At 52.3% G+C, this 278,538-nt stretch overlaps 10 protein-coding genes across 10 annotated transcripts; 6 read left to right on the top strand and 4 right to left on the bottom strand.

Annotated features, from left to right (window-relative positions):
• Positions 1-2,094: 2,094 nt before the first annotated feature.
• Positions 2,095-14,696, bottom strand: RNF214 (ring finger protein 214). Its single transcript, XM_056860833.1, has 15 exons — positions 14,590-14,696; positions 12,375-12,864; positions 11,601-11,660; positions 10,650-10,790; positions 8,039-8,178; positions 7,579-7,647; positions 6,955-7,051; positions 6,753-6,841; positions 6,194-6,284; positions 5,484-5,582; positions 4,856-5,223; positions 4,021-4,168; positions 3,807-3,914; positions 3,607-3,702; positions 2,095-2,341 (listed from the first exon to the last, which is right to left on the bottom strand). The coding sequence occupies exons 1-15, from the start codon at positions 14,694-14,696 to the stop codon at positions 2,276-2,278; spliced, it is 2,169 nt and encodes a 722-aa protein (XP_056716811.1). The 3' UTR covers positions 2,095-2,275.
• Positions 14,697-15,459: 763 nt separating this feature from the next.
• Positions 15,460-39,593, top strand: PCSK7 (proprotein convertase subtilisin/kexin type 7). The gene is made up of 17 exons (XM_056860834.1): positions 15,460-15,609; positions 15,961-16,425; positions 16,740-16,874; positions 18,037-18,202; positions 21,158-21,248; positions 21,564-21,618; positions 22,152-22,290; positions 29,996-30,096; positions 32,208-32,378; positions 32,959-33,066; positions 33,674-33,776; positions 35,658-35,814; positions 36,915-37,009; positions 37,221-37,314; positions 37,773-37,890; positions 38,195-38,486; positions 39,403-39,593. The coding sequence occupies exons 1-17, from the start codon at positions 15,460-15,462 to the stop codon at positions 39,591-39,593; spliced, it is 2,631 nt and encodes an 876-aa protein (XP_056716812.1).
• Positions 39,594-40,486: 893 nt separating this feature from the next.
• On the bottom strand, positions 40,487-42,952 carry TAGLN (transgelin). Its single transcript, XM_056860445.1, has 4 exons — positions 42,756-42,952; positions 42,241-42,418; positions 40,954-41,056; positions 40,487-40,633 (listed from the first exon to the last, which is right to left on the bottom strand). Exons 1-4 carry the CDS (start codon positions 42,933-42,935, stop codon positions 40,489-40,491), a joined length of 606 nt encoding a protein of 201 aa, XP_056716423.1. The 5' UTR covers positions 42,936-42,952; the 3' UTR covers positions 40,487-40,488.
• Positions 42,953-49,775: 6,823 nt separating this feature from the next.
• Positions 49,776-57,191, bottom strand: SIDT2 (SID1 transmembrane family member 2). The gene is made up of 15 exons (XM_056860436.1): positions 57,151-57,191; positions 55,722-55,840; positions 55,133-55,206; positions 54,860-54,926; positions 54,582-54,655; positions 54,325-54,448; positions 53,688-53,805; positions 53,301-53,437; positions 52,686-52,794; positions 52,237-52,313; positions 51,524-51,570; positions 51,031-51,136; positions 50,751-50,861; positions 50,340-50,453; positions 49,776-49,877 (listed from the first exon to the last, which is right to left on the bottom strand). The coding sequence occupies exons 1-15, from the start codon at positions 57,152-57,154 to the stop codon at positions 49,815-49,817; spliced, it is 1,344 nt and encodes a 447-aa protein (XP_056716414.1). The 5' UTR covers positions 57,155-57,191; the 3' UTR covers positions 49,776-49,814.
• Positions 57,192-70,199: 13,008 nt separating this feature from the next.
• On the bottom strand, positions 70,200-73,481 carry PAFAH1B2 (platelet activating factor acetylhydrolase 1b catalytic subunit 2). Its single transcript, XM_056860442.1, has 6 exons — positions 73,405-73,481; positions 72,808-72,895; positions 72,368-72,457; positions 71,699-71,815; positions 71,292-71,414; positions 70,200-70,509 (listed from the first exon to the last, which is right to left on the bottom strand). The coding sequence occupies exons 1-6, from the start codon at positions 73,428-73,430 to the stop codon at positions 70,231-70,233; spliced, it is 723 nt and encodes a 240-aa protein (XP_056716420.1). The 5' UTR covers positions 73,431-73,481; the 3' UTR covers positions 70,200-70,230.
• Positions 73,482-86,771: 13,290 nt separating this feature from the next.
• Positions 86,772-187,176, top strand: SIK3 (SIK family kinase 3). The gene is made up of 25 exons (XM_056860427.1): positions 86,772-86,946; positions 150,900-151,016; positions 152,975-153,038; positions 161,511-161,672; positions 161,946-162,070; positions 162,444-162,567; positions 166,477-166,595; positions 167,463-167,573; positions 167,669-167,812; positions 168,002-168,079; positions 168,166-168,275; positions 168,633-168,786; positions 169,028-169,183; positions 169,447-169,517; positions 172,272-172,409; positions 175,120-175,270; positions 176,672-176,797; positions 178,099-178,184; positions 180,037-180,146; positions 180,336-180,612; positions 180,935-181,806; positions 184,423-184,589; positions 184,797-184,911; positions 185,401-185,575; positions 187,104-187,176. The coding sequence occupies exons 2-24, from the start codon at positions 150,975-150,977 to the stop codon at positions 185,556-185,558; spliced, it is 3,660 nt and encodes a 1,219-aa protein (XP_056716405.1). The 5' UTR covers positions 86,772-86,946; positions 150,900-150,974; the 3' UTR covers positions 185,559-185,575; positions 187,104-187,176.
• Positions 187,177-192,103: 4,927 nt separating this feature from the next.
• APOA1 (apolipoprotein A1) lies at positions 192,104-195,107 on the top strand. Its single transcript, XM_056860441.1, has 3 exons — positions 192,104-192,146; positions 192,441-192,597; positions 194,504-195,107. Exons 1-3 carry the CDS (start codon positions 192,104-192,106, stop codon positions 195,105-195,107), a joined length of 804 nt encoding a protein of 267 aa, XP_056716419.1.
• Positions 195,108-206,373: 11,266 nt separating this feature from the next.
• On the top strand, positions 206,374-211,885 carry APOA4 (apolipoprotein A4). The gene is made up of 3 exons (XM_056860440.1): positions 206,374-206,422; positions 207,305-207,431; positions 210,958-211,885. The coding sequence occupies exons 1-3, from the start codon at positions 206,374-206,376 to the stop codon at positions 211,883-211,885; spliced, it is 1,104 nt and encodes a 367-aa protein (XP_056716418.1).
• Positions 211,886-214,565: 2,680 nt separating this feature from the next.
• On the top strand, positions 214,566-220,037 carry ZPR1 (ZPR1 zinc finger). Its single transcript, XM_056860437.1, has 14 exons — positions 214,566-214,688; positions 214,838-214,999; positions 216,069-216,159; positions 216,815-216,885; positions 217,195-217,281; positions 217,406-217,528; positions 217,787-217,840; positions 217,970-218,036; positions 218,329-218,399; positions 218,496-218,585; positions 218,674-218,784; positions 218,965-219,051; positions 219,192-219,257; positions 219,863-220,037. Exons 1-14 carry the CDS (start codon positions 214,566-214,568, stop codon positions 219,995-219,997), a joined length of 1,338 nt encoding a protein of 445 aa, XP_056716415.1. The 3' UTR covers positions 219,998-220,037.
• A 1,649-nt stretch (positions 220,038-221,686) lies between these two features.
• On the top strand, positions 221,687-232,606 carry BUD13 (BUD13 homolog). The gene is made up of 11 exons (XM_056860428.1): positions 221,687-221,817; positions 223,289-223,382; positions 224,043-224,127; positions 226,320-226,374; positions 227,566-227,843; positions 227,909-228,231; positions 228,495-228,603; positions 230,365-230,503; positions 230,733-230,917; positions 231,747-231,828; positions 232,489-232,606. Exons 1-11 carry the CDS (start codon positions 221,687-221,689, stop codon positions 232,580-232,582), a joined length of 1,575 nt encoding a protein of 524 aa, XP_056716406.1. The 3' UTR covers positions 232,583-232,606.
• Positions 232,607-278,538: the final 45,932 nt, after the last annotated feature.

Raw genomic sequence — 278,538 nt, forward strand, 5'->3', positions numbered from 1 at the left:
TCAGGTTGTGGGGAAGCTCCCCTCCAGGAGCAGGAGTCGGGGCTGCCGGTGCTTGCGGGGGTCTCTGCTCCCAGTCGTGGTCTGTGTGTGTGTCTTGGTGGAGCTCTTCCTCCGACAGACAATTAGAGCCGTTTCTAACCTCCTGGCCAGCGCTGCTCTTTAAGGAAGAACACAGGCCAGCCCCCTCTGCCCTGGGCTCTGCATTCTGGGTGCTCCATGGGGCTGACCCCCCCACTTTTAAGTTTTCCTGGCCCAGAGGAGCCCCTCAGGGGAAGTGCTGCCTGCCCCGCTGGGGCTCACTCTCCACTGGCTTTCTGGTGGAGGGTTTCTAACACGCTCTGCAGGAAAGCAGCAACCCGTTCTCAGCCTGCAGATGAACGGAGGGACCCCCCACACACACACACATACACACCCTACTTTGGCCAGTCTTTAGGGGCTGTGAGCTGCCTCAGGCCAGGGCCAGGACTGTCCTTAGAAAGAGCGGGGGGGGGGGGGGCTAACCAGCACCTCCAGGGAGCTCTCTGGCCTTCGCGTAATGGCTGGTGGCCCAGGCTGTGCCCCCCCTCCACCCCCTCCCAAGGAAACAGGCCAGCTGCTCAAGCTGACTGGCACCAGCTAGCGTGATCCTGGCTGCTGCAGAGCTTACTGGGCCGCCCCCTCCAGGGCAGGGGGCTGGGCACGGCACACAGAAGAACTAGGGAGCAGCTGCAGGGCTGCTAGAACCCAGCAAAGCTCTCTGGGGCCCCAGAAGCCAGGCACTCCTGCTTCTGTCTGGGGAGGAGTTTTCAGGGCCACCACTTTTGCGCCCCCCCAGCCTCAGCACCGTTCCTGGGGGGCAGCGAGCCACAGGAGCATCGGGAGCCATGGAGCAGTCGGCTGAAGCGCCCGGGGCAGCAGCAACACTGGCCTGGCCAGGTTGTCCCACCCACAACTCTCCCCCCCCATATGGGGGGGGGTCTGCCTAAACAGACTTCAAAGGCTGTGGATTTCAGCAAGCGTAGCCCGGCCCCAAAGTATGCCCCTCCCTTTCTCAGTAACTGTGGTCCTTGCTGCTGTCTTGCCGTGGGCGTGGGGGCAGCTGCGTTCTCTGTACAATACGCTGTAAATATTTGTAATATTAGCCTTTAACTGCCCCAGTTTGTTTCAGTCTCAAGTGAAGGAAGAGGAGCCAGACAATCTTTTTGGGGTTTTAAAAAAATAACTGGTTGCTTTTTAATGTTATGTGCTTAAGCCTGGAACGGTGGCCGTTGGCTGACATAGGTGGGGTGGGGGTGGAAGCCGGGCCATGGATGCACTTTAAGGGCTGTGTGCTGGGCGAGATTCTCTCCCATCCTGTTCCTGGTGACCTGGATGGGTTACTCCTTAGGTGAAAAGCTGCAGCTGCCTTTAGCACACCTCAGCCCTTTCAGAGGACTTTTTAGGATGTAACTGTGCTAACATGTAGGGCCCACCCTTCCGTCATGATCACCCCCAACTTTTACTTTGCAAGCTGGTTAGATCAGCAATGGCTTGACAGGCTCACATGGTTCAAAAAAGTTTAGCATGGGGGCCCTGATCCAAAAGTTGAAAAAACTGACTTTGAAGGGTCACACCAGGAGGAGAGCAAATCCCAGCCTTGGGCAGTCACCTGATTCTCTTACTCTGACCCTGAAACTAGCAAAACACACACACACCCCATCCACACCATTCCATGCCTTCCTCAGCTGCTCCAGGGTCTCCCAAGGAGGGGGGTGGGGAACATCAGTTGATTCACCAGCAACAGCTTGTGGAGGGGTGCCAAGTGGAAGCCTGTGAAGATGGCCAACTGGTGGGCCTGGATGCTGCCAAAGCATTACAGGCGGGGGCACAGCTTTGCCCCCAAAGAGTTGGCCAGGACTGGAGAGGGGCAAGGGCCAGCAGGACGATGCCAGTGGTCTGCGACTGGCCATCTCTCCCTCTCCTTTCTGTCTGAGTCATGAAAGGTCAACCCAGTAAAAATTCTTGCCTTGAGAGAGAAAAGCCTCTTGGCCACCTTATTTCTGGTGGGGCGGGGCAGGGAGAGCGAGAGGTGCGCTGTAGGCCTGAGGAAACGGACCCAGAGGCACAGAACAAGACTTCTGCATAATATACACACTTTAATTCTGAACTAGTATGTATACAGACTTTCTATACACACATTCCCTATAGAATAAAAATGTACATGTGTATACATGGCTGTATAAATATAGAGTTGTAGAAATCCTGGGAGCCCCTCCTGGGCACGGACCACCACCACCACCACCGTGTCCACCAGTGGTCATTTCAGCGTCGGGCAGAAGGGACAGGCATCGTTTGCATTGGTCTGGGCCCAGAATTTAATGCACTGCAAGAAGAACGGTGTTTCTTTAAAATAAAGCATCTGCCCCACTTTCCCCCTCGTCAGAGGGACTCACAGCAGCTTGCACAGTTCTAACTGGCTGTAGTTAATTCCAGGGCAATGCCATCCAGCACATCTGCCATCAATGCCCACCACTGACCTCTGCTCAAGAATCACCAGAAGCCCGTGGGGGGAAAGCTCCGCTACACCCATTTCCCAGGAATTTTGCAAGGTCGGGCTTTCCTCCTGTTCTTAGGGGAGACTGTTTTGTAACACACAGGAGCAGACACCTGGAAAGGCTGGAAGCATTTCCACTGCCCCAAGGAGAGGAACTGTGGGTGGGGGGGCCATTCATCTCTCTCTCTTGTGTAGACTATTTGTTTTTGGAATTGTTGGGCTGCCTCCGGGATGCTGCTAGAGGTGGCTTCCAAGCAAAAACACCACCACAAACGCATCATTACTTACCACTGTGTAAACAAAATAAGCCAGCAACATACAAGAGGATAATAAAAATATCCAAGACTGACAGATGGCCATTAAAGGCCTAGGTTAACAAGCAGGATTTGGCCAGTGCCAGGCAGGCCTCACAAGGGAGGGCATTCCACAGGAAAGGTGCCACCACTATCTGTGCCCTCTCTGGTTACCCCGCCTCACACCTCTGGTTTGGGAGGCAGCTTTCAACTGGCAGGCTGGACAATATGGGAGGAGACGGTCCTTCAAGTCCCTTGGCCCCCAGCCCTTTAGGGCTTTAAAAAGTACGAACCAGCCCTTTGAATTGTTGTCTTGTGTGTGGGCTTCCTAGAGGCACCTGGTTGGCCACTATGTGAACAGACTGCTGGACTTGATGGGCCTGGGTCTGATCCAGCATGGCTTTTCTTATGTTCTTGTGTGCCTGGAAACTAGTGGGCAGCCACGCAGATCTTGCAGTATGGTCTCTGCATCCAGTTGCCCGGCTGCGGCACTTTGGACCAGTGGAAGTGTTTAGACCTCCTTCCCCTTGAATCCCTCCCCCAGTTCAGCCCCCCAAAAGCCACCAACCAGATCCAGTCTTCCTCCCAGCTTGAAGCAGCAGCCCAGGGAGTCTCTGGCCATCAATCCCAGCTGCCTCCTCCTGAGTCAGGCAAGAAGGACCTGCCTCCAGCTCCATCCCCCCTCCCCAGAGGGAGGCTGGCTTCACTCTCCCTGCCGGTACCCAAGATCCCTTCTGCAGCTGGAAACGCAGGTGGGGCTTGAGCGTGAACCAAGCCCCCCTCCCCCCCCTTGGCACTCACCTCCTTGTGCAGCACGTGGGAACAGGCCATGGGGTGGAGGTCGGCGGGCTGCACCAGCTTCTGACACATCAGGCACAGCTTGCAGGCCACGGGAGCCTGAGCGGCAGGGAGAGGGCGGTAAGAGGGGCAGTGGAGGAGCCAGCGCCCGCCCCCAGAAACTCACGTGGGGCCCGTCGGCCTTCTCTGAGAGTTACGCTCACCTGTGAGGGTGTCCCAGCATAGGACACCTGTGCAGGTGGCAAAAACACAGGGCCGCTCATCTGAGGCAGAGGAGCAGGGAACAGGGAGGAGCGGATCCGACCGATGGGCTGCGGCAGAGAAGACACAGGGGAGGGTGTCAGGCACCCCCTGGCCCCAGCAGCTCAGCCTCCTCCAGGCCCCCACCGCCCGCTCCCAGGCCCCAAGGTCGCCTACCTGGGCACCGACGGCAGCCACAACAGCCCCCCTTTCCTGCTGCTCGGAAAGCCTGGCTGCCACCAGCTGGCTCAGCTCCTCCATGGTGAGCCCTGCCAGGGTGCGCCGTGCCGCCTTGATCTGCTGCAGGATGGCAGTCAGCTGGGCCCTGAGGAGAGAAGAAGCGGTGGAGGAGGGCAGAGCCTGAGGCTGGCCAGCAGGAAGACCCCCCCCCCCCCGGAGCAGGGACTCCCTGGGCGTCCCTGGGCCTAGTCAGACACTCTGAACCGCTGCACCACCATGTAAGCCCCACAGCTGGTCAGTGCGCTCAGTGGGGCTGGCTGTGGTGGGCCTCCCACAAGGGAAGGCAGCCGACTTTTCAGGGCAAACTCTGCACCACCCCCAAAAGAAGAAGAGTTGGTTTTTATATGCTGACTTTCTCTACCGCTTAAGGGAAGACTCAAACCGGCTTACAATCACCTTCCCTTCCCCTCCCCACAACAGACACCGTGAGGTGGGTGGGGCTGAGAGAGCTGTGACTAGCCCAAGGTCACCCAGCTGGCTTCATGTGGATGAGTGGGGAAACAAACCCGGTTCACCAGATTGGGGTCTGCCACTCATGTGGAGTAGGGAATCAAACCCAGTTCTCCAGATCAGAGTCCACCGCTCCTAACCACTACACCACGCTGGCTCTCTCATACTTCAGCACTTGGGAAAGAGGGCCAGACACTGTTGTCGACACCCCTACCCCCGGACAGAGAGGCAGTAAGCAGCCTCCCCACCACCGTGCCCGGTCTCTACAGGAAGCCCCAGATGGCCTCCTGGGAAGGCTGCGGTCGAGGGATCACTCACTCACTTGTTACACTGGGGGAATCGGGTCAACAGTTTCTCCAGGATCTTCTCCAGCTTGTCCACTGGTGGGGGTCTGTGGAATTCTGAAGCTGCCTTGACCCCGCCCAGGCCCGGCGGGGGAGGGAGCGTGGCTGTGGGCGCCGTGCGGGGGCCACCCAGGGAGGAGAGCCCAGGGCTGTTCCGGCCCTGAGAGGGGGGCCGGGGAGGGGACTGCTGGCTAGGCCGGGCGATGGGAGGGGGCAGGAGGGGGAAGGAAAGCACACGGGGGTCTGCGCTGGGCATGACCATGGGCAGGGGCACCGGCCCCATGGAGAAGGGCAGCCGAGGGGCGAGTGAGGAATTGGAGGGGAAGGCCGGCAGCAGAAAGTCTGTCTGGGAGAGGGAAGAGGAAAAGCTGGTCAGCTGATTGGCCAGATGGTCAGCTTGACCTCCCCCCCACCAGGCAGGATGTCCATCCCTGCCTGAAACAGTCAGCGCCCCACCCCCAGACACCAAGGGATGTCTCAGCAATGGCAGGAGGAAGCCCAGATCCAAACGCTGCTCAGAAAGAGCTCCAGGAATGGCTCCCTGGCTGGAGAAGCAGGATCTTGTCCCACCTCCAGGAATGGAGGGCGCGAGGGGGGGAGGCTCACCTCCAGCGGGGGTGGTGGCAGGGGGGGTGTGGGGATCTGGGGGAGGCTGCTCAGCTTCGCTCCGCTCCGCACAAGCTGGATGTGGTCGTTAAACTGGTCCTGAGACAAAGATACAACAATAAATGAAATAAAGAATTAAAGGGTGCTTGCTGACCGTGTGAGCCAGCGTGGTGTAGCGGTTGGGATGTGACCCTCGGGCTGGAGAGGTGCCCATTCCGATCCTTACGCAGCCACACTGCCTTTGGGCTGGTCATTCTCACCCTGACCCACCTAACAGGATTGTTGTGAGAGCAACACAGGTAGGCAAGACGCACGAGCTCCTTGAAGGACAGCAGTAGGAAAGGAACAGTACCACAGCAGTGGAACCCCGAGAAGAGCCCATGAGAAGACAGGCCCTTCCCAACACCAGAAACCTCTTTCTGAACAGGGGAGACCAATCGTGTCCAAAAAGGTAACGCCAAGTCGCATCTAGTCTTGGCAAACCTGTGGCACCTCTGAGTAGCCCCTGGGGCCTTTCTGACCAGCTCAGCCAGCTGCATCACCTCTGGCCAGCGTTTCGTGGGCTCCTACCCTGACGCAAGGGGGCCTCCCCTGCGCTGCCACCCCTGGGCCGGGCTGCTTGTGGCCAAGGGAAGCCTGCAATGCCCCAGAGTCTCCTCCAGATCACCTGCGCAGGAGGCAACTCGCCCCTCCTTGCTCTGGCCACTCACCCGCACGCTCTCCTTGGTCATCCGTATCTTCTTCAGCCTCTTCTCCCACTCCTGCTTCGCTTGGATGGTCTCCCGGGTGAGCGGGGCTGATCTGCTCAGGCAAGAGTCCCCTTCAGTGAGCTGCTGAGCCCAGGGAGGAGGCAAACGCCCTCCAGGCTCTAGGTGAGGCCGGGCGTCCAGCCCAGGACACAGGCAGGAACGCCGCTGGACAGTGAAGGGCACCAAGCACTGCCGACAAGACCGAGCTCGGCTCCTGCTCAGAGGGAAGGACTCACAAAGGAAAAGTCTCCCTGTTGCACCAGAGCCAAACTCTCCCAGAACCAGAGCCAAAAACCCAGAAGCTAGAGCTTCCCAAAGACCATTCTGGGGACAGAGCCGCGGCTGCCCGTGGCTAAGGAGAGGACCCCTGGGACAGGCTGGCTACGGCAGAAGCCCCTCCAAACACCAAGGGAGCCCATCGGGTGACCCGGGCATTCTGCACACAGGAATGAGCAGGGGAAAGGTGGGCTGGCTGTCGAAAAGTGGGGCCTGGCCCAGCCCTGCCCCGCCCCCCACTCACTTGAGGTAGGTGAGGTGCAGCTCAGCCTCCTTTTCGGCCTCTTCCAGCTTCAGCACCAGCAGCTCCTTGCGGCTCTCCAGGGACAGGATCTGGCGGAGAGAGACCCAGCCTGCTCAGCACGGAGAAGCCCCCAGAGGCCGCTCAGATGCCAGCCCTCCTCGGCCACGCAGCCCCATGGAACAGCTGGAGGGCGCAGGCCTACCTCTGCTTTCCAAGCCCGCTCCGTCTCCTCCAGGATGGACTGGCTGATTTCATGGTGCTGGTCCTTCAGCTTGTCCAGTTCCGTCTCCCAGACCTCCCTGCGAAGCAAACAAGGAGCTCTGCTTTAGGAGGCGGCTCAGCGGGAAATAACCTGCACCAGTTAGAAAAGGGGGTGAGGAGAGGCATGGCTTTGCTAAATCTGCAAGCAGCCCTCCTCCTCAGAGTACATGGAAGGAGCTCCCCCTTAGGACACCCTCTGCCAGCAGGATGGGAGCAAGTGGCTCTTATTCTGACAGAAGCCCAGGTGCTCCAAGGCAAACAGAAGCGAACATTGCAGTCACAAGCCCGCTAATGCAGCGGGGAGGGGGGTCAACCTTTGCAAAGAGCACTCTCTAATGGAGGCTGAAGGTGTGGAGCACGGGAGGGCATTCCTGCAGGACATTCCTTGTCACAAACAGCAGTGTGACCTTGCGTAGGTGGTCTACACTGCACCCAGGAGAAGAAACGCCACACCCACAACTTCATTCAACCTTCTGGGGAAGGGGACGGGGGGAATGGGAGCCAAACAGGGCCTCTGCACAGCATCTTATAGCGTAGCACCAGCACTTTAGAAAGAGAGCCTTACTTCTCCTCGGACTGTTCAGCAATGAGTGAAACGATCTTGTTCTCCTTCTCCTCTTGCTCTTTCAGCAACCTGCACACAGGCGGGAAGGGGGGGGGGACACACGGGACAGGCCCAGTTCATGCCTTTCGATCGTCACTGCCCAGGCAAGGCCCAGAGACCCCACAAGGCAGCAACCTTTACAGCCCCCTGTCCTCAGAACCTAGCGTGCTGCTCCTCAGGCAGCGGGCCGGGAATTGTGCAGGCCGGCAGGAGGGCCTGCTTAGCCACTGCCAAGAGCAGCGGGCCCAGCAGGACTTCCTGTACAGCCTGCCCAGGGCACAGAAGGTCTCCGGGGCATCTGAAGACAAAGGAAGCTGTTCAGAAAAAGCAGGCTCTGATGACCACGGGATTGAGCCTCCTCTGCCCTGGCCGCTATGCCAACCTCCATGGAAGGCCAAAGCTGGCCAGTTCTCAGAAATACCTCCTGCCTTTCTCACAGAGCTTCTCAATTTCGGCCTTCAGGTCCTGTTCCTTCTGCAAAAACTCCTTTTTCTCCTTTTCCATCTTCTTCTTGGTCTCTTCCCGTTTCACAGTCACATCCTGAATGGCCTTCAGAATCTCCTAGAGTAGCAGCAATACATGCTTAATACTTATGTAGTGCTTTGAACATTTTCTTAAGAAGCTTTACAACAGACCTGCGAGGTAGGCCAACGAGGAAAGAATGGCTTGTCTAAGCATATCTCATGCATTTGGTGCAGGGATGACATCTGAAATGGTGACATGCCTTGGATCATTTTCTTACCCATGTTATACCAAGCAGAGTGTTACAAACCCACCGGAACAACCCTATTCTTAAGGCCTTCAATATGCTCTGCTCCCCAAAGGATGGAAAACAATCACAGATCAGAATCTGTTTTCCCTTCTTCCACAAGAGACATGAGGTCTCAGCCATGCCTCTTTGCCCTCCCTAGAACTGGGGATCTCTTGCTGAGAATTGGCTGAATCTAAGAACATACAAGAGCTGGAAGCCCCCGGCTAGCCCTATCTTGTCAGATCTCAGAAGCTAAGCAGGATTGGTCCTGGTTGGTACTTGGATGGGAGACCACCAAGGAAGTTAAGGGTCGCTACACAGAGGCAGGCAATGGCAAACCACCTCCAAACATCTCTTGCCTTGAAAACCCCACAGGGGTCGCCGTTAAGTTGGCTGCAACATGATGGCACTCCCCATCACCAAGAATGCATGAAAGAGTCAGCATCTTTCTGTTTGCCTTTTGTCATCAACAGCTGAAACTGAGGGGAAAGCGTGAACAGGTCCCCTCCATGAGCTGTGTGTGCCAAGTGCCGTCAAGTCGCTTCCGACTCATGGCGACCCTATGAATCAAAGTCCTCCAAAACGTCCTATCTTTGACAACCTTGCTCAGATCTTGCAAACTGAAGGCCGTGGCTTCCCTTATTGAGTCCATCCATCTCTTGTTGGGTCTTCCTCTTTTCCTATTGCCCTCAACATTTCCTAGCATGACAGTCTTTTCCAGTGACTCTTGTCGTCTCATGACGTGACCAAAGTACGACAGCCTCAGTTTAGTCATTTTCATTTCTAGGGTCAGTTCTGGCTTTATTTGATCTAGAACCCACTGATTTGTTTTTTTGGCAGTCCAGGGTATCCGTATCACTCTCCTCCAACACCACCTCTCAAAGGAATCTACTTTATTCCGTGAGCATGAGCTACCCACGAAGAATCAGTTTCAGTCGTGTTGGTCTGCAGTAGAGGAGCCAGATTCGAGTCCAGGAGCACCTTAGAGACCAACCAGATTTTCGGGGAAGGAGCTTTCAAGGATCAAGAGCTCCCATCATCGGACACCTTCTGATGACGGGAACTTTGACTCCTGAAAGCATTTCGTTTTGCTGTCAAATCACAGTTGATTTATGGCAACCCCCTAAGGTTTCCAAGGCAACAGACGTTCAGAGGTGGTTTGCCATTGCCTGCCTCCACGTCACAACCCTGGTATTCCTTGGAGGTCTCCCATCCAAGTACCAGCCAAGGTCGGGGCTGATAGTGTGTGACTGGCCCAAGGTCACCCAGCAAGCTTCCATGGCGCAAATGGGGATTCGAACCTGGGTCTCCCAGGTCCTAGTCCAACCCCCTTCACCACTACACCACGCTGGCTCTCACTGAAAGCTTATACACCCTGGAAATCTTGTTGGTCTTCAAGGGGCTGTTGGATTTGAATCTGGCTCTTCCACTAAGTATGGAACAAGGAGGATTAAAAACAAAGAATCCAGGAGGAAAAAATTATAAGAAATCTTCCTATTTTTATGATACATGAAAGCATTTTATTATCTTTATTTTCTTTCTAATTTTGCTTTATAACCTTTTTTATATAAACAAATTTTTATATCAGCAAATTGAGCTTAACATTCTTAGCTATCCTTTGATATGAAAGTACAATCTTTTAGTAAATATATATATATATATATATATATATATATATATATATATATATATATATATATATAGTTAGTAGGTTAATGTAATATTAACTAATCTTATGTTTTGTAAGCATTTAACAGTTTTATATTAGTCTAGATTAGAAGGATTATAAACCCATTCCAGCTATTCACAAATAATAACTTGTCCAAGAGTTGTACTGAAAGGTCGAATTGTTCTGTCATAGTTTGTATGTTATTTGTTGTATGTTTTCTAATATGTTGAAAAAAATCAATAATAATAAAAATATTCATATATAAGATTTGCTTGTTGAAATTCAAACATTTATGCGCTTGCATATTTTACAGCATCTCCCTTGTGCTTAAAGTTTTAGAAAAGTAGTGCATGAAACCATGTTGAATTGCTTTGCAACAGTTTACCAATAGTACTTTTTTTTAAAGTGTCCCTCCGAGCCAAATTTTGATATGGAAATGCAAGATTCCAGAACTCAGCCCAAATCATCTTTCAGTTCCTCCAGGAACCCATGGAGTTCAGCAAGTCCTTCACTGAACATCTTCAACTACCCCCCCCCCAAAGAAAGCCCCGCAGTCCCCTAGGGGCCTAGCTGCAGGGAGTGGGAGTGGGAAGGGACTGCTCGCTGTGGCACCTGGTGATTCTTCATCTCTTCCTCCCGTCGCTGCTGTAGATGCTTCAGCTGCACCTGGAGCTGATTCTCCACCTGCCTCTGCTTGTCCAGCACTTCCTGATAGCGCTCCTTCAGCGAAGCCCTCTCTGACATCATTTTATCCTGCCAGATCCCCAAAAGGAGGTGAGACGAGTCTCCCCGTGCCCAGCACACACCACCACTCTAGAGCTCGAGGCTGTGTCCTCCCCTCCCCCTTGACAAGAGTCAGACAGTGACGGATGGCAGGGGGACCTGAAATGGGACCACACAGAGAGGGGGCGTGTGGGCAGGCAGGACTCCTTTTCTCCAGTGCTGCCAATGCCAGCAGCCCAGACCACAGTCACCCCTGCCTGCTCCAAACTCACACACGGGACAAGCCAGCCAGTTGCCTCCGTGCCTCCAGAGCTGCATCCTTCCTGATGGGAGCAGAGCTCCCGCTGGGATGGGCAGAGGCCAAGTGCTGGATGGACCCAAGGAGGACCACATGCAGACACAGAACCACCAGGGGCGAGCACATCTGGGCACTGTGCAGATGTACTTTGGGGAGCTCATCTGTGTGGCACACCCATTCCAGGGCCTCTCCACACGGCCCACAACAGCTGCTACAGGGCAACAGCCGCTGCTGAATGGGCAAGCCCAGCCCCACGGGGCATAGCTGTCCCCACCCCTCTGCCTCTCCAAGCCTTTGGACTTCCTAGCATCACCCTGGAGAAAAGGGAGACCGTATGGGCGTCCACAGCTTCAGACAACTGACCCCACCATCCCTTTGGCTTCAACAGAACCCCCATCAGACTCCCAAGTCCAAGAACTCCACGCGAGGGGCCGCCAGGTTATCCCGCTTCACACAGGTTCCCCCACCCCCCCTCAATGCTCCAACCCTGCTGCGACTGATACATCTATCGAGAGCAAGCAAAGGTGCCGGAGCTCACTCACCAGGTTCTTCTCGATATCCTGGTCTGTGTTCACTTCCAGGTCAGCCGTCTTGAAGTCCGTCTGCAAAAGGAAAACAGAATCCTGCCCATCACAGACATCAAGAGACCCAGAAGCTACTTTCCTTTCACAGAGGCTTCGGCCAGCGCAGCCCAGGCTCCAGGGAGAGCCCCAGCCTGCCAGCGCTCTTGGCTACCAAAGCTCATGTGAACAGAAATGCCAGGTCAACAAAGAGCTCGAAGGCCCTTCCTGAAGCTAGATGGGTGGCAACCTGAGAAAGGGCCTTCTCCATCATGGCACCAAAACTCTATACCTCCCTCCTCAGGGAGGCTCATCCGTCTCCCTCGATTGCAGTCTTCTGCCAGCAGGTGAAGACTTTTTTTGTTTTGCCTGGTGTACCCCCCAATAACAGTTACTGGCCCACCTCCTGCTGCATTTGTTTATGTGTTTTAATTGAATTATTTTATAATTTAAAACTGTATTTTTAATTGTTTAAATCAGCAGTTACCAAACTGTGCCCCATGGAGCACTTGGTGCTCCACGAAACATCTCCTAATGCTCCGTGAAGAGATTGGAAAGAAAAATACTGCTGTCATTCGGTTTAGAATATAGGTGCAAGGTGAAAATTAGTGCTCCGTGATGAATTTCTCTCCTGAAAAGTGCTCCAAGACTCAAAAAATATGGGAACCGCTGGTTTAAATGTTCTAGTGTGTTTTTTTATGTTTGTCGCCAGACAGGGGTCTCCAACAGCCCCCCTCCCCCAAGCATGCCCCAGACCTGCACGGCGATGTTCTGCAGTGACTTCTGGGACAGACCATCCTGCTCGGGGCTTTCCGCCAAGGGAGCATCTTCCGCATCCAGGCACCCATTCTGCCGCCTGCCGTGCTGCAAGATCAAAGATCCCAGCTCAGCCTCGGAGCAAATGAGGGCGGCACCGGCGTGATCCGTGGAGGGGTCCGCTTGTGGGTGCAGCGGGGCCGTCTGGAGCCTCTGTTCTCCCACCGCATTGTCCGGGTCGGGCAAAGAGAATTCCTCACTTGAGGGGCAGGCCCGAGGCTGGGAGAGCACCTCAGCGGGAGCAGGCAAAGGCTCTTCAGGGGTCTCTTGTGCCTGGGGAGCCAGCAGGGAGGAATCGCTCTCTGGCAACCCAGGATCCCTTTCTACAGCCTCCAAGCGATCGTCTTCCCAGTTCTCACAGACTGCTGGATGGGGCTGGACGGTGGCCAGTGGTGGGCAATTGTTTTGGGGAACAGAAAGGTCACTTATGCTAAAAGGGGAACAAAGAGAAAGACCAATTAAGCCTCAGCACATGCTTTACTCTTACATACAGGACAAAGCCATGATTGCCTTTTGGCATGCACATGGCTAGCAGGGAAGGAAGCCAAACGTGCACCAAGCCCCTTTGCCCCGGTGCTCTCGACAGAAAGCCAGAAGGTCTCAGGAAAGAAAATGCTGAGACAAGAAGTAAGGCAAACCCCCGTTTCATTTGAATGCAACTCTTTGACTTCATACCTGGCTTCCCATTTGGGAGGACTGGGACAGCCATAACTAGGAAATCAATGGGTCTGGCCCACCACCACGTTCCACCCAGCAACCTCAAAAGCTAAACCCTCCTCTTGAGCCAGTACTCTGATGCAAAGGCTTTGCTGCAGCTGCCCCGATAACAATAATACCCAATATTTGTGCAGAACTTCAGCACATTCAAAGCCCCTCACACATATTATCTTGATCAAGTGCTTAAAAGGCCTGTAAAGTAGGTCAACGTTGCCTGTTATGAGGAGGGCAGGGTAGTTGAAGCTAAGAAAGAGACTCGCTTGCTTAAAGCCAGTTCAAGGCAGAGAAGAAGTCTTGCCAGGGATTTCTCTACCTTCACAACCTGCACACAAGGTAGTTTATCTCATTCATTAAAAAGATAAGAGAATTATCAAACCAGAACAATAAAGACATTCCCAGCTCCTCTCCCCTTGGTAGAAGCCCCGCCCCAAAGGGAAGTCAGCCTCACCAACTGGGTGCGTATGTGTCACTGAGAGCATTCACCAGCATGCAGACAGAGTAGATATTCTGACTCTAAACATCCAGAAACTTTTTGACAAAGTCCCCCACCAAAGGATCCTGGGTAAACTTGGCAGCCAGAAGATGCGAGACCCTCCTGTGAATTAAGAACTGGTTAAAAAGCAGGAAGCAGAGGACAGGAATGAATGGGCAGGCCCCATAAGGGCAGGAGGCAAGAAAGCTGCGGGGTCCTGTGAAGATCTGCCTTGGGACCGGTGCTGCTTAAGTTGTGCACGATGTGAAGTTAGGGTAGGATGCTTGTAGAGGATGCCAAATCAGGCAGAACGGCATAACACCAAGCAGGCTGCAATGGTCCCAAAGGGGCCCTCCACGTGGGGTTTGTGGGGCAAAACAACGACAAAGAAGAGTCGTGTTAAGTGATGCTGCAGCCCTGTGGAATAGGGGGAAGGGGTGGAGTGGACAGACCCCCTTCATTCCTCTCCCGATGTGTTTTGGATGTGCTCTAAAGCAGCGAGGGGCATTGCTGTGCACCTCGTAGCCCCACACAAAGAGAGCCTGCCCCAGTGATTGGGTGTAACAGGAGGCAGGGGCTGGGGATATCCGCCAGGTCTGCCCCATGGATGTCTTCGTATGAAGGCCTGGGGCTCCTAGCCAAGAGGCCCTGGGCACACACCCATTCAGCCAGTGGCGCTTGAATGAGATGGCCACCGGCCCTGGTCCAAATCCCCAAGAGAACCAGACTGCAACCGGAAGGAAACCAGACGCCTATGAAGAGCCCCAGGCCCCAATGCTCTGCACTGAGCCCGGGAGGATCGCCTTGGCCACAGCGGCAGCAGCCAAGCGGCATTTGCAGGAGCAGCTGAAGAGCTTCAGGAGAATGTCTTTCACACAGCCCAGCGGGGGGGGGGGAGGCAGGATCGCAGGCGACCTTTGCAGACAGCAACCTCAAAGGTAAGGTTTGCGCAGCCAGCCGGCCCACCTGATAGGCAAATTGGCAGGTCCTGTAGAGGGGTCTGAGTGGCAGGAGCCCAGCTGGCCAGCACAGAGGCCCGCGCTGCCCTCCTCTTGGCTCTGCCCCGACGCCATCGCTCTTCCCCTGCAAGCAAAGAGACCGACAGTCAGAGCTACCCAGCGGGGCTGACTCCAGAGGCAGTGGAGGAGGGTTCCCATGACCCCATGTGTGCCGAAGACACGGACAGGACAGGAGGGAGCGACCACAGACCCAACCCGGGGCCTGGTAGTGGAGCTGCGGGGGGGGGGGGGTCCTGCCAGGACACACCGGAAGGGGACCCAGACCAGGCCAGCCCCCTCCCACCTACTAGGGCTGCCAGTGGCTGAGATCTTCACTGTTCACTGAGCTATGTATATCCCATCTTCCTCACAGGGTTCCCTCTCCTCTGCTTTAGCCTCACAACAACCCGGCGGAGTAGGTCAGGCCGAGCGTGCGTGCGTGCGTGTGCCCCCCCCCCCGGCAAGCGACAGCCCTGCTGAACGGCGCGGGGTGCTGCTGGGCCTCCCGCCCCCCCCCCCCATGCAGGCTGAGCCTCCCCGCCTGCGGCCCAGCCCCGGCACGCCCCGTCCACTCCGAAGCCAGGGCCGGGGGGGGGGGGAGCCAGCGTCGGAAGGCAGACCCCTCCCCAGGTGGGCGGGGGGGGACGGAGGGAGGGAGGGAGGCCGCAGACGCCCCCCCCCCGTGCCCGGGGTCTGTCGGGGGCGCACGGCGCTGCAGCCCCGGGGTCTGCCGGGGGGGGGGTTGTGGCCCTGGCCCGGGGTCCCGCCTGTCCGGCGGGTGGGCCGTGGGGCCCGCCGCGCCCGCCCCCGCCCCCGCCCCCGCCCCCGTCCCCGGGGCATGTGCAGAGGCTCACCTGCGGCCAGGCGGCCCCCTCTGCGCGGCCCTCTCTGCACACGGGGAGGGACGGAGGGGGGGCGGAGGCGGGCGCGCCGGGCGGCCGGGGCGGGCTCGGGGCCGCCGGACGTGACGCGGCCGACAGCGACGGCGGTGGGGGCGGGGGAGGGGGAGAGGCGGCCCCTCCCCCTCCCCTCCCGCCCCGCCTCCTTCGCAGGGCCCCGGCGGAGCGGCCAGAGCGCAGCCCAGCCCAGCCCGGCCGCCCTCCCCCCCCCATGCGGCCCTCTGCGCGGTGGGTGCCTGGGGGGCGCGGCGGGAGGGCGGGAGGGAGACCCCGCCCGGTGCCGCCCGGGCGCCTCCGACGGGGGGGGGCTTCCCTGGCCTCCTGGGGCCCCGGGCCCCGCCGTCTGCCGGCGGGGGGGTGGGGTTGCACGGGGGTGGGGTGGGGGGGGGGGCCCTGCGTGCGCGGGGGTCTCTGTGCTGACGCGGCGCTCCTCCTTGCAGGCGGCCTGTCGGATGTTGGCCCGGAGAGGGGCGGAGGCGCCCCGGGGCGGCGCGACGGGGCCGGTGCTGTGGTGCCTGTGGCTGGCGGCGGGCGGCGTGGCGCGGGGTTGCGGGGCGCGCGGGGCCGCGGCCCGGGCGGGGCCGGCGGCGTGGGCGGTGCGCCTGGCGGCCCCCCCCGAGGGCTCCTCCGACGAGCAGCTGGACCGGCAGGCCGAGGCGGTGGCGCGGGACGCCGGCCTGGTCAGCGCGGGCCGCATCGGGGAGCTGCGCGGCCACTACCTGCTGGGCGCCCCGCCGGGCGGGGGCGGCCCGCACCCCCCCCTCCCCGAGGACGCGCGGCGGCTGGCCCAGGCCGTGCTGGCGCGGCACGAGCGCGTGCGCTGGCACGCCCCGCAGCGCCTCCTCAAGAGGTGCAAGCGCGCCCTGCGCTTCAACGACCCCAAGTACCCCCAGCAGTGGCACCTGGTGAGCGGGCGGGGGGGGGCAGCGGTTCTGCAACAGCTGGTGCCTGAATGGCTTGTGGGGGGGGGAGGGGGGGAGCGGCAGGAGCCCCTACAGGCACCAGGTGCTGCTCAGCGGATGTCTCGCCGCCCCCCGGAGATAGGGCCCCTGTACCAGCGTGCGCCATGGGTGCCCAGTGACTGCGACCGGTCACCCCGAGCAAGCCCTCTGTGCCCAGCCTGCAGGGCGTGCTGCCTCTGGCACCTGCGTGGCACGCAGGCTGGCTCACCCTTTGCCACCTCAGCCGGGCCCTCTGTGCTCCGTGCCTTCCTGTCCAGAGCAATCGCAAGAGCCCCGGGATGGACATCAACGTGACGGGCGTGTGGGAGAGAAACGTGACCGGCCGAGGCGTGACGGTGGTGGTGGTGGATGACGGCGTGGAACACACCGTTAAGGATATCCAGCCCAACTACGTGAGTGGGCCCCGGCAGCACCTTCCGTGGGGGACTGGCAGCTGCATTGGCAGGAGGGGGCGGGGGAGAGCCCAGGCACTGGGAGAGGGTGGGCTGCACCCAGAAGGGAAAGGGAACCTGGCTTGAGCCTGAACAGACCCAGGTCTGAACCTCACTGCCCCACAGAGGAAGTCCTCGGCCCTTTCGGGTGGCCAGGAGGGAGTGGTCAGTCCGGCCAAGTGCGAGCGGTGGCGGCTCGTCGGGCAGGGGAGGAAGGGAGCTGACGGCAGGCGTCCTGTGGGATCCCTTGCTTGGAAGCATTTCTCTCTCGGTTAGAAGAAGAAAGCAGGGTTGCAGGATGGTAAATGAGACCAGCCTCAAAACACTTCCTGCAGCAGATGGCAAATGTCAGCCCCCGGGGCCATGGTTGAAACGGTCATCACAGCAGCAGGACATTAAGGCCAAAGTCCCATGGTGCAGGGCAGCATTGGTGTGTGTGTGGGGGGGAAGGTGTCAGATGGAGATCCTGCTGCTAGTTAAATGGGCAACGACAAGGAAGCGCTGCCTCTTTCTAGGCTACCCAGCTGCCAGGGGCTGAAGGAGCCGGTGCCGGTCTTGTTTCTAGTCCTGTGGGGTCCCAAGCCCTGCAGCAGTGACCACTGCAAAAGCCGGAAAGGGTTATGGAAATGTGCCCCCCACCCCCACAAGACCTCTGGAGGCTGGCCTTGGCCTTATGGGCTGCAGCTGGGAAAGGAGCCCCAGCCGGTGGAGGAACACCAGGAAGCCCGGCTACTTCCGGGCTGGGGGCGGAGCCCCGACTCGCTCTGCTCAGCAGCTCTTTTGCGGCCCTGTTGAAGTGTGTTTGTTGCAGCCGCCAAGGCCATGGCTGGCAGGCAGCCACTGGTGATTCGGAGAAGTTGCTTGTGCTGCAGGTCGACCAGGCGCTCATCCCAGCCCCTCCGTGACCCCAGAAGCCCCACCCGCTACTGTCCAGCTTGGGGGGGCGGGGATGTTCCAGTTTCCCACTGATCCTCTTGTGTTTCCAGATAGCCACAGTTCCACATGTCGCTTCTGTTATCCTGGGGGGGGGTTGTTCCTGAATATATTTGAGCTTTTCATGGGGTTTGTGCCCCACTTTTCTCCAGAGGAGGGCGGTTTCAGCTTTGGGGCTGGTCTTTTTCAGAGCCCTGAAGGCAGTTACGACTTGAACTCCAATGACCCTGACCCCATGCCGCACCCCGATGAGGAGAACGGGAACCACCACGGGACCCGGTGTGCGGGAGAAATCGCGGCTGTCTCCAACAACAGCTTCTGTGCTGTGGGAGTTGCCTATGGGAGCCGGATTGCAGGTACCGCCTCTGAAAGATGCCCCCCACCTTGGCTGCTTTGGGCCGGGGGGTGTCATGGGCTCTTGTGACAGAAAGATTCCATTCAGCGAGAGCTGGGGAGGGGCAGCAGAGAAGAGCACGAACCCAGCATCTCCCCTGCAGGTCACTCAGGGGCTGTGAGCAAGTCCGTCGACTCTTCACTTCCGCCATCTTCAATATGAGGGCAGTTCTATTCTGTTGTGGCCTACCATACAGGGCAGGTGATCAGATTATTGAAAGAAAGTATGGGAACCACTTTGGGCATTCACAGTTGCAAACCGTACTAAGTGCAGTGGTGGTCTACTCAGCATTTTTCAAGCAGTGTTTGTAGCAACTGTAGGGCTAACAGCATGAACTTCATCAGATACATGTGGTTCAGCGGTTAGGAGGGAAAACAGGGAGCCGCAGAGTTCCAGGGAGGGAACCCCTTTAATCCGTTGGGGCAGAAACAAACAGGAGTCTTGCAGTACCTTAAAGACTAACAACATTTGACTAACAAAACAGAAAGAAAGAAAGAAATTGGTTCCAGCATAAACTTTGAGGGCCCGGCTTCTTTACATGCAAACATGACAAACTGAGGGTGTGATAGAAGAGCAGCGTCCTAAATAGCCCAGCTTAGCCCGAGTATGTCAGAGTAGGGAAGCTAAGCAGGGCTGGCCTTGGTTAGCGCTTGGATGGGGAGCCCCCAAGGAAGCCTGGGGTTGCAATGGCAAACAACCTCTGCTGGTCTCTTGCCCCCATGGATGTGGTTGCCGTGAGTCGGCTGCGACTGGATGGCACAACATTCATTCATTATTGGAGAGAAGATGAGTGAGGAAAAAGATTATGTATCTGTCGCACATGCAAGGGTTAATGGGTTTTTGCAGATTTACACTACCAGAGCTTTGCATCGCATGATTACCCAAAACAATATCCAGAACAGGAGAGTCTCTGTCTTCTGCCCTCACATTCACATCCTGGTGGCCAAACCTGCTAATCCGAAGTGGTGAGCTCCCTCCGCCCCCCGGATTTCTGCTGCCCCTTGGCTCACTGTTGATAGACGGGTTGTCCTTGAGAGCCTCTGCCACTCTCTTGCCTGCATGGCTCCCAGTGGAGTGTGGCAGAAGCAGTTGCTGTGCCATGACTGTGAGGGTGCACACTGGCTCCCTGTGGCCCTGCAGAGCCTGGCCATGCGCTAGAAGCAGAGCAGGGGCTTTGCCGCTGGCGCATTGGGCAGGGGAGAGCCACTACCTGACGGTAATCTCCTTCCTTGGCACTGAAACCAGCATTGTCGACACCCTGAGATCACCTTTGCAAAGAGCAGCCATCCGTGGGCTTTGTGCCTGCAACCGATAGGCCTGGGGGGAGTTGTTGTTTGTGTGTGTGTGTGGGGGGGGGTTCTGCTTCCTGGGGCCTTTGAGGCTCCTTGGCTGCAGTCACCTGTTTTGCACAGCAGGGGGTGCCTTCTCCCCATCCTGAGCGGCACTGCTTCCAGTCCCGGGATGACCCTCTTATGTGCAGAACACTGCAAGGAGGGAGGTTGCAGGTTGCTTCACTCCTTGCCTGTTGTGTTGTGATGTGGGTGGGGAAAGGATCAGCCCTTCTTGGGAACTGCACAGAGGTTTCACAACAGGTGTTTCCATCCCTGTGAACGAGGGAAGAGGAGTGCCTGGGGCCGCTTCTGCTCCCAGCTAAGGAGGGGTTGGGCCGCTACTGGGAACTGGCTGCAGCTGAGATGTGCATGCAGTGTGGGCACACACACCCATAGCAGCCACGCTGCCTGCTGCAGCTTCCCTTACCAAATGGCTGGATTCACCAGCAAGGTGACTTCCAGCCCAGGGTTCTGGCTTCCTTTCTTTCAGAAACACTTCCTTCGGGAGACCTGGAATTAAAAAATAGCTGGCACTTAATAGAAGAGAGTCCATGTTTGGTAGTATTAGATTAATTTCTTGGAACAGAAGAATCTTGCTGGATCAGTCTGTCTTGCCTGGCATCCTGTTTTCCACGGAGGTTGCCAGGTGCCCTAGAATCCCCCCAGCCAGCAGGGGCACAGGCACCAAGGCCCCTACCCCCCCCTTTCTCCAAGGGCAAAAGGTCCTTTGGGCAGAAGTGAAGCAGAGCCGCTGTGCTGGGGGGAGCAGTTAGAGCTGCCTGGGAGAGGCTCAGGCAGGGCCGTTCCAAGCTGTGCCCCAAGGTGGCAAACGTAAAAAACATTAAAACATGAGAACAATTAAAAATAACAGATTAAAAACGATGAAAAGCTAACAATCAAATAATTCAGTAAAAACACATAAGCAAACAATATCAGAATAATGGGGGAGGACCCATAATAGCTATTAAGGTGTGCCAAACGAATCAAAACAGCCCTCACCCACTGGTGAAAGACGCTGATAGCGGGAGACAGATGGATCACTGTGGGGAGGGAGTTCCAAAGTTTTGATGCCTTAACAGAAAAGGCCCTTTCTTGCGTTACCACACATCTCGCTTCAGATGTTGGGGTCAACCAAGCAGGGCCTCCCAAGATGACCGGAGTGAGTGGGTAGGTTGATATAGAATCATAGAATTATAGAGTTGGAAGGGGCCACCAGGGTCATCTAGTCCAACCCCCTGCACAATGCAGGACAGTCCCAACTACCTATATGGGAAATGGTGGTTCTTAAGGTGTGTTGGTCCCAGGCCAAGATTGTGGAGTCTGGCAGTTCACCAGCCCCATTTTCGCCATGACGCCATGGGGCTCGTCAAGTGTGCAAAGGGCTCTGTTTGTGGTTTTGGTTCTCGCAAGTCTGTGAGGCAGACCGCTCTGATTCCCACAGTGGAAGAGACGGAGAAGAAACAGCTTGCCGAAAGCTACTCTGCAGAGGGCTGAATCGAGACCAGCCCAGCTTGGCTTCTGTGTCCTGCTTGTCGGGCCTGCTCAGGCCCCGGTCAGTAAACCTCCGCTTGTCCTTGGCCACGCAGGGATCCGGGTCCTGGACGGGCCACTTACAGACAGCATGGAGGCCGTCGCTTTCAACAAGCACTATCAGATTAACGACATCTACAGCTGCAGGTCAGTGTCTGGGCACTGTGGGGTGGACCAGCCCCCTTTGCTGGGCTCTGTCCCCGGGAGTGAGTGTGGCAGGGGGACGGCCTGCTTGCCTGCCAGCCAGCATCACTGGCCTCAGGGCTGGCACAGCACAGGTGCCAGTCTTGTCTTCCTCGTGTGGCTCTCAGCCTCTCAAGGCTGGTGAGTCAGCCTGAGAGCCGGGGCCCTCTCTCTCCTCCTCGTCGGCACATGAGGGCTGCTGCTCTGGCTCTCCGGCCGGAAGAGCGCGTTTGCTTGCGTGTGTTCCTAAGCACTGCTTTGGGGTATCTCCCTGCACAGCTGGGGTCCAGATGACGATGGCAAAACCGTGGATGGGCCCCACCAGCTTGGAAAGGTACAGAGGAATTCTGTTTTTCTGCTGTGCTTTAGGGGGCTGGAAACTGCAGGATTCCCCCCCCCCCCCAGTACACAGTCTGCTGGGAGGGCAGAATTGTGGAAGCACAGGTGTGATGTGTTCCCGAGCTTGCAGTCGCTCATGGGCCAGCATTCAAAATTCACCTACCTGATCCAGGGTTGGGGGGTCACATGAACACATGAAGCTGCCTTATACTGAATCAGACCTTTGGTCCATCAAAGTCAGACTGGCAGCGGCTCTCCAGGGTCTCAGGCTGAGGTCTTTCACATCACCTACCTGCCTAGTCCCTTTAACTGGAGATGCCGGGAATTGAACCTGGGACCTTCTGCATGCCAAGCAAATGCTCTGCCACTGGGCCAGGGCCCCTCCTTAAGCCCCAGAGCCCCTGACTTTGGCAAGAGGGTGCCGTGGCACTCCGGGTGTGCCTGTGGTGGGAGAGCCTTTTCCTGTCCCCAGGGAGAGGAGGACCTCCCTCCTCCTCAGGGAGTTTCCTTGCCTGCCCTCTTCCGCAGGCCGCCTTGCAGCACGGAGTGATCGCCGGCCGGCGGGGGTTCGGCAGCATCTTCGTGGTGGCCAGCGGCAACGGAGGGCAGCACAACGACAACTGCAACTACGACGGCTATGCCAACTCCATCTACACAGTCACCATTGGTAAGGGCACAGGGATTCCTGGGTGTGCACGGAGGGTGCGTGAGAGAGAGTGAGGGGGACTCTGGCCACCAGATGGGATCCAGAAGCCCCTCTGCAGCAGCTCAGGGCTTGGCCATGGACCTTTCCAGGTTTCAGTGGGGTTTGCTCAGAGCTGGGCTCTCCTGAGTCGCTGCTGGAGAGCAGGCGGGTTCTCTGCCCAGAAGCCAGCCGTGCCAGGCTTCTGTCCTTTTGTTGCTGAGGTTGCTTGCCTGGGTCTGCATCCTTCTCTCCGATGATGTCTGCTGCCCAAACTGCTATTTTGAGAGACAAAACGAGGCCCTACTGGTGGGCTTCCCTGGGGGGGTTGACTTACTGTTGTTGGAAGCAGGATGCGGGTCTGATCCCGCCGCATGGCTCTTGCATTCTAGAAATGAGTCCATGTGAGGTCTCTCAGTGGCTACTAGCCATGGCGACTAAAGGGAACCTCCACATTCAGAAGCAGTCAGCCTCTGAATCCCAGTGCCAGGAGGCAACATCCGCGGACGGCTTCGGCCTCTATTCCCTGTTACTGGACCCCCAGGGAAACTGGTCGGCTACTGTGTGAGACGGGATGCTGGACTAGATGGACCCTCACTGGTCTGATCCAGCAGGGCTCTTCTGATGTTATATAGACCACAAATGTGCCAATCCTTATGTAGATTATTCGTACTGCAAGTATTAGTCCTCATTTGTTTATGCTTTGACTAAACCATGTTGTGAGTAAACAATGCGCTTGTTCTTGTTCTGGGCGGTCCAAATTTTGGCCACCCAGAACAGCTGACTGACATCTGGATGCAGAGTTGATGCCGCAGAGCCCCCAGCGGCCACGGGGCTGAGCCACGGCTCCCACTGTCTCCAGAATACACAGGCCAGGCAAGAGATCACGGGGCAGATCCCCCAAGGTCTTGGTGTCAGCCCTTGGCCCACAGAACCAGAAATCACCACAAAGTCATATAGAGTCCAAACAGATGGCTTTTACTGGTTAAATAGACATACAGTGCAAACGAATAAAATGACAGCTATGAGAGGCTCACTAGCTGGGAGATATTATAAGGCAGGAAAGGCGGGAGATTACACGCACAGGCTGAATACAGTTTCCCAGGAGCTGAGTTCCCAGGCCTAGGTATGCGACCTTGGGGGGCAGACAATACAGCGCAGAGACAGAGGCAATAACGAAACCGAGATAGCAGCCTGACATTCTGCTCCCCTCAAGGCCCCCTCCCAGTTCGCAAGGGGGCTGGCCTATCTGGGTAAGCAATGTGAAAGGCGTCGACGAGGTCGGGGGCGGAGACATCCCGTGCGCGTACCCATTCGTCATAGGCAGGGGGGAAATGTTTCCAACGGACCAAATATTGCAGGTTGCCATGGTGAACACGGGAGTCAAGGATCTTGGAGACTTCGAAGTGTTCCTCCCCCCCCACCATGATGGGTTGCGCAGGAGGTGGATCCGGATGCCACTGTGGAGAAGCAACATGGGGTTTGAGGAGGCTAATGTGGAAAACAGGATGCACACGCCTCAAGGATTTGGGGAGAGCCAGTTCCACCGTGACAGGGTTTATGACCCGGGTGATGGGGAAAGGGCCAATGTATTTAGCACTGAGCTTATGGCACGGTTGGGTGGAACGGAGATTTTTGGTGGAAAGGTAAACCAAAGTACCCACTTGCAGATCACCCCCGGGGGAGCGATGTTTGTCAGCTTGCGCTTTGTATTTACGTTTGGCCCGGTCGAGGTTGCTAACGAGCCAGGGCCAAGTGGTACGGAGGGCGTGTGCCCAGGAGGCAATGTCGGGGTTCCCCTCCCCCTCTATATCATCTGCAGGAGCGATGGGACTGAAATCTTGTCCATACACAGCAAAAAATGGGCTAAAACCTGTGGATTGATGCATGGCATTATTGTAGGCATATTCTGCTAAAGGTAACAGTTCCACCCAGTTATCCTGGTGGTAGTTAACATAACAGCGTAAATAACATTCAAGTACAGCATTGACACGTTCAGTTTGACCATCAGTTTGAGGATGGTATGCACTAGACAACCCTTGTTCCACTCCCACCAACCTGAGGAAAGCTTTCCAAAACTTAGAAACGAAACCACTTCCGCGGTCACAAATTATCTTACGCGGAAACGAATGTAAACGAAAGATATGCGTCACGAAGAGGCGGGCCAGTTTCTGAGCAGAGGGGATCCCTGCGCATGGAATCAAATGTATTTGCTTAGAAAACAAATCAGTAACAACCCACAACACAGTTTTACCCCCACTGAGAGGAAGATCAGTCATGAAGTCCATAGCAATCACTTCCCAAGGTTTGCTGGGCGTTTCAAGAGGTTGTAGCAGTCCCGGGGGTTTGCCCTGCGATCGTTTCGCAGCGGCACAAACGGGACAGCTGCGGATGAAGGAGTCAATGTCGGAACGCATTCCCCCCCACCAGAACTGTCTGCGCAATAAGTGAAGGGTTTTCAGAAACCCAAAGTGCCCAGCTGTTTTGGCTCCATGGGCTAAATGTAAAACGTCCTTCCGGAGAGCCTTGGGGACATACAATTTCGAGTCCTTGTACCAGGATCCTCCTTGTTCCAAAACACCAGGAGGTAGGGTATGAGCGGAACGTTCTAAAAGGCACTGGTCCCGAAGGACAGTTAAAAAGGACTCGGAGATGAGGATTTTGGAGGGGGCCCCCCCGTCGGCCATGGAGATCTTAGAAGCAGTTATGGGGCTAGTGCTTACGTGCGGCGGCGCGCAGACTGCAGGCGGCTGGGCGGTCGGAGGGGTAGGAAGGGCAGGAACTCCGGTTTGTTGTGGTGGCGGCTGGGCAGCCGGTTGGGCTGGCGGAGCTTGCGAGTTAGGGAAGGTGTGCTGATGCTGGGATCGGGTTTGTACAGCCAGCATAGGTAGAGCCCCACGTTGCATAGGGGTGAACAGAGAGTTGGTGGGTCTTTCGAGTTTTACCGGATATTGTGGTAAACGGGAGAGGGCATCCGCAAGAACGTTCTGCTTCCCAGGGACGTGCTTCAGGGTGAAACGGAACTGCGCAAAGAACTCCGCCCACCGTTGTTGTTTCGCCGATAGCTTATGGGACCCCGTGAGGGCAGCTAGATTTTTGTGATCGGTCCAAACCTCAAAGGGGACTTTAGACCCTTCCAAGAATTGTCGCCATAGAGTCAGTGCATGATGAACTGCTGAGGCCTCTTTCTCCCAGATGGGCCAGTTTAATTGAGCGTGCGCAAATTTTTTTGAAAAGTAAGCGCAAGGGTGAAGAAGACCATCCGGTCCTTGCTGGAGGAGAGCCCCTCCCATGGCTACATCGGAAGCATCGACTTGCACAATGAACATTTGATTTGGGTCTGGGTGCTGTAGCACCGGCTCCGAAGTGAAGAGGCGTTTGAGGGCCAGAAAGGCGGCTTGGCATTGCTCAGTCCATAGGATTTTCGCGGAGGGCAAGGCAGCCGAGCTTACTTTTCCCTTAGTTTTCAGTAGGTCCGTAATGGGTAGAGCCACCTGGGCGAAGTTAGGGATGAATCCTCGATAGAAGTTTGCAAATCCCAGAAATTGCTGTACTTGCTTCCGGTTGGTGGGGGGAGTCCAATCGAGGACGGCTTGGACTTTGGCGGGGTCCATGCGAAGACCTTGGTGGGAGATGATGTATCCCAAAAACGTGAGTTTGCTTTGGTGAAATTCGCACTTAGCTAGTTTTGCGAAAAGTTGATGGTTACGCAGGCGTTGCAGAACTTCCCTGACCAGAGCCACATGCTCGTCCATAGTTTTCGAATAAATGAGAATGTCATCTAAGTAGACCACCACCCCACGATATAGAAGGTCATGTAGGATTTCATTGATGAGTTGCATGAAGACCCCCGGGGCCCCTTTTAATCCGAACGGCATCACAAGGAATTCATACATTCCGAAACAGCTAGAGAAGGCAGTGAGGTGCTCATCCCCTTCGCGGATACGGACTCGGTAGTAAGCTTCCACCAAGTCTAATTTAGAGAACACACGGCCTTCCTGTAATTGTCCCAAAATATCGGATATTAATGGGATAGGATAGGCGTTGGTCTGGGTAACCGCATTGAGCTTTCTGAAGTCAATGCACAGGCGAAGGTCGCCCTCTTTTTTCCGGACGAAAAACGCGGGGGCCGAGTTTGGGGCATTCGAAGGGCGAATGAACCCTCTGGCGAGGTTTTTGTCCAAAAAGTCCCGGAGGACAGTGCGCTCGGAAGCGCTCATAGGGTAAATCTTACTCTTGGTTAATGTGCAGTCCTTTACCACTTCAATCGCACAGTCTGAGGCCCGGTGGGGGGGTAAGGCATCACATTCCTTAAGGTCGAAGACATCTTCAAAGTCCCGGTATACAGCGGGTAGAGCCGGTGGTGCTGGGGCAGTAGAGGTTAATGCTGGAACGGGCGGATATAGCAGAGCAAAGTTTTGCCGATGCTGGTCGCAGGTGGGACTAGCGAAGGAGATAGTGTTTGTTTCCCAATCAATACTGGGACTATGTCCTTTAATCCAGTTAATTCCCAAGACCACTTCAAATCGGATAGGGGCTATAGTGAAGTCTATTTGTTCCCAGTGGGAACCAATTCCCATTGCCACCCCTATGGTGCGGTGATCAACTGGACCCCCCTGGAAATGGCTTCCGTCCATTTGGGCAAATCGGACGGGGGTGGGTAAAGCCTCAGAGTCGGCTCTGAGTGCAGCAAAAGTGGTTTCGCTTATGAGAGTGCGACAGCAACCGGAGTCAATTAGTGCTTTGACGGGGATTTGTGGGCCCCCGTTAAGTTGCTGTAAAACTGCATCCACGTAGACGGTGGAGTCCACGTCTTTGATTTTGGTAGGAGCATTCGGTTTGATAGGAAGATCCTGAGAGGTCTGTGGAGACGCTCCATTCACCACAGACCGGAGCCGTTTTTTGACAAGTCGAGGGGAGATTCCAGGTTTAAGGCTGGAGAAATCCAAGGATTTTCCTCATCCGAAGAGGGAAAATCGTCCCCCAATGGGGCACTTGTAATCCGAGACCCGGCGGGGTCGTTGGTAGTAGGCAGGGAGGCTGGGTCCCCGGCATGGAGTGCAGAGGGTGTGGGTCTTCCCGGAGCTGCGCTGCGGGTGGCCGCGGTGCCTCTGCGTGGTGGACGACCTCGGGCGCGGGTTGTCGTGCTGGGACGAAATATTTCCTGGCGGCGTGGGCAAACGGCTGCAAAGTGGCCCATTTCTCCGCAAGTAAGACAGGCACCCCTCTGAAATCGGGCTTCACGTTCCTGGGGCGGACGTGGGGGATTTCGTGGGACGAGCAGTGGTGCCTTGGGTTGAGGCTTTTGGGTGCCTTTTTCCTTGTGCTTTTGACGGACGAGAGAAATGAAGCGTCGGCGGCTTTCCACTTCCTCGGCTAATAGGATCCAGTCTTCGAGGGTATCGGGATCGCCTCGCATGTAAGACCAGTTCAGAATGTCAGGATGCAAGGCTTCCCTGAAATGATGGATCAGGGTGGTCTCGGGCCAACCTACAATTTTACTTGCCAGTCGTTGAAATTCATCGGCAAATTCTCGAACTGTAGCAGAGCCTTGTTTTAATTGTAAGAGTTCCGTTTTGGCTCTTTCCCCCAGGAAGGGGTCCTCAAACCTCCTTCTTAGGGCAGTCATGAAGTTGTTGAGGGAACGAATAGCACGAGAGCGGGTGTCAAACTGGAGGACCATCCAGTCAGCCGCTTTACCTGTCAGAAGGGAAGCTACGTAACGCACCCGGCTGTCTTCCGTGGGGAAAAGTTGTCCTTGTTCTCGCATATAACTGTCCACTTGATGCAAGAAACAAGGCAAAGTCTCGAGAGATCCGTCATACGTAGTCCTCAATTTGAGTTGCTTCCAAGGGCCGGGCGCAGGTTGACCCGGTTGCACGGGTGGTCCGGGCGGAGGAGCAACAGGAGCTCCAGGAGGCAAGGGTGGAGCAGGCACATTAGCGGGTGGTTGCACGGGTGGTCCGGGCGGAGGAGCAACGGGAGCTCCAGGAGGCAAGGGTGGGGCAGGCACATTAGCGGGTGGCTGTACGGGCACCCCCTGACCCGGTATCGGAATGGGCTGTCTCTGAGCTATCAGGGTTTGTTGTAATTGCCTGTTCTCTTGAAGCATAAGTTCCATTACTTCCTGGAGTTGATCAACACGGTCGGAGAGCTCCCGATTCTGGGCTCGTAAGAGATGAACCTCCTCACTTGGGCCACCAGTAAGATGAGGCTTACTGGTCCGGAAGCTTGTGGCCCATTGAGAGCTATCCCCATATAAATCCTCGTCTTCAGACTCTCCTGAGTCTCGACGTCGGTCAGCCAAACGGCGTGCGCGTTGGGTCGCGCGCGACGGGACAAACGCCGGGGAATAAGACAGACCCGATAGCCCTAGTACATTGTCCTTGGGGCGCGTGTCCACGTTTGCCAAATTCCTAATCCTTGCTGCAGCCACCCTGGCTGCTTCTGCAGCCTCTCTCTCTCTTGCGACCTTAGCCGCTTCGGCGGCTTGCTGATCCGCAAGAACTTTGGCGTTCTCAAGTCTTAGGGCAGTCTCTGCCGTAATGCGCGGCAAAAGTTCTGTTTCCAGGAGTGCGAGTAGGGGGTCGGGTTCCCCGCCCAGCAGAGGTTGTACTCGAACCGCCAGTGCGGGTGCCTCGGCTCCAAAAGTCGAGGTCAAAACTTGAGCCAAGGTGGCTACCGGGGTGTCCTTTGTACATTCCACAAGGAGAAGAGCGGTGCTAATAGCGACTCGCTTGGCCTCAGCCTGACAGCTGGCTGCATCCGGGATCAGGGAAAAACCCTCCGGCGGGGCTCCCGCCATGGTAGAAAGAGTTTCTCGAGAAATAAGATTATCCAAAAGTCCAGTTAATATTTGTAAATCCTCAGTCGCCAATCGGGCATCGTCCAGTAATTGATCCAAGTCCTGAAGATCTAGACGAGCATCAGTATCCTCCGACGTTAACATCCAGAGACGTCCTTTAAGAGATTGCCACTGTTCCTGTACCAGTCCCCTCAAGCGGCAAACCTCTCGGGTCGTCCGGAAAAGTTCAGCGATTAAGTCTTGTAACAGAGTAGGATCCTCAGAGAAGGGCTCCAGGGTGTAGATCACCTGGAGAGCTGCACAGCTCCCATCCAAGTGGCAGGCGAACCCCCCTGGGCTCCAGCCTGGCTAGTAGAATGGTGAAGAGAAGAGATAGCTGTCATAATGTCAGCCCTTGGCCCACAGAACCAGAAATCACCACAAAGTCATATAGAGTCCAAACAGATGGCTTTTACTGGTCAAATAGACATACAGTGCAAACGAATAAAATGACAGCTATGAGAGGCTCACTAGCTGGGAGATATTATAAGGCAGGAAAGGCGGGAGATTACACGCACAGGCTGAATACAGTTTCCCAGGAGCTGAGTTCCCAGGCCTAGGTATGCGACCTTGGGGGGCAGACAATACAGCGCAGAGACAGAGGCAATAACGAAACCGAGATAGCAGCCTGACACTTGGTCATAGATTCCATTGAATCTTCCAAGAATAAGAAGCTCCACTTCTGAAAGGTGGAGCTGAAGATCTGCTGGAAAGGGGGCTTTGCTGCCCTGTCTGGGCCACTGGGGGGGAAGGAGTGCCCCCCCCCCGATCTCACTAGGGACGGGTTGGGGTTTGCGTGCCTGTTCTCAGTGGCCAGGCCTCCTTTCTCCTCCCCTCTCTCCCCAGGCGCAGTGGATGAGATGGGCTACATGCCCTTCTACGCAGAGGAGTGCGCCTCGATGCTGGCCGTGACCTTCAGCGGGGGTGACAAGCTGATGAGGAGCATTGTGAGTGGGGCCGTCTTCCGGCACTCTCGCCTTTGGTCAGGCCGCGCTTGTGAGCAGGGAGGGGCAGCCAGGGGCTCGTACGCGGCTCCGGGCCGCTGGCTTTCCCTGCCCCCCCGTGGGGTTTCTGCTTGCCTGCCATCTGACAAGCTGCAGCGACGCTTTGGCTGCTGCGCGCCACTGACCGGCTCACTGTCTTCACTCGTGCGAGGCTGAATGGGCCAAAGGGGAGGTGGGCAGCACGCCCCTCCCTGCTTACACTCTGACTTGGCCCTTGGCTGCATCTCACTTGCGGAAGAAGGGCTTGGCAGGACGAAGAGCTTGCACGGGATTCTGCTCTCCCTGCCTCCGTGACTCCACCTGAGTTCCAAATCAGAGGCTACCCCAGAAGATCCCTCTGGAATCTCTGGCCCGTCTCCTCCTCCTCAGAAGCAGCATCTCTGGGGCAGCGCCGTTCAGCCACTTCTGTTTGCCCCGCTGTGAGCCCCCCAGGCTGTTGTAGAGTGGGGCCTGCTTCTGGAAGGGGCGTGGCCATTCTTTTACAGCGCCGGCTCCAAAGTCCATCCAGTCCAGGGGCCTCTAGAAACTGCCAGCAGGGCCAGACCTTGACCGTAATATCAGAGGTGAGGCCACGTTGGGCTGCAGCAGAAGAGTTTGATTCGAGTCTTGTAGCATTTTAGTATCTGATGACAGGAGCACTGACTCTCGAAGGCCCCTCCCCCCAAAATCCTGTTGGTCTCTAAGGGGCTGCTGGACTCGAATCTGGCTCTGAAGTGCAGAAGGTGTCCTTTGGGCCCCATCCATGAGCCCCCCCCCAGTGCCTGTTGCCACCTCTCAGACACATACACACCCAACCCCGATTGCCTGCACTCTGTGTTGCAGGAGTGACCCTTTGTTATTGCACAAACTCCTGCAGATGGCTGGAGAGCCCGTTAGTCCCCACAGGCACAACTGCAGAGTTTTATCAGATATTTAAAAGTGATGGGGGGTCCTAAGAGGCAGACCCACCACACCCTGGAGATGGGTTAGGGTTAGGGTCTGAATAACCCAGCTGGAGAGGCCGAAGCTGGATTTCCAAGGGGTGAGTGTGTGCTGGGGACTGCAAGCCCCTGACGGCGTGGTATAGTGGTTAAGAGCGGTGGTTTGGAGTGGTGGACTCTAATCTGGAGAGCCAGGTTTGATTCCCCACTCCTCCACGTGAGCGGTGGACGCTAATCTGGTGAACCGGGCCACTGCCATACGAGAGCAGACTTCTGTTCTGAGCTCTCTGCTTATGCTTTGGTCAGCCTAGCGGTCATTCCTGCATTGGCAGGAGAACCGTGGAGCAGGCATCTTGCCCAAAGAAAGAAAGGAAATCCAGAGCGTTGCCTTTGTCCTGAGGGGAGGGGCACGTGCTGCTTCCCCTTGCTTTCCTCACTCCCACGTTGATCGAACCAGAGATCACAGCAAATCCTTGCCTCCAAATTGCCGCAACGGTCCTAGTCCTGCTCGAGCAAAGGCAGTGAGGGCAGAGAAGTTCAGCGGCCGGGCCCCGGGCAGAAGGGGAAGCTGCCCTGCACTTCTGACCACCGTAAGGGTCCTGTGGTGTGTGGTGGGGAGGGGTGGGGGTTTCTGCAGCAGTCAGGCTTTTGCTACCTTTCCATCCCCAACACCCAGCTGGGAGTCCTCTTTGCCCAGATGCTCAGCTGGGCCCTCTGCCGGAGTATCCTCTAGGCCACAGCTCAGCTCGGAAAGGGGCTCCCCTCAGCTAGAAGCAAGCAGCGTGGCTTATGCCGGTCTTGGCTCGGAGGAGCTGGGCTGCTCTCCCTCTGATGGCCCTGGGGCAGCTCTGCTTGCCAGTCTCCCCTGACCTGCCTCTTCTGGCCTCGGGGGGTGGGGGTGGGGAGAGGCTCTGCAACCGCTGGGAGAGCTTCTGGCCTTCATTGGCAGAGCAACCCCCAGATCGAAGAAGGGGGGTGGATCCAGCATGCCCAGAGAGTTGCCCCCATGGGCTCGGTGGATTCTGGTCCTGGATGGGGGTGGGGGCTTGAGCCGGTGCCCTCCTGGATGGGGGCTCAGGCTCTGCCTGCCTTCCCCATGTAGCCGTGTCTGACCTGGGGCTTTCTCCTGTGCAGGCAACGACGGACTGGGATTTGCAGCGGGGCACGACCGGGTGCACAGAGGGCCACACGGGCACCTCTGCTGCAGCCCCTCTGGCGGCTGGCATGATTGCCCTCATGCTGCAGGTGCGCCCCTGTCTCACCTGGCGGGACGTCCAGCACATCATTGTCTTCACGGCCACTAAGGTGAGTCCAGCAGCCCCCCCCCCCCCGCCCTCGTTCCTCCACATTTCCAGTCTGGAAGAATTTGGGCCTGCGTAGGGGGCTTCCAACTGAGTCCCCTCTCTCCCAGCTAGGAGCAGTGACTTCTGGGAATTGCGTGGCCGCGCTGAGAGAGTGACCCACAGCAGGCAGGAGGGGCACATGGCTGGGGACAGATGGGAGGAAAGGGGACGGACGCGCTCCCCAGCTTGGCTGTGATGGTGGCATTCTGGCTGCTTCCACACGGGGCGGGTTTGTGTGGCTGCCAGGGCTCCAGGGAGCATGGCAGAGCCTTCCCTTGGGCCAAGCCTTAAAGAAGGCCCCTCCTCCCTGACTCTGGATGCACACACGCATTGACAGGAAGGCCTTACGGGGTGGGGTGGGTGTCTTGCAGGCCGGCAGGCTGCAGGAGGTCCCTGGCTGGAGCACCCCTCCAGCGTCCTCCCTCCTTGAAGCAGGAGAGGTGGAGGTGCCCCCCCCATTGGGAGGGACTTCTGTGCCTGCCCTCCACCACCCCCTGCTGCCCTGGGAGTAGCTGACCCCCCCGTGTCCCCTTCCCTTGCAGTACGAAGACCACCGGGCCCAGTGGGACACCAACCGGGCCGGCCTGAGCCACAGTCACCAGCACGGCTTCGGTTTGCTCAATGCCTGGAGGCTGGTCAATGCTGCCAAGGTAGCGCCTGCCGAAGCCCCCTGAGGTGGGGGTCTCCTTTTCTCTGCGCCCTGCCCACCTGGCTCTCGGAGGGGGCGAGGATGGGCACAGCAGATGGTGCCAAAGAGGAGAGCAAGGCAGCCACAGGAGGGGCTGGCAGCCTTTTCTACTAGGGGAGGGGAAGATCTCCCAATGGGAAATGGGGAGCTCTCTGGACCTTGGCCCTTCTCCCCACCCCCACCCCCACTCAGATGTTTCAGCCTTGGAAAGGACCAGCAGGTTGCTCCAAAGAATTCGAGGGGACATTTCCCCCCACCTCACAGAGTTTTTCTTGTCTGATGTTTCTCCTTTGCCATTCAGTGTGTCGTGTCGTCGTCCCCAGCTGCAGCAGGTGGCCCCTTGGGGGATGTGTTCAGATGTCCCTCACCCCAAGGCGGGTTTGAAGAGCTGGCAGAGGGCCCTTGCAAAGCCGCTTCTCAGGGCTCTGGCTGAGGGCTGAATCCGGCATTAGGGCAAACTGCTGAATTCTGCCAGGGGTTTCGTGCTGAGCAGTGTTTGGAGGGTCGGGGGGGGGACTGCCCAGAAGGGGGGGCTGCAGATGGTGCTACCTCTTCTTCATCACCGGCAGATCTGGGAATCAGTCCCTTACTTGGCCTCCTACGTCAGCCCCATCTTGAAGGAGAACAGGGTCATCCCCCTGGAGCCCCGGCGGCTGGAGGTCACCTGGAACGGTCAGTGCAGTTTCCCTGGGGTGGGGCGAGGGGGGGAAGGGGCGAGGGGGTCAAAAGCTAAACGGGTTCCGCTATCATGACTTCCTCCAGGGGTCCCTGGGAATTCCAGGCCTGTAGTGGGGCCAGGGCCCCCCAGGAGAGAATTGCCTCCCCCCAAAACTGCCGTTCCCAGGGTTCCTTGGGACTCCAGCCATCCTGAGGGGTGGGGGTGGGGAAGAGCAGCGCAAAAACTTGGGGGAGCCCCCCCCCCTGCGGGCACAACCCTCCAGAAGCCTCTGACTGCAGTGAATGGGGGCATGTTGTGTTTTGGGGAAGGGGGGTTAGGGGGCTGGAGCTTTGGTGTCAGCTCTCCCCTCTGCAGCCCACACAACTCTGTGCAGGGGGAGTGCAGGGGCAGTGGCTGCAGGAACTCTCTTCCGCAGGCCCCGCCAGCGCCAAGGCCGGCCTGCAGGGGATGGGTGGCAGCCGCCCAGACCGGCAGCTCCTTCTGCCCATCTTAGGCAATGCTTCTGCTCCCGTCTTGGCCACGCTCCGTCCACGCCCCTCCCTCTCCCCTCCCGGCACCCTCAACGCCTACAATTGTTTGGGTCTGGGTTTTTTTGTGTTTTTTTGGCCTTTGTGCTACCAGGGATGTTTGATGTTTGCAGCTCTGCTGGTTGAGAGATGGCATTGTGGAGCCCCGTGGTCTGGTGGGGGGATCTGACCCTTAGGCTACTCTGCCCTGCCACCAGCTTAGCCATAGAGGGAGCGGGGCAAGGGCAGACCCACGTGGGATACCTGGGACCCAAGCAAGGCAGGAGGAGGGCGCGAGAGAGGGGCGTCTGGCAGGGGTTGCCCCACCCACAGTGCAGGGCCTGCCTGGCTTCTGCATCTGGCACTCGTTCTGGCCTGAGTGGCAGCCCTGAAACATGGATGCATGCACACACGCACACACGCACACACACAACACCCCACCCACCCCTTCTAAGCTGTGCCTCTCCAGAGCTGAAGTTCGCCCCCTCCAGCCAGCTTCTGCACCTCCCACCAGTTCCCGCAAGAGCCGGCCTTACGCCCAGGTGCGTTGCCAGAAGCGATGGGATCCCAGCGAGTGCAGTTTCCCTCCCCCTGTTCCCAGCCTTTGCAAGAGCCTTAAAGTTCATGGGGACTTGGAAGGAAGTCCAGGCCCGCACCGCTGTTTCCCCTAAAAGGAATTCTCGTGAGCAAACTGGGCAAGCTCAGGCCAGGCGCTGGATGGGAAATGCCAGAAATGTGGCAGAGTGCCTGAGAGGCAGGCCGGGGTCAACAGCTGCCTCAGGAAAGGGGCTCCAGGAATCAACTAGTGGATAAAGAGGAAGAGGAAGATGCATGGCCAGGGAGCGGGCTTGCTAGTGGGGGGGGGGGCTCCCTGGGAACAGCAGACAGCTGACTGTTGCCACCCCCCAACTCCTCTGCCCTAGCTTTCCTGCTGATTGTACCAAGTGCTTCAGGCAAGCCCCCCCCCCTTTTCAGCTTCCTGTGGGGAAGAAGGGAGTTGCTGGCTCCTGCACAGGGTGAGGGGCTTGCCTTGAAGAGGACCTACAGCTTCCTTTCTGGCATGGCGGGTCTGCACGGGGAAGAGCCATCCCGTGGGCAGGAGCCAGGGAGTGTGCGTGGCTGGTTGGGCTGGCTGGGCCTCACTCCTTCCTCTGCCGCTCATCTGTCGTGGCCTTTCATATGCTGGCTGATCTACCCAAGGGCACATGTGTGCAGTGCGTAGAACGAGACTGCCAGAATCAGTTGGGAGAGGCCTCAGTTTGTGACCAGCTGGTGGCTTGGGGTTGTCCCAGGACCCTCGGAAGGCCCCAGTGTGGCTACACCCGGGGCACCCTGTTGCCACTCCATCCTCGTTTTCTTGCTTCCCAGTCACAGAAGCCGACCTGGGACTGTCAGGGATGAGAACCCTGGAGCACGTGGCGGTGACGGTCAGCATCACCCACCCTCGCCGGGGCAACCTGGAGATCCGCCTCCTCTGCCCCAGCGGCATGGAGTCTGTGATTGGGACCGCGCGGAGTATGGACTCGTGAGTGCAGCTGGGGGGGGGGCAAGCGTCACGCCAGCCGGCTGGCCGCTGCACGCCTCTCCTTGTGCAAAAGCGCGGTGGGAACTTTGAGCCATCAGTGGGGTGGAGGCCAAGAACCAATTCAACTGTCTCTAAAATCTCCGTGACGGCCGCTTCCTTTCACCTTATTCTTAATTTTCAGACTTATAGCCCGCTCTTCTTCGCCCAAGGCCAGGTTCAGAGCGGCTAACATACAACATCAATACATACTATGTAAATAATTTCAGTTCAATTAAAAACATCGTTAACTGACATTAAAACTAATCGAATTGGCAGTGTTCATCGGTATACCGGTCTGCAGCAGTCAGGGACCCCAATTAAACTGACTTACATGGAATAAGAGGAAGGGGGAGGGAGGGCAGCTCAGATGGGAACCGTCGCTGCCCTCGGCCGTGGGCCTGGCAGGATGTCTCGGTCCAGCTTTGCTGGGCTCAGAGGCTGCTCTTGAGCACAGGGCAGAGGTGTCTGCTCTGGGCTGGTGCCCAAGGGCCAGGCTCAGATCCTCAGTCACAGCAGCCTTGGGCCACTCACTTGTTCTCAGCCCAGCCCTACTACACAGGGGTGTTGTGAGGATAAAATTGGCTCGCAAGGCTGCTGCTTGGAGTGAATCTGCCTGGTGGGCCCCAGACCAGCCACAGGGTGAACTTCTTTCTTTCAGTGGTTTAACAACTGTGTTTGTCTGTTCAAGCCATATGTAGGTGGTGAGGAGAGCCCTGTGTTGGAACCAGGAGCTTTTAACTGAGGGTCTTTATTGTTGGCTTGTCGTCTGCAGGAGGCCTGTTTTTTCTCCATATTTTTGAGGGCAGCTAAATGTCTTGTGCTCAGTTTATGCCCTGGCTGGTTTTTAAGGGTTTTGCTTTATTGTTTTTAGTTCTAAACCAGCTTGGGCAAGTCTTCACATATCAGTGTTCCCAATACATAACTGTAGGTCGCCCTGAGCCCCTCAGAGGGCGGGCAGGATGAGGGGGCAAGAGTGGGAGAAGGGCCCTTGCCTCTCGTCTCGCCATCTCTGGGCGGGCCAGGGTCTCTCCTCACGGCCTGCGTACCCTGCTCTTTCCTAGAGACCCCAACGGCTTTGTGGACTGGACCTTCTCCACGGTGCGCTGCTGGGGGGAGGAGGCCCAGGGCACTTACCAGCTGGTGATCCACGACGTGGGTGAGTTCTCCCGCCGCGGGCGGTGTGCTGCGGCCATTTCTTTGGGGCCTCCCCACAGCCCAGCCTGACTTTCATGGCCCTCCGGCTGACACCTCCCTTTGCTGATCGGCCACCCCCAGCTCACCCCCCGTTTCAGAGGAATCCCGGGAGGGGGCAAGGGCTGCGGGACACGGGCGGCTCCCCTGTGCCTGGCAACTGCTCTCCTTTCCAGGTGACGAGACGCTGCGAGCGGGGGTGCTGCGGCAGTGGCAACTGGCGCTGTACGGGTCCTCCTGGTCTCAGGCCGAGATCAAGGAGCGGCAGAGGTAAGGTGAGGAGAGTGGGGGGGGGAGCTGCTGGGGGTGCCTCTTCTCCCCTCTTTGTGTCCACTGGTGCCAGGTGGGGGTCATTAATTCATAAGGTCACCGTAAGTCAGAAGCGGCTTCCCAGAGGTCTTACTTAAATGAAACTACTCATTCGACCCAGTGGCCTTGAGCCCAACACACACACACACACACATTTGACCTTCTACTTTGTAAAGGAAGCCTGTTTGCCTTTTAACCACGCGGGTATCCTTTTAGACTTGGTGGGGTCTTTGCTGATTTGAGGGATGCATTCTATCTGGCTCTCAATTGGTGTGGTTGTAAATAGCTTCCGGGTGGCCTGAACAGGGTGGACTGGATGGCCTCTAGGTCCCTACACACTTTCATACAACGACCCTGTCCTCTTTCCCTGGCCTGGCCCTCATTCCCTGGCCCGGCCCTCAGAGTTCTTTTGCCTGCAGGCTGCTAGAGGAGGCGATGAGCGGGCGCTTCCTGGATGCTGACTTCTCCTTGCCCTGTCCGCCTGGCTTGAAGGTCCCGGAGCAGGAACTCTACACCATCCCTGCCAACACCCTCAAGGTGACACCTGCCTGGCAGGCTCAGGGGGGCAGGCTTGGGCCGGGCAGTTGCTGAAGTCTCAAGGCACCGGCAAGCAGGATGTTTGCAGCTGGGACCCCTTCCCAGGAGAGAGGCAGCAACCCAATGAGAGGGGGGCAGAGGGGTAGGACACTGTGCGGTGGGGGCTCTGTAGATCATGAGAGGGTGGCAGAGAATCCGTGAGAGGGTTGGTACGGGCGGGGCAGCAGAGGTCAGTGGGCGCCGTGCCTCAGCTGAAGCTGTTGCCTAACTTGGCTCTAACGTTTCTCTCCCCCCCCCCCACCAGACTCTGATGCTGCTGGGCTGCTTCGCGGTCTTCTGGACCCTTTACTACACACTGGAGGTGTTTCTGTCCCGCCACCAGGTGGCCTGTGACCTCACCGCCTGCCGCAGCGTCCGTACTTGCCCGTGGCCCACCAGAGGCAGGGCACCCTCAAGCCTGGAGGACGGGACGGAGATGGAGGAGACCGTCCCCCTGTGCGCGGGGGAAGACGTGGGGGTGGAGACTGAGACCGAGCAGCTCCCGGCGGGCCAGGAGGGACGCAAGGGCACCTGGGCCAGCCACAGCCCTGGGCACAGTGAGGCTTGCTGAACCCCTCGGGGCAGGATCAGGCTACCTCACCTGGGGCTTACGGGTAGCGGGTGGAGAACTTTGGGCGTGCTAAACAAGTGGGCACCTGCCTGCCCTCCCGCCACAACCCAGATGCCCGGCTGCTTCTTCAGAGAAGCCCTCTGCACTGGCAGTTTGCCTAGCGACAGCCTGAGGTGTGGCGACTCGTTGGGCGGAGCTGACCGCATGTGTAGGGGTCTCATTCAGCCACTGCGGGGAGGAGGAGAGTGGCCTCCTGTAGCGCAAACGAGTACAGACATCTCTGTCGCAGAGGGCACTGGACCTGGAGAGCCCCAGTGCGCCAGTCTGCACACACGCTGGTCGAGTGGACAGCAGCCCTTGCCCAGCTGTCGGGAGCCGACTCTCTCTGCCTTGTTCTGCTGTGGACCACGGAGCAGCAAGATCTTAGGTGACCTCAGCCAGTTCGGCCAAACACCGCCAGAGTTTCCTGCTGGGGAACCCTGCTCATGCCTGCCTTTTCTCTTTGAGCTTCCCTGCTTGCCTCCCACCTTGACTCGCTTGCCGTGCTGCCCACAAAGGGCAAAGAGGAGCTGTTCCTTTCCTCCGGGTGCCAGCGGCAGGCTGGCACAGCCAAAGCAAACGGCGGCCTTGCCTCTGCTGCCTTTCTTTACAGTCTAGGAGCTGACCGAGGGGGGCCTTGCGCAGAGAACGGCCTGGGGCCCTGCATTTGGGAGGGACCCCTCCTCTTGTTGTTTGGCCAGCATGAGCCTTTCCGCCCTCTTGGAGCTGCATCTGTTGTGGGCCAAAGAGCGGGGGTTCGGGAGGCCTCGGCTGCCTTGAAGCCATTTTGTCCCGCTTGCAGGTGGGGGGTGTTTTTAGTTCAACGGGATTTTTTTTTTTTACAGATTCTTTTCTCTTTGCAGCTTTTCAAAATAAACCAATGAAAAAGCCAAAGATGGCCGTTCTGCTCTTCCTCTGCGTGGCCCAGGTGTTGGGCCCGCCGAAGCCATGGTGCCCGGCAAGGAGATCCCCCTCTCCTTACGCTGGAGCCGGGCCAGGGTATCTTCGGGGCTCTGGGATATGTGAGAAACAGCTGGAGCAGGAGACAGGCTGAAGCTTCCCGATTAAAAACTGGAGATCAAAGTGCCCCATCGGTATTGAGTTCAAAGCAAGTGTTGGTTAGGAGGAGTTCAGTGTGTCAGAGAGGAGAACCAAAGCGTCAAGATAGATTTGCGGCTCTTGGGCGTTTACACGCAGAGATGTTAAACTGGAACCGCCTTTGGTGCTGTCAAGCGGAGGCAGTTTGGCCAGGTCTCACTTTACAACCTGGGCCTGGCTGCCCCTTTTCTAGACAGACAAAGACTTGTGCATTTTGAACCTGCACAGTGGCTTTTGCTGGCAGCTAACAATTCAGTTGACCTGTCTGCCCTGGGCAGGGAGCAGAAAGGGCCCATGAGTGACCCCCCCATCACGTCTGAGGGAGCAAGAGGGAAGGACCCCCACGTTCTTCAAGGGTTCCAGCACTACAACTGTTGGGTAGAATGGAAAACCTTCAAATAAATAGCCAAGGAAGCAAAATAGATTCATAGTTTTTAATTGATGAACAAAAGAAGTACAAAATGGGTAGAAGGGGGAGGCATTCCCCCTCCCCACTATGAAAGGGTTTTGCTTTCCCTGTGCAAGTTTCAGCCATTTCCAAATTTGCCGCAGGGCTGTGGTTTCTGGCTGCCCTTTCTCGGGGCAAGAAGGCCGCAGGGCCCGGGCTTTGTGAAATAGCCAGTCTCTCCGCAGGGAGGACGGCAGGGCAGCCAGTAAAGCAGGGAGCATGTGAGGGGCTGGGGGCCAGAGCCAGCCAGAGAGGAGGCTAGCCCCCCGGAGCGGCCTTGCGCTTGCGGCCGGGTATCGTTGGATGGCCTGAGTTAAGGGTACCCAGTTGGCACGTCCCTCGTAGCATGATTCATTGGGGTGACGTTGGGGCGGGACCAGGAGGGCTGCCGGACACTCCCTGTTTAGCTAATGATCTGCCGGGGCCGGCCGTAGCCTGTCATGCCCGCCTGCGAGGCCCCCTGGTTAGAGCCCATCTGCAGGCCAATGACGTTCTTGCCTTCTTTCAGCTGCGCGGATGAGAAGTCCCGCTTGTTTTCCTGGGCTTTCCTGGGGTAGGAGAGAGACACAAGCAGGCTCTTGAGACTGAGGGGGGCCTCTTGCCAAACTACCAAAATGCCCTCCCCCTTACGGCTTCTGTTTTTTTGGCACATGGAGGCAAACGTGGTCAGTGAAGTAGGGAGGAACTCCCCCCTTGTGCAGGAGGAGCCGGCTGGGGTGGGGCCTGGGATTTGCTGGGGCAAATTTGCCTGGAGGAAGACCCAGTGAGCTGCGAGGGTTGTGTGCCCAGGAGTCTGCACAGGTCCCTCGCGTATGGGCGGCGGTCCTAATGCTCTTGCCCCTCCCCGTGAGGCCCTGAGACAACTTACTTCATGAACCAGGAGGGGTCGCCTTGATAGTGGCCGTCGTTCTTGGTCACCGCGAGGCTGCCCAAGGCCTGCAGCGTCCTCTGCACAGCAGCCATGTCCTTAGCTGGGGGCCAAGATGAAGAGAGATGGTCGGGGTGGGGGGAGATCCACGGGCCTTCCTCCAGCAGGAGACCAGACCCCCCAGGGTCTCTCAGGCCAATCCCTGCTCTGGCCAATGGCTGGTCATTACCCTGTGTGGCTGCTGGCCTTTCTCTCTGCAGCCCCAGACCCGTCTCGAACCCTCCCGGGGTTCAGGCATGTCATAGAATCATTGGAAGGGACTACCAGGGTCATCTAGTCCAACCCCCTGCACAATGCAGGAAATTAACAACTACCTCCCCCACGCACACCCAGTGCCCAGGAGATGGCCAAGATGCCCTCCCTCTTGTGAACTGCCCAAGTTCATAGAATCAGCATTGCTGACAAATGGCCATGCAGCCTCTGCTTAAAAACCTCCAGGGAAGGAGAGCCCACCACCTCCCAAGAAAGCCTGTTCCACTGAGGAACCGCTCTGACTGTTAGAAAATTCTTCCTGGTGTCTAGACGGAAACTTTTGATTTATTTTCAACCCGTTAGTTCTGGTCCGACCATCTGAGGCAACAGAAAACAACTCAGCTCCCTCCTCTCCATGACAGCCCTTCATGTCCTGCCTCAGAAAGAGACCTTGATCCTAGGACACACACACATGGCCAATCTCCAGACAAAGGCAAACCGCAAGAGGGACGGGCGGTCAAAGCCAGTCCCAGCAGCCCAGCCGTGCCAGTCCTCAGAGGAGCTCAGCTTGCCTGTCGCACTTGGCAGTGGGCAGGGGGGCCCTCAAGCTGCAGCTGTCTTACGGCGACCAGGGAGGATTTTCTAGGCAAGAGTCGTTCGGAGGTGGTTTGCCATTGCCTGCCTCTGGGCGCAGCCACCCTGGACTTTCTCGGGGGTGTCCCATCCAAATAGGAAGCAGGGCCCACCATGCTTAGCTCCCAACATCTGGCTAGCCAGAGCCATCCAGGTTGAAGCCCCAGGCCCACTTTGTCTCCGCCACAACCTTGCAAGGGTCATCTCTGAGGCTCAAGCCACTGTCTCAAATGGGAACCACAGTGAAGTATTCCTCAGGGTTGTTGTGAAGGCAATAGTATAAACTTAACAGTGGTCTAGAAAGCCCAGGGGCAATTTCAAGTGCCAGGCAAGCGTCCCCTGGGCCACCTCTGTCTAGCCCCACCTGCATCTCCCAGCCCTCCCTGGCACACACACACACACCTTCAAACAGGTCGACCGTCTGGAAGATGTCTGTCTTCACCACCCCGTAGTCCTCGGCCGCCTTCAGGAACTGAGCGATCTGCTCCATCTGCTTGAAGACCATGGTAGGCGGGGAGTCTGGGATCTTCACGGGCTTTGAGCCAGAGGGGTGGAGGCTGTTGACCAGCTTCCCCAGAACCTGCCAGCAGGAGTCACGGGGTCAGTGAGGGGCTTGCGGCCTGTGCCCCCCCCCTGCAGGAAGGCTGCACAGGGTGCCCCTTTCAGCACATGGCCTCTGCACTGTGCCCCCCCAGCTGCAAGCAATGTAGTTTGCAAAGGGGCTCAACTGCTCGGAAGCCCCAGTGGCGTGCAGGCCGGTGACGACCCTCTGCATGCACTCAGAGAGAACAGGTGGACAGCAAGGAAACCCGTGCTTTCACAGCGCAAGCTCCATGGGTGAGCCCCACCCTGAAAGTGGGGGGCGCTGGGCAACAGGGAGGACAGCAAGAGAACGGCAGGCCACATCGCACACTTACAATGCCATTCTTCAGCCAGACCTGGAAGCCCAGCCTGCCACGGTCGGGGCGCCCCACTTCTGTCCCACACTGGGCCACGACCCACTCTACCAGCCGCTCCTCCAGCTCGTCGTCATATTTCTTCTCAATCTTGGCCTGGACGTCTCTGCTCAGGCCAAACGAGGGACCTTTGTTTGCCATGCTCACAGGTGGGGGAGAGACCTGGTGGGGGGGGGGAAGAGGAAAGGCCCATGCCGATGAGCCCTACATCTATGGTGCCGCCCGACCCATCTGGGGCCTCCCTTTCCCCCCTGCAGGGCCAAATGGAGTGCACAGGTGGTCGGTTGGGGGAGGCGGAGGTGACCCGTTGCTTTGCTCCACAGCAGGCCGTTTCTTCTCCCAAGGCGGAAGTTCCATCTTGAACTGCCCAGAGAAGCACGGCCCCAGGGCACTTCTTCTCCTCAGCTGAGCACCCCTGAGGGAAGTGGGCAGCCAGCCAGTCCCCTCCCTCCCTGTTGGTTACCTGGGTGCAGTGGTCACTCTGGCTGTCAGTCCAGTGGACTTCGGCCGTACGGCTCTCTGCTGGTGTGCCCAGGGCACGTGAGCCAGCCTGCCTGAAATTAAGCAGGGCTGGGCCTGCCCTCGACAGAGCCTAGACGGGAGAGTTACCACACTCCCGGGGACCGGGGTTCGGGGATGCCCAACTCCACTTCCCATGTGCCCCCCAACCCACACTGGGCATGGGGAAAGTATTGTTCATGGGAGTCCAAGCTGTGCACGAGACCTAATGCCAGAGGAAATGCAATACTCAAAAGGTACGCACACCTTTGTTTAACAAGACAGTTAATCCTGACTCAGACTGAAAGGTGGCTGGGAACATGAACTTCTCAAGACGCGCCCCCCCCCCACAAAAACACACATTCACACACAGACACCACCAGTGTGTATGCCCCGAGGATCACAGCACCCCGCTCTGCCCACCACTACGGAACTTGCCAGCCAGGCAGGCTGTGCTTCTCCGTGCTGCTGTCAGCGGTGGCCACCTCTGCCTTGGGATATGCCGGGGGGGGGGGGCAGGGCTTGGGAAGGGCAGACTATGGGGAGGGAGCTTGGCGGAGATGTGATGCCGTAGTGCCTGCCCTCTGAAGCGGATCTCTGAAATCTGGCACTCAGTTGTAGTTCTGGGAGAACTCCAGGCTCCACCTGTAGGACTGTTCCTCCTCAACAGGCTGGGCAGGCAGATGTCCATCACTGTCCTGCAGTCAGCCCCCTCCCCGGCGGACACTCTGGCCACAAGTGCTCAAGCAGCTAGCCGGGCTCTGACACCCCCTCCCCCCAGCGCACTGCAAATGCCTGCCCCGGCTCTCTGACAAGCATGAGCCCCAACGACCTCACTACAGATTGGGATCCAGGGAGCAAGTGCATGAGGAAGGCCCCTTCCAAGCCCTCCCCTCTGGCTCTGGGAGGCTCCGCCTGGCCTGGCCTGGGAAGAGGCATTCTCAAAAGCCAGTGAGGACCCAACCCCTGCCGGGGAGAAAAGCCGCATCTATTCCAGCATTTTTGTGAGTCAGTGCTCACTCCCCCCAGTGCCTGTGGCAAAGAGCATGCCAGAAGGGAGGCTGGTAGTCTCCATGGGATTCCTGTTTGCTTCTGTTGCCAGAGACAAACACAGGCTGTCCACCCCATGTGGCTCTGCGTCATACATGCCCCCACTCAGCCATGAAGCTCGCTGGGTGATTTTGGGCCAGTTACTCTCCCTCAGCCTAGCCCACCTCACAGGGTTGTTGTGAGGAGCAATGTGGGAGGCAAGAACTAAGTACATCACCCCAGAGGAAGGGAAATGTGAGAGGAGTAGCACTCCACAAGTCACCAAACAGAACCTCTGACCCCACAGCCCCATGCCCCAAGGGGGTAGCTGAAGTACCCCCCAGAAAGGCTCTTTGTTTCTTCCCCCCCCACACCCTTTTCCTATTCTGTCATCCAGTGATCTTGCACTTCATTCTCTTGCCATATGACTTTGGTGCTCAATAGCACTAACTCTAGGAAGCGCCAACCATCCTCTGCCCTGGGCGGACCCCCAGGATCAGCTGCCCCACCTACCCGGGTCCTCTCCCAGAGCATTCTCCCAGCATGGACCCCACCTGGCATAGCAAGCATACAGCTCTGACTCCCAAGAGCTACACTTTCCCTGTGCCCCGCTTGGGTCGGGGGGCACGTGGGAAGCAGAGTCGGGCATTCCTGACTCCCACTCCCAGGAGTGTGGCAACTCTCACAGCACCTGCTCCCAACTGGGTCAACGCAGACCGAGCCAGGTTCAAAGGGTCCAGCTTTGCCAGCCCAGCATTTCTCTCCTCACTCCCAATTTCAAATCAACCACAATCAAGCTCGATGCCCTTTCCTGCAGGCCCGGCTCCTCCCCTGCCCTGGGCACCAGTCCCCGAGCAGCACCCCAGAGACACTTACAAGACGCAGCTGCGGCCTTTCCTCAGAGGATGCTGGGTCTGCAGGCAGGAGCAGCTGGCTCCGGGGCTAAAAGGCTCCAGCTCCCTGGCTGGTGATGTCATGGGCAGCCCCTCCCCGGCTGGGAGTGCAAACCCCCGCCGTCGCAGCAAAGGCCTCTGCTCCAGGCACCATATTTGGGGAAAGACTCCAAAAGAGAGGATGCAGGAGCATTCCCCAGATGCCTGAGTCAGACAGGGCCAGCCCTGAGGGAGCGAGTCCTTTTTTAGGCAGGGCAGCCCAGATGTTGAGCAAGAAGGATGAGCAGCGGGGCGGTTTCTGCCCCGATTGATCTCAGAGCTGGTTTCCCCATGAGGTCAGAATGCCAGGATTTGGGGAGGGGGAGCAAGGAAGGAGGGACCCCGATGCTCCCCTTGGCCCACGTCGGAATTAAGAAGTGAAGCTGGATTCAAGTGGTTGCAGGAGAATGCAGCCCCCCCACCCCCACATGATAAACAGGAATGAATGTGCCTGTGTGTCACCCCCACATTTTGCCCAGTGTGGGAAGGCACGGAACTTGGGCCGTCTGCAAGTTCCTCCACCAACGGGGGGGGGGGGCTGAAGAAGAGCACGGCCTTTGCTTTGCCCCTCCTCTTGTAGAAAGGGGGTCACTTTGGGGCGCTCACTCTTGCCCCTAGTTTACTAATGGGGAAATGAGGCTGGTGGGAGCATCCCACCCCCATGGCAAAGATGAGATTTGAGTCCAGCTTGGTGTTTGGAGGGCTTTTTCCCACCTAGCTGCTCAAATTATGGGGGAAGTTTGAGTATTCCCCTATAAAGTGCTCTGTGGGGTTCCAGGCCCCTGGTCTTCAGAAGATCCTGGAGAAATGCAAAAACATCCCACCACAAGAACTTTCCAAAAAGACAGCCAGCCACAAAATGAACTATGGCAGGGAGAGCGAGCCCAGAAGGCCCCAGTTCGAATATCTCCTTGACCCCAAACTCAGCAGGCAGCCAGTTCAGCCCCTCTTCTTCCCCCATCCAAACCAGGGGGACCTTAGCAAATCTGTGGGGAAGTGACCCTACTCATGTGGGAGCAGCTCAGAGAGCCCTGGAAGCAGGCAACAGGAAGGCCGAGGAGTATCGTTCCTGCGTATTCCAAGAGGAAACCTCACCCTGACTCAAGCCTGAGGATTTGTCCGGCTCAGCAGTCCACCCCGCTTCCTAGAATGGGATTGGAGGAATGGCCCTGGGAGACAGTCTTGTGTGGTGTGTGGTGTGTGTGTGAAGTGCAATGGGTGTCCTTTGGCTGGCTACAGCTTGTGCCTAGGGGTGGGCAGGCCACAGAGCACTCCTGGGCCACACACGCACGGCAATAGTGGTCATGGCTAGTGGGCTGTTCATCGTCATTGCACACGTCTCGGTCGGCACCTGCAGGAAGGCAACCTAGGAGAATGACATTCCCGGTGCAGCATGGGCTGGTGGCAGTGACCAGTGTGGATTGTGCCCCTCTGCCATCTCTCCTGCGCCAGCCCAGGCAGCCATCTGTCCGTCCATCTGGCAAGTCTATGCAGAGCTACCAAGGACTCCCCCGCCCCATCTCCCCATGGCTTCTGGGTGCAGCTCCCAAAGGCATTGGGGGGCCGTACTGGGTAAGGGGCATTCGGAACCCGTCATCTGATTCCCTGCTGCCGTTTAATAAGTGCTGGAGTTCTTCACAACGGTGTCCCAGTCTGTTGTTGAGCAGATGGGGCTTGCCCACTGCCCCCTCCCACCCCCGCACTCACTCTCTGCTCCGCTCTTCCTCCCCACCCCATAATTGCCACACGGGGCTTCCTGAAATGGTCTCCGAAGGGGTGAGCTCTGAATCTGGGATCCTCAGGGTTGTTGGTCTTCACGGTGCTCAGCTTAGCCCTTAATGCAACGCTGGCCCGGTGGCACCTTCCAGACCAACAGTAAACATCCCAGGGTGCGCGCTTTTCACGTCACAACTCACTTCTCCAGTTCCCTTCATTGACCTTTAGGAGGCAGCTGAAGGAGGTTTTATTTAGGGCTGTTCGGTAGCACACTCCGGAGCAGTGGTTTTAAATTTTGGTTTGAAGTTCTAACGTGTTTTATCTGTGCTGCTCAGCTGCCTTGGGCTCCATAAGGAAAAAAGGCAGCTAATAAATATTTTAAATAAATAAATAAATGTTGCCGAGAGCTGCAACAGATGCCCCCCCCTGCAGTCCCCCTCCCACTGGCTGCTTTCTGCAGCTGCCATGGGGGAGTCCAAGGGGGAGATGCATACTCTGGCGTGGAGGCGGCGGTCTTCACACTCCCCCACAGCACTAGTGGCAACTGGCAAGCCGTTCCCCTTAGCATGCACCTACATGGGCACACTTTGTCTGTGGGCTGCCACCTCCGGTCCCCTGCAGCTCAGGCCTGTCTGGGGTCCCCCCTCCAGTGGGGTATGGGGGACTGTGATGGACAGCCTCCAGTTCCGCCCTCCAGGCATCCCAGCCAATCCCTCGCTTCAGGGGGAGCAGGCAGCTACTCAGCAGCGCCAGTGAGAGGCTGTGGGACCCCAGGGGCAGGGGGGCAGGAGAGAGAAATGGGGGGGGGGATTCAGAAGGAGGATAGTTAGTTAAAAGGCTTGGCCTGGGGAAGGAAAAGAACCCAGACATCTGTGGGATAGGCACGTAGGGGTTAGGGGAAGGAATACAGCAGGTATCCAGCGTCACCAGAGGGGAATAGTCGGTTAGGGACTTGGGAGGGGGCCGAGGGAACTATCCCAAGAGACAAGCTAGCGCTGTTTCAACAGGGCGAGATTCTTGGGCTTCTTTCACTCTGTCTCTCCTTCTCTGGCAGAAACAGCCGGTCAGTTCAGTAAAGCTGCAGGTGAGAGAGAGAGAGGCAGGGAGAGAGGAAGCTGAGTTGGGCTGTCCCTGGCTGTAAACAATCCAAACGCTTGCCACGTTCCTTGTCTTGTCCACCAAAACCACCAAGCATTGAGCCCTTCTAGAGACCATGAACGTATCTTTCTGTGTTGGGAAAGGAAGGCGTGGGTGCGAATCACCCCAGGAGAAGGGAAGGGGGGAAAGGAGGAGAAATTACCTTACCGTGTGGTGGGAGGTGGGCCTGGGGTGGGTGTGTCCCAGGGCCACTGGTGCTCCCACCTCGTGACTTCCTAGACCCCCGTCATCTTCTTTCTCCACTGGAAACTCCCACATTCTTCAGCGTTCCCTCACAGGAAAGGCGCTGCAATCCCTTAATCACCTGGGCCACCCTCTTTTCCTAGTTCCACTATGTCTTTTTTGAGATACGGCAACCTCCACGGAGAAGGAGGAGGCAGAGATGGGTCTTTTAATTATTTTTTTTTGCATTTGGCAGCAGAATCAATAGAAATGGAAACGGCACAAATATGCCGAGGGCAAGAAAACGAACAAAAAACACCCACTCTTTGAAACACACAATCAGGACAGGGTTGGAGAAACATCAGAGACCCTTCTGCTGCTGGGGGCTAGTGGGGGGGTGTCACCTTCCCCCTCTCAGTTACTGATGTCACCCTTTGGCTTTCACCACAGAGAAAGTGGCCAGCAAAGCCACCCAAACACAATATGGTTCATCCCCTGCCCTGAGCAGCAAAGGTCCTCCTGGCTTGGCTCGGAGCGCCTGGCTGAACAGCGGAGCCTAGGAGGAAGCTCAGGCAGCACAACGTCAACAGTTGGTGGCCGATTGACTGCTGGATGCCAGACTGGCTGTCCGGCCAAAAGAGAGACACAAAGAAGTGGACAGACGGCCCCTGCCCCATGAAGTAGGCACTGGAAAGAGTCCCGTACGGTGTGCTTCAAGAACCAAGAGGAACACCCCTCCTCTGCCCAAGGCCATGTTGCTGGCAAGCGAGCCCAGCTGCACTCCACCTCCTGGGGAAAGCCACGCTCCACTGGAAGGAAGAGAACCCACAATGGCAGCACCCAAAGTCCTCATCTGCCAAGAAGAGGCGGCAGCCTGGGCTGGACGGAGGGGTCTGCAGGTGTGTGGAGGTCGCCACGGTCTCAGCACTGATCATCCAGGGCTGGGGGTCTTAATGGCAGGAGGAGGATGACGCTAGGGCAGGAACTTGGCTGGTACCACTGCGGCCTACCCCTTCCCAAACTGCAGGCCCTAGCTTGCCCCAACCAAATGAGGAGACGACAGGGGGAAACCCCGACCCCTCACTCAACAGGGACAGGTTCATGATTACTCTGGCCAGCTTCCCATGAGCGGTGTGGGCAGATGACTCCAGACACTGATAGCCAACGAGGCCCCTTGCGGTCCTTGGGACTCCCACAAACCAGTGTCCAGCCCCCTCCCCCAAGAGACCTCCGAACCGCAGGAGAAACAAGTTCAGAGCTGCCCTCCAGCTTGGCAGCCAGCACCACAAGACCTCAGCACTGGGAAGGGAGCCCAGAAGCCTCCCCCAGGCAGGTGCCACACCCTGCCCACAGATTCAGCCACAGAGTCAAAATCAATTCCCTCTGGCTCACAAAGTGCAAACCCCATTTGGGCAGGATGCCTTCGCAGGGCCATCAGCAGGCCCTCCCCAAAGTACAGCAATCCTGGAAAGGCCTTGACCCCATGGGTACGATGCCCTGGAGAGGCTGGCTGGAATCCAGTAGTCTAGAAGACGTAGATCTTGTCACGCTGGACGCAATCCAGATCATCATCCAGGGTCAGTAAGACCTACAAGGAGAGAAGAAGAGCCAGGCTGCGGGGGGATGAGGGGGTCTAAATCTACTCCTTTCCCAGGGGCAAAACTCCGGTAGGCTTTGCTCTGGAGCCTGGTGGTCCCTTCCTGCTCTATGATTCCAAGCACAGCGGGCCTCTCAGTGGTCCGTGAAGTGCCTGGCTCCAGTCTCTCCCCCCCCCCCGCCCCGGCGGCTTCAGACCAGCCGCACTTTCAGCCTCCGCCCGGCAGATCCACAATGCAGGATGGTCCTGCTGGCCCTCCTCGCCGTGAAGGGCCGTGAGCAGACTAACGCACATGGATATCACAACTCCCACCTTCTGCATGAATGGGTGGGGATGAAGCCGACTTAAAGTGTTCCCCCTCCTGCCCTGTAATCTGCCGCACGTCCTCTGGCACAGCTGGCAGCAGATGCCACTGTGGGCACTGAAGGCACAGAGGCCAGCTGGGCCACCTACCAGGAAGGAGCCAAACATGGCGATGGATGAGAGGAAGTGCCAGACATCGTGGTCATCAAAGAAACCGAGCAGGATGCAGTCCCGGTTATGTTCTCGGGACTCTGCCGGTGTTTTCTGCCAAGATCAACAAGAAGGCGTGGCTGAGTTGTGTGCGTCATGCAACCTCACGTCCACACTGTGCAGGCACCAAGATGTTGGGTTCAGGGTGTGAAGGCCAAACCAGGTTTTGATAAGCCCTAAGCAAATGAAGGCGCAGGGAGGGGCTCCTCTCATGACCCCTGCCCCTTCCTTTTTCTTTGTAAAATGCAGCTCCACCTTGCAGAGGGAAATGAACCCAGGACTGCTCCACTGCATGCTACCCCCGCCCCCCGGATGCTCACAGTCCCACCCAGGGGGAGAAGCTCGGCTCACCTGCCAGGTGCTCAAGCCCTGGAAAAAGAAAAAGAGGGCAAAGCCCCACACGACGGAAGTGCAGACGATGCAGAGCAGGGGGATCAGCTTGAGGCGTTCGCCACTCCGGAGCTGCAGGAGCCGTAAAGCGGGTCAGAGGTGAGGCAAGGAAGAAAGAAAGAACCCCACAATGCATATCTCCCCACCCTTGGAGAGAAGGGCCCGATCCAGCAGAAGTGCACAAATGGGCAGGCAAGGGGCTTCCCCTCAGACCTGCTGCCTGCTTCCCCGCCCCCCGCACCTTCATGATAATGTAGAAGGCAAAGTAGAGCAGCAGGTTGCAGATGCCGATGGCCAGAAGGTAAGAGGCAAAGTCGTTGGGCCGGGCAAGGAGGCCGTAGGCAGCCCTGCAGGGAAACAGAGGCTGTCAGGCAGGCACAGGAATGCGGGAAGCTGCTTTATGGTCAATCAGACCCTTGGTCCATCAGGTGCAGTATTGTCCACTCAGTCTGGCAGCAGCTCTCCAGGCCCCCAGGCTGACGTCTTTTACCTGATCCTTTTAACTGAAGATGCCAAGGATTGAACCTAGGACCTTCTGCATGCCAAGCAGAGGCTATACCACCGAGCCATGGCCCCTCCCCTGGAATAGGAAACGGCTGCAGGCAGAGGGCAACCCACACCCCCTGCCCTCTGGCAAGACAGGCCCGGCCCCAGTTAGTTCCTTCATCAGCTGGCAACCATCTCAAACTCACCCCAGGGTCAAGCCCCAGTCCCACCCACCAGATGTTACTTACAGTGACCAGTTGATGATATTGCCCATCACCAGCAAGACCATCCGATCCTGGGGAAGAGAAGGAGTGGTACCCAACAGCTGCAGAAGAGCCCACCTCAACACCCAGCCCATCCTGAGAAGAAGCCTCCACTCTGCAGGGTTTCCACACAGTCGTGCCTGACACACACTACTGCAGTTGCTAGCCAGAGGGCTGCCCTTGAAGACAGTCTGGAAACTGCAGCTGGTTCAGGAAGCAGCGACCAGAATACCAACAACTTTCCCAAGCGAATACAGGAGTCTGGTAGGGCTAAAAGGTCTCAACCAGTGCCCAGATTTTTTCCTGAGCATATTTCAAGGTGCTGCTTCTGACGCACGAGTCCCCAACGTGCCAGACACCAGAGCGTCCAGAAGACTGCCTGTTCTCCTGTCGGCTGAGATGAGGAGGGTGCTGAGTGGAAACAGGGTCTTTTCTGTGGTAGTACCCACGTGTAGCACAGCGTCCCTGCAGAGATTCATTTGCCACCATCTCTTGTCTTTCAGGCAACAAATTAAAACTTGATTTGGGTGTTTCAGTACAAAAATGACCTGACTATTCCATCAGCTGGTCTCCTGCTGTCTTATCTCAGGTGCCTACTTTAACATCAGTTTATTTGTATCACTCCTTTTATCTCAACATTTTAAATGACAGAACCACAAAACAGGAACAGTGCTTGGAAGGCAAGTGGAGCTACTCACCACATACAAGGGCCCGCTGCACTGCCGGATGCAGTCGGTGTAAACCACGTGCAGGATCCTACGCAAGATCCCAGAGTCTGCAAAGAGACGAATGCACCTCAAGCCCTGTGGCCGTTGGCTTGGAGAGGGCAGGAGGGAGGGGGCACCGCAGGGATGGCTCTCTGGGAGGGGACAGGTTATCCTTCCCCCTTGTTGCCACCCATCACCCATTCTCCTCCCCACCCCCCGTTTGCCCTATCCTGGCAGCCCTCCCACCTCTGGATGGCTCGAGGCCATCCAGGGGTCAGAGCCTCAAGAGGTCTGCACCCCTGGGCCACTCCTCTGAGAGCACACCCCAGGAAGGGAGGGAGGGAGGAGCGAGGGCGGTCTGGAAGGCCCAGCGACTTCGGCTGCCCCCCCCCCTGGAAACAGCAAGCAGCACACAGGGGGGTCAGGCGGGCAGAACGTACCCAGCCGCCAGCGGCCCATGTAGTAAAGCTGGGTGCTCAACAACATAGTGGAGACAATGTGGATGACGGAGAAGACGATCCAGAAGGCCGTGTTGCCCTTGCCAAAGACCTGCGGGAAGAAAAGCCGGGCGTGGGTGGGATCGGGAACTGCGCAGAGCCAGGGAAGGCGGCAGGGACAGTGCTTGGGGATCACCCTCCCCACACACGCCCTCAGGGCCTGGGACACATGAACATGGGACACTGCCCTTCTCCTGAACCAGACCCTCAGCCCTTCAAAGTCGGTATTGTCTACTCAGACTGGCAGCTGCTCTCCATGGCTCTCAGGCAAAGGTCTTTCCCATCACCTACTGCCTCCGCCTTTAACTGGAGATGCTGGGGATTGAACCTGGGACCTTCTGCGGGCCAAGCAGGTGACTGAGCCATGGCCCCCCTCCCTCAGAGGAGAGCCAGGGGGGCACACAGAAACTGCTCGGGGATGTTCCTCTGACAGAAGAATGGACTGCAGGCAGAGCCCAGCGCCTGAATGCTGGGACCCTGAAGAGAACAGCAACACACACACCCGCTTCACTGGGCAGCTGGGTGGGCTCCTGCTGTCCCCCCCCCACCAGCACTCACCACCCCCACAACCGAAAAGAAGATGACGATGGCCAGGCAGGCGTAGGCGCTGTAGGCGCTGGCGTTGATGTCTGGGTGCCGCTTCTGGTAGAGCTTCAGCATACACAGCCCGGCAATCATGTACATGAAAGAGGTGTCTGGGGAGAAGAGAAGAAGGGGTCGCAGCAGAGGGGTCACGCAGGGGGCTGCAGCCCCTGCCTCCAAAGGCTTGCTCCTCAAGACCAGCTATTTAGGAGAAGGCTGGCCAGGCAACTGGGAAGGAAAGGCACTTGGCACATTCCTCCTGGCTGAATCCCCAGGTGGGCCCCCTGGCATTTTCCCTCCCTCTGGCTGACTCATTGGGCATGAAAAGCCCCCCAACTTGGCCCCTTCCCATTCAACACTCACCAAACTGGAAGTTGGTATAGTTGGGGCAGACGTGGTAGCAGGCGCTCAGAAGCCCTTCCATCATGAGGGCAGTGCCCATGGCATAGAAGAGGCCAAAGTGCTTCGGGATGCCACACTCCTAGGAGGAGAGGAGGGGAGAGGAGAAGAGAGCCCTTCCCCAGCATGGAGAAGGCCACCTACCTCACAGCTCCTGCCCACACCACACCCTGCAAGGGACGGGCACTCGGGTACCACCCATCCTTTACTGATTTGCTCCAGTCATGCAACGTTTCTTCCCAACGGGGACCGAGAGTGGCTTACGTAGCTCTCTCATTTTAACCAGGCAGAGCAGGACGGGCAGAGGCAGCCCTCCACACCTGAGAGGCTCTGACGGAAGAAGGGCCTGCAGGCAGGCAGGCTGGCTGCTGTGAATGAAGCTTCCTGCCAACTGGCACCCAAAGGGAAACTGCCATTCCTGGAAGAGGAATGCCACCCTGGAAGAGGTATGCACCCAAAGGGAAACTGCCAGCCTGCCATTCCTGGAAGAGGAGCCAGCAAGCAGAGGCAAAGCGGGCATTAGCCGGCTAGGATTCAGCAGCCCAGGCCAGGTGAGTGGCAGGTGCCAACGGCAAGGGCAGCCCCGGCCCACCCCTCTCACCAGCGCCTGCAGGTCATTGCGCATCAAGGCCCGGTTGTAGTGGATCTCTCGCTGCAGGATGATGAGCAGAAAGAGCAGCCCCAGCAGGATGTAGCCCAGGTTGCTGATGATGTTGTTGAAGGCGCTAGACACAGCAGGGGAAAGAAAGTGGGCCCCATGGCCACCTGGCTCAGGCCCCACTCAAGCCCCCCCCCCCGCCAGCCCCCTGCCGCGATACCCAAGGCCAGAGGCAGCCGGACTGGCAGGACTCTTCATACCTGAGGTTGCCCAGCGGGTGGGCACACAGGAAGTTGTAGAAGCAGATGTCCTGATTCCCAGTGACGTTCACCACCTGCAAAGCACTTTGGTGAGCTCAGAGGCAGGACCTGGCCCTTGGCCGGTGGGGTGGAGTCCAGAACCGGGAAAACCGGGTCCTTCTGATGCAGGGGAGGGCGGAGCTGCTCAGTGCCAGCCTTGGGGTAAGCCAAAGTCCCAGCTTCACCCTCACGTGGCAGGACCGACACCCCAGGAAAAGCCAAGGAAAGGGGCCACTTACCGTCTGGTAGGTGATCACTAGCTGGATGACCGGCAGGGCATAGAACACAGCGATGGTGGCGATGTTCCTGCAGGAGGGGTGGAGCCAGCCGTCACCAGGATGGCGCTGACACCCCCAACCCCCACCCTGTCCCCCTGCCAGGACCCGGCAGGCCCGCTTGGAAGGCATACAATGTTCTAGACATCACCTTCTACCTTTGCCAGGGATAACGGCAAGTGAGAAGGGTGACCTGTTCCGTGCCAAGCCCTGCCAGTCTACCCAACCCTTGCTCACCAAAAGTAAATCTGGTATTTCTTCCGCAGCACCCGCTTGTCTTTGCGTGCTAGATCCGCCACGTACAGGTATTGCTGCATCGAGGTAGAAGAGTGGGTATGAAATAGAGGTTGCAGGGCCCTGGGAGCCAGCCTCCCCACATCTCCCTGCCCCAAAAGCAAGGTCAGGCACCCCCAGAAGTCAATCCCCACAATCCAGACCTCGGTGTATTCCATGCCCCACAGCAAACGGGCCCTATAGAGCAAGTCACTGGCAAGGGGCAGGGGGTGAAGTCAGGCAAGCCAGACAAGCCACAAACTGTTTTTGCCCAAGAATCGGCCCCACATCCCCCTCCAGGCACTGCCCCCTGGCATCCCACTTTCCTTTTTCTGCAGCTGAGTGAGTGGGGTCACTGCCAACCCACTGCCAGGAGCTGGTCTGTGACTACTGCCTGTGCTTGGAACCTCCCCTAAAAGATTTCATGCACAGCACTTCTGAGGCTGGGGCCGCCTGGTCCCATTCCTGAGAGAGAGTGTGCCAGGGCAGCCCAGGAGGCCTGGGGAGCAAAGCGGGCCACTTCCGCGGGGACTCCCTCACTCCCTCAACTCACCTTGGTGCGGATGACGTTCTTGTCCGAGTCGATGTCAGCCAGGGTGTCGTAGTCATCCTCCTCCACAGAGCTGAGCGAGTCGAGCCGGGGACGCCCCGCCAGGTTCTCCAGGGAACGGTCTGCAGGCAGGCAAGGAGGGGGGGAGGGGGGGAGGGAGGGAGGGAGGGTGGAGGCAGGGTGACTGCTGAGACCCCCTTCCTTTCCTCCCCCCAGCAGTGCCTCTATTTGAAGGGCCGGCCCCCTAGTGCTCAGGAGCATTTGGGGAGCCCCCAACAGCCCGTGTGCAAAGCTCCCCAGTCAGCCGCCTTTGGTCTCATCTACTCAGCAATACAGCTGACTGACTGCCCCCACCCCCCATTTTCTGCAGGGCCCAAAGCTCAGTCCAGGAGGTTGTTGCCCCTCAGGGGCACGAGACGTTCCCGGGCAGATTCCTGGCTCACAGAGGGAGCAAAGATGCCCTTCCCCACCCTGCGCTCTCCCACTGAGAACGGCGCCCCCCCTCCCCTTCCAGAGAGCAGCCATCACATGGCTCTGGAGGGCTGAGAGTGCGGTGGTGTAGCGTCCGGGGTGGGGTGGGGTGGGGGGGAGAGGGAGTTAGTACCATGCAAAATTACACCTCCCCTCTGGCAAGCTTTCTGAGGGGGGGTCTGCACTTTACTATGGAGAATGCGGTCCAAAGGGAATCCGGTTGATGGACACAACTTGAAGGTGACACTGGATTCCAACACCCCATTGCTGTGTGGGAGCAGGGGAGCCCTGCCCCCCACCACAGCCCCCCCCCAATGCACGCAGCCCCTCAGAAAGCAGCCACCTGTGCAAGATTGAGCAGCAGGGAGGGAAGGAAGGATCCCATTTCTGGCTTGCCAACCATGAAGGGCCACTGCCAGGGCCCTCTGCATCGCCTGGGCACCCTTTCCCCCTTCAAGACCTATATCTGGGGGCGGCAGCAGCAGCAGCCTCTGTGCCACCTCAGTCTTGACGGTGAAGTGGCAAGGGTGGCTGACGTGGCAGGACATATTCTGCTCCACCAAAAGGAGGAGGAGGAGGGCAGCTGCAGGCCGTGCAAGACGCCAGCAGGTGGAAGTGCTCTGGTGCCTGAGCAGGACTCAACCACAGAACGTGGGAATAACATTCGAAGATGGTGCTACAGAGCATGCACAGAGAGCCTCTCTTGTACCACAGCCAGCCCTTGCACACTTGGATCAAGAGCTGAACCCTTCTGGGGAAGAGAGAGTGCCTGGGGGTCCTGCCCCCCCCTCCCAAGACATTCCCAGGCCCTGCCCTGCCCTGAAGGCCAGGCAGGACAGATGCAGACACAACCCCCCCACCCCCTCAGGCAAGCAAGGTGGCCAAAGCAGTGCCCACGTTTGGCGCCAGGAATGGGATGCCCACAGGCAGTGATTGGCCATCTCTCTCTGCCACTATCTACCCATCGCAATGGCCAAGTGTCGCTGGCGGTGCTGGCACAGCTCCTGCCCTTGAAAGAAAAGCAAACAGTTACACGGGAGCAGCCGTCGAAGCAGGAACCTGCTCTCTGGACCCGCCCATGGAAGCCCAGCTCTGCCCATCAGGAACTTCCTCCAAACACAGTTCTGTAGCCTAAAGGCCTGGTCCAGGGGCCAACAGAACCTGACACCAGAGAGCGGGCAGACAGACCTGGTGCCCAATGTGCCACCCCACCCCATGCCTAGAGCCTGAGCTCAGCTAGCTTACTTGCTGGGGTCCCTGCACCCAGATGCCAGTTAGCACTGGCCAGCGCCTCACCTGCATAGCCGTATGATGCTTCTGTGGAGACCAGACTGTCGGAGACGTTCTCTGTACTGACTGTGGAACCGTTGTCTGGAAAAGCGACAGGGAGGTCAGAGGCAGAAGCCAGTGAGCAGAGCCACAGGGCAGACAAGGCCAGGAAAGCCCCCGCCCAGACCCTCCCCTCGTGCGTTTCCAAAGCGAAGCAGAGTAGCAGGTCTACGCCAAGGTAGGCGATGGCTAGCCCAGCCTGGCGCAACAGGGCTGTGCCCAGCACACAGACAGGGCCAGGGGGTTCAGGGGCAGGCAACACGCCACCCATGACTCACCAAAGGAGCCATAACTGTAGGCACTGTAAGGTGGGTGTCCCAAGAAAGGGTCCGGGGAGACGTGGGCATGCCCTGCAACCAACCAGCACAAGACCATCAGCCAACAGGCACTGCGGAGAAGGGCGCTGGGGAGGAAGGGGTGAGCAGCAGCAGCAGCCCCTGGACAGAGAACCCAGGAGAAGGGATGCCGGGGAGGCGGCCGCCCTCTCCCCTCTGGCCTGGCTCAGCCAGACGCTCAGCCTGCTGCCAGTCTTTGTGGCAGGAAGCCGGCAGAGCTCAGGCAATTCCCCAAGATCCCCTGAAAGAGCTGGAGAAGCCCCAAGAAAGGAAGGAAGGTTGGTGCTTACCAAGGAGAGGAGCTGAATTGGGGGGAGGGGGAGAGAAAGAGAGAGAGAGAGCGTTACTGAAGCAGGCCTGAACTCGGGGGCGGAGAGGCTGCGCCCCGGCTGCCCAGAACCTTCCTGGTGGCTGCCAGATGAAGACCCACAGCCAAAGCCCCCCCCCCCAAGCTGCACCTGGCTAAGAGTGACTTGGGCATGGCCAGGAATCTGCTTGGCATGCATCGCCACCACAAATGCAGAGGCATGTGCACTGCTCACGGGGCTTCTGCACAGGAGCTGGGGCTTCTGCAGTTTCCTCCACCAGCAGTCATTTCCCCTCACCACGCCACTTGACAGCTTTTTGACAGCTTAAAAAAATCAGTAAATAGTACAGCACTGTAGTAATTACCAGCTTTTAAACCCTCAAGAAGACATCCAGTGGCGCAGTGGGGAAAACGGCAGCGCTGATGAGCGAGGTGGGGTGGGGGTGCTGCAGCGATGGGTGGACTCTTTTGAAAATGTACCTCTCCAGATACGGCAATCACTTTTTTGGACTGTGCTCTTTTTTGAGATCATAGCAAAGCCAGTTTAAGAAAGCATGCACTAAGGCCAGGGGAGGGATGACAGGCGCATGACTCCGTGTGGACTCCAAAAACATAAATAAAGCATTGGAGTTGGGATACTAAAGTGGAGAAGAACCTCCATGTGGAAGCAGCCCAAGAGGGTGAGCGGGCACTCCAGCTGGTGACAATCCTCCTTGCTCAGAGAGCCCTGAAAGTAAAAGGCACCAAAAGGCACAGCTGTGCCATCAGTAACAGCGGGCACAACCTGTCGGGGGCACCTGCAGAACTCGGGAGGGGAAACTTGAGCATCTCCAATTCCTTTGGAATTCTTTGAGCAGCTTAACAAGGACATGGGAAAGGATAACTCCGTCTCCATCACACGCTTGAACTCCCAAAAGGCTTTTGACAAGGTCCCTCCGCTAAGAATTCTGAGCAAGCTTAGCAGACATAGGAGAAGAGAACCAGTCATAAATAAATATAGATCAAACACTGGTTAAGCAGCAGGAAGCAGTGGAAATGGACATGGAAAGTTCTCTCAATGGAAGAAAGTGAGCAGTGGGGCTCCGGAAGGATCGGTATTGAGGCCAGTACTTTTTAAAAGGTAAAGGTCCCCTGTGCAAGCACCGGGTCATTCCTGACCCATGGGGTGATGTCACATCCTGACATTTCCAAGGCAGACTTTGTTTGTGGGGTGGTTTGCCGGTGCATAGTGGTGTGCAGTGCAGTATATACAGCCAGGTTTGCACATAATTTCAAATTATCCAGGAAGGTGAAAACCAAGGTGGATCTCTCTAAACTAGGTGAGCGGGCAACAATGTGGCAAATGTAATTCAATGTTGAGCAATGTAAAGTGATGCATGCAAAAAATCTTAACTTTAAATGCATGGGATCTGAACTGGCTGAGACCAATTGAAAGAGATCTCGGGGAAGTTCTGGATAGCTCAAAGAAATATCAACCCAGTGTGCAGCAGCAGTCAGAAAGGCAGACCGTGTTGGAGATTATTAAGAAGACTGAAAATAAAACAGCAAATATTTTATAATGCTCTTTATAGATGTCCGGTGTAGCCTCATTTGGAATACTGTGTACAGTCCGGGCAGCCACAACTCAAGAAGGACATTGCAGGGCTTTAAAAAGTACAGAAGAAGGCAACCAAGATGAATAGGGGGTTGGAGCACCTTCCATTTGAGAAAAGATTGAAGAGTCTGGGACTTCTCAGTTTAGAAGAGAGACGACTAAAGCAGAACATGATAGAAGTTTATAAGATTATGAACAGGGTGGAGAGAGTTGGCAAGGGGAACTTTTCCTCTCTCTCCCAAAATACTAGAACTCAAGGGCACCCAAATGGAGCTCATGAGCAGTCGATTCAGGACAAAGAAAAAGAAATATTTCTTTACACAATGAGTGATAAAATGTGGAGTTTGCTGCCAGAGGATGTAGTGATGGCCACAGACATAAATGTCCTTAAAAGCAGACTAGACATTTATGGGGAAAGGTCCACCAGCGGCTACTAGCCATGATGACTGAAGGGACCCTCCATGTTCAGAGGCAGTCAACCTTCGAATCCCAGGGGAGGCCTCGGCCTCTGTGCCCTGTTGTTGGATCTCCAGAGGGACTGGTCGGCCACTGCGTGTGACAGGACGCTGGACTAGATCTGTAGACCACTGGTCTGATCCAGCAGGGCTTTTATAGTTTTGTTTTAAAAACAAAGTTGCCACATCCTGCTCTCAGTGACGTCTGGGCTTCGGCATCATACAGGAAAGCTGAGCCAAGAGCCAGCAAATGCCACAGCGACACATGCTGCCACTTCGTTCAACCGCAGCCGCCATCAGACAGTTGTCACCATCTGCTCCTCAGGCTTCCCAGCTCCCCACCCGCAGCCACTGGGGTGCCCAGACGCGTACCAGTGCCGCTCCCAGGTGTCTCCATGGGGGCTAGAAGCCCCATCGTCCTCTTCCTCCGCTGCCTGCAAAAAGAATGACCAGACTCGGGCAAATGGTCTCCAGCCTACAGAGAGGCCCGGGGCTGGCAGGGGTGGGGTGACCCCAAGCCTCTTCTGAGAGGTGGTCACACTGGATGTTCATGGACTACAAGCCCCCCCCTAACCGTGCAGGGTCCTAGAGACATGCTGTAGGGACACACTCAGGTCGCTCACCTCCCACCCCCTTGATCAAACTGGGATTGTCCACCTCTTGGTTCCCCCCGTTTCCCCCAGAAATCATGCCGGGCAGCCCTGGGAGAGTTTGGAGCAAAGGATTCCAAGGGCCTCTGTCAACCAGGGCCAGCCATCTCAGGGGCTGCCACCCATAGCAAGGCTGGGGCACAGCTCCCAGAACCGGGATCTCACGAGGGGCCCCGCGGCAGGCTCCTTCCTATCAGGTGGCTGGAGCCTTCGCGGCAAGCAAAGCCTGGCCCGGGCCCAGGACGGGGCCCCCCAGGCACAAGGGCAGGACTCACCTCCAGGTCCCCCAGCAGGCGATGAGCAGCGTCACCACGTAGAAGGAGAGGAAGATGCCCAGGCAGAAAAGCGTCCCGCTCACATAGGCCTGCACTGCAGGGGGAGAGAAAGGGAGTCCTGTGGAGGAGCAGCAGCCAAAGCTGGCGTGTGATGGAAGGGGGAAGGATAAATGGCCTGATAAAGCAAGAACCCTCATACAGTCCTTCACCACCACCACTCTGGCACACCAAGCTTCTTCCTTCCCCACCAGCCAGGTTTGCTGCAGGGCTCAGACACCCCAGTGCCAAGGGCAGAAGAGCCAGGGGCACCCATGCCAGCTCCTGCAGGGTCTGTGCCAGTGCCGTACAGCACCAAGCTCGTGACCTGCAGCTGCATGAGAGGTTCTGTCCCCACAAAAAGCACCACCTCACCCAGAGACACTTACAGGTGACGGCCGGAGACACCACCACGTTCAGGGCTTTCTGTCGGTTTCCTTGATCGACAGGCTCATCTGGAAGGACCAAAGGGTGGGGTTGGGTGGAAGGACGGCCACAGCCCACTCCCCTCTTTCTAGCGCACAACCCCGCCAGGCTGGGGCTGCCCTCGCAGGCGGGAGCAGGGCAGACGAGCTGCTCCTGGAAGAGCCACGAGGGGCTCCCTGCACCCAGACCCTGCCCAAGGCTTGGGGGCCACCTCAAGCCTTCAGGCCAGCAGTTCCCCTTCCAGAGCGTCACGACCGTGCCCTTGCCCAAAGAGACTCTCCTGGATGCGCTGCCCCTTCCGCTCCCCACTCCAGCTCTCACACCCTCCGAGACGGCCGTGTTACACCAAGGACCCAGAGCTCCATTTGGGAGCAGAGCGCCAGGTGCGGGTTGCAGGGGGATCCAATGACAACAAACTCCCCCAAAAGCCTGGGGCAGAAACCTCCCCCCTCCCCATTCACCTTTGGAAAAGGGGTAGTAAGGCAGGGCGCCTCCGCAGGCTTCGTCCTCCGTCTTCACCACCACCACCACGTAGAAGCTGTGGCTGGGGAAATCCTTCTTCTGCAAGGAAAAAGATGGCAGGGCGCCTTCTCACCAGAGGACCCTTTTAGCCCCAGAAGGGCACCAGCAGCAACACAAGTGGATGAAGACCTGGAGCCACCTGATACTGAATCAGACCCTCGGGTCCATGAAGGTCAGCACTGCCTACTCAGATGGGCAGCAGCTCTCCAGGGCCCCAGGTCTTTGGCATCACCTGGTCCTTTACACCGGAGGTGCCGGGGATTGAAGGGGATGCTCTACCGCCGAGCCGTGGCCCCTCCCCAAATAGGATGGGTGAGAGCTGCCAGCACCCGGCAACCTGCCACTGGCTCAAAGGCCCCATGCCAACTACAATCAGCAGCCAGGGCCGGCATGGCCAAGGGCACCTCTAGGTTCACTGGACGCAACGATACCATCCAAGTATCTGCTAATTGATGCCATTCACTGGAGACAGTGGGGGGCGACGGGCAGCACTTTGGCAGGGCTCAGACTGCAGCTCGCCAAGCACAGAGGAAGCGTGGCGTACCTGGACCGTGATGGCCGCCTTCTTGGTCATGGTCTGGTACATGCCGATGAAGGCCACGTTGTTGTCCAGGTCGTAGACGGGGCACTATGCCAGGAATGGGGGGCAAAGAGAGCATCAGCCGCCAGGTGCAAGAGATGGGGAGTGGGCTGAGGGACCCCACGATGCCCCTACCCCCGCCCCGCCCCATTTCACACACCAGAATGTCTTGGATGGACATGACTGAGCAAGGGAAGGCAGAGGCCGAGGTCACCTTCACGATCACTGAGTCCACATCCTCTGGAAACTCATACTTGAAATACTGCCAGGGAGAGACACAACCATAAGGCAGTCGCTTTCCCAAAGTCCCCCCCCGCCCCGCCCCAAGAGCCATGGCCGGAAACAGAAATGCCTGCAGAAAAGCACAAGGGGTTCAGGATCAGCTTCTGCACTTCTACTGAGCAGGATCCCATTCCACACCTACAGGCAGGCGCACAGAGTAAGAGTTCCCTGCTGCAGAACAGTCCTGGAGTCACCCCCCCCTGCCCCAGAACCCTTCCCGTTTCGACGGAGAGTCTGGGAGGCCCAGTGGCAGAAACAAGGTCTTTCCCCCCCTTCATGGCTCACTCTAGCAGAGGAGGCACCTGCGAGGCATACCTGGGGCTGGGCGGCTGTGGCGTTGAAGCCCAAGTGTTGGGCTGTCCTGCAGGGAGGAAGAGGAAAGGGTGACGCTGGGGCAGCTATGCTGGGGATTCCACTGGCCAGAGAGGGGCCTCGCTTTGCACCAGCTGCGAAGCCAGACACCCTGAGCCGAGTGGGCAGAATGTGCCCCCCCAGTAGTGGGGAAAGCACTTGGCAAGTGCTCAAAGACACTCTTCGTGAGAGGACTTGCTGGGCTGAGATACCAGGCAGCTTCCAAGCCCGCTCCTCCCCCTCAGCTGCTGCCCCCCTTCTATCTGTGAACCCCCATAGTGCTTTTGTATCCCACACTTCCTCTAAAGAGCTTGGGGGACGGGTGTGGTTCCCTCCCCCCTCCATTTTGACCCCACAACCACCTGTGCCGTAAGCGAGGCTGAGTGTGTGTGATCAAGTCTGAAGGTACTCCATCAGCTTCATCCTGAGCAGGGATTTGAACTCAGCTCTCCCAGGCTCTAGTCCAACGCTTCGCCTGCCCTATGACCCCTGGCTCCATCCCCCTGCCCTGCAGCGGAACGGTTCCTTTGCCTGCTCCCACAAAGGGCAGTGCTGCCCCAGGCAAGACCCCCTGTGAGCACAGCTTCCGGCCTGTGGCAGCTGCCCCGCCAACCGCCCAGCTCCTCCGCTGGTTAAGGGGCTCAGAGGGGCAGCCCCCGCCCACCTGAGCACAAAGTTGTCCACGCGTGTGACCTGCAGCTGGTAAGAGACGTTAGCCAGGGAGAGCGTGGACACGTCCACGTAGAAGAACTGCAGCTCGGACTCATTCTTGGCCTGAGGTTGGCACAGGGTGCGGCCGACATCCTGGTACAGGTACTTCCGCTGGAACCTACGGCCAAGGCAAGTGGGAACGGGCTGGCACCCAGGCGGCCGGGCATAGTGGTCAGCAAGCGGGCCACGAGAGGCCCACCTTCGGGGGTGAGTCACAGTGCCCTCCCTGCTTGGACCCGGGGCCGGGGAAAGGGCCGGGAGCCACACTCAGGCCCTCGCCGGCCCTGCTGGACTCAGTCGGAGTGCTGCTTCCCGAGGGCCAAATCAAGTCCCAACCCGAGAGCGGCCGGGGACCCCCCCACCTGGCCCCGCTAAAGATGCCTCGTGGGCTGGGAGGGCCGGGAAGGTGGCCGGGCACTGAAGCCCTCTGGCCGCCGGGGAGCCGCTGCTTGCTCCGGGGGCGGGCAGGCGAGCGGCAGGATCCCCCCCTCCCTTGGACCCTGAGGGGCAGCCGGCCGCGCCCGCCCCCCCCCCGAGCCCCCCGCGCCCCCCGCTTACTCACAGCCCGCGGAGGATGAGCGGCACCTGGAACGACACCACCGCCTCCTTCTGCCGCACCACGAAGAGCACCGGCGCCTCCTTCTGCGCCCAGGGCACGCTCACCGACACCCGCACGCCCTCCGTCTGCAAGGCAACCGCAAGCCCTCAGCCCACACCAGGGGCCGCGCAGGGCCGGGCCGGGCCGGGGCTGCGCCGCGCCGCGAAGCGCCCTCAGGTGTGCTGCTGCTGCTGCTGCTGGGGGTGGCGGGCGGGCAGGGGGAGCGTGCAGGAGGCTTGGCGGCGGAGAGGGAAGGAGAGGTGGGTGGGTGGTGGGGGGGGGGCGGGCGAGGGATGGGCCGCAAGCCCCGCCGGCCTCCCAGCCCCGCCGCTCTCTTCCCCCTGGAGACAATGGCAGCGTTGCCAGGCGGCCGTAGACCCTGCCCAGGCCCCTCCTTGCCCCCGGCCCCAGCAACTGCCAGCGTGGCTACCAGGGGCAAAGGGCCGGGGGCCGGGAGCGGCTGCAGCCCCGCCGTCCCACCCGCTGGCACCCAGCCCGCAGCGCGCCCCCTCCAGCGCCGCACCTGCAGGGGCCGGGCGAGCAGCTGGCCTGGCAAAGGGCACACAGAGCGCAGGGCGGGCAGGGAGGCCGGCCGGGCCCCGAGGAAGCCTCCAGGGCGGCGGCGGCGGCGCCTGATCCGCCCTTCCTCCCGCCCTCCGTCCGCCAGGGCCAGCAAGAGGAAGCGGGCCTTCGCCCGGGGCCCGCTTGGCCGCTCCGCCGGCCTAGAGGAGCTCCGAGCGCGGGCTGGGGGCCCGGAGAGCGGCCGTCCAGGCTGCCGCGACCCCCTGTAGCGAAAGCGGCAGAGCCGGGGGGGGGGCGGGCGGGCAGGGGGGCTTCCAGAGAGGCGCCCTCCCGGCCCGCCCCCCCCCCCGCGCCTGCAAAGCCTCCGCCCCCCCCGGCGGAAGGCAAGGCAAGGGGGCATCAGCCGGCACCTCCCCCCCCACCACATCCCCAGCTCCAGACGGGCGGAGGGCGGCAGGCAGGCAGGCAGGCGCGCGCGGGGCTTCCTTGTGGTTGGCCCCTGTGCCAGCAGACTGCTGCCCTCGATGGCCTTGTGGGTGCCCCCCAGCAGCAGCAGGAGCCGCTCTCGCGTCCCTGTGGGCCTCCCTCACCCGGTTCCGCTGGACGGTGTGGTTGAAGGCGTAGATGTGGAGGCGCTGGCTGTCCACCGTGCCGGCGTAGGGCTGCTCGAAGGCCGCCTCCTGCTGCCACACGCTCTTTGCCTCCGGACCCCCAGACGCCGCCGACGCCGCGGCCAGCAGCAGCAGCCCCGGCGCCGCGGCCAGCAGCGCGCCCAGCATGGCCCGCCCGCCCGCCGGTCGCCTCCTCCTGCCGCCGGCGCGGCCCCTTTAAGGCCCCGGCCACACGGCAGCGCCGACGACGCGCGGCCGGCGGTGACGTCAGGGGCGGGCCCGGGGGGCGGGGCGGGCAGGAGAGAACCCCGCGCCCCTGCCCGGTAGGGGACGAGGCGGGCGGGCGGGCGGGAGGACGGAGGGGGGCCCGGAGACACCCCAGGGACAGCTTGGGAGAAGCCACACATGAACGTGGAGTAGTAGAAAAGGGCCAGAGTCCAGGAGCACCTAAAGACTAATCTTTTCTGGCAGGGTAGGAACTTTCCTGAGCCACGGCTCACTTCTTCAGATAGTATCTGAAGAAGTGAGCTGTGGCTCACGAAAGCTCATACCTTGCCAGAAAATATTCTTGTTAGTCTTTAAGGTGCTACTGGACTCTGGCCCTTTTCTACTACTGCAGACAGACTAACACGGCGACCCACTGGGAATTATGAACATGAAGCTGCCTTCTACTGAACCAGACCATCAAAGTCAGTCTTGTCTGCGCAGACCGGCAGCGGCCCTCCAGGGTCTCAGGCAGGGGTCTTTCACACCACCTACTTGCCTGCTCCCTTTAACTGGAGATGCTGGAAATTGAACCTGGGACCTTCTGCGTGCCCAGCGGATGCTCTGCCACTGAGCCACGGCCCTTCCCCATGAAAAGAATTTACAAACATGACTACCAGTACAGGGGAAGTGTTACCAAACGTCAACCCAGGAAGCTGCCTCATACTGAACCAGACCCTCGATCCCTACTCTGACCAGCAGTGGCTCTCCAGGCAGAGGCCTTCGTCCTGGGGTAACATCCAGGGCCTTCTACAAATGCATTTTCTTGACCGTGCCAGAATGGGTGCACCGCCATTGCCCCAGGGCACGTGCATGAATGGCAGGAGGGCAGCCCTGTTTCTTCCCCAGGGGCAGCTGAAATGCCGCCAAAAGCGCCGGACTGCAGGCCAAACGGGGCCTGGCCGGGCCAGTCTGCCCTCTGCTCCTCACATATCCTTCATTCACGCTGTGCTCAGCATCGAACAGTGCCCCCCCCCCACTCACACACACCACACAGCTGGTCACTTGCGATGCACTTGCTAGGCTCCATCCCAGTGAGCATTTGCTGGCGCTCTCTGCAGCTTGAAAGGTCTCTTGCGAATAACGTTACAGTCCTGCACAAACACAGAAAGAGGGAACTAACCCGAGTCAGAAAGAGGCGCTCTCATACACAAACGGAGGTGAAGCGAAACTGCACAGTCAACACAGCAGAAGTCAAACTTGTCTTTTTGATTTTGGAGCAAGTTTTGCTCCTGAAACTCATTACAAACATCTGGTGTGGATGGAAGCCACTGATGCACTTGACGGCAGGCCTCTGGGTGTACTCCTGGGTACCAAGGAAAACCAGCTGAGGTAGTCTCTGGCAGCCGCCAGGCTTGTTTCACACCACAGACTGTCACATCCCACACGCACACACACACTGGAGATAGACCTTCGGAGGTTGCAAAGCCCCAAGCAGTCTCACGCTCTTCCACACAAATGAGACAGACGCTGAGAAAAAGTCACTTGCGAAACATACATTTATATTGAAATATGCACTAAAGAGGGCACGCTACCGGTCATCCATGCCATTTTGCCAAAGCAGAATCTTCGCTGTCGGGCGGGAGTGGAGGGTTCAGTTGGCTACAACTGAAGGGGGGGCACCTCCCCTCCCAGCAGCCAAGCAGGGGTTCGCTTGCATTCCCACATTCTGAAACAAGCAAGTTGCCAGCCAGCACGATTCTCTCCTTAGGCCCCCAATTACAGCCACGCGCGCATTACAAGATCAAGACAACAATCGGTAGCCTTCGTTTCATACTTTTCTTTGCTGCAATAAATATAAAATTGGCAATGCTCCTACACCACAGGACAAACAAGATTCCGGGATGCAGCACACAACAGAAACAACAAGACGACGAAAGAAGGAAAAGATCTGAGTAAAAGCTCAAAATGCTGGGGGAGGGGGAGCAGCTTTGGAAGTGGGTGGCAGCAGAGGAGCAGGCAGAACATGTTCGCAGCATGTCCCAGTATCAAGACCCCCGTGGGCTCCCAGCGCACCTCAGAAGGCTGGCACTGGTATTCAAGAAAGCCCGCTTGTTTAAATGGCCAGAGAAGGTGCTGCCGCTGCATCTGCCAGCCATGCTGAGGGCAAGAGGGCCTTTGTTGGCGAGGCAGGGTGCTGCCCGACTTTAGTGGAAGAGCCACGACAGCACGTGGGGGGAATGGCAAAGCACAACTCAGCTGGGCTCGCTTCAGTGCCAGGCACCGTGACAAGAACCTGGAACTCCAGGGCCCACTGAGCTCCTCCTTCCCAAGGGTCTCCGCCACACAAGCAGCCTGCTCTGGGCACCCTGGAGCTTTTAGTCAATGGAGCAAACAGCTGGCAGGCTAATGTGGAGGAAGTGCCACAGCGTTCCAGGGAACATTGGGTCAGCAACATGTCCCCTTCCATCAAAGTTTCCCACTAAATAAGCAGCAGGAGCCCCAGGCCTCTGCAGCAGCCAGCCACCTCAACCATGGCCATCCCCCCCCTTCCTCCCCAAGTCCTGCCCTCTATGGCTTTGGCCTGCCTCTGCCCTTCCATATCAAGATTCTCCACAGGGCTTGCTTCAAGAATGCTTGGGGTGCTTTTGAGATTCTCCTGCTTGTGCTGGAGGAAAGCTGTGATGCGAGAGGGGACTAGGCAAATGAACGCTAGGAGGGCGTCTAATTGGGAGCCTTTAAGCAAGGACACAGGTTGGAGAATGCGCTCACGCATGGAACCCTCTAGTATGCAGAGGAAGCATTTTTATAACAGAAGCAGACATGGGAGGCACAAGCACAAAACCTCCTTTCATTGGGAGAGGGGAGGAGAGAAGGCACACCTTTGCTGTGTGATTGACTGACAAAGGCGCCACGGCTGATGTTGCTGAACTGCTTGGCCAGACAGAAGTCAGCCATCAAGGAAGCGACTCTGCTTTCAAACAGATGCCTCAAAAACAAACTCAGAGATCTGAGAGATGCTCTTTTCTACAGGGAAAAATCAGTTAATTAAGGCTATATTACCTTGTTAGCCTCCCTCTCCTGAAAGCTCTTGGCCTGGCAGATTCCTAGAAGCCAGCTGCTCTCCCCACAGGCCCCTTTGCTGGAGGGGAAGCACGGTGGGGTCGCAGGAGGGAAAGGATGCCCCACGACTTGGTCCTCTCCTGGCAGAAGCCTCACTGGCTTGAATAAAATGCTTGTAGAAGACAGACGGACACAACCAAAAAATCTACACCCTGGGACTCGTAAACCTTTCACCCCTTTCAGGCCTGGTCAGAAGGGAAAGGACTATGGATTATTACATCTTGAGAAGAAAAGTAACAGTCATTTTCTTTTTGCCATTTTTCTTTTCTTTTTTTAAAAAAAAGTGAAAACAATGAACACATGCAGCTCCACACAGCATCCTGCAGCAGACGACATCACGGCGAGAAGAAATGTCAGTTTTACAGCCAGGGGAGGGGAATGACCATCATTCAACTGGGCTCCAAAGCTACCGGGGGGGGGGGCTTTCAAAAGCTGGGAATGTCGTACCAAAGCACAGACCAGCTTTCCCAGGGATACTCAACCAGACAGCTTCGCCTGTCTCCCACCCCCAAGAAAGAGGGAAAAGAGCCACAGAGAACCAAAGCGGTTGGGTTGGGACTCCTTTAGATGAGCTCACTCACTGAAAAGCTCATCCAAAAGTGTCACAGATATCTGCTGTCACTGGAGTTAGTTTGGCTGTTGCTTCTGCCAAAGCCAGAAAGCAGCTATATGACTTGAAATAAGAAGCCAATCCCAGGAAGTCTGAGCCGTTCCAGCCTTTAAAGAAACTGCTGCTTTGGGTTCAGGAAGTGGAATGTGAGTGTAAGTAGTGGACTAAGATAGAAGATGTCTTAAGGGCTACTGAAATATGCCTGGCAAAAAACCATGGGGAAAAACCAGCAGTGACAAAAGAACAGGAGGAACTGACAGGGGACAAGGATGTTCGGACCGTAAACAAGAAACAACTGAAAAATAAAATCCTTCTGTGGTCAATTTCACCCTGTGGATAAGTGACTTACTTGGCCGAGTCAGGTGCCCTTACACCAGCTTCCCCCCTTCCAATGCGAAACACAACACCCAGTAACATTCAACAATGGAAAGTGCTTTGAGTAAGGAGGGTTCTGTAGTGCCAGGGTAAAGGGCTGCGCTGATGGAGCTGGGGTGCCATGAACACTGCCAGGCCTGGCTGCTCAGGCCAGAGTCGCCTGCTTCTCTTCAGGGGTCTCCTCCAGCAGCTGCATGATCAGTTCATGGAGGGGCTTGCAGACCTTGGCATAGCCGGCGCCTGTTAGATGCAGAAAATCAAACATGTCGTGGCAGGAGATGGTGCCATCTGAATGCACAAAGCCCACATCCACGTCCAGCAACTGAACATTGGAGAGTTTGGGCAGGGAGGCCTTCAGGAGTTGGTTCACCAGGCTGTTCTTCTGCCGCAGCGGATTTGGTTTCTCGCCACGTGGTAACAAGCCCTGGAGTGAGGAAAAGCGATAGGAAGGAAACAGAAGCACTTCAATAGGCACCCTGGCTTTTCCTACTGCAAGGATCCTCTCTCCAAGAGCTTAACACACCACCCACGACTTGGGAAGCCAACCCACCATCTCTCTGCGCTTTGGTGGCAACCCAGATGTCCTTTTGTGGGGAGGATATCCTCTTCAAGAAGCACCTGAAACTTTTACTCTGCATGTGCTCTGAAAGAGGCCAGAGATGGTTCCCTTTAGAGCTGCTGCTCCGTTTCATTCCCATTTTCTTTTCTTTTTAAAGAAATTGCATCTGGGTGGCTCCTCTGGATTATTGAAATGTGCTCTATCAGTCTTACTCAACATTCTCAGTGATCATGTATCACAAACTGAGCAATTAATATTACTTATCCTTGCTTTTTGTAAAAATGAATTTTCAAACCACAAAAAGGAAATCTACTTCTGACTTTGCATGACTAGGAAATAGTCCTCATTTATAAAATGGCTTTCCCCCAGCAAGGTGGGGCAGCCATTCTTGGTCCAGCATCAGCTCCCTAAGGCACCATAGAGTTTTTTCCTCTGAAGAAACAGTGGCTCAGGGAAGACGCATTTGCTGCTTGACCCAAAAAAGGCTTTATGGGCCTAATTCCTGGAGGATTCTTCAGGCAGGAAGCAGAAGCCTCTGTGTTTTTCCCCCCTCACAATACTACAATTCCTCTTGACAGAGGAGTACTGGCAGAAGGCACACACAATGTCAAGAGCGCTGCTTGCTCCTTAAGCACAGCCACACATACCAGTACAATAATCTTGGCATGTGGTTGCCGCACATTTATCACCCTCACAATGGCTTCTACTCCACCAGCTACTTCCTCTGCTGTGTTTTCATGGTTATTTGTTCCAACCCAAATAACAATGACCTGTGGAAGACAGGAAAAACCAAGAGTGAGAGCAGGGAGTGATTCCTGCATTATACAGCCTCAGTGGGAAGAGAAGCAACAGTGTACACCGCTCAGGGCCCTGACAGCCCTGTCTCCTCACACATCATCCTTCATAAGCTACGATGGTAAGTAATATTAACACACACATACACACACAGGCAAGGTATAAACGATTATAAGCATGAGGCTATGCTCTGGCTGGGAAAACACCCTGCAGACTGAGTCTTTAGAGAAGAACATACACGTTCAGCACCTCCATTTACCTTGGGCTTAATATTTTCCAGTTCACCATTCTTCAGTCTCCACAAAACATGCCCCGTTGTGTCCCCTCCAATCCCAAAATTCAATGCATGTAGGGGTGAAAAGAGCTTTCGCCATATCTGTAACAAAAAACTCAATTAATTGTGTTAAATAACCTTGGAACTGAACAAAGGCATTTCACTCGGACAATTCACATGGTGAAATATTCAGTGCCAACAATGCTTTGATGCACAAAAGGGGGGGCACCTGTTGAAATGGATCAGTGAATCATCCCCTGGTGACAAACTCAGGGCAGCTTGGGGTGACAAAATAACTCTGAAATTAAGGAAAAGTGAAGATAGGGAAGACAGTGATGTATAGGATAAGGCAATGTTGGGCTGACCAGTGCTACAAGGTCTACTCAAAGCTAAACAAAACCTAGCACTGCCAGGGTCTGATGAAGTTAGGAATTCACTCCTGCTCAAGAGCAAGTGGTGTAGGATCAGACCACAGTCAATCGAGTCCAGCATTATTTGCACAAATCTCAAGCCCCAGATACCATTGTTAACTAACCGGTCATTATTTACATTGTGCCTATTCCTGTGAGAACAAGTCTCAGCACTGTGTGCTGCTGGGGAAACCACCATCCATGTTGCTCTAGCCTCAGAGCACTACCTCCTGCCCCTCAGTACCTCATATTGCTGTAGCAGCTGCACCATGGAGTCTCCGACAAACAGCACATCTGGCTCCTTGTCCTTGCAGTCCAAAACAAATCGGTTATGCTAGAGAAAAGAAGCATCAAGATTCAGGTAAAAACATCACCGGCTCATTTGCACAGGAGAGGAACTACTTTACTAGTCTCCTGCCTGTCTCTCAACCACACCTCCCTGCCTACAGATGCTCACTCCACTGCCCTATTTGGTAGCAAAAAAAAAAAAGTGTGGATTGGACCAGATTTCTGGGATGCTGAAGCGAATGAAACACGTAAGTGTTGTGTATGTTCCGCTGTCCCCAACGTTACTGCCTTCTTCCCACAAACTTGGGTAACTCCTTCAGCATTCATCAGTTTGGTATATTGATAAAGACTGCAAACTGGTGGTTCTAACCAGTCTGAATATCAAGAAGATGGTACCTGTGACATCCACCTGTCGTCACCCTGAACATCTTCAGCTGCATGTGGGATTGCAGCTGGGTTTGAGTCACCCTGGCTCATTCTATCCCTGGGAAGACAGAAATGTCAGTACAATTTTGTGCCAGAAAGATCTGCAGTCTGAACACATGAGTCAAAACACATACGTTTACACCACTATTCTGCACCCCAGCGGTGCATCACGCAGCAGCACATGCATGCTTGCCACCGTGCAAACACGACAGCACCGAAGTGTGCCCAGTCCTGAGTGTTTGGCACTCGCACTGATCACAGGGACAGGGCCAAAAGCACCCCTTTGTTGCACACAAAAACAACGTCACGTGTGAAACGATCCAGCGGTCCAACCAAGGGCCTGCAGCAGAGGACGGAGCGCGGGGATCTGGGTGGGGAGGGGGAGCTCGATCTTAGCTTGCTGATCCCGCCAGCTGAGCGCTCCGCCTCCAGAGGAGACCGCCGGCGGCAGGCTGAGGGCCCCGCCAGGCTGGCGGCAGGCGTCTTGGCCCGCGTCGGGATCCCTGCGGCCGGTGGGCCGGCTCCCGGCTGGGCCTGGGGCGCCTCCGCGCGGCTGGGCCGACTCACGCTGGCGGCTCCCCGCGCGCCTCCATCCGTCGCGCCTGGCCTGGCCGGGCCTGCCTCTCCCGCCCTCGGTCCTCGGCCCGTTCCTCAGGCAGGAAGGCGGGCGCGCCCCTCCCCCGCCTCCCCGCGCAGTGCGCTTGCGCGGTGGCCCCCGCCACTCCCGCCGCCACCGCCAGCCAATGGGCTTCGCCCCCGCAGGAACTCCCACCCGCCTGACCCTGCAGGGGGCGCTCTGCGGTCTCAGCTACGGTACGCCGGAGCGACCATTCCGGGGAGGCGCTCCAGGCGGCTCTGCGGGCGCACGGCGATGGCATCACGGCGTGGCGGTGTGACGTCACCGTGCGCGTAAAGTAACGCGAGGAGCCCCCGACGGCGTGTTCCGGTTCTGCCGTTGGCGGAAGACCATCTTGCAGGAGGCTCGGGCCAAGTGCATGGCGGAGGCGGCGGGAGCGGAGCCTCTGTGGTCGGAGGCAGGATTTCTTGCAGCACCAGCCGCGCGGGGTGGCGGCTTTAGCCTCCGTGGCCCCGCTGTGGCGGGCGCTGGGGGCGTCTGGTGGGCTGCTCTGGAGAAACACCCGGGCGCCGTTCTTGATGGGCCTGGAGCCCGAGCCCCTACCCCCCCCCCGGGCTGGTGGCAAAAAAGAGGCGTCTCAGGGCGGATCCTGCTCTGCCTGACCCCCTGCCAAGGGTCCTCGCCCGGGCGGCCCTGAGAGCCTGGGGAGCGGCTGCCAGCGAAACTATATGGTGCCGCCCACCTTGCGAGACCGGCGGCCGCTTCCTGTATTCCTATGCGGTTGCTTTATGTGCCTGGTGAAGTCTGAGCTGGCGTGGAAAGAGATTGCGGGGGGGGGGGTCGAGAGGGCAGCTCGAAGGCGAGAACATTTCGGTGTGTGGCAGTGATAGGAAAAGCCAAACTCTGTGCGAGGGATGATTAGGAGCAGAGCTGAAAACCAGCCTCCCCTCGGGGTCATGCCCCTGCATAGATCTGTGGGGCGGCCTGTTTGGCAAAGTTGTGTGCAGAGCTGCAAAAGGGGCTGAAGAGGGCAGCACCCGAGAGGATGCAGAGGTTGGAGCATCTTTGCTGTGGCAAAAGGCTAATGACCCTTGAGGCTTTTCAGTCTAGAAAAGACGAAGGAAGAATGTGACGGAGGTTAATAAAATGAAGCATGGTGGCAAAGAAAGAAATGGAGGGGGCTGACGGTTTCTCCCTTACCCATAGTACTAGAACTTGAGGCACCCAATTACGTTGCTGGGAAGTGGGCTCAGGACAGACACAAAGAAATCCCCTTTTACCCAACAGGTAATTAAAATGTGGAATTCACTGCCACTGGAGGTAGTGATGGCCACAAGCATAGATGGCTTTAAAAGGGGATTAAATAGATTAATGAAGGAGAGGCCCATCAGTGTCCAGTAGCCATTGGTGACTGAAGGGAACCTCCACATTCAGAGGCAGTCAACCTTTGAATAACTGTTGGATGGGGGGCAACAACAGGGAGGAGCACTGGCCTCTATGCCCTTTCTGTTGGTCCTGCAGGGAAATTGGCTGTCCACTGTGTGGAAGAGGATGCTGGCCAAGATGGACCCTCGCTGCTCTGAGCCAAGAGGCTGCCTCTCGTGCTGTCGATTGCTGGCTGCAGTTTTGCACCTGTAGTTGTTTCTCCTAGTGGTCATTCATTTTATCCATGCCAGTTCTTTGGCTGAGGGAGAAGGGTGTCCTCACTGGGAAAAGGGAGGGTTTGGCCAAGAGGGGCAGTGGCCAGGGACTCGTTTGTGGGGAGGTGTCGGAACTCCAGCTTGTTGCTGCTGCTGGAATCAAATATGCTGGAGAATGAGTGCGCCACTTCAGGTCGCAGGTGATGGGATTCTGTCTTCAAATGTCTCCTTGCTCATAGAAATGTGTCACAGTGCCTCGCCCCCCCACCACCACTCGCCCTGTTTACTGGGCTGGTTTTTGCATTTTCAGGGAGTTTTTAAACACAAGACAGAATTCCATGTTGGTATTGGCCAGCAGCAGTCTAAATTGATGTAATTCTATCACAGCATTCCTGCATGTGTAAACCAGGCCTAAAATATTCCTCCCCAGATGTGTATTTCAAAGCATGACTTAAATGCTTTCTCAGCCTTAACCTACCTCACAGGGTTGTTGTGAAGATAAAATGGAGGTGAGAATGATGTAAGGCGCTGTGGGTCTCCATTGGGATGAAAGTAAGGAAATAAAGAAAAGCTGCTTGAGTGTTGTTGAATTGCCTCAGATTTTGATGCTTTCCTTTCTCCACACAGTCCAGTGCAGGATCAGTTTAGTTACAGGAGCAATATGCAGGAGACAAATTGGGTACGTGAGAATCAGCTTGTATACTTCTTGCACACAACCCATGAGGAAAAGGACCACCATGTGCCTGCTATTTCACCTTGCTTGAGGAATGCCCTCCTCCATGGTTTGGCGTTCCCTGATTTAAGATGGTATTATAAAGCGACTTGTTTTGTCTGGTTAAGAAAATGGATTTTATTAGAAAATGCCAGATTATTAGATTTAGAAGGTCACAATATGAGATTTGGTTGGCACGCATATTTATGGTATAAAGACGGGGTGAATAAAGATTTTAAGCATCATATTATAAGAGCGAGTTTATTACAAATTTGGAAGAGATATAAGAGAGGTTTTGAATCTAAAACTCCAGAATGGCTTAGATCCCTGGAGGCTTTTTCAAGAAGAGGTCCAAATATGGACTCTCACTGTAAGATAGGGAATATATACAGTATGAAAATGGTCAATGGAAATTAAAAAGTAAGGAAAATTAGGTATTTTAGATTGCTTTAAATATTTCCAATTAAATGACATATTTCAAAAAGATCAAAGGTTAGGGTTTATAGATAAGAAGCCAACTTTGGAGGTAATATTAGAATCGGAAAATAAAGGTATGATTTCCAAACTGTATCAACTGATATTAGAATACAATCTAGAACAAGAAAGAGTCAAAAAGGTTATGATAGCATGGGCAGTAGATATAGGTCATAATATTCATCTGGAAGATTGGGAAAGATTTTGGAAAAAATTTAAATTTACAATTGCTAGTAGTATAAGAGAGAATATGTATAAGATGTTTTACAGATGGTATATAACCCCAGAGGTTTTGGCCAAAATGGACAAATCCGTTTCAGACAAATGTTGGAGATATAAAGAACAAAAAGGCACATTTTTCCATGCCTGGTGGACCTGCAATTTAGTTAAAAAATTTTGGGAAAAGGTTATAAGAGAAACTAACAATTTGATTTACGGGAACATAAAACGGAAAACGGAATCCTGCCTATTACCAAAAGAAATGGAGAAAGCCGATAAGATGATCTGTCATTATAGTTTTGCGGCTGCAAGAATAACACTAGCTAAAACCTGGAAGGAAGAAACTAGGCTTCTTTTAAAGGATTGGAGAGACAAAGTATTATATTTTGTACAAATGGCCAAATTAACTAATAGTCTACATGGAAATGATGTAGAAGAGTTTAAAAAAGACACATAACACGAGGGAGGGAAGGGGACTTTTAATTCTAAATTTTGTTTTTTCTGTTAACTCGTTTTAACTTTGCTTAAAAACCTTTTTATTTCTATTTTTTCTTTAATTTCTTTATTTTAAAGAGTCAATAAAAATTCTATTAAAAAAAAAGGAATGCCCTCCTCCATGACGTTTAGGTGATACCTGCCCCACTCTCTTTTAGGTGCCAGGCCAAAACAATTCTTTTTACTTAGATGCTTAACTGAGTGGGTTGAGTTTTTAAAATAGTTTTTACAGTTTGCTTTTTACCTAAGAACTGTTACGTCTTCTAGGCTGCCAATTTTTTATGCTTCAGGGCTTTTATTGGCTGTTTTTTAATGGTTGTCAGTTTTAATGATTTTGTGTTTTGATTATTTTACTTTGGAGCTGCCTCAAGCAGGTGTCTGAAGAGGTGGCATATCAGTATTTTAAATAAATAAACAAATAATGTCATGTGCCTCTGAGCTGGGAAAGCTGGGAGTTGACTGTCCAATAAGGTTTTGCTGAGAGCCACATTCACAATTACCATCAACCAAAAGAGCCGCAAGACTCTTTATTTACAGTCCGTCTTTCTCACTGAGATTCCAGACGGGTTACACAGGGTAAGGCAATACGATCAACAGCTTGGGACACCCAATAAACAATGCAAGAGGGTTTGGATTGCACAAATTTGAAAACAAGTAGAAATCTGAAACAAAGCATAAGCGTTTAAACACGATATGTTAAACAAACCAAAAATTACACAGAAGCATGTTTACAGCAACACAGTACATAGTTGTATAGTCCATATTCCCTCTTTCCTTCATTAAAGCTACTTTATGAACCATTTCATTACAGTATAGCCCAATTACCTGTGTAAAAAGCTCTCCTGAGTAATTCAGTTTTGCATAACTTGTGGAAAGCCAGGGGAATGGGAACCTTCCTCACCTCCGAATCATAGAGTTGGAAGGGACCACCAGGGTCATCTAGTCCAACCCCCTGCACAATGCAGGAAACTAACAACTACCTCCCCCCGCATCCCCAGTGACCCCAACCCTCCCCTTGCCATGCAGGATCCCACAATCAAAGCACTCCCGACAGATGGCCGTCTAGTCTCTGCTTAAAGGCCTCCAGTGACGGGGACTCCACCACCTTCCGAGGCAGCACATTACACCATCGAACAGCCCTCACCATCAGAAAGTTCTTCCTAATGTTTAGGTGGAATCGCTTGTCTATTCGTTTAAATCTATTACTCCGTGTCCTAGTCTCTGGAGCAACAGAGAACAAGCTAGTTCCCTCATCCCTTCAAATATTTAAACATGGCTATCATGTCTCCCCTCAACCTTCTCTTCTCCAAACTAAACAAACCCAACTCCCTAAGTCTCTTCTCATAGGGCATGGATTCCAGACCTCTGACCATTCTGGTCGCCCTCCTCTGGACACACTCCAACTTGTCAACATCCTTCTTAAATTGTGGAGCCCAAAACTGGACATAGTATTCCAAGGGAGGTCTGACCAATGCAGAATACAGTGGTAGTATTACTTCCCTTGATCTAGACACAATACTCCTATTGATGCAGCCCAGAATTGCATTGGCCTTCTTAGCCACCATATCACACTGTTGACTCATGTTCAGTTTGTGGTCCACTAAGACTCCCAGATCTCTTTCACATGTACTGTTGTCAAGCCAACTATCTCTCATCCTGTACCGTATGTTGTTTCTGCCTAGGTGAAGTACTTTACACTTCTTCCTATTGAAATCCATGTTATTGCTTATGGCCCAGCTCTCCAGTCTATCGAGGTCATTCTGAACTCTGACCCTACCCTCCGGGGTATTAACTACCCCTCCTAACTTGGTGTCATCTGCAAAGTTGATTAGCATGCTCTGTATTCTATCATCCAAGTCACTTATAAAAATATTAAATAGTACCAGTCCCAGGACAGACCCCTGTGGTATCCCACTGGTCACTCCTCTCTAGGATGAAGTTGTGCCATTAATGAGCACCCTTTGGGTTCGGTTGGTCAACCAATTACCAATCCACCTAACAGTAACTGTGTCCAGCCCACATTTTACTAGCTTTGTTTCAAGAAGATCATGGGGGACTTTATCAAAGGCTTTACTGAAATCAAGGTACACTACATCTACAGCATTCCCTTCATCTACCATACTTGTCACTCTTTCAAAAAAAGATACGAGATTAGTTTGGCATGACCTGTTTTTGAGAAACCCATGTTGACTGTCAGTGATCATGGCATTTCTTTCTAAGTGCTTACAAACCGTCTGTTTAATTATCTGCTCTAGTATTTTATCTGGTATAGATGTCAGCCTGACTGGGCGATAATTGTTTGGGATTTCTTCAGCAAGGCCATTCCATAAGGTGGCAGTCACATCAGAGAACGGACGTGCACAGGAAGCTATTGATTTTGCTTATTTGCAGGTTGGCATCTGCAGAAGTCCCAGCTCAGATGAGCGAAGCTGCCATGACGGAGCAGAGGGGAAGAGTCAGTCTGGCATACAGGAGGGTCCAAGGCCATGAAGGGCTTTGTATGTGTTGGCCAGTACATTGAATTGAGTCTGGTAACTGATGGGCAGCCATGGAGTGACTGCAGAATGGGAGTAATATGCACAGTCCATCTAGCTCCTAATAATAACCAAGCTGTGGCGTTCTGCAGCAACTGAAGTCTACAAGGGGAAGCCTATGTAGAGTGCATTATAGTAGTCTTGATATCCCTCACCACACACTAACATATGCCTATATATTAAAATTTATAGCCATCATTAAAACACTTTATTGCCAGATTACCTCTGAGCATATAGGGTTGCCTCTTCCCACTACTGATGGATGTTAGCCAGCCCTTGGGTCTCTGGAGTAAAGTGCAGGGCTGTCTTCTTACTCTTTCCTCAGCATGAGGAGCAGCTGCTGTGGTGACAGACTGAGATCACAAAGGTGCCCAGTGGAGAGCCAGCTAGTTGTGGAGAAAGGGGAATCAAACCACCATCACCACTCCGCTGTGGGCAGCTGGCTCTTTTACTGGGTGGCTGCTGTGGTGGCAGGGGTGGCTTTAGTGTCTCTTCCCTGCAGCTCACTTCCTGTCCACCTGGCTGCACCTGGGTGCTGGGAGAAGACTGGTGGTTGTTCCTTCCAGCCTGGCTTCAGAAGGCCTGCAGTTCCAGTCCCAGTGGCTGTTTCAAGGTGGGAAGGACTTGTTAAGCACAAGTCCTGCCAGGAAATGGCCTGGCTTGCTTTCTGGGAGCATGAATGGTGCTAAGAAGGGGCACATGTGGCTTCTGAGCCCCTGACTGTGAAGGACTGAACTTGCGAGCCCCATTCATTGCAACTCTCTTGAGATAAGCATTTTGGAAGAGGCAGGCCAATGTTTTCTATGTGTTATTTATTTGTTTCCGGATTTAAGCCCCTCCCATCCCCATGGGAACCCAAAGTAGCTCTGATCTTTCTCCCTTTCTGTCTCAAACTGTCCCATCTTAGCATGGGAAATGAGTCCTCATCGGAGGAGGAAGAGAAGGACCTGTCCCGGAGCCCTGCCCTGGCAGACGCTCCCTGTGAGGCGGATGCCTCAGTGCTTCCCCCCCATGGGAACCTTTGCCGGGACCGGCATTGCCCCAGTGTGGACCCACCTGCTGCCAGACCTGCCAGGATCTCTTCCAGCAGCAGAGGAGAAGAGAGCTAGGGCCGAGGCCTGGACCAGGCGCAGGACTGCATGCCTGACAGCCTGAACCCTCCCTTTTGCTAAGGCAGCAGCAGAAGAAACCAGTGGGTATCTGTGGCTTCTGGACCTTGCTCCTCGTCATGAGTTGAACAGCTGGCTCAGCCTGTGAGATGAGTGTGCTGCTGGACCCTGCCTCATCTGTAGGGAAACACTCCCTCTAGAAGGCTACAGGAGACTGGAGCTAGTGTGGGTTTGCTTGTCTGCAGCCCCGCTAACTTGCCTCCCAGTTGCTTACGTTTGAGGGTTGACTGGATATTGGCATGGAGCTCTGCTACGATACCCCTGCTACTTAGGAACTCATAACTCCAGTTATGAGGAAGATGTACTAAAGTTCCAGGACCCTCTCCCCTTCAAAATATGGAGTTCCAAAGAGTTGGCCATCTCCGGTAAGACGAGAGAATTCCAAGCAGATATAATCTTTTCCCTCACAGCTCTTTCAAAGCAGGACACCTCTGTCGTCTCTCTCGAAGCTTTCAGAATTGCTTCTTGCATTCATGCTGCCTTTGCCTCCTACTAATCTGGAGGCGTGAGATCCCTTCTCCCCTTATCAGAATAAGCTCCCTATTTTCCTGGCCCCCAAACACTTGGATGCACAATGCAGTCTGGAGAGGCATCTGTTGGTTGCTCCCTTGCCCTTGGTTCAGGGTAGGCTGAGGCGTTCAGCTGAGGCAAGGCAGATGGAATACAAGAGGATGGCCCTGCTGAGAAAGGAGTCCCCCGCATGTGGTCCAGGGCAGGCACTCCTCCTAAGCCATAGCAACTTGTGCAGCTTTAAACAAGGCATAAGAACATAAGAAAGGCCCTACTGGATCAGACCAAGATCCATCAAGTCCAGCAGTCTGTTCACACAGTGATCAACCAGGGGCCTCTAAGAAGCCCACAAGCAGGACTGCAGCAGCAGCACCGTCCTGCCTGTGTTCCACAGCACCCAAGATAATAGGCATGCTCCTCTGATCCTGGAGAGAATAGGTATGCATCAGGACTAGTAGCTGTTTTTACTAGTAGCCACAGATACCCCTCTCCTCCATGAACATGTCCACTCCCCTCTTAAAGCCTTCCAAGTTGGCAGCCATCACCACATACCGGGGCAGGGAGTTCCACAATTTAACTATGTGTTGTGTGAAGAAATACTTTTATCAGTTTTGAATCTCTCACCCTCCAGCTTTGGCAGATGACCCCGCTTTCTAGTATTATGAGAGAGGGAGAAAAGCTCCCTGTCCATGCTCTCCATACCATGCATAATTTTATAGACCTCTACCATGTCTCCCCTTAACTGCCTATTTCCAAGTTAAACAGCCCTAAATGTTTTAACCGGTCCTCATACGGCAGTTGCTCTAGTCCCCTGATCGTTTGGGTTGCTCTTTTCTGCACCTTCTCAAACTCTGTAATATCCTTTTTAAGGTGTGGTGACCGGAACTGTACACAGTATTCCAAGTGTGGTCTCACCATAGATTTGTCCAAGGGCAGTATGATATCAGCAGTTTTATTCTCTATTCCTTGTCTGATTATGGCCAGCATGTCTCCCCTTAATCGCCTTCTTTCCAAGCTAAACAGCCCTAAGCGTTTTAACTGGTCCTTTTGCCTTGTTCACAGCAGCCACATGCCAGGTTGATGTCTTCATTGAGCTATCCACTACCACTCCAAGATCCCTTTCTTGATCTGTCATTGCTAACACAGATCCCAGCAGTGTATATGTGAAGTTGGCATTTTTTGCCCCAATATGCATCACTTCACACTTGCTCACATTGAATCTCATTTGCCATTTTAATGCCCATTCCTCCAGTTTGAAGAGATCGTTTTGGAACTCTTCACAGTTGTTTTTGTTTTAAACAACCTAAATAATTTGGTGTTATCTGCAAACTTGGCCGCCTCACTGTTCACCCCCAACTCCAGGTCACTGAAGAACAGGTTGAAAAGCAGAGGTCCCAGCACAGATGCGTGAGGGACCCCACTGCTCACATCCCTCCATTGTGAGAAGTGGCCATTGATTCCTACTCACTGCTTCCTATTTTTCAGTCAGCTCTCAATAAGAGGACTTGGCCTCTTATCCCATGACTATGAAGTTTGCTTAGCAGTCTTTGGTGGTGGACTTTGTCCAAAGCCTTTTGGAAATCCAAATACACAATATCCACAGGCTCATTCCTGTCTACATGCTTATTGACACTTTCAAAAACTCTAAAAGGTTAGTGAGACAGGACCTGCCTTTACAGAAGCCATTTTGGGTTTTGCTCAGCAGGCCTTGCCCTTCTATATGCTTGACAATTCTATCTTTAATAATGCTTTCTATTAATTTACCTGGAACAGACATTAAGCTAAATGGCCTGTAATTTCCTGAGTCCCCCTTGGAACCTTTTTTTACAACTGGGTGTTACATTGGCCATTCTCCAGTCTTCTGGTACAGAGGCTGATCTAAGGGACATGTTACATATCATTGTTAGGTCAGCAGTTTCCCATTTGAGTTCTTGAAGAACTCTAGGATGAATACCGTCTGGTCCCTGTGACTTTGTTAGTTTGCAGTTTTCTAGATGTTCTAGGACTTCCTGCCTAAAACCTCTGATCAGAAGGAATCTGTCCTATATCTTCAACAGTGAAGACAGATGAGAAGAATTCATTTAGTTTCTCTGCAATCATTTTATCCTCCCTTATTGTTCCTTTACTCCCATTGTCATCCAATGGTCCAACTGCTTCCCTAGCTGGTTTCCTATTTCTAATGTACTTAAAGAATTTCTTATTGTTGGTCTTGATGTGAAGACAAGTGGCACAAGCCTGGCAAACTCCAAAGATTTCTCCTCCAGGCAAGACCTGCTGCTTGAAGACAAGCAAGAAACCAAATCTGTATCACTCATTTCCTTTTCAATAGGTAGCTAAAGTACATTGGCATCTTCAGGGGAGCTCAAACTCCAGTGTTGCCATTGGCAACCGGTGGACCTCTTGAGGCTGATGCTGCAGTTTCCCTGGGCAACCTCTGCGACAAAGTTCTGCAAAAAAATAGTTAATGAATGAAAAGTGCAAGTAAAAGGGCCTCTTGTTGGAGCAAAATCCATCGAGGAAGAAGGAGGTTAGAGCTTGTAGCTCCTTCCTGACCCAGGAAGGTGAGGAGGGCAATTCGGGGCTGGGTGTGTGTTGCTTTGCCTCCTCTCTCACTCTCTGCACCACGGACAGCAGCAGTCCCTCCCTTCAGCTGTCACCTGCATTCCTCCCTCCATAGCCCAGGAATACCCCCAGCCATGAAATAATAACAAGAACATGCCTATCGTGTCACAACCGACTCAGGATAAACCCATCCATGGCAAGAGATGAGCAGAGGAGGTTTGCCTGCCTCTGCACAGCAACCCCCGTCCGTCTTCCTTGGTAGTTTCTCATCCAAGCACTGACCATGGGCTATGGTCCATGGCCAGCCCTGCTTAGCTCACAAGCTGTGATGCACCTAGGCTGAGCTGGGCTAATCGAGCTTTCCATGAAACGGGTGGGCCCAGCTCATCATTCATGATGATTTGTGAGTGAGTAAAACAGCCCGGGGATCAATCCAGCCCTGGAGCATGTTCTGGAACAAGAAGAGAATCTGTGCAGTTTCTGTCTTGGTTAGTCATGTCTGGGGAACGGCATGACGAAGGGAAGAGGAACAGCCAGCAATCGTGGCAGGTGGCAAACCCTGAGCCATTCCTGATAACCTTTGCCTCTTTACAACTTCAGTAAGAGAGATGGGGGAAGCACGGTGTTTCTTTGGCTGTTTCCATGAGGATGTTTTGCAGCTTTCTTCCAGCAATGCTCTTCTCAGGAGCATCTACCTAGTTTCAAGACCACGGTCACACAGCCCGGATAACCTACAAGAACCAATAAACTCTGACCGTGAAAGCCTTCGACAATATTTCATCCTTCTGTTCCTCCTGCTTCTGTATTTGCAACTGCTCTGCTGCAGTCCCTCTCAAACTTGGCTTGGTACGATATTTTTTGGACTGGTAGTCTGAGTAACTTGATATGCCATGTGGCTAGGAAAGTGTGCTTTTCTGCAGATTCCATGCCATTTTTCTTGCCTCTGCCCTATGGCTATTTCTCTCACCACACTGGAGGGCTTAAAAAAATTGCTAGATTGCTGAAGCATTGTAACAATCTATTGCAACAGTACTGGTTCCCAGCTTTTATTTCAAAAGAAACATACATCTCTAGCCCTTTTTGTTGCAGAGTTATAAGAGGAATTGCTTGATCAATACATTTCCTCTTAAAACTCTGCAGTGAAAAGGAATGGAGACCTTTTTGTAAAAAAAAGAACTATGGGAAGTAGTAAATCATGGCAATAGATCTTTATAATGCTATTGAGACTTTGCAATTTCCTTTTTTAAACAGAGCCCTTGTGTGTGTGGGGTGTGTGTGTGATGGTGGACACAGGATGCTGAAGCAATGAAAATGTGTTGAAAATGGATGTACGGACACTACATTGCCCACTACAAATAACTGCATTTGTAGACGTCCAGAGCATCTTCTCTGTCTACAAAGCAGCCTTTATAAAGCGAGAGCAGTCATGTCACTCTGGCCTCCCATAATGAGGGCCGTTCCCTTGCCGTCTGTATGAATCAATTCAGACTAATGTTCATGCACTTTCCTGTGCTCTATATTCACAATCATTGACATGTTTTAATTAAGTTATTTTAACGATGTGTTGCTGTTCCTTTTGGTTGGATTTGATGGTTTTAAAATGTGATTTTATAAGTATGTTTTGTTAGCTGCCTTGTTGGCCCTCGTTGAGGGCAGAAAGGCAGGATATAAATGGGGCAAAATAAAATCAAAATAAATAAATGCACATGGAATGCTGAGCGTCCAACAAGCTGGTTGAAGCCCCAAGCTCTGAGGTCTTGTTAGCTGATCTTGGAAACACTGGGCCACTGGCAGGCCACAGTTCAGTGGCAGAATGCTCGCTTTGTGGGCTAGGATGTCTGGTTTAGTCCCCGGCCTCTCCAGGCACAGGATCGCAGGTACTTCCCCTCCGAGCAGACGGACTTGTGGGCCAACTCCAAATAAGGAAGCTGCTGGTACCCATAGCCAGCTATGCTGCTTACGTTATGGAAATGCTGTTACTTGTGCCTGCCCCACAGGCTGGAGTGCTGGTTTCATTGGCATTTCGTGGGTATTGGTTTTCTCAGGATGGACAGTGATGTGAAGAGCTCCGCCTGCCCTCACCAGCTGAGGACACAGGAGCCCAGCCCCAAAAGAGGCGGCAACTCCGTAATGGAAATGCTCTGGGCTCTGTGTCCTCCGCTCTTCGGCCCAGGGACCGAGCTAGGGGTGACCGGGACTCCTCCCAGGTGAGCTGAGTTGCTCACCTTTGTTCTCGTCCTGCCGTGAAGGCAGGGCTGCCAGCTCCGTGTTGGGAAATACCTGGAGATCTGGGGGTGGGGTGGAGCCTGAGGAGGGCGGGGTTTGAGGGGGGGAGGAGGGACTTCAATGCCATAGAGTCCAATTGCCAAGTCATTTTCTCCAGGCGAACTGATTTATATCGCCTGAAAATTAGCTGTAATAGCGGGAGGTCTCCAGCCACCACCTGGCGGTTGGCAACCCTGCGAGAAGGCCTTTCGGGGCCACCCACGGCAGATGGGCTTCCCTTCCCGGCGCCGTTCCCGCCCACGGAGGGGCGTGCCGGGTGCCTGCAGCCCCGTCAGGCTGGCGCGCCGTGATGGGCTCGCGGCCGGTCTCCCGGCAGGGCCTGCACGGGCGTGGCTTCCGCCGCAAGCCCGCCCGCCCGCCCGCCGAGAGGGGCGGCCGCGCCCGAGAAGCCCGCACCGCTGGGGCGAAGCGGGCTCCGGGGACCGGCCGGCGGCGACAGGGCGCTTGCGCGGAGAGACGCGCCGGAGCCGAGCGGCCGGCGGTTTGTCCCTTCCCGCTCCCCGTCGGCCCCGAGCACTCGTTCTCCTTCCCGGCCAATAGGGGCGCAGCTCCCTTTTGCGTCAGAGCCGCGGCTCAGGGTCGCGCGCTCCTCCTCCGCCCGGTTGCCATGGCGGCGGCGGCGGCTCCGCCCCCGTGCGGATGAGCTCACGCGGTGCCGCAGCCCCGGGAGGAGGGGGAGGGGCGGCTGCTCCCTCACAACAAGATGGCGGCGGCGGCGGCGGCGGCGGCGGCAGCAGTGGCGGCGGCGGCGTCCGGCGGCCCCCCCTCCTCGTCCCCGGCGGCCGGGCCCCGCCTGCCCCCCCCGGCCCCGCCGCCCTCGGCCCGCCCGCCGGGCCCCGCGCGCATCGGCTACTACGAGGTGGAGCGCACCATCGGCAAGGGCAACTTCGCCGTCGTCAAGCTGGCCACGCACCTCGTCACGCGCGCCAAGGTGAGAGGACCCCCCCCCCCCCGCAGCCCCGGCCCGCCATGAGGAGAGGAGAGGAGGGGGGGATGCCGCCGCCGCCGCCGCCGCCGCCGCCGCCTCCTCCTCCCCGGCCGGGCCTGGCGCCGCTGCGCTCCGCCGGGGGTGGCGGGGACGACGGGGCGCGCGCGCCTGCTGCCTGGCGGGGGGAGGGGGACGCTGGGGCGCCGCGGCGGGGCCGGGCCGGGCCGGGGGCTGGATGGGCGCCCCTGCCGGTCAAGGGCAGCAGGCTGCGGGAGTTCTGCCTGCCTGCCTGCCTGCCTGCCTGCCCGGGCTGCCGGCGCGCGGTCCCCGCCTCGCCCCGGGCAGGCGGTGCTGACCTCTGCGGGGGGCAGCCTGGTTGGGGCTTGAGCCGCCCGTGGGCCCGTGCCGCTGGGGTGGCTCTGCGGGGGACGGGGCCCTTGGCGGCCGGGCCGCCTGAGCACACCCGGGGGGAGGGCATCGGTAGGGCGAGGGAGCTCTCCAGGTCTGGTGGGCGGCCTTCCCGTCGGGAGCCCGAGCCTTGGAGTCGGGCAGCGGAGCCATGCCCGGGTAGCTGCTCTTCGGCCGGGGGCTGCCGGGGGCCCCGTTTTCTGACCGGCTGTTGGAGTGGACGTGGCTGGGCTCTCGGCCCCCCCCCCGCGCTTTCCAGAGCCACAAGGAGTCCCTGGGGGGGCAGCAGGAGCAGCCTGGTGCCCATCGGATGGATAATTCAGAGTGCCGGTTGCCTGTCAGTCTGGCTGACGTGTGTGTTGCAAAGAACTTCCTTGCCCAGGGAAGGGGTCGAGCGAGGATGCTGCTTCTGCTCTCTGGAGGAGTTGCTTTTCCGAGCTCCCACCTTGCTGCAGCTAGTGACAGGTCTGCAGCTCTGGGCAGGAACCTGACTGAAGCCGTACTGGATGCCCGCGGTCTGGTCCAGCACGGCCCCTAGGTCAGCTTCCTTGTCTGGGCTGACCCTTCGTGACCGCGGAAGGCAGAAAGCAGGCGAGGCAGCCGACTCCTGTGGGCATCGGTGCCCTTGAACACCAACAGCTGCTGCATGTTGAATGCTTAGAGCTCAGCGGCTGCCTGCTGCTGTTGGAAGCTGGTCCTGCCCATTCAGAAAGCCGAATGACTCGAACAGCCCTTCCATCATTATCCAATTCTGGTTGAGGCAAGGTTTGACTGCAGCAACTCTTGAAGACTGGGAAGAGGGTTAGTGTTAGGAGAGAGGTGGGGCAAGCTGAAGGTGGGTTTCCTGAGCCACAGGAGCTTGGGGCAGAAACTGCAACTTTTCTTTTCCTGCTACAGTCTGAAGATCCCAAAGACGGGAGAGTCCGTCTTCCCACCCCACCCCCATCAGCTTGTCTGGCGGTTGGGGGTGGATTCTGGTGGAGACTTTTTGACTGAGCAGCTGCGGTGTCCTCCATTCAAGCAAAGCTGTATTTCTCTCCCACTTTTGTATGGGGGGGTTCAGTTGGGGTAATTCTCCAGACGATTGCGCTGTTAGTTGCAGGGTGCTTCCAAAACGGCACTTGGGCCTGCTGATTCAGCTCTGCCAGTAGTTTGGCTAGGACGCTCATCCCTCCAGAGACACCACTTGCCTTCCTAGAATATTGAGTCCGGAGTACTTCACTCAGTTGAGAGTTCACTGTTATTCCCTGGAGACAAAGCATATTGTCAGGGGGGTGGGGTGAGGAAGGCTTTGTGAGTTTGAAGGGGTGGTGGAGCATCCTGGCGCCTCTCAAAAACTGTAGAGAAACAGTCCTGAAGGCTTCTTAGTTCATCTTGTGTTTTGGAGAAGGAGGGGCCATGCTGTCTGCAGGGTCTTGTTTTTTTCTGTGCACTCTATCGGAAGCCGTCGCAGCAGTGAATCAAAAATGCCTGACTGGCTGCAAATAAATGTGGAAACAAATGCATGATTGTTTGCAAAGTCCACCAAAGAGCCCAAACAGTTAAGCAAATAGGAAATCCAGCTATTTTGGAAGGCTGGTCAGTATCGGCTAAGGCTTTTGTCTGGGGCTTGGCCGTAGGAGTTGACAGATCCAGTATGGAGAGATCTCCCATGTTCATGTTCTGCTTTCTGCAGTAGTCATGGAGAAGCAGAGTAATCTCCCTGTAACTAAACAGCCCTTCCTGGTAACAGTTGTCAATCTGTCGTCTTTTGGTAAAGCAGCTGAAGCCCATAATTTTGGAGCAAGTTGTGAGAAAGCCAAGGAGAATCTAACAAGGCGGTTGTACGAAGCCTGTAGAGTACAAAGGGGGGCTACTGTATTTCCATGCCAAGGATCATTTCAAAGATGCAAACAAGGGGTGTACGTCTTTATTGGACCAACCTAACTTTTAAAAATTCTCAAGAGTTCTTTGTTAGATTTTTTTGAGACTCTGTGACTTGCTCTATACAAAGCCAAGTGCTTCCTGCGAAAGATGAAGCTCTCTTTGGTGATCCTGAAGATCCTCTGGCTTGTCAGTGGGGTCATCTGACTTCCTCAGTGGCTACTCTCCAGTTTCTGTGTCTTTGAGGAATGTGTTTGGGTCTGAGCCTGACAAGGTTACTTCTAAGAGCAAGTCCAGAATTAATTAGGAGTAGCTTCGTTATGTCGCTGTGGCTGTTTTGAATGAGAGCTTTAGTCTTCTCTGAAAATATGTGGGAGTGATTCCATTTTTCTGGTGTGTTTTTGCTGACGTGAGATCTGTTTGTGAAATTCAGCATTGTGGGGGGCATTGTGACAAGTGACATTCCCTGAAAATTGCAGAGTCATGGTTTCTTTCTGTACAGGCCACTGTTTGTGAAATAAAAATGGTGTGTGTGTGGGTGTGCAGGTTGGGCTGAGTCAGGTAACTTTGATTTCATAGCCCGAAAGCAATTACCTAGGCAGGGGCCCAGTGTGGTTCTGGGGTGGGAGGGGTGTCCTGCAGGTGCCTCTCCCTTTCTGTTTCCTGTGTTCTTTTAACTCATTTCCCCAATGACATTTCAGTGTTGCACGAGGAGGAGAAGGGGCTTTTTGACCCCTGGCTGGCTGCTGTGTGTCGTTTCTGGTTGGCTGGGGATTCTACTCCTTGACCAGACAGTGGTTAAAGTTGCCTTCACCCTGATAGGCTCACAAGCCCTCCTGTTCTTGCAGAAGGATGGAGGGGGATTTATGAGTATCTGATGGGCAGCTTTGAGGGCAGGGGGCCCGTGTCTCTGTCCTCTTTCGGGTAGGAGCTTCTTCTCAGTAGCCATCAGATTGTCATCCTCCCAGGTCCGGCTGTGTGCATGTCTCCAGTAGAAGCTGGTGATAATGTGTAGCAGCAGCGTGCTTGCCACCTCTTCCTGCATGGAATGCAGCTCCTTGTACCTGCCCTCTGCCTTGCGGTGCCTGTGTGGCTCATCGGACATGCTCGTGTTCAGCCTCAGCTTTCATACTGACCACCTTGTAGTTCCTAGGGCAGAAGTCAACATGGGAGATGAGCCTTGTGCAAATGAAGAAATGGCATGTTCTGTAAAGCTGAAGCTTTCCAGCCTAGTGTCTTTCGAAGGATGTGGGGGTTCACTTGCCAAGTCCTGGTTTCCTTTACCTCTCCTGCTTCACAAGGTAACCCTCTCGGCTATTGATTGTGCAAGACGCAGAGGTGATCCCTGTTAAGATTGCTGGGCCACTGACCTTCCTGGAAAATGCCGTGCTATAATTGCTTTAATAACTGCAGCTGGTCAGTAGCATTAAAAAAAACCCTGCGGGATTGTTGCTGACAGTGGCTGACTTGCTACAGGTGAGGGACAGCCTTCCTAACAGCACCCCTCCCAGCTGGGTCTCCCGTGTCCCTTGCACCAGGCAGTTTTGACTTTGCATTGGTTATGAGGAAAGTGCAGCTGTTTTTCTGCAGGCTCTTCTCATCTGGTGGCTGCTGGCACCTGTGGCTTTTTGGCCCACCCAGAACCTCTGAGTGAGGGCAAACTGCTGCACATAGTGTGCTGCCACAGCTGGGAAGTGCGTCCCTGTGCGGTTGCTACTGTGGGAAGGGCTAGCGGCTGGGGCAGTGACTACCGCAAGGCTCAATGTAACTGCAGTTCTGTGACCTGCCTGGATGCCAAGGTGGGCTTCTGGCAGTGCTCTCTGCTCCAGCTGTCCTGCGGCTGCCTTCATCAAGCTGAGAAAGCTCCCCGCAGGGCATGGCTTCCTGTTGAGTGCCCCTCTAGTGCCGTGGCAGCCTTGGCTGCTTTGATGGTTTTGCTGCCTGGTGGGCTGCCTCTGCTCAGCTGCCTCTGCTCAGTCTTTTCCCGTTTTGAGTAGTGAACCTTGTAAGAAATTTCCCTGGTGTTGGTTGACAAGAAACTTCCAGTAGCATCTTTCAGGCTGTGGGTCCTGATATTTTTGCTGTTGGATTCTGGTTAGGAGGCCTAAGAGGGCAGTGGGAAGGAGGTAGAGAGTGCCTACCAGTATGTTTGATTGCTGATTCCCTTTAAGGTGGAAGGCTGCAGTAAATACATCTGAACTTTTAACTGTGCTCCCTGGAAGCCGAAAAACTTTTGCCTCTAGAACCACATCTCATGGCTTATTCCCATGCACCAGTTCCTCAGACAGCTTCCTCCTTACGGTGCCCTCCCGTAGGCCTGTCCATACAGCAGTGGCTGGGTCCCGAGTCTTCCCTCTGGTAGGTCCAGTCCTTTGTAACGGCCTGCCAGAGTGGGTGCGGAAGGTGCCTTTATGGGCTACATTTGGGGAGCTATGCCAAACAGTTCAATTTCAGAAGGCATTGGGGAAGGGAAAACTGTTTGAGCAGATTTGGCAGCGTGTGGTTATTTTGTAATGGACTCTTTATGTTTTGTGTCTTGCAGTTTGTTTAGGTGCTGTTAGCCAACTTCAGTCCAAGGAAATAAGGTGGCATGTTAATATTTTAAACCAATAAAGGCTGCCCCACATGTGTCAGTCTGCACATTCATCAAACACTATAAAATTGGTTCTGCTGCCTTGGCTGATGCAGCTTTTGGCTGGCAGATACTTCAGCAAGTTGTCTGACAACTCTGTGGCTGGCTGGCAGACATTTTGCCCTCCCTGTTCTGGATGTACTGCTGGGTAATATCCCAAATGTGTGAGTGTGCGCCTCTGTTCTCTGCCTGTTATCTGAGTCCTGTGGCCTGTGCTTTGTCTGGGAGTGTCTTCTCCCACAGTTCTGGTTCTTTACTGGCAAGGCACTCCCTGTGATAAGCAAGGTTAGCTTTCCAAGTCTTCAGACTGAGGCCGGTGGGCACTCCCTCCCCACTGGAGACAGAAGGAACCTTCTGTTTCCTCTCTCCAGGGATTGTGGGTAGGAGAGTACCCAATTGTCCTCTTCTTTGCATGAAAAAAACCTTCATGGTCAGATCAGTGTTCTGCTTCCCACGCTATACTAGCCAGTTCCAAAAGTTGCCATGGTGGAATGTTTTTCTGATCCTCGTCTCGTTGGGCCACCTGAGTTCTTAAGGGTCATATCCTGAGGACAGGAGCACATGTGGAGTGGATGCAATGCTGCCTTGATAAAGGGGGCTTTAAACTCTGTGGGGATAATTAGTCTGCAGCAAGCATCCCCCCAAAAAAGGCACAGGGTATCAGCTGTTCTCTCTGGGAGCATGCAGGTGCTGTTGTGCATGGGATGAGCCCCCTGTTCTGCAGAGAGCAGGTGGCTGAGGAGTATGCTGGGATTCTTTGTGTGTGTGTGTATGTGTGTGCTTAATAAAAGATGTGGCTGTCTAACTCTCTTTGTAATCAAGGACTGGTCATCTGTTGGTTCTGGTACCATTCTTGACAGAAGGTATCTGTCTTCCCCCCTTATGTAATGAGCATTAACTTGCGTGGGAGAACATGGAGAATAAACTCCGACCACTGGGGATCAGCAACTTGCCCGTGCTCTGACTGAAACTGGGCATTGTTGGCACAATGGCAGCAGAAGGAGTTTCAATTTTCAGATGTTTCAGACTTTTACATCAGAATTACAACCTGTAATGAAGATCTTTACACCCGTCTGAGCTGTTCTTGAATCTTGCTTGGCTACAGGCAATTTCTGTTGTGTTTTTGTCTTAAATATAATCTAAAATGGGTGGGAGGGGGTTACTGAAAACCAAGGAGGCTAAGTCCTCCATGCCTCTTGTTGCTTCCTTGTTTCCATCGCTCTGGTGTTGTTTTGTGGGATGTTGTGGTACAATATTTGCTCATGAAAATCTGCTGTATGACCATTCCCGTCTCTGCATTTATTTCCCCTTGTATCAGCTGTATGATATTCCTCCATTTTCCAGGAACATCTTTTAACAGCAGTATCTTCAGCTTTTAAAAGGTCACAAAGGAAGCACCATTTCTAATGTGGTGCATCCTGAACATATTCTCAAAATGTTCTGTGTTGATTAGGCTTCTATGTGCCAGTGTCTTCAAAGTGTCTTAAGGACAAAAAGTGTAATTGAGAATACAGAAGCCTGCAGTTATTCAGATCTGTTCCTGGCTCTTTCAGACAGTTTATTTTGACATGGTTTTAGTCTTTCTAACAACTTCATTGGGCAAAACCAAATTTGATATATACCATAATTGCTTTGCATAAGTATAATGTCAAGAGATGCTAAATTGGGATTAATTCCTATTGGTGTTAGCTATGTTCAGGCAAGAAGAAATTCAGTCCATTTCTGTACTAGGATGCTTAATAGTGGACACTATTGGCAGGTGTATAGGATGGCTCTGCTCAACAGGTGCTGTAGGTGGATGTGTTGCAGTTGTGAGGCTGGGGGGTGAGCTGGGAAGATCTGTTCAACTCTGAGCTTAGTTATGAACTTGGCAGAGCTGCTGTCTTGGCCTCTGCCCACTTCAGCAAATAATAAGGGAACAACCGTCATGATGAGAGTGGGGGGTAACCGAGATACTGTTTGCACAAAGTGCTTTGAGCACTTGTTAGGGTGGGAGAATCCTTGGATACCGTATGGCTAACTTTAATGGGATATCAACGGAAAATAAGATGACTTCTGAATTTTGTCCTCAGAAGCCCGCTCTAGCAGAAGTTCTGTGTCATCGGCCATATGGAGCTTGCCATGGGATTGGGGTATATGTGAAGCAAGCCAAGATATGGTTTACTGCATAATTTCTCTGCTTAAGTATGAGGCTGTTGGGTGTGTGTGAGAGAGGCCTGATATTTTTGTTTGAATTTTAAGATATTTTTATACTGCTTTCCAGCTGAGTCTCTCAAGGTGGCATGCAGGTAAAATGCACTTAAATTATGTAAGTATAGGTAGTAAAATCAGTACCCATCAAGAAGGCCATGAGCAGCAACAGTAATTCCTGAAAATATAGCACATAAAAATGCAACAAAGTAGGGTAAAATACATATTACAAAAACTTCAGCAGCAAATAAACACAAATAATTGGATCTTAGTAGTTACCAGGTAAATTGAAAGACCAGGGCAGCACCCAGATTGTACTGTTTGTGGTCATTTGCTTGTCTTGTCTGCCCTGGAAAGCCTGGTTTTGGGTTACCACTGTAGTGCAGTGATTGCACAGTATCTGAGGATGTGTTGATATAGCCCCACCCATACAAGAAGGGTGCACCAGAGTGCACCCATTGCATGCCAGATCCCTGGGTGAGTAAAAATTGTTTGACCTGGTGCCTCAGATTTTACAGAGAAAGTGCCAGTCGGATAATGGTGTACAAGGTGGGCATAGCTGAGGTGCCTCCGTTGAAAGTCTTCCTTGTGGTCATCCTCCTTGCTGAACTCCCAGTAGGCCCCTGAAATATCTCTCAGACAGGCGTTCATTATAATGTGATTGGTTGCTGGTGATGGCGCCAGTGGACAGTGCTTTAGACAAAGACCTCAGTTCATGTCCTTCCTTCCTTTGGGCCTTACAGCTTCAGTGCCTTCAGCCATAATAAGCAGGGAAGAATGAGCCAGGTTCATTGTGTCTGTCACATGAAAGACAGAACATGAGCCCAAAAGCACATGGTTCTCTAAATGAAACAAATTACTGTTGCTAGCAGTCTCTCAGGGCAATGTTGTTGACCCAGCTGTTGGATATTTACTGGTTTCCCAAAATGCTGCACTCTTATGCCAGGCTCTTGCAAAGGGAACAGGGTTGCAGGTTTCATGTCGGAAGGGTTTTAGGCAGCTTCCATTGCACATTGCACAATTGTATGTTCCATTGCACAATTGTATGTTTTATTGCATCTCTGGTGTAAAAATTTTGTAATCTGCCTTGAGTTTCAGTGGGAAAGGTGGACTATAAACAAAGTCAGTAAAGAGAGCCCAGGGTTTGCTGTCTTGAATGTTGCAGCCTGGGTTTGACCATAGCTGCACTAGGTGTTAGATATTCTGGCAGACTTCCAGGTAAGTCCCCTTGAACTTGGTGGGACTTAACAATAAACAGTATCATACTATAAGGAATCCCCCCCATGCTCTGTTCCTTAGAGAAAGACCTTCGGCCACAGTGAATATTTGTCATCTGAATTCAGCTAACCATTTTGGGGGGGAGAGTTGTGTTGACAGTGAACATCCAGCTTACAGTCCAAGGAGTAAAGCTGCCGGGTGCCCTGCTTGACCCCTGGAGCTCTCTCTCTCTGTCTCTCTCTCTGTCTCTCTCTCTGTCTCTCTCTCTGTCTCTCTCTCTGTCTCTCTCTCTGTCTCTCTCTCTGTCTCTCTCTCTGTCTCTCTCTGTCTGTCTCTCTCTCTGTCTCTCTCTGTCTGTCTGTCTCTCTCTGCCCCTCTCTCCCTCTCTCTCCCTCCCCTCCTCCCCCCCACTCACTCCCTTTCACACCTGGAGCAGACCTTGCTGTTAGTGTGCCTCCTCTGCCCAAGGCTTTTGCTTAGCTGTTAGAGAGAAAGAGTAAGCTGGCTGGGAAGGAAAAACTCTGCACAGAGACTAAAATCTTTTAAATTGGGATCAGAGGTGACAGGCGTTTGGGTCAATGGACTGTGTCTTGGCCAGCTGTGCAATTCAAGCGGTGGTTCTGCAGAGAGAGAAAAGGGTGTGTATGTGTGGGGGGGCTGTGCAGGTAGAGCCAGCAAGACCATGCTCAGTTGGTAAGTATCCGGGCAAGGCTCATCACATGACATCTCCAGCAGGAATGGAAGCAAAGGCATGCCAATCGCTCCTCCTCTGGAGCTGCTGGCTGACTTGGTGAGGGCAGGCTGGCTGGGCTTGGCCATTCAGGTGGAGAGGCTTCTAGCCAAGGGAGTGCCTGTAAGAAGCTGATGGCAGAAACGTGGAAAGCTAAGGGCAGAGTGACCAACCTGGCAGGGCTGGAAGGGTGTGTGTTTCAAGTGCTGGTGTAGGACTGAGCAAACCCAGGTTCAGGTCCTCTTTGCCTCTGTTTCGAGGCAATCCTATGAAGAGCTCAGATGAGTCTTCACATGGTGACATCCTGCAAGGTTTTGCCTGTCAGGATGGGGTGGGGAGGGTTAAAGAGCAAGGGAGGCTTGTGTGGCCTAATAACGAGCATGTTCCGGCTGCTGCCAGTGTGCCAAGCAGTGGCAAATGTCTTGTGCCGGTGATGCCTTCAGGTGGGACATGAGAGATTGGAAAGCTGAACTGCGTTGAATGTCGTGTGTGTGAAGTGCTGTCAAGTTGCTTTCGACTTATGGCAGCCCTGTGAATTAATGACCTCCAAAATGTCCTGTTGTTAACAGCCTTACCCAGGTTTTGCAAGCTGAAGGCCGCACCTTTCTTTATTGAGTCAATCTGTCTCATGTTGGGTCTTCCTCTTTTCCTGCTGCCTTCTAGCATTAGTGTCTTTTCCAGTGACTCTTGACTTATAATGTGAGTGACCAAAGAACAATAGCCTCAGTTTAGTTATTTTAGCTTCTAGGAAGAATGTAGGCTTGATTTGATCTAAAACCCACTTATTTGTTTTTTTGGTGGTTCACGGTATCCGTAAAACACGCCTCCAACACCACATTTCAAATGAATCAACTTTCTTCCTGTCCGCTTTCTTCATTGTCCGACTTTCCCACCCATACATAATAATGGGGAGTGCTATGGTATGAGTTATTTTGATTGCCAGCAACACATCCTTACCCTTAAGACTCTTTTCTAGCTCCTTCGTAGCTGCCTTTTCAGTCTCTTGGTTTCTTGGTAGTGGTCTCCCTTTTGGTTGATGGTGGAGTCAAGGAATAGAAAATCTTGAACAATTATAATTTTTTCATTGTTGTGTAATTCGTCTGTTATGTAATTCATCAGTTGTCATTACTTTTGTCTTCTTGATGTTCAGCTGTAATCCTGCTTTGGCACTTTCTGCTTTAACCTTCACTAGTAGTCATATCAAGTCTTCACTGTTTTCTGCCAGTAATGTGGTCTCATCTGCATATTTCAAATTGTTAGTGTTCCTTCACCAGTTTTCACCTTCATCTAAATCTAATCTAGCTTTCCTTATGATATGTTATGCACATAGATTGAAGGGATAGGGGGATAAAATACATCCTTGTCTGACCTGTTTGCTAAATGGAAACCATTCTGTTTCCCCATATCCTGTCCTAAAAGTAGCCTCTTGTCTAGAGTATAGGTTGTGCATCAAACAATCAGATGTTGTGGCACACCCATTTCTTTTAAAACCACAGAATGTTGTTGAGTATGTAATAGAAATTGTAGATCTGAAGAGACACTGGCACACTTGAAAGCTTCCCCGAATTTCTGGAATGCTTCAAGTTGGTTGGGGGGATGCCCGACGCGTGCTGACCATTTGCACAGCCTGCCGTTACTGGTGGCAACAGAGTGGTACCCCTGGTCCTGAGGCAAGCTGTGGTTCTCAGATATGCTCCAGGCCACTGGCTGATCCTGTGTCCACACTAGGAGGCCTGGAGCCGTTGTTGAAGAGAGACTCTGGCCCACCCAGATCGCGTGCTGACTCCTCCCTACGGAGCTTGCTGCTGGGAGTTCTGGACAGGCGCCTTCATGAAAGCCATTCATGGCCTCTTGGGTTTTTGCGCTGTTAAGTGGGTCACAGTTTAAAAAGAGAGCAGCCTTTTGTAACTGTCTGGGCCCAAAGGGGGACCCTGATGCAGAAGGGGCTGCAGCTCATGTTGTGGGTGGCGTCCACCTCCTGGCTTCATGGAACAAAGAGGGAGCCTCCTGGAATGGTTCCATGGTGAGGCTTCCAGGAAGCTTAGTTGGGCTTAGGCTCTGAAATGGATACTGTTGTAGTTCAGGAATCCCAGCCACTGGTGGATATTGAGAGGCCCAGGGAAGCTGCCGAGAGCCCCCGGTCAGGGGAACAAAGCAAAGCACAGCATTGATCTTTTTGGAAACGATATCAAAGGAAATGCATCAGGAGTGGAAAAGGGCTGAATGGCTAATCCAGGACTGCGGCCCTAAGATGGGATGGTTAGGCTAACCATAGAGACAAGTCTACAGAGGATAGTATCATAGCTCAGAAAAATTATGGCTACCCCACCCACCCACACTAGGTTAGCCATTTGAGTTATTCGTGTAGTGAGTTTTATTTATTTACTTCATTTATACCCTGCATTTCCCCCAAAGCAGCTTGCCTCATTTTCCTCTCCACCATGTTATCCTCACAGCAACCCTGTCAGGTAGGTCAGGGTGTGTGCGACTGGCCAAAGGTCACCCGTTGTGCTTCCCTGGCAGAGTAGGGGGGTTTGAACCTGCATCTCCTAGACCCACACTGTAACCACTACACTGTTGATTAGCATGGCTTATGCCTAAAGCATTCCTGGCGGAGGTACCTCTCCATCCTTGTTCTTGAAGGAAGATACTTGGCAACTGCTCTTGGAAGCTGAGGTCTTACCTATGCTTCTGGCTCCCGTTTTGGCTGAAGGGGAGGAACAGAAGTGTGACAAAGTACTATGGCCTAAAGAGAGAGAATGAATGTCTTCCTGTGCTTCGTGTGGGTGGTAGCCACTATGCTTCACTTACTTGCCATGCCATGAACCATGTGATCAAAATTGATTATTGGAATTATTGCTGTTTGCCTATATTTTAATTATGCTGGTTATTGGCTGTGATCATACATACATACATTCTTACTTGCCATGCCAGGGCACATAGCACATGGTGGTTCCCATGGGGCTTGTGGCTGCCTTCCACTCTCCTTGTGCAGAACGGTTAACTACTCTCCTCTTGTGTGTAATTGAGCTCCCCTATCCCTTGGGGTTTGTCTCCACGCCCCCATCTCTTGCAAGTTTCAGCCTCTCTCCCGCGCAGCGTGGGAAGCCCTGACCACAAAAATCATTTGCCAGTCTTCTGTGGTCCAAAGTGCCTTCAGGATGCTCATGTGGCATGGGATGCTTGTTCACATCTTCCTGCCTGCTGAGCTGGACCAATTCCTCACTTCTATTCAGGTTGTCTTGGGCTTTCCTGGCCTGATGCTGCACAAGCACCTCTACTTCATGACTGCCTCTCGAGTGCTTCCCTAGGCATGTGTGTACATTGTTTGGCTGGTGGTTGATTTGCATTGTTGCTACGCAGCCTGCCCATAGAGCCTGTTCAAGGCAGCTTACAATATAAAACATAACTCAGAAGTCATAGCAATTGAAAATCCAGCAAGGGCATAAAAACTGGCAGTAAGTTATAGTGCCTTAAAATGAGTCTCGTAAAACACTTCTCAGACAGAGCACACTAAAACGAGTTCAAAGGACCAACCCCTTAATTAAAAGTCTGGACAAAAAGACATGTTTTAGCTGGTACCTAAAAGATGGTAAGGCAGGCACCAGGCAAGCATCAAGGGAAAGGGCATTCCCAGGCAAGATGCCACCTCTGTAACATGCTTGTGTCTGGTCACCACTGGCCTCATGTTTGAAGACGGGCACAGTGAGCAGGGCTTGTGAGTAGGATCCTAACTGGCCTGCTGGCCAGTCTGTGAGGAGTTGGCCTTTCCCGTGGCCTGGCCCCAAGCCATGTAGAGCCCCAGCACTTGGAACTGGGCATGCGGACAGAGGCCACCAGTGCAGATCGTGCAGCTGCTGCTACGAGCCGGACTGCTGCATTTTGGACCAGTTGAAGGTTCTGTGCAGGTTTTGTTGGGAGGGCTGTTTAAATATGTACAATTATTACTTCCTTTTCAAACTTAAACTTGTTCACCACTTTAACAGCCTAAGATGAACGATTTTTAACTTAGCATGTTAAAAATGTACTGTATCACATAATTTATGAAACTTTTAAAGTATCCTTAGTTTTCTGCAGGCAAAATGGCAGATATCCCCAGTATTAGCGGTGGTACCATTGCAAAGTGCTGTGCCCTCTGCTATCTTGTTTTTGCCAACAGAGACTCAGGGAAAAAGACAATCTGAAAATAGAAAACATAGCTTCTATAGTAAAGGAAAGTGTGCTTGGGCAAAAACTGTCTTGTGCAGTTATAATAGGGCTAGCAGCATATTTGGTACCAAGTTAAATTTTTATATTGTTGAAAGAAAATACTGAACTCCTCAAGGGCATATCATACATATTACAGCATATTTATAGGCACAGTTATCATGTTTAAACAATGTATATCTCTTTGAAAATACTTTGTAACATAAGCATGAATTATGTAATGCTGTTAATTCTTGCATAAAAACTTTCATACTATATACAGAGCGAGCAAGCCCTTGTATTAGAGCATTTTGCTCATTCCAAAAGAATATTTCATAGCTGACCATTTTCCCAGTAAGAAAGTCCTCCGGGAGGAAAAAAATATATTAACCCCTGATGTGTGATGACATTCAGCAGCGTGGTAGAGTGGTCAGAGTATCAGAGTAGGATCTGGGAGACCCAGGTTTTAATCCTCACTCAGCTGTGGGAGCTTGCTGAGTGATGAGGACCATTCTTTCTCTCAGCCTAATCCTACCCCATAGAGGTAAAACGGAGGACAAGAGAACAATGTTGTAAGCTGCTTTGGTTCCTCACTAGGATCAGAACAAGAGTATAAATGTCTCAGTAAAAGGCAGCCGGGGCAGCCTTTGGTGCTCACAGTGGAGAGGGTTGGTGGCTTGCTTGAAATGTAGCTTTGGATGTTCAGCTGAGAGAACTCTGGGGCAGCTTGTGGGGAGTCCATACGTGCCCTGCTGACCGTCTGTTCTAACAGCTGCATTAGATATCGATGCGTTGCCACAGCAGCACACCCAAACGGCTTTCCCAAGACTTTGTGGGTGTGGTCCTCTTCCCACGCAGTCCCTAAGGATGTGTGGGCAAGCGCTTTGGAATGCCACTCTGCAACATTTAAGATGTTAATTTCTCTCTTAGTGAAGCAATGTGACCACTGCAGTCGCAGAAGAAATAAGCAGGTGCACATGCGAACCCCCTCGCCTTGGAATAAAGTATGACTTACTCGAGTCCACTTAGGATTCAGTGAGGAAACTGGAAAAGGGCACTCCACCCCCACCTCCATGTAACAGTAGTAATCTTAGAAAAGGGAACAGTGTTCCAGCGCATCAGCCAGCAGTGGAGCAACAAGTATTTAGAGGCTGTCTTGCCAGAGCTCCGGTGATCTCTGACTTCTCCTGTCGCTGGGAGCTTCTTAACTGTGGTGCCATTGCTGAAAACACCCTATCCTGAGCTTTCATAAATTGAATAATCTGGACTGACGAGGTGAGTATTGCCCTGATTGCCAAATGGAGCCTTGATTACTTACCGTGAGGGCTCCTTCTCTTCTGAGGCGTAGGCGTCTTGAGCTGTGGGTTATTTTCCTCCATCTTCAGGGTAGGCAGGACCAATATTTGTTAATTTTGCTAACTTCCTATCTACCCTTGGCGGGAAAATAGCCTGGAGACCTCAGTTACAGTCTTGCCTAGCTATTACGACAGGAGTGAAGAATTGTCTCATACAAAACACATAAGAAAAAACATTGACAACATCAACAACGGAACCATACCCTTTGAACCTAAAGGGTTCGTAAGATTGACCTTGGTATAGATAGTACCCCATGACAAACCTGTTGGAACGACCTAAAAGGTGAACAACCACTGAAATTTGTAAACTGCAATCCCCCTTAATGAAAGAAAGGGGAAAAAAAAGAAAGGTTCATACCCGGGTGGGCAAGACGCCTACGCCTCAGAAGAGATGGAGCCCTCACGGTAAGTAATCAAGGCTCCGTTTTCCTCTGAGGCTGCGGCGTCTTGAGCTGTGGGACCTACAAGAGCTCCCCTGATGGGTGGGTTATGAACCTTCCTCCGCCACTTGCTGCAACACCCTGCGACCAAAGGCTGCTTGGGCCGATGATCAAGTATTTATTCGGTAGTGCTTTATGAAGGTCGATGTCGACGCCCAGGTTGCAGCCCGGCAAATTTCTTCTAACGGAGCCTGCTTATCGAAAGCCGCTGTGGCGGCGGCACTACGCAGCGAATAAGCGGTGATACCCTGTGGGATCAGAACTGCTGAGGCCTTATAAGCCTCAGTGATACAGGCCTTGATGGTATTACTAATAGTTGTGACAGACATTCTTTCTCCTTTGCTGGGGTTAGCAATTCCAATGAACATGTAATCTGTTCTTCTTATACCCTCCATCCTCTTAATAAAGATACGTAGCGCTCTGCGCAAATCTAGAGTGCCAGGCTCGCTCCTTGGGGCATGAAGGCTTTGGACAGAAGGATGGTAGATTGCTTTCTTGCGATCTGTGGAAAGGAGAATTTACCTTAGGAGTAAAGGTGGGGTCAGGGGTAAGGACCACCTTGTCCTTATGGAACATGCAAAGACCTCTACGTATGGAAAGAGCCCTCAACTCAGAAACCCTTCTGGCCGATGTGATGGCAACTAGAAAAAGGACCTTCATGCGAAGGTATTTCAGGGAGACGGATCGAAGAGGCTCAAATGGAGGTTTTGTAAGGACCTTGAGCACCAAGGTAAGAATCCAGGATGGGAAGCGATGCCTGATCGGAGGCTGGCCTTGCTTGACCCCTTTCAAAAAGGCAATGATGTGATGGTGTCTAGTAGGAGGCATCCCTTCAACTAAGGGAGCGACAGTTGTGATGGCCGCAACCTGCCTACGCAAGGTGGATGCGGCAAGCTTCATATGAACCCCCTCCTGGAGAAACTCCAGAGGTTGATGCACCCCCGGCTTTAGTGGGTTAACCTTCTTCCTTCTTGCCCAGCGCACGAAGGCTTTCCAAGAGATATTAAAAATTCTCTTGGTAGCAGGCCTACGGGCCTCTAAAATGGTGTCAGCTACCTTGTCGGAGTAACCCCTGTCTAGTAAAGATCCCCTCTCAAGTGCCAAACGGTCAAACAGAACCATTGGGGGTCTGCATGAACCATGTGACCCTGACGGAGAGTCCCCCATTGAGAAGGAATTCGCCAAGGTTCCCGACAAGGCATCTGGCGCAGGGTCGCAAACCATGGTTGACGTGGCCAGAAAGGGGCTACTAGGAGGACATTGGCCCCTTCGGTCTGGATTTTTCGGAGGACTTTTGGTATAATGGGCAGGGGAAGAAACGCATACAGTAGACCCGTTGGCCAAGGGCTCAGAAGTGCGTCTATGCCTTCCGCCGCATGATGATGATACCTGGAGAAGAACCTTGGCACCTTGACGTTTTCGGCGGATGCGAACAAATCTACTACGGGATCGCCAAATTTGATGGATATTTGCCGAAAGACTCCCTGATCCAAGGATCATTCCCCTTCGTCTACGAAGTGGCGGCTTAGATGGTCTGCTTGGATGTTGAGGATCCCTTTGATATGCTCTGCCCGAATGGATTTCAGGTTCGCTTGAGCCCAAAGGAAGATCTGCTCTGACTCGCGATGGAGGGTCGATGATTTGGACCCTCCCTGTTTGTTTATGTGAGCCTTCGTGGAAATATTGTCTGTTCTCACAATGATGTGTAAATTCCGGATCAGCGGAGCAAAGGCCCGCAGGGCGAGCTTGACCGCCCTCAATTCTAATAGGTTGATATGCAGAGAGGATTCCTGCTCTGACCAGCGACCCTGTGTGGTGTGTGAGTTGAGCGAGGCCCCCCACCCCTCCAGGCTGGCATCTGTGAAAATTTGCACTGGTTCCTGATGAATGTATTGAGTAGGTTTGGAAAGGTTTGTCTGTAGGGACCACCAGCGTAGACTCCTCCTGGTTTTGAGGGAAAGTGTAACGATCCTGTCCCTCTTCTTTGCTAGGTCCCTTTGAAAGGGTCGGAGCTGCCACTGAAGCGGCCTGGAATGGAAGCGAGCCCAGGGCACCACGGCAATGCATGTTACCATGAGCCCTAGCAGTCTGGCTAACCTCATGAGTCTGGATGTTCGTGATTTGGCTACAATCGATGCTAAGCGTATAATCTTTTGTATGCGTTCTGAGGGAAGGGATAGACAGTTGTGTCTTGAATCTATCTTGACCCCCAGGTGGATCAGGGATTGAGAAGGTGTGAGACTGCTTTTGCTGTAGTTGATCAGAAAACCGTGTTCCTGAAGGACTTGGATCACCCGTGTTGAGTGCAATTTGGACTGATGTTGGGATTTCGCACAGATCAGAATGTCGTCCAGGTACGGGTGTACCTGGATGCCTTCCTGTCTGAGTGACGCGATGACTGACACTAGAATTTTCGTGAACACCCTCGGAGCCGTCTTTAATCCGAAGGGGAGGGCCCTGAACTGGAAGTGTGAATGGCCATATGCAAAGCGAAGAAAACGCCTGTGTGATGGATGGATAGGCACATGCAGATACACCTCCGTCAAATCCACCGCCGTCATGAATGTGTTGGGGCAGAGGGACTCCACAATGGACTTGACGGTTTCCATGCGGAAACGTTTGAGGACCATCCTTCTGTTTAGAAACTTCAAGTTGAGGATAGCCCTCCAGTCCCCATTCTTTTTGGGGACTGTGAAGAATATCGAGTAAGTTCCCTGATGTGTTTCCAGTTTGGGAACAGACTCTATGGCCCTGATATGTAAGAGGTGCTGAATGGCAATGCGTGTTCTGTTTCGTTTTTCCAGTTTGAAGGGAGTGGGGGATTGAACGAATCTGTCCCTTGGTTGAGACGAGAACTCCAGCAGGTATCCCTGAGAAACGATTGTTTGAACCCACTGATCCTGGCAGGAGGAAGCCCAACTTTCCTGAAAGTACTGAAGCCTTCCCCCCACTTCTAGTGCGCTGTTGTCATTGGGGATTATTTTTGGGGAACTTGTCCCCTTTATCGGGACGGGACTGCTGGCTGGATCGTTGAAATCTACCTCCCCCTCCCCTCCGAAAGGGCCGAGAGGAGGAGTTTCAGGAACCCCTTCTGTACTCTGATCGGTATCTGAATGGGGTCCTCGATGCCCGAAAGGACTGGTAGGAAGAAGGTCTGGAGTCTTTCTTTATCTGTTTGGGTAGGGCCTGGTTCTTATCTTTGGTCTCGATAAGGATTTTGTCCAATTTATCGCCAAAGAGCCTGCCTTCCTGTATAGGATAGGACATCAAGGTGGTTTTTGCCCTAAAATCCACAGGCCATGCCCTAAGCCATAAAGCCCTTCTTACAGAAGTAACAGAGGCCATGGACCTAGCGACTAGTGACATTGTATCCAGAGAAGCCTCCGCCATTAGAGTGACAGCACTGAGGACTCTTTCCAGGCCTCCTGCTACTCTACGGTTCTCTAGGGGCACCAACTGGATAAGCTTTTTTAGCCATACTTAAGAAGCCCTTGCCAAAATTGACGTGGTTGCACTAGCCTGAATGGCTAGTGCTGAAGCCTCATGGGCTTTTCTGGTTAAGGCTTCACATTTTCGATCTAATTGATCCCTCAGTGAACCCTTCCCATCCTCAGGGACAAGGCCCGGGGTCTGTATATCCACCACAGGAGCGTCCACCAGTGGTATTTTGAGTAGAGACATAGCATGAGGGGCTAAATTGTACAATCTTTTGACGCTAGGGGGCATCTGCCTATTGGAGGCCAGGTTGTCCCATTCCTCATGAACTGCTCTAAGGAAAAATTCTGGAAAGGGAACCAGGTGGTTATGAGACTGCCTTCTGGGAAAGCACTCAGCCACCCCTTGTTTGAGCTTAGGAGCAGGAACATCAGTGGGATCACTCTCCTCATTAAAATCAAGGGCCAGAATAGCTTTAGCTAGGAGTCCTTGGTAATCCTCCCCGCTAAACAGGCGGCTCTGAGGTTCTTCGGGGGGGGGGGCGTCTCATCGTCTGACTCGAACTCGCCCTCCTCTTTCTCCTCATCAGAATCCATAGTGGACTCAAGTGACTCCTGCAATTCATTCTGCAGGGTTTCCCCCACCTTCCCTTTTAAGGCGGCTTTAGTGGGCCACTGGCCAGAAGTAGAAGGTCCCTGGACTACAGCAGAGGGTCTCTGGACTACAGGAGAACCCTCATCCACTTCAGTAGTATTAGAATGGGCTGAGAAAGGGGGGGTTTCAACGGGACCAGCCCAGGGGAAAGGAGCCCTTGAAAAGCCTTCCACTGACGCTGGAGGGCCAGGTTCACCCAGCCGTCAGCCTCCTCCTGTGTTAACAGCCTCCCGCCTCGCGCCTGAAAAGGGGGGGTAGTTACCAACTCCCGCCGGGAAAGACGAAGCGGTCTCCACAGATGGTACCGCGGGAGCCGCCTGGAGGGTCCTGCGGTCTTTTGGCGAGGAGGCGGATGGCTTCTTTCCGGCTCTCGTCCCCGCTCCGACTTTTGAGCTGCACTTTCGCCTCTTAGTGGAGAGAAGCGGCTCCACGCCTTTTCGCGCCTTTTTTGTCTTCGGTGCGGCCGCCTCCTTTCTCTCGCCCTGAGGGGAACTCTGCTGCTGCTCTCCCCCTAATGAGCCGCAATCGCGGTTGTTGGGGGAAGCGAGTTCCTTCGGGGCGGATGCGACCAGCCCCCGCTGATAGTCCTGCTCAGACAGGAGATCGTCCTCCCTTTCCACAATGGCGTCCGCCATCTTGAAGACTCCGGGGAAAGGAAACAAACAATCTACCACAGAGGACAAAAACACACAGGACTGACTACTGTGCAGGGTAAAATGGAGGACGGAACGAGCAACACGGACAAAGAACTTACTGGACACACAAAAAACAGAATAGATCCTAATAGCAGTGAAGAAGCATGGAGCTCTCTCCTTTGCGACCTGCTACCCCTAGAGGCAGGACGGAACTGAGGTCTGCAGGCTATTTTCCCGCCAAGGGTAGACAGGAAGTTAGCAAAATTAACAAATATTGGTCCTGCCTACCCTGAAGATGGAGGAAAATAACCCACAGCTCAAGACGCCGCAGCCTCAGAGGAGAACGGTTGTTTAAATAGGTGTGATTTTTACACTCTTGTGGAAAGTAGTTTGTGGGAAATAAAGAAATTATGGCTGAGCTAAAAACTTGCTGCAAGATTCATCAATACATTAAAACCATCCTGTACCTGTTATTGGGAAAATTTTGTTGTGCTTTGGGGTGGAACATCGTGAACTGTAGAAATGCAAGTTCTGGTGAAACCCACGCAATTTCCTGGGAGAGCTGCAAACTCAGATGGGCTGAACCCCCCAGGATTAATGGTGAATATCTAATCAAAGTGGCATGTGAGCTGATTGGAGAAACTGGCCTTGCAAAACAAAGGCTCTTAAAATTTATTTTGTAAAATAAATGAGCCAGTGCCTTGTAGAAGGGCATTGAGCTGTGCTGCTTAGGTCTCTTCTCAGTGGGCTCTGTCTGAAGTCATGGCTGAAGAATACTGTCTGGGTCCTCTGGCTGTGTGTAAACTGTAAAATTGGAGCATTCTGGCACTGCGGCAATCTTCATTCCTAGCTTGTGCTGCTGATCAAGACTGTCCCCTTGGCGTTCAGGAGAGAAGCTCTGTTACCAAGGCTGTTGTTTTTGTTTCAGAATTTGCCTATAATCACACAGAAAAAGTACAGTGATGTCTGGAGGAAAGACCATTGAATTTTATTTGGCAAGCTAAAAAACCTAGAATTGCCTATAAATACCTAGTGGACTCTAAAGAAAGAGGAGGATTTGCCTTACCACATTTTCAACTGTATGCGGAACTTCAGCTATGGTATGGCTAAAGGGTTGGATACAAATAACAAATACGAGATTATTGGATTTAGAAGGTTTTGACAACAGATTTGGGTGGCATGGTTATTTGTGGTATGATAAACTTAAGAATCACTCAACTTTCCAACATCATCTTGTTAAATCTTCTATTATAAAAAATATGGTTAAGATACAAGCACCTTTTGGAGACTAGAACACCTTTATGGATTTCGACAAAAGAAATGTTAACATTGCGACCACTACGACCTTCCTCCTTTATAACATCAGGATATTTTGTTATGGGACGGCAATCGAGTAGCCCTAAAAGAATATGAAGAACTGAAGGATCATTTGACTTGGCTTCAATATTATCAAATAAAATCGGTATTTGCTCAAGACATGAAAATAGGTTTTACAAAAGATAAATCACTATCGCAATGGACATTATTAGATACAGATGACCATTTAATTTCCAAGATGTATAAAATACTATTGATGATTTATACAGAACAAGATCAAAATAAACCTACGTAGATAACATGGGCACAGACATTAGGGCATAATATACCATTGAACAGATGGGAAAAGTTGTGGTCTAAGGGTATGAAGCTTTTGCTTTCACAATCATTAAGGGAAAACATTTATAAGATGATATACAGATGGTATTTGACTCCAAAAAATTAGCAAAAGTGTATGGAACTATGTCGTCAAAATGTTGGAAATGTCAAAGGGAAGTTGGTTCCTTCTACCATATTTGGTGGACATGTGAAAAAGCAAAAAACTTTTGGGATATGATCTATAACGAACTTTGATTTTACAGCATAACATCCCCAAAACACCGGAAATGTTGCTAAGTATTGTACCAGATACTATAATAACTCAGAGATCTTTTTTAGTATATGCCACCACAGCAGCAAGATTGGTGTATGCAGCAAAATGGAAAATGTCCGAAGTACCGGACAAGATGGACTGGATAAATAAAATGATGGAACTAGCAGAAATGGCTAAATTGACAGCATTAATAAATCAAAAAGACAACGGGGGATTTGTGGGGGAATGGGAGGCATGGAGAATGTACTGTGGAAATGAATTTAACTTAGCAAATATCCATGGATTTGAATTAATTTGAATGTATAGGTTTATATAAGCGTGTTATTACTAGTTTTTACACGTTGAAGTATATGATATAATCCTAGGATAAAGAATGATTTAAATTAGAAAATATATGCAAAGAGAAGTACTAAGAGTATAAACGGATAGAGGAGGATGGTGGGGAAGTCAATATTTTTCTTTTTTTTGGTATTGATTAAATTAGTAATGTTTATATCTTTTTAAATCAATATAATACATATTGTTTTGATATTATTAAAAATAATAAAAAATCTTTTTTTTTAATTAAAAGAAGAAGCTCTGTTCCTGACATCTCAGGCTCTGAAATCCGCGGCACTTAAAGGCGGTCTAGGAGACAAAACCCGAGGCTTGATGGAATGAGTCATGCTTTGCATAGGCACTGAAGCCAGATGTGCTGTTTAAAAGAAGAGAGTGTTGGGTGAAGACGCAGATCCTGGTTAACTTTCAGTGGCATAGCTTGTGTGTATGCGCATGTGCACTGTAATATTGGCTGTTGTTTCTAGATGAAACTGCCTTCTGCTTTTTTCGGTGTCTCACTGTTCTTGCAAAATTATGGATAGGTCGCTAATATGGTAGACAGGTGAGCTAGTGCCTGGAGTTCTCAGCTAAGGATGATTCTAAGGTTTCTTTGTGTCTTTTCCTTTTAGTTGCTTTTGGATTTCACTAACCTCTCTGCTGGTGTGCATTGTGACCTGGCCCTGAGTAGGGGAGGAGGCTAGTTGAATGGCTCGACTGTCTGATTGCTGTACTAATGGGAGTAACTGGTCAAAGTGAAACAGCCTACCTGCTTGCAAGCACTGGGAATCCTATCTGTGTTGCAGCCAACATCTGAATGTCTTCAGACCCCTTCTTGATTGGGTGGCCACCTTGCTACTAATTCTGAAGCTGCGGAGCCAATTAAGTCTTTGTCAAAATATGTGATTAGTTGCATTTTATTAACCAGAGCAGGTTGTGTGATGATTGGTTCTGCGGCATGACTAAGGATGCCACTTGGTTCTCATCTTATTTACACCTACTTGGGAGCAAGCCCCACTGAATTCAATAAACTTACTCCTGAGTAAACATGCACAGGCTTGGGCTGTAGGTGAAGTTTCCTTCCCTCCCTTTCCTGGGGAACTTTAACTCTGCTAAGTGTTTTGCTTTTGGTACTGCCAACATGTTTGTAGCTTTCTACCACTGTCACGCTTCTGAGCATTCAACAAAATTCAGCAGTGCAAGGTGCAGTACATTGGGAGCCCAACAGCAACTTTTAGCAACTGGCTAAAAGTTACAGGGGAAGAAAGATCTAGCAATGGTGATGGATCACAAGATGATATGGTGCTGGTAGAACTGCAAAAAAAGGAGGAACAAAAAGACAAGTGCAGTTATGGGCAGTATTAAGGATATTAGTGATGGACAGGGAGCCTTATAGCGTTGCATAGGTAATTGTAATGATGCTTTTGCGGTGATGTTTACATTTTCATTAAGGACTTTTATTGTGCCTGCCTGTGAAAGTTATCTGTGAAGTGGTGTTTTGGGTGGCAAAGTGTTAGAGAACAGGCTCTGCATGGAGAAGGCTCCAAGTTCTATCTCCGGCACCTCCTAATTAATGGGTTCTTGGAGGAGGTGTTCTGAGGACCCTTCTCTGCTTGAGAGCGCAGGTGTGCTGGATTGAATTCACCAGGTGCCTGCAGAATGACAGCTAAGTGAATTTGTGTAATTGTGTTGCCACAGAAAAGGCTGCCTCTGAAGGCTTTTGGGGAAAGATATTCCTGACGACTCTCCCAGGTCAGCAATCTAGCTGTTGTGTTCCACGTCAGCTGAAGGTTCTGAACAGCCTTAGAAGCTAAGCAGGGTCTTCCCTGGTCAGTATTTGAAGACAGAACACCAAGCACTGTCAGGATTGCCACACAGAAGCAGGCAATGGCAAACCACCTTTGACCCTCTCTTGCCTTGAAAACCCTGTGGGGTTGCTATAACTCTGCTGCAACTTGATCTACCTATATATTCAGTTGCTGAAAATGGAATAGATGCCGAGAACAGCCCCTAAAAGTCATTTAGGATTTAAGAGGTCCTTCAGGTGTGAAAATTAAAAGTTCCCTGTGTGATCCATCTGCCTTCTGAGGATTCTCATTAAATACTGGCCTTTGCCCAGGTTTTTGGACATGGGACCTAGAAGCCACCTCATGGAGAACATTGATTAAGATTCCATGTTGAAGAGCAATCTTTGCATATTCTATCCATGAAGAAAAAGTTTTGGCCAGATACTTTCATGCAGGGTGGATTTGATTTAAATCAAATTGATTTAAATCATAATTTAAATCACTAGTTCAGGGGTGTCACACATAAGCTCCGCGAGCCCCGCGAGCCAGCCAAGACAGCCAACCCTCCCCCACACTCTCGATCCGGGGTGGCAAGGCATGGCCTGACCAGTTGGCATTTATGTTGTATCCAGCCCTAGTAACAATTGACTTTGACACCCATGTACTAGTCAGTAAGACTAGATTTTCACGATTTAAATCTCTAGTCAGTAAGACTACATTTAAATCACGGTTTGGTACATAGACAGCACTTCTCATGATGTTTCATTCGGGCCACCAGGCCTTGCATTTCTTTTTTGCAATGTTTGCATTTTGCACACATGCCTGCCTTACCCATAGGTAGAAGAACTTCATTAAAATATTTCCAGACTGGGTCTCTTTTACAGCCTTCTGCCATTATAGGTTTTCTCCTCCAGAGAGAGAATAATATGATAAACCTGAGGCTATGCACACAAAGATCCCAAGACTTGTGGAGAATTCTGCTCAAAAGGTTTCCCCATCATTTTACTGCTTGCCCCTCCCTCTTCATACCTAGCTCCTTGTGCAGATCTATTCCATTCCAATCAATCTTCTATTCATTTTACTTCTTGAAACTTAGCACTTAAGAGGTAAGGGGTTGATTCTGTGTAAATAGATTTGCAAAGGAGCAATGGGATTAAGGTCTTTTTCTCCACTCTGTATGCTTATTTTATAACATTTTTGCTGTGAAGAGGCATGTTATCTCTGCAGACACAAATTCTCAGTTTTGAGAACTACAAAACCAAGCATCTGTATTAATATCTTCTAGATAGAAAAATTGCCCAGAATAATCTTATAGAAACCTCTGGAAGAGCAGGACATTGTGAATGGATTAATGGAATTGATTTACCAAAAATTTTAAACATTTGGAAGTGACTTGATGTCACATAACACACATGTGACTCCTCCCTTCCTCAAGTCAGGTGCATATGAACCTGTGTCTTTGGGGGAGAAAAGAGTTTTTGCACCTCGAAGTTTCCTAATTGAAGCTTTGAAAGTGCAAAGCGTAACAGTGTGAATGCAGCTGGCCACCTGGTATGTTAACCTTGAGTTACCTTAAACAGAAGCTCAGTGGCAGCTTAAAGACTGGTCTTTGGGGGGCCCTCTGGGCTTCTGTTTAATTCTGTACAGAAGACTGACCTGTTCTTGCATCTTCCAGTAGTTACTAATAACTGTTACCTCCTTATGCCAAGGTCATATTGTGAGCTTTATACAAGTGACCAGGAAAGGATGTCTCTGTCCCAGAGTACTCCCGATGAAATCCTGGGGTCTGAGCGCCTCTCAAAATGAACCTTTTAAAACGTTGCTGGGAGAGAAGCTCTGCAGAGATGACAGCCTTTGCCTTCTTAGGCTGGCCCATTTGCCAGGCAGCCTCTGCAAGGGGCACACTTGCCTGCACTTGCAGCTCACTTGCAGCTCACTTGTCATGCCCGGGCAGGGAACCAGCTTAGTCTTTGGTCCCTCAGATCTGCTCTCATCCTTGTTGTTTTGGTAACTAATCAGTGAGAGCTGCTAATGCCGCTCAGCTGAGTCTTCCCACCTCTGCTTTGCAACGCTGTGCAGTTGAAGCAATGATGAGTAATTAGGTGTTTTTTCAAGAGATGCTCGTGCGACCTTTTAAGCTTGGATGGGGAGATGCAGCAATTTAATCTCCAGATTGCTCTGACGTGACAGAGCACGCCCATTAAATGAATCATTGTGTTAACACACAGTTTTGTCAATACCCCCTTATGAAAGTGTCTCTTACTGTGAATAACATTCCTGTACAGAGATGTGCACCCTGTTTCCCCTTGGTGGTACAGAGCGCTGGGTCTCCTTTAGAAGGACAAAACTGAGGGTTGGTCGGGCGGGGGTGTGTGAGAAGAGGAAGCAGGCATGAAATCCTGGTTGACAGAGGATTGTGGCAAACTAACCCCTCTTATTTGTGGCCTGCTGCTGGATCCAGTGCCACTTTTTCTCCTTAGACTGGACAAAAAAAATTCCCAAAAATGTTAAATGTTATCTGCCAAAAATACCTTTGCAGAGAGAAGAACCCTGTGCAGTCTTTGTTTAATGTTGGAACATGGATTGGTTCTTCAGGTGCTTCTTTGCTCAGCTTCACATTGTGGTGCTTCCAATTGCCCTGGCAGGCTTGACTCCAGAAGTCGACCAGCTGTGTATGTGTACGGTCCTGTTGTGAGCGTTCAGGAGGAGGTGCATGAAGTTCTAACTACGTTTCTTCTGTAGCCACTGTATGGCAAAATTTAATTTGGGGCTTGGTAACTGTATGGCACGCACACCCTTACCCCAATAAATAGCAGGGCAACTGGAGATATCTGTCCCATCCTGGCTGGCATCTTTCACTTGCCAAAGCCATTGTCCAGCCAAATCCAAAAGCAGTCTTTCTTGCTGGTTCTTGTAGGTTATCCGGGCTGTGTGACCGTGGTCTTGGTATTTTCTTTTCTGACGTTTCACCAGCAGCTGTGGAAGGCATCTTCAGAGGAGTAACACTGAAGGACAGTGTCTCTCAGTGTCAAGTGTGTAAGTAGATTGCTACTTACACAAAAACTCCAACCACCACCCCCGACAAAAAAGAGGAATAATCAAAACATTAATGGACCGTGCAAGGCGGATCTGTGAACCACAGTTTCTCAAGGAAGAAATTAATCATCTAAATCACGCACTGCTAGCAAACGGCTGTTCCAGAAATGAAATCAGAAGGGTCATTAAACCAAACAAAAATCAGAAACCTCAGGAAAAACAGTCTCCCATAGGAAAGGTATTGCCATTTATTAAAGGAGTCACTGATAGGATGGAGAATCGTTTGAAAAAACATAACCTACAAACGGTGTTTAAACCCATCATGAAAATACAACAGATGCTACGATCAGCAAAAGACAAAAGAGACCCCTTTACCTTGCAGGAGTATATCTTATACCTTGCAGTTGTGGACAGGTTTACATCGGGACCACAAAACGCAGCATACAAACAAGGATAAAAGAACATGAAAGATACTGCAGACTTGGCCAACCTGAGAAATCAGCAGTGGCTGAACATGGACTGACACAAACAGGACACAGGGTCTTATTCCAAGACACTGAAAGACTGGACAATTCTACCAACTATTTTGTCAGATTGCACAGAGAAGCCATTGAAATTCATAAACATCAGCACAACTTTAACAGAAAAGAAGAGAGTTTAAGAATGAATAAGGCTTGGCTTCCTGTCCTGAAAACCTCCAGACTAACAAAGACTACAGTCCACAGTAGCCATGCAGATTAGCCTTGGATTTCACACATTAACAGATCACTTCAGGATACAATGGTTCCATACTAACATACCACACCCTCATTAGCACATTATCTTGATACTTACAGGACAATGATTAGCACATTACCTTGGATACTTTTTGCAGGACAATGATTCAGCTCAACCCCCCCCCTTTCTGACTATATATTACTCTTCCTACACACTTGACACTGAGAGACACTGTCCTTCAGTGTTACTCCTCTGAAGATGCCTGCCACAGCTGCTGGCGAAACGTCAGGAAAGAAAATATCAAGACCACAGTCACACAGCCCGGATAACCTACAAGAACCAATGAACTCTGACCGTGAAAGCCTTCGACAAAGTCTTTCTTGCCTCATAAATTCAGCTTCAATAATACCTACATCCCTCAAAGTGGGACAGATATATGTATCAAGGTGTGTTTCTATGAGAAGTACCTTTCAGTGTAAGTACCTTTCTCCATGTGTGAGTGGGAAGTGTTGGCAGTTGTATGGGCCTTGCAGAAAGGGAATACATGATTGGCCAGACTCCAGTAGTCGTCATCCAGACTATGCATAATCCCACCAGGATGGTGCTTCAGGGGAGAACAAAAGACATGCATGTCAGTGACCATAGATTAACCATAGATTTCTTGAAGAAATGAAATGAAAGCCGCGTGGAGCAAAATCCTGGTTCATTTTCCGTCTTCGGTGCAGCCCCACATGTGGGACTGCGCCTGCGCACAGGCCTGCCACCGGAAACTTTTTACTAGCCTAAACCTTCAAAGGGGGATGCCCCACCCCTTCGCAGGCGGGACCGGCCTTCGCGCCAAAACCCCCGTGTGCTACTGGGCGGGGCATCCCCTCCCTCCTCAGTTCCTTCTTTGCCGCCGCCAAGAACGGAGCTTTTCTTCGCCTTTCCTTCAATCAGTTTTTCAAGATCTTTCAACAGTGAGTGTTTTTCGCGTATACGGAGCTGCCGCTTAGGTCCGCCTAGCCATCCCACCTCAGCTTCTCGGACGCTTGAGAGGACAAGCCCAGATAGAAGAAGTCCTCTGTGCCTCGGTCCCCTCGGCCACGTGCTGAGGGTCGTAATGGCTCCAAAGACCCCTTTCAAACTGTGCCCTAAATGCTCAACGAAGATCCCCCACTCGGATCAACATGAGCTGTGTCTTATTTGTCTGGGCGAGGGGCATAAGGTGTCCAAGTGTGCAATCTGCCAAGGCTTCTCTACCCAGGCTCGAAATGCCCGCGCTAATCGCCTGAACGCGGAACTTTGGAGAAAGGCCCTGATGGCCCCTTCACCGTCAGCCGGCTCCAGGACACCCGGAGATGCACGCTCCACCTGTTCCGAACCGACGCCCGGATCCGGCTCGGATCCGAAAACCTCGGATCCGACCTCCCAGTCGGATCCGACCCACGTGGTTAAGAAACACAAAGATAAGACTAAGCATAGGGACAAACACTCCGGATCCGGTTCTCCACCAAGTCAACCACTTCAGCTCGCAAGACTCCGGATCCAACATCATCCATACCGTTGCCTCTGCAAATACTGCGAACGCCTTCCTTCCATTCGGGCTCACCACTGCAATGTTTTTCAGACATCGAACTGGACCCGTTAGACGACCCGCTTTCATTGTCAGATCCGACCCTCTCGGATCCGACACCCACGGATCCGAACCCCCCGGAACCGATCCTCTCGGATCCGAATCTGTCGGATCCAAGAAAGAACCCTCAGCCTTCTACTTCCTCAGCTCATCCGGTTATTTCACCAGAGTTGGTAAAGGACTGGATTGAGTTTTGCAGGTTCCGCCAGCTCAATATCCAGGGAAGACTTGTGGTTCTGCAGACCCCACAACTACCTTCTCCCTTCACTCCCTTAACACAGAGGAGTCCCAGGGCTGATTCTGAACATGAGGACTCTGAGACCAGAGAGTCAGTGGAGAGTTCAGAAGGAGTTTCCGAACCATCCCCTGATGAACTCATCGGTGATACGAAAGCAGTATTCCCATCCGAGGATCTGAAGCTAAGAACCGAGCAGATGATCAGGATGGCGGAAGCTTTAGATATTAACATCTCTACCTTGGACAACAAACCCAAGGATAAGATTCTCAGTCGTCTTTACCCAGATTCGCCCGGTATTAGCCGCCTTTCCTATCTTAGAAGGCTTAGCGGATATTACAAAATCTGTCTGGAAGAAACCAGCTTCAATTCCACCTTCCTCCAAGAAAATTGAGAATCTGTATAGAATCAAACCGGAATCAGCAGAATTCCTGATGGTGCATCCAGCCCCATCATCAATTGTCACAGGGGAGATGCAAGCCAGACGAAGATAGGGGCAGCATTCGACCCCTTCTGACAAGGAGAGTAGGCGTCTGGATCAACTGGGCAGAAGAATCTACACCTCGGCTGCTCTAAACTTTAGAATTGCTAACTACCAGACAATTATGGGAGGCTATCAACTTTTCCTATGGGAGAAAGCTGGCCCCCATATTGACCTACTTCCTGATGAATCCAGATCTGCTCTAAAGCTCCTGCAGTCCGAAGCAACTCGCTTATCCAAACAGGAAATCAATGCAGGAAAGCATTCAGCCGAGATTGCAGCCAGAACCATGGCATCTGCCATAACTCTACGACGCCACGCCTGGCTATGCACCACGGCATTACCCATGGATACCAGATCTCAAGTAGAGGATCTTCCCTTTGAAGGGGACTTGCTATTTGCAGCTAATACTACAGAGTTCCTGACCAATATCAAAAAAGATCGTCAGACGGCAAAGTCCCTGGGAGTCACTCCAGCGTTCCAGACACACCGTGACAGATTTCATCAACGCCAGCAAAGCTTCGGTTCCCAGTTTCAAAGAACCCAGCGTTATCAACATTACCAGCCGTATCCTCCACAAGGAAGATTCTACCAACACGGTCAACAAAGTCAACGCAAACCTCCCTTCAAGCAGAGACCTGCCCCTGGCCCACAACAGAAGGAGCAGAGACAGCATACCCAAAAATTCTCACTATCAACCCCAGCTAGCCAAGGAAGCCTCCCCTTCTTAGATAGGCTAGCACGATTCATAGGAGCATGGAGCTCCATTTGTTCGGACTCTTGGGTCCTAAAGGTTATTTCAGAAGGCTATCGCCTAGAGTTTAAGTTCATCCCAGTTTGTTCTCCTGCTAGTTCTGCAAGAGATAACCCCTTTCCCGATTTCGCTCCCCAGTTGGAGGAGCTTCTCTCAAAGGGTGCTGTTCAAAGAGCTTCACCTCATTGTTCTGGCTTCTTTTCCAGAATCTTTATGGTGGACAAAAAAGATGGGGGTTCCAGATCCATTATTGATCTTCAAGTTCTCAATAAAAGTTTAAGGGTTTCAAAGTTCCGAATGGTCTCACTGACTTCTGTTCCATAACTTATCTCTCAAAACTCGTGGTTTGTAGTTCTAGACCTTAAAGATGCATACTTCCACGTGTCTATCCACCCAGACCATAGAAAATTCCTAATGTTCAGGTATGGAGAAGAGGTGTTTCACTATACAGTTCTCCCGTTTGGCCTTGCCATGGTCCCTAGGGTATTTACCAAATGCATGGCAGTGGTTATGGCCTACCTCAGAGACAGAGGATGCAACATATACCCATACCTTGACGACTGGCTTCTCACTGCAGGCAACCCCGAGATCCTGTTAGATCACCTAAATCTGGTTCTCTCTACATGTGATAACCTGGGATTGATGGTTAATCTAAAGAAGTCCAAATTGACTTCTTCCACTAGAGCCCAGTTTATAGGAGCCGTACTGGACTCCTCCAGTGGTAAGACATTCCTACCCCAGGATAGAATCGTAGCAATTAAGCACCTGATTCAGCACTTCACACGCTGTAGACACCAGCCAGTAGTCTCTATTCAGAGACTTTTGGAGCTCATGGCCTCAACCACAGCTGTTACCCCTTTTGCCAGACTACAGATGAGGGGCCTCCAGAACTGGTTTATTAGGAAGTATGACGTCAACCACCATTCTCGTATGCACAGATTTTCTATCCCGAGAGAGATTCTTAGATCACTTCAGTGGTGGCTCTCAGAACCAAATTTACTGAGGGGTATGCCTTTCGGCTACTGGAGCCCTGACTTTACCCTAACCACTGATGCTTCCATGGAGGGCTGGGGAGGTCATTGTGGTAGCCAGTCAGTACAAGGGAGATGAGACATCACTTCATATTAACATGCTGGAATTAAGGGCAGTACGTTATGCACTTACCTCCTTTGCAGATATCCTTCGGGGCTCCAGGACTCTCCTTCAATCAGACAATACCTGTACGGTATTCTACGTCAACAAGCAAGGGGGCACGGGTTCCATTCCCTTATGCAAGGAGTCCCAGAGAGTTTGGCAGATAGCTATCTCCAACGATATCCATCTCCGTGCTATCCACATAGCAGGAATTCACAATTCCTGGGCAGATTCCCTCAGCAGGGAATTTCTCACGAATCACGAGTGGGAGATTCAGGACATTTTTCTGCAACCTGTGCTCAGAAAGTGGGGGGTTCCCCAAGTAGATCTCTTTGCCACCAGACTCAACAAGAAAGCGGACAGGTTTTGCTCCTTAGCAGGGAGCGATCGAATGTCCCTAGGGGATGCCTTCCAGATCAAGTGGTCGGACAACCTGTACTATGCTTTTCCCCCATTTCCCCTCCTGGCGAGAGTTCTGGAAAAAATCAGAACAGACAACACTTCATGCATCTTGATAGCCCTCAGGTGGCCACGCCAGATTTGGTTCTCGGAGCTGGTAGCCCTAGCTCAGGGATTTTGCATTCCATTCCCAGATCACCCGGGGCTCTTGCGTTGGGGGGGGGGGCTGTCCCACCACAATGTGAGCAGGCTGCATCTAGCGGCTTGGAGAATCCTTCCCGCTCAATAGTAGGCCTGTCATCCCCGGAGAGAGGTCATTCTCCAGGCGAGGAGACCCTCTACATGCTATTCCTGTGGTAGGAAATGGGACAGATTTGAGACCTGGGCCAGATCCAAGGATGTATCCTCATATATCTGCCCACTTCCCAGGGTTCTAGACTATCTACTAGAGCTCACCAAGACAGGTCTCACAGTTTCTTCAGTGTGGGTACATCTCGCCGCCCTTTCCGACTTTCATGACAAGGTGGAGGGTTATTCAGTTTTTTCACAACCTCTCTCTAAACGTTTTCTAAAGGGACTCAGTAATTTGTTTCCCCCTGTTCCCAATTGACTCCTCAATGGTCCCTCTCTACGGTGTTGGCAAAGCTCATGCTTTCCCATTAGCTCATGCACAGATGTCCCTCCTCTCGGCCAAGGTAGCATTCCTCATTGCAGTGACATCTACTAGACGTGTGGGGGAACTAGTGGCTTTAAGGATTGACAGCCCTTTCCTCAGAATAGACAATGAGAAGGTAGTGCTACACCCCAGTTTTAGCTTCAGACCCAAGGTGATCTCTAGCTTTCATATGGCCCAGGACCTGGTCCTACCCGTCTTTTTCCCACACCCAACTTCTAGAGCAGAAAAGATCCTTCACGCTCTAGATCTTAAGAGAGCCCTACTTTACTACATTGACAGGACAAGACCTTTTCGTAAATCCAATTCACTCTTTATTTGTTACCAAGGCCCCAGGAAGGGAAAAACTGCATCGTCCCAGTCCATAGCACGATGGGTAGTCTCAGCGATTAGAACCGCTTATAAACAAGCTGGGCTAACATGTCCATTGGAGATTAGGGCTCACTCCACTAGGGCGCAGGGCTCTTCTGCTGCTTTCCACAGGAGGATTCCGATTGGTGACATCTGTAAAGCAGTGACTTGGGCATGCGAGGACACGTTTGTCAAGCACTACGCGCTGGATCTGCAAGCCAGAAGAGATGCGGATGTAGGCAGAGCGGTGCTTCAGACGTTGTTCTTCTAGATTGACACCCACCTCCTATTGGGTAAGCTTGCTATTATCCCATATGTGGGGCTGCACCGAAGACGGAAAATGAAAACAGAGTTGCACTTACCTGTAACTGCTGTTCATTGACGTCTTCAGTGCAGACACACATCCCTCCCTCCGACCTCGCTGTCGACCTAAAAAAAAAAAAAAGGAATTGTTAAAGGAAGAAGACAGTTAAATGGACAGTCAATTAGTCAACAGGAGTCCTCTTGGCTCCATGGTCTCCCCTTCTAACCTGGTGGGCGGTAGCTGCCTGTAAAGGGGCATGACTGCCTATTACTCCTCCCCATAGATATTGGTTGGCGGCGGGCGAGAAACTGAGGAGAGAGGGGATGCCCTGCCCAGTAGCACGCAGGGGTGTCGGCGCGAAGGCTGGTCCCGCCTGCGAAGGGGTGGGGCATCCCCCTTTGAAGGTTTAGGCTAGTAAAAGGTTTCTGGCGACAGGCCTGCACGCAGGCAGGTCCCACATGTGTGTCTGGTCCCACATGTGTGTCTGGTCCCACATGTGTGTCTGGTCCCACATGTGTGTCTGCACCAAAGACGTCAATGAACAGCAGTTACAGGTAAGTGCAACTCTGTTTTTCTTTTCAAGGCTGCCCATGTTTATTGGCTCCTAGTCTCTGCCAGATTGGAAGAAAACAGGGACTCTAGAAATCTGATATAAGAAAGCTCTTTTTTTGGGCCTAATCTTTGGCCTGTTTGCCAATAACATGGCTTGCAGCTTAATATGGAAAACTTCCGGCTTGTTGTTGTTTATATCCTAAATGGCTACTGTCTCTTGAAGGTATGGGTGAATGTGGCACTGGGGTGAGGGGCTGGTTAAAATGGTCCTCCTGTGGAGACTAATGAATTTGTCGGGCAGTGTTAAGATCCCAGTTGACAGCTCTGTTGTAGCTGTGATGGGAGCCTGGAATGAGGAGCCTCCTGGAAGCCATCAGTAGGGGCTGACCCCCCCCCCCCGCCAACCTCTCCCACTCAGAGTGGAAGCCGGAAGAGGGCTGGGGTGGCACTGATGAGAAACTGAATCTGAGAGTGTGCACCGTAGAGCCCGTCAGAAGGCTTGTGACGCAGCAGTGACGGCAGCCAAGAGATCCCACTTCACGGCTATCCAGAGTGGTAGGATTTCCAGGAATTTTGAAGCCTCCGGAGAAAAACATTTTTCCTGCTTTTTGGAAAAACGTGGACATTTTGAGAAAAATGGAAATATATGCAATATTTGCCTATCAAACCTAAACTTCCTTTACTGATTGACCAACATCAAATGTATCATAACGTAGCACACAAAATTGTACTATTTTGCATATTTTCAAATTTAAGTTTTCTATGAGAAAAATTGCAAATATACACTGCTGCACCCTATGCTACTGTAGCACGTGGATCTTTACTTTTGTCACTTGAGAAATAGGAAAGAAATAAAAGTTAAATTTAAAAAAAATGTAGTAAAAGTGTACTATTTGGACAGAAACACTCTCATCTGATCGGTTGCAAGAGGTGCAACTACCAGCTTATTTGGATATTGTTAAACTTCAACACTGAAAACTCTGGAGCCTCTAATAATGTCTTTCTAAACATATTATAGCATATTAACTGTTGCCAGAATTTAAACAAAAAATCTTGCGAACGGTGTCTGTTTGCAGTGTACATAAGAATGAATTATCATTAGTGAATGCAGCAGACCATTAAGTAGGGTCAGCCACGGTTAGTCCTTGGATGGGAGACCTCCAAGGAATACCAGGGTGGTGATGCGGAGGCAGGCAATGGCAAACCACCTCTGAACGTCTCTTGCCTTGAAAACTCTACAGGATTGCCTTAAGTCGGCTGTGACTTGACAGCACACACACACACATTGTGAGTAAAGGGAACCTCCATATCCAGAGCCAGTAAACCTCTGACTCCCAGTGCTGGGAGGCAACATCAGGAGAAGGCCTCAGCCTCTATGTGTGTTCAGGAGAGCGCAGTCCTACCTAGCACAGGTTGTGTCCCACTTCCAGGGTGATCCACACCCCCAACCCACCACACCTCCAGTTTGTGAGCATTCAGCACAAGTTGATTCACCCTCCTCCAGCCCATCACTGACTTCAGGCTGTGGGTGAACAAATACTTGGCCTCCTTCAGGTTCATTAAAGAGGTAGAGCTGATTCGTTGACATGAGGATGCCCCTGCACCTCCGGCCTCCAGGTGATTTCTTTCAGTGGTTTTTCTGCAGATGTGCTAAGAAAATATTGTTGGAACAAGAGATGACCATAGAATTTTTTCTTTGAAAACCTCTGTTCAGGAAATCTGTTCTCTCTAGGGTGGAGTGAGGAGAGTTGAGAAGTGATACATGCCATCCATTGAAGAATCACATTCCATAGAATAGCTGAGATATTTAAACTTGGGGAAGCTTCCTTTCTTAAGCCAGCCCACTTGCCCTACTTTTAAAGAACTACGTGGGTAAATTTAGGAAAGCATCACTGTCCCCATTCAGCACACACATGTGGAGGTTTTTGTTCAGAAAAATGAATGCAGCTGAACTGGCTTTTGGGAGGGGCTATGGCTCAGTGGAAGAGCCTCTGCTTGGCCTGTAGGAGGTCCCAGGTTCAATCCCCGGCAGTATCTCCAGTTAAAAGGACTGGGCAGGAGGTGATATGAAAGGCCTCAGCCTGAGACCCTGGAGAGCAGCTGCCAGCCCAAGCAGGTAGTACTGACCACCTTGGTGGACCGATGGCCTGATTTGGTATAAGGCAGCTTCATGCGTGTGCTTGATCCCATTCCTGCCAGCAGTCTCTCTGTGGAATGGGGCAGGCACTCAGCATCCTGGGCTTTTAGTGGGCACATACAGATCCAAAAGAACTTTGGGCAGATGATGCGGGAAGGTGATTTTCCTACACAGCAGCTTGGGGATTTCTGCTGACAGATGAATGGATGGGCAGTATTACTCTGACAGGTCTGGTTTGTGTGCTGTGCAAAAGGAGCTCCCATACAATATGCTGCCTGGAAGCTTCAGTCTCTGACTCAACACTTTTTGTTGTTGTTGCGGGGGAGGACTGAGGGGGGTTCCCACTGCTGCTGCTGGCAGCTTTATTGCCCTTTGGTGATTCCTTTGAAGGGCCCTTGTTGATTAAGCTTGAACAGAGTTGCCTGCTCTGCGTGTGAGTGGTGCTGCCCTGCTGACCTTGGTGGTGATCAAAAATTGACTGCCCAGTGAACGAGTGGGCTGTGATGCCCTTCTCTGTCCAAGTGGTTAGTAATTTACCAGACTCTGGGTGTGAAGAGGAACAGATTTCAGGCCATCTTTGCAAAACAGGTGTAGAGCAGTGGCAGTCTCAGTTTCCAGACACCCTCCCTGTCTCCTGGTGTTGGCTGTTTCTGGAAAACAAGGTCCCTTGTGGCCGAGATGCAGTGGATGAGTGGAGGACAGAAATATCTTAAAGTCCTGCAGGCTGGCTCACCCTGCATCCTTGCACACTTCCGTCACTGTGCCTTGCATGTGGATGCAGAGTTGCAGATCCAGCAATGGTGGCAAGCTAGGAAATCTCCTGATTGGCTGCTGTTTTCAGGGTGATGGCAATCCTGTATATCCATGTTCAAAAGTAAAAGTAAAAGAATTTGGGTTGTTAAAGGGACACTTCAAAGCAGATTTATGGCTTGGTACTTGGTTTGCCCCACACTGTGACCTCGCTAGGGCTGGTGGTGTTCAGCTTTTGGTGATGCTGAACGGTCTTCCTTGGAGCTGACACCAGTGTGGAAGGAGACGGGGTCACAAATCCCCTCACAAGGAAGCCGTGTGCTCCTAGGACAAGGCTGCACTAGTGGCGGGAAGACGGACGCCTACTCCTGGCCTGGGGATGATTCTGTGCTGTTGTTGGGTACCTCTTAGGCTAACCACACCTTCTTCAGAAAACGTGCAGGCTCAGGGGCCAAAAGCATGTGAACGGGAAAACCAGAAAGCACTGTGGGTGAGGGATATTTAACCAGCATCACCGTGGTTCAGCGTTACATGGGAAAAGAAACCAACCCCCCCCCCGAAGCGAATATCTGTCGGAAATCTCATCTTGCTCAAATTATCTATAACAGAGGTTGAGTGTACAGTGAGGTCAGATTGTATAGTGCTTATGTAGTTAGCAAGCTATCGGTCATTTCAATTCAGAATGTAACGAAGAAATTGTGTTGCGAGCAGAATGCCGTGATGCCCACATTGAACAGAACGGCCAGCTTAGATTTTTGTCACGTACATTTGACATTCTCACAGATTTCAGCAGCCTGATCGAGGGTAGATTTGGTTTAAATCACTGGTTAGGAAGACTTGATTTAATCATAGTTTTCTGTGTAATGTATGATTTGTTTGGGCAGCCAGGTCTTGCATTTCTTCATGGCACCATTCGCATTTTGCATTGCATGTCCACAGGTAGAGGAACTGCATTAAAATATTCCTCAACTGAGTCTCTTTTATGGCCTGCTGTCATTATAGATTTTCTATTCTGATGAGAGAAGTGCATAGTAGATCTCAAATCAATGAAAGCTGCACTGACTTCTGACTTCAAGACTTCTGGAATACGCTACTCAGACACTTCACTTTTTGTCTTTCCTGCCTGTCCCTCCCTTTTATCACATTTATGTCCAGACTTTTCCTTATCCCAATCTGTTCTGCTCTGCCCAGCAATCTTCTGTTAATTAAGCTTCTTAAAATGTGCTTTTGGAAAGTAAGGGAGTGCTTCTGTATACAGAAATTTGCAGAGCGACTATAGGGTTGAGGTCTGTTTATTTTTCACTTTGATATATTATTTAAAAGTATTTTAAAGCGCAGTATCTCTAGCCATAGAAATCCACAATCTGTGAACTACATAACTAAGCATCTCTCTGTGTGGTACTGTAGACTGAGCCCTTAGTTAATTGGGCAAATAGAAAGATTAATGCAGCAATCTGTACAGAGGCCTCTGGAAGCCCACAGAAATCAGCCCCTACTCCATGAACTATTGGAATTTATTTACAAAACTTCTTTAAATATTATGAATATATTACACAGTAGAATTACAGTTTATAATCCCTATTCCATGATGAGAAATTGTTGAGCTATAATGCATCTTAATTAAAACTATCTTAAATGTCTCCTCAAAAAGCATTTTTAAAAAATCTGCCTGAATTTTTTAAAAACTTGATTTTTATCCACCCTGGCCAGGTGAGAGCTGTGCCCATGGGTGGAGCAGTTGCCACCTGTGTTCTTTCTCTCTCCCCGCACTGACGGTGCATCGGCTCCCATGTTGCCATGTGCTGTTGGCGGTGATGTGCAGCAAGCGAGAGATCTGCTGCCTGGGGCCAGCGCCTAACGTAGGCAGCAACCTCCAAGACTCTTGCTTTTTGCCAGCCAGCCGCCTGTCTTTGGCTTTGGAACTGAATGGGGGTGGAGTTTTATGAGGGAGGACCGTTTCCTCCGGACAGCAGTTGTGCTTTTTATTAATGAATTTTTGTATATTACTTTTATCCTTTTTTGCACTTAATGTTTCCTTTATTTATATACTTATCGTGGACTGTAATAATAAAGAACTTGAACAGCAGTTGTGCTTATATGTAAGTGGAGGTGGAGCAGAATCTAGGCCTGGCACCTGCAGCTGGGTGGCTTTAATATGAGACTCATGAGAGGCAATATGTAATTCTTCGATGGTGAGAGGCAAAGCAGAAGTTGGGTTGGTCGTTGACAGGGAGGAGGAAGGACTTTATCCCCTGAGGCACACTGGACATAATTTATGGCCCCTTGGGTGTGAGTTCAAGCAGTCAGCCTGGCTGACTGGTGTCCTTTAAGCTAATGCCGGCGGGATTCCAGGGTCTCTGGGTTGGCCTGCCATCTGCCCAGCGTGACTTCCTGCTGCCTCCATTCCTTTCACGAGGATGTGTGGAGTGTTGCTGATTTTGGACGAATTGAGCTCTCCTGGGGTGGAGTGCTGCAGGTTGCCTTGGCTGTCCCACATGTGGAACTGGGCTTTAAAGGGTGGTTTTAAGCAACGGGAGGAGCTGCTGCCCACATGCCTGTCTTTGAGCCAGAGCGGCTGTCCTTGCTCCAGCTTGCCCACTCCAGTGGACCCCCTTCTGGCACACATGCCCGATTGGCATGGTGCTCCAGGAGTGCCTATCCCCACTGCATTTGCTTCCTTTGCTTTGTCAGCAGGCTGAGGTCATTCTGGCCTTAAGTGAAGACAAAGGCTGTGTTGGAGAACCACGTTCCTTTCTGTTCTCCTCATGCACAAGCGCTGGAGATGCAGTTGCTGCTTCCTCTCAAACCAGAAGGAGGTTAGTGACCTTGGGTATATTGTCTCATTCACATCCCTACATCTTGTGCAGATATTCATAACCAAAACTAATCAACCCTTAGAAAATGAACTATTTCTTTTCATTCCCTATAAAGATTGGATTATTTAAAGTTATGAAGCAAGCAACAAGTAATCTCAGCCAAAGGTAAAGGACAGTTTGCATTGCTCTCTCCCCCCAAGCAGGTGTTGCATCCAGCGTCCAAGCTCTGTCTCTCCATTAGCTAGAGGGATTGTGGGTGCCTCCCAGGTTCAGGCCAGTGAGGTTCAGCTGTCATTGCTGCTGGCTGACGTACTTTGCTGGCTGTGCGTGATCGCTTGCGAGTTGTCTGTGACGTAGGCAGATGTGATTTTTGTGAGTAGTTTCTCTTGTCATGGGGCTACGCTTATGACTGGCACGTATTGACTGGCTACTGTCTGGGGTAGTATAGCACAGTGTCAGTAAAATGTGGGTACCAGGAAGGGAACCCTTTTGATTGCCTTTTCAGCATTGTAGAGAGGAAAGGGGTTGTAAGTAGTGTTACAGAAAGGAATAGTACTGTCTGGTAACTTTTCAAAGTTTGTTTTATTTAAAACACTGGTATCCCACAACTGAAAGTTCAGGAGTTGAACATAGGTGGCTGAGTCAAATGGCTCTGCGCTGGCAATTCTGTCTTCACGTGAACTCGGAACACCTGAACTCGGAACACCTGTTGTCACACAGAATGAGGATCGAGGTGCTGCCGAGGCTCCGCTTTCCCAGGTTGCTCACTGCTGTGGGAAGGAAGTTCTCTGCCATCATTTGAGGTGGTACTTTAAATGCCTCCCCCCAAATGAGTCTGAAAGGGTGAGTCTTCCTTTGCAAACACCAGGCAGCCGCTCGCCCGTTTGGAAAGCGTGGCCTCAGAGCCTTCCAGCAGGTGTCTGCTTTCAGAGGGGGCTCATTTAGGACACTAAGGGGCCCATAATGCAGGCCTTGCAGTTGAGTGGCAGATGTCAGGTCGTCTGAGAGAAGATGACATTCCGGGACTTCAACCCGGGGATGAGCCACTGACTTTTCCAGTTGATGCCTACACTGACCATGTTACTTGAAAGGAAACGGACTATGTAACTTTTGAGAATGTGAAGAACAAACGAGGTACAATAACAACTTGGCAAACAATTAAAGATGAAGGAACGAATATCCAGTGGCTGTTTTCAAATGACTTCAATGATGAAAGAATAGATAACAAAGAAAGATGATGTTTAAGAGAAAATACAATTTTTGAACATTTAATTACAGGAGACTTAAGACATTTACTAGAGAAAATTCATAAATTGCTACTGCAATATGAGACAGAAAGAGAGCAAGTAAAAGACTGTATGATAAAATGGATGCAAAGTCTTGGAGGAAGTTTAAATATGAGTCAGTGGGAGAATGTATGGACTAAAGATATTAAATTCACGGAATGCCAAATGTTAAGAGAGAATTGTATTTTAGATGGTACATAACGCCTAAAGACATAGCAAAGGCTAATAAAGGCTTTAATGGGAAATACTGGAAATGTCAGAATATGGATGCAACATTTTATCACACATGGTGGACTTGTAGAAAGGCAAGAAAATATCAGATAATGATATATGATGAAATGCAACAAATCTTAAAAACTAAGTTTTTGTTGGATCCAAAAAGCATGTTATTAAAAATCTTACCAAACCATCTGCGGAAATTATTTAATGAATTATTTAGGTACAGAGTCACAGCGGCAAGAGCAGTACATGCAGGAAAATGGAAAGCCGAGGAGCATCCAGTTTTAATTGAATGGATAAATAAATTAACAGAATATGCAACTATGGCAAAATTAACCTCTTTAGGACATAACAGATCAATCTCTGAATTCTATGAAAAATGGAATGTTTTCTTAAACCATATAGCTGAAAATTAATAACAAAAATAGAATGCAAGAATTTATGCAACAATATGTATTATTAGATATGGAAATATAACCAGTATAGAAAAGTGTAAGTCAAAGAAGTTAATAATTGAAATGTAATCTCAAAGTAAGCTCCAATATAATGTAATAATGTAATAGTCTGTGTGTTTATGTTTGTATGTTTTGTTTTGAAAAATAAAAATAAAACCTAAAAAACAACAACCCGGGAATGAGCCGATTGAGTAGAATTTCAATAGGCTTCTGATTATCTTTGAACCAAAAGAGCGCTCCTTGGCTGGTGTCCTAATACACAGAAGGCCGGGCCCAAACGGCTGAGACTTATTTTGTAAAAAATAAATTGAGGCTCTTGGCTGTGCACTGGCAGCTAAGAAAATTACCACTGGTAATATCTGTATAAGATCTTCAATTTGCCCAACGCTTGAAGTGTGTGACCCATGCGTGCTTACACTTACTCACTGAAGCAGTGATGTGGGTTTTGCGGAAAAATTTGAATCGGCAACTTTTCTTATTCAAATTTAAATAAATAATTTAATATTAGTAGCAACATTTAATTAACATCAGTAAAAAAAGGGCAAATATACCACATGCAAGTCTGGGCCATGTTTACCAGGGTTTGTCAGTGAATCTTACTTTACACAATTCCGTTTCATGGCTTTAAGAGGGATTTGGGACACACCTCATGCTGGTTAAGGTTGGAAGAACCAAATTTGCTCTGGCTGCTTCTGAAATGTTTGGGCAGACAAGGGGGATAGCAGGTCTCTGGGTTAGTGTTGGGAAGGACGACGGCTAGTAGGGTGCCTGCCATTGGAGAGTGTATTTGTTTGCTGATGTAATCGACTGGAAGTAGGTATCGGAGGGGCTATTGTGAGCAAAGCCTTCTGAAGGTGCCACCTTGCAAATGGGTAGGAGTGGCATCTGACCATTCATGCACATTCTCTGTGGTCCCTGTCTTGTTCCACCTTGTGGAACAGCCTGCCTGAGGAGGCCAAGAAAGCTCCTACACTTCTATGGTTTCACAGAACATGCAAATCAAATGTTCAAGAAGGCAAAGGGATTAGAATGGCAGCTTTTATTTTATGTGTGTTTTCTATAGTCCCCCTTTCTCGCTGGGATTCAAGGCAAACTACACAACATACATCAATACAGCCAAAAGGCTGGGGCATCCAATATGCAATGTAACAGGATTAGGATTGCAGAAATCTGAAATGAAGCAGAAATCTGAGACAAAGCATAAATATTAACCTGACATGTTAAATGATGCAGAAAATACACAGTAGGATCATACTTATAGCAACAGATGGTATGTACTACACACAGTAGTATAGTCCACTGTCCCATTTCCTTCAATAAAGCATCTTTCTGAATGAGTCTGTTAATAGTTTATCTCTGTTACCTGTGTAAAAATGGCCTCCTGAATCATTCAGTTTTCCACAGTTTGCGGAATGCCAGGAGAGTGGGAGCCTTCCTGGTCCCATCATTCCATGAGGTGGGGAGTGTGTGTCCGGGCAGTGGTTGACTTTTGTCTGTTTGGCAGGTGGCACCTGCTGTAGCCGGGGCTCAGGTAAGTTAAGCTGCCATGGCTGAGCCTAGGGAGAGAGGCTGTCCTGCAGAAATGAAGGTCCAGGGCCATGAAGGGAACTGTATGTGGTGGTCAGTACCTTGAATTGCACCTGGTAACTGATGGGCAGCCAGTGGAGTGACTGTAGAATGGGAGTGATAGGCCTGCTTCGCCTAGCTGCCAGTCATAGTTGAACCGTGGCATTCTTCACCAACTGGAGTCTCTGAGTTGACTCTGAGTGGAGACCAAATGGAACAACTCTGGACGTCTCTTCTATACGAGATAGTGCTGGAGTCTGTTGCAATGTTTACTGTACGTAGTCCCTCCTTTGTCACTACAGTGACCTCTACCTTTGTAACCTCCTTTCTTCATTGTGGGATGTCATGGCTCAGACAGTTCCTGTTGGCTTGGACAGTTTTCTGTTGCACAGTTTTCCAGTTCTGCATTGTTTATTGGAAGCCTTTGCTGTCTGAGTGAATTGCTTTTCACAGGTGAGTTATAAATAATAATAATAATTACTATTTGACTACCTGTTCTGCTGGTTTGAGACCGGGAATTGGAATGCATTTGAAAGGAATGCAGTGCTACCTATCACGTTCTGGAATAGCTGGTGTATTTGCCATTCTAATTGCCAAGAATTGCAAGGTAATTCCTGCTTCTTTGGGTTCCCATAGAAACTGCAGGTTGGTTGCAGGAAACTGGTTAGAAGGTGCTTGTCAGGAGTACATTTGAAATATTCCAGAGTTTCCTGCAATGGCTTATATTAACCCTTTGCTAGGGCTCTTTTCTCTCCAGTAGTTTACCACCACAATTATTTTATGGGCTGCACTTTGTCTCCTACCAGAGTTCTTTATATTAATATGTTTATAAACTATCTGGCTCTAAGACAGAGCACTGGAGCCGTAGCAGAGAATGCTCCTGTATGAGCCGTTGCACAGGGTCATAGGTGGGCCTTTTGGCACTAGAGCACATCCTGCGTCATGTGGCAGCTTGCTTGTCTGAATGGCATGACCTTAGTTAAAATACTATAATTTTGGCATTGTGGGGTGAATAAAAGGAGCGAATATTCATTTGCACAAGTAGCCATCCAGTGTTTTGATTGGAGGTAGCTTTGAGAGCCCCCTGGGCTCATCAGGGGTGTTCTGGTCCCTTCGAGGCCTTGCTGCTGCTCTAGGTGGTGGTCTGGGTTCTGTGGCTCAGGCTCAGAAGATGTCCCAATGTCTCAGTCCTAGTAGAATCTGTTTAATATCCTGCAGACCTAAATTCTGCTTGGTGCCCCTGTTTTGACATGTAGCAAGGAAGGGGAAGTGTGAATGAGACATCAAAAATACCAATCTGCAGACTTTAAAAATATTTATTTATTTTCTCACGCTAGTTCTAGTTCACCTTTCTCACTGGGACTCAAGGTGGATTAGACAGAGTGAGTCAAGACAACAAGATGTGACATTCAGTAAACAATAAAATAGGATTTGGGTTGTAGAACCAACCAGAAATCTAAAAAAACAGAACTAAAAAAAAGACTAAGTGTTAACAGGACACATTAAATGATGCAAAATTACACAGTACGATCCAGCTTGCAGCAAACTATATACAGTGGTATAGACCACTGCCCCTCATAAATTGTCCAAGTAACTTTGTGAATCATTTTGTACAGTGCTACCCTATTGCTTGCATAGAAAAGCTCTCTTGAACAGTTTTGCATAGTTTGTGGAAAGCCAGGAGCCTTTTTGACCTCAGGCAGGCCGTTCCATAAGGCAGGGGCCACAGCAGTAAAGGCACATGTATGGGCAGTTGTTGATTTTGCTCATTTGCAGGCTGGCACCTGCAGAAGGCCCTGCTCAAATGAGCAAAGCATGGCAGAGCATAGAGGGAGAGATAATTTTGCAGATATGAGGGTCCAAGGCTATGAAGGGTTTTATATGTGATAGCCAAGATTTTAAATTGAGCCCAGTAACTAATGGACAGCCAGTGGAGGGGCAGCAGAATGGGCCTAATATGCACGCTGTAGCTGGGTGTGTAAAGTGTTGTCAAGTTGCAGCTGACTTAGGGCGACCCCATAAGGTTTTCAAGGCAAGAGACGTTCGGAGGTGATTTGCCATTGCCCTTCTCCGTGTGGGCCAAGAGTGTTCTGAGAGAACTGTGACTGGCTCAAGGTCATCCAGTGGACAACATGATGCTTGCTTCTGCCTCCAGACACCTCAACAAGATGGCATGGTACATTGGGTCAGAGGCAGCAGATAAATCCAGTAGGAGCAACAGTGAGGCCTGGCCTTTGTCTGCATTTAGACGGAGGTAGTCAACTAAAGCCAGCAGAGCCGTCTCCATCCCATAGTCCTGTGTGAAACCAGACTGGAAAAGGTCTAGAGCAGGTGAGTTATCCAAGAGGACCTGGAGCTGGTCTGCTAAAGTTCCCTCAATCACTTTGCCTAGGAAGGGCAGATTAGAGAAAGAGCAATAATTAGCTACATGATGCATGGTGCCGAGTTGTTTTCTGTGGCCCCAGAAGGTCGGACCAGATCCAACGGGTTGAAATTAAATCAAAAGAGTTTCCGTCGAGACATTAGGAAGAATTTTCTAACAAAGCGGTTCCTCAGTGGAACAGGCTTCCTCGGGAGGTGGTAAGCTCTCCTTCCCTGGAGGTTTTTAAGAAGAGGTTAGATGGCCATCTGTCAGCAATGCTGATTCTGTGACATTAGGCAGATGATGAGAGGGAGGGCATCTTGGCCATCTTCTGGTCACTAGGTGTGGGGGAAAGGTAGTTGTGAATTTCCTGCGTTGTGCAGGGGGTTGGACTTGATGACCGTGGTGGTCCCTTCCAACTCTATGATTCTTCTATGATTCTACATCATATTTATCTAGGGATTTTTTTAAAGTAGTTGATGGATAACCACCTCTTTGGCTGGTTGAGGGAAAGTGCTTTGAGTTAGTGATTGATTTATAATAGATACTAAGGGTTTGGTGTAGACTTTATGTGATTTTCGAAGCCAGGATTGGCAAGGATCCAGGCCACCAGTGATGGCCTTCACAGATCCCAAAAGTTTGTCAACTTCCATCATGGAAACGGGGTCAAAGTGGTCCATAAATAGAACAGGCAGTGTTTTGGGCAGTTCTTCCAGTGAACCTGTATTACAGTCAGCATCTAAATCAGAGGTGGTCCCTTGTCTGTGGGCTTTTGTCTCTGCGCCTGCAGCTGAGGTACCAGCTGAAACCATTTGGGATTTTGTGTATGTGTGAAAGTGGGGCTTGTTCCCCAGGCTGTCAAATTCTACTGCTACTAAGCTAAATTGTATGCTTTTTCCTCTGGTCATTTTTATATAGTTGCTAAACTCAACCGTAATTACCGTATTTTCCGGCGTACAAGACGACTGGGCGTATAAGACAACCCCCCATTTTTACAGTTAAAATATAGAGTTTGGGATTGTCCCGAGTCCGCGGCCTAGGGCCGGCCCTTTGGGACTGCGCCCCCACCCCGCGGCCGCCCCCAGACCTCCTGGAGCGGCCCAACCCGAGTCCGCGGCCTGGGGCCGGCCCTTGGGACTGCGCCCCAACCCCGCGGCCACCCCCGGTCCTCCTGGGGCGGCTCAACCCCCGGGGAAACAACACCACTTACCAGGGTGGGAGAAAGAGGGGGCGGGGCGGCCGGACGAGCTGGCAGTGCGCCAGGAGGCGGGGCTGGCGGGAGAAACAGGAGGAGGCCGGGGGCCGACCTCCCGGCATGGAAGAGTGTGTGCTGACCCGGCCCAGCCGGAGCAAATCCTGGAGGCGAGGCGGGGAGGGAGCCTCCCCGGGCAGCGGGAGCCCCACAGCCAGAGACGCCGGCTGTAGCCAAGGCTCAGCCCCGGGCTCCGGCGGGAGGGTGGGAGCCCGAAGCGGCGGGACGTGGCGAGGGGAGAAGGGAGCGGGGAAGAAGAGGGGGACGGGGGCGAGAGTAGGGGCCCTCGAGAAGGGCGAGGCTAAAGGCGAGGGGAGGACTGAGCCGACGGCCCGCGGAGGACGGGGCTAAAGGAGGGTTTGGAGGGGAGGGAAGCCCATAAAGACAGAAGCTGAAGCAGAGGCCGGGGAGGAAAGGGGGCATGTTCGGTGTGCTAGGCGGCAGCCAAAACACCCTGTGCCGGGAGAAGAGAGTGGCCACCCCAGCCCCGGGCAGCCAGCCGCCTGCCTGCCTGCCTTGCGCTGCCTCTGGAGCGCAGCCGAGCACTTCCCTCTGTGCACCCCGACTCCAAGCCGGGCAGTGAGCACCCTTGCCGGGCTCGCCTCCCCTCCCTCCTCCGGTGGACATGGACAGAGCGGAGGCAGCTCCCCAGGCAGATTCTCCAGTCCGGCTCGGAATTCAGCATCCAGCGTATAAGACAACCCCCGGCGTATAAGACGACCCCCGACTTTTGAGAAGATTTCCCTGGGTTAAAAAGTAGTCTTATACGCCAGAAAATACAGTAATTTTTGTTTTGCTATTATTTGCTGGCCTTTTTATTGGCTTTTGAATTAAACATAACCAGTAAGCATATCTTTGTGCACCAGCTCCCTATGAGAAGGTATATTAAGTGGTGGAGTGATGGTGCATTGAGCCCATGTTCTCTGCCAGACCATCTCACCCCATTTTGTTGCATGCTTCATAAGCCAGGGGGCTTGCAGGCCAACTTGGGAAGGGCTCTGGAGTGCACTGAATATGTAACAACAAAAGGGGGACGACGACATTAAACTCAACAAAATGTTGAATCCAAACCGGAAAGGTTGAGCTAAAAAACACTAAAATTACAAATATATAAATTTTAATATGGTGCACAGTAAAGTTAAAAACATAAGGCCTGTATTATAGGCGAGTCATTCACAATCAATAAATACATGAAACTCATACACAGTTGATGGGAAGTCATACAATGACCAAAGTAGGACCAAATAAGGACCAAATGCGTTTCGGCCTCAAAAAGGCCTTCCTCAGTGGTCAGACATAGAATTGTAGTCTAGTACACATCCTAACGGTATAATATCATAATGCACGGTAGAAAACACATAACAGCCCTTCTAGTATTGTGAAGCTTCTTGTAAAATTATTCCATGTACACTAGAACGTGGCTCACATGCCCCACCTTGTATTTCATACCGGGCTTCTAAGGATATGTATACATCAAGCAATGTGTTTGGTCAAAATGTTTTTAACTTTACTGTGCACTGAATATGTGCCAAGGTAGGTTGACCAGAAGAGCTATTCCAGCACAGATAATGCTGTTTTTCTGATTTTATCATGTTTCACTTTCTGGGCTGTCCTGAGCGATTCTGTGGATGGGTGACCTGTGTTTTTTTAAGAAGAAACTTAACTGCCAGGCTGTCTTTTTGCCTCCATCTCGCCAAGCCTGCTGCTGCTGCGAACTCTCCCAGCCCCGGAACTGGAGCTCCTGCAGGAGGCAGGAATGCGGCTAGGTCTGTCACTCCCGGAGCTGCTCGGATTCCTCCTGTTCTGGCTGTGCAGGAGCAGAACTTTTTTTTCTTGGCTCAGTTTGCAGGCTTGCTGGCCAATCTTGGCACGTGGTGTTCTTGAGGCAATGGCGGCAGTGACTGTGAACAGGCTGCTAGGCAACCCTGCCCCCCCGTCCCACTTGCCTCTCATGTTGTGCCAGGGAGCAGCTGAGCTGTGTTCCAGGGCCATTGGCAGCAGCAAGAAGTCTGGGGCTCGAAGAAATGTGCTCGTTCTGAGCCAGGCTATCTTGTGAGTGTGTCCCGTGGCTGGCAGGTGGAATGTCCTGGCCTCAGGAACGGCAGAGCTTGGCATGGACTGAGGCTGTTCCTGCTGGCTCCTGGTTCGAGGTGGACTAGCAGGAGCCATCTGGATGACTTCATGGTGTGAGCAGCACTTTTCAAAATGAAAGGGAAGCAGAGTTCTTTAATCGGTTATTTGGCACTTGGATGCAACCAGCAGGGGGTTAAACCCTCTGGACAGCAACAGCACTCTGGCATGAGCTGTGGACTGAAGGTGTTTCTCCCAGGGGGAAGGCAACGGCTGCAGTGGCTGAATGGGCCTGTGCTGGCTACTGTACATGGTCTAGCGTGGCAGTGTGGATCAGTGTGTTAGACTAGAAGGCTGGGGTTCCAATGTCCTCCTTTCTCCTGACCTTGGGACAGACTCTGTGTCTCAACCTGACCCATCTGGCAGAATTGGTAAAACAGAAGAAAGCTTGCTGGCAGATGAAAATCCAGATAGCAATAACAACACCTGTGCTGCGTGACTCTCTCAAAATCGGCTGAATCTGTGGTTTCCCCTGCCCAGCTGGGATAAACCCTGTCTCACTTCTCTCCTCTTCACTAATTGGCAGTTTGGTGGAAATAAAGTGATCTTGTCAGATCTCAGAAGCTAAGCAGGGTCAGCCCTGGTTAGTATTTGGATGGGAGACCACCAAGGAATACCAGGGTTGCTGTGCAGAGGAAGGCACTGGCAAACCACCTCTGTCAGTCTCTTGCCATGAAAACCCCAAAAGGGCTGCGACTTGACAGCACTTTACACACACACACAGTGACTAGGAGCCTTTTAACAATCAGCGTTTTATATTGTAATCAAATTAGTTTTTGCCATTTGACTTTCTTGAGATTGGAGGGCTACTTCTTGGAACTGGCCGTATGTTTCCACCCCTTCATTTCATGCACCAGTATGACACAGGCAGGAAATCCAGCCTTCGGAACTTCTGCTGCTTGCTTGGCAGAATCAACGTATTGTAGGCTTTTTAATCCTATTCTGGCCAACTGTTGAGGGAATCAGTCTGTTTTGGACACATCCTCAGGAAGCAGGCTGTGTGGTCTGTCTTCCAACCCGTTTGGGATCCCCTCATGTGCATGGGAGAGCCCCGTGGTGCAGAGTGGTAAGCTGCAGTATTGCAGTCCAAGCTCTGCTCACGACCTGAGTAAAATCCCGACGGAAGTTGGGTTTAGGTAGCCAGCTCAAGGTTGACTCATCCTTCCATCCTTCCGAGGTCGGTAAAGTGAGTACCCAGCTTGCTTGGGGGTAAAGGGAAGATGACTGGGGAAGGCACTGGCAAGCGACCCCGTAAACAAACTCTGCCTAGTAAACGTCAGGATGTGACATCACCCCATGGGTCAGGAATGACCCGGTGCTTGCACAGGGGACCTTGACCTTTTACATGTGCATGGAGAGCTGACGCAGTGTCATGGCTAGTGTCAGACTTGAATCTGGGACAACCAGGTCTGAATCCCTGCTCTGCCACAGAAGCCCGCTGGGTCACCCTGAGCCCCTCATAATTTCTTAAGCTACCTCACAGGGTGGTGCTTGTGAAATCATGGATGGGGGGAAACAGTGGGATAAGCTTCTTTGGGTCCCTATTAGAGAGAAAAGCAGGATCTACATACAAAATAAGCAATACAGATAATAAGCACCCTGGCAGGTCTTCGATCTGGTGTGCTTGTAAAAAGCATTTTTCTCCTAAGTAATGCCTTTTTCTCCTGGTCTGTTCTCTTTGGTTTCCAGGCAACCTGTCCTTCTGCAGGATCACAGCACCCTGCTGACGTCTCTGCCATTCTCCCTCCCCCTTATTCTTTCTCTCTCCTTCCCTGGGAGGTTCAGCGCTGAACACACGTGAGCTCTTCTCCATCTTCCCTCCCACGTGCCATGAAGTGTGCTTCGGAACATAAGTGGCAAAAGGCAGCTTGGAGGGTGGAATAGCTCTGGCTGGATCATCTGCTTTATCCCAGACCATTCCCTTCACTGAATGGGTGCTTTTACCCATTCACATCACATTTCATATTCTACTGTTCTGATTGAAGAATGAAGGATATGCTACAAAGCAATTGAATCCAGTGCTACCAAGGTGGCTAAATGACTAGCTTGGCACAGGTGGAAGCAGATGTGAAGGAGGTCACAGGTAGGACGTTCTTGCAGGCTTAGGTCTGACAACTAGTGGGTGCAGGATAGGAGGTTCCTTGAGGCTTGTGATGATCTGGGCTGGAGCCTTTCTGGACTGTAGGCACAGAGCAAGATTAGCCGTAATTAGGCAGCCTGATAAGGCCAAGGGTGTTCCAGAAATAGTCCCCTCGTGTGCTTGTAGCAAAGCCCTGGGATGCAGAGCCAGACACGGGCTGGTGATGCAAAACTCTTGCTTGGGCGTCAGAAGGATCCCAGTTCGTGGTCCTTGCAGGTAACAGTGAGTGTACGCTAGCTGGCTGCCTTTGGTGTGCTTTGGGGCAGTCAGTGGTAACCTCCGTATTGAAAAGATACACATGCACACAACTGGACCAATATCTATTACATTTGTCTCCTGCTTTTCTTCTGTTAATGGAATTCAAAGGCGTGTACATGGGATGGGGGGAATGGTATCCCTGGAAGTTTCCCACCCAGGCACCGACCAGGCCCAGCCTACCTTTCTTTCAGCGAGGGGGCTGTGTCAGGTGCCCTCCAGTCATGCCCTGGATAATGCAACATGTAACAGTTGTAGTAATACCATAAGAACCTAAGAGCCCTGCTGGGTCAGACCAGCAGTGCATCTTGTCCAGCATCGTGTTCCACACGGTGGCCAACCAGTTGCCCTAGAGGGCCAATAAATAGGACATAGAGGGTGAGGCCTTCTCCTGATGTTGCCTCCCAGCACTGGGAGTCAGAGGTTTACTGCCTCTGAGGTTCCCTTTACTCTGAGGTTCCCTTTACTCACAATATGGAGGTTCCCTTTACTCACAATGTGTGTGTGTGTGCTGTCAAGTCACAGCTGACTTATGGTGACCCCGTATGGTTTTCAAGGCAAGAGACGTTTGGAGGTGGTTTGCCATTGCCTGCCTCTGTGTCATGACTCTGGTATTACTTGGAGGTTGCCCATCCAAATACTAACCTGGGCCGACCCTGCTTAGCTTCTGACACGATCAGACTAGCCTGGGGCTGTCCAGGTCAGGGCAATGACTGGCTACTCACAATGGCTAGTAGCAATTGACAGTCCTCTCCTTCATGAATCTAACCCCCCCTTTTAAAGCCATCTATGCTTGTGGCCATCATCACCTTCACTGGCAGCAAATTCCACAATTTAATTACTTGTTGAGAACTATTTCCTTTTGTCTGTCATGTACCTATTCCCCATCAACTTCATTGGGTGCCTTCAATTAGTATTATGGGAGAAGGAGAGAAAACTCCATTTCCCCCACCTCAGTCATAATTTTATAAACCTCTGTGATGCTCCCCTTTAGTCACCTTTTTTTAGACTGAAAAGTCCCAGAGTCCTCATGGGATGGGTGCTCCAACCCCTCGGTCATCTAGGCAGCCCTTTTCTGGATTTTCTTCAGCACTGCAGTGCCCTTTTTTGAGATAGGGAGACCAGAACTGCACACAGTCTTCCAATTGAGGCTTCACCATGGCTCTCTACAAAGGCATTGCAACATTGGCTGCCTATAAATACTTGGTTGACACTAAAGAAAGAGGAGGATTTGCTTTGCAAAATTTTTAATTTTATGAGGAAGCATCAGTATTAGTGTGGCTAAAAGACTGGATACAATTGAAAAACAATAGACTCTTGGACCTAGAAGGCTTTGACAATAGATACGGATGGCACGGTTACTTATGGTATGACAAATTTAAAATACATACTGGCTTTCAGCATCATGTGATTAAATCCTCATTAATAAAAACTTGGCTAAAATATAAACATATTTTGGAACCTAGAACACCACTATGGATCTCCACGCAAGAGATGTTGACATTGAGACCACTGAGACCAGCACAATTTCTTATTTACCAAGATTTATTAGTATGGAAGGATAATAAATGTGCCCTTAAAGAATATGGAAAAATGAAGGAATATATTACTTGGCTTCAATATTATCAATTACAATCTGTATTTACGCAAGATATGAAGTTAGGTTTTGTAAAAGATAAATCACTTTTTCAGCGAATGTTGTTGGATAATAATGAACACTTAATATCAAAAATTTATAAGATGTTATTGACTTTGCATACGGAACAAGACCTTGTTAAACCAACAATGATAACTTGGGCGCAAACTCTGGGACATGATATTCATCTGCATAAATGGGAAAGACTCTGGTCAAAAGACATGAAATATATCTGTTCTCAATATATCTGTTCTCAATCATTGAGAGAGAACATATATAAAATGATCTACAGATGGTATTTAAGACCAAAGAAATTAGCCAAAATGTATGGAAATATGTCACCAAATTGTTGGAAATGTCAAGAAGAAGTGGGTTCATTTCATCATATTTGGTGGCTTTGTGAGAAGGCTAAGAACTTTTGGGATATGATTTACAATGAATTAAGGTTGATATTACAACAGAATATTCCCAAGACACCAGAAATGATGCTGTTAAGTATAATACCAGATACCATAGTGACCCAGAGATCTTTTTTGATGTACGCCACCACAGCCGCCAGATTGGTATATGCTAGAAGATGGAAAATGGCTGAGATACCAAATCTGAGTGGATAGAAAAAATGATGGAACTAGTTGAAATGGCAAAACTTACAGCATCAATAAATCAAAAAGACGATAATGAATTTGCAACTGAATGGGAGGCATGGACAAATTACTGTTTGAATCAACTTAACTGTGATATTAAGAAATTTATTTTGATCTAATTCTGATTTGTTGTAGGAGATATAGATGATTTGTTATAATAGAATTAAACAATAATTACAAAGAGAGCAACAATGATAATAAAGAGATAAAGGAGGAAAGAGGGGAAGTTAAAGAAATTTACATTTTATAAGATAAGAAAATACTGTTACAATATAATTAATCAATGGCTATGTATAATGGAATATGAAATGATTTTGGGGGGGGGAAATAAAAAAAATTATATAAAAAAAGCAACACTGGCTGTTTCGATCTCACACCCTTATGTAGGATATTCCTTTCCTAATAATCCCCAGCATAGAGTTTGCCTTTTCCACCACTGAGTTCACATTTTAATTGAGCTGTCCCCTATACGCTTTCCCCCTCTCAAGTCTTGGCTAGTTCAGATCCCAGTTCTGCAGCAGGATGATTTAATTAAGGGGAAGAGAGTCAGACGAAAGAGAAGGTGGTCTTGTTGTCTTCACAGGCTGTGCACGTGAAGAAGTCTGTCCTGTGACTGGTTCCCTCTTTGCTCTGGCTGCAGATAGGCTGCCTTTCTAAGGCAGCGTACACAGCCGCTCCCCAACTACTGCTTGTTCCCATTCTGCAATAATTTAATTCAGGGGGAAAGATTTTCACCTCTTGCTACATGGCCAGGTCATTGGCAAGGGAAGCTTGTTTCGGTGGCCTGGGGGTGCGACACACAGCCAGTCCCGCTGCATGAGGCCACTTACAGTGGCAGGAGGGAGGGGAGGGACAGTGAAGGGAAGGATCAGTGCTTGGAAGGAGAGCCTGGCTCTGAATTATGATGCGCAAGGCAGACAAAAGAGCTAAAGAACTTTGTATATTGCTGCCTTGGAAGGCATGGTGATGCATGCATAAAGCTGTAGGACTCTTGTCTGAAGAACTGTGCATTTCCCCTCCAGAGCTAAGTGGTGGTCAGCTCCATGCTGGAAGACTGGAGGAGGCCAGGGTCTAATGTAAGCCCAGGGGCTTCTGCTGAGGTTGCCTTGGCGTTGTAGGTGGCCTTTTCCCCTCTGCCTGGAAAGTGCAGACTTGCAAGAAGACTGACCGTTGCGGGCTGGGGGAGCACAGGAAATAACAGCTTTCCAGTGGTACCTTTTATCCGGAAAGACATTCTGACTGCTGTGGCCCCCACCCAGTTTGTCACTGCAGTGCAACAGCCCTTCTAGAACGAACATGCCTGTTATTGTGAACAGTCAATGGGCTGCTCAGGAGGGCAGAGTTTGCTGCTAGGGAAATCAAACCCTTGTCTGTTGTGCTGAGATGTGCAAGTTCTGTAATCTTTGAAGCTGTGGAAAAAACATTTTTCCCAGGAAAAATGAAAATGGTTAAATTATGCGATACTTTCCTAGAAACTTGAGCCTATTTTGCTGCTTTAAGAATGTGAAATGTATAATTTTTCTTAGCATATAATATTGAATTAAGTTGCATACTTATGGAATTTAAAAGTATAAATGCCTTAGTTTTCCACAAGAGAGACATCTGTTTTAGCCCATTTCACTCATTTCAAAAGAGAAAAGTATGTTTGATAAGAGTTTTATCTGTGCGCCCCCCAATTTTTCCCCACTGGAACAATTAAAAACAAAAGGTGGACACCTTTTTTGTTCTGGGCAATCATGTCTCTCGTTGTGTTAATGGCGGCAGACTTTATAGTCCCCCCCTGGTGGGGGGGGCAGGACAAGATGGCCTGCTAAGCTTGAGTCTGAGCTTGGTGCTGAGTTGGGGTAGGTCTCAGAGCTTTCGGAGGCCAGGCATAAAGGCTGAAAGGTGGCCGCTCAAATCCTGAGCCACAATGAGGAGAGCACAAAGGCGGCATCTCTGGGGCACCACCTTGTCCGGTGTAACACAACACAACACAAGAAATTGAGTCTTTTGGCTTCTCTCATCCCAGCAGAGCCTTTTGAAGGTGGCATCCTGCAACTGGGCCCAATTGATCGCTGCCCACGCACTTGCATTTTCTGTTGTGGCTCCCACCTTGTGGAATGGCCTGCCTGAGGAGGTTAGGAAATCTCCCACATGTGAGTCATTCTGCAGAATGCGCAAAACAGTCTCTTGCTCAAGAAGGCATCTTTCAAAATGATAAGAATGTCTTAATGGAATAAGATTGTTGTCTAGTGAAATTACCATTGTAGGCATCACCTTGCATTTTCTGCATTGGTATCCTGGTATCACTGGTATCCTGTGATCCGCTTTCTGTAATCTGCCTTGAGCCTCAGTGAGGAAAGTGGGGTGGAAAGTGTGCATAAGCGGTGACGGTGTGCTTGAAAACCACAGTCCCCAGACCTAGAGCAGGAGGAGTGGCACAATGCTCCTTACCCAAGGTCACCAGCAAAGGCTTCTAAGTTCAGAGTCTTGTCTCCAGCAGAGGTTTACATGTGTGTGCAAATAAAAATGGGCTCCAGATGTGAGTAAATGACACAGGGCTCTAGCTGTATTTTGCTTCCCTGATCTGGATTTAATTTGAGGCTGCAAAACAGGGAGAAGTGAAATTTCCACTGGTAGCCTGCTCGGGAGAAAAGGCAATGAACAAACCGGGGGGGGTGGCGGGGGGGGGAATGAAGTGACTCCCAACAATCTCCCTCCCCATGAGTGCCACAGGGTTTGCCTTCTCTGCCTGCCTTTTTTTGGCTTTCCTTCACCTGTCCTGCATTGTCAGTCTGCCTGTTAAATTTTACTCCACCATTCCTTGTGGCTCTCCCCCTCACCCAGACTGTGGAGTGGGTTAGGCTGAAAGAGTGGCCCGGGGGGGGGGGTCACTGTGCGCGTCGCCAGTCTGAGCCTCCTGCTCTTTGCACATCAGACCACCGTCTGTCCTCTTGGGGGCCTGCTCACAAACTCTGACATGTGGTTATTTCAGAATGCCAGCTTGCTGTGATGAGTCCAGGCAATTAGCTGTGAGTTGAGCGGCAAAATCAAACAGAAGTCGAGGGGAGTGAAATTTATCCGAGCATCAGCTTCTCTGAGAGAGCTCACTCCCTCAGGTGTGTGAAATGTTAGTTTGTGAGCCAGAAGTATTTCTGCTGAAAGCTGCTGACATCTGGAAGTTGGTGGTGGTGTGAGGAGATGTTCTAAAGCTGGTGTCTCCAGTGTGGTGACCGTGGGCATCATGGCACCCACCAACACCTTTCCTGTAGCTTACCATGTGTTTTTAGAAAGTGGAGGGAGGTGGGACTTTTGTACAGCATGGCCATTGGAGATTTGAATGGCTGTGCTGATTGTTTAAAATGTTGCTTTGGCAGCAGCTGCCACCACAACTGTGTGACTGAAGGTAAGCCACAGGAGCCAATTTGTGGCTGGCTCTGCCTTCTGTGGCGCTGCAGCAGCCATTCTGTGGCTGAGCCCCCACCACACTGCTAGAATTCCAAAGGGGTCCCCAGGCTCAGAAAAATGGGGACCACCTTCCTAAAGAGAGGCCAGGTTGAAACAATATCCATTCAACAAGAGTTTGCCCTAAGTGAACTTGCTGTCACTGTCCTTCGGGGCTGGTCGTCTTGAGCCTCATGCTTTTGTCTCCTTTGGGATGCAGATGTGGGAGTGCGGACCGGCAATTGGCCTCCCAAAGCTGTTCAGTTCCTAAACAATTGTTCCTAAACAGTTGGCTGCAGTCATGATCATCATCTGGGCAGCCTGCTGGCTGTTGGCATGGGCAAGGCGAGGTCACGGGAAATGTGGTGCTTTCGGATGGAGCACTGAAGGAAAATCATGGTGCCACTGGGAGTGAAGGGGCAGATTTTCTTTTCAGGAAATGGCCTGAGATGTGCTGGTGAAGTCTGGCGTGAGCAAGCAACTTGAGTAGCATGCAGATTGCTTGCACTGCTCAAGGTAGTAAATGGCTGGTATTGATCTTCCTGCAATTTTGAAGAGGCCAAGCTCTGCAGCAGTGCCCCTTTGAATGGGGCTGTGAGCATACGTGGGGCTGCAGGAGAGGGCAGGAAGGTGGCCGCCCCATGGGAGAGACCCCTGGGCGCACAAGGAGATCCAGCTGGAAGTTTCGTCTTGGCTGCTATGCTGACATGGGATGGGAAGATCAAAACCCTGGTGGTCAGGAAAGAGAGCTTGTGGAATATGTCTGGGCAGGGTCCTTCCAAGGTGTCTGTGCGGTTACATGTGGCAACTTGCTGTGGAGGACACAGATTCCTGTGATAGAGTTGGGAAGCTCACCTCCAAGACTTTGTCACAGTAGAAAAATGTAAAATTTTGGGCAAAAAATCCCTTTAACATTGAAAATCAGGAACACTTCAATATATGTGATCACCAGGCACATTGGAGCATGCTAAATGTGGGCAACATTAGTCTCATTTTATTTATTTAGTTGGAAAATTTCTATGCCACCTCTCCTGGAATCTCCTAGGTGGCTTACAAAATAAAACACACTAAAAAACAAAACAAAAAGAAATCATAAAAGGTATTAAGACTCATCCATCAAGATACAAGAGCATAGAAGAGCTTCGAACATAAGGCATCTTAAAGTAGGTCTTAAGCATTCTGCTCCATGATGACCGAGGCTCACAGAGCTTGGGAAGGAAGGCCGGATGATCCTCGCCGGCAGTCCCTGATGCAGATCAGATCTATGGTTCCCTTCAAGTCTGCGAAGGATGTGCTGAAGGGTTCAGTCTGGCAAGTGCAGAAACTCTCTCTAACGTTCAGAATACTTCAGATGCAGGAGATGAATGGGTGAGACTGCTTGGAAGAGTGTAAGAAGAGTTTCACCGTGGCTCCTTCTTGACGTTTTCAGGTTATTTATCGTTCTGTCTTTGAGCAGGAGCAGCTGGGCTCTTTCTTCCCTCTGCAGTAGATGAAGCTCCTACAGTGCATGTTGGGGTGGGGGAGTGGTGGTGATTGGGTGTGAGGCGGGGTGGGGGGCTGAGCTTCTGGTGCAAACACTTTTGTTCCCTTCTGCTTTTGTCTTCTGTTGGTAGGGTAGAACAAAACTTGAGTCCAGTAGCACCTGAAAGGCCAACAAGGTTTTCCAGTGCATAAAGCTTTCGTGAGTCAAAGCTCACTTTGTCAGATAGAGAGTCACGAAAGCTTATGGACGGGAAAATTCTGTTGGCCTCTAGGGTGGTTCTGGACTTGAAATTTGTCCTACTGCCATATTTGGCCAGGGTTTACCAGGCCTCAGCAGGAAAAGGCGTTGGGGCCTCGCGAGATGCTGAGCATCCAGCAGAACCAGCCCTACTTCAACCAGCACTTCTTGTTGAGGGATGTAGCTTTGTTTCGGGAACAAACACCCACAACTCCTCCCCAACAAGAGTTCTTTCTCATTCTGCTAACCTTGCTCCTCACATAATTTGTTCCTCATATGATTAGGTTGAACTGAGGCGCCTCAGATTTTGAAGCTCTTCTACTAATTGGTGGCAGTCTATTTGCTGAGAGCTAGCACAATTCTTTCTTAGCATCTCATAACAGTGTGTTAATTTCCGCAGACATTTGTTTTAAAATTTCCCTTTGAAGGATTCCCACTATGGTCTAGCTTGTGGTCCACTTTGGGCCTCCTTGGGTTGAGCAGAGTTCTGGCCATCCTGTGTAGGAACTAGAAGCAGACTGGTTGGAGTGTGTGGAGTGGGAGCTGTCTGCTCCTTCGATCACCCCAGCCGTGGTCCATGTCAGACTGGGCGGGTGACGCCTTCCAAGGCAAAAGTTTTTTTCATATCGATGGAAATGAATGAGTGATGCCTGCCAAAATCTCAGAAGCCTGAAGGGTGTGTGTGGGGCAGCTCTTGCGAGTGGGATGTGAGCCCAGAATATATTAGTCAAGATCTGTGATATATTCAGATTTGCCGATTTAATTGGCATAATTGAGCTCTGGGGTATCCTTGAGGTGGATTTTGCAGGGGCGGCCCATGCCAGCCTGAGAGATCCATGAGATTACTTCTGGGAATAGCCAGTCAGGCTGGAGGCTCCCTGATGCAGCGGTTGCAGGGAGGCATCTCTCAGAGGCTGAGCTCCAGTGTTGCCTGGGTGGCCCCTCCTTAGCTGTGGCTTGCGAACTGAAGAGTGTTCTCCTCTCACTTCCCTGCACTGTTCTCCGCTGCTTCTCCATACCCCACCATGCCTGTTGGCATGTGTGCTTGGGACCACAGGTTTGTGGGTGGAAGGAAACAGTTGCTCACCTGGAAAGGGTGCAGTGACGGAGGGAGGTGACTGCAAGGGAAGAAGAGGTGCAGCAGTGAGGCAGGGCTCCTGGTTTCAGGCAGGGTGGAGGAGTAATGAGGATTTGGATGGTAAAACACGTCACTGGCTGAACAGCAAAGCCGAAAGCTGCTGTGCTTGATCCGGGGCCCATGAACGCAAGGCTTTGCTCTGGCATGTGCTCTGGGGAAGCAACACTGACTTGGGTTTCACATGGAATTGAACATCTCCTTGGTGATGGGTAAACAGGCATGTAAGCAGGTGGCTTCAGACATCAGACAGCATGCCTTGGCCAGGCCACTTGTCAGTATGGCAGGGGACACGTGCTGTCCGGTGAAAAACACTTGACAAAGCTGCCCTGAATGGGCTGGCTGGGAAATTTTGGATTCCTCTGGGAAGGCACCATTGCTCGGATAAGCCTGGTGTGTGCTTCATGGAGCCTGTTCTGCTGTGGGGCAGGCAGAGGATTCAGAATGTGTCCGTATTGTTTTTCAAGATGCTACAGTGAAGTTCTCTCATTGGAAGGGCATAGGCAAGGATGTGAGATGTGCTCAAGAAACTCTGAAATTCCAGTAAGGGCGTATACTCATTCGTGTGTGCATATAGAAAACGGGAATGACTCATCTCTACAAGACGCTTCCTTTGTAGATGATCAGATAGGAGTGCTTTTGATTACCCTTCGATAATAAATGTTGCACTAGTAAAATAAGCCTTCTGTCCCGGCTGCCCAGGTACCTGGAGAACTAGCTTTGATTCCCCACTCCTCCACATGAAGCCAGCTGTGTGACCTTGGGCTAGCCACAGTTCTCTGAACTCTCTCAGCTCCACCTATCTCACAAGGTGCCTGTTGTGTGTGTGTGTGGGGGGGAGGGAAGGCGATTGTAAGCTACTTTGAGAATCCTTAAAAGGTAGAGAAAATTGGGGTATAAAAACCCGTTCTTCTTCTTTTTGGAGTTATTCCACATATTTGTGATTTCTGGTGAGTGGCTGAGGTAACTTTGCTGTCTGTGATTGTGTATTTGTTGTCCAGGTCTTTAGGTGGCGCACGTAAAACAGAGCTTGAATGTCCAGGCCCCCCAAATGCTTGAGTAATCTGACTCGGCACCCTCCACTCTAATCTTGTCTTTGGTTCCTACTCTGTCCTGGGAACAGTTCCTACCCCATCACACCTAGTTTCTTCATTGGTGCCCTCTCTGTCCTCTTGGGCACTGAGAGAGGATTCCTCATCTGAATCAGAAGAGTCTGAAAGCCTCTAATTCCTCTTCATCCCAGGAAGTCTCTGCACATGAAAGTGCTTCCCCATCAGAAGATCTTAAGCTTCATTCGGAGCAATTAATCTGGATGGCAACTTTGAGGTAGGACAAAAGCAGACTTCTCCATCTGTACCAAGACTGTCTTTCAGACGATGGATTCAGAATCTAGTGCCCTGATTGTGCTTCTAATACTCCCTGCCTTGCTCTATCTAACGAAGGAGTCATGGGACAAGCCATCTTCTCTGCTGCATTGTCCTTGTGTATCACCAGCTATAGGGAATGTGTGGTGTGCTACCAGCACCTGCTCTGGGAGAAAACGTCTCCTATATTACAAAACTAGCCCAGGACAAATAGAGCAAGTAGGGTATGAATATCCATGTTCCAAAGGGAGGCACTGTGCTTAGCAAAACAGATGGCTGCGGCCCACCTTGGCGTCGAAGCATCGCTGCTGTGTACCCGCATGTAGGTGACTGGCTACTCACCACAAGTCTTCACCATCTTTTGCTAAATTTTTAAGCAGTTCTCCACCTTCTCGCAGGCTTAAGGCTCTGAGTCAGTGCAGAGAAATCCATCTTCATTCTACATGACGGATTCTGTTTGTTGGGATGATTCTAGACTCTAACAGATGAGAGCACTCCTACCTTAGAATGGAGCATCATGTAGTTTCTCTGATGCTCATCGGCACCACCTGCCATTCAGCTATTTCATTTTGCCCCCATTCTAGGATCCTGTCATTGATTGTTGTAGAAAGAGAATTTTCTAAGGGGCGTATGCAGTTTCTACAGCTGGACCCTGCCATTGTGGTTGCCATGGATGTCTTCTCATGAGGATGAGAGAGCATGTGGCTGCAATCATGATACAAGTCAGCTGTGGGTCATACACGAAGGCAAAGCTCACAGACTTTCTAGAATTGTTGGTGGTTTTGAACGCGTTATGTGTGTTTCATCTGTTGGTTCGTGGTAGACATATTTGAGACATCACCGATGTCTCTACAATGTTATAAATGGGCGTGGGGGACAGAACTGTCCATCCTGTGCACACTGGCCGGTTCTCTTTGGAGCAGATGCACTCCACCCAATTTTTCTAATGGCTGTTTTATCTTCTAGCAAAGACAGTGTCATGGCAGACTCCCATCAGGGATAATGGGCCCACACGTGGTCTGTCTGCATCAGGTTCCTGCTTCCACTTTTTTGAGGAATGCCATTAATCTGTGTATTTGCTTCAGTGTGAAATGCAAAGTGTGCTTGTTTTGTAAAAGAGGAGGTGTGGGCCTGTGTTTCCAGAGTGACACTAATTTTATTATTGACTGTAACAGACATGCCTTGTATAGGTTTCCTCTGATCCTCCTGATGATGGAAGTTCTCATAAAAACAATGCAGGGCAATATGAAACTCCATCTTGCCATACCTCACTAAAGGGGTATTTTGCCTTTTTCTACTACATCTCACATGAAGCTGCCTTATACAGAACCGGACCCTTGGTTTATCAAGGTCAGTATTGCCTACACAAACTGGCAGCAGCTCTCAGCGTCTCAGGTGGAGGTCTTGCACATCACCAGCAAGATTAAGATCCTTCACTCAGACAACAAAAGACTCATTCTGGCTGCTTGGGGATTCGTCCTTGACTCCCATTCATTAGAGTTCCCAACCCTTCTGGTATGGTGAGCCACAAGTCCAAATTTACTTGGTATGGTGACCCACTCTTAAAATAACAGAGCATGTGCAAATTAATACAACTTGTAATGGCCTGTGGCTAAATGCAAATAAAACTGTTCAATATTCTAAAAATAATAATAATAATAATAATGCAACTGCAAAAGCTTGGAACCCACTTTCACAGGGTTTGCAGCCCATTTTTGGGTCAGGCCCCACAGGTTGGGAACACGGCATCAGAGCACATGTCCTTGAATGCCTGAACGCCTTCCACGAGGATGTCTGATAATGACAAGGGGCCCCTGGTTTGCTGATGTTACATCCTCCAAGAGCTGGATCATATCTTTGGCTCATGTCTTGGAGTACCCTTGCTCTGCTCTCAAGGTCTTGGGCTATCATCTTTGAGACTTCATCTTGAGGCTGTTTTGTCCAGACATCCAACAGCAGACAAATGCTTGGCTTTTCCACACCCCTTATCAGAACAGTTTTTCAAGGGCATGTTGTGTTTTCCACCTTCACATTTTAGTTTTCCTTGTGGGACTTCCAGATGGTTTTGACTTATTTCATGAAAGCACTGAAAAATGAGCTCTGAAAAAAACTTGTTTCAAAATAGGTTTTCTAATTAAAACTTGTTTTTCGGACTTCTTAGACAGCAAAATTATGTCACATGTGCTAAAGTATCATAGAGTGCAACAATTTTCAGTTCTCATGCTGGGAATATTTCAATTTTCCTTGTTGAAAACTAAGACGTTTATATTTTAAAATTCCATAAATATGCTAATAAGTACCGTTTTATACGCTAATTTATAAATGATGCATTTTATGTTAAAACAGGAAAATAAATGTGATGTGATAGGAAAGTATTTCAGTTTTTCTCAGTTGCTGTTTTTTTCTAGGAGAACACAATGTTTTTAATTTTGTGGCATTGTGAAGTAGAGCAACCTGACTGAAGTGAAGAAGGTCGTGGGGTCTGGTTGGGAGCTCACCTGAGAGTGTGCTGCTACCTTAAGCTCTATGGAAGAAAGGCCGGGATATAAATGATGAAGTAGTGACAAGGCATGCTCACCTCTGAATGAGGGAGCAGTGATGTGTGCTGGTGTCATTTGGCCATTTTCTAGTAGTCTGTCTTGCTGGTCACTTTCAGGTTGCCATAAAGATCATTGATAAGACGCAGCTGGATGAAGAGAACCTCAAGAAGATCTTCAGAGAAGTTCAGATTATGAAGATGCTCTGCCATCCACACATCATCAGATTGTATCAGGTAGGAACATGTTGCGACTAGGGTGGGGCTGGTGTCTGCCACCAAGGCTGGTATGGTTAGCAGCCTAGAAGTTTTGGTAATAGAGGGTAGTAACTAGTAGCTGCTGGTCTGGAAGGGGTATGGCGGGCGTCTTCTGAGCTGGGTGGCATTCATAGGGTATGCTGCAGGCCTCCCAAGATGAACTTTGTCCAGCTGAACATGTGTTACGATGACCAGGAGGAATTGCTCCAGAACCCCCAGCATTGTCCCTCTCCGCCAAGGCCTGCCAAGGAGCAGCATTTCTGCTTCGGGTGCCCTGTGCTATCTGGGTTTCACTTTTAATGTGATGCATGTATTTTCTTTTTAGGAAAGAGATTCAGAATTGCCCTCTGTGCAGTTTTCTCAAAAAAAACCAAACAAACGTATCCCACCCTGCCTGCAAAGAGCTCAGGGTGGCCCATGCAGTTGCCCTCCTCACCTTTTTAGCACCACACTAACCCTGTGACTGAGTTCAGGCTGTGCGAAGCGGCTCAAGGGTCACCTGGTGAGCTTCATAGCAGAGTGGGGATTTGAATCCAGGACTCTCCAGGTAGAGCCTGCTCCTTAAGGCGCTGTCCTGTGCTGGCTGCCTGAGGGACTGCCTGTTAAGTCCTGGGCCTCATTCTGGTCTGGATCCCAGTGCACTTCCTTGCTGACCAGCGCCTCTTCTCAGCCCCCTCAAAACCAGAAGGGTGGTTCCTTGTTGGTTTTCGGACCTCAGTGTTGTTGTTCTCTGCCAGCCTTGCCTGTCTCAAGGGGCCCTCTGACAGACGAGAGGGTGGCTGAGGGGATCTCCAGGCTGACTGATACTCAGGCTCAGCGACTGAGTGCCAACGTCTGTAAGGGGGGGGCACAGGCCCTTGTGCCGCCCCCAGCCGGGGTACCCTTTGAGCGCATCTGGAGCCCAGTGGGGGCACTTAGCTGGGGGTTCTCCTAACAGCTCTTCTGCAGTGTGTGGTAGAGGCGCTGCTCTGTGGGAAAGGCCCATCCAGTTGGCATGGCATAGGTCGTGGTCAGTCTCTACTCCTCCGATGGGATGAACCCCCTGTCCTGTGCTTTCTGTCGTGTGCTGTGTCGTTTGGAAGAGATCTGCTTGCCCGCCTTCGGTTCCTGTGGCACTCGGGGCCATGTCCAGTCCCCTCCTGCTCTCCTGCCTTTGCCCCCTTCCCGTTTCACCTGGGGCTCTTGATCTTCAGCTGTTTCCTTGGTTCCTGATGTAGGTACTGTGGCTATAAGTGAGAACTGCTGCCTGGATTGTCAGGAGGCCCGCTTGCCTGCCGTTTGGGACCGGCTGGTTTGGTATCTTCAAGGAGATGCCGGTGTGGGGGGCCCTGGTCATCTTTGCTCTCAGAGCTTCTCAGGTCACTTCTGGCCTGGGTCTCCCTTCGAGCCCCTCCAGGCTGTTGCATTCGTGACATTCCCCTTCCCTGGACGAAGGGGGCCGTGTGGGTTTTCAGCCACTTCTGCAGGACAGCATCCTTTGTCCCAAGAGTAGAAGTCCTTTGACCCAGCCCATAGCCTTGAGCTGAGCACTGCCTATGGATGGGGAGCCTTGCTCATTCCCTGTGTGGATTGGTCTTCTTTCTTGCTGGCGTGAGCATAGTTCCTTCTGAAGTTTTAGCTGTGGGGAACCCGTGAGGGAGGTCCGCCTGGTTGGAAAGGGCCTGCAAGCCCCTTTTTAAAGGTGGGATGCGGATGCCAGTCTTCTTTGATTACTCGGAACATTAACCAGAATAAATTAAATTAGTTTATGAACGGGGAACTTCAGAAAGTTTGCTGGAAGTGGCTGTCCTCAGCTGGCCTGGCGCCCTTGAGCATGGCCTCCGGGTGCTTTTAATTTGTTACAAGCGGCTCAGTCACAAGTCACCAAAGTCCAATTAAGGTAGCTTCGTTTTGTTCCAGGCTGTCTCCTTATCTGCCCTTTTTCTGTCCTTGTCCAGGTTATGGAGACAGAACGGATGATTTATCTGGTAACAGAATATGCCAGTGGAGGGGAAATATTTGGTAAGTAAACTGATTGCATTCTTTAATCAGATAATATACTTGATCAACTACAGTCAGCTTAAAGCTGCTGCCTCTCCTCTCCAACTGGGAGATGCCCTTCAGCCCTAGAAACTTTCCATTGATCAAAGTATTGGGCAGCCGTGACCCACGAGCGCTAATCCACCAGCCACACTGCTGCCTTGGAAGAGTCCAGTGCTGCCTGCCCTAAGGACCAGGCTGGGAGTCATTCTGGCAGCTCCAGCTTCCTTCAGAATGTGGGCCCGTTGCCTTTGGGTACGGCTGGGCAGTGCGGAGCAGGGCTGAGCTGAGGTGGCCGCCCACCTGGGAAGGAGCGGGTGCCCTGCTGCGGTTACGGGGAGAGAACCAGAAGGGGCAGTGTGATGCAGACAGTTTGATGTATATAATCCCACACAGCCTCTGAATCCCAGTGCCAGGAGGCAACATCTGGGAAGGCCCCTGCCTCTGTGCCCCATTGTTGGCCCTCCAGAGTGTGGGCAGGATGCTGAACTTGTCTGATCCTGCAGGGCTCTTCTTATGTTGTTATGTTCAGTACATTTCAGACTTGGAAAAGTCAAATTTTGGGATACAGTCAGGTGATCTCTGGTGGCAGGCTGCAGTTGGGAGCTTACTCTTCAGAGGATGTTTGTTAACCTTAAGTGCCCTTCCTGTGGCCTTTGGAAATCAGACCACCTGCATACCTAGAGAGGCAGCTCTTCTAGAGAGTTTTGTGCTGCCTGAATTTTGCTTCTCAATGAAAAATGTATAGCAAGAAACAATTGTTTTGCATTCTTGAAAAGGGGCTGTCCATTGTTGACCAAAGTACCATGGATATTTCGTCAATAGGTCAGCCCTTCCAGGCATAAAGCCGTCCATTTGAAAGAGACTCCAATGCCACCAAGTGCAGTCCTCCCTTGCAAATTGAGAGCCCTTACACCCTGGCCTTCTGTAGAGCAGATCCTGCAGGTAGACCCTGTAGAGCACTGGTTCCCAACCAGGGGTCCATGGACCCCCAGGGGTCCGCGAGAACTAAATTAAGGTCCGCGAAACAAAGTTATAAACCCATAATAAATTAATATTTTCAATTAAAAGTTCTCTCTCTCTCTCTCTCTCTCTCTCTCTCTCTCTCTCTCTCTCTCTCTCTCTCTCTCTCTCTCTCTCTCTCTCTCTATATATATATATATATATATATATATATTCAAATATAATTCTAAGTTTAATGTTTAACTAACAGTTATGATTAAAGTTTATTTTCAAATTCCCGGAATTTTTATTTTGAACCTTGGGGTCCCTGCACCGAACAAAAAAGTCCTAGTGGTCCCTGGTCAAAAAAAGGTTGGGAACCACTGCTGTAGAGCATGTGGGCCTTTGGGCTGTTCCGCTTGACGCTTGTGGCTGGAAGGTGCACTTTTAAAAGAGCCTGATTGAAGAAACTCTGTGGGAAGCTGTTTCTGTTGGTGAACTGAGTCTTTGGAAGAGAGGCATTCTGCAAGGGGTGCTATACTGCTCCTTTCTCACTTTCTGGGTTTTGGTTTGAAGGTGAACCACCTGATTAAAGAATGAAAATGTCTCTTGCTTCTCTCCGGTCGAATGGGACCCAGAGTGCCGGTCTCTTTGCCTGGCATGCTGAGGCGTGCACTGTCCAGTGAGCCGCTGTGTGAGCTTGGTCCGCTGGTTACCAAAATAATCCTGTTGCATGCTGGGAGGACAGAAATTCTCTTGTTTTTGAAGCGCTTCCAGCTGAAGTGAACTTGTTTGGAGCAGCGTATTTCACAGCAAGCTGCCCAACCCCTGTGCCAGATGCCCGGAAGCCTCACTGTTACCCTTTTTATCTCGGGGCTTCCGTGTCTTCCTGCATAGTTCACCAGCTGCCTTTAGCCACCTCTGGAGGCCTGTCTAAGCCCCAAACCTTTATCTAGTGGGAGAATGCAAACAGAACCTCAGCAACTTCTGGCAAAAGCCACTCAGAGGGTGATTTGCCAGAGGGTGCAAAAAAGCATTGTCAGCACTGGGGAGGGGGCTCTCTTATGTGTCTGGCTTGTTTCTGCTCTGGAACTACAAAATAGCCCCCTTGGCACCCACCCAGCCACTCCCCCCTCTATGCACGGTGCTTTATTGGAGTCACTGGCTGCAGTGTAAGCATTTCTGAGGCGACCTCCCATCACTGCCGCCGAATTCATGGCTGCCTGGTGTTTGTTGACACTGCGGCTACTGTAAAAAGGGGGGCAGGTCTGGCAGCAGCAGGGAGGAGAGGATGAATTTATTCAGCCTTTTATCTGGCCTGGGTTTGTGGCTGGAACACAGGTGGCCCCCCTGTGACCTGGAGCGCTGAGAGGCCCGGCCTGTGGCTGGTCTGACTGCACCATGGCCAGTGTGGGCTCGGAGTCGTGCACGCTGCTTGGGGAAAGAGCAGCTGCCGGGGTGGGGGTGAGGGCATCCAGTGGAGCCGTGTTGCTAGCCGCCGCTGAGCTCTTGACACTCTTTTCATGGTTTTGACTGCCTGTCCACGTTCCCCACACGGTGGTGAGGCTGCCACATGCCCCTTGGATCAAATGCAGCCGTGAGCTTCAAGCCGGGTTCCCAAAGCCCTCTTCTGCTGTTGGCAGATGGTGCTGGAGTGCAGTTTGCATAGAAAATTTAAAACAACTCCAGGAGCTTTTAATAGGCCTTCAGAAGGGGGGGGGGAGGACTGATGATACCTTGCAACTCTAAATCCTGCATTAAGAATACATGTGTGGGATGGAATTGTTCTCGTGATAGAGGGACAATAGCTGTTCTAAATGTGGATGGGGGGGATGGAGTTGGTATCCTCAAAGATAAAACCACAGAGCTGAGCTTCTGACAGGGCAGATGGGACCCCTGGCTCTCCTTCCTCAGTGGTCTGCTTGTATGTTAGGCCCGCATGCCTCTCGCACAGAAAACCTGGCTGAGGTCTGACTGAAGATTGCCTTGAGAGGAGAAGCCAGGACTCTTCTAACAGTTCATATCCAGGAAGCGGATGAGATACCAGGTGTGACCCCCAAACAAAAGTGGGGCTGAGGTTGCCTTTCTCCTTTAATTGCAAGGAGATGTCACTGCTCACCCTTCCGAAAAAAATATGGAATAAATGTGGTGCCAGGCACTTCACGTTTCACTGGCTGGTGTGAGCTTTTAGAAATTACTCATGGCAAAATCGATTAAACATAATACAGATTTATTTAAGAAAACTAGAATTGAATACAAAGTCAGGCACATAAGAAATTGAACCCAAAGTAACTTTGGCTTTGCTGGAGAGCTTAATCTATTTTACTTAAAATATCGATAAGGCTGCATTTCTCCCAAGAAGCTGGGATCCAAGATTTTCCCCTTGCCGGGTGGCTCTTTCCTCTTTTGCGAACTAAATGTGTGCCTTTGTCTTGTAGCCTCTGGATAGGAAGAAGAAGAGTTGGTTTTTATCTGCTGACTTTCTCTACCACTTAAGAGAGATTCAAACCGGCTTACAATCACCTTCCCTTCCCCACACCTTGTGAGGTGGGTGGGGCTGAGAGTGTGTGACTGGCCCAAGGTCACCCAGCTGGCTTTGTGTGTAGGAGTGGGGAAACCAATCCGGTTCACCAGATTAGCCGCTGGTCATGTGGAGGAGTGGGGAATCAACCCTGTTCTCTAGATTAGAGTCCACCACTCCAAACCACCGCTCTCAACCACTCCACCACACTGGCTCTCTGCCTGTAGGAAAGCTGCTTCAGGAGAAGACAGAGATTGTGCTAGTTAACACCAAAAGTGTTTCCCTCCCATGAGATAACAGGCAACCATGTGTAGGTTTGGTCTTATTGGGGACCGGGGAGAAAGCCAGCAGGTGGCTCGAGTAGGAGAGACTGGCTTCTTTCCTCGATGCCCCAAAACGGGGCTTCTGACCTCCTGTGCGGAAAGCCAGCATGTTTGGCCAGGCAGTGAGGAAGGCAGCCGAAGATCTGCCGCCCACCCTGCAGCGCCAGACAGGGGAAGTGGAGGGGTGGGGGGGACAGAACGGGCTTTTTCCTGCTTGTAGCAGGAGACCCCTCCAAGGCCTGCTTTGGCCTGGGGCTTTAAGAGCGATGGGGCTGCAGGGGGAGTGCCAGTGTGTAGAGACTGGGACCACTGGAGCCCCCCCCCCCGCCTTTTCCTCCACAGCCTGCTCCAGGCTGGGCAGCTTCTGCCTCCTTCCAGCATATTGATTGCAGCAGGGGTGGGGAACCTTTTTTGCGGAAAGGGCCATTTGAATATAACATCATTTGCGGGCCATACAAAATTATCAACTTAAAAATTAGCCAACGAAGCCCCAAGCAGACAGCTGTCCCAGATGACACCCCCCCAGCGCAGGCAAGCAGGCAGGCATCCAACCAGTGGCGCACTCGCCCACCTCGTGGCACAGGATGGTCTGTTGCACCAGCCTGGTGTAGCCGTCCAGCCACACGCCGGAGTTGCTCCTGCTCCGCATGGTCGGGGCTGGATTCTACAGCCGGCTCCTACCTCCGCCTGCAGGGATGAAATGAGGACACACTGGCTAAGCACTCCCCCCCCCGGCACATTCTGGCCCGGCCCCCTTTAATCCCTCCATTGTCTCCACTTCTGCCCCCAGCCCTCTTGTAGTACAGAGGGAATATGTTTCTTCATGGCCCGGGTGGGAAAGGGTTAATACAGTTTTTTTGGCCGTCCTAGCAGCTCCATAGCTAACGACTCTTCTGCAAGGGGGAAAGAAGGTTCCTTTTCTTGGCAAAACAAACTCACATCTGCCTTGAATAGAGGCTATTCCTGCCCTGCTGGAGGGGGCGGATCGCCAGTCTTAGATCCTTCTGAGCTAGAGATCTGCCAGGACCCACGAAGGGCCAGTCCAAATGATTTCACGGGCCTTAAACACCCCCCGGGCCTGACGTTCCCCACCCCTGGATTACAGAGTGAAATACAAGAGAATCCAAGCGAAGCCGAAGTTTTCCCATCAGGTTGTTGTTTTGCCAAAGTGCCGACTCATTAAAGCGCCCAGACACATTCAGCTCATGGTAAATACTAATGACAAAACCACATCCAAAGCCTTCTGCCTCTCTGGTGATCTTAGTTCATCCTTCTCCCCATTTCCTGTTAAATTTCAGTTCAGGGAGTTGAGCTTTATGGGGGGGAAACTGTAGAAGGTGCCCCAGTGCCCTCCCCAGGCCATAGGGGTGTGTGTGTTCAGGCGTGACCCTTGCACCCCCTCCTCCTCTCTTCTTCCCACTCATCCTCTGTGGTCACGAACACTTCAGTGGGTTGTGTCAGCTTAGCTGGGCTACCGGGGTGATGCCCAGTGTGGCCTGTCCTCCCCTTCCCTCAGGCAAGGGACTGCCGCCTTTCGCAAGGGCCTGCCCAGGGGCCTGCAGTCTGGTTCCAAACGCATGATCCTATTCCCACTTAGAAATGGAATCCTGAATCTCCCTCCGCAAACTGCAGTGTGCCAAGGCGGGACTGATGCTATAAACTCAATCTTTGGAGAGGGTCCTGTAAGTTACTGAGCTGACTCTAGCCACACCCCGCTGACCTGAGAACCTAGTCTGACGTGCCAGCTGGCAGCTGGAGTTTGGGGTGTGCTATAATGTGTGCGCGCGAAGCAAATTGATACAAGGGACATCCAGTCACCGTTTCAAGGTTTTGCCTCGTCCTGTTCTGTATGAAACGAGAGGTGTGCCCCCATGTGCACTGGAGCTCTGTTTTACTCTGCATCCCTCACAGGCCTCTCTGCAGGCACGGTTGTGTCCACACATGTGCATCTCTCCTTTTAGCACATAAGGTGCAAAAATGTCCTTAGGCTCAGATGTGAAATTTTGCTGCCCTGGTCAAAATGCAGACGGGAGAGGCCCATCTTGTGGGGGAGAAGTCTGAGAACAAACGGCTTCTGAGATCGGCAGCTACAGGAAAACCTTCCTTTTCCTAAAACAACTTGGGGCAAAGATAAACCGACTAGATAATATTTCACAAACCACAGATGTAGCAGTTAATCATTAGAACTCAGGGAAGCCCAGAGTCTGAGATGGCGGCTGTGGGGTTAAATGTTGCTCTCAGCCCTTCAGAGGAATGGGAGGGAAGAGATAGGCTTCCCAGGAGCAAAAGCACCATGAATATTTGACAGCTGTCCTTTATAAGTGAAAACTGCCAGTTAGTTGTTTCTGTCCTGTCATCCCATAGAGAGGGAGCTGAAGCACCAAAGTGACGGGTGGGCAGCTAGACAACCAGCTGAATTGTGGCCCTTCTTTATTTATTATTTTATTTTATTTGTCTCCCTTTCTTGCTGAGATTCAGGACGGGCTACCTAATGGGAAAACAGCACAAGACCTGACCTGCCGCAAACAAGGCAAAAACTGGATTACAGACATTAGCAAACGATGTAGTAAGAAAAGACAAGAAATACAATAAACTACAACCCAATTTCCTTTATGAAAGTATCCTCCAGAACATTTCTGTTTTACTACAACCCACTTCCCTTTATAAAAATGCCCTCCTGAACACTTTCATTCCTGACCTCCTCGGGCAAGGTGGAAGCCACAGCAGAGAACGCGGGGCGATGGCAGCTGCTGATCCTACCTGCTGGCAGGGGGGCATTTTCAGAAGTGTACATTGGGAAGGGGTCCTGTGAATATGTAGTATCAAGGCCATGATGGCCTTTGCAGGTGATCACTGTGACCTTGAACTGAACCCACAAATTAATCGGTAGCCTGTGTACTGTCTGCAGAATCGTTGTACTAAGCACACAGTATCGTTGTATCTAGCTCCTGGTAGTAATCAAGTGGCAGCGTTCTGTAACAGCTGGGGTTTCCACGGTTTCTAGGGCAGTCCCTTACAGAGTGCATTACTACAATATTCTAGCCTCCAGGCTACGGTGGCATGGATCCATGTGGCTAGATCAGCTGTGTCAAGGGTAGAGAGCCATCTTCCAGGCTAAATTAAGGAGGAAGAAAGTTTTTTTCCACAGCTTAATTAACTTATCTAGCAATAGTGGTGGAATCTTATCTGAGAGTCAGTGGAACTCCCTCAAACGTGGGAAGCACAATACACCCTCCAAGACTTCCTGACTAGCACACCATTTCTGTCTGATCAGGGTTCAGTTTCAGCTTATTCATCTTTAGCCATTTAGCCTCAGCAGCCAGACTCTGCACTTCCACAGCAGCACCCAGCGGTAAGGACAAAGAAATATAGTGCTGGGTGTCCCTTAGCCCCAGATCCCTTAGTAAAGTGATCCCTTAGCCCCAGAACCACAGATGATTTCTCTTCAGGGCTTTATGTAGAGATAAGACGGAGCTGTGCGGTGGCCCTTCGGGTTGGGGAGAGCAGGGTAGAAATGTAATAAATAAATAAACAATGACAACTGGTCTCCGCCAACAGCTCTCTGAATCCAGTCTGAAAGGAAAGGACTCAACCAGTCCAAAGCACATCCTTTGATATCTGCTTTTGCCTCCAAACCTCTCAACAGGATCACTTGGTCCACCATATCAAAGGCTGAAGATAAATCCAACCATGAGGCGCAGCCCCTGTCAACATTCAGAAGTACTGGGTGGATATAACTGCTTCTTTTAGCAAAAGGCTTCTTTTAGCAAAAGGGACTGATTTACGGGAGGGTCCAGGACTCATTTAATGTGCTCCTTTATAAGGTTTCCGTTTCCAGGCTAGACAGGGATCAAGAGTACAAGCAGTGGCCTTCACAGATCCCAGGGTCTTGTTGGTGTCACTGCACTAACCAGCTTGAAATGATCCATAAACAGAGCAAGGGACAGGAATACTGCCCGCTCTAGGTGACATCCAAACTGGAAATTGTTCTGAAAGGTCACAGCTGATTACCATTTTCTGAGAATTTAAAGACTTAGACCTGGGAGTCAGCAAGTGCCCAAACAGCTTATTATCAAATACCGGCTATGAAGGAGGTGACACAAAGGTAGTGGAGAACGAGGCTTTCTACACTGGTGTCGCTGCTGTCTCTGAGGCTGTTTAGAGCATGCTCTGTTGGATTTACTCCCAGGCTTTCTGCCAACACCACTGCAGATGCCTCCCTGCCCTCTTCATGTTACCTAGGGCTCTGGATTCCGCCTCAAGGGTGGAAGAGAACACTGAGGGTAACCTGACCGATCACTTCCAGGAGTTTAATGTCTTCATCTGCCTCCTGAAGATCAGAAGTGAGGGGGCCAGGCAGCCACGCTGGGAAGGTTGTTTCCTAATTGCGAGGCTGCCACCAAAAAGGCCATTTCTTGCGTGCATACCAGACGCATTTCTTTGATTTGTGGGACAGTCAGGAGGGCCTCTCCCTGTGATCTTGACTCCTGGGCTTTGTATCCTGGTGCTGCTGTGTCGGCATTCACCTTGGCTGGCCGCTCTGCCACCACCTTATGCTGTAGCCTCAGGAAAACTAAAGAAGACGGACTGTGCCGTTTTTAGCGGTCCCACAGTGAGAAGTTCACAGTTCAGCAATAATCGCCGTGTGTTCCCAATTCCCCCTTTCAGATCACTTGGTAGCCCATGGACGAATGGCTGAAAAAGAAGCCCGGAAGAAGTTCAAGCAGATCGTAGCTGCCGTCCATTTCTGCCACTGTCGGAATATTGTCCACAGAGACCTGAAGGCCGAGAATCTGCTTCTGGATGCAAATCTGAACATCAAAATAGCAGGTCAGCCATTTTTAATGACGGAAGCCCAAACTTCCTAGCAAAAAAGTGCTGGTCATATTCTCTGAAACCTGGGGTCTCTGGGAAGTTACAGGTGAGAGTGTCAGCTTGCGCTGTAGCCTGGAGTCTGCTGCGCTTTTGAGGGCCAGCGGTTAATCTTTCTTCATCTCTCCCTGTCGTGCAGCCTTCCCTGCCGCAGTTAGGCCGGGAGATGATCTGAAGCCTTTGAGGGAAATCCGTTGCCACCAAATCAGTTTGTTCCTTCTTCCCTTTCAGATTTTGGATTCAGTAACATCTTCACACCTGGTCAGCTGCTGAAGACCTGGTGTGGAAGTCCCCCTTATGCTGCTCCGGAGCTCTTTGAAGGAAAGGAGTACGACGGACCGAAGGTGGACATTTGGGTACGCTGTGAACTGAATGGCTCTTTTTTGGGAATGGCTTTTCTTGTGTCTGCTGGAGGCGACAAGGCTTCCCGGACGTGGTGTCTCAGCCATGGGAGAAGGTTCGCTTTTGCAATTGGATGTGCTGGTTTGAAAGCCACCATTTTCATTGTTAGTGGGATGTGTGAAAGATGTAGTTTGGTCCTTTGGTGAAAGGGCTCCTCTGATAAGGAAGAAGGGGTCTTTTCCTCAGCGAGGGCCTGTAGTGACTTCATGCAGCTGTTTCCCCTAAAGTGGGCCTGATGCACTTTCCCCTAAAGTGGGCCTGTAGTGACTTCATGCAGCTGTTTCCCCTAAAGTGGGCCTGATGCACGTGGCTTCTCTTGACCTGCAGAGCCTTGGCGTGGTGCTCTACGTGCTGGTCTGCGGGGCCCTGCCTTTCGACGGGAGCACGCTGCAGAACCTGCGGGCAAGGGTGCTGAGCGGGAAGTTTCGCATTCCGTTTTTCATGTCCACAGGTAAGGCTTCTGGAGGGCCCAGGGGCTGTTCTTGCTGCCTTAGGTCAGTGGCTCTGTTCCCAACGATGGCCGTAGCCACCCAGCCGCGTCACCCTGCTCGTCTTCCCAAACCGGCGTATGTAATTCCATGTAAATAAACCAGTAGAACCAAACGACTGAACAAGACTGCTTAAGGTCCTGGCTGGGTCCCGGATCCATCATCCCAGCTCCCTTCAGGGCCCTGTGATTCGCTCCTGCATCCACACCCAGGCTGGACCTCTGCAAAAAGAGAGGAGAAACCAACTCAGCCCAGAGCTTGTTCAGTGGGCAAAGACACATTCCTGACCTGTCTGCCCGACTAGTGTAGAGTTCATTGGGTTCTGTTTGCAGCTCTGTGCTTCTCATGCTGGAACTTTCTGCCAAGTAGAGCCAGGTCATAGGCTAGAGTCCCTTTTCTTCTGGAGCAAAGCTTCCCTAAATATTCCCACATATTCCTTAGCTGTCTTGGAATGCACAAACACTGGAGAGGCAGGTTTGGCTGCCTTAGGCAAGGGGCTGAGTCTGGAGCTCAGAATTTTGAGGAGTATAGCAGTGACGCTTAAGACAATTGACCAAAATAGGCCCCCTTGATGCTCCTACCCTCCCCCCCAACCTGACTGAGAGTTGAGGCAAGCCACTGCCTCTGTTTTGTTGTTGGGAGGGAAGGTTGCCTCATTTCCCTTCCAGGCTTGGTGTGCAACTGAGATGTCACTTTTCCCAGCCTTGTTGGCTTATACCTGAAGGCAGCCTCCTCTGGGATAAAAGGAATAACCGCTGGCTCAGACTAGGCACTGCAGCACAAACAAAACCCGCTTTGGCCCAAGCGGCTGTTCTTGGGGGGCATGGGAGCCCCTTCTTTTCAGGAGGATGAGCTCACTGCATTTCCAGAGTGGGAGCCGTGCAGACTTTTCTGCCTTTGTTGATGCTCGGAGGACTGGGCCAAACAGAAATTCCGGCTGTGTTCATTTGCACTCTCCCTTCTGTGCTGATACAATACCTTCCCTGGTGATGGCGGGGCCCATGGGTGGTGCCTTCTCTGTATTGAAATTGACTTTCCTCATGGAGGGTGGGGGGTGCTGACCTCAGCTTCTCAGGGGCAGGGCCTTGGCCCATTAGATTCCTGCCCAGCTCCCAGCTGAGTAGGGTTGGATGGTGGGGGGCTGGGACCTGGTTTGGGCCGTGGCAGTGGGCAGGGCTCCAGGCCTCTTGGGGGTGGGGGCACAATGCAGCTGACTGGTGTCGGGGAGGGCAGAGATTAGGGGAGAGGCTGCCTAATGACAGCGCAGGCCTGGGAAGGTGGCACTGGGGCAAGGGCTGAGGCCTATGCAGTGGTGCTTGAAAGGGAGAGGGAGCAGTGTGATGAGAAGCTAGACATTTGGTCCTGGAAGTGGGAAGAGGAAGGCTGGAGGGAGAGGATGACTGTCTGGGCACTTGCCTCATCCCCCTCCTCTCTCGCTTCCGAGGCCAGTGGGTGGATCTCCCCTGCTCCCGCATGTACCTTCCTTCTGCTGCAGGTGAGAGAGGGTGTGCTTTGACTGGGGGGCTCAGCACCCGTCTTTCCCCCAGGAGTCCACTCTGGTATCCCTTCCAAGCTGCTGGAGGCAGAGGCGAGGCCTATTTGCGGCCCTGAACTCTCTGCCAGTGAACGGGGTGGATGCTGAAGTCCGTGAAGCAGGAGTGTGCATTCTCTCTTTGCAGTCAATTTGGGGGCCCTTTGGAGACGTGGGGGGTGTCTGGAGAAAAGGGGCTGGCGGGAGGCAGGTTGGAGAGGCTTGTAGTGGATTTGCTCGCTTGTGCCTGGCAAGAGGCCATCCAGAAATCTGGTGTCTTCAGCTCTTTCCAGGAGCAGACGGCAGACTTCTCACTGTCAGCAGTTAACCGGAGGAAAATGAATGTTCAGCCCACAGCAGCTCCCTGTAGAAGTGACTGCAGATTTCCTGTGGGCATCGTTAATTAGAGCTCGTTGTGACTGAATGACTCGCAATGCAGCACAAGGCTTTGAGCAGCCAGCCAGCCAGCCAGCCAGGCAGCAGCCTCAGAAACCTCCGTGGCAGAGGAGGTGAGGCAGAATCCCAGTGCCTGCGAGTACCCGGGGGTGCCGAAGGGCTAGCAGAGGGAGGGCGCCCACAGCAAAGGCCGGCTGCAGGTGGGGCTGGCGGATGAGTGGCTGGGCTGCCTCGGACTAGAGAAGTCCTCACCTTGCTTTAACTGATGGCGGATTCAGTGCAGCAAGCCTGAGTCCTTGAAGGCACAAAGCTAGGCTTGTGCGGAGTCAGATCACTGGCCCGCCAGCTTCAGCTTGTTTGCCCAGGGGGGCAGTGGCTCCCAAGGCAGAGGTCTTTTGCATTTGCTAATGCCTGACCCCTTGAACTGGAGATGCTGGGGGTAAAACCGGGGACCTTCCGACTGCAGAGCAGGTGCTCTGCCTCTGAGCCACAGCCCTTCCTTGAATTGGCACAGGTCCAAGATTCACAGGATGCTTCGTTTGTTTGAGTACTGAGAGTAGTCACCATACCTGAGCTAGGGTGGAGCTTTTTGACTTTCATCTGGGGGGCTCTGAGCCTGGATGTCCCTGGCCTCCTCTCCTCCCCAGCCCATCTCCGGCATGTCTGTGGCCTGCCGAGCAAGCTGCTGTAATGTTCGGCCAGCAAGTCGGAGCCACCTGCGCTCTTTTGGTTTCATAGATGAGGAAAAAGCACCCCATGAGTTGGTCCCAGGAGAGTCCTGCATCTAGCTTCTGGCACCTGCCCCACCAGATGTTTTACACCCATTAACTAGTTGAGCAAGAGGCATTCTCCCTCTCTCCTTCCACCCTGCTTGGTGCATCCTGTTCCTGAAGTGCCGTCTCTGTAATTGGCCAGGTGTTTTGTCTGGCTTCCCCAAATCCCATTACATTTCTACGCCTGTTGAGCGCCACAGTCCCCATTGACCAGCCAACTTAGCCTCTTTGGTCACTTCAAGCCTTTTTCTGGTGTCACAGCTCTTCCCTTGGAAGTGAAGCATGACTCCTGCCTGTGCCTGGCAGGGGCTGGACAAGATTGATTTATTAAAACGCCTTCTGTCCTGCAAAGACTCTTAGCCAAAGCTGATGAGACAGCGTGTAGCCAACGGCTCATAAAGGGCATTAAAGCAATAAATAGAATTAAAACGAGGTGAGCTGGCCCTGGGGGAGAGCAGACAGGTGCCAGGAAGATGTGCCACAGAGTGTGAGTGAGGGGGTTATCCTGCCAAGGGAAGGTCTGTTCCTTGGCCCAGAGGTATTTTGGGGGAAGGGTCTGCAGGCTCCCTCGGATGCTTGGCTTGCAGTTGAGGAGTGTTCTTAATGCACAGGCTTCTCTCTGGAACGCTGATGCCGAGGCTTCCTGCTATCTTCCTTCCTTGTGGCACCTGTTGCCGTGGGTGAGAACTGTCCCTGCCCAGTCTTGTCTATGGGCAAAGTATATATTGTCCCTTAGTCTTTCCCTTATGTGGGAGTAGCCTTCTGGACCCTGGGTCATCTTCCTGGTTCTCCCACTTCAGATGCCTGAAGTGTAGCGCATCTAAGACGAGTTTTGCAACCAAACTGGGAGCAAAGGCCCCAGGACCGTCAGGCTCTCCTGCCTCTTGTCTCTGAGCTGTATGGAGGCCTTACGCTGGGCTTTGTTGTGCATGGGGCAGCCACAGCCAGGCCTGGCTGGCGAATCCTGTTCTGCTGCCCCTGACTGGCCTCGTAGCAGGGATTGGGCAGGACTGTGCACTGCCGGTCCCTCCCGGGGGGGGGGGGGGAAAGAGCTCAGTGCTGGGTTTCCAGGTTGTCCAGGCAGGCACGCGTCCAAAGCATGTCGACAGAGCGGTGGACGGCTGATGGCACGCCCGATGCCTGACTCCGCACCCCTCTTCTCTGCCTTGCAGAGTGTGAGCACCTGATCCGCCACATGCTGGTGCTGGACCCGAGCAGGCGGCTCTCCATGGAGCAGATCTGCAAACACAAGTGGATGAAACTTGGCGAGGTGGATGCGGAGTTTGACGTGGTGAGTGTCGCTTCACGCTCGCAGTGCTTCTTCCCAGGGCCCAGGTGTGGTCATTCATGTTCTGTACACAGGGTACTTTATGCCGGTTGGATTCCTGTGGCTTAGAGGAAGTAGTTGAGGTAGCCAGAGGTGTGTGAGCCGGTGGGATTAGTACTAGAGGAAAGAGTTGTGCAGGATACAGAAGACCTGCATGTGTTAAAAGCATCTTGCTGGTGATATGAGAGAATCTCATTTCTGCATGCAGATGAGGGTTTTTGGTGTTGTGTTTGGGGGGGGGGGTTGGAGCCAGTTTCCCCATGCACTGAACTGCTCAAGGCAGATACCCTTGGTTAGATGTATGCATAAGGAAGCTAGACGTGGGTGTGCTCCATAATGGATAACAGAGCTACTGATTACTTCTGAAGTCAAGAGGAAGGGGCCTACAAAGCAGCATGACTTGCTGGTGAATTTAACTTGTTTATTTACTTTGTTTATACACCACCTTTCTCCCCAATGGGGAACCAAACCAGCTTGCATCATTCTCCTCTTCTCCATTTTATCCTCACAACAATCCTGTGAGGTAGGTTAGACTTAGTATGTACAACTTGCTCTAGGTCATCTAGCAGGCTTCCCCATGGCAGAGTGGAGATTCAAACCTGGGTCTCTCAAATCCTAGTCTGACGCACTAACTGCGACACAACACAGGTTGTCCTTTGACCGGGCATTCTTCTCCCTCCTTCACTTGAGAGTCCCTCAGCCTATTTCTTGATGAAGGGAATTTCTGGGAAATGGGATGTCCCGTGTGGTTGGTCCACAAGTGGAGGCCCCAAACCGCATCGCTTGTGCACTGGAGCACGATGGTCACTGACGACGTTTTGTGCTTTCCAGCTCATAGCGGAGTGTCATCATTTGAAGGTTGAGAGGCAGATGGAACCCCTGAATGATGAGGTGCTGCTTGCCATGGCAGAGATGGGGCTGGACAAGGAGCGCACCCTCCAGGTATCTCAGGTGCCTCAGGGCACCCAGGGGTGGCAGGGCGGGCAGGGTGGCCTTGAAAGAGGGGCAGGGTGACCACTTCTCCCTTTGCCTTCCAGTCCTTACAGACAGACGCCTACGATCACTACAGTGCAATCTACAGCTTGCTTTGTGACCGCCTGAAGAGGCACAAGAACTTGCGCATTGGCACCCCGCCCAGCCTTCCACGGACCATGACCTTCCCTGCACCGGCGAGCATCCAGGTGGGTCCAATGTGGGGGAAGCTGCCTGCCTTTGGTGGCTGCATCGCTGGACACGAGCAGTTCGGTGGGTCCAGAGGATCGGGCTGGGCCCCAGCTGCCCACCTGGGATCCAGATAGGTAGCCAGGCCCCGATATTCCAAGAGCTTTCTTGGCATAGCATTCATGGGTCGACTGGTTTCCCCTTTGCAGGCGGAGCAGGCAAGTAACACGGTGAGCATCAACGTGCCACAGGTGCAGCTCATCAACCCTGAGAACCAAGTAGTGGAGGTAAGCTGCTTCATTCCGAACAATCTTTCTAGGGTCTTTCCTGGGTGTCCTGGAAGCTTCTGATTTCTGGTGTGTTTCTGCCCTAGACGGATGGCACAATGAACCTGGACAGTGATGAAGGCGAAGAGCCATCCCCTGAAGCTCTGGTCCGCTACCTCTCCATGAGAAGACACACGGTGGGAGTGGCAGACCCTCGGTGAGTTTTGTGGTTGTTGTCTGATTGCTGCCACTTACAAACGGTCCAGAATCCATCCAGCTGCTCGGGTGTTGCAGCCGGTCTTTAGTGCCCATTCGACCCTGGCTGCTTTCCTGCCAGCGGAGCAGCTTTCCCATGTTAGGTGGCATCTGTAACGCTTGGGGGCCTGCCCCCTCTTCTATGCTCGCCCGCTGCATGGCGTGTTCCGGAAGGAATTTGGCCTGGGAAGTTTCCGGGTCAGGAGACAAATGTGCAGGTTTCCCCCGCTGCTTCTGAGTGATGGGAGCCAAACCCAACGGTGGGTGGGGGAGCAGCGGTGCTTGGAGCGCCTCTGAGTTCTGGTGGGTTTGTCTGCAGGACGGAGGTGATGGAGGATCTGCAGAAGCTGCTGCCGGGTTTCCCACGCATCACACCGCAGGCTGCCTTCTTGCAGGTGGCTCCAAACATGAACATGGCTGCCAATATGCTTCCCATGCAGCACCTGCAACCCACTGGCCAGCTGGAATACAAGGTATGGGGTGGGAAGAGATCCCTGTTCTTTGCACAGACCAGCGGTGTCAGCTGTATGGCCTAGCCAGGCGAGATCAGGCCCCCTCCCCTCCGTTCAGCCTGGAGGGGCAGCGTCTCAGCTAGCTTTGCCTTTCCCCGGGAGCGAGCCCCTCGGGGCCCACCCGTTCCAGCCCTGGCCTTGGAAGTCCCACAGTGGTGTGCATCCAGGAGCTGGCAGTGAGGGCACTCTTTTCTCCTTGCAGGAGCAGTCCTTGCTGCAGCCTCCAACCCTGCAGCTGCTGAATGGCATGGGGCCTCTTGGGCGACGGGCGTCGGACGGAGGAGCCAACATCCAGTTGCACGCACAGCAGCTCTTGAAGCGTCCTCGGGGCCCTTCTCCGCTTGTTACCATGACACCAGTGAGTAGCACAAAGCCCCACTTGGCCCAGGGTGGGCCCACAGGCCATAATCCCACCTTTGCCAGCCTCTGTGCCTGCTTGTGCCCTGGCTGGGCTTTGGTGGATTTTTGCTCTAGTTCGGAAGCCTCCTGGGGGCTTTGGAAGCCGCCCCACAAGTGCGAAGGTTTCCCAGAGCCGTTCGCGTGTGGGCCCAGAGGGGCTGGGAAAGCCTTCCCATGCCATTCCACCACGCAGAGCCCAGCCCTTGCTTCCCCTCCTTGCAGGCAGTGCCCGCCGTGACTCCCGTGGATGAGGAGAGTTCAGATGGGGAGCCAGATCAGGAAGCCGTGCAGAGGTAAAGCCCCTCCTGCCGCCGCCCTGTGGTGTCCAGCGGCTGCTTTGACAGTAGCTGGCCAGCGGGGTGGCTTATGGTGTTTCTGCTTCGCCTTTGCTTCTGCGGGAGCTGGAGCTGCGGCCGCTCTCTGCTCCCTCTCACTAACGTCCTTCTGCTGAGCGGATGAATAAACCTTACTGGCTTTGGGCCGTCAAGCCCAGAGGCTTGCGGCAGGCCTTCTGACCCCCTCGGCACACGCTGGTGGCGGTGGCAGGTGCTACGGGGGCTGGCTGGGGTGCTGCTGAAGGAGCTTGCTTGAATGCCCTTTCTCAGGTGATCCTGGGAGAGCCTCAGAGTGGGGCTTGCTAACTGCTTAAGGAGCAGCCTCCTGCCAGGCAACGGTTGCACAGCTGGCAGTGCAGGGGCGAGCGGCTGGGCCCAGCCCGTCACTGTACTCTGCCCGAGCAAGAACAAGGGCCTAGCATTCAGAGTCTGGCAGGGACAAATGCTGCCTTGAGGGGGGGGGGCATTCAGAGGTTTTCTTTTCCCTTTCAGAGAAGGATGGGAGAGGTGGAGGAGTGGGGACCTTGAGGGTGTCACTGGCAAAGCAGCTGGGACTGACTCCTGGTGCATTCAGCTATGGTGCACCTTCCCTGGATGCGTGAGCCCCATTCTTCTTCTTTGGAGCCCAGGGAAGTAGAGAGCCCCTCTCCTCCCCTTCCAAATGCTCCGTTCTCCACTGACTTCACGGTCTAGGTGATCACGAAGAGAGAGCTTCAAGTTGGGGACTGGACACTTCCCTCTGACAAGGCTGCCTTTGTAGCATTAGGCGTGGATGCTCACATCCCTTACAAGGGCACGGGATTGCCTCCTGCTTCGGCTGAGCTCCAGGGTGCTCCTCCTGGCCATGGGCCTAAGCTCCAGTTCCTGTAGCCTTATAGGTCTTTCTATACCTCTTCTCCTGCAGACTGAGCAGGGCCTCTTGAACATGGCCCCACCCGGACATGCGAAGTTGCCTTGTGCTTTGGTCACTTACCCATCAGCCGTGGCTTCCCTGGTCCCTGCCCAAGGTCCTTCCACAGAACTGTGGGGGCTTCTGCTCTCAAAGGATGTTCTCTGCCACTGAGCGATGGCCTCTCCCTTGCCCCCAAGCTACGGCCCGCCATATCTTTTGAAGTTCCTCCTTGGTCAGGATGGAAGTCTTGCCGGCAGGGCAGTGGGGAGGTCAGATTTCCCTGCTGCTTGAGATAAGCAATAGGCACATATACAAACATGCACACACACCCCTTCTTTTGCCTGTGCTTCCACTTGTTCCACTCCTAGCATGAGCAAGCCAGCAGGATCCCTATCATGTCCCCAAACACTCTTAGTTCTAAGCTGTTCTCCGCTGAATACTGGGGTGACCAGAGGCCGGTTGGCCTCCCTTCTGGTTTGTTTTCTGAGACACCGGACCTTGAAACAGAGCTCACCGGGTTTTTTTTGTTGTTGTTCTTCTTCTCGTCTCTCTTTTCTCCCCTCTGAGCTGGCAGAACTGTTTGGTGTAGTTAATGGCGAGCTCGATCTCCAGGGGCTTGAAATGAAATGCTCTTAGCAAACCGCAAATGCCGAGCATTGCAGGAAATTGCCCCTCCCCACCAAGTAAAGAGGGCAGATGTTGACGTGGTCCAACGCTCCGGTGCGGTTCTGTTAATGTTGTTTTTCCCTGGGAAGGTGCTGCGGCAGCAGTGGGCTCTCTGCATTCTCCTGGCACTTTGCATTCAAGCACCTGTGAGTTAGAACAGCCGTAGCTGACTTCTTAGGCAGATGATGAGAGGGAGGGCATCTTGGCCATCTTCTGGTCACTGGGGGTGTGGGGGGGGGGAAGGTAGTTGTGAATTTCCTGCATTATGCAGGAGGTTGGACTAGATGGCCCTGGTGGTCCCTTCCAATTCTATGATTCTATGTCCCCCGCCCCCCTGCCTTGGGGGTTTCAGCCAGCATTTGCAAAATGGACCCCAAATGAGACACAAAAGTAACTTGGGAGTTGCCGTGCAGGAGCTCTGGTCCCTTGAGACAGATTGCAGGTGAAGCCAGAACCCAGCCCTTCCCTCCCTCGGGGGGGGGGGGGCGAGGGACGCTTCCCTGGACCTCTTTGTCCCCTCCTGAGGAGGTGTTTTGGACAGTTCAGCGGTGGCCGTTGCCTGCCTGCCCGCCTTCCTTCCTGCCTTCCCTCCCTCCTTATGCTGCAAATGCCAGAGAGCAGAAGCTAGGTGGCGCCCTTGGCACTTTGCTGTAGCGCAGCCCCACTCACGGGTGACGGGGCATCAGGTCCACCTCTGGTTCTGGGCGTGCCGGGGGAGGGGGGCTGGGAAGAGGCCTGAGCAAGCGCTGGGAGGAGCTGTTCTTGGGGGCTCTCCCTTCCTAGAGGCGCACCGTGACTCTGGCGAGTCTCCAGCAGATGGCCCTTCAGGGCAGGCTTGTCACCCCCCCCCCCCTTGGCGTTTGCTGCTCTGCACTAGGAAGGCTTGGGGTTCCTCTGCAGGGAGGCAGCCAGGCGTCCTGTCCCGTTTCGCGCAGCAGCCGCAGCCCTCGGGGCTCTAACACCAGATGCTTTGCTTGGGTGCCCTGCAGGTGCTTTGGGGTCAGGGGACACTTCTGCTTTCTCTGGAGTCGCCCTGGCCCCAGCCCTGGCTCTACGGAGGGAGCTGGGCTGTGGGGTGCCCCCCACAGCCCCGCTGCCCCCTCCTCAGCCCCCCCACCTCCCCCTCTCACCACCTGTGCTCCTGCTTGTTGCAGATACTTGGCCAGTCGGTCAAAAAGGCACACTCTGGCCATGACCAGCCCCAGCGCTGAAACCCCACCCGACTTGCAGAGGCAGCTAGGACAGCAGCCCTTCCGCTCCCGGGCGTCACACCTGGCACCTGAACAGCACCGGTGAGTAGGGGCACCGGCAGCTTGGGCAGCTCTCTCTGTGCCAAGGGCACCCAGCCAGGGCAGAATGCCCACCCTGGCAGAGAGAGGCTTTCGCAGTAGGCGCTCAGCCGGGATGCCTCTCCTGGCATTTCCGAGTTGTGCCCGGCCTGCAGAGTCCCACCTGCTGCTGGCCCCTGTGTCCATCCTGGGCCCTGGAGAGCAGAGGGTGGGTAGTTTCCTCCTGCAGCAAATTCAGGTGCCCGTGGCAGGGAGGCGTTTCTGCTTGGCCCGCTTGCCCAGTTGGCTAGGCCCCCTGACTTGTCCAGGGGGTGGGCCAGAGTAGGAAGGCAGGCCCTGTCCTCTGGGAACAGGCCCACCGTGGCAGGATTGCTGCTTCTGGTGGTCTTCCTGTGAGTGCCTACAGTCAGCTGGCAAAAAAAAAACAATCTCCCATGTCTGTTAAGAGGAGGGCGACTGTCTCACAACAGCCCCTCTCTGACCCTTGTGTATGTAAACAGTCCTGGGGTGGACTCTGTCCCAGAACTTAGTGTTTTTCTTCCTGCAACATTTCCTGGCAAGAGCTGTCACCTCCCTCCCCCCACAAGGGAGGCTGTGCCAGAGGAGCAAGCCCTGACCTTTGACTGCTGTGAATCTGGGTCTCAGGCCTCCTTGCTGTGGCCTCGTGGGCGGCAGTTGGCAGATCCCTTCTGAGCTGGGTTCGGATGACACAGCTGGAGCAGCTGGACTTTGAGCCGGCTGCGGCTGGGCTGGTGCCACGCTGGAACCCGGGCAGGCCAAAGAGGAGACACGCAGTCCCCGGACTGGACTCCTGACTCAGCAGGGGGCTCCAGGGGCAGTTCTGAGCCCGGAGGCCGCCTTACCCTGGCTGGGAGAAGGCCCCCTGCCCAGTTTGCACCCCAAACTGAGAGAGCCGGGGGGGGGGGGCCTGCCCTCCTGTGCACGGGAGCCTCTGCCTCCAGGGCTAAGAGGGCCATCTGCCTTCTTCACCGCCTCTGGAAACTCCCAACTCCCAGCTGTTAACCACTATATATTTTTGGTGCTAGCTGTAGTTGTGCTTCTTGAGTCCACCAGGAAAATCACTGTCTATCCCCACCCCGGCATAGGACTCCACATGACAGGGATGGTTTAGAGCAGCTTATCTCTAGATCAAGGGGGGGCAGGAGAAGGAGGCTTCCTGGGCGGGGCTGACATGAGCTCAAGGTCATTTTTGGGAACGGAGCAGCTTGGGCAGCCAGGCTGTGTTTTGCTTTCAGCCCACCCCCCCTCCGGGCATTTGCATTGGGGGCTGGACTGCCGTTCACTTGGGAACTACCGGCCCTTCATCCAGAAGGCAAAGCCCAGGTGGGCACAAGAGGGCAGCAGTGGAATGTGTGGAAAGGTGGTGGGCTTGCTTAACTTGGGGGGGGGGTGTTCCTCAAATGAGTACACCTTGGCATCATGCCCTCTGCCTTGTCCCTGGACCTCAGACAGGCTGGCCGGGGCCTGCTTGAACGGAAGGCCACACTCTGAAAGCACCTCTTTTATACCCTCTGGTAAAGAGCAAGTCCTGGCTTAGGTTAAACTGGGAGACTCTGGGGAGGGAGGGGCTTAATAGCCTGGAAGAGTGAAAAAAAAACCCTGGTGGGCGACTCTTTGACGTCCCTGAGCCAGGAGAGAGGAGTCTGCCACACCGGGTCTCCCTGCCATTCTTTGCGCTGTTTTTTGACCTATTCTATTGATTGATTGATTTAGCAAGTACGGTTTCATCCCAGCCTTCTTCCAAGGCTCATGGTTTCCCCGGTCTCCAGTTTTTGTTACAACCACCACCCAGTGAGGTCGATGCGGCTGGGAACGACTGGGATGTTGTCTCTCAGCAAGCTCCGTGACAGGCTGGGGATCTGCACCTGGCCGCCCCAGATTCTGGTCTGGTGCTTTAACCGCTACGCACGACAGTCACCCCACTCATTTCTCAAGCCCGAGGCTCTCTGAACTCCACCAGCCAAACTGATTTGTTTGGTCAGCACTGGCGGGTCTCAAGCTGATAGCAGAGCCTGTTTTGTCCTGGGTGCGCCTCACTGCAGCCCGACTCAGAGCAGAGGGCCAGGCAGCCGGCTGCGCTTCTGTGCATAGATCCTTGGGTCTATGGCCCCAGATGGGAGCCCCGGCAGCCCTTCCCTGGCAGATGGGAGCTTAAGTGGGAGGTGGGGTGCTGCCACGCACATTGGGCTGCCCAGATGCAGGAGAACTGGGCTCTCAGGGGCAAGCTGTTAGACCCTGCTTCCAGTCCTTGAACTGGAGATCTCCCCCCCACCCTGCTCTGGTGTCTTGCTTTTTCTGAAAGAGTGGGCAGAAGGGGCAAGCCAACCCCCCTCCCTTTGTGTCGGGAGGATCCCTCTCTGTGCAGATGCGTGCTGACTCCTCACGTGGACGTTCAAAAGAGTGGTGTGCCTGCAATGACCCTGGCAGGTGGAGGACGTGCTGGTAAGCCATGTGACGTGAGGTTATCTGGGTGCCACAGGCCCCCAGGATCGCAGGTGGGGCATTTTCAAATGTGATCTGAGCAAACTGGCAGTTACTGTGCCTGAACTGGAAGACAAGGTGGGAAACGTTGCCCCCTCATCCGACTTGGAAAGGCGGCTGGGTCAGGCTGCTGGGAGTGCAGACGTGCCTTGTTTAGTGGGTGTCTCTGACCCTTTCCTCTGTGTGTGTCTTCCTGTGTCTGCATGCACAGCTACATCTACAAGGATTCCAACACCCTGCACCTTCCCACGGAGCGGTTCTCTCCAGTTCGCCGTTTCTCAGATGGGGCAGCCAGCATCCAGGCATTCAAGGCCCAGCTGGAGAGGATGGGCAACCACAGCAGCATCAAACAGCTGCAGCAGGTGTGGAAGAGGGGGAAGGGGAGCTGGGTTGGGAGGGGGAGGGGGCCTTGCGAGGTCACCTGCAGGATTCGACTGCTCCCCCGCCACACTGAAGGACCCTCCTCTCCCAGACGTTCGTGCCCAGGAGTTAAGATAGCAAGGAGCCCCCCCCCCCGACTGCCCTCAGCAAAGGAGTTCTCCTGGTGGGCACCTGAGGGAGGGCCTTTTTAGTGGCAGCCCCACCATTGTGGAACAGCCTCCCCAGGGTGGTGTGCCTGGCCCCCTTCTCTGTCAGTCTTCAGGAGGCAGACGGAGGAAGGACGGAGGAAGCCTCCTCTCACTGCAAGGGCTCCCCGGGGAGTGAGGGGTGTGACGGTGAAGCCCCTCTAAGTGGGGGGTGGGGTTGGTGCCCCAAGTCTACCTGCTGGGGAAGCCAGGGGACCCCCCCTCCCACCTTGAGGCTTGGAAATGCTTTACTGCTCTCCTTGAGCCCAGAAGTGTAAAAGTGCCCAAACGTTTAACCTAGAGGTGGAACAAAATTTTTTTTGCCCTTTCCTGCCCAGAAAAATACAAAGTGGAGGGAAATTAAAATACATGCAATATTTATTATCAAACTTAACTTGCTTTTCTGTTTTAACAACATAACTTATAACACATAATGGAAGAAGGTTTTTTAAGCCCCACTTTTCTCTACCATAAGGAGTCTCAAAGCGGCTTACGACCTCTTTCCCTTCCTTTCCCCCCAACAGACACCTTGTGAGGTAGGTGGGCCTGAGAGAGCTCAGAGAGAGCTGTGACTGGCCCAAGGTCACCCAGCAGGTTCCATGTGGAGGAGTGGGGAATCAAACCCAGTTCTTCAGATTAGAGTGTATCGCTCTGAACCACTACACCATGCTGGCTTCTAATAATGCTCTGCTACACATTTATGGCATTTTACAATGAGAGACACGTATGGCGCTGTGCATGAGGCTTCCTTAGAGTATCTCTAGATTTTTGCCTTCTGAGAAGCTGAAAATAAAAAAAACGTGAATTTTATAGTAAAGAAAGGAAATTTGGATATTGAGTTAGATATTATAACATAACTTAAAGTTATGTTAAAGTGGAAAAATCCCCCCTTCCCCACCCGTAAATGTTTTCAAACCTTCACATCTCTTCCTGGGTCAGGTTGGATGCGATCACTGGGAGGCAGTGGGCTCTGCCAGCAAGCGGGAAATTCAGAAAGGCCCAAGAAGATGCATGAACTCCCCCTGCCCTGGGCAGATGTCACTCATTTTATTTGTTAACTGATTTATTAAAACATTTCTATCCCACCTTTCCTCATGGTTCAAGGCTGCTTACAATAATAGTTAAAAATGTTCCTAGTTAAAACCAAGATAAACTAGCAGGCCCCAAATGTTGTGTTTCGGGGGGGGCTTGTTTCAGGAGTGCGAGCAGCTCCAGAAGATGTACGGGGGGCACATGGACGAGAGGACCCTGGAGAAGACACAACAGCAACACTTCCTCTACCAGCAGGAGCAGCACCAGCAGATCCTGCAGCAGCACCTTCAGGTGTGTGTGTGTGTGTGTGTGTGCTGAGCCACCCTGGTTCCTGCTTCCTGAGTGGTGAAATCACATTCCCCCCAGAGCACTCGGGGAGTCTGCCTGCCTGCCTTCTGCCTGCAGAGTGCCGTGTTACCCGAATTGCTCTTTAATTGGGGAAATTAGCTTAGCAATCGGTAACTATGTATTTTTATAGCGAGATCGCACTCAACTCTACCAGAATCCGTTTAATGAGACCTTGAATAAAGACAGAGACTAGGAAGTCCAAATTAAATAGTGTTTATATATTCAAGCATTCAGTTATGCATACACACATACAGAGAATCTAGGAAATAAACAGAGGAATAAAAGAGACTTTTGCCATGTGGCAGGCAAAGAAGAAAATATACTGCACCTCTCTTGCAGATTAGTTGTCCATCCTGAATTCCATGCAGCTTTGGGGAATAAAAAGGGGACAAGGGGGGGGGGCTAGGTGTCCAAGCATGAACACCCCCTCTGGCAGAGTGCCAGGCAGTATGGAGGGGAAGGCCCAAGGGAGAGAGAGAGCGAATGGGCTCAGAGCACCCTAATTATACTGTTTTTCTGGGGGCGGGGAGAACTCCTCCTAGGTTCCCAGGTGGCAAAAAGGTGACAAAGGATTAAGCTGTGGGGTAGTGAGAATTTGGAAATCTATTCTAATGCCAATGGCTTTTGCAATCCCAGGAGAAGTCAGGAGTCTCACTGATTGGCTTAATGGCTTGAAACAAAAGGTGCGATCACTGCTAATGTCTGGAGATCGTTGCTGAAGAGCGAGTCATTGTTATCTTAATGTCTGCTGAATGGCTTTGCTGAACTAGTCCGATGTTGCAAGAGGGGGGGGGGTGCTGGTGCAGGCTACATGCCTGGACATATTCCCTACAATATGGCTTTCACTAGAGCAGGATACACAGGAACATGGATGCCCTCTGGTTTGCTGGAGGGACTGCTTTGGCTGCTGCTCTTTGACTGCTGGTTTCGAGGGATGAAGAGAAGTCCTTTCCATGGCGGCACAGGCTTGCCACTTGGTCTGGAGAGGCTGCTGCACACATCTGCCGGGGTTGCCATGACCAGTCCAGGAGATTGGCAACCCGTTAGGCTACAGCCGCCTTTTGCAGCCACCTGCTCACTTCAACCTCTTTGTTCTCCGTGCCATAACTCTCCCCCCCCCCTCGAGTTTCAGCATTGGTCTGCCAGCCTGTAGCCAAATGACTGCTTCTTCTGGAGGCAGCCTGCTCTGCTGGCCCCTGTGGTCCCGGATGGTGCTCACCCCCCCCCCCCCGTGCCTTTAACAGGATTGTGTCCGTCCTCCGCAGCCCTCGCCACCACTGCAAGCTCCGGGAGAAAACCAGCCAGCTCTTCTCACCCACCAGCTGCAGAGGTAAGAGTTCTTTGGCACCTTTTGCATCTGAGAGGTGCCCCGGCCTGTGATGGTGATGCAGAGGACCACGCAGCCCATGCTCATATCTCCAGCTTGCCTGGCTCCTGCACAGGGGTTGGGGTGTGTGCCCACAACCACCTGGTTCACTGAAGGAAGGCCAAGAAGCACTGGGTCTGCAAGGGGTGTAAGTGTGGGTGGAAGTCCAGGGGGGGGGAGCCTGTTTCAGACAGACAGGAACAGCTCATTCTCGGAGTACTCTGGGTGGGTATGCTGGGATCTCTTTCTCTCTGGGGCAGCAAAAGGCTGGGAAGATACCAGGCAAAGATGTGTCCTGGGGAAGAAGGCTGAGTGCCTCTCCCCTCTTTGTGTGGGGAACATGTGGGAAAGGTCAGCACGATGAGCAGCCCTGAAGGGAGAGGCCATGTTTCCCTGGCTTCGTGCACGTTGCTGGCTCGGAACGAGGCAGCTGCACAGCCGGGCAGATGTTTGCTGTTCTCAGCTTGCGCGTTGGCTGGGCTCCCCCCACACACACACCTGGCCAGCTCTTGCGACATGACCAGACCGCTGCCGCAAGATGGCTGACCTGCCTGACGGACAAGGAACAGCCAGTCCAAGCCTGTTCTGTGTTATTTGTTCGTTAATGATCTGGAACTGGGAGCGAGCCGCGTGGGGGCCGGATCTGCAGACGACACAAAATTATGCAGAATAGTGAAAAACCAAGGCTGAAAGTGAAGAACTCCAGGTGGATCTCTCTATTGGGTGACTGGACAACAGTGTGGCAAATGTAGTCAAGTGTAAGACAGTGCACACTGGAACAAAAAATCTCAACTTTTTAAAGTATACGGGGATGGGGCCTGAAGCTGAAACTGGGAAGGAAAGAGGCCTTGAGGTCATAGTGGAAAGCCCAATGAAAATAACAGTTTGGTGTGCAGCTGCTCTGAAAAAAGTAAACTCTGGGTGAAGGAACGGATTCACAAGCCTTTGGGTTCCCAAGAGGTTTGAAACCCCACAGCTGCCACAGTTCTGTACTCAGTGATACTCGTCCTTTCCCTCACTCCCAGTGACTACCAAAAACAAACTGGGTATCATCTGCTGCCACCAGCAACTCTGGAGTATCTCCTGCTAGATGGAGCTGCACATCCGGCACGCTAGATCTACATTTAGAGGCTCCACCCAGTTGCTGCAACTTCCACCTCACTTCTCCAAGCTTGCAGATGGATTATCTACTGCAACTTCGCACTTCCGAGTTATCACACCCTTTGATTTGATTTGATTTGATTTGCTGTTGGCTGCCTCCCTATGGGCTGAGAGAGTTCTGAGAGAACCGTGACTGGGCCAGGGTCATCCAGCAGGCTTCATGTGAAGGAGAGGGGGATTGAACCCAGTTCTCCAGATTAGAGTCCGCCGCTCTTAACAACTAGTAGGAAAGGGATTGAGCATGAAATTTCCAATGTTATAATGCCCCTATATAGATTGATTGTGTGGCCTCATTTGGAATACTGTGTGCAGTTTGGGTCATTTATCTCAAAAAGGATATTGCAGAGTTGGAAAAAGTACAGAAGAGGTCTGGACTAGATGGACCCTCACTGGTCTGATCCAGCAGGGCTGCTCTTACATTTTGCTTAATATAATCACAACGTTTTGTAACCCATGTCATAAGGAATCCCGTGGCTCCTTAAAGACCAACAAAGTTTATTCATGCATAAATGTTCATGAATTAGACTAACAAAAGCTGATGTTGGAATAAATTGAGTTAATCGTTAAGGTACCACTGGAATCTTGTTTAAGTTTGCTGCTGCAGGCAAGTGACCATTCGGCATGATCACTTCTGGCTTTGTGTGTGTGTGTGCAGGTTAAGGATCCAGCCGTCCAGCCCCCCTCCGACCCACCCCAGCAACCACCTGTTCAGGCAGACGGACAGCAGCCCCCCTCCCACCAGCAGCAGCCTCCTCCAGAGCCACAGTAAGTGCTGACGATGCAGTAGCAGGTTGCCGTTCTCTTCTCCTCTGGGCAGACGTTGTTTGGGTCTGTAGCCGAGCCGAGTGGGGGAGGTCTCTTCCAAACTCGTCCAGCCTACCCCCGCAGCAATACCGGCCCAGCACCTCCCCCTCCCTCCCCCCATTGAGTGGAATGGCTTTCTCTTCCTTGCAGGTGCCGCCTCGCAGTCCCAGTTCCAAGGGATGCCCTCTCACGGTGCCCTCTTCCAGCAGTCTGGCAATTGCTCCCCTCCCCCCACCATGGCTCTATCCTGCCTGGGCATGCCGCAGCCGGGCCAAGGGCAGCCAGTTGCCATCCAAGTGCAGGAACCCGGAGACGTGCTCGCGGGCCAGCTCCAGATGCACCACCGCGCCAGTCTGATGGCCTCCCTGACTTACGGGCACCGGCCCCTTTCCAAGCAGCTCAGCACAGACAGTGCGGAGACACACAGGTACGGCTATGGCAGATGTGGGCCCCACTGGCTGAGAGCGGCCTAGAGCCTTGCTGCACTGAAACACCAAAGCCTGCAACAAGACTCACCTGCAACTCATGGGCTCACCAGGCGTGGCTGCGTTGATCCCAGGGTTGCAACCTGGAGTGGGGGCCAGCCAGGATGACGAAGGATGGGACCTCCGTGTTGGAGCTGTGTAGCAAGCTCTGGGGAAATGCTGTAGGAGGGGTCTATATTAAGCTAGAGACCAGCCCAATTTTCCCTGGGCCCTGCCGCCCCATTCTTGTTTGGTGTGCCTGACGCTCCTGTCTCATTTGCACAGGTATTCCCCCTCTGGCTATGACCAGGTGCACTTGCATCCCCACCTGTTTTCGGAGCAGGCCCGAGTTTCTCCAAGCAACTACAACCCGGCCCCTACGGTGGGCTTCCCCCCGACGCAGTTGGAGCAGTTCCCCACCTTCCCCCAGAGCGCTCATCAGCAGCACTACGCCACCTCCGCCCTGCAGCAGGCTCTGCTCTCCCCGACCCCACCGGACTACAGCCGGCACCAGCAAGTCCCGCACATCCTGCGCGGCCTGCTGTCACCCCGGCACTCGCTCACAGGCCACGCGGACTTGCGGCTGCCTGCGGCAGAGGTTGCGCAGCTGATCAAGAGGCGGCAGCAGCAGCAGCAGCAGCAGCAGCAAGAGGTTCAGGAGCTGATGCGGCACATGAGCCAAGGGGAGGCCGGGCATGTGGCCGCCCACGGGCCCCATAAACTCTCTGAGCACCAGTCCTTGTCTTTGCCTTATCAGAATACTGACACCTACCACCACCACCACCACCACCACCACCATCAGCACCACCACACCAGCCCCCAGCACCTCTTGAAAGTGAGGGCCCATGAATGTATCCAGCAGGTCCCAGCCTCCGTGCCGGCCCACGGGTATGCCCCCCAGCCCACCCTAGTCCACTCGGAGAGCATGGAGGAGGAGGCGGCGGAGGAGGAGGACTGTGTGTGCGAGGGGGACAGGGACTGTTTCCCCGACCATCAGACCAAAGGTTGCCACGAGGCGTCGCTGCTCTTGGGCCTCAGTGGGCCCGGGGACCCTGGGTCCGTGCTTGGGACTGCTAAGCACGAGCAGGAGTTGGGGACTCACCTGTACAGCCACCACCCAGCTGCCGCCTTCAGTCGGAATAAGGTGCCCTACAGAGGTAAGGCCAGGCGCAGCCAGAGGTGGTGGCCCCATGGAGCTGGGCGAGGGTGTGTGGCAAGAGGCCAGGGTTTTCGGCTGTAAGGAAGCACGGCCGGGATGGTCCGCAGAGGACCTCGCATGGGACTAGAATCTCCAGCAGAAAGAAGCAGGCAGCAGGTGATGGGAAAGGCCTTTCTCTGCCTGAAACTCTGGAGAGCCATTGCCAGCCTGAGTAGCCCACGGTGACCTCTTGATGGACCAAGGAACTGATTCGGTAGAAGGCGGGGAAGGGAAGGCCGCGTGCGCTGCTCCTTGTGGGGGGGGGATGGGATCCCAACTCGGTGGCTTGGAGCTGAAGCTCCCCTTCTTCCTCAGAGGCAGCCTTCCTTCCTCTGCGGGCTAGCTGGGGTTGGGGGAGATGGGGGAGGCGGGCTGGAAGGGCAGGCTGATGCTGGGACTCATAAACACACCACAACCAAGAACACAGAGCCAGTTAAAGCAGGCCAGTCAGCAGAGTAACGAAGGCCAGCAGTAAAAACAAAGACGCCGGCCCCTGAATAAGAAGGGCCAGGCTTGGCAAGACAGGACTGTGTTTCCAACCTTCTGACCCTGAGGATGGAGGGGAGTGAGCGCTGCACCGCAGGGCCTTTCCGGGTGATAGAAGGGCCTGGGGAGGTGTCTATCCAAGGAGACGGCTCTGGAGGCCCAGGCCCAGCCCGTTCGCATTGGGCCTGGAGCCAGCCTAGCAGCCAGTGAAATGATGGCAAATCTGGCTTTCAGATGCTCACCACAGGCTGCCCCGGTCAGTAACTGGGCAGCTGCATTCTGGGCCACCTGGGCTGCCAGAGACCTCGGTGTGCTGCAGTCACCTAGTCTGCCAGTGCCAGTGCGCATATGACTGTCTCTGGGCCAGGCTTTCCCAAAGGCCAAGACAGCAAAAAGCTGCACTGGCCACAGCCAGTCCGAGAGCCCACCCCGATATGAGGCGGGAACATTCTCCAGGGTCAATGAAACCCTTCGCTAACAGCCCTCTGGGTTTAGCTTTACTTGGTCCATGCTCCTCCACCCCATGGCTGACTCTGGGCACTGGCTTAGCAGATCCGCTTGGGATCCTGTGGAAAGGGTGTGCGTGCTCGCATGGGCGTCATCTGTGTACTGCTGGTGCCACGGCCCGAATGTCCAGGTGACCCCTCTTGGTGGTTTTACTTATGTACGACTAGCTGGCATCGGGCCTGCCTTGGAGGAGCAGAGGGACGCTCTCACAGAGTCTGTTAAGCGGTCTTTGGTATGCGGACGGGTCCGGTGTGAGAGGCAGCAGAAGCCGCGGGGCTCTGCGTGCCAGCCAGAGGGCAGGCCAATGTGAAGAGCAGGCGCTTCGGATGCGGGGCCCACTTGGGAGGAGCAGCCTTCTGCTGTTCCCATGCAGTAGGAAAGGAGGCTGTGCATTTCCCAGCTCAGCCAAGCTGTGGAGAGTGTGTGTTGGGGGGTGGCTATCCTTATCCAGTTGGCCTCTCTTTGCCCTTCCCTCGCCAGATCAGCAGCTTCTGTTTGCTCTTCCAGGGAAGAGAGTGTTAACAGATACCAACCTTCCTCCTCTCTTTTAACATTTTTATCTCGTCCTTCCTCCAAAGCGATCCGGGCAGCTTGCCTTGTTCTTCCCTTTCCCACTTCATCCTTACAACCCTGTGGGATAAGTTTGGAGGAGAGCGGGGACTTGTCCACTGGCACCCGGATATTTTCCTTACCGAGTGGGGATTTGAACCCGGGCCTGCCTAGTCTTTACCCAACAGGCTGACCGCTGCACCCCAGGGACGATTGGCTCCAGTGTTGGGAGGAGCCCAGAGGCCCTCCAGGCCCCGCCTTGCCCCAGTCAGGGCCGCACCGATGATGACCCGTACCGTCCAGCGGAAAGACGTAGCTTGCTGTGGCATTCAGGGCAAAGTCCCCTCTTGTTATGGGGAGAGGTGGCCCCTTGTGCCCCTGCTGGGGTGGAGGAGCTCCCAAGGCACCTCGTGTGCTCTGGGAGGCAATAAATGGGCAGGGAGGTGGCCTTTGCCCCCAGACACAGCAGTTTCTGCAGGGGCTGACCTTTGGCTGCCCCTTTCGAAGGAGGAGCGCCTTCCCCGAGTGACTGCAGACAGTCTCTGGTGGGGGGTGAAGGACGTGGCGAGTGCAGAAGGCCCAGAACAGCCCCGCGAGGGGTCTCCCATCCTGTGCTGTGACCCCGTGCCCTTGTTACAGTCCCTGGGGGTGGTGCCCTGCTCCAGGCAGGGAGATTTCCTGCCCCTGCTCTGATCTGTCCCTCAAAGGCGAGAGGATCCGCCCAGATCAGGTGCCCTTCTCTGCAGTCCATCTTGAGGCCATGTCTGCCTTTACACAAGGGGTGTGCGTTGTGTGGAATGGCCATTGACCCCAGGGGGCCATAAAAGGCACTTTTGCAGGGTGTACCAGGGGCACTGGTGGCAAATACCTGGTCGGTGAGCTGGCTTCATAGTTTGCGAAGTGGCGGCCAGGCTGCTGCTGAAATTGCGTTGATTCTCTCCCCCCCCCCCCCCATGTTCCTGGCCTGTGCAAGGATGGGAGCTTGCGAGAGACTTACTGTTTTGTCTCCCTTCTTCCCCTCCCCTTCCCCAAGACTCCATGGTCACAAGTAGCATGGAAAGAAACTCTCCAGGGGAAGCTGTGGAGATGCCAGCTGTCGACGGGCCCGTAGCGTACGCTGCAAGACCGGTTTCTGGTGCCCCCCACAGAGCCCGGCCTCTGCAGAGACACCACACCATACAGAACAGCGATGATGCCTATGTAGGTTTGCAGCCTGTCCTTCCCCGGGGGGGGTCGCTGTGGGGTGGGGGGTCAGGTTCACGCTGCTAATTTCCTCTAGCGCTTGGGAGGGTGAGTTTCCCCGGGTAAGCTTCTTCCCTTTGCCCCACGCAGTGCCCTCCTGTTCTGGTCGAAGCGCCAGCACCTGCTTTCATGCTGATGGGGTTTTTTCCTCCCCCTCCCCCGCAGGTGCAACTGGACACACTGCCGGGCATGAGTCTCATGGCGGGGAAGGCCTTGAGCTCTGCGCGCATGTCGGACGCTGTGCTGGGCCAGTCGCCGCTCCACGACAGGGAGAGTGCAGGTGAAGGGGGCAGGGTCTGGTGCTGCAGGGTCCCCCAAGGCACAGCCTGGGAGGGGGGAGTGGCCAAGGGTCCTGATTTGGAAGGGTCTCTGGGGCCCTCTGCCACCGCACTTGAGGGCAGTCGCTGCCTGCTCTGTCTTGATGAACAGCCTGTGAAAGAAGATACAGGCTTGTACCTGATGGGTGCTAAAAGTCCACCTTCACCCAACCGGACTAATCTTGGGAATGAGGAAACCCCTCCCTGATGGGGCATGGGCTGCTGGAAGCCTGGTCAGGGTGGGCAGCTGCCTCCTTCCTGTGTGGGGGGGGGAGAGGGCATTTGCACACATTTGTAATTCACTCCACTGACACGTCCGAAGGAAATGTTTGGCAAGTTGCTGGCTGCCCTGTAGCTGAATGGGCCCTGGGAGCTCCGTCCTGCATATGCAACAAGGGTCAGGTTGCACATTCCTCCCCACTTTTTGATATACGCTGTGTCTGGTTTTGCAGAATGTGGGGAGAACTTGGAGGGTGAAGAGCAGCCCAGTCTAGGAGACGGCAGCCAGCATTTGAACACCTCTTGCTACCCCTCCACGTGTATTACTGATGTCCTGCTGAGTTACAAACACCCAGAGATGCCCTTTGGGATGGAGCAGGCTGGGGTCTAGAGAGCAGGCAGGCTACAGTAAGTACTGGGGAAGAACACACGGGTGGGGTGCTTGCAGTAGAGGCAGAGATGCACATGAAATCATGCCCCATGTCTGTCTCTGTTGCTCCCTTTCGATAGGAGCGTGGTGGTTCTTAGGATGCTTTTCATTACTGGTTTTCCCAATTAATGTATTTTATGCTGTGGATGCAAAATCAAGCTTTAATTTTAACCGTAGTGTTTCTATCAAATTTTGTGAGTCAGGTTGGGGGGAAAGATAATGGCTGCAGGCTGGTCCCGTGCCGGGAGAACCCACGTCAAAAACAAGGGCTGTCAAATGGGAAGTGCTTGCACAATTCAGTACCCTCTGGAGTTGGGACTGACCAGAAGCTGAACGTTGTCCAGGCTGGACCTGCTGTGTTCTCCGCTGGCGCTGGTGCCTGGAGACAGGCCTTCATGGGGCAGCTAGGTGCAGGCACCAGCTGCATCCAAGTGGGCTGCAGGTGTCAGGAGAACCAGAAGCAAGCATGGGCTGGCATCGGCGGTCCAGGCGGCCAGTTCTTGGGGTTGAGGAAGCGAGTAGAGTCGGAAGAGAGGATGCAGGTCTCTACCGCTAGTCCCTCTCTGGCAAACTGGATGGGATCAGTATGGAGAAAGGTCTTGGGGTTGCAGCACAGAGCTTGATAAGAATGTTGACTCTGTGTGGCGGCAGTGGGGAAAAAGCAGACTCTGCTGGGGGATTCTTAGGAAAGGGACTGAAACTAAAAGGGCTGGCATGGTTATGCCCTTGTGTCACATCCGGGGCACCCGCATTTATTTGGAACACTGTGTACAGTTGTTGTTGTTGTTGACTTCATTTATAGCCCTTTTTCTCACTGATTGCCGTATCTCAGAAAAGTTATTGCAGAGCTGGAAAAAGGGCAACCTTTGAAGCACCCTCCCTATGAGGAAATGATCAACAGACAGGGACTTCTTAGTTTAGAACAAACATGACTAAGGGGAGGATGCATAATAGAGGTTTATAGAATTATATATGGGGTGGAGAAAGTGAATAGAGATTCCCTCCCTCCCTTTCCCATAATACTGGGATTTGGAGGCACCCATTCAAATTGATTGGCAATAGATTCAGGATGGACAAAAGTAAATACTGCTTTACTCAGTGAATAATGACATTGTGGAATTCGCTACTAGAGGGTGGCCACAAACATAGATGGCTTTGAAAGGGGCTGGGCAGGTTCGTGGAGAAGAGGGCCCTCAGCGGCTGCCTGCTGGCCACGGGGGCTGAAAGCACGGACCTGTGGATGCCGGTGCTGGGCGGGGCGGGGGGGTTAGCCTCAGCCTTGCTGCTGCGTGTTTGGTCCTGCCGGGCAGCTGTGCAGACCAGGATGCTGGACGAGGTGGGCCCTGTCTGGGCTGATCCCACAGGGCTCTTTCTGCAGTTGGGCCTGGAGCACCGCACAGGTGGCCCTGTGGGATGGCACCGAGGAGAAGGGCGGGGCCAGATGCGGTTGTGGGTGTGGCAGCGGGGCATTCCTGACACCCACACTGTCCTGTTTCTTCTTGGCAGGGATGCGGACAGCTGTGCAACAAAAAGGTCCATTTCAAAACGACAGTATCTTGCAGCCTTGCACCAGACGGCCACCGTGCTTCTCCTGGACGGGACACTGACGGCTGCTGCTCCTCCTCCTCTTCCACCTTGGTTCAACAGTGTGCTTGGCCCATTTGGATGTCCCTTTTTGCCATATATGTCTGTGATGCCAGCCATTCTGGAGTCACCAGCGCGCTCCTCGTCTGTAGGCACAGGAGAGACCACATGTATTGAGGGCAGAGAAGCCCCCCCCCCATCAGCAGGCAGCGGGTGCATCTCGGTGGCAGAAGGGGAGAGGAAGGCTGCCTGCTAGCCAGCAATAAACAGATGCTTTCGATGGTGGCCCATCAGGATCTGCCACCCCACCCCCAGTGACCGGCCGAGTGGGGGCAGAGCAGCAGCCCCTGCTGTGCTTGCAGAGAGGACCCAGGAGCAGAGGCCCCAGCCAGGTCCACACTGGCTTTCCTTGGGGGGTTCCCTTCCCTCCCCCTCACCATCGTGGCAGTCCCGCACCTCCCCTCCCCCTGCCCGGCAGTGGTGCAATATTGCTTTTATGTGACTTTCCATTGTTCGCTGTTCTATTTTAGATTTTGCCTTTGAGCTACCGAGTTTCTCTCCTTCCTTCTTTTTTTGAGGTGTACATCTTTTCCTTTCCGATCTTTATGCTTCTGTTTTCTCACCTCCACCCCTTTAGTTTAATGTTGAGAATCTGTGTCTCATTTTTAACTCTCCCCCTGATCATGTAGGAAATTGTTTGGGTAAATATTTTATTAATATTATTATAAATTAATTAACAAAAGGCAAAAGGAACTTGTGCGTGAGAGAACTCTTCCCCTTGGGCCTGAGCACTGCACCTGCCCCCCCACCTGTGCCAGTGATGGAAAGTGGGGGCCGCCCCTGTCCTCCCACCCCCCATCCCCCATCCTTGCAGGACCTTGTTTTCTGTGGCTGATGCAGGTACTGGGGCCTTTGGGAAGTATCTGGTCATCTTTTTTGCCTTTGGGACTTTTGGAAAAGCTACAACAGAGAATTCCTATTTCTGACACTTTTTGGAATAATTTTTTAAAAGAAAAAACCCAGTGCAGGCCCTCCTGCATTTGCACAGAAAAAGTGTGAGGCCAGCCTGGCCGAGGCTCTTCAACTGCCGCTGCCTCTTCTTTGGGGGTTTTGCCTCCTCCGCTGTGGTTTTCCCACTTCCAGGTGCCGAGACCAGAGACCAGCCGGTGGTGGCCACACGCCCCCTGCCCCCTTCTGGGCCCCAGCGTTCGTCCCGGAGCTCCCTTGCCCCCCCCCCAGGAGGGAGGGAGCCGTGTTTGGAGGGGAAGGGCTGACGGTGCCCTGGCCCTCTTCAGCCTCGCTCGAGACTCCTGCTTTGGTTGACCTGACCTCATGTGTGTTCCTGAGAGGCAGCCTCTGCCGCCCGCCCGCCACATCCACACCAGCTGCGCAGGGACTGTCCTGTCGCGCCCTCCGGCAGTATCACACCCGTTTCTTTTTTTTCTTTGTTTTTTTAACCATTGCTTTGTATTGTAGTAATCAATACTTGCAGTATATGTTGAATGTATGATATACTTTGCTATTATTTCTGTTTTGGGGAATGTCCAGAGTATTTTTCTCATTTATGTTGGACTCAAAAACAACAACAAGCCAACCCTGCTTCCCACAAAATCCCACCCCCAGATCTTCAGTCAATCCTTCAATATTTTTTTTTGTGGGTCATTTGCAGCTAGTAACTTAGTTGGACGTGGGATCATGACCAATAAAGCCATGGTTATGCTTGGCTCTCTGCCTGGTCTGGCTTCTCTCTGGTTCCGGGGGGGCACGGGCGGTTGGCCCTCAGTGGGAGAGCAGTGGTGCTCGGGGGTGGGGGGCATTGGATGGCCAGCACCTTGTCCAGCTGTTTGGCTTTGGCATACCTGAGAGCACCAGTCGTCTGCCCGCCCCTACCCCTCAGTGTGTGGCTGACATCAGTGTCTGCCACTGGTGCTGGCTGCCATCAGCACCCCTGTGCCAGACCTCATCTTTGCCAAGGAGGCAGCCTGCTGCACATGCCTTCGGGGAGCACCACAAGGAAGTGTGGCTGGTAGGCACGGTGACTGGTAGGTGCTCAGGCAGCTGGTCCCCTCTGCTGCCACCGTGGGCTGGGGCCCTGCAGGCTACTCCAGCTGAGTATCGATGACGGAAGCATCCAGAGGGCTCTCTTTGGAGGGCTTCAGTTACCGGGGTCCGCTTGGAGTGTTGGGGCTTAGACTCCCTTCCCTTGGAGATGTGCCAGTGCCAAGTCCTGAACATTTTCTTCTGGATTGGTCTTGCATAGGGTAGGTTTCAGTTGGCACTTTAATCTTGGTGGCATTCTCTGGTAGCTTTTATCCATGAGAATCTCTGCTGCTGTTGGAAAATAAAGGCACAAGTTCCTAACCTTTAAAGACAGGGCTCACTGAACGGGAGGGGGGAGAGTGCACAGGAGCTCCAGGGCTTGGGGGGATTTTCAGAGATCAGGGAGGGGACAGGTTGTCAACTGGAGCTGTTTTAGGTGCAGACTCTGGGCTCCCTCGACAGGGACTTCGGTACAGAGCCGGTGCAGCCTTGCTGTTCAGGCCTTGCTTTTGCAAGGGGATGCCCAGGGGGCCCTCCGCCACCTTCTTTTCTTCATGATTGAGTCACAAATGCTTGCTGTGGGTCCATCTGCCCAACACCCAACTGAGCCGATCACATTTGCCTGCCAGAAAGCAAGAAGAGAGTGGCGTGGGCCTCGGCGGATGCAGGCACTGGCCCCCTTCCCACTTTGCCACTTACAGGCTCTTCCAGGTTGGAGTAGGATGGGCAGCTGTATGGCCAAACAAGAAACCCAAAATCATGTGTGTCAACTGCTACAAGCAACCTGAGAGTGGTAAGTCACCGATCGCCCATGGAGGTGATTTCCCTGCTCCTTGGCCACGTTCACTCTAGAACAAACAGTAGCCCCACTTTGTGAGGGATCTCAGGCAGATCCAGAAAGGTGATGTCTGGCTGTCAGTGGGTTTGGTACCAACTGTGCTATCTGGTCCAAGGTTCAGCGCTCCTGAGAAGCTTGGCTTACCGGTCGTCCGTGTTTTGAGTGTGTGATTCCAGCCCCCTCAGCTGTGGAGGCGAACTTGGGAAGTATGACCAGGTGGGCATGTCAGGAGCTGGAGCAGCTTGAGAGGAATTTCGGAGGAGGCTTCTGTTCCTCCTTGTGGCTGGCAGCCGTGATAAACGATGCAGAATAAGCAGCTATAACCCCGTGTCCAAGGATACGGGCATCTCTTGTGCCTCCAGGGTGAGCCACTGGCGTTGTCTTTGGTCTTGTGACGGTATCAAGTCGCAGCTGACTTACGGTGACCCTGTAGGGTTTTCAAGGCAAGAGACATTCAGAAGTGGTTCACCATTGCATAGAGACCCTGGACATCCTCGGTGGTCTCTCATCCAAGTACTAATCAGGGCTGATCCTGCTTAGCTCCCAAGATCCGATGAGGTCAGGCTGACCTGAGCCATCAGATCAGGGCTTGGTCCTGAAATACTTTGCCCAAGGAAGGCTTCTTTACTAGGCCTCTCTGGAAAGTGGTGGAGGGCGGTATTGTGGGGCTGAGTCTTGGGTAGAAGAGGTGACCAGAGGTGACTGTATCTTGGTGCCTTGAGGCTTGCTGTTGGCCCTGCTTGGAAGCAGTGGCAGGTTTGTAGGACCATGGCCAAGCCAAAGGCTCATGCTTGTTGCTCTTCAGGACAGGATAGCCTGAGATAGCTGCTGTAGCTACAGGCTCGTATGGGTCAGTGATCTGGAGCTGGGTGGTGTGCACAGAGGGCAAGGTTCTCAAGGGCTTCTGGGGAACCAGGGGGGGGGGCTCGCAGACCTTCGCTGCTGTCCAGCCAACCCAAGCGGAGGATTTAGGAGATCTTGCTTGGCTGGCAAGTGCTCGGCTGCTTTGGAGTTGGCACTGAGTCTCTGAGGGCTGCCTTGTTTGTTCTACTTTCTCTTGCCAGCCTGCCCCCTGGCTGGGCCTGTTCCCCTGAGCAATGTGTTCGATCCTTGAACTCCAAGCGCCACATAGTCATGGCTTGGGCGTGAATTCCCCCTTTACAGCCCTGACTTATCTCTGGCAATAAACAACCCTCTCCAGTATAAATAGCGGCCAGCAGGGACTGGGCAGCACTTTGGGCAGCAGAAACTGACGACCGGGTTGGGTAAGCGGCTTGCCTGACTCCCTGCCACCTTCTCTGGAGGCATGGTGCCTGAGGAGTGCCATCTCTTGCTTTCTCGCACTGGGAGGCGTGGTTTCTTTTGATAGTCTCTCCTGGATTTCTACTTTAGTGTTCTGTTGGAGGGGTGTGTGTGAAGACAAGGGGCTGCTTTTATGTCACTGCAGGAGCATAAAAGAGTCCCCCCCCCACCCCAAGTCCTGGGTTGGCATGGGGGAGGCTGGCCTGTGCTTGGTGGCCTCCTTTGTAAAGGTGAGACCGATTCACCGAGGGCTCGTGAGCCACTGCAGGAGTTCCGTCCTCTTCCAAACCCTGGCTGCGGCACAGACTCCCTCATCGCTGGGCTGCCAGCTGCCACTGGGGCTTTTGCCTGGCTGTTTTTGGAAGGCAGGCCGGGGCCACTGGGCCTGTGGGGAGCTTTGGTCTGGCTCAGGAGGGCCATTGGGAAGGGTTTGTCCCCAGTGGTTCTTTCCAGGACTTGGCTGGACCAGACACCCGAGTGCACAATCCCAGTTCCACCACCACCACCACCACCACCACCACCACCACTGCTCACATCCCCTGCCTGTGTGTGTGGAGCTTCTGAGGGCTGGCTTTGGGGGTCTCTTTCTCCCTCCCTGCAACTGTATGATTCTTGATCTAGGTAGTATGTGTGTGGGGGGGGGGGGACCAGGGAATTACAGGCTCCATTTTGAAGCTTGCACGCCCTTCCTCGTCCTCAAGAGAGACTTTTCTTCTGGTCCCAGGTTGGAGCATCTCACAAGATGAAAGGCATCGGTGTGACCCTCGCCCTCCTGTTCCTCACAGGTGAGTCTGGATGCCACAGCTTTGGGTGGGGGGGCTGGCACAGGGGGCATCCTTCAGCCTCAGGCCAGCGTGGAAAGTGAGGTGGGCAGTCCAAGACACTGGGGAAAATGTATTGAGGTGGACCAAGGGAGGGAGGATGGGGTCGTGGTGTTTGGGAGGGCAGTAGGGTCAGCGCACAGGGCTGGCCTGGAGGGGTCTGTCTTGGCGTGGCCCACCGCAGGCCCCTCCCCACACGCGGAGCCCCGGGACCGAGGGGTGCATCCTGCTCTGCTCTGAGGCATGCTTCCCGCACAGGAACCCAGGCACGCCACTTCTGGCAGCAAGATGAACCTCCGCCGGACCCCATGGAGCACCTCAAAGAACAGTGGCAGAAATTCCTGGACGCCACCAGGGAGAGCGCCAGCAAGCTGGTGGCCCAGTTGGACGCCTCCAGCCTCAGCCAGCACTTAAAGTGAGTGGTGACTTTGGGCACGGGGGAGGGGGGGCTGAGGGTGCCCGGCGGCTTCTGGCGCTCTGCTTGTGCTGGAGAGGATGCTGTGGCCTTAGGAGGATTGTGGGGAGGGGGGCTGGCTGTGTTGCCTCCCCAGTTAACTGTTTGCGTGCTGCGTGGCTGTTTTGCTTCTCTCTTGTGAAACCTGCCTTGTGCTCAGCACCATAGAACCCGGTTGACTCCACAGCAGACCTTGTCCTCTGTCTTGAGACCAGACAAACGTTTCCAGCAGGCAGCCCTGCTCCCTTTGCCCTCGACTCCCTCCCTTTTTTTGTACCGAATGTTGAGCCTGATGGGGGAAACGGGGGGCAGTCGAAAGGTTGTGCGCACATTTGTGGTATTTGAGTGGGTCCTGATAAGTCGGTTTGGGGAATCAGCGGACACAGGAATATCAGAGGTGCCCCCTGCCGGATCAGGCCGGGGAAGGTCCATTTTGTCCAGCATCCTGCCTCATGACGTGGCCACAGCCAGTTTCTCTGGAGGGCCGGCAACAGGGCATCAAGGCAAAAGCCCTCCCCTGCTATGGTCTCCTAGCAGTGGGTTTCATAGGTATACTTCCTCTGAGCATGGAGGCTCCTTTTATTCACCAGGGCTAGTGGCCACTGATGGACCTCTCTTCCATGAGTCTGTTTACTCCCCCCCTTTTAAAGCCAACTAAGTGAGTGGCCTTCACTGCCTCCACTTACAGTGAATTCCACAATTTAATGACTCATTGAGTCATTCCCACCAACTCCGTTGGGTACCCAGGAGTTCTAGTAGTTTGGGAGAGGAAGAAAACTCTATAGTATCCCTTCCTTAGTTATCTTAGGGGGAAAAAGGCGTGACCCAGACTGTCCTGCCTCTTGCTGTGGGAAAGGTGCTTCAACCCCTTGACCATTTTGGCTGCTCTCTTCTGCACTTTATCCAGCTTCACAACGTCCTTTTTGAGTTACAGCAGCCAGAACTGTACACAGTATTCCAACTGAGTCTTCACAATAGTATTTTATTTTTGATACATTTCCTAATAGCCCCCACCACAGAGCTTTGCCTTTGTCACCGCAGCTACATATCGATTTGACCATTTCCTCAAGTTATCTCCTCCAGTCGCTAAGATACAAACATCAGACGAGCCCTGCTGGATCAGACCAGTGAGGATTCATCTATTCCAGCATCCTGTTTCTTACAGTGGCCAACCAGTTCCTCTGGAGGACCAAGAAGCAGGGCATAGAGGCCGAGGCCTTCCCTTAATGCTGCCTCCTGGCACCAGTATTCAAAGGTTGACTGCCTCTGAATGTGAAGGTTCCCCTTAGTCGCCATGGCTAGTAGCCACTGAGAGACCTCTCCTCCATGGCCATCACTACATCCTCTGGCAGCAAATTCCACATTTTAATCACTTGTGTAAAGAAGTGTTTCCTTTTGTCTGTCCTGAATCGACTACCCATAAGCTTCATTAAATGCCCTCGAGTTTGGGGAGAGGGAGAAAAAATTATTTCCGAGATATGATGACCAGAAGATCTCTTTCCCTGGCAGCCCCCGACAGGGAGGGTGAGAGGCGTTTGCTAGAGATGGCCAGCTGGGAGATCATAAATGAAATAATTCAGTAAAGACCAACTGGGGTAATAACTTGGTTGGTTTCCCTCAGCTAGGCTAGGCTATGCTGGGCGTAGACAGAATGAGTCTTCTTTTACTGGCAAGAGCCCCCCCCCCCCCCAGAAAGGCTAACTGACCTCCCTGGCTGTCACAGCCCAGTTACACCAGGTGTCTGAAGGGATCAAGTGTCCCCCCACACCCAGCTGGAGCACCTGAACATCAGTGACTGCTGGCTTTCAAGCCCCATCCTGGCCAGGGTAGCCCCAGGCCCTAAGTCTGCCCTCTTTCCTCCCTCTAGCATGGATCTGGCTACCAAGGCGGAGATGATGGCTGCCGTGGTTGGACAGGTCCAGGAGCACATGGCCCCCGGCTACCAAGCGATCAAGGAACGCCTGCATGCCGATTACCGGGATCTGACGACGGACCTGGAGCCCATCCGGGCCAAGATCAAGCCCATGATGGATGACCTCCACACGAAACTGTATGAGGAGGGGCAGGCTTACTACGCCAAGCTGAAGCCGCTGGTGCAGGAGTGGCGTCAGAGCGTGCACCAGGACATGGAGGTGCTGCAGAGCAAGGTGGAGCCCGTCGCTGCTGAGGCCCGGGACAAGGTGCGGGTGCTGGTGGCCGACTTCCGCCAGAAAGCGAATCCCTACTTGGAGGAGATGCGGCAGGCAGTGAGGCAGAAGCTGGAGCTGGCCAAGGAGCGGGCCGGGACCCGCTTGCAAGAGTTCCACGCCATCCTCCAGGAGCAACTCAGCAACTTGCGCGAGGCTGCGGCCCCATTGGTGCAGGGCATCCGTGAGCGGATTGGGCCAGCCTTGAAGGACTTGCAGGACCGCATGGTGACCTGGATGACCGCCATGCAGAAGCACCTGGAGCAGCAGCAGCAGCAGTCCTAGAGGGCGACCCGCCCGCTCTTCCCGGCGGACCTTCGGGCCGGGCGCCTGGGCCGCCTCTCTCTGTCTCCCTCCAGCTGGTGTCAAATAAATGCCATGCACAGGAGGGACTTGGCGTGCCGTGTGTCTGCTTCTGGGTGGGAAGAAGAGGGGAGAGCAGGGCTTGGGGGCAGACCCCTTTTCTTGCTGGGACAAGGGCCACTGCCAGACTGGGGAGCTCTTGGCTGGCTCAGGGTGCACGAAGGGGGGCGGGCTGGGGCTGCCCTTCCCATCAAATGCCTCAGGCACTGGCTTTTGTTGCACGGAGGGGGCACTTTTCAGCAGGGCTTGTGAAGCTGCATCTTTCTCTCTCCCCCAGCCCCAGCCGGGTTCCCAGCAAGTCACTCCCAGACACACAATTGTTCCAGGGGCTTTACTGAAGTGGGAGGAGAACACACCGGGTGGGCCAGAGAGCAGTGGCCAGCAGTTGGGCTCCCTCCTCACTGAGGCATCTATCAGCTCCTTGATCCTGCCCCAGATATTGACTTTCTGCTCCCGCAGCATGCACGGGGCTCCCGCAACCACCCAATGATAGGCTCCAGGGCCTGCTGGAGGAGAGAGGAGAGGCTGCTGTGCGCAGGCCTTCCCGGGTTCCGCCTGCAAGTCCCCTCCCACACCCTTTTCACATGTGCAACCCTGCCTCTGGGAGCTGGGCCAGCATGGGTGGGGCAAAGGGAGCTGAGGCAGCTGTGGTGGTGTGAGAGCAGGAGACAGATCTGCTAGAGAGTTCCAGGTTAGACCAACACGCCAAGGTCTTTCTAGAGTGAAAGAATTCACTACGAGGGTGATGATGGATGCTCCTGGACCATTCCCACTCACCTGCAGGGAGTGTGCCATGTTTGTTTTCCTCCCTGAGGACAAGATGGACTTCACCTGTCAGAAGTGTGAGTTGCTAGGGTGCTTAGAGGACAAGGTTCAGAGCCCAGAGGAAAGGATTGCCACTCTACATGACATCAAGGAAGGGGAGGGTTTTATTAACAGCAGCCTCGAGGTCCTGCATAGGGAAGGGGCAACAGTGTGGTTGCCTGCCCTAATGAGACTCCTCAGAGCGCCACAGCACATCCGTATAGGCGTCGAGCGAGACGGAACTCAGTGCCATTAAAACTCAGGAATCGGTTCCAGGCCCTTACAGTGGTGGAAGAGCCGGAAACACTGCCAGCGGAGAATCACAAACACAAGGAAGACAGAGGGAGGAGAACGGGGGACACGAAGAGATGGCACTGGAAGGAAAAGGAAGGTGTTGGTTGTAGGTACTGCTCGTACCTTTTCAGGGTCCATGGCCAGTCCTTGGTGAGAAATTAGGAAGCAGAGAGTAGGAATCAATGGTCAGTTTTCTCAATGGAGGGATGTGAGCAGTGGGGTCCCTCAGGGATCTGTGTTGGGACCGGTGCTTTTCAACCTGTTCTTCAGTGACCTGGAGTTGGGGGTGAACAGCGAAGAGGCCATGTTTGCAGATGACACCAAATTATTTAGGGTGGTTAAAACAAAATCAGACTGTGAAGAGTGCCAAAAGGATCTCTACAAACTGGAAGAATGGGCATTAAAATGGCAAATGAGATTCAATGTGAGCAAGTGTAAAGTGATGCATATTGGGACCAAAAATCCCAACTTCACATATACACTGATGGGATCTGTGCTGGCAGCGACAGACCAAGAAAGGGATTGTGAGCTCTGGGCTCGCCATACAAATCCCACAAACCACTTCTAGGCAAGTTCTCCGTGGAAAGATGATTTAATGGAAAATATACTGCAAGATACAGAAACCACTTGGAAATTGCAAGGACACTAATGAGGGGAAATTCTAAGGGTACAAAGGATAAAAGTCAGAGGGAATATTCTGGACGAGTACGGGTTGCTACAGCAACTTTCTGATAACGTGTTCTTCCCAGAGTAGGAACACACAACAACCTCAGATCAGAATAACAGCTTGGCCTTGAAACTGCACCTGGCATAACCATTGAATACCAGGCCTGTAGAGGGGCCTGACATTCTGCCCCCTCTAAGACCCCCCTCCCCCTCCCATGTCCGACGGGGAGGGACGATCCGGGTATGATGCATGGAACTGGCGAATTAACCAGGGGGCGTAGACGTGGTGGTGAGCAATCCATTCATCGTAAACAGGGCCAAAGTGTTTCCAACGAATGAGGTATTGGAGCCCCCTTCCCCTGTGGATACGGGAGTTGAGGATTTTGGAAACTTCGAAGTGTTTTTCCCCCCCATGGTAGGTATTTCCAGAGAAACTTCTGGATGCCATCAAGGCGAAGGAATATGTGGCTTCAGGAGGCTGACATGAAACACAGGATGGACTTTCCTCAAAGCTTTGGGCAGGGAGAGTTCCATGGTTACTTTGTTGATGATTCTGGATATGGGAAAAGGTCCTATGAATTTTTCACTCAGTTTTTTACACAGGTTAAGGGACCGGAGGTTTTTAGTGGACAGGTACACTAGATCCCCCACCTTAAATTCCCAACCAGGCGAACGATGTCTATCTGCTTGGATCTTGTATTTTCGTTTCGCTCATTCCAGATTTTTTTGTAACCAGGGCCAAGTGGTCTGAATTGCCTGGACCCATTCTGTAATGTCGGCACCTCCCTCCTCCCCCGAGACGTCAACACTGCCCAGAGGACCAAACTCTCTTGCATACACTGCATAGAACGGGCTAAACCCGGTAGACTAATGCACAGCATTATTATAAGCATATTCTGCAAAAGGTCGACCCAGTCATCCTGATGGTAATTGACATAACATCGCAAATAACACTCCAAAACAGCATTCACCCTTTCGATTTGGCCATCCATCTGGGGGTGAAATGCACTTGACAGTCCCTGCTCCACCCCCACCAGCTTGAGAAAAGCCCTCCAAAACTTGGCTACATATTGTACCCTGCAGTTGGAAATTATCTTGCGTGGAAACAAATGATATTTAAAGACATGTGACACAAACAGGCTAATTTTGGGGCGGATGGCAAGCCTGAACAAGGAATCAGGTGTACTTGCTTGGAAAACAAATCTGTAACCACCCATAGTACCATCTTCCCTCTACTGAGAGGAAGATCTGTCATAAAGTCCATAGCAATTACTTCCCACGGCTTTGAGGGCGTCTCCAACGGCTGCAGTAAGCCGGGGGGCTTCCCTGGGGGTCGTTTGGCGACAGCACAAGTGGGACAACTGCGAATGAAGGAATCTCAGTCTCATCTCATTTTGGGCCACCAAAACTGCCTGCGGAGCAGGTGTAGTGTCTTAACAAAGCTGAAATGTCCTGCCAACTTTATTCCATGGGCAAAACCCAACACCTCCACCTGAAGTACTTCAGGCACATATAACTTAGCATCTTTGAACCACAGCTTCCCCCGCTTAACAAGATTCCCCGGGAGGACGTTGTTAGATTGCTCCATTAGCCATCCCTGGATTAATGTGTTCCTGAAGGAATCAGGCAATCTCTCCAAGAGGGGAGTGTCGGTGGTCGGGAGTTTGGAGGACTCCTCGGGAGTTGGGCTTGGACTCGATTCACTAGTTGACTGCGGTACAGGGAGGGGGGCAAGCATCTCAATAGCCCATTGCGTTTGGGCACGAGTCTGTACGGCTAACGTGGGTGTCACGCCCCTCTGTGCGGGAGTGAAAAGGGACTCCATGGGGCATTCCACTCTGCTCGGGTATTGGGGAAGCCGGGATAAAGCATCCGCAAGTTTATTTTGTTTCCCGGGGACATGGCGCAGTACAAACTTGAACTTACAAAAGAAATCTGCCCATCTCACTTGTTTGGCAGAAAGTTTGCGAGTCCCTGTTAGGGCTTTTAAGTTCTTGTGATCAGTCCAAACCTCGAAGGGGGAGTCTGCCCCCTCTAAAAGAATGAATAAGGCTTGGCTTCCTGTTCTAAAAAACCTCCAGACTAACAAAGACAACATTCAACAATAGCCATGCAGATTAGCTTTGGATTACACACATTAACAGATCACTTCAGGATACAATGGTTCCATATTAACATACCATACCATCATTAGCACATTATCTTGATACTTACAGGACAATGATTAGCACATTACTTTTGCAGGACAATACTCAGCTCAAACCCACCCCTTTCTGACTATATATTACCCTTCCTACACCCTTGACACTGAGAGACACTGTCCTTCAGTGTTACTACTCTGAAGATGCCTGCCACAGTTGCTGGCAAAAAGTCAGGAAAGAAAATTCCAAGACCATGGTTACACAGCCCGGATATCCTACAAGAACCAATGAACTCTGACCGTGAAAGCCTTCGACAATATTCTAATTAGGAACGTTTTACCAGTTCCTCCTGGTGCATCAAGAAGATAGTGTGTCCAACAGATGGCGCTGTCTTTCAAAAAAAGCATGTTTTTACCTGTCACAGGTGACATCTATATAATATAGGTATATAAAAACACGCGCGTATTCGAATGCAACGTTGTGTCAAAATTTCAAAGCAATCGGTGAAGAACTTTCAGAGATTTAAGATTTTGAACAAACGAACATTTACATTTTTATTTATATATATAGAAAGAAGAAGATAGATGTAGGTGATTCCCTGCTGAGGGGTATGGAAAGTCATATGTCCAGGCCTTCCTCGCCCAGCACTGAGACATTTGTGGCCAGCTTGGCCTGGTGGGAGGCAGCGATTTCAAATCCCCTGCTAGCAGCAGTGCACTGGGGGGGGGGGGGTGCTGCACAGGGGTTGCCCCACCTGGTGAGCACTGAGAAGCCCCCCCACCCCCCCTAGCAGACCTGTTCTTTCTGATCCCCTAGAGCTGGGGGATGAAGCTTTCCTGGTCAGTTTCTGGGGCTATTTGGCCAAACTTCAGCAGGGGTCCTGGCAGGGAGCATCAGCTGCTTGCCTCCCATCCTGGGGAAGGATTGCTTAAGGAGAGAGTAGAGAAATCTCCCTCTCTGGCAGCCAGGGCCAGGGTTGCCCTTTTGGCAGGGAAGACTGTTTGCCGGGCCCTCTCCAGACTTGGCTGAGGTCTCTTTGTCTGCCAGTCCACCTCCCAAGGAGTCCTGCTGCATGTGGCTTTCTGTTCCCTTGTCAAAGAGGCCCTTGGAAGAGAGCCTGTATAGCACAAGGGATGCCGCCCAGTGATGGAAAGACGTCAGGTCCTTGGAGCCAGGCATAGATTCCATGCCCAGGCTCTAGGGTTGCCAACTTCCAGGCACTAGGTGGAGATCTCCTACTATTACAACTGATCTCCAGCCGATATAGATCAGTTCACCCGGAGAAAATGGCTGCTTTGACCATTGGACTCTATGGCATTGAAGTCCTTCCCCTCCCCAAACCCCACCTTGCTCAGGCTCTGCCCCAAAACCTCCCGCCGGTGGCAAAGCGGAACCTGGCAACCGTACCAGGCTCTGACTCATGCCATGGTTTAGGGCAGGGTCCATCAATACAACTAGCCAGGATAAGTGAAGGGAACCTCCATATCCAGAGGCAGTCAACCTCTGCATCTCAGTTATAGTATCCTCCAGGCCCAGTGTGTAGTTAAGCTTTCCTGCCCAGCTAGTCAGCACAAGTTGGACTCCAGTGGCTTCAACAGTTGACTTCTTTGCTCCTTCCAATGGGGAAGACACACTACTCACTGGCCAACTACAACCAACACACACTGAACTAGAACTAAGTGAGGCCCCTCCCATCCTGGCCTTGAAAGGGGGAACGGAAACTAGTTTTTTTGGGGGGGCTCCCTTAAAGGTGTACACACACATAGGTCACAACAGTGCTAGAGCCCTGTTGCCAAGGGGACACCATCGCAAGCCCCCTCTGGCACAGCTGATGTCACTTGGACTTTTTTTTTTGCTTCCTTTAAAATATTTAGATGCCCACCTTTTTGTCCTGAGCATCTCAAGTCCCAAGGCAGATGGCAGCGATATAAAAACTGCTTGATAAATATATATTTAAAAATACAAAACATAAACAAATTACCTCCTCCCCCCTCCCCAGGGTATGAATTCAGGAGGGACAAGCATGAGGCAGCAAGGCGAGCAGCGCTTCGGGCAATCCAGGTTCACACTCCACCAGTCACCGTAGCAGAATATCTGCCATGCTTTTTGGAGCTGGAACGCCTGAAAGGGGGTTGTAGGCAGCTCAGTCGGCAGCACAAGAGCGGGGACTGGACGGTCAGCTGAAGTTCCTTGTGTCAGTTGTGGGGGGCGGGGGGGGGTTGTCCTAACGAACTGGTTCCAGATTTGATTCCTGGAAGGGCTTTTCATCTGGGTTACAGTGATTCATGTTGCTGTTTAGATTTTGACCTTCTCCTGCCACTTGGCTCACTTGCTGGAGCCGTCTGGAGTATTTAGGTTTGCAGCTCTCTCCCCTAGATTGGTGAATTCATTGGGTGAAGAAAGCTGGTGAATGAGCAGTCCTGGCTCACAGTAGGGGCTGGACGAGATGGCCTTTTTGCTCCCTTCCAGGATCCTGTTGCAGGCACACACACACCCTCCCCCCACCCACCCACCCACCCATTCCAGGGAGTAGGGTTACCAGGTCCCTCTTCTCAACCGGCGGGCGATTTTGGGGGCAGGGCCTGAAGAGGGCAGGGTTTGGGGAGGGACTTCAATGCCATAGAGTTCAATGGCCAAAGCGGCCATTTTTCTCCAGGTGATCTGATCTCTATCAGCTGGAGATCAGTTGAATTAGCCGGAGATCTCCTGCTAGTACCTGGCAGTTGGCAACCCTACCAGGGAGCCAGGGATGTCCTGGGAAAAGGCAGGGGCATTTATAAGGCAGCATCTGGGGATCACCTTGAGGAGCAGAGGGCAACTGCCTCAAGGAGCCGAGTCACCCTTCTGGCGACCCTTCGGGCAGTCTCCTCCCCGGAATTCTGCCCTGCAAATCTGCCTGGCCTTGGACTGTGATCTCAAGATAACAGAGCCCAGGCAGACCAGGGAGCAGAAGCGGTGGCCCTTGGGCTGGTTTCTAAATCAAGGGGAATGTGGGATTCCAGCTCAGCTGCACACCCAGCAGGGCTGGGGTCCCAGCGGTGTGGGGACGTGCTGGTTGGGGAGAGAAGAGCAAGCGAGACCTGCTCAGCGGCAAGTTGCACACACCATGGGGTGGGAGGGCGCCACTGGGGAAAGGAGCACAGTGATTTTGTGCAGCTGATTCTGCTTGGTCTCCTGGGGGCTCAGGCTGGCATTGCCACACCCAGACAAAGGGATTAGCTTGTGTGCGGCGTGACGTGATCTGCAGGGCGATTCTGCTGATGGCGGGGCAGGCACTTTGGATGCTGCCGTCACCAGGCCAGCAGATGCCAGGGCCAAAGTTTGCATTGCTCAAAGGCCGCAAAAGGGTACTTTAGCCCCTGAGGCAGGAAGCAGATGGTGGGGATGGGCCAGAAGGCTGCTGGCTCCCAGCTTTACCCAAGCCCCGAGGTATTTAATGTTTTGGGGTGACGATTGTACCAGAGAACTGAACCCTGGCCTGGCCCTTTTTAGAAGGCCAACACAGATGAGTGGGCCCCACATGCCAATGGGACATCTCAGCACATGTGCTTGGGCACTTGGCGTGCTGAGTTTTAAAATTAGGCTTATTTAACTGAATTTTTAATTAACTGGGCCAAAACGTGTATGCATGGGAACTACCTACGTGTGAAAACGTACTCAACAGGTGTGTACCATTTGCCTCCTAATACTTTAGAGAATTTCTAGGTGGGGGCGGAGCAAGGCCTATGGGCACAGTTCCTCTCTGGGGCCTGCCACTCACTTAACATGAAAGCCAGGCTCTTCCCTTTGGAGGTTTGTGGCACAGGGCACTAGAACAGATCTGCCACATGTTTGTGCCTCTGTTTTCTTGCTCTAGTAAAAAGCCTGAGGCTGAATCCACACACGCCACTTATTCAGCCTTCCCTTGTTGCTGGTGCTACTTGGGCGAATTCAGAAAAGCAGTTCGAAATGGACTAGCTGTAAGCACTTGTTCCCGATGCACTCTCACAAGCAACACTCGTAGACAGGTAATCCAAAGAAGAGTTGACTTTAATGGAGATCATACAGGTATACAGAGCTTGCAATGATACAAAAGGCAGGAATGGGGCAAAAGGGACATACAGCAGACTATATGGAGTAACAGGTCATATCAAGATAGCACAGGTTGGCATGGAAACCCTCAGTCCAACGGGCCAGACTCCCACGAGCTTCAAAGCCAGAGAGGAATGAATTCGTTAGGAAAACAATCCTTGAGCAAAGCAGAGTATCTATGAGAAACCAAAACTATCCCTAAACACAGAGAGCAGGCCTGACACTAGCATCAGGTGCCAGACTTGATTGACAGCGAAGGACAATTGTGTCTCAATCTTCCTGTTTGTTACAATGCATGAGTGAGTTCAAGTTTAGCAGCTTTGCAGAACATACATTCCAAAATCAACATTAGTTGGGAGATGCATTTGATGCACGGAAAAAGAGGCAGAGCAGGGGGGTCTACCTATGCAAAGTTATGTTCCCAGTGTTGTTGGTAGAGTTGCCAGGTCCCTCTTTGTCACCGGCGGGAGATTTTTGTGGTGGAGCCTGGGGAGGGCGGGGTTTGGGGAGGGGAGGGACTTCAATGCCATAGAGTTCAATTGCCAATGCGGCCATTTTTCTCCAGGTGATCTGATCTCTATCGGCTGGAGATTAGTTGAATTAGCAGGAGATCTCCTTCTACTACCTGGAAGTTGGCAACCCTAGTTGTTGGGAATGGACATTTTGATATTACAAGAACTCTCTAAGCATGCACTCAACACCAAAAAAGGAAAAAAGCACCCCTTAGCCAAAGGATTGCATGCAGGGCAGATAACCTGTGCGGAAGCCATCAAGGAAAGCTACCTGGCTGCTGGTTTCTGACCCAGCCAGGCCTCGAGATTTCCCCCCTTCACATCCCAAAACTTCTAGTGAGCAACAGAATGTGATTAGGCCTGACAAGGAAGGCGCTGGGGCTCAACCCAACTGGAGACTGTGCCCTCCCAACCTTCTACATGTAGCCCTGACACAGACCGCTAGGGCTAGCATGGGAAGATGAGTCCGCATTGGAGGAGGACCTGCCCCTGAGCCCTGCCCTGGCAGACTCTCCCTGCGAGGCGGATGCCTCAGTGCCTCCCCCCATGGGAACCTTTGCCGGGACCGGCACTGCCCCCAGAGCCAGCAGGGCCCTCAATCCAGGAGGCCCCTGCTTGGACCCACTTGCTGCCAGACCTGCCAGGATCTCCCCCAGCAGCAGAGGAGGCAAGAGTGAGGGCCGAGGCCTGGACCAGGCGCAGGACTGTACGCCTGGCAGCCTGAAGCCTCCCCTCTGCCAAGGCAGCAGGAGAAGAAACCAGTGGGTATCTGTGGCTTCTACGCCCTGCTGCTGCCGCCGCTCATGAGTGGAGAAGCTGACTCAGCTGGCCAGATGAACCTCATGCTGGACCCGGCCTCGCCTGCGGTAAAGCTGGAGCCAGCGTGGGATCAGTGTGGCCAGCAACTCTGCTGATGCGCCGCGTGCCAGCCGTGGGAGGCCTCTGAACTGGGCAACCTTTGGATCTGACGGCTGAGCCTGCCTGCCAGGCTCTGCTGCTACAAAGCTCTGTGTGTGCCCAGGACTGTGCCTCCAGCCTGGCGGGCAGGAAGGGCAGTCTGCGTATGCACAGAGAAGCGAATGCTATGCTCCCATTGTACTGCTATGGCCTGGGATATAAATGGCCTGTGGAATGTGTGAGGGGGGGAGTTATACCCAGTAATCACAGGTGAGTTCTGGCGGCCATGTGTGTGTGTGTGGGTGCGTCAAATAGATTCTGCATCACCGACTCCTATGGCCAGAGGAATCTCGTACATTTCTAGCCCCCATCCCAACCTTCATGGATCTGACAGCAGCAAATGGCAGAAGGGGCTCAGGTGGTTCACACACCCCCAGGCAACGTCAGACCACAGCCTGGAGCCTCCCCCAGCTGAAAGCTTGGCGTCACTTGCTTCCTACCTATGAGCAGGAGCTAAATTGGCCCTAGGGTTGCCAACCTCCAGGTAGTAGCTGGAGATCTCTTGTTATTACAACTGATCTCCAGCTGATAGGGATCAGTTCACCTGGAGAAAATGGCCACCATGGCAATTGGACTCTATGGCACTGAAGTCCCTCCCCAAACCCCACCCTCCTCAGGCTTTGCCCCAAAACCCTCCTGCTGGTGGCAGAGAGGGACCTGGCAACCCTAACTGGCCCATCCATTCTGGAAGCCTTTTGAAGGTGGGCCACAGTCCCTACGGATGACACGCTACACACCCACCCTGCTCTTCTTTCGAGGGGTGGAGCCGGGCGACGCAGGCAAGCCCTGCTCCTCAGCACTGGCCCCCGCCAGGGCCCTGATGTGCAGGATGCACCCCCCCCCAAGCAGAGGCTGCAGAAAGCAAAGCGTTATCCAAAACCCAAAGTCGTGTGTAAACACCCTTCAGTAAGACCAGCCAAAATAACACAAGATGGTGTGCCACAAACTCTGGAGTTCTCGTCAGGGTGGAGGTTGAAAAACACTGCCTGGGGTAGAAACCCTCTCCGCCCCTGATCAGAAGGACCCTTGCCTGCACCCCCAGCAGGCTCCTGCCTTCCTTCACCTATCCCCACCCCCACCAGCCCATAAGTGGTGTTTGGCAGGGGCTGGGAGTCTCCCCCCTCCCCAGTTGCCCCAACCCTCCTCCTCCTCATCCAGCAGATAAGTCTGGACCCGTGTCAGCATCCTGGCCCTCCACGTCTGTCCGCAGCTGCTAAAGTCCAAGTGCTCAGGATGTGTCACCGCCTGCCTGCGTGGAAGTAGGAGAGGCCCTTGCAGGGCTATAAATCTGGACGGGCAGAGCAGGGCAGCAGAACAAGAGCGGCAGCCACCAGCACCCAGGTGAGCAGTCTGGAAGGGGGGTGGGGCTGGGCTGCGGGGGCCGGGGGCTGCTGCGCGGTGGGGATTGCGGGGTGTGCTGAGGAGCAGAGCCAGCGGGAAAGGTGGAGACCCCGTTAGATCGGCATTGCGTGAAATGATGCCAAGGAGGGGCTTCGTGGCTGAGCACCTGGTGGGCACGAGGAAGGTCCCCCCCCCCAGGTTCCAGCACCATCTGTCTCCCCAGAGGAGACGAGAAGGGCCTCGCAGGCCCAGGTCTGGCCTCAGTCGACAGAAGACCGCCTCCGGTGTCCAGTGGAGGGGGAACCGGAGCAGGCCTATAGCCCCGGCATCTGCATCTCAGGGGCAACCTTTTGTCTCTTTCACAGAGCTCTCCCAATCCTGAAGCAATCCCCGCAAGAGAGGATGCAACTGAAGGCAGCGGCCTTAATCTTCGGCCTCTTGGCCATTGCAGGTGAGTGGCGGAGGCTGCCCTTTGGGAATCCAGATAGGGCGCTCGGGGGTTCATCTTCAGTTCCTGCTTCCCTGACTCAGGGTAGGGATAAAATCAGGGAGAAACTTCTAGCATCTTCCCAAATATGTACACAACTGAATGTGTGTCCTTGAAGGTCTTGCAGTAGACCAAACTATTGTTCTCCAACAGTGCCAGTGCCAGCGATGCCATTTCCAGCTTAATTTGCCAGCAGAGAGCAGGTGGAGAGTTGAGAAACTTTTGCTGAGTTGCTCAGAGCCAGTGATTTGTTAAGGGCTTGTTGTGCAAGTTTTTCTCTGAACTCTCTTTCAACTCCCATTTAGCAAAGCTCTCTTGAGCGGCAAATGGACTAACGTCTCCAGAGATTTACACATGAGATTAGTTCTTAGGAGCACACTTTGCTTGGCTCAGCTGACCAAACTGTTAAACTGGTTTAAGTTTAAGAAACTTCAAAGAAGCCGCCAGAAGAAAGGCAAAACCAGAAATGGGCTTCAGCTCAGGAGGAAAAGGAGGGAGACTATGCCCCAAAGGGGACGCCTCCTGCCTACCCTGGCCGTTCTGAAACCGCTGGGCTCAGCAGGTCCCCGATAAAGCCGACAGCCCAGCCTCCAGGCCAGCCTGTGTCTCGGGGGCCTGGTGGGCACATTAACCCGCTGGCCAGGCTGAAGGGATGCAGCTGCTGTCTTGGGGGTGGGTGGTTTGTGGAGATCAGATCCCAAAGAGACTCAGAAGAGGCATGTCTAAGGAGAGGCAGCGTAGTCACCCACGGCATCCAGAAGTGGTACGGGATGGGAGTTCGGCTGAGAGTCCTAGGATGGAGGTTTGGGCTGCACACAAGGCTGTAATCCCTCGTCATCCCTCCAGGGGCCCAGGCCGATGTCAGTGCCGACCAGGTGGCCGATGTGGTGTGGAAATACTTCACCCAGCTGAGCGGCAACGCCAAGGAGACGGTGGACCAGCTCCAGCAGTCAGAGATCGGCCAACAGCTCCAGTGAGTACCTGTTTCTGGGGCCTGCACAGCAACTGGGGAGGTTGGCTTCCATTTCGTTACAAGCGGGAGCGGGTGACGTTGCACGGATAAGAGCCCCCCCCCAACACCCCCCCCCCCAGGCTGAGGCTCGCCTTCCTGCCGAGAGACTCAGCAGCAAAGGCTCTAGCTGCACCTTAAAGATTAACAGAGTTATTGTGGCAGAAGCTGTTCTTGGCCAGAGTTCCACCCCACCTTTCCCTGTGGCTCCAGGAAGCTTTACAAATCACAACTTCAGACATACAAAATGTACAACCCACCCCGCAAGACTCATGCACCCCATTCAAAGCCACAGCCAATGTAGCACCTTCGAGCACTTTCAGGAGACCGACCAATAGTACCCTCATAATATTAGAACACGGGGTCATCTGCTGAGGCTGGAAGGTGAGTTTTAAAACAGATAAAAGTGTTTGTTAAACTGTGGAACTCCCTGTCCCAGGATGTGGTGATGGCTGCCAACTTAAAAGGCTTTAAGAGGGGAGTGGACATGTTCATGGAGGAGAGGGGTATTCATGGCTACTAGTCAAAATGAATACTAGTCATGATGCAGACCTACTCTCTCCAGGATCAGAGGAGCAGGCCTATTAGGTGCTGTGGAACACAGGCAGGATAAATGCTGCTGCAGTCGTCTTGTTTGTGGGCTTCCTAGAGGCACCTGGTTGGCCACTGTGGGAACACACTGCTGGACTTGATCCAGCATGGCCTTTCTTACGTTCTTATGTAATAGGATTCGGTGGCTTCATCCTGGTTTCTTTAGGGAGGCCAGTCACCTGTTGCTTTCAGAGATTCCCTCCAAGCCCCAGTCAAAGGTCAGAAATGACCTCACAGGACACTCTTGACCCCCCCAAACATGGAGAAGGAAAGAGGGGCACTTATTTGGGGCCCAGCCCAGGCTGCAAGTCCATTGCCATTATATGAGCTATGTCTGCAAGTCCCCCCACCCTGTTTCTCCGGGTTGGACCCCAGGAGGTCGGAAGAGTCCCGCAGCCATCTTAGCTTTCCATTTGGCACCGCTGCCTCTTTCCCTTGCTCCACAGGGGAGCCAAGAACACACTGGGTAAGCTCCTCTGCCACTGATGACCCTGAGAATATCTCCTACTCAGCGGAGTGGTACATCTAGCACTTTGTACCCGTGTTGCTGTTCAGAGGCTCCACTTTGCTGCTACAAGCCTGTGCTGGGGCAATCTGTCGCCACTTCACAGTGCTGAGATATGGTGCTCTGGGGACAGCAAGCTTAACCATTGCCCCTCCCCGTTATTGCACTTCAGATAGCAAGACTGAATAAGCATGGAAGTGTGATAAATGAATAAAAAGAATACATGCAGGCTGAGCAAGGGTACCCAAAAGGGTGAAAACACCCAATCCCCTTTCCCTACACTAGGTACTTAGCCTCTCCTATTTTAATGGGTTTTTTTAGGCTAATATTACTCCAAGTAGCAGCAGTTTAAAGTCCGGCATTACCTTAGTTCTCATGTTTGGGGCTTCTCCCCGTTGTCCCTTGCCACCGCATGGACAAGACGGTGTCCCTGGACGAAAGCGTAGTCTGTCGTGGCTTGTGCCCATCTAAGGAGAAGCGCACACTGGAAGAGAGCCTCTTCTCTGTGCCCAGAGAATTTTTACTATGCCCTTGGGAGAGTCTGCCCCATTTGGGATTATTTTGAGCTTCCTGCCTCAAGAGGAACAGAATACACTCTAGCAATTTGGCTGTTTCCCTCTCTGTCCCTTTGGGTGTCACCTGCCAGCAGGATGTGGGATGGTAAACCATTGACCTCCTTTGGCCAGATCCATTAGCATGGCCAAGAGCTGGAGTGCTCCGTGCCTGGGCTTCCTGCCAACTACTAAGAACACTAGAAAGGCCCTGGTGGATCAGACCCAGGCCCATCAAGTCCAGTAGTCTGTTCACACAGTGGCCAACCAGTTTCCAGGTGGGTTCCAGCTCATGGACAGAGTGCAGTTCCAGTGGTTGAAGTACTAGGGTGCATTCTAGAGTGGAGGGCATTTCTTCACACCTGCCATTTCAGAAATGGAATAGAAATGTTTCTTTCATAGCTCAAGAGACACTGTGTGTGTGTCTGTCCGTTTGTGGGGAAGGGGGGATATTACCAGCTTGGGGACAGGTTGTGGCTCAGTGGTAGAGCATCTGCTTGGCATGCAGAAGGTCCCAGGTTCAGTCCCCAGCATCTCCAGTTAAAGGGACCAGGCAAGTTGGTGATGTGAAAGACCTCTGCCTGAGACCCTGGAGAGCTGCTGGCAGACTGAGTAGGCAGTATTGACTTTGAAGGACCCAGGGTCTGATTCAGTAGAAGGCAGCTTCATGTGTGCTAGTTCCAAAGAAATGGTGCTTGGGCCTGCTTAGACTTGGGTGAGGGTTACCAACCCCAGGTTTGGAAATTCGTGGAGATTTTGGGGTGGAGCCTGGGGACGGGCCTCAGCAGGGTCGAATGCTGCAGAACCCACCCTCCAAAGCAGCCATTTTCTCCAGGGGAACTGATTTCTGCAGTCTGGAGGTCACTTGTAAGTTAGGCAGATTTTCCTGTCCCACCCGGAGGTTGGCAACCAGTAGGAGGGCTGTTGATGGGGATATGAGGGGCTTGTGAGTCTGTGGTGGCATCACATCACTTCCGGCAAAACCACAGAGTTTCTGGTGATTCCTGGAGAAACCCTATGTCACTTCTGTCTTTTAAACCAGAAATGATGTGATTCCACAGCTGGCATAACGGTTTTTTAAAATTATCCTGCTGCCCTTCTGAGTGGCGGTGGGCAACTAATCCCCTGCCCCAAGAGGGGCTTGGCTGCCCTGATTTGGGCTCAACAGCTGGCAAGCAGTTAGCTTACTACAGCAAGTAATTTCTGCTAGTGCACCTGGTGCCACAAAATGATGGGTTGCTACCCTGTGGAATCTGTGGCTGGACTGCAGCCATACACAATGCTGTGCCATGTGGATATGTGTGCAAACTCCGGGGAAAGCCAAGCAAAACAACACGCGCTGTTGGTATCCCTGAATTTATTTATTACATTTCTATCCTGCCCCTCCCCGACCAAGAATTGGAAGGAAGGAGCGAGTCCCACTGGGACAATTCACGCACGTGGGGCAGAAAACCCGGGGAAAGGGAAGTAGGCGAAGCCCCAGCGGGAAAGGGCTGCTGGATCCTCACGGCTGGAAGGAGCAGCAGCAGAGAGGGCGGCCCCTGCCCCACCCCCCAGCAGTCCTCCCTGTGGGGAGCCCAGTTGTGCTGGGAGAGAAGGATGAGCCCCCCATCAGTGGGCATCTGGCCTTCCCCCAAGGACCCCTCATTCGTGCCGTATGCTTTAATTGCGGTCTCTGGGTCTGTATTTCAACTATGGTTTGATGATGTATTTAGAGCGCACATGCTGATCATGATTTGTTTTAATTGTTAGCCACCTCGGTGGCCCTGATAGGGTAGAATGGCGGGATGTGAATGTTGTCACCAACTCAGTGCCATCTCCCGTCTCCCCATTTCCACTGCAGCATCCTCTTCCAGGACAACCTCCAGACCGTCAGCACCTATGCTGGGGACCTGCAGAAGCAGCTGATCCCCTTTGCCACGGACCTGCAAGCTCGGCTGACCGAGGACTCCCGGAAGCTGAAGGAGCAGATCCGCCGAGAGCTGGAGCAGCTGCAGATTCAGCTGTCCCCGTTTGCTGACGAGGTCCACCAGCAGATCAGCAGAAACGTCCAGGAGCTGCAGGCCAAGCTGAGCCCTTATGCCGAGGAGCTGGGCAAGCAGGTGGAAAAGAACTCGGCAGACCTGCGACAACAGCTGGCGCTCTTCAGGCAGCAGCTGCAGGCCAAGCTGGACGAGAACATCGGCAACCTCCGGACCTCCATAGCCCCCTACGCTGATGAGCTGCAGCAGCAGATCAGCCAGAAAGTGGATGACACCAAAAGGCAACTGGCCCCCTACGCTGACGAGATCAAGGCCAAGGTGGACGAGAGCGTGGAAGAGCTGCGCAGGAGCCTGAGTCCCTACACCCAGGAGGTCCAAGAGCAGCTGACCCGCCAGCTGGAGGGGCTCTCCTTCCAGATGAAGAAGAGAGCTGAGGAGATGCAATCCCAGCTCCTGGAGCAGACTGAGGAGCTGCGCCTGAAGCTGAGCCCCTATGCCCAAGAGCTACGGGAGAAGCTGGAGGATGGCGGGGCGGACCTGCGTGAGTCCCTGACCCTCTATGTCACAGGCCTGGATGGCAAGGTCGGACAGCAGATGGAAGACTTCCGCCAGACCGTGACACTCTACGGGCAGAACTTGAACAGGTTGCTGGTGCAGAATATGGAGGAGATGAGGCAGAAGCTGGAGCCCCACACCGGCAACGTTGAGGATCACCTCGTGTTTCTGGAGAAGGACGTGAGGGACAGGCTCAACTCCTTCTTCGACAGCATGAAGCAGCTTGGAAACTAAAAAGAGCCCTTTTTGCTTCCTGCACAACCATTAACAGCCAAATGTCCCTTTTTTCTGGCTCCACAGCTCCCAAGTGAGAAGCCAGCAGGATCCAGGACTGCACAGTTGAGTGTAAATGAGGCCTTTTGTCCCAAATCCGGGGGTGGGTGGGACGGGGACCTCTCAGCTGTTCTCTTGGTGCTACCAGCCATGTCCATGTATGGTCAGACACGCACCTGAAATAAACAAGCCCTTTTGCAAGGCACCCCAGTGACATCCTGGTCTCTTTGGTTATTCAGAAACTAGCACGTCTGCATTTATTTAAATACTGATATCCTGCCTTTCACCATGACTCAAGGTGGTTCACAAACTCAAATTTAAATCACGCAATAGCTCCCCAAGACAACAACTCCCCCCCACAAAAAAAAAAAACCTTCTCCCTGTGTGGGTTAAGTGCCATCAAGTCGCTTTTGACTCATGGCGTCCCTATGAATCAAAGTCCTCCAAAATGTCCTATCTTTGACAGACTTTCTCAGATCTTGCAAATTGAGGGCTGAGGCTTCCTTTATAGAGTCAGTCCATCTCTTGTTGGGTCTTCCTCTTTTCCTGCTGCCCTCAATATTTCCTAGCATGACTGTATTTTCCAGTGACACTCTTGTCTTCTCATAATGTGACCAAAATACGATAGCCTTCTCCCTACACCCCATTAAAAGCCCTGGCAAACAAAATAGTCTTGCAGAACCTCCTAAATGCCTCTAGAGATGCTGCCCGCCCCTGCCCCCCGGAACTTATTCTATAGGATGGGAGCTATGATGGAAAAAGCACAGGCTCTGGCAGATGCCGGGGTGGGGGGTGGGGCGTGCATCCTAAGGAAAGCAACAGCGAGCAGGTCACAGCTTGAAGACTATCACTGGCACAAGGAGGCATATAGGAAGAGATGGCCTTTGGGTGGAGGGTAGATTTGGTCCCAGTATGAGGGTGTCCTAATATAACAAAACAAGGGGGCTTGTTGTGGAGTCTGTGTCTGTTGGGTAGTTCTCATGAATCAGACTTTCTTGCAAGAAAAACGAACACATTAAATGCACAGGCGTTTTTCACAATCTGTTTCACAAACTAGAGATGGTGAGGTTACCTCTTGCCTTTGGGTGACATCACTGGCTGAGCTGTGTCCAGGAATGTTCACAAGCATTCTAACAGCTCTGGGGGATGGGCAACAAACAGTCGTGTCCGATAAAGGGCCCATTTCCTGAGAGAAATGAAAGTTTATGCTGAGAAAAGAACAAAAAATGTGTTTTTGGCAGAAGAGCTGGGACCAACAGACAAACATCCTGTGTGTGTGTTATAAGTGTGCAAAGCACTTGACAACTAGTGTGGCTTGTCGCAACCATCTTCCCTGTCTGCTGACAGCAGGCTTAATAAATTGGTGGTAGACTGCACTGGTTTGCCACCTGCCCATCTTGTGGCTGGCAAATGGTGGCTCTGCCAGCCATGGTGGCCACTGCCTCAATCTGCAGCCATTACCAGCTCTCCTCAGTCGTGGTCTCACATCCAACCCCCCGGGGCTTGTGTTTTGGTGCCTATGAATGGTGTCAGAAACATTCCACCTCAATCAGTTGTTTTTAAAGTCAGATGCCTTTATCTATTTACAGCAAACACCTTTCTCAAGTAAGTCCCTAGGAAATTTGTAGTTACAAGCACCCCTGCCTCCATATAGCTAAAAGTGGAGCCTTATTCAAGAACACTGGAGGAGGATCAGGAGGATCAGGATCCAGCAGAGGAAATGGGAGCCTCGCTGGGGGCGGGGAGAGGGACTATGTGCACTGACCGCCACTGGTTTGTTTAAAACCAGAAATTTTCCTGTCCATCCCACAAAAAAGTCATTCTTTGTATTGTCACAAAACTGGTCTTCTAAGCAGATCCTGGTTCAGGCTGAGGCCTACAAAAGATGCAGTCTCTCTTTCACTAAAATTCAGCGAGCCGTGTGAAATTACAGATACTTAGATAAGCCAGGAGGAGAAACCTGGGGCGGGGGGCACAGTCAGAGCAGAACAGCTCCAAGGACAAGGGAAGATGGGAGGGGGGGGGAGTCCATTCCGTCGAGTTAGCGCCTGAGATCACCCAGTGGGGGAGAGAGAGAGAGAGAGAGAGAGGCCCTGCTGTCTCCTGCTGCCAGAAGGGCGGTCCTGCCGGGGATGCTCTGCCCCGATCAGCCTGCCCTGCAGACACTCCTGCTCAGCCTGGGGCTTCCTCCCCCGGCTCCACCGCTGAAGGGGCGGCCCGGCCTGCTGGCCACGTGGGCTCGCTCTTTGGTTTATTAAAACTTCCCTACCCGGCCTTCCCTCCTAGAACCACGGAGTTGGAAGGGACCCCCAGGGTCATCTAGTCCAGCCCCCTGCACAATGCAGGACACTCACAACTACCTCCCCCCCACACACACTCCATGCCCAGAAGTTGGCCAAGCTGCCCCTCCCTCTCAGGGTCTGCCTACGGTCCCAGAATCAGCACTGCTGACAGCCCCCCGCCCCCGACGGCGCCGGCCCAGCGGCAGGCCAAGCTCCTCCCTCTTCCGGGCAAAGACGCCGGCGGGGGCGGAGTCTGGCGGCCGCTGTGACGTCACCCGCCCCGCTCCCTTTTCCGGCGCCGGCTGGGAGCGGAAGTTCCGGTGCGACGGAGGGAGGGAGGGAGGGAGCGTGGGGCAGGCATGTCGGCGCTGGGGGCAGCGGCGGCGGGAGGGGGCCTCTTCCGCCCGCTGGGAGCCGCCGACGGCGAGGAGGAGCCGCAGCCGGACGAGATCGAGTCGCTGTGCATGGCCTGCCTGCGCCGCGTGAGTGCCCGGCGGGACCCCCGGCCCCTGCTGCCCTCGCGGCCCGCCCGCCCCCCCCCCCGTGCCGCGGCCCCTGGGCTGCCCGGGGCTGGGCTGGGCCGCCGGCCTCTGACGCCTGGCGCCGCGCCGCTTCTCTCGCCCCGTCGCAGGGCACGACTCGGCTGCTGCTGACCAGGATCCCGTTCTTCCGGGAGGTCCTCGTCAGCTCCTTCGCCTGCGACAGCTGCGGGTGGTCCAACGCGGAGGTCCAGTCGGCCGGGCGGATCCAGGAGCTGGGCGTGCGCTACACCCTGGCCGTCCTCACCAAGCAGGTCGGCCGGGGGGCCCTGGCCCAGCCCAGCCCGAGGGGAGGGGGCTCCTCGGAACGGTTGACCAAGCTGCAGCCCGGGCACTTCCGGGGCCTCTTTTTCAACCTGGCACTGATTTGATGCTGCTGGTCAAACTGGCCTTCCCATGACCAGCACAGGCAGGTGTGCACCCAAACACACTCCTTTGCCCACTCTGGAAAGCTGGGAAATGTCACGGCAGGGGACAAAATTGTTTTCATTGCAGTAGAAATCAGCTACCTTGGTGTGCAAAATTCCAAAAGTGCCTGGTTGTTATGGAGGCTCCACAGAAGGGTGATGGTGCCTACAAAAATGCCCCCCGCCTGTTGGAATGAAACAGGCTTTCACAGGTGCCATCAGCTTGGCTTGCCTAATGGAGCGTGTCTGGTGGAGGACCTAAGCACACCCATTGTAGCTGAGAGTTCAGCAATCACCTTGTAGCGGGGAGGCCTTTGGAAGCAGGATGCTGATGTCTGCTTTTCTAGAAATGTGGGGTCAGACTGCCCTTGACTAATAAGGCGGCCGGTTTGCCCCTATTTTTCCTCAAGAGCTAGAAGGGGGAAGGCTCTTGGTAAGGAATGTATTGAAGCTGGAACAACTTATTTTTAAATGTCTTGACTGCCTTTCTCTGCAACCGGGGCAGGTGCAAAACTGTTTACATGCATCAAGTTATTTTCATTACAGCAAATATTTACAGAACCAAAAACCAGCTCTTAAAATTTTATAACATAGGGTCAGAATAACATATCGCAACAAAACTTTGGCTGCTGTTCTACTTGCTGGGTGGCATCTGCCTCCAATTGCCCCCCCCCCCCAAAATCAGGCCTGTGTTGCCCCCTTTCTAGCTTTGGGTGCTGCTATCATGGGCTAAATCAACTTGGGAACACATTTCCAGAAAGTCAGAAAGAGGCCAGTGCCTTTCCCCAGCTTGTGCAGTTTCAGGTGGTTGGAAGGGTTTTGCTCTGTCCCTCTCAGCCCACGTTCCCACCCGCTCCGGTGGGCTGCTGCAGTGTTTGTAGGCTGGTGTAATCTCTCCTTGAATCATTCTCTCCAGGATATGAATAGGGAAGTGGTGAAGACTGACTGTGCCACAGCTAGAATCCCAGAGCTAGAGTTTGAAATCCCAGCTTTTTCCCAGAAGGGAGGTGGGTATATGGTCGTTCTGGTATGTCTTGGGGCAGTTGGCAATGGTCTTGGGAGGACAGGAGCAAGTTGCAGCTGCTAGCAAGTCTGTTCTACTGAGGCAGTGTGTTACAGAGAAGGAGCTGCTGCTTCAGGTTCTGCAGGGAGCTTTTTTTTTTTTTTGAGACAGAAGCCCTGACTTGAATGACAGTGTTTAGAGAGGGGCCAGAAGGATGTTGGTCCACCAGTTGGCCTGGGGTATCCTGGACCTCTCATAGATAAATATTTCCCTGCATATTGAGGTGTCTGTCATCTGGCCAAATGCTGACTGCCTTCAAAAGCAGTTGTGGCTGCTTGAAACTATGGCACTGAACTAAGCAGTGGGCCATGGCAGCTGTACCCCCACCCCCAGGCACCTGCTGGCCGCATTACAGTTCCAATTGCAGAATTTCCTTGGGGCCATTAGCACCTTGCTGCAGTAGAGAGAGGCACGAAGGCAGAGGCCAGTAGAGGTAGAAAAGGAAGCCTGTGGCTGTCCATTGACCAGTCAGCTGGGCTAACATTTCTTGGGGAGAACCAGCGAATGAACTGCCTGTGCCAAGGAGGAGGAGCACAGTTGCAGCACTGGAGACTGGAAGGGAATGCTACATGTATGGCTGTTTTTCTCTCTGTACCTAGCACTTACCACTATTGAAGGGATAATTGACAGAGCCGTAACAGGATTGGAGCAAGATCAGCCAGTCCGCAGGGTAAGTTGCATGCAGGGAATCCTTGCGAGTGATATCCAGGTGGTATTTATTTATTTAGGTGTCTACACCACACTTTTCTTCCTTATTGGGACCCAAAGCAGTTTACAACATTGTTCTCCCTTCCTACATTTTGTCTGTACAAAAACAGCCCTGTGCGGTAGGTTATCAGTACCTAAATTCATGGTTGGTTCTTACCATAACATATAGCAAGTTAAGGCTATAAAAGGAATTTGGCTTAGTGAGATCAGCTTTCCTTTAGTTGCCAGAGTTGCAGGAGTGAAGCCAGGCAAATCTTCTTTTTGGTTTCAGGAAACTGACCCCGGCGTGGCAAGAAAGATAGATGAATTCATCTCTAAGCTGAAGCAGTTGAAAGAAGTGGAGGAAGCCTTCACTTTTGTAAGTCCTTGCAGGCTGGTGACGTTCATGGGGCCAGGTCTCTGTATGAATGCCTCCCCCCCCCAATAATTTCAGTGGTGAAAGAAGGGTCTCAGCTGCTTCTCCTCCGCTCCCTTTCTGCCAGGTCTTAGACGACCCCTCAGGGAACAGCTTTGTGGAGAACCCTCACGCCCCACAGAGGGATGAAGGCCTGGTGGTTGCCCATTACAAGAGATCTGCTGAGCAGGCTGCGATGCTGGGAATTGAGGTGGGTTGAAGGAGAGGCGCTGCTTGGCCTTAGAGGCTTGATGGAGGCGCTGGCGTGCAGTGCCAGTTTGGCACACCTCACGCTTCCTCATCCTTCACGCCACGTCATAGGCCCCACATTATGGAGAGGATGTCCTGCAGCTCTCCTGCTTGCCTGGAGTCCACCTTTCCCTTCCCTTTTCTAACCTGCTTACAGAGGAGGTGATGCTCTGAATGTCTGAGGCTGTCTCGGTTCCAGCTGATACCTTTTCTTTTCCAGGAAGAGGAGTCTGATGAGAAGTCAGTGGAGCCAGTGGATGATCTGAGGAACGAGGTGAGTGCAGTGTCCGAGAGCTGGTTGTTTGGGCAGGGCGGTTTCCCCAAAGCAGAGTCCAGCCATGGGCCTGGCTCTCAAGCCTGGTCTTCCTTCAGATGCCTTGACATGTCCTCTCTGTCAATCCAGGTACTGCAGTTTAACACCAACTGCCCAGAATGCAATGCTCCTGCCAAGACCAACATGAAGCTGGTGCGTATCCTTTTCAGGTGCTGAAGAGCATTTTGTTCCAGCTACGCACATGCTGGTGTGGGCTGCGAAGTGCCCGTGAGCCGCTGGATCTTTTTTCTGGGTGTAGCTGCTCTGCAGTGATTTGCTTCCAGTTCTGGGGCTGAAGGAATCCCAGGCTGATGATGCAGGAATCCAGCAGAACATTCTCATTGTATAAATGACCAAGGGGGTGTGGGCCGGTCTGCCTGAAGGGGGAGGACAGCATCAACTTGACCACCCGGGTTTGTGTACAGCTTTCCTTGACTGTCCCTTTGCAGAGATTCCCCACTTCAAAGAGGTTGTCATCATGGCCACAAACTGCGAGGCGTGTGGCCACCGCACGAATGAGGTGAGGCTCTTCTGTCTGCAAGAGGTTGATTTGCCTTGACTTGCCAGGGGGGTAGACTCTGCCCTCCCACGCACTGTTTTCTGCACTTGTTTGTAGGTTAAATCTGGAGGGGCCATAGAGCCTTTGGGGACCAAGATCACCCTCCATGTGACAGACCCCTCTGACATGACTAGGGACCTCCTGAAGGTAGGGCCGTTCCCCCAGTATGTTCATTCCCTCTTGTAAATGCCTTGGAGTTTGAGGCATTTAGCAAAGCACCCTTCCTTTCCCACAGTCAGAAACCTGCAGGGTGGAGATTCCAGAGCTGGAGTTTGAGCTGGGCATGGGAGCGCTGGGAGGCAAATTCACGACTCTGGAAGGACTGCTGAAGGATATCCAAACCCTGGTGTGTGATACCTAACTGACTGCTCAGCGTCAGCTGCTGCTGGAGGGGAGGGAGAATAGCAAGGCTGGAGGTGCCACTCAGGGAAGGGAGAGCAGCCCCTGAATGAGCCTCAAAACGCTCTGTGCCTTGGGAGAGGGAGCTGGTCCTGAGCAGTCGGTTGATGCAGTCATCTCTCTGCAGGTGGAGAAGAACCCCTTTACCTTGGGGGACAGCTGTACCCCTGGCAGGGCAGAGAAGCTCAGTGCGTTCAGCAGGAAGCTGCAGCAGGTGAGGCCCTTGCTGATTACTTCTTCCCGAGAGGGCGTGTGCTCTTCCTAGCCCTGATTTGCTGGCTGGGAAGAGGGTTTGTGAAGTCTCTTCTGCACATACAGCTCTCCTTTTTCTTTTTTTTAATTTTCCCTCCCAAGATTTTGGATGGGCAGCTGCAGGTACATTTTGTTATGGATGACCCTGCAGGGAACAGTTATCTTCAGGTAAAGTGTAATTGTTGGAAGTATGTGTGAGATTAAGTTTTGTAGTACTGTGTGTATTATGTGTAAAACAGCAAGTTCTAAAACCTCAGGTAGCACAGAGGCAGCCAGGAGACACACCACCGTGCTGGATTTGAAAGGGGCAGAAGCAACGGGCCCCCGAGGTGGCTTTCTTAGTGTACATTGCTTGGGTGTTTGTATTCATACGCTGTGGGCTATTGCTTAGGTAGGATGGAGCATGAAGCAGAATGGAACAAATGGTTAGGAGAGGAGTATGTATGGAGAGGGGTTCTGTTGGGGTGGGCTGTGGGAGGTCTGTTCAAATACTCACCCTTAAGGCTCTTCTGAGGCTAAAAGACAACTAGGCAAAGGCTGGGGAAAAGGACACAGTCCTCCAGCCTAGCTGCTGAGGATGGGGAGAGATATCTTTAGGGGTGTGTGCTGGGCTCAGCCATGCCCTTCTCCCCCCAAAAGTGGCACATAAGAACCCAAACACATTCTTGTTCTTGACTTAATTTTCAAGGGGGGAGGCAGAGGTCCATGGGAGCCCCCTCCATCCTGGATTTTCACCTGGACCCCACTGTAGCTCAGCCTCCTGCTTCTTTCAGAACGTGTATGCGCCTGAGGAAGATCCAGAACTGCGTGTGGAGTGCTACAAACGCAGCTTTGAGCATAATGAGGAGCTGGGCCTCAACGACATGAGGACGGAGGACTACGAGACAGAGGCCTCCTCTGAGCAGTAGCCTTGCTCTTGCTGGGCCAAGCCGGTGGTAGGGGATGAGAAGCAGGGAAGGAAACACGGATTGACTGTCCCCTACTCAGGATACAGCCCAGGGAGCAGCTTGTCGCTGGTTGTCTGCATCGCAGGAGAGCATGGCAACGCATTAAAACTGAACTGTCGCTCAGCTTGAGGCTGCTGTAAGGAGGGTTTTTTGTTTTGCATACAGAAAAGTAAGCAATGTTCTCTGGAACTTTTCCCATGTGGTTGTCTTGCAACTGTAGGGTGTTCAGTGCTTGGTTTGGTACTGGATGTTGCTGGGCAGTGCAGAAGGCAGGGCTGGTGCTTCCGTGGTTGGCTGGAGCATGGAAGTTCCAGACACCGCCCTGTGTGTTGTACTTGCATCTGTTTTTACTAAAGTAATAAAAGATCGTCTCCTAGTTTCAAGTGTGATTTCTTTGGCAGTGGAACAGGACCGACACAACTCCTGTCTCTGGTGTAAAGATGTAACATTTGCAGAAATTCAGATGTTTTCCAATTTGTTAGGAAAAAGTTTAAATGGGGGGGGGGGAGTGAAATGTATCCAATGCTTTCCTATCAAATTTAAACTATGTTTACTGATTGAACAATAAAATGTATCATTTATAACTTAGCATACAAAGTTGTACTATTTGGCATATTTAAGGGATTTATATCTCTTAGTTTTCTGTACTGGTTCTGCATGCATCTTAATTTTTGCTGTCTCAAAGGCAGGAAAAGGTGAAGGCAGAAAGCAAATTGGAGTAAATGAAAGAAAGGCTGTATTAAGACAGAAATGCTCTTATCTGGTCATCATAAGCTTCATAAAACTGAGGACACTGAACTCTTCCATAATACATTATTATTAAACAAGTTCTGGCATACTAATTAGTGGCACCTTGGAGACCAACAAGAAATAGTTGAAATCGTTGTTGGCCTCTCCAGTGTTCCTGGACTCAAATCTGACTGTTCTGTGGCAGACCAACAGGGCTGCCCTTGGAAGCATATTCACTGTTGGTCAAAGTTTATACTTCAACAAATATTCCTCAAATGTTATATACATGGAGGTTATCTAGATTGTCTTCCATACAAATAGTCCCACTACGCATTTTGAGTACAACCTTTAATTACAAAAGGACAAAAAAAGTCTTTTCTGCTCGCGACCTGAGTTCGATTCCGGCGGAAGCTGGTTTCAGGTAGCCGGCTCAAGGTCGACTCAGCCTTCCATCCTTCCGAGGTCGGTAAAATGAGGACCCGGCTTGCTGGGGGTAAAGGGGAAATGACTGGGAAAAGCAAGGGCAAACCATCCCATAAAACAAAGTCTGCCTAGGAAACGTCGGGATGTGACGTCACCCCATGGGTCAGGAATGACCCGGTGCTTGCACAGGGGACCTTTGCCTTTTACGCCGCCGCCGCCTTTTATTTCCTCATTGGAAAAAAGTTCTCAGACTTTCTGAGGAAGGAAAAAGCCTCCTCTGGAGAAGAATCCCCACTTGCTCTATTAAAGGCCCAGCTGGGGAAAAAGGGCCGACCTCCTTGCTCCCCCCCCCACCGACCCCCGCTGCCGCCGGAGGCATATAACCATAGAGTTGGGAAGGGCCATACAGGTCATCTAGTCCAGCCCCCTGCTTAATTAAGGGTCGGCCTAGAGCATCCCGGAAGCTGCCGCCTGTACTTCCGCTTCCGGCCGGCGAAGATGGCGGCGGCGGCTCCGGGCCTGTCCAAGGCCGAGTATCTGAGGCGGCGCTACTTGGAGCCGACTGACGAGGACGATGCGGGGGCCAAGAAGCGGCGCCGGAGGAAGCGGCCCAAGGAGCTGCCGGGGGGGTGAGCCGGGGGCGGAGGTGTGTGTGGGGGAGCTCCCCTTCCTCCCCCCCCCCCCGCGGGGTCGGGTGCCGCGGCCGGTCCTGTCCCGAGGGTCGTGCTGCCCACAGCCCGCCCCCCCCGGGGGAACGCTCGCCCCCATTACTCGCGGCGCAGTGCCTGGAGCTGAGGCGCCGAAGCCTTTCGGGGCAGGCTGGGAAAGAGACCCCCCCCTCCGTGGAAGGAAGGAAGGAAGAGGAAGGAAGGGGAAGGAGGGGTGGATGGGTGGAGCGCTTTGCCTCCGGGCTGCTGTTCTTATGGGCTGGCTGAAAAATAGGAAGCAGAGAGTAGGAATCAATGGTCGGTTCTCCCAGCGGAGGGATGTGAGCAGTGGGGTGCCTCAGGGATCTGTGTGGGGACCGGTGCTTCTCAACCTTTTCATCAGTGACCCGGAGTTGGGGTTAAACAGTGTAGTAGCCAAGTTTGCAGATGACACCAAATTATTTAGGGTGGTTAAAACAAAACCGGACTGTGAAGAGCTCCAGAAGGATCTCTGCATACTGGAAGAATGGGCATTACAATGGCAAATGAGATTCAATGTGAGTAAGTGTAAAGTGATGCTTATTGGGGCAAAAAATCCCAACTTCACATTTACATTGATGGGATCTGTGCTGGCAGCGACAGACCAAGAAAGGGATCTTGGGGTGGTGGTGGATCTCTCGAGGAAGATGTCAACCTAGGGTGTGGCTGCTGTGAAAAAGGCAAATTCCATAATTGGACAAGGGATAGAGAATAAAACTTCTGCTTTCATACTGCCTTTTTCATACTGATAGAGGTCTATAAAATTATGCATGGTTTGGAGAGAGTGGACAGAAAGAAGCTTTTCTCCCTCTCTCATAATACTACAACGCGGGGTCATCTGCTGAAGCTGGAGGGTGAGAGATTCAAAACTGATAAAAGGAACTACTTTACACAATGCATAGTTAAATTGTGGAACTCCCTGCCCCAGGATGTGGTGATGGCTGCCAACTTGGAAGGCTTTAAGAGGCAGTATTCATGGCTACTGATGGATGAAAGGCACAATATAGATGGAATAAATAGATGTCACTTCGTTCCCAAAGTGAAAGCATTTCTCTGTGGCCCCTGAGACAATCATTTGATGGAAATAAATAGGAGTCCTGTGACAAACTGAGCTGTACTCCATAGAAGGTTAACACTAGATTAAAATCTTAAGGGCTGCCATATTCCTGTTTGTTTTTTCTGCAACAGACCAACACAGCTCTGTCTCCGGAATTATTATTGGACAAGAAAGAGACCAGCCTCATACTTTGGCATCTGTTATCCTCATTGATAGTAGCTGGTTGGAGAAGTTCTGGCCAGAAGTCAAGCTGTGGCCTTGCCAGGGTTTTTCTTCTAGGCATATTTACTTCTTTTCTTAATACAGTCACCAATTGTGTTGATTTATGCCTGTTTTTCCCCCCCTTTTGACTTCCAGGATGCGTATAGTGGATGATGATGTGAGTTGGAAAAGCATTTCTAATGCGCAAGAAAAGGAGGAGGAGGAGGTGGATGATGGAGACTTGCCTGTGGTGAGTGTTTGAGTCTGGGAATTGAGCATTTAGGTTGGAGTCCTAAGTATAAGACACTTCCCTGGGAGTAAGCTTCATTGAATAACGAGAACATGTATGAACAAATGAAGCCATCTCATACTGAAGCAGGTCCTTGGGCCGTCACAGTTTTGTCAGACTGACAGCAGCTGTCAAGGGTCTCAGGCAGAGGTCTTTCACATTGCCTGTTACCTAATCCTTCTAACTGGAGATGCCAGGGATTGAACCTGGAACCTTCTGTGTGTCAAGCAGATGCTCCACCACTAAGGAACTGCCCCTCACCTCACCCCTGTATGTGTATACTTCCCAACAGATATAGTTAGGATTGGTTCTTCATTATTGACCCCTCTAAAAAAGTTATACATCCCAAAAATATTTTTACTGGACATAGCTGTAGTTTGTATGTGAGTGTAAGATGACCCCCATCTTTTTTTTTAAATGGCATTCCTGGAAAAACAATGTGGTCTTGCCCTGGAATAAATACTGTGTGCAACTTTGTTGTTACTAAAAATTGTACATAGTAATCCAACATTCAGAGTGCTTTAGTGGATTTGTGTCTAATGGCTGGGTTTCTTTTGGGTTTTGCAATTTGGTAGTTCTTTTAAGTTTGCCCAAATGTCTTCTCTTACCTGTTACTTCTAGGTGGCTGAATTTATTGATGAGCGGCCAGAAGAAGTCAAGTGGATGGAGGAATTCCGTACCAGTAACAAGTGGAAGCTCTTGGGGGGTGAGTGTTCTCTAATTGTGGTAGTGGTAGTTCTGTGCTTTGTGAGGTACTTTGATGGGCTTGCACAGAGAAACACAGAAGCCGAGCAACTTCTGGTTTCTCTTAGGATGTTTGGCTTTGTATCAGCTTAGGTAGAATGGAAAAAGGGGGCAGGCTAGAAGGTGAATAAGAGTGGGCTGAGAAATACCTGTGCAAGGGTGACCCATAGATAGTAGCACTACATAATGAGAATGAGAAAAGGAATTGGGGTTCCAGACAGAGTATTTAGCATAGTGCTATTCATCCCTTGACTCACGGAGAGCCACATCTGCATTTACCATCAATCAAAAGAGCTACAAGACTCCTGTATGGCCTATTTCTCACCCCACCAAACCCATACATACAATAATATAAGATATAACTGTTAATATTAAATGCATAATTATAATTGGTTCTTGTAGGTTATCCGCGCTGTGTAACCGTGGTCTTGGAATTTTCTTTCCTGACGTTTCGCCAGCAACTGTGGCAGGCATCTTCAGAGTAGTAACACTGAAGGACAGTGTCTCTCAGTGTTACTACTCTGAAGATGCCTGCCACAGTTGCTGGCGAAACGTCAGGAAAGAAAATTCCAAGACCACGGTTACACAGCCCGGATAACCTACAAGAACCAATGAACTCTGACCGTGAAAGCCTTCGACAACATAATTATAATTATTTAATTACCAGAAATCATCTGCATATGTAGGGTTGTTTCTCCTAACCACTGTCAAAATTTAGACAGCCTTTATGTATCTGGGGTAAAGAAACTGCCTTCCTGCTCTCCCATCAGCATGAGGCACAGCCATGGTGAAGGGAGAGTGAGATTGCCAGGGTACCTGGAGGAGGATCCTGGACCCTGCTCTTTCCCCAGGTGGCTGCTGAGGTGGTGGCTTGAGTCTCTTCTCTGTGGCCAGCTTGCTTTCCTTCTCATAGCCACCTGAGTGCGGGAATGAGAGTGCAGAGGCTGCAAAGAAGAGTGGGGGACCATTACAGAGGACAGGGTCTTTACTTTCCATCGCTGGCATGAGGCCCACAAAGGTTTGAAGCGTATCCATCCTTTAGTTCCTCCATCAGGAACTGTTTCAAAGTGGGAACCAGAAGCCGTACTGAGCAATGGCCTCGCCCACTTTTCTGGGGAAAGGGGCAGGTGCTGCACTGGGTAGCTGTGCTCAGAAGAGCCGCTGAGTATCTCTGGTTGAGCCTGTCTAGAGGTGATGGGGCTGGAAATCTTTCTAAGAAAACAAAGTCTGTCTGAGTTGCGGTAATAAAAATTATGCACAGTTTTCAACATAATTCCATGAGTTAAAAAATCGCTGTGGTGACGTCCCAAATGCAAATCCTTATTTGTGCGTCTGATGAGAGGTGGAGGCTTGTTGGAGAGCCTGAATGGAAGTGGGGATCAAAGAGGAATCTTCAGAAAATCCTCCGCACGGAAGATGGAGTGGACTTTTATGGTCTTCTTGGCGTTGTGGGGGTCTTAGGTCATTTATGCCTGGGAGTTTCACCTGAGGTTCGTTGCTTACTGGACCCACACTTTCTTGTTTGGAGTCCATGCACCAGCAGTCTCCAAGCTCACATCAGGAAGCATTTCAGTCCCCACCCCTTGAAATACTGCTTCGTAAAGGGCTGTAGTGAGATAAAAGTTCCCTCCCCCCCAACCCAACTGCCGCATAAAAAAGTATTTTAAGATCATAAAGCAAAAAACAGCAATCTGAAAAGAAGGGGAGAAATCCAAGCCTTGGTTTTAAAAAGCTTTCTTCTGCTCGGAAAGAACTCCGAGGAAGCAGGAGTATTTGAATCCCCGCATCTGGACATGCTGCTTTGTAATTGGCTGTGAGCGAAACTAAGCTTGGGTGTCCCACACTTTGCCTTATGCACGGGGATCACCTGGGCTGAGCTCAGGGGAGAGGGAAGAATTGGGTTAACAGAGGAACGGGAAGGTCCAGGATTTGCGAGGGCTGGCAGCAAGGTCATCTCTAATGGAGGGAAAACTCATGCATAACTCCAAGGAACAACCGAGACAGACCGGTGATGAATGTGAGAGAAAGTACCCTTATTCTTGCTTTGCTTTGGAAGGTTTGCCCCGAAGGCACACGTGAAAGCACACTTCTGGTGAGTGGGCCCTGCTTCCTGCTGGAGCTCTGAGTTGATGGCTTAATTATGTCTTCTTTTAGATCACAATGAAGAGTCTCAAAGGTCTGATCTTTCTGGGGCTGCAAAATCCAACAGGTGAGGGGGTTAGTTGGGGGGATCATAGCCCGTTATTTGTCTAATATATTTGTGGAGGGGTGTGTGAATTTGTTTGTGTGTGTGTGTGTGTAAGCACTCCGAAGATGGTTTTCTGTGCTGCTGCTGTGTTGTCCTCCCCTTGCCTGTAGGAGCAGTTATTTAGAACAGCCTGAAGGGGAAAGGCTGACTGGAGGCCTTTTTATGGAACACTCTAGCTCTGTGAAATAGTCACAAGTAAGACACAAAGTTTGTTGTAGATGCCTTGAAATGCAACTGCTGGCAAATATGCAGCTAACCTCCAACATGAGTAGAACTGCAGGGCTTGTCATGGGATGTGAGAGGGGTGCCAAGCTAAAGTAGCAATTGCTGTGTGACCCCGAAGAAAGCATCGGCATGCTGGCTGCGAGATCTGTCGTGTTGGGGAAGCCTTCCTTGCCCAGCACTGAGACATCAAGATGACGGCATTATTCCGCCTGTGTTCCACGGCATGTACTATAATGGGCATGCTCCTCTGATCCTGGAGAAAATAGGCATGCATCATGACTAGTATCCATTTTAATTAGGAGCCACAGATAGCCCTCTCCTCCCTGAACATGTCCACTCCCCTCTTAAAGCCTTCCAAGTTGGCAGCCAATACCACATCCTGGGGCAGGGATGTGTTAACCTGCTCCTAGAGGTTGGTGAGGCAGGACTTCCCTTTGCAGAAGCCATGCTGATTTTTATTTATTTATTTTTATTCAACTTATACCCCACTCTATTTCTCAGCCAGGGCTGGTCTCAGAGCATCTAATAATTATTAAATAAACCAATCCATAAGCTTCCAACAATTGATAGAAATTATAAACACTTATACATAGTTATTAAAAGTGCCATTAAAATCCAATTATACCAAATTAGGACCATTTATAGAATACTAAGCCACAGAGAGTCTGGGAGGCATTTTGCCCTCCCGCCGCATCGATAAGACAGAAACGGCAAAAAAAAAAGGGGGGAGAAGGGAGGCCAGCCATTTTATAAATGGTTGCTGCCCTCAATCATAGGCCTGGCAGAACATCTCGGTCTTACAGGCCTTTTTCCCTCAGCAGACCTTGTTCCTTGAGGTTCTTAATAGTTAATTACGGAATAGATAACAGGCTCACCAGTTGTTCATCTGTATATGCAGTAGCTTTCCTTTTTTGTCTTTTGTTTCAGTTCAGAAGCCGTGAAGCACAAGAAAGCAAAGCATTTGCCAGAAGTGTCCCCATCCAGAAGGGGCCGCCACGACTCGCCAGATCTGGTCCTTTCTGTGATGGGCAAAAGCAATCGCAGAGCCGCAAGTGGGGACCAAGAAGAAGACTTTCCAGATAAGCCCGTAACCCATCGGAGGCAGCAGGTGACTTCTGATTTATCCCCACCCAGGAGGAAAAGATATGCCAGAGGCAAGTGGGTGTGTCGGTGGTTCCCGGCAGTGGCAAGCGAGCGACTCATTCGCCTGGGTGGGGACCCGGCCTTGTCTGCCCCTATGTTCTAGTATTTGCAATACCTCTCTTGACAGGCTCTTCTTCTCTGGCCACTAAAAAGTCCCAGCGACACGATTCTGAATCCGAGCCGGATTCTGCTCCCCCAGGGATGAGCACCAGGGCCTCCTCGGATTCTGATCTTTCTCCATCACAGACCATTTGCAGTACACGGTTGCAGGATTCTCCTTCAGATCTTTCTCCTCCCAGGAGGAATCTGTACAGGTCTTCAGACTCCGATTTGTCACCTCCCCGCAGAGGGCAAGATGTTGGGCAGAAGGCCCGCAGGTCACAAAGCCCACCTGACCTCTCCCCACCGCGGCGTGCCAGAAACTCCAAAGGGAGGGGCGATGGTGATCAGGTAAGGACTTTGCTGTTTTGTATCCAGCTGACGTTTTCCCCCAACCGAGAGCCTGAAGCAGTTTTGGGGCATACCCAGCATAGGCTGTGTACGTGGGAGAAGAACCTGTGACTGTCTTGGGGATGCCTTCCCTTAGGCAGGCTTGGAAGAGCCAACCAGTATGGAGTTGGGGGGGGGGAGTTTGCTCTTTTATGGAAGTAGCCCATGGCCACCAATCGCTGCCCAACGATTATGCTATTATGTTTCTTCTGGCTCATGTGCAGGACCCTCAGATGCTGTCGGGCGGCAAAGTAGGCTTGGTGTCAGCTGACCTACTAAGGAGGGAGCAAAAGGAGTTAAGGAAGCAGGAGAGGGGCAGCAGACATCTGGAAGGTGAGAGCTGGGGGAAGTGTGCTAGCTGGGTCTTGGCTTGGGGCCAGGGTGTGGGTGAGCAAAACAGAGTCAGGCAGCGCCCCTTTCCCAAGAGTGGAGTTGTGATCAGAGGTGGGTTTCATTCCCGTCTTGATTGGGCTGTGCGCCATTCCTCCTAGGGGCATCTCAATGAGGAAGGGCCGGCGGAGGTTTCTGGGGTGAAATATCCGGCTGCAGCGCTGATCAGGGCTGGGCTGCACTCTGTGGGTGAGCCCTCCCGCCAGTGCCACAGAAATGGGCAGGAATGTGCAGTTGCCAGGCTGGCATTCTCTCAGAGGTCTGTGAAAAGCAGGATCCTTTTGGGTTAGCACAAGTGGATGTGGCAGATGACATTGGGAGGCTTTTGGTGTTGTGGAATGTCTTTCCTACAGAGGCGTGTCTGCCTCATCTTCTGATCTTTTTGGAGGCAGCTAAAGAGTCTCATGAAGCAAAGATGCTTTTGGGAGTTAGAGCAGGATTGGCTGGGCTGGGGCACCCTGGAGAGTATGCTGTGTGTGCCGGGCCAGGTTTTTGGCCAGGGGTTCCAGGTGGGCTCCTGAAGCGTGTTGGCACAACCCCTGGGGCTCCACTTGCTCCTGGTGCACCAGGCTTGAGTTTATTTTTTTACTTAATTTGTCCTCCGCCTTTCTCCCCAATAGAGACCCAAAATGGCTTACATCAGGGGTGTCAAACATAAGGCCCGGGGACCAGATCCAGTCTCCCAGATCCATTCCTGACACTCTCACCACTATGCCACACTGCCTCTCTTGTAACCCCCTCCCCTCCTTTTGTTTGCAGCCAAACCAACATTTTCACAGAGGCATGGGGCGGTGGGGGGGCAAAAAAGTTTACTCAGGCCAAAAAAGTTTACCTGTCTGTGAGTTTAGAGCTTTTATCTGCCGCTGTTTTGTGACTGGTGAAGGGGGGTGCCGATCCATAAAAGCTGGTCCATAAAACGTGTTAGTCTTTCAAGTGCTGCAAGACTCGGTGGTTTTGGCTGTGACGCATTCTCACAGCTGCCTCTCTGAAACCTGTTTGATTGCTTTTCTCTTACAGTGTTTTTGTGTTTCTGTTGAATGACTTGGGAGTTTTACAAAAATATTTCTTTCTTGAAAAGTGCTTGACAAGCATTTGTTGAAGTACGGCATATGAGAGTAATAGATAAATATTGTACCAGTTAAATTAACAGAATGTTGTCGAAGGCTTTCACGGTCAGAGTTCATCGGTTCTTGTAGGTTATCCGAGCTGTGTGACCGTGGTCTTGATATTTTCTTTCCTGACGTTTCGCCAGCAGCTGTGGCAGGCATCTTCAGAGGATCTGAAGATCTTCAGAGGAGACACTGTCCTTCAGAGGAGACACTGTCCTTCAGAGGAGACACTGTCCTTCAGTGTTAATCCTCTGAAGATGCCTGCCACAGCTGCTGGCGAAACGTCAGGAAAGAAAATACCAAGACCATGGTCACACAGCCCAGATAACCTACAAGAACCAATAACAGAATGTTGATTCCATTTTTGAAGCTGCCCTGTGAAACTTGCTCACAACCCGCAGGAGTGGGCTGTTAACTTAGCTGTGCTAGAAGATTATCTCCAGCCCAGAAAGTCCAACTTGTCCAAAGCAGAATTTTTTTTGCTGGTGACACATATATTGACTTGATCTGCTGAATTTGACTGAATTGATCAAGTTGATGGCGTGACATCATGGGATGTTCTAACGTGGCTGGTGTGGCTGTTCCATTCCTGCAGATGAATCGCGGCACGCAGCCACCGTTTTTCGGGATAAGTCAGGCCGTAAGAGGAACCTGAAGCAGGAGCGGCGGGAGCAGCAGAAGGCGGCTCAGGAGCAGTCGGAGCGGGATGAGCAGTATGCCAAGTGGGGCAAGGGGTGAGCTGCCCAGTCCCCAGCATTTCGCCCTCTGCTCCCTTTTCTTGGTGGGCCTGGCGATGGTGGGAGGGGGCCACAGCTGTGTGAGCCCAGCAGGTCTTAGCAGGCCGCGGCCTGAAGCTGTGTGTGGTTTGGGAAGCCCCACATTCTCTTGCAGCTAGCCCTGCGTCCTCCAGGCAGCTGACGAGACCTCTTCAGCCTACTGACTCTGCTCTGTTGTCTGTTGCAGGCTCGCCCAGAGCAGGCAGCAGCAGCAGAATGTGGAGGATGCCGTGAAGGAAATGCAGAAGCCGCTAGCTCGGTACATTGATGACCAGGACTTGGACCAGATGCTGCGGGATCAGGAGCGGGAAGGGGACCCCATGGCCAACTTCATAAAGAAGAGGAAGAGCAAGGAGGGGAAAGACCAGAAAGGTCTGCGTTGGGCTGGGGCTGACTTGGGGGGGGGGGAATGGAGACCAGCTGTGCTTGGGTGCAGTTGGCAGGTCTGTGGAGTCAGCTGCAGCCAAGAGATGGAGTGTACTGTATAGAAGTCACTGGTCTGGAGAGATGCAGGCAATTTGGCTGCAATGTCTTATGCAAAACTTGAATTACAGTCTCTGCCCCTCTTTTGGCAGGGAAGGAAGAAAGGGCTACCTGAGAACAGTGAGTCTGGGGTTCCTAAGAAGGGAACGGTGCTGAGTGCAAACTCCCTTCCCACCCCTTTCTCTGGGCTGCAGCTGACTTGCAGATTCCAATTCCCCTCTAACGATGAGGGCTAGAAGCTTGGCTTCTCTAAAGAAGGCGGTTTTCAGAGGTGTCTGTTCTGGAGAGGCAGCTCGGTCCCCCAGCATGATTGCCTTCTGACTCTTGACTGTTATCCGGCGAACAGGGATTTTACTAGGTTAGCTGTTCCACCTCAGTACCTTTTTCCATAAACTAAAATGTTATTAGTGCTAATTAATGTTTATATACTGTCTTGGGTATGAGGAGGTAAGGCAGGATATAAATGATTTAAATAAAGTATTTACATACGTTAACTCCTAAAATTGTACGTACTTTCAGGGGCCAGGTTCTGATGGCTTACATCAGTCTGGTGTAGACTGTAAATGTTCTAACTATAAATAGTAAAGAAAATAAAAATAGCTTGCATGCGGAGGATAGTAGTGGGCTAAAACAGATTCTGCACTTGTATATGGGCTGGCAGGGTGTGAGTGTTGGGCTGATATAGACAAAATGAGTTGTTGTTGTTGTTGTCCCCCAGAAAAGCCAAGGTACAGTGGACCAGCCCCACCCCTCAACCGATTTAACATCTGGCCTGGGTATCGCTGGGATGGCGTTGACAGGTAAGGCAGGCTTTCTGCTGGCGGTGTTACTTATTGTCTGCATTTCTCACTGAAACACCAGGCAGATCACAGAGTGCATAAGGCAATGTGATAGACAGGATGGGACATCCAGGAAACAATGCAGTAGTCTTTGGATTGCAGAAAACTGAAAACAGAGCTGAAATGAAGCAACAGTGTTTAAACGACACATTAAATGATGCAGAAATTGCATAGCAGGGGGGCATATTTTTTACAAAAACACAGTACACAGTAGAATAATTCACAGTCCCTATCCTTTTGCCAAAGCATCTTTATGAACCATTTCATTACAGTACAGCGCTCTCTTACAGTTGTGTCTGTTGTACGCCACATTGATTCTCGGGGCTGGCAAGACTTCTGTCAAGGCATCTGTTTTCACTTTCAGCACTTGCCTTCTACAAGCCCCACAATGATCTTTGCATCCCTAGCAGGCTCTTACAGATGTTGGAGGCCTGCAGCCTCTGCCTCCCTTGCCCATCTGTCTTGCCTTGAACTGGGATCTGGAATTTTAGAGGATGCTGGGCTGCACCTAGAAGCCCACCCAGCACCCCTATGGCCTCTGCCTCGCCCCCCCCCCCCACTCACCGTTGTTTGGGCAGAGTTCCTCACCAACCCTTTTTCTGCTGTTCTGTGTTTCTGCAGGTCGAATGGCTTTGAGCAGAAGCGCTTTGCCAGAATTGCCAGTAAGAAGGCAGTGCAGGAGTTGGCGTATAAGTGGAGTGTGGAAGACATGTGAATGGTTGCTCTGAGACATGAGAGAGCCTCCTGCTGTCCTCGACAGCGCTCCATCCCTAACAACTAGAATGAAGGTCGTTCAGCTCACAGGACCCTTTAAAGTGCTTTTGGATGGTAGCGGAAGCAGCTGCCTCTGGGCAGCTAAAGCTGAGCAAGACTGTTGACATATCTGTGCAAGAAGGAATACAGACCAGGGCTCTCTTTTGCGAGAAAGTTAAGGGAACATCCGCTGCCAGATGTGCTTGATTCCCAGAAAGGACAATTGTTGTTGGGTTTGGGCTGTTAATTTCAGAGCCCTTGAAAGTGCAGCAGCCAGGCGTCAGGCAAGTGCCAAAGCTCAGGCTCTTTTAACAGTTTAGTGTGTTTAAGAGAAGAGGCAAGATGAAGGAGGACTCCTGTTCAGCAGCGGGGCCTTCCTTCTGGGCCTCAACAGGGAAACCCTGGGCTGTGCGTTCGTGGCTCATGGGACAAGCCTGAAAGCACTGGCTGGCCTGTGACTGGGCTTTGCAGCCGGGCCTTGCGTTTCCTGCCTTGCAGGACTAGGCTGAACTTGTGCAGTGTAGAGGCCAGAGTGGCCCTTGCTCTGCCTGACCGTGCCCGGCCATATTGCTGAGCCTCTTGTGGTGTTGGCATTTGACAGTGAATTCTCTTTCAGCTGAGGCAGCTGGCTGGGAGATTAATAGGTGGAGGTAAAAGACTTAGGAAAACCCCTCCCCCCCAACTGTGCCACTGTTGATACTCTTTCCAAGCACAGAGACGTTTTGTGCCAGGACTTTTCCTACAAAGTGAGATTCTTCAGGGCAGGGGCTGTTCACCATTAACATTTATGAAACCCTTTGTAAACTGGATGTATAGTTTGTAAAAAATGACAACAGCTTTTATATTTCATTGTGTGTGTGTGTTTTTTAGTCGTGTTATTGCCACAGTGGTATCAGCTGTGTGAGGCATCAGGGTTTGAGCTCTTGCCCCTTTATTTTCATGAACATGGTAGCCTGCCAGAGGGGGCAGTGCACCTGCCCCCCCCTCGCCTTCTGCGTGTTTGCTGCAGCGAAAATAGGAAGGCGCTGTGAGATTCAGAAATGTCTGAAGGACCCTGAAAATGCTGCTAGGTAGCCATAGGTGCACCTGGATACGCCTCCCTGTCCAGTGAAGAGCTGATCCTACCTCTGTGTAAGGTTTGAAGATTGTCCCAGAAGAACCTTGGTGGATCAGGCTGGGGGTCCATCTAGTCCAGTATCCTGTTTCACATGGGCTGCCAGGTTCTTCTGGGGGCGGGGCATAATCAGTGTTGTGTCACATGACATGTCAATATCACTTCCAGTCGAGGACCCCGAAGTGATGCGGCAGTGCTCTAAGAATCCCATACATCTCTAGAGTACAATCATAGAGATTTGGGGGATTCCTAGAGCGCTGTCACACATGGTGATGTCACTTCCAGGTGTTTGGAAGTGATGACGCATCGTGTGACATCTTTTTTGCCCCCCTGCCGCCATCATGTGGCCTGGGAGGGGGGGGGGAGTGCCAGCAGTAGATCCCTCAGTAGTAGTCGGGAGGTAAGTGGCATCTCTGTGTTTTAGACAGGGGCCAGCCGGTAACTATGTAGGGCCCACAAACAGTGTAGAGGCCAAGGCCAAGTTCCCCCTGATGCTACCTGAGCTCTAGTGTTTGGAGGTTTAATGCCTCTGCATATAGAGGTTCCCTTTAGTCATCATGGTTAGCAGCCATTGAAGGTCCTCTCCTTCATGAATCTGTCTAGCCCCTTTTCAAAGCCATCTATGTGCTGGGGGTCAATAAAACCCCTTTAATCTGGGTGTATCGTGTGTTCATTTCCCCAGTAATTCCCCTTGGGGGCCAATTATGCCCCAATACTTTTAAAAGAAATAAAACTGGAGAGGGACTGAAAAAGTGGAACTTGGTGGGCCCCCATTGCTGTTGAGGAATGCAGTAAGATGAAATAAAGAAGTCGTGGCTATTTTCAGGGGTCCCGTGCAACCCTTCGGACATTTTTACCTCACAACTCTTAAACTGTTGCTTCCAAAGTGGCTTTCAATATTCATAAAAGCAGTTACTTGGAAAGTGCAGAAGCACATGTGGGCAGCAGAGCAGTGTAAAATGTCAGTTAAAAATACCCCTCCTTATAAAATATTGGAACAGCCCATTGTTCAGAAGTAGCCCAAAAATGGATTGTGTGTGTGTGTGTGTGTGTGGGGGGGGGGTCACCATATACACTTGTCGGACAAATGCCTGACAAGAGAGCCGTGGTTTCCCCTAGTGCCTAGAGCCATGCAAGCTATGGGTCAGGCTAACAGCTTTTCCCCTAATGGGGTTGCCAGCCACCAGATAGGGGCTAGACTACCCATGGAATAGCAGCTGCTCTCCACGCTACAGAGATCAGTTCTCTGGGAGGAAGTGGCACCCTTGCAGGCACCATCTCCCCGCTGCACACCCTCCCCTCTCCAGGCACTGCCCCAAAATCTCCAGGAATTTCCCCAACGAAATGACATCCCTACATTCCATTATTGGGGTACCATTACCAGCAAGGGGCTGTCTCTCATAGCCACTTGCATGGCCTATGAGGATGGGGACACCACAATGTATTGTCATAGGTGGGCTGGGTAGGCTTGCTGACCTCCTGATGGGGTCTGGAAATCTCCCAAAATTATGGCTGACAGAGGTCAGTTTGCCTGGAGAAAATGGCTGCTTTGGAAGGTGGACTCTATGGCCTTAGGGCCCTACTGAAATCCCTCCCCTCCCCAAACTCTGCCTTCCTCAAATCTCCAGGAATTTCCCAAACTGGAGCAGGTGGCCCCAGGGAAGAGTCCTGTCCATGAGCACGGAGGACTTTGAAGGTCCTTAACCCACAATTTGAATTCTTCTCAGCAGCAAATTGGTATTCAGCAAAGCTCTTTTAAAAGGGGGGCAAGATAGTTTGGTAGAGACTAACAGCATTTATTTCAGTATGAGCTTTTATGGCTTGTATTGAACTAACTGTTCATCTTTAAGGTGCTCCTGCTGGACTTTTGGTTTATTTTGCCATAGCAAACTAAGAAGAGCCCTGCTGGATCAGACCAGTGACTGTCCATCCAGTCCAGCCTCCTGTTCTTCACAGCCACCAACCAGTTCTTCTGAAGGTCCAGCAATGGCATAGAGGCCAAGGCCTTCCCTTGATGTTGTCTCCTGGCACTGGGATTCAGAGGTTTGTGCCTTTGAATATGGAGGTCACCATGGATAGTAGCAACTGAGAGACCTTTTCTCCATGAATCTGTCTAAATCCTCTTTTAAGGCCATTTATGCCTGTGGACATTATTACATCCTCTGGCAGCAAATTCCACATTTTATTCACTTGTTGGGTAAAAAATATTCCCTTTTTTCTGTCCTCAATCTGGTGCCCATTGTCAACTTCATTGGATGCCCTCAAATTCTAGTATTTTGGGAGAGGGAGAAAAGGTTCTCTTTCCACTCTCTGTGTGTGCACACTACAGTCAAGTCACAGCTGACTTGTGGCGAGCCTGTAGGGGTTTCAAGGCAAGAGACTTACTGAGGGGGTTACCGTTGCCTTCCTCTGCATAGAGACCCTGGAATTCCTTGGCGGTCTCCCATCCAAATACTTACCAGAGTCTACCCTGTGCATAATTTTATAAACCTCTGTCATGTTCCCTCTTTATTCTTCTCTTCAGCAGGTGCTCCAACCTCTTGATCATCTTGGTTGCCCTCTTCTATGCTATGTCCAGTTCTGCATTATCCCTTTTGGTGACCAGAACTGCACACAGTATTCCAAAAGAGGCCTCACCATAGATCTATTCAAGGATATATGATACTGGCCATTTTATTTTCAGTTTCTTTCAGTAATTTCTAGTATGGAGTTTGCCTTTTCCACAGTTGCTGGATGCTGAGTAAGCATTTTGCTCGAGCTTTCCTCTACAACCCAAAGGTCTTCCTATGTTTCACTGGCTCAGCTGCACGTGGCGTCCTGGGCAAGGCGAGGCCTCTTTCAGTGGTGCTGGATACCTTCAAAGTAGCATGTGGGAAAAACAGGGGCGCTCTGATGCCGTGGTTCCTGCTTAGCCCCTTGTTCTCCAGGAGCTCTGGTGGCACGCCACCTCTTGCTGGGCCAGCATGCCTTTCCTCAGCATTTGCTTGGCACTGAGCTCCTTACTGGCAGATGTTGCTTTCTGTGCCACTGCAGTGCTCAAGGGGAAGTGGTTGTCCCTCCAGCCAGATTCTCCCTCTAGTGAATCCCAGTCTACTTGGTACCTGCCATAGGAGAGCAACCTCAGGCTGGCGGGGCAGAGGGCGAGCCCCTTGAAGTTCTTAGCTTTTTGGTTTGTGCCCTGCAGGCGGCCCCCTCCCCTACAGAGGCTGCAGGGGGCTTGTCTTTCAGCGGTTGCGCATGCGCCCCTTCGAGTGTTGTTTTTGGAAATGACAACAGCCACATCAGAAGCTGTGTTTGTTGCTGACGCTGATTAGCCTTAGCCATAGGGAAGGGGGGGAGGATATTAAAATCTTAATTTAATTTAAAACACTGTCATTCACAGTCATGGCAAACAGTGAGCTGGCTAATTATTATGCAAATGAAGCAGATAGAAAAATGATTAATAATTGTACAAATTAAAAATTATTGTAAACATCCTGTGCGCAGTGATAAGTCTGCACGGAGCCGGCAAGCGGGCGGGGAAATGGCACAGCCGGTTCTGGCAGCCCGATCGTCTCATTAGCGCCCTTTAATTAGTGAGTGACGGGCAGGAGCCAGGCAGTGCCTGGTGGGGCAGGAGGGAAACGGGGAGGAAGGGGCCGGGTAGGAGGAGGCATTCCAAGCGCAAGGGACCCAGAGGAAAGGTGGAGTAGAAATGTTTTAATGCATAAAAGCAATGGAGCCAAGCGCTCCTAGGCCCACTGCTCTACAGTTTGTGCCAAGGGTGTTCCAAACACGGAGGGAGCTTGGCCTCTCCCAGCTGAGCCTACAAACTATACACCACATTCCACATCTAGGAATCCTGCTGAGCTCAGGTGGAGGCCCAGGGGGAAACAGTGGCATCAGGGGGCTCAGAGGGACCCACTGGGCAAGTGAACATGGCACTGAGTGTCCCGTGAAAGCCACCTGACAGGAAGGAGTGTGACAGCACAGTCATAGGACAGGAAGAGGCAGAACTATGACCTCAGTGTCAAGACGGGGGCCCAGAATAGTGCTGGGACCACCAGGAGGGGCTGCAGAGACCCCTCCTCTGACCCACTGAAGCGCTCCCTGCCCATCTCTCGCCCTCTCCCTCTGGCAGCACTTGGAGCCAACTCCTGAGAGGACCCAGGCCAACCCCCACCTGCCTGCAGCACCTGCCTTTGTCTGGTTGGAGCTCCTCTTGAGTTAAGCTCCACCCGCCCATTCCAGATGCAGGCATCCATCAAGCGCATCCTGCTCCGTGGAGAGGAGAAATGAAGCTGGGTGTCACAGGCACATGGACAACCCCTGGCTGCATATCCCTGGGGAACCTCAGTCACTGGGTTTTGTGTAGATGTCGAATGGGGTGGAGAATGAAGCAGTCCCCATCTGGAATGGCCAGCAAGCAGGCAAGGACATGGCACGGCTGGTTCTGGCACCCGATTGTCTCATCAGCGCCCTTTAATTAGTGAGTGATGGTTAGGAGCCAGGCAGTGCCTGCTGGAGGCCCTGGTGGACGTTAGAAAGACACCTACTTAGCATGAGTGGAACCCCCCCCCTTTGCCTGTTTACAGCTGGATTCCACTCTGTTTTATGTTTTAAGAATTTGAGATGGTGGTTTCTCAAACTGGAATAAAGAGCTGTGAGCTTGTGTCTGTGTGCAGGGACACATTACAAATGTCTCGGGTTCCAAGTAGAGTAGCCAAATTCCAGGTGGGGCCTGGCAATCTAAAATTACAACTGATCGCCAAGTTGCAGAGATCAGTTCCTCTGGAGAAAATGGCTGCTTTGGAGGGTGGACTCTGTGGCATTATGCCCCGCTGAGGTCCCTCCCCAAAGCCTGCCCTCCCCACGCTCCAACCCCAAATCTCCAGGAATTTCCCAACCTGGAGTTGGCAGCCCTGGTTCCAAGACTACTTCCTGCTCTTTCTCCAGACGCACCTTGGAGGAAGGCAGGTGTAGCTCCCACATGGACGAGAAGCGTGCCTGGCCGGTGGGGGGGGGGGGCTGCTAATTGTGCTGCATTATCCCCCCCACACCAATTTAACTGTTTTACTTTTATACTTTCGACAGGAAGCTCAGTGGTGATAACAGTGGGCTTACACCGGGTAAGAGGCTTATGTGGTACATTAGTCATGTCAAGGACAAGCAATTAAGCTTGGCCTCACACATAATAATTAGATTTTTGTTGATGAGCTCATCAGTAATGTGTTTAGTTACGATTAAGAGCTTAGTGCACAACATCACCTGGCACTCCCTCCCCCCAACACATGCACCTACTCCATCGAAATATGGTTGTGTTGGAGGTGTGTGTGTGTGTCCCTCGGGCAGCCTGAAGAAGGAGGGCAAAGGCTCAGAGCTGGTCACCCCCCCTCCCCGGTGTCCCCGCTTGCAGTTCGGAAAGCCAGAGTCCCAGGATGGGCTTCACCAGACGGCTCTCTGAAGGAGAGCACCTGAACATCTGCTGTTTGTTTGGCAGGGCTGTCTTCTGATGAACCTGAGTCTGCCTCCCCCGCACCATTCTCTCATCTCTCCCACCTGCTTTGAATTGCGGCTTACTCTGTCCTCCATGCAGCCCAGAAAGTTGATCTGGATGGTCTTCCTCTCTGGGCTTTAGTCCTGAGGGCAGCAAACCATCAGGGGCAGTGGACAGAGGCCACCTGTTGTCCCAGGTGGGCGAGTCTGTCCTATTGAAAGCGCTCTAATATGGCCAAATGCTGGCAAGGCTCTGTGGATTTTCTTCCTCAAGAAGTCTATTTAAAAACATTTGGGGGGGGTAGTGGAAAAGAGCAAGATGGACCAGGTGGCTGTGGCTGGCCAGCACATGAAACATCGTTTTCCCTGCGGAGATGATGTGTGGGCAGGAACAAGAGAAGACCAGGCTGAAGATCTACACATGAACACATGAAGCTGCCTTATGCTTAATCAGACCCCCCTTGGTCCATCAAAGTCACTATCGTCTACTCAGACCAGCAACGGCTCTCCAGGATCTCAGGCGGAGGTCTTCCACATCACCTACCTGCCTAGTCCTTTTAACTGGAGATGCCAGGGATTGAACCTGGGACCTTCTGCATGCCAAGCAGATGCTCTGGCACTGAGCCACAGCTCCTACTTGGACATTTCCTTTTTACTGTCAGATATAAAATAAAATGGATAGAAATCATATAATTTTTTTTCAGGAACCAGTGCCAGATTACAAGGCTCAGAGCTTCTGTGCCAAACCTTATTCTGGCACCAGGGCTCATTGGCAGCCCATCTGCGGGGCATCCTTGGTGGTGCCTCCACTTCTGCTTTGGGTACTGTTTTTGCCACCCACCAGTATTTGCTCTCTCAGGCAGCCAGCCACCTCCCTGCCCACTTTATTCGGCCCTCGCCTAAAATTTGTTGGCAGCTTCTCTTCAGACTTCTAACCGCTGTCATATCTGGAGCAAAATGGCCACAGTTCTAGCCTCTTTTCCAGAAGGAGCAACTGCTGCATCAGATGCGACAGGAACAACGTCCTGGGTGGGTTGCAAGAGGAACACGTTTGCCTTGTTTTGCAGACAATTAGCTCACATCCGATTGTCCTGCAAGACCAGACTAATCTTCCTCAGTCAATAAAGCAACAATTAGCCAAACAAAAGATCTAGATATTTTCACTGGAATCCTTCAAGCCCCTCCCTGCGCATGCGAGTGCAGCAGGCCAGGGACCTCAGCATCTTTCTCTTCTCTTCTGCCAGTTGTGTTGTCTCCAGAAACATCAGAAGGGCAAGGTGTGATGTGGATCTCCAGTTCTTCTGGCCACTACTTTTTGCTCTCCATTCCTCTCCAACCTGAATCCTGGCCTCCTTCAGCCTGCAGGCCTCGGGCTGCAGAGGCAACAGCTCTGCCTCGTAACTGCTGCCTCTGGCTGTGGAGCAGCCCCGGCCTCCTCTGCGCTGTTTTCTTGGTCTTGGGAAGAGGACCAGAACATGCCACACAAAAGGAAAGACTGTGCTTGTGACAAAACGTTACCCACACCACATCACAGAGAAAATCTGTCCAGTAAGTTACCAAAAGGGCCAGAATCTGGTGGGATCTTCAAAACCAGCCTGACCTTTATCTGCAGTCCTTGGATGAGGTGTGCATCCCAGCTGCACTCCAGAGGAAGTGAGCTGAATCGAAATATATCAACATTTCAAATAACAGAGCAAGCCACACTGAGCCTGCATTTACTGTGTGGGTGTTTAGTTTAATTAATTTATTTACTACATTTATAGGCTGCCTTCTTCCTAGAGAGCCAGCGTGGTGTAGTGGTTAAGAGCGGTGGTTTGGAGCAGTGGACTCTGATCTGGAGAACCGGGTTTGATTCCCCACTCCTCCACATGAGCGGGGGAGGCTAATCTGGTGAACTGGCTTTGTTTCCCCACTCCTACACATGAAGCTGGGGGGGTGACCTTGGGCTAATCACACTCTCTCAGCCCCACCTACCTTACAGGGTGTCCATTGTAGGGAGGGGAAGGGAAAGTGATTGTAAGCTGGTTTGATTCTACTTTAAGTGGTAGAGAAAGTTGGCATATAAAAACCAGCTCTTCTTCATGTGGCCCCCAAACAGCTTACATCATCCTCTCCTCTGTTATCCTCACAACAACCCTGCGAGTGCCCATCAGACTGAGAGTATGTGGCTGGCCTAAGCCAGAGTGAGAAGTCGAACTTGGGTCTTCCAGATCCTAGTCCAAGATGCTCCTCACTACACCACGCTGGGTCTGATAGTTCAGGGAGGGTCTTAAACTCTCTCTGTTTTGTCAAAGAGGGGATATTTCCCAACATCTCTTGCCTTTCTCTCCAAAGGGGACACAAAGCAGCTTACATTGCTCACTTCCTCTCCACTTTATCCTTACAACAACCTTGTGAGGTAGGGCTGGCCGAAAGGGTGTGAGAGGGCCAAGGTCACCCAGCAAGCTTCTATGGCATGAGTGGGGATTTGAACCGGGGTCTACTATATCCTCCTAAGCCAACACTTCACCCATTACACCACACTGGCTGTATGCTGTGTGTGTGTAAAGTGCTGTCATGTCGCAGCCGACTCATGGCGACCCCAGCCAGGGGCTTTCAAGGCAAGGGATTAAGCAGAGCTGCTTTGCCATTGCCTTCCTCTGCAGAGCCTTCCTTGGTGGTCTCCCTTCCAAGCACCTGTGTGTTTGTACCCCTAAACAAGCAAACAATCATGCTTATGGTAAGGCCGGGATTTGTGGGCTTGAGCACTCGCCACTCAAATGGCCAGGGGGACTGAAAACCAAAACCAACCAAGCACCATTGCAACCTGCCTGGCAGTCAGCAGATGGCAGCAGATGCCCGGCCAGGTAAGTCCATGGCCTGATTCCACAGGCGTTGCGCTTGAGTGGTGTTGAGCCCAATGCTTGCTGCAAAGGGAAGATGCGCCTGCAGGTGGCTGAGGCTCTCTGGCGCAGGAGGCTCTTTCCCCCCATGGAGGTGGTGGTGGGAGCATCAGGGATGCAGGAGGGTCTGCGGAGGGACTTTCCCCGGCCACTTGCAGCTGCGTGTGCAGGGTGACCCTCCCTGACTATGTGGCCTCTTACATTCACACAGAAACTGAAATGAATGGGCATGAACAGTAGAGTTGCCAACCTCCAGGTAGTAGCTGGAGATCTCCCGCTGTTACAACTCTATTGTCCAGCCAATAGAGATCAGTTCCCCTGGAGAAAATGGCCGCTTTGGCAACTGCATTGAAGTCCCTCCCCTCCCCAAACCCCGCCCTCCTCAGACTCCGCCCCTAAAACCTCCAGGTATTTCCTAATCTGGAGCTGGCAACCCTAACGAACAGCCAGCATGGCGGAGTGGTTAATGTGTTGGGCCAGGCTCTGGGCAACTCAGGTTCGAATCCCCACTCTGCCACAGAAGCTCACTGGGTGAGTCTAACCTACCTCATAGGGTTGTTGTGAAGATAACGAGGAGAAGATGTAAGCCGCTTTGGGTCCCCACTGGTGAGAGAGGAGGGGTATAATTAAAGTCAATCAATCCTTTCCCACAAAGGGCTCCCTCACAGATCTGCGTCCTCAGCCACCTAAGGGGGCTGCTCTTGGCATGGGCACCCTGGGGCACCCTATTTGAGTCTTTCGGATCTGGTTACGTTGAGCAAGTGGAGGCTGGTACAGGTCAGGGCTTGCTGAGGCACATGTGCCCCTTTCCTAATTATGCTCTAATGAGGCATGTGCAATGGGAACGCTTACAGATCATATTTATTCCAGCTTCTCCCCGACTCCCCCAATTTCCAGGTTTCGGTGAGTGACAGCAGCACTCAGAAAAACCTCATTAATGAATGTTTGGAAATGCAAGAGCATTCCTCCCCCCACCCCACCCCACCCCGCAGTATCCAGAGGTCAGCATAACCCCTCCCCCTTTCTCTCTTTGTAATTTTTACACTGTATTTTAATGTTTATAGTTTCACATTTCTGTGAATAGTACTAAAAAAAGGAAAGGGAAAAAAAAATCTACGGCTCCCGCCCCAAGGATTGCAGGCAATCTGGGGATATTGAAGGGGCTCCTTCTTTTCCCTTTTCAATTACAGACACCTCACATAATTAAGTGCTAATAAGCTTGTTAATCTAAAATGGATGTTCTTTCTCCTGGCCATCTCTTAATAGAATTCAAAAACAAATAAGAAGCAAAGATGGGCAAGATCTGTGCAGCTGCAGTTTGGATCAGAAGGCTGATGGAAGCCCCCCCCAGCCCCCACATCTCGCAGTGGCTCCTTGGGCAGATTGGGGGGCTATTCAGCCACCATTCTGCTTCACTGCCTCAGCAAACTAGGTATATCCCTGCCCCAAGGAGCCTGCAGTGTCAAGGTGGAGAGCGGGAGCAGGGTTGCCAACTGCCTGAAGAGAGAGGGAGGGGCTGTGGGTCAGTGGAAGAGCCTCTGCTTTGCATGTGGACAGTCTCAGGTTTGATCCTCGGCATCTCCAGTTAAAAGGACCAGGCAGGAGATGATGGAAAAGACCTCAGCCTGAGAACCAGGAGAGCTGCTGCCAGTCAGAGTAGGCAGCACTGACCATGATGGACCGATGGTCTTATTCAGGATAAGGCAGATTCATGTGTGTTCATGAGAGAAAAACTGTCCTGGCCCTTTACGAGAGCCAGTGCGGTGTAGTGGTTAAGAGTGGCGGTTTGGATTCTAATCTGGAGAACCGAGTTTGATTCTCCACTCTTCCACATGAGCGGTGGACTCGAAACTGGTGAAACAGGCTGGTTTCCCCACTCTTCCACATGAAGCCTGCTGGGTGACCTTGGGCTAGTCACAGCTCTCTTAGAGCTCTCTCAGCCCCACCTACCTCACAGGGTGGCTGTTGTGGGGAGGGGAAGGAAAGGTGATTGTAAGCCGGTTTGATTCTTTCTTAAGTGGTAGAGAAAGTCGGCATATAAAAACTTCCTCCTCCTCCTCATTATATTTGTTTTCTAGCACTCTGAAGAGTGGCATTCATGGATTGAGAATAAAGGAAAAGCCCAGCCGAGTAACACTTGCAACCATCACCCATGCATGCATGGGCATGCCTTGTTGCCAGGGCTATTGTTTCCCAGAATCCACAGCTGCAGGTTGATGTCTCCTTTCCCATGTGGGCGACGTGATTGTGGAGTCTTCTGATGTGGCCGTCTTTATTGAGATCACAGGAAGCGAGGGCGCTCTGGTTGCAGCCTCTGTCATCCCACTGATCACCAGGGTTGCTCCTGGCAGATGTCCCCTTCCTCCTTTACTGCTCCATGTGCATCCCTCCCGAAGTGGCACGCTTGGTGGAAGACCCAACCATCCCAGACAGAAGGCGTGTGCCCTTCTTCTGTTAAAGGTATACGACAGCTGTGCCCCCCTGCTAGAACCTCCAATCAAGCTCAAGGTCCATTTGTAGGAGAACATGACCTGGGACCACTGGGCAAGACCTTGGGCATTAACGCATGGGCAGAATGTTCCTGGTTCGCTCCTCTGTTATCCCACAATATTTTAATCCCACAATATTTAAGTCTGGATAATCAAACGCATGACGCCAGCCTATCCCACATTAAGTCTGAAACAAGTAGCTGCTGGAGGCTCCCCGTGCGTTTGAACCAACCATATAATGTGGGATAGTTCGCAGTGCGGGATAGCCAGGAAATGTGACAAAAAACGGGTCAGCCTATACAAAAGGAAGGTAGGACAGGACTGTGCTTCAGCTGCCATTTGCCTTGGGATGGGGGCTCAGTCCCCCCTCGCAAGTTCGGGGGGGGGGCTCGAGGGCTTGAGCCCCCCCCAAGTTTACGCCTATGTGAGGGAGACCAGTAAGGGGCGTGTCCTTGAACGAAAGGAGGTTAGTAGCGGGCTAGTCGTGTGATTACACGCACGCCGGCGTTCCAGTAATGTAGCGAAATTAAAAAAAAGTAGCGGTTTAGCACTGAAAAGATCGCTAGAAAACAGGGGGCATTAACGCATGGGCAGAATATTCCTGGTTCGCTCCTCTGTTATCCCACAATATTTTAATCCCACAATATTTAAGTCTGGATAATCAAACGCATGACGCCAGCCTATCCCACATTAAGTCTGAAACAAGTAGCTGCTGGAGGCTCCCCGTGCGTTTGAACCAACCATATAATGTGGGATAGTTCGCAGTGCGGGATAGCAGGGGAGTGACATCGCCCAAGGATTGGCTGAGGGGTTATCCAATCAAAGGGCGATTCTTGGAACACCTTTTTTTCTTGGAACACCAGCGTTCCGGTATACCATCGTCTCAACCTGTTAAGCATTGATCTTCTCAGGCATAAAATGGCTTTTTGGAGTGGGGCAGTGGAATGCATACTAGAGTGAGGGAGGTGCGTTGGTGCTACTGAAAAAAAGATGTGGGTATTTTTTTGCTGAGATGTTAGAAAACCGGCAATCTGGTGAAGCTAGCATACCTCCGAAGTTTACAGGCATTGCAAACGAACTCACTAGTAGAAGCTGGTGTGGATGACAGGATGGATTGTGCTAGTCCCATGGGCTGTCATTCCAGTCCCAGAGCTCTGGGTTTAGAGATCTTACTAGAAAATCCATTCCACATTTTCTTTGCAACTCTGCTTGTGCTGTAATGTATTTCAATGGAGCTCATGCAAGGCAATTGGCAATCCAGGCTCCTTCAATAGGCTATGCATCCTCTCCCATTGTTTCTAATCGGCTAGCCTGTCATTCATTTTAGTGCATCCCGACTTCACCTCTTTGCTTCGTGGCCAGCCCAGAGGAGAGGGGAAGGAAAGCCTTGTACATTTTTCAGCGTGCCACTTCAGAGGCTCGCAACAGCACAGCGGATGGGAACGCGTTGATCAGATTGACGGACCATGTTTTGCTTCCACCCAAAGCTGGAAAGTTGTGCCTTTTCCTTCCGAGTGAGGGCGAGGCAACAAAACTGGCTGGGCTTATTCAAAACAGGACAAAATGGGCATTTTAATTAAAAAGACGGGACGGCCAGGAAATGTGACAAAAACCGGGTCAGCCTATACAAAAGGAAGGTAGGACAGGACTGTGCTTCAGCTGCCATTTGCCTTGGGGTGGGGGCTCAGTCCCCCCTCGCAAGTTCGGGGGGGGCTCGAGGGCTTGAGCCCCCCCCAAGTTTACGCCTATGTGAGGGAGACCAGTAAGGGGCGTGTCCTTGAACGAAAGGAGGTTAGTAGCGGGCTAGTCATGTGATTACACGCACGCCGGCGTTCCAGTAATGTAGCGAAATTTAAAAAAGTAGCGGTTTAGCACTGAAAAGATCGCTAGAAAACAGGGATTGCTTAACCCGGTTTTTTTTGCCTTAATTTGCGACTAAGGTGGGTCCGATGCGCAGCACTTGGACGGTCGTGCGTGTGGACCACGGAGATTCGCTACTATTAAGGCACAAAAGCGAGACAAATTGGCCGTGCGTTAAGCCCCTATGTTTGTCTGGAAGAGCTAGCCATTCTTATCATGTGATCAGCAGGATGGAGGTTTTGGAAGAGTCTTGCTTGACAAAAATCAGCTTGGCTGAGGATGGATTCTTATGATTTGATGTCAAAGCAGGCCATAGGACACCAAGCAGCATTTCCTGGCAGGCGGGTGTCATTTCCCACTGACTGAATGTTGTGGGAGGAAGTGTGAAAATAAACATGGAAACCCTCTCTTCTGGTCATCCTGCCCTTGATGTGGTGGGCGGGCGGGGGGTGGGACCTCAAATGTATTTCCCATCCAACACCTTTTATTAAGCATGCCACACGTCAATTTGCCCATATGTCTAATTTTGATGTTGGGTATAGTGCTAGCAAACCTTTCATCTGCACTATGGAACGGGTTGGTCAAAAGTCTTCTGGGAGGGAATTTTGAATTAGTACCGGGTTCTGATTTGGCCCCACCATGGAACTCCCCAGTTAGAGGGAAACACCTACTGTAAATAATGGGTGGGGTGCACACCCTTTGTGTCATTTTTGTCCTGTGTTTTCTGCACCCACAGGGTGGGGGTGGGAGTCTGGAGCTGTCTCCCAAAGGAGAGGCGCTGGTCCTTTGTCAGTAGAGCCAGCCAGCAGCCGTGCCTTGCTTTGATTGGCTGAGAATTCGATGTGATTCCAGCTGCCCCTGGTTCCCCCCAAACATCAGTCTAGAGTCCACCTTTCTCACGGAGGTGGATCAGACAGTGTAAATCAATGCAATCAACAAGATGGGACATCCAGTAAGTAATGTAATAGGATTAGGGTTGCAGAAACCCTACAGAGTACCCTACATTACAGAGTAGGGTCATGCATACAGCAACGGCCAGCACATACTACACACAGTGGTGTAGTCCACAGTCCCTTCTTCTTTTTTAGTCTGCTTCCTTAGTCACTTGTCAACTGCTCAGCTGCAGACTACAGGTGGGGTGGGGGTGGGAGGGTCCATCATGCACACATAGGGGCTAACAGGGAATACACAGACTGAACGTGATAAAAAAAAAAAAAACCAAGACCACGGTCACACAGCCCGGATAACCTACAAGAACCAATGAACTCTGACCGTGAAAGCCTTCGACAATATTTTGACCGTGATCAGTCTGTCAAGTATTGATGCTTGTCCAATATTGAGATGAATGATTTATATTAATAACTTCTCCAAGTGGCAGCAGCAAGAAAATTGACCAAAGCCCATTGGGTTAGGATTGAATCCCTGACTTCGAGGCACTCTGCTGAGACCCAGAGGGTTGGGGGGGAGGGTCCATCATAGCCTCAACTAATCCGTGTGTGGATATGGGGCCCCAAAAGTGGCAGAATGAATTTCCCCCATAGAAGCAGTTGTTTAGGGAGGGAAGGTGACCTGGCATAGCCTGATGTCATGAGATCTCGGAAGCTAAGCATGGCTGGTACTTGGGGAGGGAGACCTCCAAGGAAGACTCTGCAGAAGAAGGCAATGGCAAACCAGCTCTGTTTCTCACGTGCCTTGAAAGCCCCTTGCTGGGGTCGCCATAAGTCAGTTGTGATTGATGGGGCTTACGTCAGCAGTTGTTTCAAGATCCCAGAGTCTGCTCAGCTTTTTGCAATGCAGCACAGGTGCAAAGGGCATTGGGATGTGGCCAGCTGGCTATTGGCTGCGATGCTGCAAGAAGTCCCGAGTGTGAGCAAACCCTATGCAGGAGGGCACGTGCCTGCATTGGAACGCAGTTCTGTCATTTGTTATGCCCCAGTGAATGAATGTCTATCATGACCATAAGCAGTAAGGATGGGGCCTGCACTGAGGAGCACCCGTCCACATAATGACAGGAGGCGGAAAGGAGAGAGGCAAGGTCGAGGGAGTGCCTCCTTCCACCTGGGGAAGAGGACTAAGGGGCTCACCGGAGAGGAGGCTTTTGTGAAGGGAGTTGGAAGGAGGCTTCCTCTAAACAGGAGGAAGAGCCAGCAAGAGCATCACCTGCTTTGCGAGCACTTGGGGAGCCTGGAGGGTTTCTGGAGCAAGGGAGGCTCCTGGCCCAGTCCGTGGCTGCTCCCCCGCCCTCCACATCCCCTGTGGGGCCTGGGCTTCTGCTTTGACCGGCCACTGTCACCCCTACTCGCGGAGGGAGGGAGGCCCATTCGTATGCACAAGGAATGCAATCCAATAAAACTCATTACCCTAACACCAGGCCGATAAGATGAGCTCTGGAGATGCTGCTGTCTCCGGCACACAAAGCTTCTCCAAGGCTCTGCCAGCACCAGATAATTGCTTCAAAGCCGGCACACAATGCATTTACAATAGACGTGGCAGACAAAGCCGGGGAGGGGAGACGGGAGGACACCCCCCTGTCTCCCTGGGAAGAACTCATCAAGGTGAACCAAACTGGGCCGTAGGAGAAAAGAAAAGGAGGGACAAGGGTTGCCAACCTCCAGGTGGGGCCTGGAGTCCTCCTGGAATGGCAACTGATCTCCAGACTACAGGGATCCAGTTCCCCCTGGAGAAACAGGGATCCAGTTCCCTGCTTCGAAGGTATCACACCCCTGAGGTCCCTCTCCTCTCCTAAGCTCCACCCACAAATCTCCCAACCTGGAGTTGGCAACCCTAAACAGGCGGTGCTGGCTGGTGGCACCGGGGCAAGAGGGACCACGTGGGTGGGGAAGGCATTTCTTGCCCCACTGAGACATTTCCCCCAACTGGCAGAATTCAGCAGAGCCTTTATTCAACGTGAAAGGATAATTAAGTGCTCTTGAGCACATGCAGAGTGGAAGGCCTGTCCCTCTGGTGCTGCTGTGGCAACTGAGAAGGAAAGGCACTCTCCCTTGCTGATCCGGCTTGTGTGGCAGAGTTGGGGCTTCCCCTGCCTGGGGCTCGTTCCAACGGAGGCTCAGCCAAAGCAAGCCAAGTGGATGCTGGCCTGGCGTGCTCAGCTCTTGCTTAGGGGTTAATCCCCCACACACACTTTAGACCCTTTCAAAATCCGTGGCCATCTCTTTGGGGCCCCACAGCTTTGCATGGTAGTCGATATGAAATATTCAGCGCCTGCCTGTCCGCGTGCCAGAGGGAGTGAAAATGAATGGGAGGCGATGAATGCTGGTGAAGACCAGAAGATCTGGCCTGGATGAAGCCTATAACCTGCTAAGCCCTTTTGTCCCCCCAAGATATTCCCCTACCCAGATGCAATCAGCTTTTGTTGCCCTCCTGGGAAGACCCCTGCTCAATCCAATCAGAACCAGAAAAAAACTTATCTGATCAAGGAGTTTTGACTCTCAAAAGCTTATACCCCTCAAATCTTCTGGTCTCCAAGGTACTCCTGGACTCGAATCGAGCTCTTCTATTGCAGACCAATACGTCTTCCCTCCTGAGAAAACCCACAGATGCTCATCCTGGACTCCTCCCCCCGCAAAGTCCTATCTTTTACATTAATTTTACAATCAATATCATTTTGATAGATCCATCCTTCCGTCTGTCCGTCTGTCTCTGCTCCGCCTGCCAAAGTGTGGGGGTAGCCCTCATCTCCTCCACTAGCTCAGCGGCTGCCAGCTCCATTTTTCTTTTCCTCTGTAACTTCTGGACATTTCCTGGCCACAAAGGATCATTCCTCCACTGCCCGACCTTTTATTATTTTATTGGGACTTTTGGGAGCTCTGCCTAAGTCCCTCACTATTCTACCATTTCCCCCTGGGTATCAGTACTACCTTCTGGATCTCTGGATCATTGCCCTGTGGTTAAAAGGACCCAGTTCAGCTGATGGAGGATGGGAAAAACCCTTTCTCTGAAAGTGGACTTTTCACTCCTTTACTCTCAGAACTCTCTCCCTCTTTCCCCCTTCTTTATCTGCCCTGCTCTCCCCCTTGCCCCCGCCAGCAAATTTGCATGTCTTTCTGTTTCTCTCCTCCCATTTAACGCTTCATAGTCACATCTGTCTGGACACCAACCGTTTCACCACTCTTGCACGGAAGGGCCTTTCAGTTCCTGCACCCCTCCATTTCCCTAAATAAAAGCTAAACCTTGTTTTGGGAAAGATCTGTTTGTTTCGTGGTTACAGGTAGCCTAATAGGGGCACTTGGAGCTTGCTTGCCCACTATCCAGGTAAGGAGTCCTAAAACCACATGCTCTGCTCCCCCTAATTGGTGTGTTTGTCAGGTTTCCAAGCTAGCCAGGCTGCGGAAGCGGAAAGAGCTTCTTCCATGATCCTGAGCTTAAATGCCCCAAATTGGTCGCAGTTCTGAGTGAGTGATCCAAACCCAAGTTACAGAGTCCACATATGTCTAAGGACACCTGGGAAAGGGAGCACATCTGGCAACAGACGGAGTGGGCAACTGTCTGTGCTGAGGCTCATGGGGGTGTCACATTAGAGGAGCTGGGGGAGGACCAGGGGCCGGTGGAGTCTATGGGTGAAGGGAGGGGAAGGTCTGCCCTCTTCCTCACTTTATTCCACTGTGTGAGGCATTAATTTTCTCCAAGCAAGCCCATAGCCAGACTCCTTGATGGATATTTGGAAGTAAATTGAAGTAGGCACGCACAGGCTGGGGGAAAAAAAAAGCAGAAATTAATTAAGCTGCCACAGGGCTCCTGCGAGTGTGCAGAGTTTAGTGCCTCTTGCTGTTTCTGCCCACATCAGGCTCACAGTGGTGGGAAAAGGCAAAGGAGACATTTATTTCTGCTGCTTCCACATGGCAAGTGTTCTTCATTTGGCATTCACGGAGGCCTGCGCATTGGCGGTGGGCTTCCCCACTAGAGTTTTCCGCACAGTCTCCTCCATCAGCTTCAATTTTCCTTTTGTTTCTCCCCACCGGGCCATCAGAGGGCCTTTTGAGGTTTTTTTTTTTTTTTTTAAAGCCACCCGAGAGCCCTCTGGTTGTCTGCTGGGGAAAATGGCAGGAAAACAAGGCAGAGGTGGGCTGCGGGCAAAAAACATGCAGGCCTTTCTGCCCAGATGATGCGATGACAGCTCAGAAGGAGATCTTTCCCAAAAGATCCGAGCAAAGCAGGCTTGGGAAAGAGCCAGGGAGGATGGGGAAAGCATGATCGAAACCTGATATTGTGTGGATGCTGAGAAAGAAAGAATCATAGAATCATAGTTGGAAGGGACCACCAGGGTCATCTAGTCCAACCCCCTGCCCAATGCAGGAAACTAACAACTACCTCCCCCACAAATCCCCAGTGACCCCAACCCTCCCCCCACCATGCAGGATCCCACAATCAAAGCACTCCTGACAGATGGCCATCCAGCCTCTGCTTAAAGACCTCCAAAGATGGGTCTCTGCCCCCCCCTCCGGCAGCGCATTCCACCATCGAACAGTCCTCACCATCAGAAAGTTCTTCCTAATGTTTAGGTGGAATCGCTTTTCTATTAGTTTAAATCCATTACTCCGTGTCCTAGTCTCTGGAGCAACAGAGAACAAGCTGGTTCCCTCATCAACATGACATCCCTTCAAATATTTAAACATGGCTATCATGTCTCCCCTCAACCTTCTCCCCTCAACTAAACAAACCCAACTCCCTAAGTTTCTCCTCATAGGGCATGGATTCCAGACCTTTGACCAAGAAAGAAAGAAAGAAAGAAAGAAAGAAAGAAAGAAAGAAAGAAAGAAAGAAAGAAAGAAAGAAAGAAAGAAAAAGAAAGAGTTTGGAAGCAAAGGCGGAGAAAGCCCCCTGGTTGCCAACTCTCATGCCTCCGTGCGTCCACTCTGAAAGAGAAAAAGCCAACGGCCTGTAAAACCAGGAAACCTGTCCGCATCTGCCTGGAACCTGGCAGGGAGGTGAAGACTACAACAGCTGTGAATTTCATCCCCATTTGATGGGGGGGGGGGCATTTAAATCAGGATATATGTGGTGTGTTTTGTTGCCTCTGGAACAGGGAGGCTCTCTGCCATCCTGCTCAAATTTGTGATGGAGGTTTTCTTGAGCTTCATACAAATTTCAAATGGTTTAGAATGCACTTTCCATTGAAACCAAGAGAAATGAATATGGAATTGATTGATGATCCTGAGCATGAGATAAATGATGTTGAAGAACCCAGGTTACCTTTTTGACAAACACAATTAGCTGAACCTGCATCGGGATAAAATGTCCGTGTACATCCTGACTGCGAGCTCATGGTAAGAATAAGGAGTCCGAGGACACGGGCAGCATGGGGGCCGTAGGGTTCATCAAGGTGGGGCCCAGTAATCCAGGGCTTTCTCTTGATGAAGAGGGACCCCTGGAATGGGGGAGGCTGATCTGGAACTGCTCCCCAGAGAAGCCCCCTCTGTTGCTTCCTAGTGTTTTCAGTTGTTGCAAAGGAGAGTTCGGGAGTGCAGATGTGGCACCTCTTCAGGAAAGATGGAACATTCAATCTATTTTTGTTTTATTAATCTCCAGAGGTGGAGATTTGTTGGCCAGGACAGGGCAGGTTGAAGCCAGTCCTGTCTGGACAAAGGAGAGTGGATAATTGAACCCCCCCCAACCATTTGTTCTTCTGAAGATGTCCGAGTTTTGTACTGCAGAATCCCAGAAATGAAATCAAGCTACTGACCAAGCCGAGTTTGCGCAACGACTCAGGATCTGGGTCTGTGATTCCAAGACAGGATAGGATGGGAGATAATAAGCCTGGCCTTGGGAAAGAGACCGTTTTCCACAGGAAGGGAAAGATCTCCATTGTTGTCTGCAGGGACAAAGGGTGAAACCCTTCTCTGAGCTGTGGGGACTGGAGGCAGGGCAGGGGCACTGCCCATCCCAAAAGGTGTGGCAGGCCAGGCGTCAGCTGGGGAGCTGCCCTGGGCTTGGAGCAGCAGGCCTGCTTCCCCGCTGCACGAGCTCTTGATGCAGCTTCTCTGGGATTCATCTCAGGGTCATGGAATTAGGCTTGATTTAAACTTGATGATGGCTGGAGTTCAAACACTCCCCTGTGGGACTTTGCACTTGCGGCTACCCATGCAAAGCAGCTGTGGATTAAATGAGATACTATCTTATAGCACAAAGCCCCACGGGGGGGGGTGCGCTTTGACTTCACCCTGCACCGGGTTTCAATCAGGCCCGAGAGCCCCCAGCCCCAAGGGATGGAGGGGCTGAAATGAGGTGACAGCATAGAAAGCGAGTAAAGGCTGACCCATGTTCCTGGACGTAGAGGGGTCAGCTCCTGTTCCAGGATCTTGATGCTCTGAGACCCAGAAGGCTGCTAAAGAGCTGACCTCTAAATCTGTCAGCTAAACTCTTCCTCCCCTCTCAGCTTAGCCTATTGAAAAGGCTAGCCGACATCGCCATCCTCTGCAGGGCCCCTAGGAGACGCAACCTGGGCCACGCAGCAATTCCACTTAGCTGCCAGGCCGGGGTCTTGAGCCTTCCCAGTGGGGTTGCCAATCTCCAGGTACTAGCTGGAGAGCTCCTGCTATCACAACTGATCTCCAGCCTATAGAGATCAGTTCACCTGGAGAAAATGGCCGCTTTGGCAATTGGACTCTATGGCATTGAAGTCCCACCCTTCCCCAAATCCCGGCCTTCTCAGGCTCCGCCCCATAAACCTCCCGCTGGTGGCGAAGAGGGACCTGGCAACCTATTTCCAGCTGAGAACATGGGATACAGAGAGAGAGAGAGAGAGAGAGAGAGAAGGCTCCCCAAGGAACCAGGGGCTGGTCCTTCCTCCTGCCAAGGAAGACTGACCCTCATGGCCAAGAACAAGCTGGGGCCAGCCCCTGCAGAGCTGGCCGCCCCAGAGGCCCGCCAGCAGTAGCAGAAAGGGAGGCACCTCTGCCCTGCCCGTCAGCAGCAGCAGGACCCAGGTCCATCCCAGTCCCATCACATCTCCTGTTCCAGCCCAGGCTGGGCTTTCAGTTCCTCAGGGCCACACACATGAATCCCGAGGTTGCAGGGAGGGAAAACCATTTGAAGAATGTCCCAAAGAAGGAGGGGGGGGGGAGAGAATCCTCCTTCAGATTCAAATGGCTGTGAAAGGAGAGGCTGGTTTTTTAATTTGGTTCCCCCTCCCATCAGGATATATAAATCCCTCCAGTCCCCAAACCCCGCCCTCCTCAGGCTCTGCCCCAAAAACCTCCTGCCAGTGGTGAAGAGGGACCTGGCAACCCTACTTCCCAGGAATGCACAGCTGGCACACCCGTTGACTGTACCCGCCAGGCTGTTGCCACGAGGGGCTCTTCTCTACCCCAGCAGCTGCACAAACCACTGCTGCTCCCCCGCCTGCCTCAAGGGCTTCTCTGCTGCCCCCACACCCTGCAGAAGAGCCACTAGCTTCCCACCCCAACACCAATTGGCAGTCTGAGAGTGGCAGGCAGACCCATGCTGCTCAGGACCTGGCGCCTGCTTAGGCTGCATGCATGCGGGGTAGCCTCTCCCTCCACTTGAGCTCTGAGCCCGCAAGATCCTCTTTCTCTCTTGTCTGTGGTTTGTTTCCTCTGGCCTCAGCGAGGACTGAGAGCCGGCTGCTCTAAACAAGCAAAGCGGGTGGGGGGGAGAGATGCTCCCAAAGAGGCAGGGGCTTCTGACTTGCCAGGGATCTGCTCCCCAGGGGTCTTCGGCTCCTGGCTGAGCTGTAGCAGGGCTGGGGGAAGGCCAGGAGAGGGCAGCTCCCCAGCAAGGTAGGCCAAGGAACACCATTCTGCGGAGGCTGTGGGGGAGCACACGCAGACCCCACACCACCCTGTGCCTTTTCTCATTTTAGCCACACAGTAGGCAGAGAGGGGGGAGGGCCAGTGCCGCCAGCATCCACCGCTTGTTTTGCTCTGTGGTGAACAAGGCAGAAATATTTGCAGGGATTTCATAACACCTGGCTGATCTGCTCCTGCCCACTGTGAAGATTTAGAATTATGGATTTGTGGTTTTAATTGTAAATTATATTTTGGATATTAATATTTATGGATTGTACAAATGAGGTTTTTATATAAGCTGCTCTGAGCCTGGTGTCGGCTGGGTTGGAGCGGGATATACATTTAAAAATAAATAATAATTTAAAAATAGAGACCGTAAAGGGCCCCCCCGGATGCACAGCTGCAGGATAAACTCTCCCTGCTCCCTCCAAACACAGTCAGACATGGAGAAGAAGAGCTGGTTTTTACATGCTGACGTTCTCCACCACTTAAGGAAGAATCAAACACTTTGCATTTGGGTCCTTTTTGTGGGGTGAGTTGTGACCAGGCACATTCAAACATGCGATGAACATGCACGCAGGCTTCAGGAAGAGTCACAGTTCTCAGCCGAAACAATTTGCCACACGCCTGAGCAAAGGCAAGTCGATTCTGTCGAGCGATTCCATGAGAACTCTTGCACATCAGTCTCCCCGAAACAGCCACGGGCCCATGAAAAGATGTCTCTTTGGGACACATCTCATTGAAGGCAAAGGAACTGAGCGCCCGTGCAGCCTGATGCCCGCTCACCCCCTCTGCCCTTGCCTCGCTGAGGCTACTTCTGTCCACCAGCTTCACAGCCAAGTAAGAACTAATCAGTGCAGTGCATTTTAACACTCCATTGGAAATCTTTACGCTTCGTGACAGGCCCATTCTTTCCTGCTCAGTGGCCTCTGCACAAAGGCTGAATAATTTAATACTTCGTAGTCGGCTGAGACGTTTCCCCTTCCTTCCGCTGCAGGCCGACTGCGTGGCCAGAAGATGCAAGAAGCACCAGGCCAGGGTGTTGTGTATGTATTTAGTAGGGTAGTAAGCAAGGGGAGACTTAGGAGCTTGAGTTCCGCACGAAGGATCCTAAACCCTGCTCGCCCTATTGGCTAAGCAAACGGATCCTATTGCCCCTAAGCCAGCATGTCCCATTGGTCACCGAGAGGGTATTCCCCCCAATCACGGATCAGGGGGGAGTGGCCGCAGGCGGCCAGGGGGGCATATAAGCAGGGCACGTGCAGTGTGTAAGTTAGTTCTGTGCTGAAATCAAATAAAGCTGTGTTGTTGAACTCCATCTCTGATCTCGTGAATCCTTCCCACGTGGACTTAACAGGGGGGACTGGACCACACTCCTCCAGGTGCATCATGGGAAGATGGCTGGCAGGGGGGACGGACGACAGCCTGCCATACGTCAAGAGGCGCTCGATGTCAGTCAGTTGCAGGTGATGCCTGCCATTAATCACATGTCAGGTGAATCAACAGAGGGCCCCTTGATTGTTGCTATCAGGGTTTATCTTTTCTATTAATGGCTTTTGAAATTGGTGGCAGTGGAGCAAAAAAACCCAATTTGAACTCCAAGCATGCCTGATGATGATTGTAATAACCTTGCCTAATAAGAATATGATGTGGGGTTAGGCCAGGAAAGAAAACACATTTCTCATTAGCTTTTTGATTAATTACTCGCCACACTTTCCTAGGGGGACACGGCTGAGACGGCTTGCCTTCCTTGTGATGTGCAGGAGAGCTTTCCCTGAACTTAATCATTTTCCTCAGTGACATTTTGACAGCAGGTTTCAATTAATCTCTTGTCAGTTGGAGGCATCGCTCCTTTTCATTTCGGAAGTGTAGGACTGGCCGGAGGAAACCTCTCTTCACTGCTAGGTATGCTGCTGCGCATGAAGTCACAGGGCTGGGGCAGCCCACGCTCTGCATGTGACTTCCATGGCATGTGTACTCTTCAAAGTGCCTCACTGGCAGACCAAAGATATTCCCTCTTCTGTGGTTTACCGTATGCAAGGAAGTGAAGTCACTTGTAATTATCTTTGGAAATGTGCTGGAATGGAGCTGGCCCCCCCAGAGGAGACCAAGTAAGGCTTAAATCCTAGATGAGAAACATGGAGTGGGATTCAAGCCACTTAGCCACAGTATCCCCAAGCTAGGGGATGGTTCCCAGAATCTCCTAAGAACTTAAAAACTGTCCTTGTTGGAGCAGAACAGCTGGCCTGCCCCGGGCCCCACCTGCTGCGCTGAGCAGTGGGGGCACCCGGAGAAGAGGGCAGTGGTCTGCCACCCTCTGACCGAGGGTTGCCAACTCCAAGTTAGGAAATGCCTGGAGATTTGGGGTGGGTGGAGCCTGGGGAGGGGGAGGGAACTCAGCAGAGTATAATCCCACAGAGAAGGATTAAAAGGTCCCCTTTTTGAGCACACGCCTATAAAGAAAGGCAAAACCCCACAATCCATCCTGTCCTTCAAATTACGTATCATAATCACTGAAGTATGTGTAGAGAAACTGTCTTTGGCACAATGACTGGTCTCTCTAGCTTTGGAAATCCCTGATGCCCCAGGGGAAGGAAGGAAGAGCTAGGAGAGGCCTCCGTCCCCCCACCTCCCTCCCAGCCACTGATGTCTGCTTCTCCTCCTGTGAGGCAAGACTGACACCCAACGGCCAGCGAAGGCACTCCAGCCAGACTGTTCTTTCGCTGGAGCGAGAAACCGTCTTGTTCACGACTGGAGCTGGGAAGAGGGGGATTGTGGGGGGGGGGGGTGGGCAGGCTGCAGCGGGTGAGATTGTGCTGTCCTTGGGGGCTGACCATTCCCCAGTGCTGCCAAAGAGTTTATGGTCTGCTGTCATCCCAAAAAGGCTCTAGTGAGGATGGCAAATTGCTGTGCAAGCCAGGAATCTGGGGTGGCTTGAACCACGACCTTAGCACAGACAACTAATTAATCAGCCGTGCTGATTAAAAGAGGAATGCAAGCAGGATAAACAGAGCTTGGTCGTTTGGGGACATTTATCTCATGTGTTCCCTCGAGACGGAGTGGGGGGGTGTCTTGCAGTGGGGATCAGCGCTGTTCCTGGTCGCACACACATCTGCAGGAGCCACACAGCTGCTCCTGCAAGTGACCCAAAGGCCGGCTGGAGACTCGCCTTTTATGGGCTGGCTACAGCTGTGGGGACTCTGTCCTGCACAGAATAAAGATGAATGCATGAAGCTGGGAGCATCCCATAGTCAGAGAAGAAACGAACTAGAAATCCAAGGATGGGAGCAGGTTTAAGAATGCAATTCCTCAGCTCTGGGTGGGCCAGGACTCTTAGGCACAATTCGGATGGTTTCTTATCGGTGGTCTGCTTTGTTTTCTCACGGTCCCCACAGTGATCGAGCGGACGGCTCATTCCCTGTCCTTCCTGAGCCTGTGATGTCTTCTTTACAGGAATGCACGTTGTGTTCCCTCCCAGTCATCAGCTCCTGCTCTGCCTCCCTTTGCTGAACTCAGGCACACTTTGTACTTTTGGTCCTTGCTGACTTGGTCAAGAGCCCCCCGGGGTTCATACTGGATCCAGCATTTTTACTGGAGAAGCACATTAATGGAGACACAAAAAACACTTCCTTCCAACTACTGGAAGGTGGCCTCCCTACCTTGACCCAGCTGGCCACCTGGATCCATCCCATAGTAACAGCCAGACTAGATGACCGTAATGCACTCCATAGATTCCTCCCCTTGAGATCAACATGGAAACTCCAGTTAGCTTAGAATACTGCAGCTTGGTTAGTAGCAGGACTTTGGTGGGGGGCAGGCATATCACACCCACCTGCTCTGCCACTGCTCCACTGGCTGCCATTAATTACCAGGTTCAACGCAAGGTCTTGGCCATCATATATAAAGCCCTTCGTAGCCTCTGAAGGACCACCTCTTCTCCTGTGACTTTGCTCATCTGAGCAGGGCCTTCTACAAGTGCCCCCCTCCAAAGGGCAAGATCAACAACTGCCCAAACTCGTTCCTTCTCTGTTGTGGCCCCCACCCTATGGAATGGCCTGCCTGAGGAAGGCAGGAGGGCTCCCACAATTTGGCTTTCCACAAACCATAGAAAACAGAACTGTTCAGGAAGGTTTTAAAATAAATAAATAAAGGAACAGGGCTGTATTGTAACAGAATGATTCAGGAAGGCTTTTCAACAGAGATAATGGACTGTGGAGTATATACAACTGATATGTATTATCAGTTGCTGTATGTACTATCTTGCTTTCACTGCATTATATTTCTACATACATAATATCATTTCTTGCATTGTCTAACATGTCAGCAGAGGGAAAAGGCAGACAACCCCTTCTATTTGCATGTAATGAAAGTATTTTTTTTTTTAAAAAAACACAGTAATGCAGAAGTGAGGGGAACTAAACATTGCCGCATCTTGAGTCTTACTCTGAGGCCAGAGGAGTTTTCCCCCAGCTAGGGTCCAATACCAGAAGCTAAAGAGGCTAGGAAAAAGTGTTGAAATCGACAAAAGACAGAAAGGGAGCAAGGAGAGGATGGTACAGCTCCTTTTGCCAGAGTGCTCCATTTTTATTTACAATAGTAAAAAACCTTCACGTGAGGATCCTGGGAAAGAAGGAAAAACTGACAACCCAATTCCTTCCTTTCTGGGCCTCTAAAATAGGGAATCTTTCTGCTTTCTACCTAAAATTTGTCAGGAAGATTTTGTGTGTGGAGGATACAGTTCTGGATAATTTCATCTCATCTGGGTGGGAAATGCATCTCCCACAAAACTAATAAAAAAGAACAAAGAATAGCATAAAAAACCTAAATGGGTGTAATAACTATAACAAAGAACTTGAATTTAAGAAAAAATTAAACCACAATAACTAAAATCAACCAAAAGAAAATCCCTGAGCATGTCCCTACTGCTACTCTATAAGGAGGGCTTGGTACCCTAGTGTGTGTGTGTGTGTGTGTGTGTGTGTGCGTTTGTGCATGCCTGGGAGGTTTTCTCTTCAGACAGATTACTGTTGCACAAATGTCTTCCAGGTAGGGACTTGTCTGTTCAGATGTGAAACTTGCAGTTGGCCAGAGAAAACTGCACGGTGCAGTGCTCAGAAAGCTGCCCTCTGCTGAGGACTGCATTGTCAGATCCCCGACCCCCCCCCCCCGGCAATTCAAAGTCATTGTCCCTCGTGAGGATCACTGCCCACCCTTGCCATGGTGGTGCCTTCTGGCTGCCTTCAGTGCAAAGGGGAGGCAGAGTACTGCCAGCTTCAGCACTCATTCTCCAGACTCCTGTGGTGAGAAAGATGAGGTGGAGGAAGAGAAGGAAACAGACTCTTTGGGACTAGGCTTCACTGGGAAAGGTAGCTTCACTGGGGTGCACAAGTAACTGTGCTTGACAGTGCACTGCGAGAAGGATTTGCTCTGACAGCCAGCCTGAGCATCGGTAAGTCCACTCCTAGGTGCCTGGCGCTTGATGAAGGATGACACAATCAGTCAAGCATGCACCGAGAAGAGACAGGATTACAGCCCAAATCCCTCTCTCATTTGTGTAGAGCCGGCCTTAAGGAGGCGGCTTCCCTTTTGTGCTCCTGCGCACCCCCCAGCTGGGAGAGCTCCATCTTTATCCTAGGGGTATCGTAAGCATGGCTTTGGGTCCACCCTTCATTTAATAAAGTGTTGCTGACATTCATAGTGATGGGCACAGCAGTAAACGTAACACAGAGGTCTGGCCTAAGAATGGTGACTAACAGGAGCTCAATGGAACCCCGGTGTTCAGAGGCCAGGCACCGGGATTATCATGCCTGTCTTGGAAACACCCCAGACATGCCTGCCTAAATGATGCCTGAGACGGAATGTCAGATGAAACTGTTTGATCCAGAAAGGAGGGGGTGTTGCTTGTTTATTTATGTATGGTATTTCTGTGCTGCCCTCTTCAGAGTCCTGTTCAAGGTGCCTCACAGTTAAAAACAACATAACAAGGTAAAACTCATCATTGAAAACAAGCTATGGAGAAATACCCTTTGCCCAAGAATTCACCCCAATATTTCAATTATCGTGACTGCTCTCTGTCCATGTACAGGAGCTCAGCTGCAGACTAGTATTCGGCAGAATGGGAGGGGGTTGAGGAGAGGTGTGAGTGAAGGCATCATGGTGCAGCCCTAGCTCAAAAGATCTTGGAAACTAAGCAGGGTTGGTATTTGGATGGGAGACCACCAAGAAGACGCTGCTGAGGAAGGAAATGGCAAATCCCCTCTGCTTCTCACTTGCCTTGTAATCCCCTTGCTGCGGTTGCTGTAAGTCAGTTGTGACTTGATTGTACTTAACATACCTACAAGGAATGAAGAGCCCTCAAGCTTCCAGCATGGAGCACTCCAGCTCTCTTGGCTATGCTAATGGCACAAGTTGAATCAGGACCACCACTTATTACCTCAGAGCTGGGAAGACTAAAGTCATAGAAGGAAAGCTCTTTCTTTGCAACACTGTGCTGAACAATTCTATTTCAGAAGGCATTTGTGAAGGGTAAAATGTTTGGGCAGATTTGGCAATGTGTGGTTATTTTATAATGGACTCTATGTTTTGTGTCCTTGCATCTTGCTGCCGTGTTGTTAGCTACCTCTAGTCAAAGGAAATAAGGTGGGATATAAATATTTTAACTAAATAAATAAAACAACCCCCCCCCCCACACACACTACCTTCCAAGAAAAGTTGTGGTGAAATGCACGGGGATTTGAATGGCCGGGAGGTCATTTGCATTCATAGCTCTCCTGTGTCAGAAACGGCTCTGACGGGCACCGATGTCTCTGTCCGTGGTGCTGAAAGATGAAGTGATGGATATATTTATGCTTCCATCCAGCAGCTTGTATCAAAGCAGACACTTTAATCTATTCAACAACAGCTCAAGGATTAAAAAGTTGCTGGCAAATCAGAGTCCCAAATTGGTATGAGTGCGCTGCTTGTCGGTTGACAAATCACGTTACCACACTGACAGTGTGCGCCCTCCACAAGGGTGTGGGACTCGGAGCAACTCTTCACCCACTCCCCCCATCCCTTTATTGTGTATTCCAGACAAAGCCTCGTCGTCATTTCACCCACAATTGCACCCATTCCGATGTGATTTCATATCGAGCCACTGAGATCACCCAGCAGGGTGCCGCAGCCAGGAGGCTCTTGTGTTTGCTCTTTGGCGGCATCCTTTGCTTCTCCTCGTCTCTCACAGTTCACTCTCTTCTGAGCTGAAGCCTCGGCAGCTGGCCTCCCAATCAGTGTTTGTCAACAGTTTGCTTTCCACCAGGCATCTTTTCACTGTGTGCTCCATTTCAGCTTGTGTTTGAGGAGGGAGTCGCAACCCTGTGTGATCCCCAGCTCACTTTGGGAGAAGACCCTGCTTGGGAGCAAACACCCAGACAGGCACATGAAATCATTTCCTCTGCTCATGCAAAGCCTACTGGCACCAATGGCTTTAGAAAGGGATTAGAAGAAGGGCCCCTGGTGGTGACCGATGCTGCTCTGGGTTCCCCTTGGGGAAAAAAGCAGGATACGAATAAACAAACACATCAAATACGTACTACCTATGCCGGCCAAATGTAAAACTCTCCCCGCCCAAGACTGTACATTTGGGACAGTCAAAAGCCAGGAATGATCTGTAGTGTGGGCCTTCGCCTGCAGGGTCTGCTTGAGAGCCGCTGTGTGGCCCCTGCCTGGCTATGATGACAGGCAGGCAAAAGAGCTCAGTCAGCCATTTCTTCTGGCTCAGCACGGGAATCCCATTTTTCCAGCCCGGGTTAAGGCAGGGTCTCAAATCTCTGCTCTGTATTCCACCTGCACCTGCAGCCTCCTCCGGTGTTCTTCAAGAGACCCTTTTTCTCTTGAGACACCCAAAATTTTTCTGATAGCGCTTGTCCTTTTAGCAAGAAAACAGAGTTATTTATTTCTAAAGCACCCCAAATTGCTAGGAGTGGCACAAAATTTAGCAATGAAACATTCCCCACCTTCAGGCTGACAATCAGCGTGATTAATTTTTATCTTGATATTTCTTACAGCTGCTCTTTCTGACTGATTTTAAGCCATCTTTAATTTATTACTCATTTGTAAACTGTGTGGCAAAATATGAAATTTTGAATAAATGTGATGTAAATGTGTTCTTAGGGCCTTTTCTCTCTTTGTTGTGCTAGGAGCAGATCACTGAGTTGTTTTTCAGGCCCCAAGTTGCAAGGGGCAGGGAGCTCAGTGGCAAATACATTTTGTGGATGCCTATGGCTTTCAGGGGACATAGCTCAGAGGTAGAGCATCTGTTTGGCATGCAGAAGGTCCCAGAGTCAATCTCTGGCTTCGCCAGTTGAAAGGATCAAGTAACAGATGAAGTCTAAGATGATGGAGAGACCCGGAGACCCTGGAGAGCTGCTGCCAGTCTGTGTAGACAATACTGACATTGATGGACCACTACTGACTTTGATGGATAAGGTAGCTTCACATGTTCATGTGTGTCCAAGGCTTCAGATTCAAGGCTTGACATCTCCAGGTAAAAACGCAGGTAACAGAGCTCGAAAAAATCTCATAATCTTCTTGTAATCTGTTTCCAGTTAGGATCAGCACAAGAGGCTGGATGGACATTTGGTCTAACTCTGTATAAGGCAGCTTCTTGTATTTAGCAGGAGTGTATCTGCCAGCATTGCAGTCTTGCTGGTTTTTGCCAAACCCCAGAGATGCTACTCAATCCAATTAATTTACAGTTGGAAATGATTTGAAAATGACTTGGTCCAAATCACATAAAGCTCAGGACAGAAACCTTATCTTGTTACACCCAGGGTACGGATCCAGGCTCTCAACCCCACTGCCCGAAAGGCACAGCCGTCTTTTCTCCAGAACCTGCGCTGCTTCTTAGCTGTGTCTCTGCAGCAGCTTGGGAAGGGAGCCACGGTTGCCGTTGCCGCTGGCATCCCTCGCTCATTGCCACTGAATGCAATGACTTTTATTTACCAGAATGTTTATTTTTCAAACAAAGTAATTACTAATTAATTGGCAAGGAGCTTGCTTTCTAATCCCCCAGCTCCTGTGAGGCAAATCTGGCCATTTTTCGGGACTCTGTGCTTGTGTGTGCTTGTGGTGCTTGCATTTAGGACTACACCATCTGGCTCTTTGAAAATAATTAGCAGGTGTCCAGTGCCGGGAGCAGGTAATTGCCAGTGGACAGTTTGCAATCTTTCTGCATATGTTTCTGGAAAGCATTGATTCTCCAAGGCGATGGAAGGAAGGAGATGCATTGTTTGCCACTAGGAAGTAGTCCTAAGAAGAAGAAGAGTTGGTTTTCTCTACTGAAAGGAGTCTCAAAGTGGCCTGCAATCGCCTTCTCTTTCTCACTCCCACAACAGGCACCTTGTGGAGTAGGTGGGGCCGTGTGAGTTCTGAGAGAACTGTGACTAGCCCAAGGCTTCATGTGGACAAGTGGAAAAACCAGCCTTGTTCCCCAGATTAGAGTTTGTCATTCTTAACCACTGATTCTGATTCTGCCAGCCTAGCTCTCTCTCTCTCCAGCCATGAGTCATCTAGAGTGGGTATAAAAACTTCTTCTTCTTCTTCTTTTCCTCCTCCTCCTCCTCCTCCTCCTCCTCTTCCTCCAGCACCAGCCCTGCACATCCACACAGTTGATCACCTGTTTTAAGTGTGACCGGGGCCCGTCAGACTCTTTTTGTTTTTCTCTTCTGTATTGTTTGTATGTTTTACTTTAAATGCTGCCCTGAGTCCAATGTGGAGTAGACAAATGTATCACCACAACAAGTAGGTCGAGTAGCAGGGCATAGTGGCCAGGCAAATGATGACATTTGGCAGCCGAAGAAAGGCAGGCAGGGTGCCTCACAGGTGAGTCATGGGAGCAATTTGGCACCTCAATAAAAGTAGGTCGCCTGGCAGGTTCATCATCCTGGCCTCTCTCCAGCGCTCACTCCTCATTCTGACAGTGTGCATCGGTGATCAATGGAAGGCAAAGTCTGGCAGGACTGGGGACCAAAACACCTCTTTGAGTGCATGTGCTCAGCCACAAGCGACACACAGACATGCAGGCGGAAGATTCATGAATGCACTTGCGATATGAGTAACCTCCAAGAACTCAGGTAACATACAAAGACCTGGAGCCGGGGTGCAGAATTAACAGGCAGCCTCACTCTGGAAGGAATGCTGTAGAGAAAGGGGAGGGGGAGGGGATAGCTCACTCACAAGCTGAACGGCAGCCGCCTCTCCTTCTCTCACAAAAATAGCACATCAATCACATACTCATGCCAATGAGTCACACATTAGTACATTAAGCTATACAATTTGCAAAAGCACTAGAAAGAACCAGTAAACACCTGCCCCCCCTCAAAACAGTACAGTACAGTGGGACAGAGCAGGGACAGGGGGCGGTGGCGGCTTCTATGGAACCAAGAAAGGCTCAGCCAGGCAAGCAAAGATTGCTGGAAACACTCTGTAAAGAAAGACTGAACAGGAAGAAACACTTTCTGCTGCAAGGCCTGTTTGACCAAGATGACAGGAAGAAATCCCTTGTTCATTTAATTGTCTCCAGACACCCTCCCCGAGTGGGAACTTTTCTTGAACTCTCTAAAACAGAGAGCCGCACATCAGGATAATGAACGTTAATCGATCAAGTGCCTCTTAAAATCATTCTTCCTCCAAGGAGCCCAAAGTGGCCAATATGTTCTTCTCCCTACAGCCCTGCGAAGAAGGTTCATCCGAGAGTCACGAATGACCCACGGTCACCCAGTGAGCTTAGCAATGGAGAGGGGGTTGGGGTTGGGACGTGGGTCACTGACATCCTCATCCAGCACCGGAACGATGAGATCAGTCAGTTCTTAGCGTTAATTAATGCTATTACAATCAGTTCTTAGCGTTAATTAATGCTATTACTGCTTCAGGGACTAGGATCACAAAAACTAGAAACAATACATAAAACAAAAATCGTCAGACATAATAAGACATGAACATTGCAAAAATGTAGAAAACCATGCAGTAAGAGCAAGACAATACATAAAATAAACAGCGAAATAGACTACAGTCCTCCTCCCTTTTTCAAACTGCTTCCCATTCCCTGATAGCACAGCCTTGTCCCCTTGATAGAAATGCCCTCCTGAACAATTCTGTTTTACACACTTTGTGGAATGACAGATGCATATAGGGTTGCCAGGTCCCTCTTTGCCACCAATGGGAGGTTTTTGGGGTGGACCAAGAGGAGGGAGGGGTTTGGAGAGGGGAGGGACTTCAATGCCATAGAGTCCAATAGCCTAAGTGAATTTGTGAATTTCCTGCATTGTGCAGGGGGTTGGACTAGATGACCCTGGTGGTCCCTTCCAATTCTATTATTCTAAGTGGCCATTTTCTCCAGGGGAACTGATCTCTATCGGCTGGAGATCAGTTGTAATAGCAGGAGAGCTCCAGCAGCTAGTCCTGGAGGTTGGCAATCCTAGATGAATGGGAGCCTTCCTGCCTCCCCCCCCGGGCAGGCCATTCCACAAGGTGGGGCCCCCAGCAGAGACAACACCAGCACAGGCAGCTGTCCATCTGTGTGAAGAAAGGCCATATATAAGTGTCCTCATAAATAAATTCTACCAAGATGGCACTGTGGGGTCTTTGATTTCTGACTCAAACCACTGCCTTTTGCCATGGATCTTCTGTAGCTGAGCTATAATATTCCTGCACATTCGATCAGCTAAAGCAGGGCTTCTTAAACTTTTCCCACTTGCGACCCCTTTTCGCCTGAGAATTTTTTACACGACCCCAGGTATATAGGTATATAAAATAGGCATAAAAACCAAACATTTACTGATAATAAATTAGAAAGAAATTTATTTTAAAATTAAAAAAAAAATCATGACCCCCACATACAGTTTAAGCAGCTTTGAACTAGGGTACATAGAAGCTAGAAGCATCAATTTTGCTCTCTTGATTTCTTTGGTGGCAGTTCCAGGTTCTTGGTTAATAAACCAGACCTCTTGGTTAAAGAGACTTATGTGTTCTGATCTGGTGTGAGTGGAAAGTGGAATTCTATTTCATCTATTTCACCTTCTTTCAATGTATCCATTTGCCTGGCCCAAGAGACGGAGAAAGTGGACATGGCAAGTTAGGTGGTTAGAAGCTGGAAGCAACAGAGTTTCCTTGAGAGCCCCTGAGACCTCCCCTCCATAAACGATAAAAGTCCCACTTCTTCTCCTATCAAGTAGGTGGGTGCAGCTGTTGATTCTGGAGTTTTCACAAGGCTGGATTTAATCATGATAGTAAAGCCGGAGCAACAAGATGAAACCAATCTTGTTCACCAAGTGAGCCCTCTGGGGTGCCAAGGCAGGCCGAGGGTGAGGCCTCCTCTAAGGAACCAGGGATGCCACAGTAAGAATGGCGGCCCCTGGGTCTTTCTATCCCAATGGGCAGATTCAGCAGGGGTCTCCATCGTGTGCATTCAGAGAAGCCCCAGAGTTAGAAATCACGTGTGAATGGAACAGGAGCACTGGAATGTGCCGGCTGGCCTTGACAAAGCACCTGCCAGGGCTGGGGGCCCCTTCCCACCCTGCAAATGTCCCAGGCACAGGCAAGAAGCCAAACGCCGGGATTTGCACAGCCAGGCCTTTCTTTCTAGTGCGGCAGAAACTTCAGAGCAGAAGATTGAAAGGCAAGAAGTGGAGAAACACACCCCACTGGCAAAATCTTACTCTTGTCTGTTTCACAGGTCAGCGGTTTGATGCCTTTTTAAGCGGAGCGGGTCCCTTGAGGAGAGGCCCTTCTGCCTGCGTGGTGCTCAGAGTGAAACTCGACTGCCGGGGATCTTATTTACATGAGCCGCTTCTGCTATTAAGCGTGTGTCCTGCAGCCTCTCGTTGCCAAGGCAACAGGAGCTGGGATGGCAGCTCCACGGCCCGGCTCTTCTGCAGCAGCGGCACAAGGGGCTGCTGAGATGCAGTCAGTGCCCAGCTGGGGATGGGCCGCCTACACAGGTGGCAGCGGGAGCCTCAGGGGGGAGATGGGCCACCCCTACCCAGGGGAGAGCTTCCTCTGGCTCTGTGGACCAGGCAATCCCAGTCCCGTTGTCCCCTGCACTTGCCTTCATGTTTTATGTTACTTCATTGATACTCTGCCTTTCTACCCATTGAGGACTTGATGCAGCTTACATCATTCTCCCCTCCTCCATTTTATCCTCACGACAACCCTAAGAGGTAGGTTAAGCTGAGAGCATGTGACTGGCCCAAGATCACCCAGCCAGCTTCCATGGCAGAGTGCAGATTCGAACCTGGGTCTCCCAGATTGTGATCTGACAATAACCGCTGCACCAGACTGGCTCTCCAGGGCAGCTCTTCCTGAGTAAAGAGAGCCTGGCTAGTAATCAACAGCCTTGGCAAGAAAGAGACAGGGACTTCCTTTATTTTATTCCTTTATTTACCTAGAATACTGCATACAGTTTTGGAGGCCTCACTTCAATCGAGCTGGTGCAAAGGAGAGCGACGAGGATGACCGGGGGCCTGGAGACCCAGCCCTGCGAAGAAAGGCTGAGGGACTTGGGAATGTTCAGTCTGGGGAAGAGGAGGTTGAGGGGGGGGGGACATGATTGCTCTCTTGAATTATCTGAAGGGCTGTCACTTAGAGGTGGGCAGGGAGCTGTTCCTGTTGGCAGCAGAGGATCATAGGACTTGCAATAATGGGTTTAAATTACGGGCAGAAAGGTACTGGCTGGACATTAGGAATTTTTTTTTTTACAATGACAGCAGTTCAGCAGTGGAATCGGCTTCCCTGGGAGGTGGGTGAGACTCCCCCCTCACTGGCAGTCTTCAAGCAGTGGCTGGACAAGCACTTGTCAGGGATGCTCTAGGGTGATCCTGCACTGAGCAGGGGGATCGGACTAGATGGCCTCTATGGCCCCTTCCATCTCTATGATTCTATTCATGAGTGATTCTGTTCACTCATGTGGGGCCTGGAGATCCCATGGAATTGCAACAGGTCTCCAGACAACAGAGACGAGTTCCCCTGGAGAAAATGGCTGCTTTGGAGAATGGATTTTATGGTATTATACCCCTCCCCTCCCCAAACCCTACCTTCCCCAGGCTCCACCCCCCCCAAACCTCCAGGAATTTCTCCCCTTAGAGTTGGCAACCCTATTGCCACCATGACACTGGAGGGCTCCAGGGACCTGGGTTTACCCCGCGGCTGGGTGGAAAGGGGGTGGGTGCTGCTTTTGGTTCTTGGCTGGAGGGCGAGGGAAGCCAGGGGCTGGCAGGCGGCGCATCCTGTGGCAGCTGTGGGGAGAGTTTGCAGCCGGACCAGAAGCTGCCTTCAGTCCAACTGTTGGCTTCCTGCCCACTCCCTGGCAGGGCCTCCAAGGCTGGGGTGGTGGAGTAGGAGAGGAGGACAGGAGTTTGAACAGCAGGGAGCAGAGGCATGCCAACCCCCACGTGGGGCTGGGAGGTCTCCCGGAATTACAGCTGATCTCCAGGCCACAGAGATCAGTGACCCTGGAGAAAACAGCTGCTTTGGAGGGAGGGGTCTATGGTATTATTACCTACTGAGGTCCCTCCCCTCCCCAAACCCTGCCTTCCCCAGGCTCCAACTCCAGGAATTTCCCTACCCAGAGTTGGCAATCCTATGTGAGCACCACCACCCAGCACAGCTGGGGCAAAGGAGCACTGGAGCAGGAGAATTTAGGGAAACGGGGAGGGGGAGGTGTGTGCAGGGGGAAAGCTTCAGGTATGCATTTACCAATGGGGGGTGAGGCAGTGGGTGGTTTTGGCTCAGCAAGGGTCTCCTGGGGAGCAAGGCAAGAACCCTTCCCCTCCCCAGCGCTGGAGTTGATCTGGGGGCTTGCTTGCCTTCCCTTGGGAACTGTGTGGCTTGGCTTGCTTGCACAAGGCATTCAGGCAAGTTGCTTTTAGCTGCCCCCAGAGGGGTCTGAGCCCCGGTTCCCTCCCTCCTCCCCATGGCTGTTTGGTGTGCCCTTGTGCAATTCTGGAGGAGCACTAACTTCAAATATGATAACCCCCCCCCCCCATTAAAGACATGCCAGAGCAAAGTGACACATGGGGGAGGGTGGGAGAGCTGAAAGAATTTGGCAGCCTTCTTTGTATCTCTCTCTCTCTCTCTCTCTGTCTCTCTGCCCCTCCTCATAGCGTCACACAAGTTGATGAATTATTCCAATATATAGTCTGTCTGGAAAGAAAACACACATCATATATATCTTTGACAAGTTATTATTCTCCCTTATCGGAATATGGACACTCCAGCCATGGCGCGGCTCTCCCTCGACCGTCCCATCAGGAAGATGAGGGGTCGGTGATGCAAGCTCTCAAGGAGCTCCTTTGTCCCCCAGACACGGCCTGAGATGACTTGCGGCGGGCCTTCTGAACATAAGAACACAAGGAAGGCCCTGCTGGATCAGACCCAGGCCCATCAAGTCCAGCAGGCTGTTCACACAGCGGCCAACCAGGTGCCTCTAGGAAGCCCACAAACAAGACGACTGCAGCAGGGGAGTGACATGTTCAGGGAGGAGGAGAGGGGTATTCATGGCTACTAGTCAAAATGGATGCTTCTAGTCATGATGCATCCCTATTCTCTCCAGGATCAGAGGGGCAGGCCTATTGTATTAGGTGCTGTGGAACACAGGCAGGATAAATGCTGCTGCAGTCGTCTTGTTTGTGGCTACCTGGAGGCACCTGGTTGGCCACTGTGTGAACAGACTGCTGGACTTGATGGGCCTTGGTCTGATCCAGAAGGGCCTTTCTTATGTTCTTATGCTCTTATGGTTATGCTTAAGCATTGTCCTGTCTGTGCTCCACAGCACTTAATATAGAAGAAGAAGAAGAGCTGGTTTTTATATGCCGACTTTCCCTACCATTTAAGGAAGAATCAAACCAGCTTACAATCACCTTCCCTTCCCCACAACAGACACCCGGTGAGGTAGGTGGGACTGAGAGAGTGTGACTAGCCCAAGGTCACCTAGCTGGCTTCATGGGGAGGAGTGGGGAAATCAACCCGGTTCTCCAGATTAGAGTCCACCACTCCATGTGGAGGAGTGGGGAATCAAAGCTGGTTCTCCAGATCAGAGTCCACCACTCCAATATATAATAGGCATACTCCTCTGCTCCTGTGATCCTGGAGAGAACAGGTATGCATCATGACTAGTATCCATTTTTACTAGTAGCCATGATGAGCATCCTGGAGAGCATCCTGGAGAGATGTGCTAAGAGGAGTTTGTTCATTTCCGTGGCAACCAGTGGCTGGCAGTCTCTCCCACTCTCTCTGCCGGGAGACGAGGTTCTGTGTGGTGCCGAACTGTCCCGTGGGCAGGTCTCCCCAGGCAAAAAGATGGCGAGGTTTTGATGAAAATTGGTGCACAGATCAGTGAGCAAACAGGTCTGTTTTCCCCCTTGTAATGACATCCCCAGATTGTGAAATGAAACTCAGCAGGAGGCCAATCTTGTATGGACTTCAGAGAAGCCTGTCTGGTTTGTACGGGAACGCCTCGTTCTGCGCTATCAGATATCAGGAGATATTGTGGCAGAACGGAACAAGTCCCACTGGGCGCTGCTTCCCTGATGGTGCACATCTTTCCGGAAAAGGGCCTGTCCCCAAGAGGCCCTCCCCTTCAGCTCTCCCCTGCAAGCCAGCAACATGCCCCCCCCCCGCTCTGCTCTTCCCAGTGCCTGGCCTGGCAGCCAGCATTGTGGGACTCCTCCGCATCAAACCCTGCTGCCATGAGCACCGTGGCCTACAGCTCAGCCAGTGGGGCCAGCCCTGCACTTCTTTGTGCTCTTCTGGCCAGAATGGCTGCTGCTTTCAGCTTTGGGGGAGGCTCTTAGTTTCAGGGCTTTATGCCAAGAGAGTAGGGTTGCCAAGTCTCTTGCAATTGCCCGCCAATCCATCGGCCGGCTCAGGAGCAGGGATCTTGCGTGCACGCGGCTGCATTGGCACGATTATGTCACTTCTGGTTTACACCTGGAAGTCCCGCATCGCGACGGGCCACTTAACCACTCAAAACCCCAAACGCTAGTGTTTTGGGGGTTTGAGGGGTAAAGCGGCCCGTCATGATGTGGCACTTCCAAGTGTAAACCGGAAGTGACATAATAGTGTTGGCATGGCTGTGTGCATGCAATCCCCACCTCTGCTCTGCCCCAAAAACCTCCTGCCAGAGGAGAGGGGGGACCTGGCAAACCTACAAGAGAGGGGTGAGGATCCAAATGTGCCTGGAAGTGGCAGCTCCTGAATGCAGGCTGGGAGGGAGACCTCTGCCCCTGCTGCACCAGAATGGGAGAATGGCACCTGGTGGAATCCTGGTTGCCTTGGGAGCAAATTTGAAAGGCTCAGGAGCCCTCTCTGGATTCAGATGAATAAAGACCGCTGCCCCGACTGAAACTGCTCCCCCCCCCCACTCTTTGTCACAGTAGCAGGAAAAGGCAAAGGTCCCAGGGGCCAATTTAGAGACAGGGCACAGGGAAAGGGAGTCCCCCCCCTTCCCCAGCACCATGCCTCTGATCAATTCTGGGGGCCCTGCACATGCTTTTTAAGGTTCAACCCCACATCAAGAGATCTGATCAAAGACCCCAGTATGTTTGGCTTGGCTCCAAGCCAATCTTTCAGGCTGCAGGCTAATCTCAGTGTGGAAAGTTTGAAGCCGATCTAGTTTTTGAAAGGGTAACAAGAGCAGCTGGAATAAACATTACCCCGAAATCTGCATGCCCACATTACAGCTGAAGCCCCATTACAAGTGGGTTTGAATGACACTGTTTCCCCCACAGAACAGTGGGAGGTGCAGTGTGGGGCATATGCTGATTACTGTTTGCTAGTGTGGCCTGAACCTCTGGAGAACCTCCCCTGGTTTTCTTCTTTGGCCAAAATGTCAGTTCTACTTTTCCACTGCTGGTTTAAGATGGATAATTTGCGGACATTTTGAAATGGTTTGGAAAGTGCCTTGAATGTGCTTCTGACCTCTTCACCTGCCAGAGGCATTGCTATATACATGTTGGTCTCACATGACAGCCCCAGGAGGGCACGGGAGCTTTGAAAGGCATCTGAGTGTGCATGCATGCACATGTGTGTAACGGGGTTAAAAAACCAAGGGGGCAGGGGTAGAAAAGGAGTGGAGGAGGACTGAATTTCACATGCTGATGTGCAGCAACCAGCAAATCTTCTGGGCTACAGCAGCCGAGTGTCTCTCCAGGATTCTTGTTTGAGGAGCGAGAGGGGGGCGATGGAAGAGGCGGACGTGGCGCTCCATTTAGATTTGCAGAAGCTCTGAAGGGGGAACGCGTGAAACAGACCTTGTGAATTTTATTGCCACCTGGCTGTTAGGTGGAGGTTGGGGAGAGTTTGCTCACACCTAGACGTACTGGGCCTTCTGGGGTTCTGACTAATGTCTGGTTGGCCGGCTGCGGCCATAAGCAAGTTTGGTGCTTGAGCCTGAATGTGTTCCCTTCTGAAGTTATGTGTATAGAACTTTGTATGACAGTCTGCGTAGAAAATCTGAGGGAGAGAAACAAGTAGCAGTCCCTAGGCAGCGGCGCATCTTGTAAAGATCTTACCGGCGTGGCTGGCACAGGTGAAGCCGGCCACAAGTTGCTCTTCTAATTTCCCAGCCTGATGTCTTGCGGGAGGCCAAGATGGTCAAAGCCGTGTTGAATTTGCTGAGCATTAGTGGAACAAACAGAGCTGACAGGCAACAGCTTTCCCTCTGGATGAACCAAGGTCGGAGGTCGATAACTCCTCTCCCTCTCAACTAATTTAATTTGTTGTGTGGATGCTGCCCTGGTGAAAGGTGATGCTCTGCTGGCCTTCTGCCAGTGGCCAGAACGGGGGCAGCGGCACCCACAGGAGTCTCCTGCCTCGGCTTCAGCTAATGCGCCTGGCTAGAGAGGCTGATGGAGGTGTGATTGGCCCTGTCCGGCATGTTTCTGTTCTGTTGATAACACCCCAGAGAAGCCAGACGAGCCAAGGATGCTAAGTACACACACACCATTGCCAATCTGCTGGTGTGTAAACAGGGCTGGATTAAAGGGCATCATTCACGGGCGTCTCTCTGTGGAACCAGGATCCAGATCCAGCGCTCCCAGCTTCACTGCCCCCTGGCTGGCTCCCTTCCACCTGCATTTGAGACAGGCGGGCATTGAGCTCAGAGAATCAACCACAAAGCAATAGAGTAAGTAGGCGAGAAATCATTCACAATTTCCTCACTGGCAAACGCTTCCCAGGTTGGCTTTTGTGCTGTTTCTTCTCTCCTGGCAAAGAACTACTGTGTGGCCAATCTTCAGGGGAAAGAATTAGCAGCAAGAGAAGATGGAACCGCTTCCAAGAAGGTTGTTTGTTTTCCTGCTTTTCTCTTTCGGCAGCAAACACTGATCACAGATTCAAAGAGCCATTTGCCCTGGCAGAGGCAGGAAGTGCGTGGGCTTCGGCTAAGCCTTGGCAGCCATCTGGTACACTTGGTGTTTGTGCAAATGCCTCCCCCTGCCTCTGCACAGAGACGTTCAGGGAGGAAGGGGCCAGAGCAGAGGTGGATTCTGCAGCTGCTCCACCTGATTGATCTTGTGGGGGATACATCCAAAGAGGAGATCCCTGGTCTAGGGATCGTCCGTGTTTAGAGCATCTCAGAGCACCATGAGGGAAGGGATGGAGAAGGAGGGAATCAGTGGGCACCTAAAGAGCGAGAACCGACTCCAGCAGCACCTTAGAGACCAACAAGGTTTTTTTTTGGGGGGGGTGTAACTTATGGGAGTCAAAGCTCCTTTTGTCAGATCCAAGTAGCAATGGAGATCCCAGTCTTACGTGAGCTTATATCCTGAAAATCTTGGTGCTCCTGGACTCAAATCTGGCTCTTTTTTTGCAGGCCAACACCCTCAGAAACAATCTTGGTGAGCCCCTAAGAAGTCATCCTAGGTCATAGTTTGTGTGGGTGGAACTTGAGTAATGTGTTGGGAGCACGGGGGTATGGAAATAACCTTGGGATGTCAAACCGCGCACTCGTTTCATTGGAGTCCTCAATCTATTTGCTCAGCACTTTGAGCACTGATCTCCCGTTTGGCCCATCCTGTCGACAGCATTGGCTCACTCTGTGTAATCTGCCTTGAGTCCAAGTGAGAAAGGCAGACCAAGCCCTATGAGGACAGGCTGAGGGAGTTGGGGATGTTCCATCTGGAGGAGGTTGAGGGGGGACAGGATTGCTCTCTTGAAGTAGGGAGCTGTTCCTGTTGGCAGCAGAGGAACATAATGGGTTTGACTCACCATAATGGGTTTAAATTGCGGGAGGACAGATACCGGCTGGATATTAGGATTTTTTTTTTTTATGGTAAGAGTTGTTCGACACTAGAATCAGCTCCCTAGGGAGGTGGTGAGCTCCCTCTCACTGGCAGTCTTTAAGCAGGGGCTGGACAAGCACTTGTCAAGGATGCTCTAAGCTGATCCTGCATTAAGCAGGGCGTTGGACTAGATGGCCTGGGTGGCCCCTTCCAACTCTGTGATGCTATAATGTAAATAAATACAAATAAATTTGTCAGACGAGTTCATCTTCCTCTTTGTTCTTCATCTGTTGGCCCAGAACACTTTTACTAGCCTTGTACAGCAGAACCTGTAGGAGAAAAGCAAGCACTTTACTAGGACAGCCAGTTGGGTTTCGCTTCTCAGAACCATTCTGAGTCCAGGAGTCCCAGCAGCCAGATGGCTCAGCCAGCGGACCTTGAGCCGTCCTGGGTGCTGATTTGTCTACAAACTGGGTGAGAGATGTCTGGGTGGATTAGAATTTACAACAGCAGAAGAAACAATCCAATCGAAGTTTCTGAGGAAGGTACTTGGAGTTCCAAGATGTGTTCCGAACACCCTTCTCCGATTAGAAACTGGAGTGATCTTTTTGGAGTCCAATATGTGGATCCAAGCACTTAGAATCATAGAATCATAGAGTTTGAAGGGACCACCAGGGTCATCTAGTCCACCCCCCTGCACAATGCAGGAATTTCACAACTACCTCCCCCACACACCCCCAGTGCCCAGAAGGTGGCCAAGATGCCCCCCTCCCATGAACTGCCCAAGGCCACAGAATCAGCATTGCCGACAGATGGCCATCTAACCTCTTCTTAAAAACCTCCAGGGAAGGAGGGCCCACCACTTCCTGAGGAAGCCTGTTCCACTGAGGGAACCGCTCTGTTAGAAAATTCTTCCTAATGTCTAGATGGAAATTCTTCTGATTTAATTTTAACCCATTGGTTCTGGTCTGATTTTCTGGGGCAACAGAAAACAACTCGACACTTAACTATTGGCTAAAACTCATATTCAACCCTATTGATCTAACCCCCCTGATTCTAGCTGATAATCACTGCTCAGCTTGGCAAAGTGCAATAGAGAAGATGCTCCAGAAACACCGCCTCTCTTCTCAAGCCATATTGCCATTGGGACACCAAAAAGCCAAGGAAACAATCAAACAGAGACTCTTGGACCAGGCCCTTCAATCAGATAGGGCTCAGATTCATAAGTATTCACCCATCTTGCAATACATCAAACCTTTCCACCCTGCAGACTACCTTGGATTCATGGAAGTATCCAAATATCGAAGGGCCTTTACTCTTGCCCGTTTCAATGCCTTATCTTCAGCTCTCCTGGAAGGCAGGTAACTCCGTACTCCCTTTCATCAACGATTATGCCCATGCAAAACAGAGAAAGTGGAAACAATAGAACATGTTCTGCTGCAGTGTCCCTTCCACAATGACATAAGATCACAGTACATTCTCCCCATATTGTCATCCTTTCCTGGGAGATTGGAAGAAGATAAAATTTCCCTTCTTTTAGCAGACTCCTCTCGGGAGATAACCATTCATGTAGCCAAATTTTGCCTCCGGTCTAGTGGGATTCGTAAATGGCTAACTGAAAACCTTTCCCCATAGAAGATCTTTCCTCTTCTTCTTCAAATCATCCCTCCCAGAAACATCAACTTTTATTTTATTATTTTATTATTTTAACCTAACTTTGATTGTTATTCAGAGCTGATATTGTATCGAAATAAAACTTGATTGATTGATTGATACAACAGGAGAAGAAGTATTTGCTTGTTTCCCCATTTCTAACCAACTATCATTTCCTGGATTTCCAAATGTTGGCTGGTAGGATGGAAGCAGATACCATAGCTTCTCAGTATTTCCAAAGTGTGCTGCACAATGGAAAAGCCAACTCTTCCTAAGCAGATTTTAGAAAATACTCTTGGAGGAGTGGCCCATCTTGAAGATGACTGCTCCAGCAGTCTTGCTGCCTCCCTTGACAGGGAACAAGGAATTAGGAGAGAGGGGGAGATGTCCCGCTTTCCAGCTGCCCTCCCCCCCCAAGTCCTGGAATGAGCTCTGGGCAGCGGTAGGTGTATTACCCCTCCAGGACTGCCTTCGGATTTTCATCATGGCCATTGATCTTTCTGGATAATCAAATGGGGAGGTAGAGAGATGCTGATAAGGCAGGCAGGGGAGATATTGGAGAGGAACAGGCATGGGGCTCCTTCCCCCCTCCTCAGGGCAGGCTCGCCAGAAGAAAGGCTTGTGGGCATTGGGGCTTCTCTTCTCTGGTGGCTGATCAGTATGCAAAGCCTGTGGCTGCGATAAAAGGTCTTTACTGTCTTTGGATCCTCAAGGTTAATGCAGAGAGAGGCTTCTTGTTTGCAGAGAAATGCCACCTTGCCAAATACAGGCAGTCTGCAGGGATGAGCAAAGAGGAAACTTGGAGGATTGCCACACACCCTTCCCCCCAAAACCTCAGTTGCCAGACTAGAGAGTCTTTGCCAAGGCCAGGGGGTGGTTTCCAGATCAAGCTAGCCCCGTCTTTGGTTCAGCCAAAATCTCGGGGCTGGAAGTTCTTCCGCAGACTCCAGTCGGCAGGCCCTTTGTGGTGAGGGGCTTCCCCCAGCCCTGTGGGAACAGGTGGTGAGTTGTGCTGAAGCCAGTCATGAACCCATCCATATCTACCAAGCCCCCAGTGCACAGGGAGGGAGACCACTGTACAGCACCCCACAGATTTACAGTGGGCGCACTGGCAGAGGAACGTGGTTTCCCACTCGTTTGTCCCAACAAGGCTTCTGTGACTTTGCAAGGTGCACTGACAGACTGCAGGGCCACAGGTAGAGCTGCCTGTGAGAGGGCCATCTGTGCCGGGCATACGGCTGTACCTTTAAGAGCTTGCAATGGGGCAGCAGCAGTGGTTGGACTGGTGGGCGCAACCAGAACATGGCTGCCGCAGGAGGCGGCCCCAACCACAAAACGTCAGGCAGTGAGCTTATACACAATGCTTATAGTAACTCTTCACCATTTCAGGCAGAAGCTCTGTTGAAAAGGATTCCCTTTAAAAAA

Source organism: Euleptes europaea, chromosome 14, assembly GCF_029931775.1.
Source record: "Euleptes europaea isolate rEulEur1 chromosome 14, rEulEur1.hap1, whole genome shotgun sequence".
Lineage (NCBI taxonomy): Eukaryota > Metazoa > Chordata > Lepidosauria > Squamata > Sphaerodactylidae > Euleptes > Euleptes europaea.

Coding starts and splice junctions, on each gene's coding strand:
- RNF214 (XM_056860833.1), bottom strand. CDS start 14,696: ATGGCGTCGGGGCAGAGCCAAGAGGAGGGCAGCGCGGGCCTCTGTGCT. Junction 8,179..10,649: donor AAGAGATGAAGAATCACCAG/GTGCCACAGCGA, acceptor CTGCTACTCTAG/GAGATTCTGAAGGCCATTCA. Junction 6,842..6,954: donor AGCGGGCTTGGAAAGCAGAG/GTAGGCCTGCGC, acceptor TCTCTCCGCCAG/ATCCTGTCCCTGGAGAGCCG.
- PCSK7 (XM_056860834.1), top strand. CDS start 15,460: ATGTGCAGAGGCTCACCTGCGGCCAGGCGGCCCCCTCTGCGCGGCCCT. Junction 37,010..37,220: donor GCTGGTGATCCACGACGTGG/GTGAGTTCTCCC, acceptor TCTCCTTTCCAG/GTGACGAGACGCTGCGAGCG. Junction 37,315..37,772: donor GAGATCAAGGAGCGGCAGAG/GTAAGGTGAGGA, acceptor TTTTGCCTGCAG/GCTGCTAGAGGAGGCGATGA.
- TAGLN (XM_056860445.1), bottom strand. CDS start 42,935: ATGGCAAACAAAGGTCCCTCGTTTGGCCTGAGCAGAGACGTCCAGGCC. Junction 42,419..42,755: donor TCTGGCTGAAGAATGGCATT/GTAAGTGTGCGA, acceptor TCCTGCTGGCAG/GTTCTGGGGAAGCTGGTCAA. Junction 41,057..42,240: donor GACGGTCGACCTGTTTGAAG/GTGTGTGTGTGT, acceptor CTTGGCCCCCAG/CTAAGGACATGGCTGCTGTG.
- SIDT2 (XM_056860436.1), bottom strand. Junction 51,571..52,236: donor GCAGCGGGCCCTTGTATGTG/GTGAGTAGCTCC, acceptor TCTCTTCCCCAG/GATCGGATGGTCTTGCTGGT. Junction 50,454..50,750: donor AGGGCTTGAGCACCTGGCAG/GTGAGCCGAGCT, acceptor TGATCTTGGCAG/AAAACACCGGCAGAGTCCCG.
- PAFAH1B2 (XM_056860442.1), bottom strand. CDS start 73,430: ATGGAGGCGCGCGGGGAGCCGCCAGC. Junction 72,896..73,404: donor GCGCGCGGGGAGCCGCCAGC/GTGAGTCGGCCC, acceptor CTGTCTTCCCAG/GGATAGAATGAGCCAGGGTG. Junction 72,458..72,807: donor ACGACAGGTGGATGTCACAG/GTACCATCTTCT, acceptor TCTTTTCTCTAG/CATAACCGATTTGTTTTGGA.
- SIK3 (XM_056860427.1), top strand. CDS start 150,975: ATGAAGATGCTCTGCCATCCACACATCATCAGATTGTATCAG. Junction 168,080..168,165: donor CTGAGAACCAAGTAGTGGAG/GTAAGCTGCTTC, acceptor TTTCTGCCCTAG/ACGGATGGCACAATGAACCT. Junction 172,410..175,119: donor CTGGCACCTGAACAGCACCG/GTGAGTAGGGGC, acceptor CTGCATGCACAG/CTACATCTACAAGGATTCCA.
- APOA1 (XM_056860441.1), top strand. CDS start 192,104: ATGAAAGGCATCGGTGTGACCCTCGCCCTCCTGTTCCTCACAG. Junction 192,147..192,440: donor CGCCCTCCTGTTCCTCACAG/GTGAGTCTGGAT, acceptor CTTCCCGCACAG/GAACCCAGGCACGCCACTTC. Junction 192,598..194,503: donor AGCCTCAGCCAGCACTTAAA/GTGAGTGGTGAC, acceptor TCCTCCCTCTAG/CATGGATCTGGCTACCAAGG.
- APOA4 (XM_056860440.1), top strand. CDS start 206,374: ATGCAACTGAAGGCAGCGGCCTTAATCTTCGGCCTCTTGGCCATTGCA. Junction 206,423..207,304: donor CGGCCTCTTGGCCATTGCAG/GTGAGTGGCGGA, acceptor TCATCCCTCCAG/GGGCCCAGGCCGATGTCAGT. Junction 207,432..210,957: donor GAGATCGGCCAACAGCTCCA/GTGAGTACCTGT, acceptor TTTCCACTGCAG/CATCCTCTTCCAGGACAACC.
- ZPR1 (XM_056860437.1), top strand. CDS start 214,566: ATGTCGGCGCTGGGGGCAGCGGCGGCGGGAGGGGGCCTCTTCCGCCCG. Junction 214,689..214,837: donor GCATGGCCTGCCTGCGCCGC/GTGAGTGCCCGG, acceptor GCCCCGTCGCAG/GGCACGACTCGGCTGCTGCT. Junction 218,586..218,673: donor TGACTAGGGACCTCCTGAAG/GTAGGGCCGTTC, acceptor CCTTTCCCACAG/TCAGAAACCTGCAGGGTGGA.
- BUD13 (XM_056860428.1), top strand. CDS start 221,687: ATGGCGGCGGCGGCTCCGGGCCTGTCCAAGGCCGAGTATCTGAGGCGG. Junction 221,818..223,288: donor CCCAAGGAGCTGCCGGGGGG/GTGAGCCGGGGG, acceptor TTTGACTTCCAG/GATGCGTATAGTGGATGATG. Junction 231,829..232,488: donor CGCTGGGATGGCGTTGACAG/GTAAGGCAGGCT, acceptor GTGTTTCTGCAG/GTCGAATGGCTTTGAGCAGA.